This window comes from Mauremys mutica, chromosome 7, assembly GCF_020497125.1.
Source record: "Mauremys mutica isolate MM-2020 ecotype Southern chromosome 7, ASM2049712v1, whole genome shotgun sequence".
Taxonomy (NCBI): domain Eukaryota; kingdom Metazoa; phylum Chordata; order Testudines; family Geoemydidae; genus Mauremys; species Mauremys mutica.
In genome coordinates, this window is record NC_059078.1 from 81,251,147 (window position 1) to 81,494,344 (window position 243,198).

At 40.9% G+C, this 243,198-nt stretch overlaps 1 protein-coding gene and 1 long non-coding RNA gene across 7 annotated transcripts; both read left to right on the forward strand.

Annotated features, from left to right (window-relative positions):
- The first annotated feature begins 32,340 nt into the window (after positions 1-32,340).
- Positions 32,341-53,046, forward strand: LOC123374886. 2 transcript variants are annotated; one of them, XR_006581236.1, is made up of 3 exons: positions 32,341-32,413; positions 34,170-34,229; positions 52,915-53,046. It is a non-coding gene; the product is annotated as an uncharacterized LOC123374886 (long non-coding RNA). The 2 variants fall into 2 exon arrangements; XR_006581235.1 differs by lacking the exon at positions 52,915-53,046 and adding an exon at positions 36,890-36,945 and having other exon boundaries at positions 32,369-32,413.
- Positions 53,047-57,277: 4,231 nt separating this feature from the next.
- On the forward strand, positions 57,278-202,987 carry ARID5B (AT-rich interaction domain 5B). 5 transcript variants are annotated; one of them, XM_045024552.1, is made up of 10 exons: positions 57,278-57,298; positions 57,665-57,919; positions 76,450-76,675; positions 120,669-120,899; positions 158,857-158,969; positions 166,236-166,440; positions 168,973-169,025; positions 178,576-178,673; positions 192,114-192,312; positions 197,022-202,987. In XM_045024552.1, the coding sequence occupies exons 1-10, from the start codon at positions 57,278-57,280 to the stop codon at positions 199,164-199,166; spliced, it is 3,546 nt and encodes a 1,181-aa protein (XP_044880487.1). In that variant the 3' UTR covers positions 199,167-202,987. The 5 variants fall into 5 exon arrangements, with proteins under 5 accessions (XP_044880487.1, XP_044880490.1, XP_044880491.1 ...); XM_045024555.1 differs by lacking the exons at positions 57,278-57,298; positions 57,665-57,919 and adding an exon at positions 59,547-59,589; XM_045024556.1 differs by lacking the exons at positions 57,278-57,298; positions 57,665-57,919 and adding an exon at positions 59,709-59,770.
- The last annotated feature ends 40,211 nt before the right edge of the window (positions 202,988-243,198 follow it).

A 243,198-nucleotide genomic window follows, 5' to 3' on the forward strand; every position in this document is an offset into this window, starting at 1 on the left:
GATCCAATGAGAACCTCTTGACACTACAGAAATAACCATATGATAACTTGGTTGTGGCCAGCCCATTTTATAACAGAATTTATTTTTGCTTGTGTTAACAGGGGCGGAAATACATTACACCATGGTTATGGTCACACCATGTTTGTTTAACATGGTTCTTTTTGTTGTGTAGATGGGGCATCAGTGTTACAAATTGACACTGATTGTGATTTTTTTTTTAATAGAGTGGTGTAATGTTAGTCAACAAAGGCCTGTTGGCTGAATTCTGCTCTCATTTAAACAGGAGTAAATCCAGAGAATCTCCACTGAGAGTAAATTTGGCCATATATGTTAAAGGGTAAGAAAGTGTTACAGTATGTGTTTCTGAACCCCATCACTCCTGACAGGCAATTCCTTTCCACCCCGTTCCCCTGCTTATTGCTGAAAACACTCAAGTATTGTTACTCTCAGACTCGATTTGTAGAGTGGTCCGTATTCTTGCCTCCCAGAACTCAGTAAGATAGCTGAATACATGTTTCTCCTGTATGTTGTTTGCCAGAGGCACCCTACCGAATGGCCATGAACGAGTGCAGAGAAAATTCCACATGCACTTCGATCTTCCTGGAGGAGCTCAAGACAGCAGCCCCCACAGTGAGGTTCAAGGGATAGAAATAGTTGGAATCAGTTTCAGAACTGCTAAATTTTCATTTCAATGTATATATTCTTTTAAAAAAGAAACAGTAAGAGAAATGATGAAATTAAGCTTGGAGAGGGAGATGCATGGAAACCTCTGGCAAGTATTGCTGGGGGAAGGGAGGAAGTGGGGCGCTGGTTAATTTGAGGTTGAATCCTGTGAGCTGCTGTCTGACAATAACTCAGCAGAAATGGAAATCACTCAGCATCTTACACGAGGTGCTCAGCAGTTTGCCTGATTGGGCCGCTGAAAACTATATATAGTGCAAGTTGTCAACTTCTGTAAATTATCATAGCTTCACCAATGGAACATGACAGTTTTTACACCATCTCATGTTCTGCCCCCATACCAATGCTTCTCCTCTATGTTTGTCACTCCCTAAAAGTGAGTATGGGGGAGATTCTCATTTACCCACACATTCTCCCAGTTAGAATTAAATTAAAATCCTGCTCATCTGAGAGCATGCATGTCAGGTTCTCTTCTAGGAATAAGCTATTCTTTCTTTTTCATACTCTTCTGCTTGAATCCCAAGCTATCAATGCCCTTAAAAGAAAAAGGAGTTTTGCTTTGGGGAAAAAAAGGCTATTCAAATTATTCATGATTTATATCAAGAAGGGACCTTTCTATCTTTCAACAAGCAAAAAAGGGAAGTTTGATCTTCCTCAAAATCATTTATTTGAGAACCTTCTAAATTTCTTTCTAGTAGGTTAACTTTCTTACAAAGCATCAGTATTCGGCAGAATAATGACTATTATATAACTGAAGCACAGTACAATAACCATCGGGCTAATAAATGGTCTCCTGGTTCTATAGAAAATGTAACAAATCGTAAAAGCATTTATTGGAGCTAGGCCAGGCACAAATGACAAAGCAAGTTCAATGCTGCTTTTAGAAATGCATCGTGGTCAGAAATACTCTCTGGGCCAAAACCATTTCTTTGAATGTCAGACGTAAATTTACTAACCTTAATTTTCAGCCTAGATTTTATGTTGATTCTGAAGCACTGAATAAAGTCAACTCCAGTAGAGCTGCCTGCTACTGCAGCTGTTCCAGATGTAAATGCAAAGAGGGGCATTTAAAAGGATCTGTTCACTTGAATATGTTGTTTTGAAATTATGCAGATTATATTCAAATATGACTTGATACTTCCCTATTATGTGTTTTTAAGGGAATAGAAAGATGCTACGCTATTAAGTGGTTTATTAACATTTCTAATCACAGCTCTTTGACTTAGAAAATAATTGTTCTATTGTGTGCTGAGAAGCTGCCTGTAAACAACTGGCAAAGGGATATACTGCCTTGCATTCCCCATAGAGAAAATATCAAATTCAATTGATTAATCAAAGGAGACATTCTTTGATGGAAGGGAACCTTTTCAAACTTTATTAAAGATACTGAATAAACCATGAGCAATCAAAGTTCAAAATCTGAAATTCTGCTATGCTCGCAAATACAGTAGCTGCTGTAAACCTTCCACATAACTCACAAGCAAGAGATGAGATGTATGTGATCTTTTTTTTTCAGTGCTACACACAATCTTGATTTGACACATGCAATCTTGATTGGGACTTCAGACCAGTGTAACTCTGTTGACTTTATTGGAGTTGCTCTGAATTGCCACTGGAATGAGTGATGTTAAAATCAAACCCATGGGTTTTTTTTATTTTTATATTTTGTTTGGTTATGTTTTTAATCAATAATTCAACAACTGAAGTCCTGTGCTGTCTGGCTCTTGTAGAGTTCTTTTCTATGCTCTTCTTGAATCTGGGTAATCTAGCCAGATCCCTGTCCACAAATACATTCAATCCAACCATCCCCTTCTCCAGAATAAAGGAGTGGGAGGCCGGGGAAGGGAACAGTTGAAGATGGAGGGTGACGAGGAAGGAATGTTAGCAGGGAGGAAAGGAGAGATCAAGAGGTGAGTTGAAGTGAGTGGAGAAGAACTTTATTCAGTGAGAAATTCAAAAACCTAATTTCCAGATCCCAGTCTTCACATCCATAGTAAGCGCACATGCAGATGACCAGTTGACATGTAAATGCAGTGGGTGTAACTCATGAATAGATGACTAAATGCAATCACTGTGATTGTGATAGACAGGCTTGGCAGAATTTGATTTTTTTTATAATTTCATTGAATAATATCCAGATTTTAAGAATTTTGAAACTATTACTTTAACTTTTCACTGTTGCAGAAATTCAGGGGGCTGTCAGAAAATAATTATTTAATAAGTGAATGGCGAGATTAAAAAGTTAAAGCTTTATAACCACTAAAACATAAATCATCACCATCACATATCCAGATATACAACATTAATATCCTTGACACAAACTCCAGTTCTCAAGCAGCATTTTTCTTACTTCGCTTATCTGAAAATTTTGATTAGTGTGCATGGAAATATTTTTTTGTTAGTTTGTGCGTGTACTGTGGAATCAACGTTTACCTATTAAAAAGCAAATCCTTCCAAGCCTACAAGTGTAGCAACTGTCTGTAATGCATGTCTGAAAATCTGGGCCTAAATTAACTCTTTTGCAGCTGAGACTGTTCTTATTCGTCGTTGGCTGCAGAGGCAGGTCTGGAGGGCGGCAGTGCCTTTCCATCTCTTAGGGGTAGAGCAGGGAGGAAGGAGAAACTGTTGCTGCTGCTTGGCTCCCCTGTCTACTCCACAAAGGAGAGGGGTAAAGGGCTACTGCAGAGTTTCCTTTTCCCTCTCTCTCCTTCCTTGGAGCATGGAAAGAGCTCCTGTAGATCTCCTCACTCTACCCAAGCAGGGAGAAGAAAAGAGAAACAAGCTACTGTTGGCCTCCTTGACCTCTAGTTGCTTTATCACTGTGGTATCTAACCCTGCCCTGGAACATTGGGAGCAGGGGGAGGGCTGGGGTGAAAGAACAAACCCTTTTCTCTGCTGTTTTGCCCTCTGACTGATTCTCATCTATGGTTGGCGGCAGCTCTCTCCACACCGCATCTTCCACTCTTCGTGGTCTCCCTTGGTAGGTGTTTCCTCCTCTGTACTGTTCAGTGGGGAGGGAGAGAAAGGAGGCATGAAGAGTAGCTGACAACAGGAGGAGCAGTGGTGGTGCAGATCAGAGAGGACAATCCCATGCAGCAAACAATCCCCATCCAAGCCTTTGAAGGGGAAGAAGCAGATCTGCTGCTGCAAACCCACCTATCCCTAGGATGGGAAGTGGGGAGCAGAGGATATACTGTCTAATATCCTTGGGGACCATTACTTTTTGGGCCTAACACTGAGGTAAGTGAGGCTGGGGGAGGGGTTGGGAGTGGGAGAAATCAGGAGTAGCCAAGGATGAGGGTGAAGTAGAAGCTGAAGCCTCTCCTGGAAATGTCAGGTCAGCTCTGCCCTTGGTGATTGGTGCTCTGCTCTCCTCTCTGTCTAGAGCATACATAGAATAGAGAAAGGAGGACAGATCATAAGACAGGCCCATTGGTGTTACAGGTGCTGTTCCCACCACCTGAACTCGCCTCAGGGAAAAGAGGGTAACCTGGCTACTGGAAACATTCTCTCAATAGCTTGAAATCTTTTGTCGGTATGTGGGACAAAGAGGATAAAATGTAAAAGGGAGAGAGTAAAAAATAAGAGGGCCGGGCTCTGATTCAGCAAAGCCCTTAAGCATTGCTTAACTTTAAACACGTAAAAGCCAAGTTAGCCTTTGCTTAAGTGCTCTGCTGAATCAAGGCCTGAGAGAGCAACAGGGAGCCCCACAGGGATATATGGATGGAGTAAAGATATAAAGGACTCCCTTAATATCCTGAGGGCCTAGAAATCATCTTAGCAGATAAGTGAAAGAGACCCTGACTTTAAGCTCTTGTGTTGTACAAGGTATTACTGTGCTCGAGCAGCACCAACAATATGCTAAGTCTACACACATGAAGCCACAGTGCCTGTCCTGGAGAGCTCATGTGGTACATATAGGCATTTATGTGTGCCCGATGCACTGGGGTAAATTTCACGCTCTGGAAATATGCACCAGGCCTTAACTATCCTCCCAATAAAAAAGCCCCAGTTTTAGTTTCTCTTCATCCCTACAGTGCCCATAGCAAATGAATCACTTAGCACTTTCCAGATTTCTGTTAATGTTTTAAATTTTCTTTTGGTACTTTTAGCTCCTCAGCTTAACTCATGGGGTACCCAGGAGAGACTATTCCATATGTGACTCCTTTGTGTGCTAGCCCCTTGGTGGGTGGGGGTTATATTATCATCTATGGTTGTTTAAGCAGCAAAGAATCCTGTGGCACCTTATAGACTAACAGACGTTTTGCAGCATGAGCTTTCGTGGGTGAATACCCACGTCTTAGGATGCAAGCAGTGGAAATTTCCAGGGGCAGGTGTGTATCAAGAAGCAAGCAAGAAGCAAGCTAGAGATAACGAGGTTAGATCAATCAGGGAGGATGAGGCCCTGTTGCAGCAGCTGAGGTGTGAAAACCAAGGGAGGAGAAACTGGTTCTGTAATTGGCAAGCCATTCACAGTCTTTGTTTAGTCCTAAGCTGATGGTGTTAAATTTGCAGATGAACTGGAGCTCAGCAGTTTCTCTTTGAAGTCTGGTCCTAAAATTTTTTTGCTGTAGGATGGCCACCTTAAAATCTGCTATTGTGTGGCCAGGGAGGTTGAAGTGTTCTCCTACAGGTTTTTGTATATTGCCATTCCTAATGTCTGATTTGTGTCCATTTATCCTTTTCCTTAGAGACTGTCCAGTTTGGCTGATGTACATAGCAGAGGGGCATTGCTGGCATATGATGGCATATATTACATTGGTGGACGTGCAGGTGAATGAACCGGTGATGGTGTGGCTGATCTGGTTAGGTCCTGTGATGGTGTTGCTGGTGTAGATATGTGGGCAGAGTTGGCATCGAGGTTTGTTGCATGGGTTGGTTCCTGAGCTAGAGTTACTATGGTACGGTGTGCAGTTGTTGGTGAGAATATGCTTCAGGTTGGCAGGTTGTCTGTGGGCGAGGACTGGTCTGCCACCCAAGGCCTGTGAAAGTGTGGGATCATTGTCCAGGATGGGTTGTAGATCCCTGATGATGCGTTGGAGGGGTTTGAGCTGGGGACTGTATGTGATGGCCAGTGGAGTCCTGTTGGTTTCTTTCTTGGGTTTGTCTTGCAGTAGGAGGCTTCTGGGTACACATCTGGCTCTGTTGATCTGTTTCCTTATTTCCTCGTGTGGATACTGTAGTCTTGAGAATGCTTGGTGGAGATTTTCTAGGTGTTGGTCTCTGTCTGCGGGGTTAGAGCAGATACGGTTGTACCTCAGTGCTTGGCTGTAGACAATGGATCTTGTGGTGTGCCCGGGATGGAAGCTGGAGGCATGAAGGTAGGCATAGCGGTCGGTAGGTTTTCGGTATAGGGTGGTGTTAATGTGACCACCACTTATTTGCACCGTGGTGTCTAGGAAGTGGACCTCCCGTGTAGATAGGTCCAGGCTGAGGTTGATGGAGGGGTGGAAGCTGTTGAAATCATGGTGGAATTTTTCCAGAGTCTCCTTCCCATGGGTCCAGATGATGAAGATGTCATCAATGTAGCGTAGGTAGAGAAGGGGCGTGAGTGGACGGGAGCTGAGGAAGCGTTGTTCCAGGTTGGCCATAAAAATATTGGCATATTGTGGGGCCATGCGGGTGCCCATAGCGGTGCCACTGATCTGGAGATATATATTGTCATTAAATTTGAAATAGTTGTGTGTGAGGATAAAGGCACAGAGCTCAGCAACCAGTTGTGCTGTGGCATCATCAGGGATACTGTTCCTGACAGCTTGTATTCCATCAGTGTGTGGGATGTTTGTGTAGAGAGCCTCTACATCCATGGTGGCTAGGATGGTGTTTTCTGGAAGGTCACCAATGCATTGTAGTTTCCTCAGGAAATCAGTGGTGTCACGGAGATAGCTGGGAGTGCTGGTAACATAGGGTCTGAGTAGAGAGTCCACATATCCAGACAGTCCTTCAATGAGAGTTCCAATGCCAGAGATGATGGGGCGTCCAGGATTTCCGGGTTTGTGGATCTTGGGTAATAGATAGAATAACCCTGGTCGGGGTTCTAAGGATATGGTTGTTTAAATAAAAGATGAGAAAAGCTGCTCAGGCATTTATAGCAGTTAGCATTCCATTAGGATTTTTCAGACTTCATCCCCTCAGTGTCATCTTTCCCCTCAATCTCTCGTTCCTCCTTTTTCTCCATCCTCTTTCTTCTGCTTAATCCCTCGCCTGCTTCTCCATATCCGAGGTCAATGGCCGTTTTTCTCTCTTTCTTTCCCAGGTGTCGTGTTCAGGGGCGGTTCCAGGCCCCAGCACGCCAAGCGCATGCTTGGGGCGGCATGCTGCGGAGGGCGCTCTGTCGGTCGCCGGGAGGGCGGCAGGGGGCTCTGGTGGACCTCCAGCAGGCCTCCCTGCAAAGGTCCGCTGGTCCCGCGGCTCCGGTGGAGCATCCGCAGGCACGCCTGCGGGAGGTCCACCGGAGCTGCGGGACTGGCAACCGGCAGAGCGCCCCCCGCGGCATGCCGCTGTGCTTGGGGCAGCGAAATGGCTAGAGCCGCCCCTGGTCGTGTTGTTCAGTGTTATATCCTTGGGGGCAACAGTTTTAGGAAGAAATCACTGGAGACACAGAGAGCTATAAACCTTGAAAGCAGCCAGTTATTGCCACACAATGAACTAACCAAAAACCAGCCACCAAATACACAACCTTTGGGAGCACAGAGAAGGCCTGGTGGGTATTTCTGGAGCATGGGATTTACCCCAGTGCATTGGGCTCACACGAGGGCCTATGCACCATGCAGACCCCATTTAAAGCACTAAAGGCAAAGGGAGACTGTCCTGCCTCCAGTTAATCCAGAAAGTGAATGTTTCCTCATTAAGGCCAAATTCTGATACACTCGCTCATGGTGGGTGGCACCTTACCCCACACACAGGGTACGTCTACACTACGGGATTATTCCGAATTTACATAAACCGGTTTAACAAAACAGATTGTATAAAATCTAGTGTGCGCGACCACACTAAACACATTAAATCGGTGGTGTGCATCCACGGTCCGAGGCTAGCGTCGATTTCTGGAGCATTGCACTGTGGGTAGCTATTCCGTAGCTATCCCATAGTTCCCGCAGCCTCCCCCGCCCCTTGGAATTTCCAGGTTGAGATCCCAGTGCCTGATGCGGCAAAAATCATTGTCGCGGGTGGTTCTGGGTAAATGTCATCAGTCACTCCTTCCGCTGGGAAAGCAACGGCAGACAAGCATTTCGTGCCTTTTTTCCCTGGATTGCCCTGGCAGATGCCATAGCATGGCAATCATGGAGCCTGTTTAGCCTTTTGTGACTGTCACCGTATGTGTACTAGATGCCGCTCACAGAGGCAATTCAGCAGCGCTACACAGCAGCATGCTTTTGCTTTTGCATGATAGCAGAGATGGTTACCAGCCATATTGTACCATCTACCATACCATAAATTGGTAATAAGATGATCGTGGCTACCAGTCCTTTTGCACTGCACCATTTGCTGCTGTCATAAGTGCCCCTGGCTGAGATCAGCCAGGGGCGCAAAAGCCAAAATTGGGAATGACTCCCTGAGTCAATCTCTCCTTTTTGGTATCTAAAAATAGAATCAGTCCTGCCTAGAATATGGGCAAGTGTACTAGAGAACCACTGTATCATAGAACCAGAGAGCACAGCTGCTCTGTGTCAGATCCTGCAGAAATTATGAGCTGTATGCTATTCACAGGGGGTGCTCCTGCAACAACCCCACCTGTTGATTCTGTTCTTCCCCCAGCCTTCCTGGGCTACCGTAGCATTGTCCCCCCACTTGTGTGATGAAGTAATAAAGAATGCAGGAATAAGACACAGTGACTTGTTAGTGAGATATGAGTGGAAGGCAGCCTCCAGCTGCTATGATAGTCCAGACGGGACAGTAAGGAGTGTGGAGGAGAGGAGCCCAGCATCCCTCTGCTAGTCCAGGGGCAATTGAATCTTTTCTTTACACATGAAGGGTGGGGGCTGATGGAGCTCAGCCCCCTGTTGCTATGATGACGATGGTTATCAGCCATACTGTACCATCTACCACGAAAAATTAGGACCAGGCGCCCTTGATTGACCTTACCGATGCTAGTCAGCATGGTTACCAGTCCTTTTGCACTGCCCCATGTGCCAATAGGCTGATGATGAGGACGGATACCAGTCATATTGTACCATCAGCCATCCATGGCGTGGGGGGAGCAAGGATGTTGGTGTTGAGTGCTGCACCATCGCGTCTATCTGCAGCATTCAGTAAAGATAGGGTGACATGTAAAAGAGTCAAGAGAGGATTGTTTTCCCTTTCACTTCTGGGGGTGGGTGGGGGAGTGCGTAAATTGCCTAGCTATGCCCTGACCCACCGCGGACACTGTTTTTGACCCTAGAAGCATTTGGAGCTCAGCCAAGAATGCAAATGCTTTTCAGAGACTGCAGGAACTGTGGGATAGCTTGAGTCCTCCAGTCCATGAGCGTCCATTTGATTCTTTGGCTTTCCGTTACGCTTGTCACGCAGCAGTGCGCTGAATCCCTGCTATGGCGTCTGTCTGGAGATTTTTTAAAAATGATTTTGAATTTCGTCTTCTGTAACGGAGTGCTGATAGAACAGATTTGCCTGCCCTTACAGCGATCACGTCCACATCGTCCATGCGGGAGCTCTTTCTTTATTTTGATTTTTAACTGCATCACCACACGTGCTGATCGGAGCTCCATGCTGGGCAAACAGGAAATATTCAAAAGTTCGCGGGGCTTTTCCTGTCTACCTGGCCACTGCATCCGAGTTCAGATTGCTGTCCAGAGCGGTCAGTGGTGCACTGTGGGATATCGCCCGGAGGCCAATACCGTCGATCTGCGGCCACACTAACCCCAATCCGATATGGTAATACCGATATTAGCGCTACTCCTCTCGTTAGGGAGGAGTACAGAAACCGGTTTAAAGAGCCCTTTATACCGATATAAAGGGCCTCTTAGTGTGGACGGGTGTGGCGTTAAATCGGTTTTACGCTCCTAAAACCGGTTTAAACGCCTAGTGTAGACCAGGCCCCAGTTTCACGGGAGTACTTCAGGATTAAGGTGCAACCTAGCACGCATAAGAATATCAGAATCTGACCATAAGAAAGGTTGTAAAGGCAGTGTATGTATGGCCTTTAGTTTGGTAATTTAACACCACATACTTCCAATCTGTGTTTCAAGCAATTAAGGTTAAACTGCATATAGTCACAACAAACTAATAAAGTGTAAAGCATTGAAAGGACAGGGCATGTAGGCACGGTGGGTGCAATGTTGCATTCCCTTATCTGTGCTCTTGAGATCTTCTGTGAAAAGAAACATACTAAAATATCCTCCCATCTCAAACATCTCTATGTTCCTAGCTTCATCAAGGTCGCAGCTGGAACAAATTAGAAAAGGGAATGATAGCAATAGTAAAAATAATGTTATGTTTTCTTTTCAGATGGGTGTTGTCCTTTTTGTTACAGTCATTCATTTAGAATTTTAATTTCAGTAGGGCTTCTGTGATGTGATTTGCTGCGTGCCATACTGTTTGCTACTTTCTCATGTTTTCAGTCTCTTTTCAGTTTGTTTGTTTTTTCTTTATAACTTCTCCCCAGTGGTTGAATCCGGACTGGTGCTCATTTTTACATTAAATACACAGACTGTGTCTAAAGATTTATTGCTAGTAAATTTTCTATTACTGAAGTTAACTGTATACAAGTGTTGGGGGTGGGGAGGATGACAACAGACTTTATCAGCAGAGACTGAACCAGATGCAATATAAAGAAATAATAAGTGTAACTATAAAGCCTTTGATCTCCGTCGGAATGATAGCTGCATTCAGTGAAGCATAATACGGGTAATAACATTACTTAGCATTTTATAGCAACTTTCATCCCTAGATCAGGTGTGAAAATTCATATGGGAATGTGGCCAGTAAACTATACCTGAGAGAGAGGCCTATCAGTAACCTGTAGGCAGATTCTTAGCTGTGTAAATTGTCCTAGCTCCATAGCAGTAAATGAATCTGTGAAATAGTGTACTGCCTCTTTAAGAGACAGCCTGGCGTGTAATCAAAGTGGCCCTACCCAGCCTTAGGACTGGGCTGTATAAAGAGGAAGAGGAAAGTGGGGAAACTGAGCAAGGGAGAGGGGGAGTAGAAGTTATGCAGGCTGTAGTAGGTGGTGGTTTTCCTCTCAGGTTCCAGGAGACTAGCCTCATCAGATTCAGAAACTTGGTGTTTTAGCTGTCAGGTATGGGAGCTCTGCACCACGGTCCTGAGCAGAGGACCTCGTGTGACAGATATTGCAATATCTCTGGGGACCATGTTGTATTAAGTGTATGAATGGTTTATGGATCACTGTAGGCCAGGGATTGTATGCAACTCTAGGTGAAGAGGGTTGCCACAGCTCTGCCCAGAACTAAAAATGGGGAGAAGGGGGTCATTAAGGTCAATTGCCCAGGTGGAAAACCCCTCCAGAGAGGTGCTGCCCCCATGGAGAGACTTGCACATACTGGTTCAAACTGAGTTTTGCAGAGACCAAGAGACATGGGGCTTTTGGTGTAAAAAGGCTGTATTTTAGTGGACTTCCTGCTAGTCCAGAAAATGGGCAGGACCCTCTGTCCGGGGGGGCGGAGTACACTTGCAGAAGGGTGGAAAGACTTTACATTGTAGAGCCCCATAAAACTGAGGAGTGCCCTCTGGTAAGCTTTTAGCACGTGTACACAAACTCTTATTGGTCTTTGTATATCTGTCTATCTTTGTCATGCTTTTGTTCTAAGACCAAAAGCACTTTGCTTTTGAAGGTTGGTTGATAACTGCTGTACACTGTTCTAGCCCCTGGAGAAGAAGTTAACTACAGGTGCTGGACCTTGATCAGATGTGCTTGGAAATCGCAGTGAGATATAAGAGGTCTGCAAGCCTAAGCCCCCTGTTCTGTAGGGAGAGAGACGTAGGTCTCCAGTCCAAGAGAGGTGGTGGCTGGGAACCGTAAAACCTTAAAGGGTGCCTTCAGTGACGACCCAGGACAGGGAGTGTCCACCTGTGAAACTGTGGCAGACCTTATGAACTATTTCTCGTAATTGCTTCTGTCCTGAAGCGTTACTTATTTAAAAAAAAAAAAAGAGAAAGGGGAGTGCTGTTTTGTTAATGTGCATTGGCAGCTGCTTGGCCTGAGCTGTTAAAGTGAATCTATTGATGCCAATCAGGGGAGAGATTAAGGTGGGGTGCTTCTGCAGTACTGCATCAGGCCACAAGGGGGGTGCAAGGACTGCTCAACAGAGTCTAGGGCCATTGATATGAACTGGGGATCTGGCCCCTGGTTTGTAGGATTGGTAGGCTAGGCACTTCCTACATTTTTAAAACCTTTTCTGTTTAAAAAATATTGCTTCCCACTATGATTTCTGTGATTTATTAATCCTGGCTTTTTTTTCCAGTTTCTGCACATGCACCCCTGTTGTTTGCAATGCTGCGAAATGAAAGCACCTTTACCTAAATATTCCATTATAATAAGCTAACACATTAAAACAAAAGAGAGAGCCACTCCATATAACAATTGCTTCACAGGGAGTTACTGACTGATTTATACATGTTAAAACTTGAACATTATCCTCTATGGAGGAAAATGTTCTAAGGACAAATACAAAACAAAAGTGACAGTGAAAAAAAGCTGACAGTAGTGAGAATTTACATCACACTCATTAATTTATTATTGAACTCTTCCCTTTTATCTTCTCTGTGTGTGCAGGTGTTGCATCCCCTCCCTTTTTCTACGCTGGGAAATGTTTTGCAGCTATGACCATCAATGAGAGATGGGCCAGAACTGTAACCTTAGATCCAAACCCCTGGCTTTATTAGTGTGGAGCATCTCAAAGGGTTTGGGTTTAAATCTCCAGATTCAAAGCCATATCTTTTCTTGATTCTGGATTGGGTCAAAATGGGAAGATGCCTCTTTCTGACCTGGATGTGGCTAAGATCTTGCAAAAATGGCTATTCTTAGGGGATTACAGCCATTTTGGCCAAATCACATGAGAACATCTTACAAGATTTAAGCACAGTCTACCCGCCACTCAAATGCAAGCCCCGATTCAGCCTCAGACAAACAGTGACTTTTAGTCCTAAATCGATTCACATCTGGACCCAGCTCTAAATATGGTCTCCTTGACCTGTTACTAAAATCACTTCACAAAGGGGAGTTTGCACAAAATAGCATTCTCAACCAGCTAGAAAGAAGTTGGCTGATGATGGCGACTATCCAGAGATCATTCTGTCACCTCCTAGAAGATGTGGCTGGGTGGGGAGGGCACCCAGGATAGCTCTTAAGAGCTCAAAGTTGTGAGTGTCTTTCCCCAGATGTCTCCATATGGTTTGTGCCCAGCGACCTGCCCCTATGGATTGAACGTCTCAGTGAGTGATATGTGCATTTTCTGTCAATCTAAAAGTAGTTTAAAAACTGTCAAGAACAACAGATAAAATGACCTCAAACAAACCCAGATGAAAGTCCTTTGTTTTTATTTTTGGAGCACTTTGCCAGCTTGATTCTTTCATATCCCAACATAAATTTCAGAATGTTTTATTTCAATACAAATACATGTATATCAAACCTGGTGCTATATTTTAGTGCCAACGCTTTAAGCAAGAACATGAACTGAACAAGTCACAAGTGTCCAGAAAATTACCTCATTTTTTTCCAAACTTTTAACTCTGTTTTCTCATCTTTATTTAGAATATACTTCTCTCAAATGGATTTACAACACTTATCCCTACTGCACTAGGATTTACAAATAAAGGGCCTGATCCTGGGAAGTGCTGAGTACTCTCAGTTCCCACTGACTACAGCTGGAGTTAAAGATGCTTAGGGCACCTTGCATGAGATGCTTAGTACATAGCAGGATCTGTTTCAAATACTATGTGCTGAGTGGTAATAACATGGAAGTCTCCCTGTTTCTAAAATTAAACTGCCTCTTTGCAACTGCAGCTAGCATTCCAGCCATGTGCACACAGACTGGCTTCCTGGTGCCTCCTGCAACCTGGGACCCTCGGTTCCCATTCCAGACAGGTTGCTCTAGGATTTAATCTTTACATTATAGGTCTATCTGCATCTTTTCTTTGCATTGGTAGATCTTATATCTTAGGTATCAATCCCTGCAACTCTTTGGGGATGGCTCTGTTCAGGTGTCTACCTGAATGCACTGAACTGCATGACCAGAGACTTATTCTGTAAATGAAGCCATCTTCCGAAAAGAATATCTCTGCTGTGGTTATGATGCCAATTTTTCTCTTTTTACTCTGAACAGTCTCAGAGATTCCAGGAGAATACCACTCTCTGTGAAACAACTCAGGTAGCTTTTAATAAGTCATAGTACCTTTGTGTTATTGAAATGCAAGTGGATTGTCTAAGTCCTGTAATAACAAGTCTTCAGTTACTCCAGAGGCAGCTGATCCAGAGAAGGCAGGACAGGCAATGCCTACTCTATTTTTCCAGGGTCTGTGTAAACCTCAAAGAGAAAAGCAAGGAGCCCCATCCCCCAGCATGAAGTGCAATAAATAACATGTCAGTTTATCTATCCATTTGTAGATGTCACCATCCTTCACTGAAAAAGTATAATAGAGCATTAGAGACCCTTAATCACGCTCCAGCATTCACCATGAAAGCATTTTCTGAGTCCCTTCACAGTACACTATTGGTCCCCGTAAACATCCTGTAGTTGTTATTTATACAGCAGTAGTGTCCAGGGGTCCCAATCAGGTACAAGGTGCCATTTTGCAAGATGCTGTACTGTATTCTGTCCTTACTTGCATTTGAATCAAGACTGTAGGATTCCTGGCTTGAAAACCTTCAAAGATTTTTTTTTGCATATTTGCTACATCAGAAATGCAAGTGCAGGGTCAGCTTGCAGCAGAAATGAAAGAGCAGAGATTCCAGGAAGGTAGGAAAGGGGGTGATGGAGTATAGAAATGCAGTAAGCTTCCCCAGGAAAGGTTTGAGCCTTTTCATGATGCAACATAGCAGGTGGATGTAAATGGGTTGACTCACCGCCACGGCGCCTCCTGCTGGTTTTCCTGGGGAATTGGCTCTTTTCAGCGCAGAGCGCCCTCTGCAGGCCGGTGATCCCCCTTTTTACTATCGGCGCCGTGTCCCTCCCAGGACCCGGTGCCCCTTTTACTATAATAGGGTCTTCCCCTCCCAGGGGAACCCCCACCCTACTATCCCCACTTTGCCTCAGTAGTGGCCACTGACAGTCATGGTCTAGCCCCACACCCTGGGGCAGACTGCAGTATCAGCCCACTCATCACAGGCAATAGGGGTTTGGACCTGCTGCTTTGTCCTACCCCTGGGCTGCCCTCTGCAACCCCCAGTACCTTTGGCCCTTTGCTAGGCCGCAGCCTGGGGCTTTCCAGGCTGGAGCTTCCCTAGCTCCTCAGCCTGTCCCCCAGCCCTGCTTCACTCAGGTATCTAGTCTCAAGCCCTAAGCAGCCAGGCCCATCTCCCTCTAGCAACAGAGAGAGACTATCTGCTCCTGGCTTCCCTGCCTTCTTATAATCCCTGTTCAGTTTGGGGCGTGGCCTCCAGCTGCAGCCACTTCCCTAGTCAGCTCAGCCAAAAGCCCCTTCCCAGGGCTGTTTTAAAGCCCCACCAGGCGGGAGCGGATAGCCACTCCGCTACAGTGGACAAAAGAGAAAATGTCAAGGATGAGATAAGGCAAACGGGAAATGGCAAAGCCTCCTGATTCCAGACCATCACTCTCAGAAGTTAAGAAGATAAATGGAAAAGGCTACCACTGATGTTTTAATGATATCAAAAATGAAAGGCCGGATTCTGCCTTTAGTAAATCATAGAACTGGAAGGGACCTTGAGAGGTCATTTAGTCCAGTCCCCTGCATTCGTGGCAGGACTAATTATCTAGACCATTCCTGACAAGTGCTTGTCTAACCTGCTCTTAAAAATCCCCAATGATGGAGATTCCACAACCTCCCTAGGCAGTTTATTCCAGTGCTTAACCACCCTGACAGTTAGGAAGTTTTTCCTAATGTCCAACCTAAACCTCCCTTGCTGCAATTTAAGCCCATTGCTTCTTGTCCTATCCTCAGCGGTTAAGAAAAACATTTTTTCTTCCTCCTCCTTGTAGCAACCTTTTATATACTGGAAAACTGTTATCATGTCCCCTCTGAGTCTTCTATTTTCCAGACTAAATGAACCCATTTTTTTTAATCTTCCTCCATAGGTCATGTTTTCTAGACCTTTAATCATTTTTTTTTGTTTTTCTCTGGATTCTCTCCAATTTTCCCACGTCCTTCCTGAAATGTTGTGCCCAGAACTGGACACAATACTCCAGTTGAGGCCTAATCAGGGCAGAGTAGAGCAGAAGAATGACTTCTCATGTCTTGCTTACAACGCTCCTGCTAATACATCCCAGAATGATGTTCACTTTTTTTGTAACACTGTTACACTGTTGACTCATATTTAGCTTGTGGTCCACTATGATCCCCAGATCCCTTTCCGCAGTACTCCTCCCTAGGCAGTCATTTCCCATTTTTTATGTGTGCAACTGATCATTCCTTCCTAAGTGGAGTACTTTGCATTTGTCCATATTGAATTTCATCCAATTTACTTCAGTCCATTTCTCCAGTTTGTCCAGATCATTTTGAATTTGAATCCTAACCTCCAAAGCACTTGCAACCCCTCCCAGCTTGGTATCGTCCGCAAACTTTATAAGTGTACTCTGTATGTCATTATCTAAATCATTGATGAAGATATTGAACAGAACTGGACCCAGGACTGATCCCTGGGGGACTCCACTCATTAAACCCTTCCAGCAACACTCTGAACCACTGATTACTCTCTGGGAATGGTTTTCCAACCTGTTTTCCAACCTGTTTTCCAACCTGTTTTGCACTCTCCCCTGGTAGCTGTCTGCACCTTCTGAAATAAAAAATTGTCTCCAATACATTCCAAGAAGTTATTGGATAATCTGTGCCTTGCTGTATTATTTTCCCAACAGATGTCTGGGTAGTTGAAGTCCCCCATCACCACCAAGTCCTGTGCTTTGGATGATTTTGTTAGCTGTTTTAAAAAAGACTCATCCACCTCTTCTTCCTGGTTAGGTGGTCTGTAGTAGACCCCTAGCATGACATCACCCTTGTTTTTTTACCCCTTTTATCCTTACCCAGAGACTTTCAACAAGTCTGTCTCCTATTTCCATCTCAATCTCAGTCCAAGTATATACATTTTTAATATATAAGGCAACCTTCTCCCTCTTTGCCCTGCCGGTCCTTCCTGAGCAAGCTGTACCCTTCTATACCAATATTCCAGTCATGTGTATTATCCCACCACATCTCTGTGATGCCAACTTCTTGCATTATATACAGACATCTAAGATACCGATTTGATTCCCCCGCCCCAGTTTGTCTTGTCTCTCCTTTATCCCTGCTATAACAGCCCATGCTCCCCCCAAATTCCAAACTTTCTCCCTGGTCTCCATGTTCTTGACTTACCTGTGGGCTTTGATCACCTGCCCAAATCCAGAGTAACTGCAGTGAGCCCAATTAAATTGAGTAATTTACATCAGTGTACAGAGAGCATATTTTTGTCCTGATGTGTAATGGTGTTAGTCATTTGGATTAGGATTATCCAACCGCAGATAAAAATTCACCAGATTATTTGCCTTGCTATCCGTAATATGTTAATGAAAGTGTTAAGCTGTGACAGAGAGAAGCCAAGCCAGGAACAATAAGTTTGTCTTGGGGAATTCTGGTATTACAAACAAAAGGATACAAAACTGTGTCCAAGGTAAATATTGATATGACTCAAGAGGAACTAGTAAAACTTGTAATGACGCTGAAAATACCACATGTGGGAGATGTTTATTATAAAATATGAAACATTGGCGTGCAAATGACTTACAGATTAGAGTTATTTTTATGTTAACCAATTTGGAAGAATCACATCTTTTGAAAGGAGATGTAAGGCGGGTGCATGTTTTTATGAAACATGGAAAAAGTGTAATGTAATAAAAATGTAAATGAATAAGTAATTATAGGACATTCAGAGTAGCTTTAGACGAATAGATACTCCCAATTCGTCAATATTCCAGAATCCATCTAGTCACTGCTGAACTTACTCTGTACTTGCACTACAGAGTCAAATTTACCCCCTTACTCCATATAGGGTGTGACTACACTGGGAGGAGACAGACATGTGCTAGCTCTGCTTGAGCTAGCATGCTAAAAATAGAAGTGTGGCTGCCATGACATGGGCGAACTGCCTGAGTACAATCCTGGCCAACCCTCTGGGGTATGTACTGGGACAGCAAGCCCGAGCCGCCACTGCAGCCACCCTGCTATTTCTAATGCACTAGCTCAAGCAGAACTAGCATGTGTCTGGCTACTCCTGCTGGGAAGCACGTTCTCAGCTGCTGTGTAGCCAGACCCATAAAGTCACATTCGTTGAGAAGCTCAGCAAAAACACAATGACATCCAGAAGGGCATTCCTCAAAGACCAAACTAGGCCAACAGGAGAATGTTGACGCAAATGGAGACTACAAGGAGTAGTTGTCAGTGCTGCCCTGTGAGGTGGCTCTCAGCCAAGATCTACAATGGGCAAGGAAAGAAATAGGAGGAGAGCTATCAAAATAAATCAAGATCAAATAAGACATTAAATAACGTTGTTGTTTTTTCAAATGTGATTGGTTTTGTGTTCACTAAACCAATGACTGGTTCTCTTTTAAGAATATATGGGAGAGAGTGTACTAAAAAACAGATACACATAATTCCTGGAAGATTTTTTGTTGTTGTTTATCTTTTTTGCACCTCCTTACTCTTAATGTTGTCTTTACACCAGGTCTGTCACTTTTCCTTTTTTTTTTAGGATGTCATTACATGTGTATTGATTTGTAAGTAAGAAATTGCAACAATAAACATTCAGATTGTTACATGGACCATGTTCTTTAAAAATTACATATGAAAATTCCACAACTGTGTAGTTAATTTTCACAGATCAGATCAGATCCTCAGCTGATGTAAATTTGCATAGCTCTGTGGGTTCCAATGCATTTGTTTCAATACAGTAGTTCCCCAGTTGAGTGTGTTGCAGGACAAAGGACTTGCAGTGTAAGATAATGTTCTTGGAGAACATAATATCTTCTTGGTCCTATAATACTCAGGACGGTCCTAAGCAATAGATAACTAACATGGTAAGCTGGAGTTCTGGAGAAATATAAAACCAAATAAATTAAAAGAAGGTCCCTTCTTCCCCACCATCTATGAGGGTCTACCAGGAAAATATATTAAAAGCTCTGGATTATTTATTTAAAATCAGATTGTTTCTGCATCCTTTGGCAATGGTTGTGAAGTCACCTTGCAGATGACAGTAGGCACTGAGAAGTCCAGAGCCCTTTCAGGAGCTGAAACAAACTGGTCACTGGAATTTTCAGGTTCAGTTCAGTAGCCCCAAGCCAAGATGTTTGAGTACCCTTGGAGTTTATGAACCCTAGCAGGCACAAGAGTCTTCCATTTGAGATTTTTCCTATTCACAAGTTTGTATTTATTTTGAATAGTGGTTTTTGGGTTTTTTTGCCACAAGAATGTGGTGTTAAAAAGACAATACATTGAAGTTGTAAACATTTATGATCGCTTCTTTAAAACATGTCTAAGAATGTTGGCCTTGGTGGGGGATAATTCCCTGAATGTTGTCAAAGTACGAAAACCCACCCCAGGAGGAGAATTCTTGAAGCTGCATGTTTATTTGTGGGGTCTGGCTAATAAACATTGTACAGCATGGTGCTCTGTCTCTGTAGAATGGAGTTTTACTGTACTGTGTACTTTGGAAGTAAACAAGGTTTTTGTTCCCCCAGCCAACTGCCTCTAAGCTTGTATCTCTAGCACCAACTCCTTGCTGTTCACACTTCACTTTCCTTGTGAATCTTTCTCTGTGGGGAAAGTATGTCACCAAAAGAACTGATCTTATGATCCTTAAACCTTTAAAAAATAAAAAGCAGAGTGAATTCTGGATTATCTGTGACACCTTGGAAATTCAGACAATTGTTTCTGATGTGTCACTCTATTTGAAAAGCAATTTATCTTTTCCTTCTGTTCTCTTTTCATTTCTGCTTCAGTTTTAAAAATATGTTTCTAGGCTTGGTGGAGATGGAGGGGATCTGCAGTTCATCCATTCAAAGGCTTAAAAAATGTCCCTTTGTAATGTACAAGAGCATGTGCTTCTCTTTATTGTGACTGTGTCTAGCTATAGACTATAAAATGAGGTAGAGATCATATTGATTCATATATTATAAGTGAATTGCTCCACTTTCTCTGTATTACTGAAGTAATGATCAGTCACTTATTTTAAAAGAATTTATAAAAGTAGACCCAACAGAGAAATAACTTGGCAGAAAATAACTCTGCATTTCAGAAGGGTTTGGTTTTACCAAAACCTTCAAGACCTGTGACCCTCTGCCTGCAGGGCATGGTGTAGAGGCCTCTTCTCCTTAGCACCCCCTGCTGACAGCCAGTCCAGCCTTCTGGTGGCCCACTTCCTCTTGCACCTCAGCCCTCCAGCCAGATCACTTTTAATCCTGCCTCTTGTGGGGAAGCCCAAGGTCAATATGCTACTTGTCTGGCAGCATCACACCAGAGGTTCAGCTCAATATCAGGCTTTTGGAACCTGCCAGCCTTTGGCTCTGAGGTCTTCAAGGCCCCATGCTCTGGGCGCGCGGCGGGGGGAGGGGGAGGAGAGGGAAACCCAGGCCTGTGCCCTGCTTTGGATTCCAGCTCAGGGACCTTGTATGAAGCAGATGAGATCTGTTTGTTCAGAACCTCTGCTGTATCCATGGGCTGCTTCCTACAGTGGCCTACAGCTAGGCTTTTCTCACAGTCTCTTTCTAGGCTGACTCTTCTGCAGGATCCAAACTAGTTGAGGAACAAAAAAGTTCTGCATCAGGTCTACTTGCCTCAAGGAGACTGGGACTCTTAAGATTCCCTAGTTAGGCTCTAGCCCCAGCGGATCCTTTATTCCAGGCTGCTTCAAGGCAGGCCTTCCTTCATAGGGCTAGCTCGACAGGTTTACTCCCTCTCTCAGTCAGACCTCACTGAGCTGAGCTTCTCATCTTTGATCTCCTCTCTCCATGACTGAGGTGAGGGCCAATTGAACATACAGGCCCTCACTAACCCCTTCATGTCTGGTGGAGGGTTGGAACACCTCATTGGAGCCTGTTCTCTGCTTTCTGTCACACTGAGCCAATCCACTGATTTCAATAGAGTTATAGTTTACAGTAGGGCACACAAAAGGTGACTCAGGCCCTATATATTGTGTTCAGTGATAGATGACTGAAGCATAAAGAACAAGTATTTGAAGGGCAAGTGACATCTGAAAAGCATGAGACATTTAAACAGATTCATAGAGAAAAGTAATGAACTTGCAGTTTCAAAGGTTAATTGCTAAAATAGCAGTATTTTAATACCATCTCAACAGCACCTATCACAGATGAATCAGCAATGTGCTATTTTTAGCTCTGCTGTACCGATACCCTTTATAATATTGTTCTGTCCTTCCTATTTATACTTTGTCACATGCCCAACTAGTTGTAGCTTTGCGTTTTTTCCACACAGTTGAATGATGTCATCATGAAGTAGTCATTTGTACTGAACAAAAGCTTGCTTTATAACGGCTGGAGCCAAGCTCGTGGAAGAACACAACAGCAGGCATAGAAGGGGTCAGCCAGGTCCATAGATAAAAATCCCAGTTTTAAGGTAGCTCTGAGAGTGAACGTAAGAACTGCCATTCTGGGTCAGACCAATGGTCTATCTTGCCCTGTATCCTGTCTGAGACAGTGGACAGGACCAGAGCTTCAGCAGAGTGTACAAAGCAGGGCAAGTGGAGTTATCCATCCCATCTTCCTCTCCTGGCTTCTGGGAGTCAGAAGGGTCACCCTGAGCATGGGGTTGCATCTCTGCTCATCTTTGCTAATAGCCATTGATGGACCTATTCTCCATGAACTGATCTTGTTCTTTTTCAACCCAATTATAGTTTTGGCCTTCACAACATCCCCTGGCAATGAGTTTCACATGCTAACTGTACATTGTGTAGAAAAAGTACTTCTTTTTATTAGACATAGGTGACCCTTGTTTTTTGTGTTGTGGGGAAGGGTAAATAACACTTCTCTATGCACCATTTCCACACCATTCATGATTTATAGACCTCTGTCCTATCCCCTCTTATTTTTCTAAACAGCCCTAATCTTTAATCTGTCCTATTATGGAAGCTATTTCATACCCTTGTTCATCTTTGTTGCCCTTCTGTGAACCTTTTCCAGTTCCACTATATTCTTTTTGAGATGGGGTGACCAGAACTGGACACAGTATTCCAGGTGTGGGTGCACCATGGATTTATATAGTGACATTAGGATTTTTTCTCTGTCTTATTTTCTATCCCTTTCCTAACTTTTTGTTAGCATTTTTGACTGCTGCTGCACGTTTAGCTGAAGAGGGATAGAATAACCTCAATATCTGGGCAGGCACTGTGATTCCAGTGATGAAGCACCAGCACAGAAGTCATCAAGTGCCACCACTAGAGTGTGATCAGCCCTTTAGGCTTTGTCCCTCCATACTGAGCTTGTTTTGGCCACTACTTTGCTGTGAAGGCCATCATTATGTCTCATTGCTGCCACTGGGCATGGCAGCATGGAATTTTTCTGCAGGGAAGATTTACTGTTGGTGTAAACATGTTGCTTAGATATTGGAAGCCTCCTGAGAAGGAACAGATTCTCCTTCCACACCCCCACCCCACCAGTCTTTCTGCTTACCCTGACTCACCCACACAAATTGCTATTCTATTTTTTCCTGATAATATTCACCCACCCTTCCCACCTTAAATATTTTATTCGAATTATGGGGGTTTCACAAGTCCACTGCCTGATTCTGGAATGCATAGAAGATTAAGATTTTGCCAGGTGGTAACCTTCTTTACAAAGCCAAAGAGTCTGAGCCCATTAGAGCATGAAGCACTAAAAGATCTACAGATATTTGAAAGAAAGAATTCAGTGCCCTGAACATATCGTTTTTTTGCCTAAGAATTTCAGGCTTGCTGGAATACTACATACTAGGGAGAGAGTTAAATGTATTACTTGATGTTTATCATCATTCAAAAAGGCCACCAACATAGCGACATCAACAGTTGTTTTCTTCTGACCAGCTAAATGCATTTTGATCTTTTGATTTTAATCGCCTGAACCTTCAATCAATATCTAGCCTACTAGTAAAAGTTAATTCTCAAGAAATTCCGTTGGTCCTGCAGCCATGGAGTCCTGCAGTCAAGCTGAGAAGAACATTCACACCTCTGTGTCATAAATGAAAACAAAAGTTTTTACCCCATTCACACTGTGATTTTATTAGCTAGATAATTCTCTTAGCTGGAGAGTACTCAGTTCTCTGTTTTGACACAACTACTAGCTACCCCATCTTAATGAGCCACACCTCTAAATCTGGAGAAAATTTGCCATGGTGACCCCATAGGGTTGTAGCAGCCACTGTTAGCCTGGGGATTGTCCCTCGCGGTGCTTCAACCTTTTCCCAGAGTTCCAAAGGTTGATTCTGCAAAAGCATACCAGTATTTAATTAAAAACCTGAAACATAACTAAACTGTGTATATAGCAATTAATAAAATTAGCAACAGATGCTGAAACAACAAAATGCTGACAGCTGTCACGCGTGTGTGTGTGTGTGTGTGTGCTCGCGTGCGCGATTGGTACAACTTCCAGCCCTAAACTGGATGCCAGGTTGACAGTTGGCATTCTCAGAAACATATGCATCTGATATGTCATTGGCACTGCCTGTTCACCTTTGGACAAACTTTCACATCTTGCAAACACTTCAGAAAGCTTTGGTTAGTGCACAGATTTTATGCCAGGTCTTTGCACGTATTTTGTATGATACCCAACTACAAGCAGCCTCTCTGTGACAGAGTTTTCTCTGCCTGCACCCTCACCCCCAACTTAGTAAACTGTGCACATACCATCTGGTCAGTGTGAAAATCCCCACCCATTTATTTGGATAGTGTACTTACTGTGTGTTGTAAATTCAGCCACAATAACAAGACTTTTTATATGAATGGTATGAAACCTGGACCAGATCCTTAGCTGGTAAAAATCACTGTAGCTCCATTTAAGTTAACGATGCTAGAGCGATTTTATGCCATCTGAGGATTTCACTTAGATCTGTAGCCAGAAAGATACAACTGTGTCATTTATTGCTCATTCATTGTTACTGCTATCTTTCAATAAGACCATAAATTAAGGTTAAACTTGACATTTCTTCCAGAGATAAATGATCGAGAACAATTTTCTTTAAGCAGTGTAATAAAGAAGGAGTCAAAAGTGAGAACCTTTCAGAGACAACCTGAGCTTTTAAAATGATGTGTTTGGCTCTTAGAGTCTTTGGTGATGGTGCATTAGAAATTCCTAGATATACAAATTGAATAAAAACCTTGTGTGTGAATTTGCTACTGTTCTCTTTAACTTTCCCACAAAAGACAGCATGCAGTCAACAAAGGAGCATTATGTGTCAATAAAAATATACATTGATCATCATCAAAGAAGTTTTGGATGACTGGCCCTAATTTTGCACCTGCAATTCTTTGTGCAAGTTAAGTCACTTAGCAAGCAAAGTGCCTGAGTTGAGTAACCCAGTGACCTATTCTGAGGGCACAAATACTTATCCATTTTTTTTTTAAAAATCACATTTGCATTTCTTTGCAACACAAAAATAGGGGCCTGGTTAGGGATGAGTTGAAAATTAGACCCTATGCAACTATTCAGTATCTGTCTGTCTGCCTATCTTGGGGTTTTATAAGTCAGTAATGATTTAGCACCTGCCACATAAAATCAGCAGCAAAAACGAAGTCCCTAGTGGACTTCCTAGAGTCTCTGTCCCTTCTCCCTGTGTGGGGGTGAAAACTCTGCTTGGGGGTGGAGGGTGGTTTTTTGGGGGGGGTGAGGGGGTTGGGAATAGAAGGGGTGGTCTTATTGTGAGCATCACTTATGGTGGAAAGCCTTTCTCAAAGAAGAAGTTTGGGCAAAGTTTCCTAATGAGGGCCAGACTCGGGATTTGCCTACTCTCTTCTGGAAGATTGTTCCATAGTTGCTTGATAGCTGGGGCCAAAGAGTTCTCTGTTACATGCTTTGTCCTGAGCTTAGTGATGCGCATTGTCCCTGAGAAGTACAAGTGTCCTGGGTGGGTCATAGATCATAATTCAGTCTTTGATGTAGCTGGGATGTGATCCGTTAATAAAAAAGAAGCTACCTGGTCATCCAAGCTGAGCGAGGAGTCAAACAGGACCCCTGGGATTCACACCACTGTGCTGTACACTTTGAAAAGAAAATGGCCACAACCTCAGGGCCAGTTCTTTGAAGAGGTTCTTCATTCTGACCAGTATTGCTTTGATCTTGCTGGGTTCATCTTGAGCCAGCTGCTCTTCATCCAAGAACTGATTTCTTGTAGGCAAGTATGAGTATAAAAGCATCTGCCTTCAACAGCTGGCATGTCATTTCCTGCCAGTACCCTATATCAAACCTACTTCTTGTTTATAAGCAGGGAAATGTTGGTGATAAGTTGGGGCTTCTGAGTCTGGAAGTGCTACACATTCATAGCCCCTCAGAATGGGAAAAATTCAAATATTCTTCAAGCCCAACCATGCCAGGCAATCAGCTCCCTTCTGCGCCCCGCAGGAGACCAGAAAAGGCAAAGCAAACTGTGACAGATTGTAGAGGAACTGCCTGCTCTGCAGTACACAAAGAGTGAAGTCCATCTTCCCTAGCCTCTATCCCTTTACAGGGAGGCATTCAGGGCAAGGATATAAGTGCTTCCACAGCCACTCTGCAGGAGGAGGGTTTGTGGGACAGTGACTCCCTGCTCAACCATGGGATGAGCCCCAGAATGCAGTGATGCTCCTCCTGTTGATGCTACCTTGTTGTGGGTTGTATTGATAAAGATGCTCTCCTGCTGAACAGATCGCGCTGCCCGTTGCTCTGTTTTGTTCCTGCTTCAGCATCCCCCCAGCATGCAGTTGTATATTGCATTTTGGGGGAAGGATTACAGTTGCTGCTCTTAGAAGAAGCAGTACAGAAAAGCCAGGCAAGCATCTTACCACAACTACAGATCTCATTCGATGCCATTAATGACAATGAAAGTTGCTAATATTTAATTAAAGGAAACATCACTGAATTAATGGGACTGGTGTAAAATAAAACAAAGTTCCTTTCCCTGAGGCACCCATCTGTTAATCTGGTGCTAGGTGGTTAATTGGGAAGCCTCAGTTCTAAGCTGCTAAATGTTTTGCCTTGTTTCTTCTAAAATGGAGGAAACAGTAGGAATACCATATCAGGGGATGGACATAGCCTAGTCCAAATGAACATCCTGGATAATCACCCCTATTTCTCTTGAGCTGCAGTTTTGACACCATGGTGTGTTCTGGGAGGCATTTCTAACTGAAGGAACACCAGCGCTCAGCAGGAAACTTCCCTGCCCTCAGCACATGGTGGAGGAAGCAGGAAAGGGAATGGGGCGGTGGGGTGGTATTGGTGTGGAGGGTTAAAGCACTTCAGCTAGAGCTAGGAGGGCTCCCCCCAAGCTGTGCATGATTTGGTAGCATAGGTTGAACTACAAACTAGATTCAGGAGTCCCAGATTTACAGGTAGCAAGATCCTTATTTTATGTTTTGAGATGTTGCATCTAAAAACGTTCAGTAAAGAAAGACCATGTTCAGTAAGGAAAGACACTATGTATGAGCAAGGAGACAGATAAAATCTTGCCCCCAAAATAAAAGAAAATTAGCAAGCATTTGAGGCCAAATTTCCCCCACATTGATTCTTCTGCTAGTAAACATCATCCTGGTTATACCTATATTCTTTGTTGTCATAGGTCTGCCTCTCAAAACCTTCTTTTAGATGCGTTGGTGAATATAACTGTCTTAGGACTTATCTGTATTAGAGATATTTGCACCAGTGTAGCAACATTGGTAGTGTTACCCTGACACAATTTAGAGTCAAAAGAAAGCACCTGGAAATGTCCCTTTAAGAATGGACTGTGCCACCATACCAGAAATAGCTGAATCTGACGTCCTGATTTAGCATCCAATCAAAATTGTTATTCAACAATTTAAGAAAAGCTGATCTAAGATGGTAGACAACTAAATTGATCGTTCTTAGTCAAGTATTTGAAAAATGTATTCCTGTCGACTGCATTTTCTAGAGCTAGAGGAGCAGAAGGTTTCTGATAGGATTGTGAATACAACATTTAGGTGATGTTTATTGCTTTATCACATAACAGAAAACGGTGTCCAGATTTTCAAAGGGACATTAACCCAGCCTATGTTATAGGCATAATTTTGCCCCTACAAACCTGGAGGCATCTTTTGTTTATTTTGTAAACTAGGCCCAAACAGTGTTTGCCTGAAGTGTAATTTATGACTAAGAAGAATAGCAAGGCTATGATAAGTAACAATCATTGATTACATCATGCCTTTTAGACTGTGAGCTTTTGGAGCAGGAATTGCTGTTTGTTAGATGTTTGTACAGCACCTAGTACAATGGGACCCTGACCTCGCTAACACCTCTAGATGCTATCACAATATACATGTCAAGAAACGATAAGTGTAGGAAGGTGGAGGCACTAGGGAACTCTTTTATCCTACATTGGACTTACCAGATCAGGGTTAAAAGTTCCAGTTAGTGTCTGAAGTGTGATTTTATTTTCATTTATATAAAAGGATTTTTAAACCCTCAAAAACACTGCATTTTTTAAATAGGTCACAGCACACTGGGTGTTGGCAAGAGCTGCATTTATCACAGGAGAAAGACACACACCAATAATATAAAACAAATAACAGAAAAATCAAAGTTAGAGAAACCCGTGTTTTTAACTCAGAGTTGATGACTGTCATATTTTTGTGTCAGGAAAGTGGCCTTCGTGAAGCTGTAGGTATGATCCAGAGACTCTAGGTAACAAACCCTGCAGTTCAGCAAAACTTCACTATTTCACACCATACAGGCTGGTGCAAAGAGTTTTTGATGTTTTAGTTCATGTAGGTTCAGGGCCCCCTGAATTGTGATTTAATTTTTTTGGGTTCATTTATATTTCAAAAACAAAAAAAATTACAGAATTTCATCTAAAACCATAAATCCAGCCCCAGATTCCTCAAAACAAAAGTTAAGCCTTGATCAAACGTTTCTCAAGTCAGCAAACCTTTTGACAAACCCAGAGAACATTTCCAGTTTAAAAATAAGACCCCAAACCAGGTGAGTTTTGCATGGGTTGGGATTTTGCTACTGAGATTCTCTCTAGTTCTAGCCTAAATCCCTTTATATTATATTTTATTTTTATTTTATAAATGGAGATATATCAATCTCCTAGAACTGGAAGGGACCTTGAAAGATCATCAAGTCCAGCCCCCTGCCTTCACTAGCAGGACCAATTTTTGCCCCAGATCCCTAAGTGGCCCCCTCAAGGATTGAACTCACAACCCTGGGTTTAGCAGGCCAATGCTCAAACCACTGAGCTGTCCCTCCCCCCTTTACATGCCCTGATTGTGTTTTCACTGGTCATATTTTCTACTGACATTCTAATTCTTCACTGATAACATAGCAAACACATAAAGACAATAAATACAGAACTTTACCTGTATTTATAGAGCACCAAGTAAAAGCAATTTTGTGGTTTATTCAAGTTCTGCTTATGTCCATTCATATGTATCAATTTGTACAGAGCCCATTATTTTAAAGCATTAAAACAATGTAAACATCCACATTATATACTTTTATAATGCAGAAAGTTAATCCAGAATAAGAAAAAATATTATGACATACATTTTTGTACATTACCAGATAAATAGTGACATGGTTTTTTTGCTGATAGTTAACACCTCACCAACCTAACATGATAGCAGAATTTCACTTGCCCAAGGAAATTGGAAGTATCAGGACACATCCTGATGTTGCCTTAATTTAAAACTGCTGCCAGGACCTGCAAAATGTAGCAGCTTTAAAGCAAATGGTTGAATTAAGATTATACCAAACTCTTAAAGGTCCTGCCGTGTCTGACTGGTGTATATCAAGTAACAAAATAAAATATGATCCTGGTGTAAGAGTATCTGAAAATACCTACATCCTTGTTTATGCCATTCTGCAACAGCAAAGTTAAGGACAGTCTAAGCTTTTTCTTTACGTGCCCTTATTTAAAGCTTTAGCTCAGCTAAGTGGAGACACCTGGTGTTTGTTGTTGCAATTTCACTAATATATCAAAGGTCAGAAAGCAGACGTGTAATGCTGTCAAGTGGGTAACCATGGAAAGAGCACCTCCCAATGTATCTGGGAAAATAATCTACCTATATGGGTCTTCCACAAGCCTAACCTTTGTTCTTGCATTCTTTGTGTAATTAAAAAGGCAATATGACTAGAAAGTGCTTTGACACCCACCAATACGACATGTATTTAATGGGGAAAATGCCTCCTTCTGTCAGGTATTAAGTCAAAGTGTTAACTTTTGTGTAATAACTGTTTTGTAATACTTAATAAGTAGCTTGTGTAACACAGTTCCAAGGTGGGGGGGGGGGAGTTTATACAAAGCCAAAGGAATATTAAAGTTTCACTATAGAAGAAATACTATGGCTGCCAAGGCCTGATTAGTCATAAAATCCACGGCATTATCATCATCCATCACTGCCTGCTTTTAATGACTAAACTAAAAAGAGAGACATCAAAGTTTTAAAGAAGTAAGTTTCTATAAATGCTGGACAAATATTAGATTCCAAAATATTTTGATAAAAACCCTAACCCAAAAAATAGAAAAATCATTTGAATGAATCACAAAACATATGTTGTTATGTTTTGCTCTAAAAGCCATGAAGTTTATGCAGAGCTCTATTATGGTAACTGCTTGGCTTTTCATGCATTCCTAAATTACCATGTAATCTAAAACCTTGTTTTCAGCTGCTCTATATTGGAAAGTCCCTTGCAATAATCAGGATGATTACAGGCTAGGGGGAGAACAAAACTTGTTTGTATTATTGCAAAATAAAATTGTAATTTATCAGACATCCTATCTTTTCAAGGGGAAATAATCAAAATCCATTTTTTCCTCCTTCCTGGAAATATTTTAAACAAAGGTTTAATTTTGGCCACTCTACAACTTTAAAACACATGGACACTTGGTGTAAAAAATACATTTCTTTCCTGTAGGGATTTGACTGCAATTGGTGTGCCAAAACTATCTCAAAAAGATTTCATTGTCTTATCTACTTACATCATCTTAATGCAATTTTATTTTACTTTGTCAAAGTCTTATTAATGTAAATGTGTTCTTGATAGCAAACAGAGTTCTTTTTTATGCAAAACAGGATTCAGCTGACTCTAATAAAGCAGCTTGCAATCCATTAGACTATAACAGTAATGTACTTATTTTGTTTCCAAATCAAGACTGTGTCAGAAAGCTATATAAGGAGATTTGTCTTGTTTTTCCACAATAATTTCTTGGGTGGGGTTACATTATGATCTTTAAATGAATAGTATCGCTTAGAACAAACACTTCATATATCTTTTATCTTCCCCTGCATACAGTTCTGAGTTTTCTTTGAAAATGCAAAGCTACTTTTCTAGATAAGTCATCAAAATGTTTCCAAAGTATTTTAACTGCCAGATTAACTATATCTTGAACACAAAGATAGATTGCTTACATTCTTTATGCAGAAATCCTGCCAATGTGTGGCAACTAGCAACACATTAATTTATTTTGCAACAATGCAAAAACGTTTTGCTAGGCAAAGCTCAAAAAGGTAAATAGATACTTAAAAAGAAAATAAGGTTACTCATTCTCAAAGGGTAGTCTGTAAACGAAGAACACAGGATTAAATGTACTCTCTCTCTCTTTTTTACATCTCTGTTATAGCTTCTGTTAATGTATTCAGTTAATTAAGGATTGCAGCGACCTTGTGGCAATTTGTGAAATCTAGGAATTTTTTTAATTCTGCCTCCCCCACAGAGTCTAACATAATCTGTTTCACGTCAAAGTCTGTTTATGTCAGCAATGTTCATAGTACGTAACTTTAAAATGTTTTAGTAAATTTATCAGCTGGAAAATATTGCAAACATTTCATTTCCTTTGATACAGACACAAAAACCCCTCTTCCTTCATTGCAAATTCTTGCTCATATGAATCACTCTGAGTAATATTTGCTTTAACTTTCGTGTGGTTCTACAAACAGCCTTTATATGGCCAAACTTCAAAGCTGGTAGAAACAAGGTTTAGAAATGTGATAGGAGTAATCTATTATTAGGCATGAAACATTAACCCACTTTTCGTTATAAACCTTAAAATCTGAATAATCTGGGTTTTTAACTTACTGTTTATTTATTGTTTTCACTTACTTAGGCGTATATCATGGAGGGCTGTTTTGAACAGAAATATTTTCCATAGGAGTATGAACCACAATTGGATTTAATTTCTCCTAATATTTAATTTAGAAAAACTGTACTATTATAACAGGGTTCTCATATGTCAAAGCAGAAATTCTTTGCTTAGTGTTTCTTGCAGTGTAAAATTAATCTGTTACCAGCATGCTGACCTGAAAGTCAGGTTTCAGAAAAATAGGCATGGGGTAAAGGAAGGGGATTGGGGAGGGAGAGATAAGATCTTGTTCTTTGAATAGCGGGGGGACATGGGGGAGGCGGGAGAGAAAGAGGAATGTCACAACCCACCACTGACATCAAATAATAGAAAATAAACCAAATGTGAGGAGTTCTGAAAAAAATGTATTAGCTTCATCCATCGCTGCATACATGGCAGGAATGTTAATTGTTAAAATCTGCACTGTAGTATTTCTTATAAGCAAGAGAGTTGTATTTAATGTGAGTTCATGTTTGTCTCTTCTCCACCCCATTTCCCCACCCCCAGTATATTTACAGTGAAAAGAATGTACTAATGTTCAGAAATGAGTCAGATGTCAGAAGCAGATCTTTATAAAATTAGGGAACTTTGAACTGATATGCGCATGTAGGAACAAAACAGCATTGGTAACATTTTGTTCTTGATTAAGTTTGTGCACTAATACAGTAGATTAAAAATAAATCCAACAGTTGAAAACACATTACAGTTCAAACAGAGCAGGTCAGCCAGAAATAAACTATCATTCAAACCCAAAATTTAAAATTCTTGTGAGTCTTGGAAAAACAGGGATACAGCCTGGAAGCAAAGTTGAACAACAGTGGGGCCAGATCTTGCTCCCCCTGGAGCCAATGGGAATTTTGCCATTGATTTCAAAAGGAGCAGGAACAGGCCCATGTCCCCTAATTTTTTGTTTGTTTATTTTGTTGCTTAAAGCCTAGAAATGTCATAATGTTTTCTTAAGTCATATTGTGGTTAGCACAGGTTTCATTTTGTTATGTTTTCTCAGGTTACAGATGCACAGGTTTCATTGAAGTGCCTGCTGAGAGATGTCATGGTTGTATGCCTTTGCATGCGCTGATGCAATATTTAGGGTCCAACTCTCCAAGCTTCCCAACTGGGGCACTCTTGTAGAGGTCAGTTCTGATAGGGATACTATCACAGGGTGGCACTGGCCCTTTAAGAGCAAAGAGGCAAGTTTACTTGTGACTAGTCAGCTGACCCCCAGGTGGGCTTAAAAGAGAGCACCTAGGACCAAAAGGGGGTCAGACTTAGTGAGTTAAGGTTATAGTACTGGCTGAGTTAGTCAGGACAAGAGCAGGTAAGAACTGTTAGAGACCAGGGGAACTGTAGAAGATCCTGAAAAGAAGCTGTAGGTAGCTCCAGGGGGGGAAAGGAAGGCAGGTAAGCAAGCAAGTGTGGTTTTGCTGGCTGACTTCTGAAAGACAGAGGGCCAGAGCTGAAGAAGGCAGAGAGCAGCAGTGAGTGGTGATGTTTAAGTTAGAGAGCTGTAGCCAAGGACCAGAGAGTTGCACTGGAGGAGCTTACTTGATGATAACTCCATGCCAGAGAGCTGGCTGTAGGAGAATAGTGAGAGAACTCTGGGTGTGAGAGAGGCTATGGGGGTTTTCACTAGGAAGAGTGGGGTTCCACTCTAGTTAGAGGGGCTGTGGGGGCTGTCTTGGCAGAGGGACAAAAGAGGACTGATAAGGCAGAAGACACCAGAGTATGATATGGAAGGGCTCCCAGCAGAGAGGCTGCTGGGAGGTGCCTGCTGGGAATAGCAGGGTTTTAAGGACTATATCCACTAGGTGTGGGAAATGGACTATGTTTAAGACTTATGTTGAGGATTATTTAGTCTGCATTTTGATAATAAACTAGGAGGGGCATTATTAAGGCAAGTGAGCTGTTGTGGAGTTACTGGGAACTTTGAAAGGGGAAACTGAGGCAGGTGCACTGATCCTGCTGCAGGAGAGGTTGCCTTATGTTTGAGATCTTTTGGGAGTGCACCCTCAGCTACACACAAATCCAGTGGTCTCATTTTATATAAGTGAGACTTTGATGATATTCAGCAGCTTTGCTTCCCGTGGTTCCTGGGACTGTTTCTCTTGGGTTTGGTCCCTGAGGGGATTTGTTTCCCCAAGTTTGGCTTTGAATTTTAGGTTTCGAATGCAAAACTCGGTCAAAATGGACAAATTTCCCCTGACTTCACAGTGAAACCTTAGGACAACATCTGTCTCCTAACTGACATCTTGTAAACTTTATGGTTGCTGTAATGGGGTGATTACCTGCTCCTGCCCTGCAGGTTTTGAAACAGCCTGGGAGATGGCTGGGGCTGGGGAAGGGACTAAAGCCCCGGTTGATTGGGGGAAGTGGCTGCAGCTGGGGCCACACCCCAAACAGAGTAACCAGGCCTTATAAGAAGGCCAGGGCAGCCAGAAGCTCAGGACTCTCTCTGCTTGTAGAGCGAGAAGGGCCTGGCTGCTAGGGAGCTGAGCAGGGTACTGGGAGTGGAGCAGGGCTGGGGGAAGGCTAAAGGAGCTGGGGAGCTCTGGCCTAGGAAAGCCCCAGGCTGTGGGCCTAGCTGAGGGCCTAAGACTAGTACTGGGGCTGTAGAGGGGCAGCAAGTCCAACCCAACCTTGCCTCTGATAAGTGGCATATACTGCAGTCTGCCCCAGGGAGATGGTGACTGGCACTAGTCTTACACTGAGGTGAGGTGGGGTTAGTGGGTGGGGGTTCCCCTGGGTGGGGAGATCCAGAGTGTAGGGTACTGCCAGGGGAGCAGCAACCCAGAGAAAGGGGCACCGGGGTCCTGAGAGGGACACAGTGGCCAGCAGTAAGGCAGATCACCAGCCTGCAGGGGGCACTCCAGGATGCTTGAAGAGCTAATTCCCAGAGACAACCAGCAGGAGGCACTACAGGAATGAGTCCACCCCCTTACAGTTTCTTAAGTCCAGGGATGAAACTGGGCCCATATCTGTAGGAAAGATCCATGAAACTTAAACTTTCTAACAAACCTAGATGGTGTTAAGTGCGTAACAAAAGCTGAAACCAAGCAACTCTCCTATTATTTCAGATTCTGTTAGGATCATTTCACTCAGCTGTAGTTCACAAACTATCAAAAATCAGTATAGAGGTGAGTGGAAATATCTCTTTGGCTATTTACATTTATGTCTGTGAAACAATTCAAGCCACACCCACATACTTTATTAGCTTTAAAAAGCACCAACTCTTTCCTTCCCCCTCCCTACCACCAGACCCAATATTTCTGGTTTGATAGGTTACCCGTTTCAAATGCTGTCACATCACAGAGCTTGTGGTATTGCGTAGGTTTGGACATTCACAGGAAGCATACGTGCACAAAGCTGTGACAGTCGCAGCCTAAGAAGTAATAGTTCTAGCAAGCAACTGGAAGGGCTGTTAATATTGTGGGTGGAGGTGAAACATAATTGAAACCGTTTATTTTGGGGCATTGGGGACTGAACAACATGTCATGGCCTTATAGACTTTTAATTTGCACTACAAATCTGGATAGTTGAAGAAAGGGTAAACATCAAGCACTGTGCACAGTGGTCCATTCCACATTAACATATTGTAGATTTAAAGACCTGTCTTATGGTCTTAAAAACAGAAGAGGCCAAAGATGCCAAACTAGTAGGTGAAGCTAGACTGACTGTGAAGAAGAGTTTAGGGTGTTGCCATCTAGCTATGACATTTTAAAAGGACCTTTTGAAAATCCCAGCCACTGAGTCTATTTGAGTCATTTATAACATTCACTTTAACCAAATTGTTTGTTTGCATTGAATTTTCCCCACCTAGCAGTGTTCTCTCAGAGCTGGAATCCCCCATTCAGGGGCCAGATTCTGCCAGCTTCGCAGCTGAGCAGTTAGCTGTGCTATGAATAAGCCTATTGATTTCTATGGATTCTTTGTGAGCATGGTAGTGCTCAGCGCAAGAGTAGCAGAATCTGACCTTTTAATTCTCCCTTTCTTCAAAGGGCCCCAAGTCCCAGTAAACTTCCATTCACTATATACCCCATTTAAACAAATAGCTGAGATGCTCTCAGAGTTGGAACATAGGCTTGGATTTTCAAAGGAGTCTAAGGGAGTTAGGTGCCTGGCTCCCATTGAGTCCCCCATTAAGACTCCCATAGGGACCCTAGCAAATCCCACCATAGTCATCAAAGCACTGAGCCCCTCTGGACTGGAAGGGTGTTTGGAACCTGCTGTGTAGGGCAGATCATGCTCCTTCTATTGTCTGCTTGGTATCTCGGGGGATTGAGGAAGGGTTCTTTTTATTAGCAAAAGATGGGGAAGGGACAGAGAACAAAGGGTAGAGAAAATAAGTTTAAAAAAATAATAAAAAATAGGGCTGGTGGGAGGGAAAGAGAGGGATTTCTTCTTTTTGGTCTATCACCATTCTTTTCTCCACTCGCTATTCCTTCTGATCCCTCATCTTTGCCCTCCCATTTCCTCCAATCTCCTGTCCTAAGTTCACTGCCATCTTTAAGAGTTAAATATGCAGTTGTCACTGTTCTCTCTAGCCTACTGGTCAGACACCAGACTATGGTGCTTTCTGTGTGTGAATCATAGAATATTAGGGTTGGAAGAGACCTCAGGAGGTCATCTAGTCCAACCTCCTGCTCAAAGCAGGACCAACCCCAACTAAATCATCCCAGCCAGGGCTTTGTGTCAAGCCTGACCTTGAAAACCTCTAAGGATAGATATTCCACCACCTCCCTAAGTAACCCATTCCATTGCTTCACCACCCTTCTAGTGAAATAGATTTTCTTAATATCCAACCAAGACTTCCCTCGCTGCAACTTGAGACCATTGCTTTTTGTTCTGTCATCTACCACCACTGAGAACAGCTTAGCTCCATCCTCTTTGCCCTGGTTGGCGCTTACAAGCTAGTTAAAGTAGGGGTTGTCTCTTTACTAATGTTGGTACACAGCCAGGGCAGAAAACGTTGTTGGCATGCACACACCCTCAAACGACAGTGCAACAAAAAAAATGGGGCAGCAGTTCAGTGCCCCCTGGAAGAATTGATGTCCAGGGGCCCACCTTGCTTGCCTGCCTGCTACCCCTAGAACCAGCCCTGTTTGTATAGCACAATGGGGCACAATCCTAGTAAGCATTACTACAATATAAATTATAATTCATAAGGGAATTATATAAAGGGAGGCAGATGCAATTGTGTTAGGACCTACAGTATAAAATGTCTAACACCCCACTTTTAGAAGAGGCACCCAGAGATTCAGTTCAGTCAGCAGGTATTTGGGTAAACCTGGTGGACATGCCATGCTGTTGTACATTGCTGCTGATATTCCTAACATTCCTTAAAATGGTGCTTTGGCTATGATGCTTCGACACTGTGTGATAGTATTGCAGTCAAATTGGGGACCCCTTCTAGTTCAGGGTGTCCACAGGCAGGTTGGGTATTGGGCAGCCTGTCTGTGTCTTAGCCCTGGTCTACACTACGAGTTTAGGTCGAATTTAGCAGCGTTAGATTGAGTTAACCCTGCACCCGTCCACACGACAAAGCTATTTTTGTTGACTTAAAGGGCTCTTAAAATCGATTTCTGTACTCCTCCCCAACGAGGGGATTACTGCTGAAATCGACCCTGCTAGGTCAAATTTGGGGTAGTGTGGACGCAAATTGACGATATTGGCCTCCGGGAGCTATCCGGAGTGCTCCATTGTGACTGCTCTGGACAGTACTCTCAACTCAAATGCACTGGCCAGGTAGACAGGAAAAGCCCTGTGAACTTTTGAATTTCATCTCCTGTTTGGCCAGTATAGCGAGCTGATCAGCACAGGTGACCATGGAGTCCCAGAATCGCAAAAGAGCTCCAGCATGGACCGAGTGGGAGGTACTGCATTTGATCACTGTATGGGGAGATGAATCCATGCTATCCGAACTCCATCCCAAAAGACAAAAATGACAGAATATTTGAAAAAATCTCCAAGGGCATGAAGGACAGAGGTCATAACAGGGACCCACAGCAGTGCCACGTGAAGCCTATCAAAGAACCAGAGAGGCGAACGGCTGCTCTGGGTCAGAGCCCCAGACATGCCGCTCTTATGATGAGCTGCATGCCATTCTAGGGGGTGCCCCTACAACTACCCCACCTCTGTGCTTCCCTCCTCCTCCACCCCTCCTGGGCTACCTTGGCAGTTATCCCCCCATTTGTGTTCTGTTCATGATCTGTAAGGGGCAGCTGGGGTCATGAGGTGACTGTCTTGTTTTAAGGCTGGGTAGATTGTTTTATGGCACATTTGACGTAATGTATGGAGCTTTCTAAAAATGTTGTAAACAACAAGGGATTATTAAAAGACAATAAATCTTAAATCTTATCTGCACTGGATACCTATTGATTTCTGGGTGGAATTTAAAAGTTGATTTTTAATCTGATTCTTGAGGTTTTGTCTTGACTAGGGAAAGTGGCTGAGTTTAAACTGGGCTTATAGAACATGTGCTAGCTAAGCATAACCTAAGCATGACCTTTTTCCTTTCCTAGATGCAGGGGAATACCCTGTCACTATCATTAGCTGGTCCAAGTTCTAGTCTATCCAAGGCTGCAACTCCACCAGCTAAAATCAAGCTACAAAATGTTTCCCTGTGTTTAGCTGTAGGCTGGCTTTGCTAGCACCTATTAGTTAAATCTGACCTAAACTCAACTGCTTTTTCTAGTCTAGACAAAACCTCAATGTCTTAGGAGCTACCTTATTGAGAGATGGCTTTCTCCCTCTGCCATAATTCAGATCAGCTGAGTTCACACTGGACTCTGCTCAGTTTAAAAGAGAGGAGTCTGGCAGGAGAGCAGTCTCCATGAAGGGCTCTCAGCTTTAGAACCTGCTTCCCTGCCTTCATCAGAACCTGCTTGGTATTTTTTCCATTTAATAACCATGTTTATGGTAGGGCATAAAGGGCCAGCCAAGAATGTGGCCCCATTGTGTTGGACACAGTACAAACAGGAGATGGCCCCTGCCCCTAAAGGCCTTACAATTCCTCAGAAAGATTTGATTTTTTTTTAAGTTGAAAAACCAAAACCAACAATGGTTGGTCCAATGCCGGTTTTGACCAAAATGTTTTTTGGTTTTTAATTAAACCTAGACATTTTCTGTGGAAAGCAGACACTCTTTGCAAAATGAAGTGTTTAATCAAAAACAACAGTTTCAACAGAATCTTTTCGACCAGCTTTCTCCTGGAGTAAGGTCTTACACAGTCTGAGTGGGGGGTACCAAAATCTGGGGTTGGGGAAAGATGAGGTTTGTTGGGAGCTAATGTTTGGAGATCTGTTGCTGTGAGCAAACAATAAGTTTGCTAATGTTTCTGTTTGCCTTATTTTAACTGCTTAGCTGCCCAGGTTAATATAGAGATGTCTTTCTTGTAAACTTTATTAAAAATCTCATAAGTAAACAGTCCTTTGCTTGCAGATAGATTTCAAATCAGTATGAATGTGACAGAGGCATCAGTATCTAGATAACCAGATAATACATTGGTGCCTTTAAAGTTTCTCACCATGTTTTGTTAAAAACTTTTTTTTAAAGCTTATTGTTGGATTTTAGCTCTGTGCAGATCTTCCTGTAGCTTTTAGCCACTGTATTTGCACTTTGGATGTTTAATTATGTGAAACCAACACTACTTAAAGAAATAAATAACATATCAATAAAGTAGTAAATACTTAGACGCAGGCAAATGCCAAAGCCGTTATCTAGCAAGCAATGGCTGTGAGCATTTCCTTTGATTAATCAATAATGTTCTACAATAGGTGAAGGAATGTTGGTCAGGTCTCTGGGGGAATCCCCTATGCTTTTCTAAACAACAAGGTTTGTTATCTTTAAACAGAACTTTTAATCAGAACCTTAATTAAATATAACACTCAAAAGCTCCTCAAGACAAGCCCCACTTCCAAAGTACACTAAACGGTGGTAGTTAAACTATGCCCAACCGAAGGCCCTTATCTACATTTGAAGGTGTTTGCCAGTAGAGAGATACTGGTAGAAATATACCAGCAAGCCCTCTCTGCAGAGAGTTATTTTGCCAGTAGCTTAAACCAGTTCTCCAAAGGGAGAAAGCTATACTGCCAAAGGACCTTTTTTGCTGGTCCAACTGCCTCTGCACTAAGGTTTTTGCCTCCTAAGCCATAGAAGAGCTGTAAATGCAACATTTTGCAACCTCTTGGTTTCTAAGTGCTGATGGCAGTTCTGGAGTATATTAGTTTCAAATAAAATAATCCAAAATCTAACTGAATCCAGTCCCACTCAGATAAATGATACAAAGTGAAATCAAATTAAATGTACTATACCGTTCCCATTAGAAAGCAGATTGAAAAAGAGTTGATAGGTGCCAGAAGAACCTTGCTGACTATGAACCTGGCCCAACACACATTAAAATCAGTGGGAATTTTACCATTTACTTCAGTGAGTATGAGATCAGGCCATCTGTTGGGATAAAGGTCTTACATAATATTTGTGACACCACATGTCAAGATGTATAGTTTGCAAGGACAAATTTGGTCTGGATTAAATTTAACAAGAAAGAATTATGAAAATTAATCTTAGACAAATATTTCACCCTGAAAAGTTGGGTTCATTTTGATTTATTTTTTAAAACAATGAATGCATTGAAATTAATGCAGGTTGTCTATGGAATTTCTTTCCTCCATGAGAAATGGAAGCATATCAGTATTCCAGAAAGTGAGGGCAATTTAAAAAATATTTGGCCAAGCTCCTCCCTAGCATAATTCCACTTGCTTTAGAGATTAGGAGAGTGTAGTTATACCGGGGATGGTTCTGGTCCACTAGATTGAGTAATGCAGTGTAAAAGGTAAGATACAGATGCCATACTAGAAAGACAACATCATAATAAATTATAATGTATATTTATGTAGTCCAAAACAAGATCATCTTTCTCCGGGACTGGAACATACTCAGAGACAAAACACCTTAACAGAGAACATGCTGATTTGCCATTAAAGTTCATTTTATCTTCACTGGAAGAAAGTTTGTTACCCTTTTTGGCCCAAGAGATTAACCAATATTCAGGGTCTTGCAGGTTGCTCCTGCTAGAAGGAGAAACTGATGATGGAGTCAAGGATTTCTTTAATAAAATCTCTCTTCCTTGTAAATAAATTGCACAATGTCCTGTTTCTCTGAACACAGTAGGGGATGAAGCGACAGGAGGCAGTTTCCTTGCTCATAATTCCAAGCCTGTCTTTCTAGCTAGCACGCTACCCAAAAACCTCTCTCTGGGCTTTCTTTCAAGGCCACACTACACATGGTTCTCTTCCTGTCTTTCTTACTGCTTATGACACAGACACACAGCTCCACCAACTATACCCCTATTTAATTTTTCCTGCATTGAGCCTGAATGGAAGGGGGCTAACAAGCTCATCAGCTTTTGTGAGGTCTATGACTACCCATAGATCAGAGACATGCTTGCAGGGAGCCACCTACCTTCATCCTAACATTTCAAGTATGTCTAGACTAAGATTTTTCCAAAGTGCCTAGTGAGTTGGGTGCCTCAACTGTTAGGTGGTGAACTTGAGATGTTTTAAGAGGGGTTAATTTTCAGACTGAGTACTCAGCACCTTATGAAAGTCAGACCCCTTTAAGATATCTCAGGTGAATCACTCAAAAATCACTAGTCATTTTTAAACATTGTGCCCTAAATCTTTCCAATGACTTTTCTTGTGTAGACATTACTGACCCAAAGATGCCTTTCCACTGCGTTCCCAAAATGAACGTTTCTTCTGGTGGGATCTCCTTATTCAACATTGCCCTTTGAGTACCTCCTCTAGCCATTCCTTTTAAATGTATGCACGTAGGATTATGCAACTGTATCATTGCAGGATATCCAGGGCAGTTAAAATCAGGTTAGGTATAATCAAGACGAGCCAGAGCAGCCGTCTCTCCAGAAGATTACAAAGAGTCCATCATTCCAAAGGCTTGGCTCCATAGTGGTTAGAGTTCAAAGACCCTTCTGTCCCTAGGAAAGTGCCTAAAGTCTTCTTCAGTAAGAACAGAAATGTGTTACAAAAGAGAAAGCAGAAGATTCTTTCTTCAGTATAAGAGGTTTACATGTCCCATGCAAGCTGTACTTGGAGAGCATAGTATGTTTAGCAGAGCTGGATTTACAAATCAATTTCATTTCACTTCCAGTGGTTTAATTTGACAAGCTTACATGAACCAGTAGAATGGAAAATTATTTCTGCACAGTCTCTGGTATTTATTAGGTAAATGATGTGTTTAAAAATCTATTTAAAATAGCCAGGCATGTCAACCTGGTTCTAACTAAGGTTTAGTGAAAGGCACAGCAATGTCAATCAATCATTCTGCCAACATTTGGGATCATAGTACTCAAGGATAGAAAAGAGCTATTAGATTATCAAGTCTGTTCCCCAGCACATGCAGGATATAACCTGGAGATTTTGGGAGGGGGTGAGGCAGGTGCCGAGCTGATATTTTACTTTGTTTTAGTTACCCTTTCATTATTCTGGGCCAGATCCTGAAGTCCTTTTTCAAACAAAACTTCCATAAAGTTCAGTGGTTAGAGCACTATCCTGGGACTGAAGAGGCCTGGGTTCATTTCCATACTCCTAGGGGCTTGGGCTAGACACTTTGCCTCTGTTCCTCATCTGTAAAAGGGGAATAATAGCACTGCCTTACCTCACAGGGGTGTTATTAGGATAAATATGTGAAACACTGAGAGGTACTCGCACGCCAGACAAATGGGGGTAATAGACGTACCATAGATAGACAGTGACTCTAAAGTTTTTGCTAAGAATAAAAGGAACACATGACCAGATCAATTGCAACCAACCACAGGGTATTTGTCCAGCAATAAGATAGAATTCATTATATCTTTGTATTAAACATGATCTCCTGGAGATGGTTTTGAGTACAAGATAAGTATAAATTGAGGGCAGCACAAGAATGTTCTCAGCTGGAAAGTCCTGAACTCTTCCACCTTCCCCATACCTTCTCTTGGGATTTCCCTATGAAAATTGTGATTCCTATTAGGAGTACATGTTTGACTTTTCTTGTTTCGTCTCTCAGCACTGACACTGTATAGTTTAAAAGGGCAGATGGGGGAGGGGGGGTCCCATATGTTCCTATTTTTGATTTAATTAATCTACTCCAAACAGTAAGGTTAGTCATGTGTTTAATATTTAAGTGGTATTTGATTCCAACTGAGTGTCCTTTCTTATGGAAAAAAAATCTTCACCATAACAGCCCATGAGGACTGTAAACAGTAAGACATTTAGGCCTTGTATTTTATTACAAACAGAACGATATTTGACATTGGTTGTCAAACACAGCTCCCCCCCACCCCCGTCAACCATGGTTGAACACTAGCATCCTGCTGGTGTTGACTGGTTCAACCAAGGTCACCTGTTTGTAAGAAAGATGCATCAGACTCTTGATGGACCTACTGTCTACCATACTGTATTACAGTGGGTGTTTGGCTCCACCCATGCCAGGGGGATATCCATTCTCACCATGGCAAAGGGAAAAGCCATGTTTGAAACCCAGTGGCTTTCTAAGTATAGACACAGATTAACTTGGGAAAAACGTGTGTTAAATAGAATAATACCTTACATGCATAGCTTATATAGGCGCCTACAGAGATCCAAACCCCTGCATCTACCTTCCTTTGAGAACTGGAACAATCTGTTTGTTAAAGCCCTAATTTTACAACCATTATGCATATTCATGAGAGTAGTCTTACTAAAATCAAATGGACTACTTGAGTGACTAAGTGCTATTTAGTGGGCATAAGCTGAGCTGTTCCCTTAGATAGCACTTATGTTGACTATTAAAGCCTCAGACACAGTGTGCCCAAGTACTTGGTTGCGCATATGAACAAATAAAAGCCACAGTAGAGGCTTACAGAAAATATACAGAGTGCACTGGTCAACTCTCAAAGTAGGTGGATATTTGTCATAAATCACAGCTGATTAGTTCTGGTGCTTCCATACAAGGAACTCCTGATAGCTGATACTCACAACAAGAATGGTGGTTTTTTGTCCCCCACTGACTGTGGTCCAAAAGAGTTTTCTACAGTGGCCAGCTGGAGAACTCAGTCCTTCAGCTCAAGTAGTAAAGGCTCATGCTTTTAGGACCTGATCCAAAGCCCATTGACGTCAATAGGAGGATTTCCATTGATTTCAGTCGACTTTGGATCAGGCTTTAGTACTGCCGGTCAAGTTCAAACCCAACTGGTGGCCAAAGTAGGATCAATTCTACAGCCATTGTGCCTGCTGTATAGTATAATCTGTGACACAGAAGCATGTGACTCAAAGTGCCCTGTAAAGCTGTGCAAACGACCACTTTTTCTGTTTATCTACCAAAATGAAAAACCTAAGAAAAAAATGCTTTAGGTCAACATGAAACTCAAATGTTTTGAAATTTGTGGTTAACTAAAAAGGTTGAAAAGTTTCAGCTGACTCAAGAAGAAACAAGGTCGGGGAGGTAATATCTTTTATTGGACCAGCTTCTGGTGGTGAGAGAGATGCTCTGTGTTGCTCAAAAGCTTGTCTCTCTCACCAACAGAAGCTGGTCCAATGAAAGATATTACCTCACCCATCCTGTCTCTCTAATATCCTGGGACCAACATGGCTCCAGTGACATTCCAAAAAGAAACATTTTGTTCAATTCTGAGTTTATTTTTTTATTAAAATTTAGGGAAATTTAAAAAAGTCTTTCCAAAATGAAAAGTCAAAATATTTCATTTTGTAAATGCTGAAAGGAACCACTTTAACACTTCTGATTTTTTTCTTTTGCCAACCAAAACAGTTTGTCAAAATCAACACAAACTCACAAATTGTTTCAGTTGACCCAAATCTCAATTTTTTGGCAACAATAATGGTTTTAACACACAAAATGTCACCAGCTCTAGCATCCAACACCATTGCTGAGAACAGGAGATTTTGTGAATAGTTTCCATATGTGAAGCGTTGCACTGTGGAATGATATTGAGGACCAGCTTACATTCTGCAGCTTGCAACATTTGTGTCTCCCTGTTCTCACTGGGAATAAAGCACTGTAGAAGATTGCACCAAATCAGCCAGATCTGAGCTCTTAGGTGTGACAACCATCTATTACAGAGACTGTTTGTAACATCCCTTTTATGTGTAAATGCAAGGTGTTGTACAAGTACTGTATATGAAGACATTGCAAGCAGTGGGTTCCTGCAAGCCTCTGCACAATGGAAATCTTGGTGGAAGCAAGTCTCATTCATACCATCTATAGTGGTGCCTGAAAACATGCCTGTTCTCTCTACACTGGTATTTAAATTTTTTTCCAGAACTAGTCCAAGGGGACCCCCCTGCTGAGAACCTTTTTCAGCAACAGGTCCATTTCCTAATGTAATCAGGACTCTACAGGCAGATTCGAAAGCAGGAGTGAATCGCCCGCAATGACCACAAGGTCAGATGTGATGAAGTAAGCAAAAATGGAAATTTAAAGGGAGAGTTCTGTCCCAAATGAAAGGGTAAATGAAAATGTCACCAAAGGCACACAAAATGGTGGCAAAACCATTCCAAATTAATAAGGAAATGAGAACTCCCTTCCCAGGGTCTCCATTTGGGGGCCAGTGAGAAAGAGAAAACCCATGCTTGGATCATAACTCCACCAGCAAAGAATCCCATATTTCCCTCCCAGAATTGTTCCAATTTCTAGAATTGTGGCTTTCTACTTAGGGACATCTGATCACCCGTAACTGATGCTTCCCTCTGTGATCAACCTAATTCATAAAAACTGAGTATTCCTTTTGCTCTGAATAAAAACCTCTATGGCTAAAATTAAGTGGAAAGAAGACAATTTGTTTACTTACACTGATTGCAACCTGGCAAAGTGAGAGTAGCAACTTGTTCTGACCACTGACTTAAGTAAATATGGCATGGGATTCTTATGATGATATTTACAACTCCAAGCTGTCCCTATGGCAGAGGAATATATATATATATATATATATATATACACACACACTAAAACAGTTTGAGGTAAATTATTTGACAGGAGATGAATGTGAAATGGTTGGTGTGCATGTTTCCTGTGCATCATTTAGAAAACGCAATGATATTTAAAGCCATAACAGCCATACTTCCTTTCTGTGAGCTATGAATAAAAAACTTTTTGGTTGCATTTATTATTGTTTCCATTGAAGAGGTTTTAGTCTGGGTTTTGTGAAAGAGCAACTATTTTCAGTAGGGAAATTAGCATGTTTTCTGTAGTTATAGAAACAGAAAAAGCTTCGGATAGCTTATTGGATAAAGTGATGGCTTTGAAATGACAATTCAGCTCATGCAGCTCAAGATAAAATGAACTCAGTGGCCTTCGCTCTGTCTCTTTTTCACAGTCGTCCACACTAATGCCACACATAACAAGGCATAATTTTACATAACTAGCGGTCTGTGCTCTGAGCCGGTATACAAGTCATACCTGATTGAATATCACCATTTCAGAACTGCTGTCTAATCACATTTTTTCAGGCTGTATGAACAAAATGTTAATATAATTACATGAACATAATTATATAACTATTAATGACATTTTAGATAATATTGCTGCTTCTATGAGCTGTTGTGGTATTAATAAGGTATGACAGAAAGTTATTTGATAGCATCTGAAACCCCACTTGTATTTTCACGTCTCTCTCGCAAGTAATTTAGGGACTTGATTTTTATGAGTTATGGCTCTGATGTCATTTGTGTTTTTGCCCATAATGGGTCTCTCTGGAGCAACACTCATCAACCCACATTAATAACATCTCAAATGTGTACCTTGGTTAATAGCTGGCCAGGTGGAAACCTCATGAATTTTATTTTAGCTGAGTGATCTTCCTGTGCTATTGTAGGGAACGGGTCTTCATTTAGCATGGGGAGAGTACCCCAGCTTAATTTTTGCATAGGGCTAAGTAAACAGTTTGTTAAACTGTTGAGGGTCCAGCCCATATTAAGAATTTCACATATTCAGAATGGTGACATATATCTGTTGTTATGGGCTATGTTAACTTTGAACATTCAACAACTCTGCCAGTCCTAGAAACTTTCATGTACACTGCTATGTTGCCAACTTCTTGTTATTTAAGTTCGAGTGTCACAGTGTTCAGCTCTGGGAGTCATGTAACTATATATGAGACTCTCAGCATTCATGGTTTTTAGAAAAGTAAATTTTTAATCCTCCTGGTTGCAAAGAAAAGCTGGAAAACATTATGCCTAAAGGCTCAAAAACGAGAGGGTAAATAAAAAATGCTAAATGTACTTGTCTGTCTTAAAACAATCAATCATATTTGGGGGGAGCCTGACTCATGAATTTTCAGTGCTTGATACTGTGATCTGAAGAATTCCATGACACAGCGCCTGGCCCAAGGCCCAATGAAGTAAATGTGTGGTTTGGATCATGCCCTTCTCTCTGGTCTCATGCGCTCAGGAACTTGATTGTTCCTTGATCTAACAAACTGAGCACTTTCCCCAAAGCTCCTCCACAATTTAAATCCCTGGGAGAGCAATGCTCTAACCAGAAAATAAATAAATGAAATAAAGCAACAAGCCTCCACACATGCAAACATACAAGGCTTAGGATTGTATATCGGCCGGGTTTCATTCTAAGTATAAAAATGGGCTTAGAAGACTTCCATTTAAAATTGTTTCCTGTCTCCTACCATTCCTAACCACAAATATTTTTAATTGTAAGCCATGAAAATGAAGCTATTTTATAAATTTACACTTTAAATGCTTTTTGGTTCAACTTTGACTGTTTTTAATAAACAGTCTTATTTTGGCTTTTATGTATTCAGTTCCAGCTACTACGCTGTCTGTACCCTATCTTATTTCCTTCATGTAATCTACAGATCTTCCGTTATCATTGCTATGTTTTATGGTTTTGCATTACTTTATTGACTCATTGCACTGTAGTTTCTCTCTCCCTCCCCTCCCCCGACCCTTTGAAAATAGCCTTTTATGAGAAGCTTAAGTAAAAGCCTGGAATGTGCAAAGGAAAATGCAGAAACATTACAACAGTTTGCAAATTTCTTTTGGCCAGAGAAAGTTACAAAATATTCATACAAAGAAATTTAGCCAGTGCCTGCAGGACAAAATCCAACTTCTGATTATACATGGAATTTAAATTCTTGCTATAAACAAACTATTTTAAGTGTATGGAGTTTAGAAAAAAAAAGTCTATATAACTTATGCCAACAGTGCAATGATGAATATATAGTCTCTTGTTACTGGGAATAAATGTTCTATTGCACCATGACAGATGCTATTGATACCACATTTGAAATGTTAAATACATTTTAAACTTAAACAGGATGTCTACAGTCATAAGAACAAATAGAGTTGGTTAAAAAAGACACTGTCACTATCAACTCAGAAAATCGCAACATAAGAATGGCCGTACCGGGTCAGACCAAAGGTCCATCTAGCCCAGTATCCTGTCTACCCACAGTGGCCAATGCCAGGTGCCCAGAGGGAGTGAACCTAACAGGCAATGATCAAGTGATCTCTCTCCTGCCATCTATCTCCATCCTCTGACAAACAGAGGCTAGGGCACCATTCCTTACCCATCCTGGCTAATAGCCATTAATGGACTTCACCACCATGAATTTACCCAGTTCTCTTTTAAATGCTGTTATAGTCCTAGCCTTCACAACTTTCTCAGGTAAGGAGTTCCACTCGTTGACTGGGCACTGTGTGAAGAGGAACTTCCCTCCCAGTTCCCCTGCTGCTACAGGGTGGGAGTCAACTACCCTGGGTCTCAACTCAACACAGCATCTGTTCCCCAGTATACTGGCACAGCTGTGCTAGTTGCATTTTGGAATGGCGGAGCCAAAACCCTCTCTAGTCCCACTTCAATCCACCCGTTCCTTCCCACCTGTGAAGATCCTCCACCCCGCTCACCTTGCTACTGTTAATGCAGGTACTGATGAGCTGGAAAGGTGTAGCCCCAGTGCCAGCTGAGCCACAATTTGGCCCTAAACAAACTAGAAGAAGATAGACAGACATATATTTTCACCTACTTCTTTCAGTTACAGTTATTTAGGTGTTACTAATAACTATTATTTAAATCAATGGGACTACTTGAGGAGTATCACACATGAGCAGCACTATCTGGCCTGCTAGTAAGTATTGCATTTTCAGAAAAGTGTGTAATTTTTCAAGTTGATGGTATCCCTTTAAGAGGGCCTTCCAAAAACTCAATTTGGCAATGCTCACAACATTTCTAAAAGGACAGCTTTTTAGTCTGACACAATGAAAAGAAAATGCTAGAGGGATCTATGAGGGAAAATGCTATTGCAAAATAACCTGATACCAGGTATTCACATTTTTCATCCATGAGTGCATGCATTCATGTAAGGTATGACTGTGTATGTTAAATTAGAATACAATGCAGTACATTACACTTTTGGTGTTAAATCTGCCATTAAGGGTCTGCATCCTGAAAGATAAAACTCCTACAAAATTTGGGCCAACCCCACATTTGAAGGTGTTTGGAGATGTTATTTTGGATTAACCTTTAATAGAAATGGGATCAGCTGTGAATTTTGGAGCTGAACTTTCCCAAAATCTGGAGATGTTGTAGAGGCTGGTCCTTGGCTTTGATCTTTGGCAGATGCTCCACAGCAAGAGAGGCTTGAAGGAGACTCAATCCAACAGACCGGAATGTAGAACAAGTTTCTAGGCTTACTTAGATAATGCAAAAGAGTCAGAAGAACTCAAACATGGATGGAGATTTGGGGTTTTCTTGAAGTGCTCACAAATTACTTTTTTTTTTTTGAAGAAATATTGATGGGAACGAGAAGATCAACCTGCCTGAAGTAAAACAAATAATCAAATAAAAACCTGTTTGTGCCAAATACCTTCTAACAATTGTCCAAGGCTAATTTATCTGTGTGAGACCATAACCCCAATAAATCTTCCAAGGTCAGGGAGACCTAGAGTGAAAATGCAGCAGAAATGCAAGTTTGGTGTGGGCAAATTTAACATACACACCCAGTTTCTCAAAGGTATTTAAAAACAACATCTCTCTCACTTGCATTATCTCCTTCCCCTTTAAAAAATATCCTTGCCCCTTTAAGATGGCAACACTCACTAGTAACAAGCACCAGATTCTAACAGAAAAAGTATCAGCTACATGCAATTCAAATGAAAGTGAGAGGTGTTCTCCCACTTTGTCCACGTAAGGTCCGCATAAGAGATAGCTATATGGAATAGAAATGAAAGCATGAAATGTGCCCATCCAACACTAAAGCTCCCCTCCCACCCTAAATCCCCACTTCTAAGCTTTCCTATCACTTTCCCTATCGACTCAACCCTTCCCCCAAAGAACCTAACAACCTGGGAAAGTGAAAAAGCTCTCCAGTGTGACCTGAAAGTCTTGGTCTCTAGAAAAACAACAGGGGAAACAAGAACCATGTTCAAGGACCCCTCACTGAAAGTGCCCGGCCTCCAGCCCCCTTCTATTTAAGTCAAAAGGCTGTTAGCCTGAGCACCAGATGCATGAGATAAGGATAGAGGGGGTCATAGAAATGTGCAGGAACCAAACAATTTAGAGCTTTGTAGGTTAAAACCAACTCTTTGAATTTCCCCAGTGAATGAACTGGAAGCCAGTGCAGCTCAGGGAACAAGTGCAGCATGCTCCCTGGGAGAAGCACCACTGAAGTGACCAGTGTTATTTTGCACCACATGAAGTTTTCAAGTGGTTTCAGGGTGCAGCCCCCTGCAGAACTCATTACAACAATCTAACCTAGCCATGACAATGGGAGGAATCATGTTGGCAAAGTCCATATATAAGAGAAAAGGTTGCAAAGTTCTGGTCAAGTTAATATGGCCACTGCTACTATCTGTGTGGATACTTATTTAGACTCCATTACCTTAGTATCTGAGTTCATCACAATCATTAATTAATGCATCCTCTTAACCCTTCCTGTGAGGAAGGGGAATAGTATCCCCATTTTACCAATGGCAGAGAGAAATGAAGTGATTTGCCCCAGTCACATTGGAAGTATGTGGCAGGTCTGAGAACTAAACTCAGGTCTCTTGAATCCCAATCCAGTGCATTTGCTCAAAGACCTTCCTTCCTTCCCTGAATCTTTTGGGGGCTGTGGAGAGAGAGCAAGTTTGGCAAAGGGTCTGCAGTCATCACAGGAGATCCTCCTTACCAGCCGGAAGAGCAAAGGCCAGACTCCTTGCTTTGGAAGGCCTATTTCAAACAAGGGTTGTGATTATCTTTAAAAGAGAGAATCATTACATTCCAGGGGGCTTCCTTTTGTTTTGTCAAACAGATGGAGATAAACCTGCACAAGACAAAGCCTGTCATTTTGGCCCACAGCTCATGTGGCATTTCCTGATGCCAGGGTGAGGGAACGGGAAGGTGATGATTGTGAGTGACAGTCATGCAGATGAGTTAGAACGTGGAGTTACAAATCAGTTGAAGTAGCGGGGTAGAGAAACTTTCGGGATGACCATTTGAACACAGAACGGTTTACCAGAGTTCCGGTATGTTAGATCTGTGAGTTATAAGGTGCGCTTTGCTTTTGTCATCAAATAGCTCTGCTTAAAGATGTGCCTACTTGAAATAAATTGATGAGAATATAGTATCTCGTGTCAGTTCATTTCTCTCTCAGGGCTAGTCTACACTTACCTGCCGGGTCGACGCGGTGAGTTCGACTTCTCGGAGTTCGAACTATCGCGTCTAATCTAGACGTGATAGTTCGAACTCCCCGCGCGCTCCGGTCGACTCCGGTACTCCACCACTGCAAACGGCGGTGGCGGAGTCGACCTTGGAGCCGCGGACTTCGATCCCGCGGCATCTGGATGGGTAAGTAGTTCGAACTAGGGTACTTCGAGTTCAGCTACGCTATTCACGTAGCTGAACTTGCGTACCCTAGTTCGACCCCTGCCCTTAGTGTAGACCTGCCCTCAGACCTATTCCTGGAAACCAAACCTTCCTAACTGATCAGCAGCTGGAATGAGGGCATGGCAACACTACGAAAAGCTGGACAGGGAATTAATAATATTGTATCCAAGTGAAATTACAGGGGAATTTAGGTACGCATAATACCAACTTGCCCATCTTGGAATCAGTCCAAGACACCTGAGCCAACCAGCTCCTTTTACAAGTACAGCTTTGGGATTTTCAGTGGCTTGATTTAATACCACAAAGGGAATTTACTTAGGCAGTATGCTACATTGGGGGAATATGAACTGGATGATCTAATAGATGCATAACTGTTGTGATCATATTGGCAACATACCTGGAACCCAAGGGCTGCAGCTACCTTTCACATAATATTACACCTTTTAGTTGAAAGCCCAGGCACACACTCCTATTTTTGTTCTTTTATCTTCTTAGATATGTAGAAATTGCTCCTTATTTTTCATCACCAATAACAACAACCTGCAAATACTCAGCATCATCCATGCCTTACAATTACACATAGAAAGCAGCACTAGAACATCCTCAGTCCTTAGCCCATTTTAGTGTCTCCCTCCATCACTAACTTCTATAGTTTACTGACCACAAGTAGGCAGAACCTCAGTTTTCAAAGAATGGGGCTTCTGACAGAATAGGGCCCTCTAGCACCATGCTAAGGTATTAATTCAGGTCAGAGTTAGATGGATGAGAGCCATGAACAAAAATCACCCCCATCAATTCCTGCAGTATCCTGCAATCCAAAACTGAGATGCTCAGACTTCTAGTTGTTGTCCCAAATAAAACATTACACTACATTTTATCAAAGCAATGTACTACATGTGCACAACATATGATTTTAAACATGGAACACTTATTTCTAAACCAAATATAATCAAAATCATACATTTGCCCTCACCCAGGCTCTGATCCTGCAAGCACTTAGGCATGTGCTTAACTTGATGCATGTGAATAGTTTCATTGAAGCCAATGGCATTATGACATGGAAGTTTAGCATGTGCATAAGTGCTTGCCACATCAGAACCACTGGGGCAAGTTTTGCCTATGGATGTGCACACAAGGTACTCATGGACTTCATGGGGAGCATCATGTGCACTTTGGAGAGCAGAATTTGCCTCTTAAAAAGCTTTATATTTAAACCTTAAAAAGGCATCCCTGGCCAGGAAACAAAAGCCACACACACAGTATAAAGCAGAAAGACCTCTTCCCCATGCTGGTTAATTCAAAACCAGCCAACTGGAGTTACAGAGAAGTTTATTATTAATACACATCAACAGTGAGCTCAGCTCCCCTAAAAAACACAAAGATAAAGACATTCCTGCCCTCCAAAGCTTGCAATATGAGAAGTGTATTATTTTCTATTATTTGTATGGCAGTGACATGCAAAATCCTCAGTTAGGATCAGAGCCCCATTGTTCTAGGGGCTGTATGAAGATATAGAAAAAGATATTTTCTGCCCCCCTAAAAGCTTGCAGTGAAAAAGAGTTTAATTTAAAAAAATCTTAAGACCCTCTTTTGGATCGATTAACAGCCACTAAAAGCTATGTTTCCATGAAGCTGTAAGTGTCTGAAAATAGCAGTTTACTGGATAACCAGGCTGGCTACAACAAATAAGCTTTATAAATAAAATGAGATCAAAACCACAAACCAACCAAAACACAGCCCTGCTGCTACACAAACTCTGAGCGCTAGGAGTCGCAAGAAAAGCAATGACCAGAGTACTGTAACCTGTCTGATTTCTTCCCCTGAACCAATAGACTTGTTGCTGCCTCTCATTAGCATAACCCTGGGTTATGTTGGATCATGATGTAAATACTCCTGCCGTAATAATAGTCATTAATAAGGACAGCGGTTTGATTTTTTTTTGTCTTCCAGGGCTGGAATATAATTGCTGCGGAGAGGGATTGGCTTGTAAAACACATCCTATTATCAGCTGTGATCAAGCTTACAAATTCCCCAGTCCAAGTATCTGCTCAGATTGCCTTTTGCGGGGGGCGGGTAGGGAGGGAGAAGCGCTTCAGATCGAAGATCATTACAGAGAAGTATCGCTGGCTGCTGAGGAACAGCTTCTGCGGGTCTGAACAATGGTTTAGCGCCAGCCCCGCACACGCGAAAGGAGCCATGCCAGTAGGATTACAATCACTGCATTACGTCTGCGAAAGGCCCTGGCTACCCCCAATATGTTTTCTCTTTGTATTCCCCCCCGATCGGACCCACTGACGTGCCTGATATATGGATGGAGAGTACGGGACAACTTGCTTTCTTTCTCTTCTCATCTCTTGTGTCGCTGGAAAAATAAGCAGCTCTTAGCAGCGAAGAGGGGCGGGGGGGGGGGGGACAGCCAGCTTGAATCTCCTGGCTTTATCAAGGCATTCACTCACCAATAAAAGAAGGCTGCTATTGCAGATTCAAGCCACATGCGGTAGTGTGTAGCAATTAGTAGATAAACCGCTGACTAAAGTACTAAAACATGAAGTATTATTGAAGTCAAGGTCAAAAATGCTTCAGTTCTCTTGCAAAATAAAAATAAAAAAGTGGGGAGAAAGAAAGGAGGGCGGGACACTTGCACTTTCCAAGGAAGGTGCAATTTCTGCACACTGTACTTTTTATGACAGTGTTTATTACAGATGAAGGTCCCCTAATTGTTTCACTGCTGGTTTTGCAACTAACTTAATCCGCCAGTTCCTTTATGAAGCGGTTCACAGACACACTGAATAACGTTCCCCTCTCCCACTATCCTCCCCACTTCTCCAAGAAAGCAGTTAAAAAGCTGACACGGGACTTTTAAAATTTTTTTAGATATATAGGAAAATCATAATAGAGGCATGATGCTGCAGGTGACTGAATCTCAGACCAGGAAACAGACTAAAAATGGCTGGGAATATAAACACCAAAAACTGCTTATTTCACTCCTCTTTATATTCAGAAAAGCCTGGCTACAGGCTTTGATAGATAAATAAAGCAATTGCTTTCATGATTATAACTGTCCTGAATGGATTGTCTTCCTACACCATTCAATCTGTTTATGAGTATTTACTTTACATTAGTAGAGAGACCCTGCACTGCAGGAGTTTGCTTCTTTTCCCCTGGGTGTCAGTGTCTGAAGCCTTACATCTGCTCTGTGATTGATGGAGCCTTGAATACACGTTATTACTCTTTCACAAGCAGAAATCAAACAGGCTATTAACTACATTACTTCAAAGAACAGTTTCAATACAATCTACTTATCTTAATTGAAACTTTCTTTGTATGGATATTTGCAGAGGAGATAATTTACAGGTGTGTAGCAAGCATCACATTAAGGGAAGGTAAAGTAGAGGTGGATTTATACCATGATTTTTAAGATACACTCTTAAAAGCCATTCACAGAACTGGACGCAAGATTTTATTTGAGGTAGTTTCTTGGGGTGGTGGAGGCTATCACTATGTCTAGGGGTTGGTTCTCTGCAGCACGAATCTGGTTACAGGACTGCAGGTTTTCAGAACTATCCAAGGCATTGCACTGCAATTGTTAACATCAGAAAAACCTTATCACGGATTTTTTTTCTCCCTGCAAGGATTACGCAGCATGCAGTACTGTGGAGCTCCTACCTTTAACAGACAGTGATACAGTGTTTCCAATTAGATAAAGTATCTTATAGACACTTGGAGACCACAGCTTCAAACAAAACAGAAGTTGCTCAGCTGTTGTAAAACGTTGTTCATTGGTGGGGGGGGGGAGGTTAATATACAATAGAGGAATGCCCGGAGGCTTTCTATTGAGGTTTCCTGCATAAATGCTGCTGCATTGCTTATACAGGAAACTGACTCAGTCAATCTTAAATATGATCTTGTCAAAATACTGCAACCCAAGTTCTTTAAAACAAGCTTACTTCAACTACACTCGATGCTTACCAGAACAGTGCACAGCCTAATACACGTATCAGTCACCTCTAATGTTAAAGCAATCTTTAAATGTCCCCTAGTCACCTATAGGCATACTATTTAAAGATAGCTAAAGTAGGTTAACTTAATTAAATGTATACTATACTTACTGCACAGTAAAGGAAAGCAACAATGAAGTGTCATTTAATCCAGTAACCCCATATTCTAATTCAGTAACCCCATATTCTCTACACTATAGACTATAACGATCAGATGAAATTTCGAGAAAAGCTCATTAAAGAGTGATGCCCACAGATCATCTAACGTGGCTGTGCTGAAGAATGGAAGAGAACAGTGTAAATGGTTATAAAGCCTCCTACATCTGGCAGAGTTGTAATATTACTTTAAATTATTAAAATAGTTTTCGACAGCTTTCAGTTCTTTGGCAGGGGCTTTTATTTCTTATTGTAATTTGAGGATCTGCCATTTTCTTTCGTTTCTCTGTGTATAGAAACAAGCTAGATCTTGCTTTTATTACTTCACCATGTTTTTTTAAATGTGGTTTAGATAATGTTAAGTACTCTAATCTCACTGAAATGAGCGCATGCATTATGAAAATGTAAAAAAAAATCTATGCTCTAAGCCTCAAGTCACTGAGAATCCACATTTATCACCCCTAGTCCCCCCCCATACTATTAACTTCAACCATGTGAATATAATTTTCATTAGAGTAATCCTGTTTCAACTAGACGCTGTGACTAGAGGTGAAATGTTGCGAAAGCGTTAAAAATAGCTTACTAGTAATTTCAACATCCTGTAATTTTATCACAGATCAGGTTTCAACTGTCATACTGTACAGAGCTTATTTCCCATATATTACATGTTTACTTTTTAACATGCCAGACCTACTTTGGTAGGATCGGTGCCAATATAATAACATTAGAAGAGAGAAAGAGAGAATGCACCATTTTACATCAACACTGCGAAAATGCATCTAAAGGCTGCTGGTGAAAACATAGGCTGCTGGATTGGTGCTGGGCTTTGCCATTTGATTTCATTGCTCACTGTGCCTTTTCCTTGTTCTGTCGCTCTTAAGTTTCTCAATGTTTGCATAATAACCCTGCATGCAAACCTCGTAATGCTTCAGGGCTCCAGAACAATAAATATACACGTTTAAAGCCTTTATTGTCTCACGGTTCATGCCCCCGGTTTTAAACAGCTTAATTTCTAGTTGTATTTAACTAGTTTCCAAATGGATTTTTTTCCCTCTCCTCCCCCTCCTCCCGGTTCCAAACTATTACTGAGGTAGCGCTCTAGCTCTCTCCTGTGTGTGTGTGTTAAAGTCAGTATTTCTGCAGCACTTGGTTATATAAACACATTATGATTTGAGATCGCCCTTGGCAGAGATCAGCATTGTAAACACGTACTAATGTATATACATCAAAATTAAAGAATGCACACGCAGATCTGGGAGCAGCCTGAATTCATATTCCGAGAAGACCCACTGCTCCCATTTATTGATTTATCATGCATCGTTTATTGTTCCATTCCCTATATGCAGTAGCTGTCCGTTCAATATTGTTTGCTAAATCCAGTGATTGTGTGTGTGTGTGTGTGTGTGTGTTCATTAGTCTCGTCTTCTTTTTCCAAAGCGAACAAATGCATTAATATTTATGTGTTTATATAATCGATAACCCACTTTCTTCCCTTTCCCACAGAAAACAGGCATCAAGCAGCTAATGTAACAGATTAAGTTCCTTGAAAATATGGCAGTGAGGGAGCGTAATTTAACTATCAAACAAATCTACATGTCTAATAAAGGCAAATCTGCTAAAGAGAATTAGAAAGACGAGCTGCGCCCCAGAATCTCTGCAGGAAATGTTCTTTATATTAGACATATACAAGTAGGTCCTGTCAGATCCGCAGCTGAACAGGGCAGCTTTTCTGCCTATCAAAAATGAAACGATGACCCTATCCATCATCATTGGGGCTTTGCAGGAATAAATTCAAGTCCCCACACAGGCTTCAGCTTTGCAATATTTTTTCAGGTTTTAGATCTCATTTTTGCCTTGATCCATCCGCCCTTGTCCTATGCTTTGACTCAGCCCCGTCCCATGTTGCCAATTTGATCAGGCAGCAATTGGGTGAAAAAACTCGTCGTTTCCACACCTCTGGGAAATCGGGGGCTAGGAGAAATATTGGGCTGTTTTTCTGGTCATTTTGGGTGAGCTGGGGAGGCGAGGTTCAGGTTTTATATTGAGGGTTCGGGCTGGCTGCTGGAGGAGAGAGCTTTACCCTGCCAGGACCTGATGCAATCCATTCAAGCCAACAAGTTTGGAGAGAATGTTGAGTTCAATCAATTCAGAACGTCGAGATGGAGCCCAACTCAGTCCAGGTATTCGTCTCTCCTCCGCTTCTCTGCCCTGGCCCCCCAGCCCCCCAGCCCCCGGCACCCGCCCACAAACTTTCCAGCAAACTTTCCCCCTCTGCACCCCCAAATGGCATCCCCCCCTTTTAAAATTCCTTCACTGATCATACATAGGCACAGATTATTATTATTATCACAGTGATGATGATTATTTTTCCCGTGGGGGGATTCTTTGCTGGGTACTGTCAGACTCCTTATTTTAGATAATGGGGGTATGCCCACCTTAAGCCTCTGTGTATGTGTACGTGTGTGATCTATATACGATTGTCTCTCTTATTTATTATGATGGTTATATTTATTTTATTGACTTGATTTTTTTTTAATTCCCTGCAGTGGGTCGGCTCTCCGTGTGGTTTGCACGGTCCTTACATTTTCTACAAGGCTTTTCAGTTCCACTTTGAAGGCAGACCAAGAATTTTGTCCCTTGGCGACTTTTTCTTTGTAAGATGTAAGCCAGAGGATCCGATTTGCATAGCGGAGCTCCAGCTGTTGTGGGAAGAGAGGACTACCCGGCAACTTTTATCCAGCTCCAAACTTTATTTCCTCCCAGAAGATACTCCCCGGGGCAGAAATAGTGACCATGGCGAGGTGGTAAACATATCTCACTCTGTCTCTCTGTGTGTGTGCGCGTTTGTGTGTATCTGTAGAGATCCCCCCCCCCCCCCGTAATGTTTATTAAAGGACAGGATTGAAATGTTCCCTTCTGCAGGCAACGTAAGGCTCTTTTAAAGGGGTAGTGCCGCAAACAGGGACTTGAGCTGTTTGCCATTGTAAGAGTTTCGATGGCAGCTCTACCGTGGGGGCTGGGGGGGGGGATGCTTTTAAAAAAAGCCACAATCAAATAACGTATGGGGGAGATTTAAGGATTTTTTAAATGATTTTTTCCACTTCTTGCTGCTGCTGTTTGAACGTCACATGCTTTGGTGTTTTGTGTCTCCTTCCCCCGATTTCAGTGGCTGGTTGAGGAGTGGGGGATTTGGTGGATTTAGATATTGTTAACATTTTTTTTTAGTATTTGATATGTTTAAGAGGGCGGAAATTACGAAATGGAGGCTGAGTGAGATCAAAAGCTATTGAGCTGGCAAAGACGTGTTGAATAAAGTGATAAATGACAGGTACTGGAATAATACATTCAAATAACTTGCAGATATGCCTGGGCGTATTTCAAAGCAGTCATGTAACCAGCACAAACACGTTAAGCATTAACAACGATCTCTCTTTTCTGGTGCATTTCACTGGATGTTCTAGTTTAAAATTACTATGAAAAAAGTGGACATTTTCCAGAAAGACCGGCGGGTGCGTGGAAGGGAATGAGTTAAAGGCTAATGCTGAAGTCAAGCTGTTTCGTTTTACAGTCCCCCTGAATTACTTCTAATAGGGAGAACCCATTGTCCGTTTCACCCTGGAAAGTTTGATTAGAAGTACCCCAGAAGTGCAAAGCCAAGGTCTGGAGCCCAGATTGCGATTGCGTTTAGAGTGTATTCGTCTAGCTCTGTAATTTCATGTATGACCGCAATTTTGCTGGCTACTCTAGTCAGCTGACTGCACTGTGTTATTGAGGAACTATTTCAGTGTGGTGTACAAACGGCGCTATGTTTATGCGGAGAGATGGCCAGTTCAAAAGCGCTCAGAAATAACCAGATGTGGCTGCAATAATATTTCAGCTGCCTAAAGTGCAGGCATGGGGGGGGGGGGGGGGAATGACGGGAAGCCTTCCTTATTTCCACTATAAGCCCCTATACAATCTGAGCTGCCAATTCCTTCAACAGTCTATAGTCTGATGGAGTTAATTGTAGTTTTTCTCAAGCTCCCCCCTCCACCCCGAAGTATCGAGTTACCCATTCCTATTACATGCTACTTAATTACTGTAACCTTTCAAACATTCCCTTATAAATTGCTTCTTCTGAGATAAATATGTAATTCTGCTGTCTTACTTTTTTTTAAATTGCCCATCTTTTCCGATGTCAATAATTAAGACATTTTGGAGCATGGAGAGGGTATTGAAAAACATTAACAGGTTGACCTCTCTTCTACTGAAAGTGCCTCTGCCCCCTCCCCCTGTCCAACTTTCCTGTGCAGCTGTCTCTCTTCCCCTCCCCCTCACTACTACTTATTATTTGCTTTTCAAATTTATTACTTCAACATGGGCTGTGATCTGGAAAAGGAGAGGATTAAATATCCAGAAAAGACTACAAGTGTAATAGACATTCTGCTAAACCAGACAGGAAATCATTCTGAATTTTATTAGATATTTTGTGGTAACTTCTTTTAAAAATGTATTTGAAACATTTCTTTTAATCCTCAGTTTACCACTTACCTATTTTAATTTCTGTGTTCACAATTTAAATTGAAGACCCTCTTCTTAAGGATAAAAAAAGATGACAGTGAAAGATGGATGCTCTAAAATTGCTGGTGGTGAATATTTAGAAGCCTGTGTGTGTGAGTGTTTTAAATGAAAGAGTTTTGGATGAGAGGGGGTGGGAAATGGGACACAAATCATTTTAATATGCTTTAATGATCAGCTCATGTTACTGTGGTATGAACATCAGAGAAAATTAATCCTACCATTACATGTAAGAATGTTCCTTCTATGCAGTAATTCTCAGCTGCATGTACATTCATAATATTATGCATGATTTGATTTTTTAAAAATGCAAACACTGATAGTAATTAGCTGTATGATTATACTTGTATATTTCATTAGGGCTTTAACTGATGTCATTCTGAATTATTCAACCATATGAAAACAATTTTCAATTGAGATAATGGCATGCCTTTGAATTATGCAAATGATTATTGCATTGTATAGAATAATTATGACAAATGTAAAGCAGGTAGAAAGTTTCCTAATGCAGTACTATTTTACACCCCAGTGATGTCATTTCCCCCCTGGCCTAAGTTAGTCATTCATTAGCAAAGTAGCAGCAGCAGCAGCAAGAAATAGCAACAGCTCACAGAGATACTTCTTTGGCAGAGAGCCTACAGAAACTAGTATTTAGAGCCAGGGCCTAGAGAGGGCAACATAACACTCCCATTAAGAAATGTACTTTGTTTTCACTTACTCCATTAACTTGTTTATATACATTGACATGATTTTTATCATTGATTTTAAATAGTTTTGAATGATAAAAAAATCTGTTCATAAATGTTCAGCTAAAAGACAAAAGGCTGCATACTGATTGGCAATGTGTTACTTAAGGAAACATTTTACATACTGTATTAGCATATAGCACAGTTATTTTAAGTCACTAAACCAGAGTAGTAATTCTTTTTTGTAAATGACAGCACCATCTATTCCTAAAGCACAGGCAGGGCTGTGTTTAGAATAGAGATGTTTTGTAACCCTTTATATGTCTTCTGTGTATGGAAATGCTATTCTTGAAATACAGGTAATTTATAACTATAGAGAAGACATCCTTCTTGGTTTAAGAAAATGTATGGATTTAAACTCCCTATCTTGCATTAGGAAAACTGGTATAAAGTGAGGTTGCACTTTTATGTGTATTGTAAATCTGCTGTATCAAAGGTTTTCTGTGATGTCAAAGGTCAACAGAGGCACTTGCTGTGAGTAAAATTGTTGATTAGCAGAGCAACTGGTCTGATCTTAAACTGTTGATCAAGCCAGTCAGAGGTATAATTATTGTCAGGAGCAGATGTCCTCACTAGGTTAAGGATTAGTAGCACCAGCCTTTTTGAAATGTGGTGTCTGCACTACTAATGAACAATTTCTTACCATTGTAATATTCAGTCAGTGGCTACTCATAGAGGAAATAGCGAAGTGGGTGTGTAATGATTCTGTTACTCAGAAATTACTGATGGCATATTTTATCTGATTAGCTCAAATATTTGGCAATCAGAGATGGGTGTATACAAAAGGCTTTTTACATCCCATTTATCCATCAGCCATATCTATATTTAACCATCTGTGCTGGTAAAACTGGATTTTGCTAATGCAAGGCTCTATTTTAAGCATGTTTGCAGTTCTCTTGATGCCAATAGAACTACTCATATGCTTATAGTTAAGCATGCTGGATGGGGCAGTAGAGTGCCATCATACAATCAAGCAAACAAAACTCAGCTGACCACAAATTGAATTTTGAATATGTAACAAATGCAGGATCAGTCTCATCCTTAGGTGCAAGTGTGGGTATTAATGTCACAAAATTAACCTCTGTGGCTACACCCATGAAACCCTGTTTAGAGACATGGAAATGAGAACAGAACAGAGCTTGTAGGTCAGGCTTATGCTGATGTTCTCTCTGTGCACTCTTGATGTATGTCAGTGAGAGCAGTGGGAGGGCTGATGTTGGATGAAAGTACCACCCCCCCCCCCCCCGCTATTTTCTCTCATCACCTGGGCAGGATGGGTGAGGTTTGCCTTCTGTCATAGTATAAGGTGGTGTTCTCCAGCTCTGTCCATGGGGAAAGCTTTCAGGTCTTGGGGGCATTCACAACACTGTCTTTTGAGACCCCATAGGGAGTCATGTTGCCAGAACTTCTGGCAACGCCCCACAGCCAACTTCTCTAGGCCCCATCCAGCAAAGCACTTAAGCACACACTTAACTGAGCACAGGACTAGTCCTTTTGAAGTCAGTTGGACTAATCGCATGATGATAGTTCAGCATGTGCTTAAGCACTTTGCTGGATTGGGGCCTCAAGGACAGTTGAGTGTGTCAAGTGGGAGTTTGTATAAAACAGTGCAGACTGGATCAATGTAGTTTGATGGGGCAGGAGAGGGAAGGTTCCCAATGGATTTGCAGAGAACTGATGCCATGAAAGCATCCTTGACTCTACCCCCTCCAAACCCTTCCTGCCACCAAATCTACAGCCCTGGCTCAAGCTCTCCCAAGCTCAGTCTACACACACACCCCAGCACCATGTAGCTCCAAATGGATGGTGCTCACATGGGTCTGGTGAAACTGGGGATGATGCCACATTGGCTTAATCACACCCCACAAACCCAACAGAATTGTAACTAAAGGTTTCTGCAGATTTTCTGCTCATTTAACCCTCTCCAACAGAAGCCACAGCAGGGACAATTTGGCCCTGTAAAACTATTGACCTTTTTGGAGAGGATATTCTAGAGTAGAATGCTTGTTAACAACTTGTATTTTCATGTTTTTAAAGCTGTCAGCATTAATTAGCCTATTCTTAAAAAAATATGAAAAGCAGAGCTCATTAAATGTAGGCAGGGTATTTGATAGGGAGTGTACATGCTAAAAATATTAATTTTCTTAGTCTGAAATATCACTCTTTTGAATACATTGTTATTAATTTTACTTCTACTTATATGGTACTGTTCATTATAAACTAATTTAAGTGAATTTATCTAAATCTAGTCTTACTAGAGATCATTGTCTCAGTCTACCTTACCAAATGATGTTCTGATCTTCTACCTTTACGCTTGCAAGTAACCCTTACTAACACAAGTAGTCTGTATAAGTAAGAGTTGTTCACATGAGTAAGGGGAGCAATGCCACCACCCTGTTATTACACATCAGACAGTATTTTGCATTTTCAGACTAATTTTTTAAAATTTTACTCTGTTAAAAAAAGGTGTAATTTATAATTAGAAGACTGACTTGTTTTGGAAAGCAACAAGTTTCCAAATCTTAATAGGCAGCAGATTTAAAACAATCAAAAGGAAGTATTTTTTCCACACAATGCAAGTCAACCTGTGAAACTCCTTGCCAGAGGATGTTGTGAAGACCAAGACTATAACAGGGTTCAAAAAAGAACTAGATAAGTTCCTGGAGGATAGGTCCATCAATGGCTATTAGCTAGGATGGGCAGGGATGGTGTCCCTAGCATCTGTTTGCTAGATGGTGGGAATGAGTAGATCACTTGAATGGGGATGGATCACTTGATGATTACCTGTTCTGTTCATTCCCCCTAGGGGTCTGGCATTGGCCACTGTGGAAAGACAGGATACTGGGCTAGATGGACCTTTGGTCTGATCCAGTATGGCCATTCTTATGTTCTTACATTCTTAAGTTTATAATTTTTTTATTGAGGGTCAGATTCTTTCACCTTTACAGATGCTGAGCAGTAACATGCTCCTCAAAGAATCGCCTTGATTTCAATGGGATTACTTAGATGAGTAAGTGCCACTCAAGTGAGTAAGGGTGGCAGAATCTGGGCCTTAAGCAACTGATTGCAGTCTCATACGCATGGTCACGTATTGCCACCTTTCTTGGAAAACCTGCTATGTCGCTTGCATATTTATGGATTTTTTTCAAGATACGTAGGGATCAGTGTTCTCTTAGTTGAAATTAAAACTGAGTCCTTCCTTAGGCTTCAGAGGGGGTATCTTGCACACAGGTCTATCCACATCAATTAAGTCAACAAATATGCAGAGTACATTTATTAAAGGGTGCTTGGCAATTGATGCTATGAGCATGATTTTGAAATGTATTGTTGCTCAAATCAATGCAGTGCTGAAAATCAGGTACACTGTAATAGCAATGTTAGAGATATGACATTCATCATAAAAGATCATGGTTTTGGTAGTTGCATATCCACTCTTTATATTTTTGTTTCTCTCACTACCAGTAACATTGGCAAAGAAAGAAGAGGGAAATGACATTACTCAGTAAAGCCACATGTTGTTAGCCATTAGCCAGCAATCTGGTGTCTATGGTCACTTAAGCAGATTTTTTTCCCCTTACCTTTCATTTCTTAGTGTATTCAGACTGTAAAATGCACCCACTGCGCTCCATAGTTGCTTTTCCCAGCCTGATCAGTGGCACTAAACATTAAACTCTTGTCTTTTGAGAATAATAGGCTTTACATGCTACACCCTCAAGCATGTTGAGATACTGTGCAGGCTGGAAAATAAAAATGTTCTAATTGTGTCTTTTAAATAAGCATAGGAGTGAATTAATTAGACTATATTTTGTCTTTAGTTGCTTAGTTACACAATAGTATTCCTAAGCACAAGTAAGATAAATTGGCTCTTTTTGTGCTGCTTGTCCCTTAATCATAATTACTGTATTGCTCAGGAGAGTAAAGCATACATAGGTTTTGCATTTTTAATAATATTCAAACAATATGCATATGATATAGAAAGTGTTCTGGTTCAAGTTCTTTATGTGCTTTTATTCATGAAGAAGTTCTACTATTATGGGAGCAGTATTTGCATTAGTTGCCCAGAGATGTAGTTCTGGGAAATGCATAATTGAAATATTCTTGAAATGCTTATTCTGGCCCTTTCATTCATATTCAAAATAACAATGCTTCACGTCTTAAAACAATCATACATATTTGATTTAAGAGATTTTTCTTTGTGTTTATGTGTGTGGGTTCACACCCTGTTTTAACCCTGTAGAGACTAGACGTATGTGTGATTGATAGTGTCATATCAAGTTGAGCTTTTTGTTTTGTAGCTAAAATATAGTCAGAAGGTCAGAAGGACATTGGTATTTTACGGCATTTATCCAGTGACATTAATATTTGGCAGTCATTCATGTTTCTATGTGAAGGTGCCAGGGTTATACATAATAGAGTTTGTTTTCATTTTCAAGGTATTTTATTCTGTCTGAACAAACTAGCCTCTTTTGGGGTGTATTGTGATGGGGCTGCCACTGGCGAGCTAAGAACTTTAGTTTCTTTCTCCACTGCACAGTGTTGGTTGTGAATGATGGGCAAATTGATACAGATATTGAACAATGGAAGATTCTGGCAAGAAACCCACTGTACATGCTCAGTAGATGTATGTGAAAATTGGCTCCATTGTTCCGTTGTATGAAAAGCAAGTAAATTATTTACAGATATTTGCTAATTAAAGCACATATTGTTTTACCAGCACAATAGAATACAATACAACAAAAGACAAAAGAATAGGCTTGCATAATTTAAACCTGCTAATGCTATGTACTCTTTGTTTAGAAAAATATAATTATGTAATCTACAAGGAAAGCTTTTCAAACTGTAACAGTCCTAGGCAAAATTAGCAATGAAATGCTTGTCAACTTGCCTAAACTAAAACAGCTACCTGAGATCTATAGGCCATCTGATGAGAAAATATTTTGAGTGAAACCTATTTTCTCATTGGTCATAACTTATATCTGCACTGGCAGATATAAATTCAATTTGAACCTCTGCTCAGGAAAAAAACAAAAAAAAACAGGAGTTGCTATAGAAATCAGAAATCTAAGTGTTTGCACTCATCCTTCTGGAAGCCCCCCTTCCCTTCACAGACCAGATTTACTAGGATCCCACAAAGAGCCGGTAACGCTCCATTCCTTACCATTTTATGTGATTTCTTTTACGAATGCTGAATCATGAAGAGGAGATTGTACAAAAGATGTATTAATGCCAAGGGAATAGAATCCCACATCGTTTTAATTATGTTACTCTACTCAGATCCCTCATGTTGTGTCTTTGCCTTGTTTATGGACCCCAGTAGGTTAAGAGCTACATGATAGGTCCTAATGCTCCCAGGTTTTGCATTTTTGAATATAATTAAGTTGCAAACAAATATGTAAACTAAACACATGCCAGTATGCAGATTAGAGAAATGGGAGCAACACCAGTCACCTGTATTAAATAAGATCTTTGTTGCCCTTTAAAATTGGCTAAGGATTACAGATTAAAGGTTTTAGTCTAGCTTTTTAAAATTCTCCTGTGTCACTTAATTTCCTGTGCTATACGTATTTACAGTTAGACTTTATACAGTGCTTGAATGAAAAATGGTGGCCATATAAATGTAATTTTGAGATGCATAAGGTGTCGTCACTCCCAGCGCACTTGCCTCTTCTGGGAGACTGACAAGTTAGTTGCGTAGTCAAGAAAGCAGTCTGCCCAGATGCCCTTCAAAATGCATGAGCATGTGCTGGAATCATTGTGCCAGAGGCAGTGGGAGGGTTGTTTGGGTAGTATGTGCTGAATGAGGAATTTAAGGTGGAAAGTGAAATCGAAAGCATTTTCTGCTTGTTAAAGCACACTAGTGGTCAGTCAGTTTATCTCTGGCTCTGCCACTGACTTACCTTGTGACCATGGGCAAATCACATAACTTCTGTGTGCCTCACTAAACACATCTGCAAAATGGGAGGAATGGTACCTACCTCATTTAGTTGCTGTGAGGATTAATTTGTAGCTTGATGCTGTGGAAACGCAAAGTATTTTACTGATTAAATGACAGCCCAAGCCTTCATGTGCTCTAGAGATTTAATGTGGTATCTATTTGACCACTGTAAGGCAGCTTTGCCCTCTTCTGTGGCCTTCCTAATGCCCAGTGTTCTTTGCTGCTGTTGTCCCTGCATATTTAATGGTAGATGGGATGAGGACACACTTTGGAGCTTCATATTCTGAGATGAGGTTAATTTTGGTCCCTCCAAAAAGCAAAACCTTTCAGTAATAGAGCCATAAACTCCACTAGCTGATTTATGGCCTTATTGTCTTAAATAGTATTTGCCTACAATGGCCACAGTAAATAAACTTGAAGGAGGAAAAAGATAGATGCATCCTACATTGGAGAGGTTGTTTAAGAATGATTTTCTGGTATAAAAATGTTCCTTGCCCCTTTAATAGTAGTGAGGTCATTGAAGGAAGGATGGTTTTATGGTTAAAGTTATTGGCTGGGACTCAGAAGACCTGGGTTTAGCTCTGTCACAGACTTCAGGTGTAACCTTGGGTAAATCATTTAATTTCTCTGTGCCTCAGTTCCCTCTCTGTAAAATGGGGATGATACTTCCCTAGCTCACAGGGATGTTGCAAGGATAAGTTCATGATTAATATATGTGAGATGCTCAGACACTATGGTTATTGGGCCCATATGAGTATATATGCAGGGACCTGTAGTAATCTGCTGAGCATTGGTAGCTGAAGTTAAAGCTGCATGCACAAATTTCGAGATTTCCATTTGTTTATAAATTAACTTGATCATTTAAGATAATTTCTCCCCCTGCCCCCCTTTGGACATGCGCTGTGGTCCTAACATCTGCCAAGTGGTCTAAGATGTGCACTCAATTCCAGGGGCAAAAACAACAATTTTGTATAATTTACATGAGGGTCGTGCAATATCAAATTCCCATCTAAATTACAGAAAAATCAAAACTACATGAGGTGTAAATAAAGAGGATAATAGAGCCCTTTATATCAAAATGAAATATACAGTTCTATTATCCTTAGTGAATGTAGTCCATAATAGTCTAATTGTGTTTTGTGCTCCTGTGGGTGAATGTGTTTTCAGCAACAATGCACTGGGTTGTAAAATATGCATCCCCAGCTATCTACTGTGGTAAAGGTTTCAATAAAAAGGCTGAAGATGTTTTTCTCATGCAAATTATACTGATCAGATAAATGGCACACAGTGTCTCCTATAATCATCAACAACAGTTTTTACAGTATGTCTCCTGTTTCTCTAGGCCATATATTTGATGTTACTAGATCAGTAATTCAATAGACAGCCGAGCAGGTGTTCAAATCACTCTTGACCTCCAGAATTCTTTAAATGACCCCTGGAAGCACTGGAGTGAAAACATTCTCAGCATGTCAAAGTTTTGAGATATCTTAGTTGCCATAATTTTTTAAAAGCTGCCTTTGCTTCTTTAAAAAAAACAACTAGTTATTGGCAGCGAGCGAGAAGTTGTGATGCACTGTGTGCCTGCTTAGAATAAAATTGTACAGTTGCACCAAGCTGCCCTGTGGCGATCTGCCTTCCAAGAGTTAACTTTTCTTTTAAAAAAATAATCTGCTTTAAACTGTTCTAACTACCTGCTCTCTTTCCTTGGATGTAAGCATTCCAACCATCTGCTGAGTCAGGCAATATAGGGTTTTGTGCTTTCAGGAGGCTGTGATGGTTTCTTAGACAATAATGACATATTTAGCATAATGGCTCTCAAAGAGGTACCATCCCTTTTTACTGAACTTCTCCTCTGAAAATGATCATCTGACACCTTCAATTGGGTTAAAAACAGAATACAAGAAGGATAATTTGTATCAGTGTCTTTTCTAACCCTCTCCCCACACCTCAGCTTGATAGTGGCAAATATTTTACTTCACTCTGGAGTCTTGTAAGATGTATTGCAATTATAGGCTGACTAGATGCCACATTTTATTGGAATAGAAGAAAAAAGTGACTCCTTTTATAAACAGTTATTTCAAGATTTAGATAACTGTGTGGACAAGGGAAACATTCCTGTTGGCTGGTCAGTATTCTTAAGGGGGCAGCAGAGATAAATCTAATTCCCAAGCAGAGTTGAAATTCACCTCTTTCTATCACAAACCTAATTGTAGCAGGAAAAATTTGTAAATGTTGCCTTCATTAAAGTCTTACCATGCAATGGAGATCTCATAAATATCTCTCTTCAGAGCATAGTTAATCTCATATGAGTTGAATATTTTTATGCTGTAATCAACTTGGGTGGTTTTTCATGTTTCTATGGAGATATAATTATGGATGACATAAATGGTATACAGCAGATTTCTTTAATCTTCTAAAGGTTTGGTAGTCGTCAGTCACTGCATAGCTGGTTTTTATTTATTTAACATCTCTATTCATTTGTCATCTTGTTTTAAGGGTTTCTTCATAATCAGGGAGTCTTTAGAAAGAGGTATACAACGATGTATGACAAATAGTTAAGAAGGCTTCACTGTGTTAGTGATTCCAGGATTTGTTGGTTTTCTGAGGGAATCCATGCCCTCAGGAGATTAATAATTTGGTTGTGCCTGGTACCTTGAAAAGCCCTGGAGGTGCTGTAATGTCACAAGGGGCACTCTACTATTACTTGCATCATGCTGAAATCAACTCCTTTGAAGAAATAGTCCTGTTTATTTTCATTTTCTTGTGCAAAAGATGTTCCTTCTAGTTTGGATTTTAATGTCACACCAGAGAACAGAAATATGTGTAGTTGGTTTGGGTATTGAAATATTGAAAGGTGCCATGTAAAACCAAAGGCCGAGATTTTAAAAAGTGACGAGTGATTAGGAGAGCCTCCCATTTAGATGCCCAATTTGGGAAACCTTAAAGCAGCCTGGTTTTTTTTTGTTTGTTTGGTTTGGTTTTCCTATTTTTAGAAAGTAATGAGCACTCATCCTTTGAAAATCAGACCCCTTTAAGCTGTCTCAGACTGAGCACCCAGCATGTGAGGCTCCAAAATCACTAGTCAATTTGTGGAAATGTTAATCAAATCTATTTTGTTTTTAAGGATAAATGTTGATTCTTTAGTATTTGGAACTTTTTATGCTGATTATTATCTGTTTTACAACTTGAAATCCCCCTAGAGGGTCTGGGTGTTAGATACAGTGAAGTTTTGGCCCACACAGCACTGGGCACACCCAGGGCACAGCATAAGCACTGGCACTTCTCACCAATATGGCTTTTCATTCATAAAACTCAGTGTTTTGCAAAGGTGGAGAAGCATGATTAGTACCCCCAGCTAATAGATGAAGAGACGGAGGCAGTGTGAACTTAGGCAATTGCACTGTCAAAGATAGAGCTGGGACTAGACCCCATGTCTGCTATGCTAGTCTCCTATCCAGGGGCCCAAACTGCCTTTTCGGGAAGAAATTCCACATTGGTAATGGACACAAAACAGCTTTCAAAATGTTTACGGGACAAACACATAAGCTGACTTTTGAACCAAATGTGCTTTTTGGAAACTTTAAAGCATATGCGTACCCAAGTCATCGATCTAGGTTGTAAATTTGCTCTTCCCTTAATATCAGTTTAATCTGCCTGAGAGGAGAGAGACTCTTAATATTTTTCAAACTAATTTACACTGTGTGCATGGAACCATGAGTTGGTTCCCATTGAAGTAACTCCATGTGGGTAAAGGAATCTATCTGCATGGAGTCAACTGCAGGACTTAGGGCTTAAGTTGATTCAGTTAGTTCTATCAGACTGTAACCTTAATTATTTACCACAGTGGAACATATCAATACCACCACTGTGGAGAAACTCAGACTTAAGCACTTTTTCAACCATCTCATCCAGGATAAATATTTCTAAGCACTCTAACTGATGCTGTGGTTCCAGTCATTCAATTGTGTAGCTCTTACTCACTCTGGTGTGCACTTATTCATTTGATTGAAGTCAGTGAGACTACTTGTATGAGTGAGTAAGTGCTCACCATCATGAGTAAGAGTTACGAAGTCTGGCCCTTAGCTGGCATTGCACGTGTAAGGGCTAACAACATAAGTTTGCAAAGGGACTAATGCAGAGCCTACTGAACTTTATGAAAAAGACTCCTGTGACTTTCAATGACTTTGAGTCACAGTGAACAGAGTAAAAAAAAAAAGAAAGGCCAGCAAGAGGGAGCCATGTCTAAATTATGTTTTGATTTAAGAGGAGGTTACACGAAACAGAAAGAGGTACTTGGTTTGTGCTTTAAAGTATGAAATAGTCTGGTATCTTTTTCCATTAACTAGCTGTGCAAATATTACTGTGTTGCTCATTGAACACCCACTGTGTCTCTTGTCAGATTATCCCAAACTGGGAAGGAATCCTTCAAATATACAGACAGGGGGTTTTGTATTTTTCAGTTTAAAATTAATTAAAATTTATTTTCCTCATAGAATGTTCTCCTGACAAGTGGTCTGGGCTGGCTTTATGGGTGGGTGATGCGGGCAACTGTGCAAGGCACTGTGGTTCAGAGGGCGCCATGGTCAAGAGGCAAGGAGCGGGGTAGGCCTTGGTTGCAAGGCCGGAGAAGGGAACTTGGAGCAATGGGGGTGGCAGTGGGCCCCAGGGGCGATCAGGAGATGGCTGGGGAGGCAGCAGGGGCCAAGGCGATGGGGGAAGCAGTAGGGACCAGGGATGATGGGAGAGGGAGCCTGGGGAGGCAGCGGGAGCCAGGGGTGCCAAAATACAAGTTTGCCCAAGGCACTGTTTTTCTAAGGTGGCACTACAAATGATACATCAAGAGAATGCAAAATATTGGTTAAATGCACAACAGAATCTTAGAAGCTATTTTAAATACTTAGAAAAAAAATCCAGGAATCTTGTTTTGTTTTTTCCTTGCAAGAGTATTGGATTCAAAACCAAAACTGGATCCAGCTGTCTCCTTATCCTTATATTTTAATGGTCAAGATGGGTGTTTGTGTTTTGTTTAATGGCCACAAATAGGCTTTGAAGTTAATACCCCCAGTAAGATACACGTGGAAAGGTCACACCTCTGGTGATGCTGTTGCGTCAACATGTAGGGCTGCAGATACTCAAAAACTCTGCAGTGCTCATGAAGGCCGCCATCACAAAACAGGATTTCTCTACAGTGGTAAAAGTCAGATCTGTAACTCACTGCCAGCACAGCTCTGCCAGTTGAATTGGGATTAGCTGTAGTGTAGACAAGGCTTATTTGTTTTTAACCACCGTGCTTCGTAACCCCATTGCTGTCCCAATGGAGAATTGCATATCTTTTTTGCTTGTTTGTTTCTTGACAAACAGAGAAGGGCTTCAAACACAGAGTATCAGAAGACCAAATTTTCCATATATGGATCTGAATTTTCCCTGCTAAAAACTTGTCAGGATATCTTTATTCTCACAGTGCACTGAACAAAATAATTATTCGTCCACAAACGGCCCTTTTCCCTATAAAAATATTTGCAATGAAGTCAGTGAAATGCTGTAGGAAACAATATAGATGTTGTTTCCCTTGGTTTACTTTAAGATTAACTGCTTGGCGAATAAGAATGCACTAAGACAGGGAGTGCCTGAACATAAATTGTTGGTTCATGAGCCCACTTGAAGGGTTGTGTTCCAGTTTAATGTGCTGTTGGATAATGTAGCAACATGGAGGTCTGCATTGGTTTGGATTAGTGCAGGGAAAAATTCTGCCACCCAGAATAGTTCAAAACTCTCAGATGAGTTCAATGAGAATGTTGCTTGAGTAAAGACTGCAGAATTTAGGTGATTGTGTTATTAATACATAAACACTACGGGACAGATTATAGCTGCTCCAGTGCCTATGCACTGGGTTGCCCCTCCACCTCCAGCATTCCTTCACCAGAGGTACTCAGAATGCTATATCCATAGATCCCCAAGTGTAGTTGTGACGGCATTAGCATTGTAAGGCCTGGTCTACACTAAGAAGGGGGGTCGAACTAGGGTACGCAAATTCAGCTACGCGAATAGCGTAGCTGAATTCGAAGTACCCTAGTTCGACCTACTCACCCGTCCAGACGCGGCGGGGTCGAACTCCGCGGCTCCCCCGTCGACTCCGCCACCGCCGTTTGCAGTGGTGGAGTACCGGAGTCAACCGCAGCGCTTCCGGAGTTCGAACTATCGCGTCTAGATCAGACGTGATAGTTCGAACTCCGAGAAGTCGAACTCACCGCGTCGACCGGGAAGGTAAGTGTAAACCTACCCTCAGAGGAGGTGTGTTTGGGCAGGTTGGGGTCATGGCAAGGCCAGCATCCTATACACAATAGCAAGCGCCAGGAGACCTTTCCTGGAGCAATCACATCACATCTGTTAGGCGGGGTTACCAATGGCTGCTAGTGTTCTGACTCCTCTGGGCACCAGAAACATTCTACCCATTCTGCCTACTTCTGCCATGCTTTCCTCTAGGCCCCCAGCAAATCCTAACTCCAGTATCCTTAACCTGAGACAAAACTCCTGTTGAAGTCAGAAGAGGTTTTGAAGGCAATGGGCGTTTCTGCTTCATAGAGATTGTAGAATCAGGGCCTTGAGATGCAATTGGCTGCAATTCTGAACCATTTTCATCTTGTTCCCAACAAATTCAGGAGAATGATGCAATCCCTTTGATACCAATCCCCTAAGGAAGTATTTGGAGGAAACTCAACAAGGAGAACCCGGAGGACTTTTCAAGTCCCTTTGTCCCCTTTCTACTGATTCTATTGTGGGATGGTATGGCCTTGGCTATTGGCCTATGACATTCATAGTGTAGGTCCTGATTCAAGAAGATACTTATGTACATGCTTAACTTTAAGTATGTGAGTAATCTCCTGGAGGCACTTCAGTGGGATTTTTGTGCCTTTCTCCCTTCGGCATTTTTGAAAATCCCATCCTAAGTGTTTAAAATTACATGTGCACTTAGGAACTTTCCTGAATTCATGCCAAAGGCATTCATCATTGGTCTAAATCTGCTCCCACCATAATCAGTTTACTCTTGACTTTGGTGGGAGCAGAGTTAGACCAGCATAGACCATTTTTGAAAATCTCACACTAAATAATTTTATAGTTAATGCTGCAAACAATTATTTTATAGGCAAAAGAAGCTACATGATTTTGGAGCATAAGTCCCCCTGACTTTCAAAGAGATTTTTCTTCCTAAGTCATTTAGGTACGTTTGAAAATTCTACCCAGTGTACTTAGTTGCATTTTGATCTATTTCTCCTCCTCACCCATCTATAAAATGTTTAGAAAATGAGACATCCTTAATTGCATCTGTTACCACAGTAACCAGCTAAATTTTTGTTATGGTTTGTATTCATATACTTAGTTTTATGTGCTAATATGATTCAAAGTGCCTTTCTGTGCGTACCTTTTGTATTACATTAGCTGCCACAACAGTATTTATGGTCATAATACTCATTTTGCAAATTGCTAATATGATCACATGACAATTTGTGCAAAGATTCTTTTCCTTGCCATTCACACTGATGTAGGCAAAACTAAGTATAAAATAGTTTGGTCGTGGTTGCTGGCAGGGGCGACTCCAGGCACCAGCGCACCAAGCCTTCAACGGCATGCCTGTGGGAGGTCCGCTGGTCCCATGGTTTCGGCGGCAATTGGGTGGCGGGTACGCCGAAGGCGCAGGACCGGCGGACCTCCTGCAGGCATGCCACCGAATCCACGTTATCAGCGGACCTCCTGCAGGCGCGCCGCCGAAAGTCGCCTGACTGCCGTGCTTGGGACGGCAAAATACATCGAGCCGCCCCTGGTTGCTGGTGTGTGGTCATTTTGCTGTCACACACAACTTTAAATGTGAAGGCGTAATTTGTGCTCTTTTGTGTTTCCTGATACTTACTTATTCCATATTTTTCTGCTTCCTTATCAAATTTCCAGCTAAATCCTGGCACACGACTATATTGCAAAGTGGGTTTGCTGCTGAATTGTTAGTAAAACACACGGGTTGTTTATCAACCAATATTCTTGGATTTATGGTTTCTGAATGTACCGTGTGTGTGAAGGTTGTAGTCTCAAACAGGTTTATTCACTAAAGATGTAACAGTGATTGTACTTTTCTTTTAGTTAATAGATTGTTTGCTTGGCTAACTTTGTATGCCAGCCAAAGTTAGTCATACCAGTTCTTGGAAAGGATATGAAGAAACTGGTAATTGAAATCATAATCATTTGGCCATAAAAGTTATTTTGAAAATAACACTTTAACCAAAAACATATCTAATCTGGAAGTCAGATTTCTATGAAAGATGCTGCTAAATAGAATGTTTCTAAGTACTCAGTATTAGAAATTGTGATACTTAATGATTCCATTCAACATCCTATACAGAAGACCCCATCCAGAAGCTGTTAAGGCTGTCTTCATGCAGCCTCAATTTTTTCACTCTGACATTTAATAATCACCATGTAATAGCTATAAAATGCATAGCAACTACAGATCTTTTATTTCAAGTGAATGGTGTAATGAAATTGGGTGAAACCATCCATTGAAAATGTACTGTGTAGTATGCAGCATTGTTTACAAAGTAATAACATTTGTCATAAGCGGAAAGTTAAAACATTGTCTTGATTGTTTGTTGTTCAATGGAAGTTCATATTCAGCACAGTGATAAAGGAAAAGATTCCATTACTAACATTTACGTAGCATACAAGTATGAGGTTCATTTTTGAGTAAATATTTGTTATTGCACTAAAAGTAATAGAAGATGACTGCTTATAAAACATCTTTGTGTTATACAAGGAAGAGTGAAATATCAGATCTACATTTTACCAAAGCTACTGTGGAGGTTTCATGTTGTGTGTAACTTATCACAAAACTTACCCACACTTCCCACCCACTCCCCCCCCTTCTTTTTTTTTTTGACTATTGAGCAGTATTTTATTTCCTGAGGAATGTGTTAAGCAAAAAATACAGAACCAACCATGCATTTCTGTTTATTTAATAACTGCAAGAATTTCTCTCTCTCTCTCTCTTTCTTTCTTTTTTTCTCCATACCTAAATAGTTGTGTTTATTTTGGAGAATAAAAATATTAACCATAATTCTTTCTAAGTGACTATGCTACCCATGTTTTATCTAGAAATGTGTGATGTGAAAGGTGTGGTGTAAGTCAGTTCAAGTTAAAACATCAACTGTTTCAAATATTTAACTTAAAGATCTCAAGTTTATCTTGGTAGGAGTTGGGGTTAGGTTTTTCTTTTTCTGAAGCCTTCCTAAGCCCTGCTTACAGTAGGCAGCTATAAAACATTCTGCTTATTCATCATGACTGAGAAGAGTTGATTGTTTCCTGGAAGGATAAAAATGTAGCAATTAGAGATGTTTAGTTCAAGTATATGTTCAGCAGGCTAAACTAAAGTTAAATTGCTTTTTCATAGAATGTATGTTTAAGAGGAGGGAAAAATAGTTATTTTCTGTTCTTGAAAAAGTTTTAAGAAACATGAGAATATGCGAGTTTCTTTTGGTGGGAAACACATAACATTTATGCAGTATTTCTTTTGGGATTACATCACAGTTTTATTTAATTTTTAGGACAAAAGTTAAATTCAATATTTGCGTATAAGCCAAGGGAAAATGTACCATAAACACAGGAATTTTCTGGTGAGTCAGAGTTCCAAGAATCTAAGATTTACTTAGACCATTTATTTGAGGACTAGCTATAACCATTAGTCATCCAGCCATGAGTTTTTACATTCGCAGCTAATTGCACCTAAAAAGCAAGCTTTCATCCGAGCCTTTGGGATATACAGAATGCACTTTGGCAATCCACATTTAAAATGCATTTTAGGACTACTGCCCTGATATTCTTGGATATTTTTTATCACATAAATATTTGCTTCAAATAAACAATTAACAGTGACACTAAAATGGCATGCAAATTGCATGAGTTACTGGATATTCTGTATCACAGAAAAAGTAATCTGCCAAGAGCAAGATAAACTTTTCCAATAACATGTCAAAGAGGCAGTGCTACAGACTTATCATTCATCATAAGCCACACATGACACGCTCTGTTCTCGTTTGACTACATCTTGCAGGATGAAGTTATTGCCGTTTCAGAGAAGGTGACTGTGAAGCTCGAAGACTTGGCAAAATGGGCACATTCAGATTTCTCCAAGTGGAAGTGTGGTCTCCGGGCTGACCCAGTCATACCCATGGAACTGGGCAAGAATGGGCAGAAGGAAGCCTTGATGAGATACAGGCAGTCCACACTCAACAGTGGCCTGAACTTCAAAGACATTCTAAAGGAAAAGGCTGATCTTGGTAAATATCGTTTCCTTTTCTAAAATTGCTGTTTGCCTACCTGTGACTGTATTTCTATGGGGAACAAGCCCAATCCTGCAGTGCTTATTCAGACAAAACTGTCATTGACTCTGAGACTGTAAGCACTAAGGCTCAAATCCTGAGGCTGCAAGCAAAGGTAATTTACAAGGGCTTCCCACAGAAACTATGTAGGCATTGGGGTCAAGTATATGCTACACATCATATGGGATTGAATCTGATGCCTTCTCTCTATGCAATTAGAATCATAGACGAAAGAGAGAGGTCAAAGTCCTGTTAGATCATACTGCCTATGTTCTTGCCAACGTAGGGTTGTTGCCTATCACTAGTGCTTCTCCAGTCTTTGTCCAATACAGTGTTAATTGTCTTAAGTAATGAGGTTTTCACAACTCCCTTTGGGACACTGTTCCACAGTCTAATACATTTTAGTTTAAAGTTTATTGTAACATTCAGCCTACGTTTTAATTAATCGTACTTACACCCATTTGTACCGTCACTTGGTTTCATGGTGCAGTGGGTCTTTTCTTTCTCACTTTTCCTTCTATGCAAAAACAGAGAGGCACGGGAATTCATATGGACAGCTTTTCTGCTGCATGGGCTAATGATTTGGATCTCTGCAAGCAGGTTTAGAGTTTTTTGGGATGCTTTTTGCTCCCCATATTCACATAAGGTCTCAATCCCACAAGTTGGTTCATATGGACGGTCTCCTGCACTGCCTGGCTCTCCTTTGACTTCAGTATGTCAATGGGATGTGGATTCAGGATCTGCCCACATGTATCACCTTGCAGAATTGGGGCCTAAGTGGGTACGGAATTTGGGTCTAAAACACCAACTTTGTAGAAGCTGTGCACATACAACTCCCATTTCCTTTAATGGGACACATTCTTATGCAAGGGCTGTAGGATGACGTCTGAGGCAGCGGGTCTTCTGTTGGTAAACATGTGACCCCCCATTAGCTTTACTGGGAGATTGGCATGCACATTGGCTGACAGGAAAATATATTTCAACGTGTGTTTCAGTGAAATTTATTTCCTGTAGTACTTTTTTTTTAAAAGCAAAGCTTAGATAGCTTCAAGATTAGCACATAAATGGATGAAAGGTAAGAAAACAAAAGTTAAGGCTGATACTCTGCCAACTCCATGTGCAGAATTTTTTTCTCATCTTCATGAATTAAAGATCATGGGGATGGGCCAAGTTCTCAGTTGTGTAAGCAGCATAGTTCCCTGGATTACAATGGAGCTATGTCTACCTACACTAGCTGAGGATCTGCCTTATAGAACTTACCTGACAACAGCGTTGAGTCTCTCATTTCCCATATAAGCAAATGGTGAGGTCAGTCTTACTTTAGTTCATCGGCTAGTCAGGATGATGTTTCATAATGATTGAAAGTTGATATTTTTAATCAATATCTACAGTAAAACACTTGCAAAACTTTGTTAGTGGTTTCTTCTTCTTTGTAACTAGATGCAGTAATTAGACAATCTCATATTACATTGGCGTTTTCCTTGTACATTTCCTTGCATCTGTTTGGTGTATCAAAAGAATCGGAATGCTTCTCAGACAGAGATTTTGGGTTTTAATGTTCTCTTGTTTTGTTTTTGACAAACAAGCAAACAAATCTTTTGTGCGAAGTTTATAAAACCAGTATTATTGACTCAAGAGCCAAAGAAAATTATTTTGAAACTTAGCACGCACAGTTCAGAGCTGCATGTTAAACCTTTGAAAAGAGGGGTTACACTAAAAATGCATATCTGAACTATAACAATGTAATTGTGAAAACCCAACACTGAGAGCATTGCATGTGGCTTTCTTTTAGTTCATGAATCAGGCTGCTTTGCCACTGCCTATACAAAAAAAAAAGTTGACTCAATTTTTTTTAAAGTTTCTCTCTGCGACTGGTTATGATTGGTTTGAAACCCACAGGCACAAGAAGACATTTAGCCATTGGGCATGTTGCTTTTGAGGATGGGTCCGACTGCTGAAAGTTAGACAAGAAAACCTGTTACTGCTTGGTTTATTTAAATGTAATATTAACATTAAATGGATTAAATAATGTACAGTAGAACCTCAGAGTTACGAACACCTCGGGAATGAAGGTTGTTCATAACTCTGAACAAAACATGGTGGTTCTTTCTAAAGTTTACAACTGAACATTGGCTTAATACAGCTTTGAAACTTTACTATGCAAAATAAAAATGCTGCTTTTAACCTCTTAATTTGAATGAAACAAGCACAGAAACAGTTTCCTTAGCTTGACCAAAAAAAAATTAACTTTCCCTTTATTTTTCAGTAGTTTGTTTAACACAGTATTGTACTGTCTTTCTTCCTTTCCTTTCCTTTCCTTTCCTTTCCTTGTCTCTGCTGCTGCCTGATTGCATATTTCCAGTTCCAAATGAGGTGTATGGTTGACCAGTCAGTTCGTAACTCTAGTGTTCATAACTCTGAGGTTCTACTGTAGTTTTCCTGTTCAGTAAATAATGTGGAGGAACTATGGTTTTCTTGCTAAGGAAACAGCTATGTTTGGCAGTACCAGGGACCTAACCCTGCCATTTGGTTTGACATGGGATCAGGATTTAATCAGTATTAGTTGAAAGGATGCTGGACAAAATTTGCTCTCACCTGCACTGACTGGTCATTCATGGAGAGCATTATGTCATCTAAATATACTCATTGCAATCATAGGTCAGGTCAACACAATAAAATTTGTAATGCAGATAAGTCCAGTTAGAGTAGGGAACCTTGAGCTGTTGACCTGCCTGTGCTGTAACTTCTCTTTTGTCAAAATAGCACCTTTAGTGGGCTGTACCTTTTGCTAGCGTACAGTATACGCCCATAGAACTCTTCCAACACTCCGCATCATGCCAACAAAACAGTGAACACTGTGGTTAGGAATTTGCTAGCTGTAATCATGGCTAGTAGGGTTCCAAGCATGGTCTCTCAAATCACTGTGGGCAAGGTTTTTCTTGTCTTAAAACAGTGTTATAAAACTTTTCTATAGATGATGTGGAGCAAATTGATGGTCAGTTTCCTAGTGTTAGACTGGTTTTTAGGGGACATAGTCTGTAGTCTAGTTCTTAGAAACAAACCCTTGTCTGAACTAGTCAGGACAATGATTCATGAGCTCTGCTAGCAATACCAATGTTTAACGCTGGTTGTAGGCTAGCAAATTTCTGATTCTTTTGTTGGCAGGACCTAGATAAACAATGCGATTGCCTGAAACCATTTTCCTTGTGGAAATGCATATTTCCTTTATGAAAAAATCCTATGTAGTTGAATAAAAATGATTACTTTCCTATAGGATATATTTGACCTTCCTCTAAAATTTAATAGAAAATTATATCCCTGCTAAGGAATTCTAAAGGATGGCTCAAAAAACCTATATAATTTTCCATTAAATTCAATAGGTTTTAAAGGTAATTTCTTATTGTTTACATCCCTTTTAAATTATGTAGGTCTTTTCCTTAGGAAGTGCATTAAATATATAAAAATCTCATATTTCTGAGGTTAAGTTTTCAGCCTGAAATATGATTCTAAAAATTATATCCCTGCCTTTCAGGGTGTGTATTTTATACATTCTCTCTCATTTTACAAATATGTCAGCATCAAATGTGAGTAATTAATGTCTTAAGTCTATTTATATTTTTCTGACTATTTATTTCAAATATTGATACAAATAAGGAATAACAACAATGCAGTATATAAAAATAGAATAGTTGAGTAATGTATTATTCATAATAAACATGAGAACCTATTTTTCCAGAAGAATTGGCCTGACAAAATCCTTCATTATGGCTTCTAGTTATTTATTTTTGTCTTTAGAATTATTTAAGAGCTTGGGGTTATTTGTAATAAATGGACTTCAATACCCATATTTGGTAAATCAATTGGAAATAGCCAGATGAGGAGTCATTTCATTTTACATTTTTTTTAATTTTTAAAATTTTTTTTTAGCAATTAAGCAGTGTAAACACTATCAGTTAAACATGGGTAAGTTACAAATTTGTATTCCTTGGGCTATAGTTAAAAAAATTCAAATTATTTTATGTAACACTGCTTCTTACAGAGTTCCTTTAAGTGAAGTATGAAAGCTGCAATGTAAGCTTTATTGGCCTATAAATATGTCATTATAGTTGGACTACATTTATATGCTTTGGATTGTTGTTTAAGCCAAGAAAATATGTCTCTACAGGTTGACTTTTTATTGAAACCCTTTGAGGCATACAACAGAATGTATTTTAGGCTCAGGTTATTAAAACAGCATTTTCATTTTTGCAGCAGACTCATTGTCAATTATGCTGCCACAAACTGTCTGTGGATAGGCAGTTATGAATGGGTTCATCTCTAAGTGTCTTTGGAAAAAGAAATAAAAGATAAAGGAGTCAGAGCTGAAATTGAGAGACGAGACTGAGGGGGAAAATGACTGAATTTAGTGCTCGGGGGCACCATTGTTTGGGGTTCTACTGTACTGTGGCACTGCCTGTGTTTAGTTGAGAAATGACCTGTTTTCCCACCTCTTCTGCTGTTGCTGATCGGAGCGTGCAGGGTTTTTAGATTTTTGGGGAGTGGGGGTGGAATGGTTTGACTGCTGACTCAGGGGTGGCTTTATTGACTCTTGTCCTTCTTGGGCTAATAGATCAGTTAGTATAGATTGATCGATTCTCTTGAGTGTTTCAGGACAAAGCTGTGGGATCTGGGCCCATACCTGTTATTAAGGTTGTATGCATGGCGTTTGGCTTTTTATGATGCCAAAAATTGTGACTCAGGTTGCCATACTGTGAGCCCCTCAAAGTCTGCATCCAGTGACGTTGTTTGGAGGAGTCGTCAGGTTCTGTTTCTACTGCAACCTGTGCCCATTATTTTGGCTTTTTGGCTTTGAACTCCAAAATAGTGATGTGGAAACTGAACCGAGTTTAGATAATAAACCTCCACTGCCTGTAGATAATACATTCCTGAGGTTAATACATATTTATGTGGAAAATATTAATATCCTTTAAAAATCCAGGAGCATTGACCACTACTTTAAGTGAGGCTCATCTTTCAGCAGCCCTTCCCTCTGTTGATGGAGGATAAGGGGCAATATCAGATTTCCCCTCCCCCCCCCCGATTTTCTGTCAATTCTCTGAAAATCTTTTCTTGTGAACACTTTGGGTCTGATTACCATGGAGTTACACTGGCTTAAAGCTGGCGTAGCATGGTGGTGAATCACTCGCCTTGCCCTTTACTGACCCATCTTTTAATTTGCATTGGGCCAATGAGTGGCCATGATTCCATGTGAGCTCTCTTACTGCCACATGTAGCTCTGAACATCCTCAGCACCTCACAATGGGTTTGGAAGGAAGAATGGAGTCGCTACCCTGGTGAGGATGCAGACTTCTCAGAATCTGAGTAGTGCCAGGGTGGCATGGAGCACTGCTGTGGTGCCCAGCTCCACCTGGCCTCTGTGTCCTGGTGAGAGCAGGGCCAGGGCATGGTCAGATGCTTTCACTTACCAGTAACTGGAGAACAGCTATGATTTCTCTCAGTGAATATTATGAGTTGATTTTGGATATCGGGACATCTAGACTTCAAGTTCTTGATGACTTTAGAACTGACAACAATTCTTTTGTTTGTCCTTTATCACATTCTTTTGACTTCTGAATCTTCTGGCTTTATTCAATGTGCTAATTTTCTGATCAGCTAAATGTCTCCCATTCAGTATAGTTTTTTTTTCTCTGTCTTCTCCATGGCTTCCTGTCTCTCTCATTCTTATCAATCACCATCTTGATCTTGGTTAACCTTGTGTGAGCATCCCATCCACAGCACTTCATTTTCCCTTTGATACTCGCTGCCACCTCTGTCCCAGCTCTCCTTATTGTGTCCTCTCTTGGGGATCTAGGTGATCTCTTATTACACTGTTTTAGCTGGCCTTATCAATGCATCTACTCTTCAGTGGATAAGGGTGATTACCCTGGCTTGTTTGTGGTGCTCTGAGGAGTTTGATAAAAGAAAGATGTCTCTTTGGGAAGAGGGATGTTTCCTGATATGCATTTCTACAGCTTCTAGCACATTTTGAGCACCACTGCATTATAAATAACAATAGCTGCAGGCTAATGTACGGTACCCTAGTGATCGCTATATGGAGCTACTTTGAAGGTTAGGCCTTTTTTGGTCATATCTAGGGAATTGACATACAATTTCTAATGTTTAGTATCTTTTACTCCTTTTTAGAATTGGGATTCTAAAGGCACAAAATGGAAGTTAACTTGACCAAAGTCACACAGCAAGGGCCCAATCCTGCAAGATACTGAGGAAATTCCCACTGAACCCAATGGCTGCTGAGTTCACACAGCATTTAAGACCTGTACACAGATTTAACCTTGCAACCTCCTGGGTTCTTATATCTTTTTTGTGTCCACTGGACCAATTTTTTAAACTGCATTTTTGTACTCTTAAGATTAACCAGGATCTGTAGACTTGTTGATTTATTTAGAATCCCCGGTGCCCCTGAAATGCCGAGTGGCAGTGCTGTTCTTGGGGTTGGCATAGCTTCATAGCTCCGTGGCTATTGCCTTTCTCAGACAATTGCCTCGCTCTCCATTAGTGGTCCTTTTCTCCCCCTCACTTTCCCTTTCCCCAGTCTGCTCAGCCACTGGTTTTCCCCTCTGGACTTTCTTCAGCAACAGTCTGAGGACATTGATGGGGTTTTCTGGAGGTTATGTTTGGCCACCTGATCTTTCAATTCCCTGGGTGACTTGGTTGCCCAAGGAATGTTTGGGTGATTTAAGTGCTGTTAATTTCTTCTTTTCTCCCAGGACCACACAATTTGTTACATTTGAAGCTTATGGTGATGCCATGGGCTGGCTACTGAAGCCCTACTGTTATCATTGGTTTGTCTGGAGCCTCTTTTCTATTTGTGGTCACAAGTTATTGAGAAGAGAGTTTTAACATGACACAACTTACCTTATTAAAGAGGCATTGTCTGGATCTAATCTCCCACTTTGACCTACTTTAACATTGTTATAAACTGGGAAATAAAATCCTCTGAATCCTAACTAGCTTGATTTGGTATTTAATTGCCATTTCTTCACCAAGAAATTTAACCAAACACCAAATAACTACTCTTTTTGTAGACCCTACAGGAATGATGTGTGTTTTTCCTGTGTTGATTCCTCCAGCAACAGTAAACTAACATTATTCTCAGAATGTGCTGATATCAGTTATGATTGTTTCAGCATTTTCAATTTTGTATCAGTATGACAGGGCACTTTGTTAGTGTTGAGTACAGCCATTTTCATTTCAGGTCCATTCCAAACATTAGGGAAAATCAACGTTGCTAAGTGGGAGAAGACAAAGAGACAAATTCTGGTCCCATTGAAGTCAATGAAGTTAAATTCTGGTCCCACTGGGGCCAAATTGCACTCTGTTACAGTAGTGTAAACCTGAAACAATGCCAGTTTGCTCCAGTAGTAGGAGTTTTGCCATTGACTTCAATGGGAGCAGGATTAGTCCCAAATTATTACAAGAATTCTCAAACTCTTAAGAAAGTATTACAATAAAACAATAAAAAAAAGCGCCAGCTATTATGTGACCATGTCCCTTTAAAAGTGTTAGACAGGCTTTAGTCTGGTTTTTGTTTATTTCTTAGCACCAAGATTGATCTTCCCTGGGCCCGAATATGTTGGCTATCCAGGATTTTTTTCCCCTTATAGTCTTTGCTGGATCTTGCATTTAAATCTTACTAACCAGGAGATTTTGTTCCAGTAACTGAAAACTTGTGTTCTGCCTTCTGATGCAGCACTTGTATGGTTTGAATCTTACCTATTTTAATGTGTGAGTTTCTCTTGGGCTTTTAGGGTGGTTTCTTTCTAGCCAGCCAGTTTCTGGTGATCAGTGATCACTCAGTGCTTAAGGAGCTTGCAAGAGATTTGCTTCGCTCTGTGTCTGATGGGTTCAAATGGTTGTGCATAACAACTAGAGCATCACAGTGCCTCACCCAGACTCTCTGTCTGGGAACCTTTGTCCTTACTCAGGGCCCAGTACCACAGTTGTCACCACTGCTCATATTGTTTCTGGATCCCTCAGGGATGAAATTAGGTCTTCTATTGTTTTGTGTCTCTTTCCTTTGCTTAGTACTATTCAGGGATGTGATCAGCATTCTCTGCTCTAATTCTGGAGTATTGTTTCCAGTTCTGGGCACAACATTTCAGGAAAGATGTGGACAAATTGGAGAAAGTCCAGGGAAGAGCAACAAAAATGATTAAAGGTCTAGAAAACATGACCTATGAGGGAAGATTGAAAAAAATGGGTTTGTTTAGTCTGGGGAAGAGAAGACTCAGAGGGGACATGATAACAGTTTTCAAGTACATAAAAGGTTGTTACAAGGAGGAGGGAGAAAAATTGTTCCTCTTAACTTCTGAGGATAGGACAAGAAGCAATGGGCTTAAATTGCAGCAATGGGAGGTTTACATTGGACATTAGAAAAAACTTTCTGTCAGGGTGGTTAAACACTGGAATAAATTGCCTAGGGAGGTTGTGGAATCTCCATCATTGGAGATTTTTAAGAGCAGGTTAGACAAACATCTGTCAGGTCTAGATAATACATAGTCCTGCCATGAGTGCAGGGGACTGGACTAGATGACCTCTCGAGGTCTCTTCCAGTCTTATGATTCTATGATTCTCTAGCTGTCATTTGGAACTGCTGGCCCTTATGAATCCAGGGGACACCTTTTCCTGCATTGTATCACTTCCATTCACATAGCCAAGTGTGGCTGATTGCTAACGTCCCTAAAATGAAAACCTATAAAGTAGCATTGTTGTTGATCGGGCCCTGCTAACATCTTTTTCTTTCTGCTTGGCTGTTTTCCTCTGTAGTAATTCTGCTCTGCCGGAGTCCAGAACTTGGAGTCTTGCCGTCATCTTTGACTCCAAACCTCTATTAATCAGGTTATGAAACTGTCTCAGTACAGCTCACAAATCAGTCCAGATTGTGACCTATGCTGCCTTGCCAGGATGCTGAAGCTCTTATGTGCCCTCTGATGACTTTGTTACCAGATCAAGTAATTCCTTTTGTGGGGGTAAGGAGAATAGCCAGACACAGCTTATTCAGAACCTCACCTCCACATTGCTCTTCAGAATCAAGAGCTATAAGTGAATTACTCCTGTGCCCAGAGAACGTCACTGCCCTTTGGTGAGGAAAAGTAGATTGGTTTTAAATGTCTTTTGCTTATATATGTACAATTCTGCCAGGGTGGCCTATCATCTTCAGATCTCCCAAAACGTCTGTGTCTAGCCTCTGTCTGCTCTGCTCTGCTGTTGAAGGACTGTTAATTGTTTCCTAAGATACAGTTTGGATTGAAATCATTTACTTGCTTTTCTTCTCACCTGTGGCTCATCACAGATTAGGGACTGAAGGGGTCTGTCATGGGTGGCTTGCCACAGCGTGTGATCGAGACTCATTGAATGTGGAAAACGTAAACAATATCAGGTTGTTAGCCGTTGGCAAGGTGATCTAATTAGATCTTCAAAGTTAAACCCAACATGCTCGCCATAGCCTCCACACAAGACACTATCATTCCTCCTGAAAAACTGGTGCTCCATATAGGAGCTTGAACAACCAGTCAAAAGAGGTTTACCCCCTCTTTCCCTGCCTCCTCTGGGCACCACCATTTTCTATTTCAGGAAAGGATCAACCAAGCTCCTTGTGTAAAACGAGTTCAGTCTTCAGTCTCTTGTAGAGGGCATAATCTTATTTCATGGATGCTTGGCAACATAAGCCTCCCTTGTTCATGTGCAGCCTGAGGAGGTCACTTGCCAGTACTTGTTTTTTCTTTAGTCTCCTCCTTGCCTCCCCTTTATGGGCCAGTCTGCTCCTAAAGAGAGAGAGAGAACAGGGACAAAATTTGAGGTACACACCAAGCATGTGATGTTATAAAGCCATCATACATGTGCGAATGTCAGCAGCAAATGCCAGGACAGTGCATAAGGGCTGAGCATCATCTTTGCTAAGCACATCTTCACTTAGGCAGGCAGGAAAAGGTGAGTGAGTGGCAGGTGAGAAAAGCAGAAAAAGAACTAAGAATCTCTCTATGGTTGGATAAGCATGTGACAATTGAATCATTTCCCTTGACCCCCGACTCGTCCAACTGGAAGGAGGAAAGTCCAGTAGGAACTAGCTAACTGGTGTTAGCCTTTGGGCAGAAATGGGTGGGGGACCCCTCACTCTGCCAATAGCAACTCCTCAATGATAGATTATGTGGTAGCCAGCTGGCAAACCTGCCTCCCCCTTGGATGTGAGGAGCAGAGATCTGCCTCGGTGTGTGCATAGCTCTTATTAATGTTAATGGGAATTATATACACACACCCCTCAAGAGAACAGTGGACTCTGAGCATTTAGCCCTGTTAAATGAAGTCTTAAGACTCCCTTTATTAGTATTGTGACTTCATAATCTCTTTAAATTAATTGGATTATATTTGTCATCGCTTGCTTGATGATGTTTGCAGGAGGTGGAAGTAATTGATAGTTTTGTTTAACCTAGTAGATGGCTAAATCTGAATTGTGTGTGTGTTTGTTTAAAAATATATAAAATGCCATGGATTCTAATTTCTGGATGGCTTCATTGTTGCATAACCTTTATTTACTGAAAAGCTGTACCATGTAAAATGAGTTCCTCCTTAATTTTATTGCTAATGATAATTTGCTAGTAAAAATAAATCCTCAATATTGTGAATGTTCAGCCTGTATCTCTATCTAGCTGACTCTTATTTTGTGAAGGACAAATACTTAATAGCATAAGAAAAGCTTCTGTTAGTGATAGATAATGTATATTATTTTAAAAGGAGTGTATTTTAGTAGCTCATGAAAAATAAAGGTGAATTCTCACATCTGTGCAATGTTGCATAATTGATATAAGCCGAAGCTGAAATGGAATATGCTTTTACAAAAGCATACATTTGGCTTTCCTGAACATTTAAATATGTATATCACACCCTCGTTTTAAGATGCTGGTTAATGACTTTATGATCACGTTTGCAGTCAGAGCATTGCATGTGGTTTAAGAAATGTGTCTGGATATGCTTGGTAAGCAGTATTATTCTGACAATGAACTAAAGGCCATCTTCAGTTTGACTGTGCTCTATTTTGTTATGCTGTGAAAGAAAAAGATAATTCAGCAGAGCATTGTGCTGTCGGCTAGAGACACCACATTCCAGAATACAAATATTACTAAGGATAAATGAATCATTAAAAGAACAGTAGTATAAAATATTTGATGAATGAACTCCAGGAATCTGTGTTGGAATATGTTTAGCATTCATGGACAGTACCATAATACATGAACTAATAACATCAGTTCTATGCTCAGATGCTAAAAACATTGATGGGCCCAGAATAATTGTGAATTACGAGGCTATAAATTCAGAGAGGGGGATTTGCTGATATCACAATAAACCATGAGAAAGTGGTTAAAGTGGTTTCTAAAAGTTACCAGAACCTTGGGATATATTTATAACCTTGTTCACAGTCCTACAGTTTTGGGGGGGCAGTTCTCTCAACACATGCTCATGAATTCCATTTGTGCCAAGGGACTTTATGCATGTGTATCTAGAGTAGAATAGATCCAGGTGTGTTGTATAACATAAGGATGTTATAACAAATCCAAAATATAATTAAAATAGAAAATGTGACCCTCAGTTCTCCTTTGAGCTCCCTCATGTCCTGTTCTTCTAGTAAAGGGAAGTAGGTAGAATGCGACAGTGTGGCCTCTGCTTTCCTTAGCACTCTACCCACCTTTTCACTCTTTGATATTGCAAAACAAAACAGTCAAAACCCAAATGTTCTGGTCCCAGTTTTATTGAAAGTAGAGACTGATGCATTTTATAAGCATGTTTTAAATACTAGGGAATGTAGGAATAACCAGCATTTCTGGTAAAAGGGAGGTTTCATAGCTGTGGTATCAGATTTGTGCATGATAAAAACTATTAATTAATAGATTGAAAATTAGAGTTAATGGGGGCCCAAGTCAGCAAGATACTTAAGCGCACGCCTAACTTTAAGCAGATGAGTAGGTCCAGTGAGGATTCACATATATATAGTTTAGGCACGTTCTAAAATACCTTGCTGAACTGAGGCTGCACTAGGTATTGTTTTTGTATGTAAATATAACAAGTAATCATGTGATTGTAGTATTTTTAATGCAATTGATTGCTCCTGATGTACGGGTAAAAATCCACCCCAAATTATTTATGGTTGTATGACGTCCCTTCCAAAGTATGTACAAATTCCACCCCAAGCTGATTTGTAGGATTCTTGTTGTCTTGTATGTTTGTATAGCACCCTGTACAAGGCCTCAATCCTAACTGAAATGATAACAACAGTAGGTACAGTGAATCCTATACTGGTATCCTTACTATCTTTATTAAACAACATACTATCTAAAGAAACCCCCACACCAAAATAGCCCCAAATGTACTGAGTTCAATTTGTGCTCCACCTTCACTAGAAGGCCACCTTTGTTGAATAACCAGTTTTTGCTGGTCCCTTGTGTGTGGGTCCTTGGCTTAAGGCAGATTTCAGAGTATATGCAAACCACTGCAAAAGTTTTCACAATTCAGAAGTTATATGGCAGCACAAATCAGTGCCTCTACCAGATCCATTGTCACTGCAAGACCTCACCTTTCTACACATTCTTTAATGCTACCTGATGCCATGAAGACATGCAGTCCCAGCTTCTTGCTCAAACAGGCATTCCTTCTGCCCACCCCTACTGGCATGTTGATTCACAGTCTCTCTTTTGTTTCCTTGCATACCAGATTGACCCCAAGTTTGGCCAACGTGAACACTCAGGCTTTATCTCCATTCTGCCTTCGATTGTGTGTGCGATGGGGTGTGCTTCGTTCTCCCACACACACGCACACTCTTTCTTCATGTTTTTTCTGTTTTACTCATTTAAGGCTTGATCCAGCTCCCATTGCCCTCAATGGGAACTGGATCAGTCCCTTAACATGTGTGCTGGGCCTATTGTCTATAACAACTGCTTTAAACAGGGCAGAGGAAGGAAAATATTATTGAATAACCACTCATACATAAATAATGGAGGGAGGCCCATTGCCAGTGACCTTCAGAGAGGCCAGGATACTTATGGAGATGGCTAGTTCTCTGATTTAATCAATTAAATAAAGCTCTATTTGGATCGCTGCAAATTATGCATTATATGCTATAGCTTCCCTTTTTAACGGAGCAAACACAATGGAAAATGTTGGTGCTATTGCGAGGTCATGAGATCATTGGTTCTTTGTTTTTCATTGATTACTAATGACTGTAACTTGTTTGAAATATCAAGTTATAGGTGAGCTTCTGTTGGAAACCCACGTGTGCTTATAGTTACAATAGGTATTTTCCATAAAATTATCTTATAACCATGGCCTTCTGTTTTCTTTCATATCCATTATTTTCTAGTAAAAGCTTTCCACAATTAAACTGTTATTCTATAAAGATCAGTTTAAACCCAAAAGAATCTAAAATGTTTTCCCACCACCTTGCTCTCCAACATTCTGCACATCAGCTTTACAAGCTCCTAGTTTATGGATCTGGAATTTCCACATAAGAGATATCCAGAAGTGAACGTTGGGGGGGAAAATGCTACCAAAATGATCCCAGATGAGCCTTTTGGAAGTACCAAACAATTACCATGGCCATCCAATTTTTATGCAAATATAGAGGCTTATCCAGTAAAGTGCTAAATGCCTCTTTCGAGGAGGTGGTTTCCCACAACTCTGGTCAATGCAGAATCAGGTCTTCATTTTGAATTTTCTAACTCCATTAGTGACACTCAGCTTCCTATATGCAGCAAGCTGCACTTTTCGTAGAATGAAAAAAAGTGGCGCAAAAGTCCCATTGAACTTTGTTCCTGTCCCATAACAATGTAGTTGGGTTAGTATCAAGCATCAACCAAATAATTTTGGTAATTCAAAGCAGAAACTAAAAATAATTAATCTGCCAGTGTGAATATACTTTCATATTTATACTAGTATCTGGCCTCATGAGTTGAATATCTATTCTTTAAATAGCTTCACTGTAGCTCTTGAATATTTTTTCACTAGAAAATTACCAGACAGTCATACACCTTGTTTACATATCCATGTTAAAAGGCAAAAGAATGTAGAGTATTTCAAAACATCAGTACACGCCCCCCCCCAACTTTTTTTTTTCCCAAGAATACTATAATATAATGCAAATGATATTTTGGAAATGCTTTCTTTAATTTATTCCTCTTGTGTAGCTTTTGGGTACATATTTTACTGTCACATGTAGGAAAGAAGGAAATTCTTTCAAAAAAAAGTGTGCAATTCCAGATGCCCAACAATAATGGATACAAGCTTTGGTTTTTTTCTACCACCACATGTTTTTGGCTCTAAAATAATTTTGCCGATGGGCAGAGGATATGTTTCATTATCCATATGGGAGAAATAATGGCTAGTGCATCTGAAGAAAAATTTTGAAATAATGTACTAAACAGGTAGACACTATAAACGGGTGGCTAATGATTAGCTGTTCTCAGTTCTAAGGGACAAAGTATCTTTTTATAGTTTTATGAGCCTTGCCTAGCCTCTCTTTAGGGGGAGTTGTATGTTCAGAATTATATATTTTGAATGTCCAACTATTCAGAATTGCTAAGCTTTACAGATTTAGAAAATCCCTATTTAAAGGCTGTTGGTGAACATAAACCCAGACTCATATTCTTATTGCTATATTTTTTTCATTAAAACGTTGTGAGGTGAACCTAAAGTAGAGGAGAAAATATCCAGTTTTAAAACTGTAATCCAGAATCCATTTGTGTGAGTCACTAAAATAAAATCACTCTGTGGTTTGGCTAAAAAAGGCTTCACTTCCAAAGGGAATGTTCTATTAAAATTTTTAAGCATTTGTCATGTTTCTTCCTGAATTATTTGTATATTGTCCTTGTGCTATTGTAAAGCATCAGGGGTCAGATCCTATAGTTCTTATTCATGCATAAGTCCCATTATTTCAGTGGATTTGTTGACTTGAGTTAGGGCTTTAGGATTGGATGCTTACAGATGTTCAGCCAATTGGGTCATACAGTTGGCTAAATACTCTGATCCTTGTAATTTTCTACCCAAAGGAAATCTCTGACTATTCCATGTGACAGAGGAAGGAGACGTACCAACTTTCATTTCAGTAAAACTTGGACATGCTTTTTTTAATAGTGATTCTTAATACAGTTATATGGAGCCCTCAAGCTATGTCATTGGGCCTAGGCCTGCTTCCTTTGAATTCAATAGCAAAACTTCCAGTAACTTTATAACGGGAGCAGGATCAGACCCTGTATATATTAAAGGATGAGTAATCCAAGAAACAAAGGAAAATTGGAGCAATTCTTTCTCCTGCCCTACTACAACACACTTTAACACAAAAGGAAGCACGATTCTAATTTAATCTTATGTACCATTATTTAACTTCCAACCTATTCAGTCCTTTCATTTTTCAAGAGATCAGTGCCCTCTTCCCTATTGTTATTCTTTAACATTTAAAACTAGACTGGAGGAAGCACTTCAAGTGTATTGTGGGATGGCCATTGTCTTTCCATAGCCATATCGGGACCAAACACGGTGGAACAAATCTATTTTTGCTGTACCAGGGGCTCCTTGTCCCCCCCCCATGCCCATGCTACAGAAATAGCCCCTGTGATGCTCCATGCACTGCAGCTCAGAGGCAGGAAAATGGTCATTCAAAGAGCATGGTTGTTGGGATTATGCTCAGTACAAAACTACCAGGGTCAAACCCTACATTGGACCATGTCTGCCATCTCTGCTCTTGCAGTAATTGGACCCAGCTATGTTGATGAGAAGGCTCTGGGGCATGTAATGGGGCTGAGGACTGCTTACTCCACCGTCTCTGCTTCGCTACATTGAAGTAAAGAAAAACTTCTGTTGCTCAATTTTTATTCCATTTTTTTAGGATTTGGCTTTCTGACTCATGTGGAATGGATGTGAATGGTCCACGATTTGGTTCTGTTTGAGATAACATGGAATTCATGTGTACTTGTTGTGATGGGTTGCCCCCCCTTAGAATGCCACCTGATGTACTGAGATACCACTGAGCCCACCTGTTCTGCCAGCCTGGGCACCCTTTCTCCCTGTCTTGCTGAGCCAGACTATTAAGCCTCCTCCAGCACACACACAGGCAGGGCCACACCCAACTGCAGAACGACAGAGACACTGAGATCAGCTCTGAGAAGACTCAGCTTAAGGGACTTTCCCTAGCACTCAGGTGTCCACCTCCCTTGGAGTGCAGACCCAAAGGTATATTATGAAATACTATAGGCTCATCCCAAAGGGGGGCAACCCATCATGGTTGTAATTTATTGGGTTAGGCCTATTTAATATCTCAGGCGTATATTATAGGAGAGCAGAGGTGAGCATGACAGGTTTAAAATATAGCCATTGATAGTATGCTCTATGTACATTTAGAGCTATATGAAATATGCAGGAAATGAGGCCAACTTTCTGTGTGTCACAGATATGTCAATAGAAGGGTGTGTGTGAGAGAGACAGAGTGATGCAGCACGTGTGGACGGGAATACATATGTGTGTTACCAGGTGTCCAACATACTTGCACAAATGCAATGGAGGTATTTTCTCTGGTACAGCAGGCGTTTCATTTGTAGTTCTTTTGCTTTCTTGGGAGATGACACTTATCTGATGAGTCATCCACAAATCTACATATAAATTAATATTATAAATCATTACCTCATTTCTAGCCAGTCAGATCCTTCTTAAGTATCAAAATCATGTGTGTATATGAACAGCACCACTCCTTTGCTTCCTCTTTCAGGATGCAAGAGGAACTTCTCTTTAAAGAGCAGAGACAAAGAACTGCTATTATATATTGCATGTACTTTCCCCTTACATTTTATAACCACACTATGTGGATCAATAATAGATGGTTTTCATATTTTTACCCATAGCATATTTGTTTAGCATTCTATGTAAAACAAGACACCCTCGCGTGCACAGTGAAACTGTAGTCTGATTGCCTGAAATGATTTCTAATCCTACCATCACTGTCGTCTTCTGCTGTGTAAATGAAATGTTCCATTCTCACCAAGACTGTCAGACTATTTGATGTATGGTTGTTTTTCTTAAATAAGCATTTTACTTTTCTACTTTCTAGAAAAACAATACAATTAATTCTCTTATTTGAAGAGACACTGCTATAACAGTGCTTGGAAATTATATTGCCTGAAGTGCCCTGGCCATGTAAATATTTTGAGTGAGCATGTCAAAGGTTGTATCACATACCTGATCAGGCATGTAATAATTCTGAACATGTAAAGTGATGTTTTGGTTCGGCACATACCAAGGTTTTACAAAATGCATGACTAGGCAGGTTACATTTTGAGAAATTTTCTATTCTGTGGTTCTGTTTTCTTCCTTTTCTGAGGTGGTTCTGTCACACAGATTGCTTATGAGAATACTTGCTTACAAACGATGCATGCACACTTATAAGCAATACTTACTCTTGGGTCCGATGCTGCAAGATGCCGAATTCCTCATGTGAGGCTCAGAATGCTACGAAGTTAATGGAAGTTAACTTCACAGGAGGGCCTCAGCCTCATGTAGGATTGGGCCTTTTGTGATTATAAAAAAATGAGGCTGCAATCACATTTTTCTATGTTGAGTATATGTCAGCAGGGATCCCATTGTAGGTGTGCATGTGCCTCGTGTGTGTGAGATGGAATTCTTTCGAATAGCAGTGTCTGTCAGGGCCAGGCCTTCTGATAGCTCCTGCTCCCATGGGAGAGCGGGGTGGGAGGGAGCAGCCATGACCCTCCCTCAGTTTCCTCTTACCACATGGCAGTGAAATGGAACCCAGCAAGTGTCCAACCTGCTACTCTCTTAAGAGACTTAAAAATTGTTTTCTTCAACCAAATTTATGACAATCTTATCTTCGCACTCCTAAAACATCGAAGAACATTCCAAAAAAACAAAAGAAAAAAGGAAACACTCACAGACCCTTTCCCTATATAGCAGGGTTTGGCACTTTGCACCAACCTTGTGGTGAACTCCAAAACCTGAGCGGGTTCAAATCCTGTCCACTGAACCCCCACCAAGGACAGACACAGCTGATGTCCTTTCTGCCCGGGGAGAGCTACAAATGTTCTGTGTGCAAGTCCTTTTCCTCCAGGACCCACAAATCCATCGAGACTCAGTTCAAGCTGCATCTGCTGGAGCAGCCTGTGGGTAACTTTGGCCCCAGAAGTGATGGCCACTACCAGAGCAAAGCTAGAAAAATCAGTGTTGGCTAGCGCTCCCTCAGACACATATCATACCTTGGGTTTGGGTAGTGGAAAGAAGGCAATGAGGATGCTGACAGAGCTGAAACTGATGACTTCAATGCTTACCAGATCAGTCTGTTCCCCAGTGAAACACTAAATGTGTCAGAAGGTCATAGTTCCACCTTACATCATTGAAGAACTGGGATGGTGGGAGGAGCCCACAAATGTGTGTGTAAGGATACCATTTTGTGCCCCTCCACAAGAAGGACTCTTAATTATGGATGTGCCAGGGAAAGATTGGGAAGCTCACCTGGACCACCTACACATGCCAGGGATCTGATCCCCAGAAGACCTAAAGCTCCATGTCAACATTGCAAAGCTCAGAGCCACCCGCTAGCCTGCATGGGCTTCCTATCTGTTCTTCAGAACTCCACAGTGCAGAGCCTAACAGACAACATAGGCATGAGACCCCACTATATGAACTAGCAACAAAATGCATACTCATCTCCCATCTGTCTGGAAGCCAACCAGTTCTAGTATTGGTACCATTGACACAGGATAACCTCCTCACCTCCCAGCAGTCACCAACAACTTGGCAGACTTCCTGAGCAGGCAATCTGTGGCCCCCTCACAAGTGGTCACTGTGGAGGTCCTTCATAGAGCTAATATTTCTGCATTGGGGGAGCTCTGGAATACGGTAGGTTTTTTTGCCACCAGTGTCAACACCAGGTGACAGAACATCTGTTCTAGAAGGGGCATGAGCCCAGGCTCACTACCAGATATCTTCCTTCTGCAGTGATCCCAAGGCCTCCACTGTACCTCTTTCCACTAATTCCCCTGATCCCAAGTGTGTTTTCCAAATCAGAAGAGACAAAGACTCAGTCATTCTCATAGCTCCCTCCCGGCTGAGGTAGTTCTGGCTGACAGATCTGCTACAGAGGTCCACCAATCCAACTTCCCAGAGCTGTTCTCATCGCACCATGGTTGATACTCCATCCAGACCCAAAGTCACTGCCACTGATGTGTTGCTATTGGCTTGTTGAGTATCACAGCGCAGGTCTACACTATGGGGGAAAATCGATATAAGATACGCAACTTCAGCTACGTGAATAACGTAGCTGAAGTCGAAGTATCTTATATCGAATTACCTACCATCCTCACGGTGCAGGATCGATGTCCGAGGCTCCCCATGTCGACTCCGCTACCGCCGTTCGGGTTGGTGGAGTTACGGAGTCGACAGGAGCGCGTTCGGGGATTGATATATCGCGTCTAGATGAGACGTGATATATCGATCCCCGAGAAATCGATTGCTACCCGCCGATACGGCGGGTAGTGAAGACGTACCCACAGACAAGAATTGCTTCCTGCAGATCCCAGAAATTCTGTTACAGAGCAGGAAAACATCAACCAAATGTATTTATCTAAATGGAAGAGATTTTCAATACAGGCAGCCTAACATAGCCTGGACCCAGTTCAGGCCTAAGTAATGAAGATCCTCATCTCTGAAGTAATGAAGATCCTCATTCAGTTCTAGTAAGGTCCACCTTGCAGCAATCTCTCCTTGCCATGCTCTGGTACAATTGTGCTGAGTCTTCTTTCATTCGGTATATCAAAGTTCCTCAAATGGCTATTACCTACTTTCCCAGAGGACCTCAAATCAGAAAACTTTCTCTTGTGTGGGACCTCAACCTAGTCCTGCTAAGACTCATGGAGTCTCCCTTTGAACCTCTCACAGAGCTCTCCTTACACCACCTCACTCTGAAAAAGGTCTTCCTTGTGGCTATCACGTCAACCAGAAGAGTGAGAGACCTTCAGACACTTATGTCTGAGCCCTGCTATACAACATTACATAGAGACAAGGTGGTACTAAGACCTCACCTGAAATTCATCCCCAAGGTGGTCTCAGAACTTCATTTAAACCAATCAACCTACCTACATATCTTCTTCCCAAATCATGCAGCATTAGGATAAAGGAAACTATGTACATTAGATATCTCCAGAACTTTGGCTTGACCTTGTCAATGTAATGAAGCAGTCAGACTACCAGGGACGTGGAGCAACCCGCTGACCTTTGTAAAACATTGTGCCTTGAACTTAGCTTCTAGGTCAGATGCCAAGTTCAGGGGAAAAGTACTACAATCACTGTACGACTGGTGCAGTGGATACTCCTCATTCCCACCATTCTGAGGGGATTCTGCTTGCCAGTCATCTAAAGTGAGATCCACACTGACCAATATTCAAAGACAGAATGGTTACTTACCCTACAGCAGCAGTGGTTATTCCAGATGTTGCAGTCAGTTTGGATCCCATGACCTGCCCCCCATCCCTGTAGCTCAGTCTCCTGAGCTTCAGGTTGTAAGGGAGCCAGGGGAAAGCTCAGCCCCTTATACCTCTGCACAGGAGCCTGAGGAGGCACAGGGGGCATGCGCGGCTCCAGTGGACACTGCTGTTAATCTGGACTTGCACACACAAAGTGCAGGCTCACCTCCAGTGAGATCCATGCAGACATCATCTTGAAGAACCACCATTACTGTAGGGTAAGTAATTGTTCTTTTGCATGTGCTAGCCTTTCTGGGCACTGGGGGATTGCATATTGCATTACTAGTGACCAGAGTCACTAGACTGTCACAAAATGCTATTATTTCATAGGATCATTTAAAAACATTTTCTTGGAGAAGACAAGCAGACATCTGATCCAAGGTCTTCCTTTAAAACCATATGAACTAAGGGTCTGTGCCAATGGTGCTTTCGCTTCCTGAAGGCAGCGTCTTAGGAAGGATAGGTTGCCCCAAGCAACAGTAAGCTTTATCTATCAGTGTATTCCATTTCTTGGCAATGAAAGTTTGAATTAGGTCCTGAATCTGGATTCTGACATACTGGATCATTGTGCACTGCTACTCTGGACCCACAAGCCAACAATGAATGAATAAGTTATGGGCAAAAAGAAAAATCTAAATTGACTGTAAAGTGCATTCAGGTTGAATAATTCCCTGACCTTCAAGATCATTGAATTCTAAAACAGATTTCAATATAGACAAAGGAAATGTTATTTTAGTGTAGATTAAACTTGCATCTAAGATATAGAAGGATTATTGTGTCTGTTTCAGATGTAATTTCATGCCTGAGAATTTACATTGAAGGAAAACTGGTCTGGATCACATTAGTGAGGGCCCTGTTTTGCTGTCAGTTTAATTAAATGGAAACTGCTGGCAAGGAGACCGGAGGAGGTTTATAGAAGCAATACTATTTTGATGTTGAAACAGGAAACTGTCTTCCAGTTTGAAAGGGACACAAAAATGAAACCTGATATTCATTCTTGTTTACAAACTCCCAGCTAGTTTACAATGGCCTTTGGTGATAAATTAACTTAAATTGCAAGTTATAGATAGAGAGCTTTACAATAGCTGAAGACTTCATAGTTATGAAAACTTTGACCTTTGACAGAGAGATTAGAACTTCAGAAGTTTTTTCCAGACAGTACATTGATCTTCAAAAATAGACATTTTCCCCTTTCTATTTTATGTGACTAGATTGACAAGATGTGTAGTGGGTGTTCTGTTTGCTTGTTGCAAGTTTGTTGTCAGGCAAAAAAACAAAAAAACAAAAAACCTTCAAGAACAGTGATTTATCTGTTAACTGTGTTTGGCATGCTGCCTTTTGGCTTTGGTTTTTGAGAGAAACATATTTGGTTACTTTAATAGGCAAAAGCACCGAACTTCACTTGTAGAAAAAATTGTTTTCTTTTCCCCTTTTCAGTTCTGTTTATTGTATTATGACATTCTGTGTCGTAATTGTACAGTAATTCTAAATTGGAGTGAAGAATAGTGGAGCAGGGCTTTGGACTCCTTCTTCCAGATGAATTATTTGAGAGCTCTTTGTTCCATATGAGTCAGAAAAGTTCCTGAAAATGAATCTTTATGCCTTTTAATAGCCATACTTTGACATAGACTGAGATTACACCAAATGCTTTTTCCCCCCTCTAAAATTGTTTTATAAAACTGACTTGAATCTACATCTTTTGGAAATTCTAAGCAGAACTTTTGAACAGAAAAGGTGATCCACAATGGGGGAAAAGATGGGCTGGTGACCTTGATTGCTTCTTTAAGATGTATAAAAAAGGCCTACAAGGTTTTTGAACAAAAAAAAGAAAGGTGTTCCTTATCCCCTCCAATTCTCTGCCCTTTTTGTTCTTTATTTTGGAAGTTATGGGCTTCTCTACCTTCTCTATGCCAGCTGGAGAAATAATGAAATTATAAGATATTAAAAATTGAGCATTTGAGAAGGGGTTTTTAGTGAGATCATTACAGATGTTTTTTGTTAATGCCCATTGAATTCTGATGCCTAATGGGCACTCAGGCAAAAGAATGTATTTGTTAAAGATTCAACACCCTTCAGTTAAGGTGTCAGAACTACCAGTATGCGTTATCTGAGACCTGCAGGGGTAAAAAAAGCAAGTAGAAAAAGAATTTTTTAAAAAACACAGCAACAACAACAAACTTTCAGCCCTTCTTCATACAACACAGAGAAGCAAAATAAAAGGGCACAAGCACATTTTAAAAAATCCCTTGCGGGTTATCTTTTCAGTGTTGGGGAAAAGTAAAATAAAAAGATTTAAGATGAGATTTGCCGAAGTGCTCAGTGATGGCCTAATTCTGTTCCTATAAAATTCAATAGAAGCTTTACCATTGCCATAAGGGGAATAGATGTCTTACCACTGACTTCCGTGGGAGCAGACGTCAGCCAATGCAAAGTATTTTTGAAAATCCTACTCTGAAAAATCTCCTGGTTAAAGGGCTAGGCTTATTTTCTGTCCTTAACTCTTTAGAGACTATGAACGTGTTTGTGCAGATATGTTTCAGTCATTTCATCAAATGAATTGTTGGATCAAATGACCCTTCCATTCTGGCATTTGACTAAATGACTAGACCCTGGTCAAATGACTTAAAACAATCACCAGTCATTGAGCATAAAGTTGTTGAAGAATATAGAAAATTGCCACATACTGGGTCAGTGGTTCATCAAGTGCTATATCCTGTCTCTGACTGTGGTGCTGAACTGAATAACCCAAGGAACAAGAGTATTACATTTTGTTGCATACTGTCTGTTGCAAGATAACATCAGTCATTCAGTAACTGTGAATGCTGTATAGTTTTGAATCACCATGTGCCAATTGTCTGTTCCAGCTTCTTCTGGAAGTAGTTATATCTATTGGTTTTACACTTCTAGCATCCTGAACAGTTCCGTTTTAACAAATCTCAGCAACCAAAGGAAGATTCTTCTTGAACAGCTTCTTCCACTTTCCTGGTCAGTATCAAGCTGGCTACAAAATATTTTCTTTTCCATATCCCTAATGTCATATTCATTTTTATTTATGTTCCTAAGAACCCCAGGAATGTTTCTTAGATTTCCCTGGTCTCTGCCCACTCAAGAAATGAGTTCAACTAAGTTGCCTCCCTCTTTACTGGCAACCATTATGATTTGATTGATTTCACCATTTTGCTGCAAATCATGTTTTTGATACTGTCTTCCTTTTTTGAGATTAGTATCTCCCCAACTGCTACTTGAAGATCCCAATTACTTCATGTTAAACTGCTGCTGGAAACTAAGCCTAATATAAATGAATATTCTGTGGAAAAAACTACATGAACCCTTTAACCCAGACACAAAAAATTGGTAGCTATACAAAGAAAGGCATTGTAGCAAATAGAGAGCCTGATTCTGTTCCCTTGAAGTCAACTGCAAAACTTGCATTGGTTTTAAGATTGAGCGCAGCCAGTGAAAATAAGTGACTGTAAAATAAGTGTTTCAGAGATCCCATTCTTCCTGAGTTGCCTTCCTTGAGTCATCACCCCACCCTTTTCCATCACTCCAATTTCACTTAATCTCCTCTTCTGCTCCTGGCACTCCACCTCTGTCCGCCTGTGCTGCTACCGCTGCTACTTTTCACCCTCCATTGCCTTTGATTTCCGTGTTTGAATGTCTTCCTTAATGCCTCCCCTGCTAGTCTCCACCCAACATCTTTTATCCCTGTCCCAAATTTTTAAAAAAAATCAGAGGTGAAGGGGTTAATGATGAAAGGTTAAATTGATTCTGTCAACCTGAGAATCAATCACTTTTCCGTCTGAGCTGTATTTTACCCATTATTGGTACAAGTAACACCTGCGGTAATTATAAATGACAGACGTCAGCAGAAAGGGAATCTTTTTCCAGTTAGTTTATATGGTGCATTTCACGGCACTTTGTGTATGGCAGTCTCACTGCTTCTGTGATGGTCTGTTACATCACTTCCATGCCCTGCCACTGTGGGGAGCTCACATATGCGCTCTTCCCTGGGCTCTGCAGGAAGGTGTTTTATGAGTAACGCAGCAGTGGAGCTGCTGCTGCTTCTGAGGTTAGGGTAGTGGTTGGTGCTGTCTTTACTCAGGGCGTCTGCAAGAGCTATGGAAGAATAGGATGCCGGAATTGGCTGAGGAAACCACCTTCAGTTTGCAAGGGCCAGGGAGCCCCCCTTCACTAACTGAACCCCTGCAGAGAGCCATAGAATAGCTGAAACCTGGGGTCAAGAAGGGCCTTGTTCTTCTCTTCTAGGCCATTTCTCCGGACTAAGGAGCATTGGAGGCCTGGGAAGGGAGCCGGGGAGCCACCTTCATCCCTCCTTGGACCCCCCGCATGGTGCTGGGGATCAAGGAGAGCAGGAGGAGGTTCTATATCACCTAACATCACCATATGAGATTGATACTACATAGCATAAATAGTCTGTCTGTGATAAATTGGTAATCTTTTGTGTCACCTTTTGAAAAAAGGGGATTTTGTTCTTTAAAAAAAGTCAGCGCATGCTGATTAAAGGGTCCTCTCCCAGAAACTTTTCAAACACTTTTAAAAATCATTAGTGGCTTTCAAAAAAAATAATTTCAAGTTGACTCTGTCCCTTCACGTTTGAGACATTAAACACACGTGGTTCAAGCAAGGCCGAGCTGCAGCTGATGGTCAGCATTCGAATGCTGGGTGTTACGTGTCTCAAACTGAGCTTTGCATCTATGTTGTTTCAAGCACTTTCCTACTTTTGGTTTTGCTTTTTTAGTTTTATTTAAGGGGGGGAAGTTGGGGCAAAGAGAAGAGGAAACATAAATAACTGTTGCTCTTTTCCATCATAAGTGTAGTGTCTGATATGAGAGTTGGCCACAAATAAAATAAACTTACCATGATGGTGGTAGGTGCTGCACATGAAGAGATTTAGTACTTGTCTATGCTGCAGCTGTGAGTGTGACCACAGCTTATGTAGACATACCTGAGCTATCTTTAATCTAGCTATCTTGGGGACCACCGAAGCCACAGGAGCATGGATTGCAGCATGAACTAGCTGCCTGAGCATGTTTCCAGGCGGGACTATACTCGAGTGGCTGGCCCATGCTGCAACCCATGCTGCTGTGGCTTTAGTACTATTAGTATCTGAGCTAGCTGAGGTGCATATGTGCTCAACCATGTCAGTTTCACCCAGCTCAGCTGGCCAGTGGCACCCTGAGCTAGCCAATCTGCTGGCGTTGACAAAAATGAGGAGCCAGTAGAGTCTTCTGTAAAACCAGCAAGGACAGTCCATGGAAAGAGGGACATTCCCAGTTCTCTTACCTATTTGGTGATAAGACTGTGTTGCTCCTTTGCATTAATGCATAGTGGGGCATAAGTATAGTGGACGAGAGTCAGAGAAAGGTTGGCCAGGAGGTGCTATATTATTTTTTATTTATTTATTTATTTATTTTGTGGGGTAAGGGGCAGGTTGGTCGCAAAATATTTCACAAGTCTGGGGAAAAAATGCTCAGATTGGCCCTACTTCTGAGGCAAGGAGGCTCTTGACACATATCCCTCCAACACCACAAACTTTACTTTGAATGTCAATAGTGGTGCTAGATATTCTGAGTCTGATCCAAAGACCGCGGAAGGAGTCTTCCCATTGACTTCAATGGGCTTGGATCAGGCACTCTCTAATTCCAAGCCCACCTTCCAAAACTGAGTTACCATAGTCATGTTGAAAATTCCTGAGCAATTGTAATGCAAACGTATCCATTATAATCTAGAGTTGTATGATTCCTTTATATAGCACAGACCATTGTATTGAAAGTCTACAAGTGAACTGTTAATGGAGAAAATGCCTTTTAATCTTTGGCACTGAAATAGTTTATATTTGTACTTGATATTTTACCTAGAAAGGAGAAAGGCTTTGCCAACCATAATGTTGCTGAGAATCAATGCCAGTAAAAAGCTTTAGTCCCCAGAAAGCAAAATGAGATTCTCATGTAGCTAGTTTATTTTATTTTTTCTTGTATTTTTTTTTAGTTCATGATGGTATGTCAAATAAGTGTGTTGATTTATGATTACAGGTATCTTTAAGCTATTGGATGCTATAACAAAGCAAATGCCAGCTTATTGTTTCTGGCTCCATACAATTATACAGTCGAGGTTAGGCATGTAATAAAGCTATAACAGAAATATCCATCGTAGTGGATTGAATTTCATGAAGTACGATGTCAGAATATTTCTAGCTTCACTCTTAAAGCCACTGTTTGGTTAGAATATGCCTGCTTGGTTTGGCTTTTGAAGAAAGGACCTTTGCTAAATCCAGCTCTAAGCCTAATATGGAGCCACAGCCCAGTGACAACAAAGGAGGACATTTTGACGGCAAGCAGAATATGATAGAATAGAGTAATTATTTCCACTAGAAAATGAGGATCCTGCATTATTTGTACAATAACACAAAGTCATTATTTGGCTACACCGCTGTAATGAAACAATAAAGATCATATTTAATTTAGGTATCATCGCCCGAGGGACTTCATGTTTTCTTTCAAGTGTTTTGGCTACTAAAACACATTTAAATTGCTAGTAGAGTTTCCTACTATTTTTAGAGCAAGGAATAAATGGATCCTCCCCTCCTCCCCAGCCCACTTACGTGTAGACCTCTGGCATTCCAGAAATCTGACCTTGTTTGTAGGGAATGGCTCATTTTTGTAAAATGTAATATGAAGCACTCTTGTGTTTTGATTCCATGAACTAGAGAATTTAATGTTCCAGCTTGCCATGATAAGGATATGATCTGTTTAAGATAGACCCACTAAAGGAAATTAGCTATTGTACTATTCTTTAACATATTGTTTGTATAACAGTTTACTTAGAATAATTTTGAGTAATCTTGAAGTTCCTTTTAAAAGATTTTTTTTTTTTGGCCAAGATAAAAAGTGAAGCTTTAAGATATTTCTCCTAAAATAAATTTCAGACTGCCTCATTTATAGTCAGCATGCCTTGATTACTTGCAGACATACTGGAAATTTACATGCGCTTTTCTCCATTATAAAACACTGATCTGTTCATATCATTAGTTCCCTCATGACTAGAGTTTGGCAGCAAGCCAAGGCAGTCTAAATCTGTAGCTGTAAATCGTGAGTTGAAATAGCAGAAAGTGGATTTGTAACTTTAAAAGTGTAAACAGTTTGGAAAATGAAGTAATTTTAGAGTATGATTGATTGCCTTGAAATTGTACTTTAAATTAGCCCAGGGTCTCTAACGCAAATATACGCACTAACTGCTTATTATACATTTTCACTATTCTGTGGAATAATAGCATTGTTGGTATGCTTCTAAACAATGTATGCTTCTCCTAGAGTGACCTTTTAGGAAATGAATAGTTTTATTGTATGTCCATTACTTTGCCTGAAACAACATTTCTGAGTTATTAATTTGACTTGTTCTATAAATAAAGGATTCAAAATGCAAAGCAGCTGCATTACACAGTGTACAGTTTATCAAACCTATACTTAAACATCACCATTTGAGATTGATAATGCACAGCATAAATAGTTTTTCTGTGATAAATTAGTAATGTTTTGTGTAGGCTACAGTTACTGAAAATTAGTCCTTGAATATTATAGTAGCAAAAATTATGATTACTTTAGCACAAGTGATTAGTTAACATTATGGGGACTGGCACATCACACCCGCTTCTTTCAAGGGTCCTGGTTCACTTAACTGCATAGTAAGAGTCAGAAATACACTGTCTGGAGAGTTTCTGGATAAAGAAACACAGGGCCATTGCTGTTACTGCTCTTGTATATCCATCTTTTCAGTTCTACCTGGATCTTTTAGGTGTCAATATTCATGTAGCTCCTTTCATAAGAAAAGGAACATAACAGAGATTGTGTTTGTATACACCTAGCACAATGTGGTCCTAATCCTGATTTGTCACTATCATAAAATAAATATTTGCTACTACTACTTACAATAATAATAATGGACCCAGTTTTGCTGAAGCCAGATTACCAGTTTTCCATGATGTAAATGAGTCGCATAACTCAGCTCTCCAGTCTGAATTACATTAAAGCCTGAAACGTGTAGGTGGGGTGGGCATTGGAACCACCTTGCATTCATGATCTAAACCAGGAGAAGAATTAGCATTGCAACATTCTGGAGGTGGTGTAACCTGTGGTAATGTTCATGAACAAATTGATGATTGTAGGGTGAGCTGAACCTGCACCAGAGGGCAAATTGGAAGGAATAGGAAAAGCATGATGGTGAAAAAGGCATATTAAAAAAGAACTTTCAAAGAAAATGTTTAACTCAGGTTCCAAAGATTATTGGGAAAATTCTCTGTGCCCATGCATTGGTGCGCTGGGTAGGAAGGGAAGAGGATGATAGAAGAGTCTCCTCATTTCCCTCACTGCTGAGCAAGAACCAGACACCATGCAGACCCACTGATGCCTTGTCTACTAAGCTAGATGACCAGCTGGTGCATCTGCACTCCGTGGTTTCAAGGGCAAGTTCAGGGTGTAGTCAGGGCCCTGGACCCCAAGTCAATCTGCTAATGTCTGTTAGCAGATGCTGTCTGAAGCACTTGATGTTGCTTTCCAAAGAGCATTGTACAGCATGCTCCCACCTACCTCTCAGGCCACCACCGCTCACCTAGCTCAGCTCAGCATCCTGTACCTCAAGGTCTTCCGGAGTGGAGAAAGGCCTCAATTTAACCTTCACAGAGCATGTGTGCGTAATTTAAATGCACTTGCAATGTTTGGGCCTGACGGTGGAACCCTCACTCACAATGGTCAGGCAGTGTGTTTCTTATTCACACGCGCGCTCCCCAAGGTAGTAAACTAATATGGCAACATAGATGAGTCCCAGAATAGCAACAGTGTCAGCAAGTTTGGAGTCAGGTCCCTGGAGCCTAGACTAAGAGGCATGAGGTCCTGCAGAGCTGAGGCTTTTTCAGGCTGGTCTTGGTTGTTCCCAGTAGGATGATGAGGGTACATTGTCACCCTGAGGAAGCTTTCAATGGACGTTGGGAACCGGACTTCTGTGCAGCCCTCTGAGATCCCAGCTACAGTGAGCATCTCTAGTGTGAGTTATGTCCACACACACTGCATGTTTCTGGGTATATAGTTGTTCCAGGATTAAGTACCATTGTTTGCAATTGTGGGACCCTTCGACAGCAATGTGTGCTGTAGTGCCTGAGGGACAGTGATGCATTGCTGTCATCCCCCCCATTCAAATACCATGAGTCAGCCTCCCAAAATCATCAGAGTGGCTTAAAACCCAGGAGATTTAGAAATAATAAGAAATGTTGGGGTGTTTTGTGGGGAGGGGAGGCTCTTCAGGTTTTGGCTCCATGAGGTCGCATTTTCAATCAGTTCTCCACAACCACCAGGACTAGAAACTTACTTTAAAAAAAAAAGAAAAGAGTGAGAGAGGGAGCGCTGAGACTGTCATGTAATCGCATGATGCCAGTAGGCTGGGGCTTCAAACCACCTCCCACTGACTACCTAGAGATTCGTCGTAAAATCACAAGAGCTGGCAACATTGAATGTTGAAATAAAGATAGCAGGGCAGCTTTGTCTCAAAATGTCCTTGCTATTTGTCTTACCCGGAATATAATTTTGGTGCAACATTTCCAATAGTCTAAGTGGCAGCTGGGAAGCAGGCAGAGTTGATGTGGATTCTTGTCTATTTGTTTCTTCTAAAACAATGTTTCATGTTATATCTGCTGCAAATGAAATAGATTGCAGTATAACTGTGGAAAATAGCTGCTTATCTTATAAATTCATTAACGTTCATGGTTACATAAAACAGACAAAGAATTTTGTAATGCCCCATTTAAAGCAATAACAAATACATATCACAATAAGTGCCTACCACTGCTTAAAGCAAACACGTAAAGGAGAAGTTATCTGAATATGCTTATCTTGTATCACTTTAGTTGTGTGAGGCTTGATTTTTGGGATCCAGTAGAGTGCAAGGTTCAGTTCTTCGGCTCTGTCACACAAATGATAGCCAATCCCTTGAGAGCTACCTATTTGTTCTCATCAGTTGTTTCCTGGCCTCTAATTGGTCCTAGCACATTGACGGCAGCTTCCCTCACAAAATGTATTTTTCCATGGTACCCCTCCCCCCTTTTATCTCAAGCATTTGGAGTTACATGTTAAAAGAGGTATAATTTAGAGGTCCGAGTGGGAGTGGGAGCCAGGAACTGTTGAGAGCTAATCTCATCTCTGTCACTGACTCCTTTTGTGGCCTAGGGCAAATTATTCTGACTCAATTATCTTGTGTAAAATTAAGAAAATATTTATCTATGTACCTACTTCACAGGGATGCTCTGAGGATTAGTTAGTGTGTGTTAAGTGGTTTGAAAATAGACAGCACTATGTATTATTATAACACACTTCAGGTTAATAGATAGTATTTTGGAAAGATTGTCTATTCCTTGGCCTTCCTCTCTGCCAGAGACCAGACCTCACTGTTGGATGAATTCAACACACATATGGTATGACTTCATGCTCACTTTGCCAATAGACTTGCCCACCAGGACCTCCTGGGCATATTTCACTAGAGTCTTCCTCCCTGTCTGAAGACTTGGAGGGACTACTTGACTAGAGAAAAAAGTAGGAGGAATCTCACCCTAATGTGGATTCTGACTAACAATTGCTGCCTGCATCCTCCAGGCATAACCAGTCCTGAAATCCTTTTCTCTCTGTGCCTGAGAATATAAAATACATGGAAACCTGTATGTGGGGCCATTCCAGATTGTTTAGACACCACAACCTCTCCTCCAATCCAGGAAATTGTTTCAGGGTGCTCTGCAGAAGAGAGGTAAAACCATAGGCATGGGAAGTAGTGGTGCTGTAGCACCCCCAGGTTTTGCGCCCGGGGTCCTGGCCGCCGGCCTCACTACTGCCTAGAGGCTCTGCTGCTGGCCCAGGTTCCTGCTCAGCAGCATCATCCCAGCCACTGGTCCCACATCCCCCCTCCTAGAGCCATGGCCCTGCTCCCGGCCCCAGCTCTAGGGGGCAGTGAGGGGCGCAGACGGGTAAGACGGGTGCAGCTCAGCACTCCCACCCCAAGAAGTGTTCCAGCGCCACTGGGTAACACAGTAACAGTCCTCAGTTAGGATATGAGGCCTGAAAGATTTCTGAAAGGCTTTCCATCTCTTCTGCAGTGAATGGCTAATACCTGTCACCTTGAATCCGTTCTCATTTGAAAGGGGACACCTCTCCTTTCTTAAAGAACAGGAGAAGAAGTCTGTTCTAGCTCTCCCTGTTCATCCTCCAGTCTATCACTTTCTGATAAGACCCCCACCCCCAAAAAACTGATTTTGGATAGAACAGCAAATTGTATAGTATGTGCCTGATTCAAAGTCTACTGAAGTCCATGGGAGTCTTTGCATTGACTTCAATGGGCTTTCAGTAAGGACATATATCCCTTAACCAGCAGTCTTTACCTCTAGGGCTGACCTAACAGTTTCTTTCTTCACTTGCAAATCTTCTCTCACCATGGATTCTTGCATTTCTCTTAAAGATGCCATTAACAATCAGATCAGAAGGGGGCAAGTCCTGGTCTCGTTGAAGTATGAGAGGTTTTGCTAATTTTTTCAATGAGACCAGGACTTGATCCAAGCGGACTTGTCAGGTGTTTATTTCTCTCCATTTGTGCATCAAAACTTCTCTCAGGGGATGACTAATGTTCAATAATGTGGGAAAACCTGCTCAACGTTTTCCAAGGAAATTTAGAAGGAAGTTTTTTCTAACTTTTAATAAAATTAATACATTTTTTTACACTTTATCAGATTTCCAGCCAAGTTGTTGATATTTCATTGCCTGCTCATCAGACACTCTGGTTGTGCTTATTCAGCAGAAACATTCCTTAAAAATGTGGTTGTGGGCTCTTCTTTTACCAAAGATGAGCTTTAATGGTCGAGAATAGGCATAGCACAAATCTGCTCGACCTCATCCCCACCTCACTCCCAGCATGCCCCCTGCTCCTCCCAATACACCCCCTTTCTTGACAGAGGAAGGAATCCAGATGCAGGAGCTGCCCCTTCCTAACTCTGTGGGTGGATGCCTGGAGAGTTCCTTTCCCCAGAGAAATGAGAATGTGTCCCAGAGTGACTTACCACAAATCGCACAGGGAGTCTTCAGCCCATCTGAGAATCAAACCCAGATCTCCTGAATCCCAGTCCAGTACCTTTCCCCCGCTCCCTCATCTCTTTCCTGGAGATTCCTTAGTTTTCAGTATTCAGTGTTATCTAAGAGAGGGCAGATGTTAGTTATCTTTTTCCTCTGTTCCTCCTTTTTATTGTTTTCCTTCAAGATAAGGCATTCCTTGGGACATGAGGTCAGACTAGATGATCACAATGGTTCCTTCTGGCCCTATGATCTATGAATTTATGTTCCGCTTCCATCTCATCTTCATTTTCATTCAGTCATGGAGAAGGAGGAGAGATGCTCCCAGGTGGTAGTGGGTAACAGACACTTGCTACATAGAGATTGGTTGATGGACAGAACAGATTAAAGAAAATAATTAACAAGTGGAAATGTGTGATTATTCTTATTTTAAAAACAATCACATTTTCCCAGCATTAAATGCATTTTTCACTATGGGCTCTAAGAACAGAAATGTGTAATTACGCTGCAAAGGATAACATGAGTTTATCTGTAAAATATTTTTAACAGAGTTTTTGCTTCCTGGCTTGCTTTTTTTTTTCTTTTCTTTGATTGGCTTCCAAAAAAAGTTATTAAAATGTTGCAAAACAAATATAAAAGAATACTGGAGCTTCTTAAGGCTGGTTCTTTTGTTCTTATCTGGCAGTTGACAAATTGTCTTGTGCTCTATCTTACCTGTTCTAGTGTGAAAGGTTAACAGAGAAAATGGCTGCAAATAAATTGCTACTGAATGTTGTTGAAGATTAAGCATACTGCGTCTCTATTAAGGATCTCTTTTAAAGCTCTCTATTCATACTCCTCCCTGCATGTCTCTCTAACACTTGTCTGTTACATTATGTTTGGTGCACAAGGAAACATTAAATAGAAAAGAAACGCCTGACTGTGGTGTTACTAGACCCTATTATCCCTCTGTCACATGTCCACATGAGAAGGGTACAATATTGGTCCATATTGATGAAGATTGCCGAAGGTTTTACTAACCACCTTCATAGAAAATTGCTAGAAACAAATGAAATTGAAAATAATATTTTTGCAGCTTTGAAAATCTTACGTAAATCAATGTAATGAGACACACTCAGTAAAATGTAATTATTCTCACTTCTCCATGTGTCAGAGAAATCACTCTAGTGAGCTCGTTATTTTTATACAGAGCCAGATATTGCCTGTGTGTTGTAAATTGTAAATGGTGTAAAAGGCAGTTTTTATGTATACTAAATAAATTATACCCTGCAAGAATTAACAGGGTTGTAATTTCATTAAGGGTTTCAAAGAGGGCATAAATGTCAAGAGCAAAGCTTAACTGTTTAAATCACTGGACTGTTTCCACCCTCCACCCTTCATTACGTGTTTCTGAGAGTGGCAGCTACTGTACTTGCTGTTTCAAGGGGGGCAAAGTTCCTCTGACTTTTCAGAATGATAGCGAAAGGGCTCTTGCATGAAAAACAAAGACAAGGCTTTTGACTCATACTTTTGGGGGTATTGGAAAATAAAGGCACTTCATTATGCCTTATAGGAAAAGGTGGTGATAACAGTCCTTTTTAACTAATGGTGCATAAATGTCTCTCTCTTTGTGTGTGTGCGCACAATGAGGAGAGAGACAGACTGTTTCAGGCTGGCAGAATAAGGGCAACATAACCTATTTAATGGAGGGTTGGGACTTCTAAATGGAATTTGGTGGGACTGGTAGTAGGTCTTCATCTTCTCAGTTTTCTCAGGTCAGACATCAAAGGCAGGGTACATGGGGACACCCAGAAGTGGCAGAAATTTGTTGTTACTGATCAAATAACTGGCTTAGGAGGTTCTGTAGAAACATTTTGATTTTGGCTTTAGGGAAAGGTATACATGTGCCCTTTCCTCAGCTTGAGGTAGGTAGCTAAAACCGTAGCAACTAGTGAAACAGTGTGAAGTGCATGCCACAGCACTGGGCATGCTCAGAATGCCTCGACACTGAAGGACAAATGGTTTGAAAACATTAGGTTTTCCATTTTCCTCCCAAAGCCCTGCTACTAAGCCACATGACACTGAGTTAGAGCCTCAAAATTAATGTTGCTTTGTCAGGACAGGGCAACGAAGATGCTATGTTGCATCCTGGATGGAAGGAGACCAAAACATACGTTTTTTTTGTTTTTTTGTTTTTTTAAAGTATAATGTCTGGCCCCGGTCTTGAAAACCGTTAAGCATCAGCACAACTTTAAGCACATGAGTAGTCCCATCAAGTCAATGGAACTATTAACATGAGTAAAGTTACTCACCTGCTAAAGTGTTTGCAGAATCAGGGCCTGCATTTAACTGCGCTTCACTGGTGCGTTGGATGGTGTTCAGTGACTGTTGAAAATGGTGCAGTTAAACTGCACTTTGTGAATTGCATTTAACTACAAAGTGCTGGTTCAGTTATGTCTGTGTGAATGATAACACTTATTATCTGGCTGTTCACTGTGCAGATCCCATGGCGGGAAAAAAATGAAATGGTGTTTGAATTCAGTTAAAGCAAAATATATTATTTTTCCTTCATTATTAAAAGGGATTTTTACTATTTGTTTGCTAAAACTGAAGCAGCTGCCATATTAGGGCATTAGATTGTTTAAAAGCAAATACAGAAAAATAGACATTTAGATTACAGTCCATTTAGATTACAGTCAGATTGTTTGATGTCACTTGATTCCTCTTCTTAGCCTCGTCATATTCCCAAATTATATTTTACCCCCTTTTTTATTCATTCTTTTCATTATCAGTGTAATTGAAGTGTCTTATCAGTAACCAAGACAACCAGGATAAATATTTCTTTCAAAGCTGATGTACATACAACTCGAATGTTCCATATTACAGAACATTCAATGTGCTAAAGAGAACAGCGAGCCTTTGCTTGGGTCTGTTTTCACTCTCCTTTTCCACCATCTACATTTCTCTTTAGAGGTCTAATTAAGGCAGATGACAAAACCTTTTGTATCACAGTGTGTGATTCCCTGAAATGATCCATCATTTTGAGGATTTGGGTTGACCCATTCCCAACACTAGTCCTATAGCTTTAAAAATAGAGAGCGAACAAATCTTTCACTTTTGTTTGGGTTGGGTCATAGCACTCTAATCTCTTGTGGGGTGATAGGAGAGCACATCAGAGCCCATTTCTGAATTTGGCTGTACCCTTTGCAAGAGCTAAATTTTCTGAATAATATCAGACAAGAGAGAAGGAAGATAGTGTGGAGGAGAACACCAAGAAGACACAAAATATAATTCTGTAAAGTGAAGGTGAGATAGGACACACAAAATAATTTTCAAACAGACTTTTTTTTCCTTAAGAAAGAAAACTGTGGTTCTCATTGTGTGATTTGTGAGCTTCGAGGGAGTCGCTAACTATTGTCTGACATGGAAAGTGTGGAGAGTCTTGAGCCAGCTCTTATTTTCTCAACCTAATTTGCCTGTGGAATAGGCAAGAACAACCTCATAGAGTTGTTTGGTTATGTCCAAGGGGAATTTTGCCAATTTCTTTGGTCTTTCTTGGAAGCATGTTAGCGAATGGTGGATAGTGCATTGGACTAGGAATTGGGAAAAACTGGGGTGAAAATCTTGGCCCCATTCAAGTCAATGGCAAAACATCCATTAACTAGGTTTTCTTCCTTGAATTCTCTTACTGGCTCTGTCATTTACTAGAATTTGTGACCTTGGATACATTTTATTTAAGCCCTCTCTCAGTTTCTCTATCTATATAATGGGGATAATGGGATTTACTCATCTTTGTAAAGCACTTTGAGGGCTATGAATGAAAAGTTTATATAAGAGCTGAATATTATGCTTGTCAGCAACTCCTCTTCAAATGCTAGAAGCACCTCATAACCTGCTTCCCAAGATATACAAAAGATTTGGGGGGGAAGGAGAGGGCAGGAGCTCAGGAGCTGAGGTTTTGATTAGCTTAATATTAGTTCATGGTATAAAAAATGATGAGACTGCATGGTTGGAAACTTGTATAGATAATTCTCTTTTTCAGTATTAAATCTCTTTCATCTTCTTCAAAAATTGAATTTATTATTTGAATTCAAAATGATTTAACAAGATAAATATTATGGAAGATTTGATTATGTGGTCCCCTGTTAGTCGTTGATCAACATACTCAGTTTTGACTCTGTTAAGTAGGACTAGAACAGATCAGATCCAAATCACTAGCTGTAAGATAATGTTCTTCAGCCCTAGGCTTTAAGTACATATTAAATAGTTCTGGGGGTTTTATATGACTGCATTGCCGTGGGATTGAACAGTAGTTTCAGTCTCCAGTAGATTTGTAAGTGTTTTCTTTCTTTCAGATGTTAAACTAATTTTAGGAACTCTCTGAACTGGTGATGTTCTTACAGAAAACAGAAGGGTTGTGGAAATGACATAAGACTCTGTGAATTAGTCCCCTGTTCTCCTTATGGGGGGAAAAACATCTGACACATCCAGAAAGATTTTTGTCTGCATTTCATTCTGTATATTGGCCATATATCTTTTCTATTTGAAGTTATCGATTTAAAAATAAAATAGGACAGCTAAATATCCATGGAAAATGATTGTAAGGGATAACTTGTTAATGTTGCCATTATCTAGTAAACACATTAATAATCACGTTATTCCATATACTATAATACATTGCCTTTGTTCTTGATTGTATTAGCAGTCAAACAGAGGGGAGTTGCATAAAACAGGGACATGTAAACATGGGTGGCTTTTCTTCCTAAAAGTCCTGTCAACAAAGCAGTATCCCTGTTGTGTGGATAATTTACCCAAATTTATTTAATTCTGAAAACAAAGATTTGCAGGTTCATCTAGCAGGGTTAACTAATTATTTTATTTGCATTTCTTCATGAATTAAATACAATAATTCAAACATTAATATTTAAAAAGTGTTGTAATTAATTACCTAACCAAGGCATACTAAGTAGTTTTACAAGAACAAATGAAGACAGCAGAAATGAAATGTTAGGCTGGAAATTAAGAGTTCTCTTCAATGTGCTCCCTCTTCTCTGGGGGTGGGTGGGAGGGGGAGATCACTGGTATGCTATAGAATGCAGAAGATGTTCTGCCCTCATAGCATAGCTGATTGAAGCCCGTGGTGATGAAGTTGAAGTCGCAGCTATTTCTTGGGACAAAGGGAAATGGTCCCTATTGCACCCATTCACTTCATGACTACCAGAAAGGACAGCAGTGTGTGCTGATTAATTCTCCCAACCCAGCCAACAATAACTCACCTGCAAGGGCTCTTTGGTGAAGAGAAATGTCCTATGCCCCACTGGACTACTCAGAGATTTAGCATGTTATTGATATTGAAACTGCATCAGTTGCACACACCTGACAATGGACAAGGAAGTTGTGACTGGATGGTGGTAGAAGGGGCTGGTGAGGAATGGTGGTCCTTATTCACCTGGTGAGTCTGTTTAAAACTCTGCACACCAGGTACCGACTTTCTTCTCCCTCCCTTCTCACAGTTCTACTGTTTTTAATAATTATGTGTATAGTTTGTTTATCCCAGTTGGACAGCTGTGTTACGGCTCTTGGATTTTATTGTAGTGGACACGTTCATGGTGTATGTTTGTTTTTACTTCCTTTATGGTGTACAGTCATTGGTTTTTGTTGAAACAGCCACACGTGTCTCCATTTCTCATACATGTGTGATTTTACAGAGGGGTAAAGATAGGAGGATAGAGTCCTTCTCTCAAGGGTGGCAGTTCTATGGTTCATTAGCACTCCTGGGATAAAGCTTTATCATCTTCTCAGATGGTAGGTGCAGGTAAGATAGCCACTTCCTGCACAAATATGGGCCTTCGCCTTTACATAAGGGGTCAGGCTGGCTACTGTGTCACCTACTGACAGTGCCAGAAAGGAGAATCAGGTGGATGGATGCATCCACTTTGCAGGTCCAGGTGCCCCAGGTGGGGACCTGTCATTTTAACTGGCCTTGGTGATAGCTAATGACTTTGAGCTAAGACTCCAGTCTCGCTGTAGGGATGCAGGCTGGGATTTTGAAAGGTGCCTAACTAGGGTGACCAGAGGTCCCGATTTTATAAAAAGTCACAATTTTTGGGTCTTTCTTGTATAGGCTCCTATCACCCCCCACTCCCTGTCCCAATTTTTCACACTTTTGCTGTCTGGTCACCCTACACTCAACTCCCATTGAAAGCCCTAGTCCCAGTCATTGACATGGCTAGCACTGTCCATTCTTTATCATTAAAAGTCTCTGACTTTTTCATCCATTACTGATTCTCTGCTTCTTGTTGGCAACGTAGCCAAAACAATGTATGCAGAAAATGGTAAATAAATTAAGATAGGCATGTCATCCATGAGGCCTTCTTCGTAACAATCTGCAGCGAAAGAAAGCAGCTGTGTTAGTGCTCTTCATAGTTTCCTTTGCAGATTATTCAGGAAAAAAAGTTTGATGGTCAAAGCCTGGCATCTTTCTTTATTTTTGCTGTGCTTTCAAAATAACTGCCTTGTTCACTTTGCAACCCATACACCAATGCATCGTCCCACTTTATTTAGTTCCTCTTATACTTTCATTGCTTATCTTATGAAGATCTGTGTTAACATTTATCAAAACAAATGGCAAGCCTGGGACCTTTTAGTAGTTTTTTAGTTAATAAAACCAATCTTCTAGTTCTGTTATGTTAAAAGTACATTATCTTTTTATTACAGATTCTATAGCTCTGTCTGTTTTCCTTCTTGGCAATTTCATGACTGCTTCAGTTGATTGCTGTGTAGAGAATTACAAAATCATTAAGGGTGGGGCTTTACCAGCTGACTTACAGTACAAACCATTTCTCAAAATAACCACAACAGTACAATACTGATGTGTAATTTACGTCACAGTATGTTTTTATGAAATAGTTTGTGGCATATTCATTTAGATTTAGGACTGAATCTCTCTGTCTCTTTTTAATCAAGCTTTTTACTTTTTAATATTTTCCACTCCTTGCCTTGGCTTGCCTCCAATTTAACAGCTTCAGTGAGAAAAAAATAACTGATCTTTTTTTCAGCAGTTTAACTGCGAGTGTATTTTCCTCTTTGATGTATACATTTGTGCTAACTTAACTGCCTTGGGGGAGATATTTAGATTTGTGGTAGGATACATTGCACAAAGCTGGAACAGAGAATTGATAAAGTTGATGCACAAGTTTGGAATTTTAAATACTACCAGCCAATTCAAGCTATTGAGTCTTATGCACTAGCATATTTCCCTTTTACAAACGTCTTTCTGTATAATGTCTTGTAATTAGAACAGGAAATCATTGAGTAACTGTAAGATGACTAAGAGCACTTAGACTGAAAGGAAAATTACCTTCCGAGAAATTATATTCACAATTTTTTTTTTGCTTCACATTACAGTGTTGGTAATGATAGTAACAGATGTATGTACTCTTATCTGTATCATTGTTCTGCTTATGTTTTCTGGAATAAAAATCCATTTTCAGTAATATCAGAAATGAATGGACAGAAAATGAGAAATGTCTTATGAAAAATATTCTGTGTCACAACAGAGTAGCAATTAAATTGAAACTTCAATAGAATTATCAATAACAGTGAAATCTGGAGTTGTGCCATGTACATAAAGTTGGTGCTCAGCCTTTGCTTGGTTGCTAGGAGCACAGTGAAAGTATAAAGCTTAGAGAAAGGAATGTCTAATATAATAAAGTAACAGAAGGTAGCATAAATCATTGTGAGAGCAGTGAATATTGACATTATTTTGCTTAAATTGGGTTGAAACTAGACATTTAGTCCTATGAGAAGAGCAAATTCATTTTCTTTTGAAAAATAACTACATCTACTCGGGGAGGAAATGGAGAATTTGTGTTTCTAACATAGGCCTAATACATATTTGGAATCTTTTAAGCAAAAATCTTTAAATGTTTGTTTCTATTGGCATCAAAATGCATTCACACTAATACGATTAAAAGAACTAAAGGGCAAAATACTTGGCAGATTTTGCAGTTGAGGCAATTAGGTGCAGGAAGGAACATGCATACTTTTTCCATCAAGCTCTATAAAATCCTGGTGTGAAGGTCTTTCTAAAGAAAGAAAAAAGCTTACTGATGTTAGAAGTAGATTATGGTGGTTAGCAATAACCATTATAGTCTGATGTTTCCGAAACAAGCAAACAAAAAGCAAGTTTCTGTATATCTCTTTTCTTTCTGTAAGTAATTTTTGATCTGAAAGATCAAAAATGGCTGTACTCATTTGGAAAGTCAATGCTGCATAGATTCATTGTGTTTGGTGTTCCCTGAAGTTCTTACAAAGACAACTTGAACAACATGCAATTCAACATGAATGCCAGACCATGCCAAAGCTGCCCCACCGCTTCAAAGGAACGATATGGATTAAATCTATACATATATAGTTAGTATTCGTATTTGCAAAGCATGGGTGGAACTGCACATTGTAATTACCATTTCTCTACAGAAATCTGTTTTGAACTTGAAATATATAAATAAATGAAAAATTGACATTGAAAGAGGTTATTAAATATGTAATTATGATATAAGCATAGGATTAGAGTAATTTCAGTTAAGCCTTACAAGCAATGTACTGTAGGTATAATCTTTTACTATGTACAGTTCTCGTTATTGAAACTAAAATTAGCTTCAGTAATTTAACGTCTTCTGTTCAATAAGATCTTAATTAAATATTTTTTAAATAAAATTATTTTTCCGTATTTTAAGGGTACGTGATTATCACAGTTTAAATATCAGTTTACAGGAGCAAACTCATTCTGATTATTTTATACAGACAAGTACAGCCAAATACACTAATGCAATCAGATGACACCTACAAGATTTTGTTAGAAGAAAACTCCTTCTTTTTTCTCAGGGGCCTATTTTGTTAGGGTTAGAGCTACTTTGATTTTCTTTTCTCCTGTGGGTGTGGTTGAAAGAAAATCTTTGTTCTAGGAACACTGTTTGTCTTTTGCTAAACAAATGTGCAGTTTATCCATTCTTTATTCATTTTTAGATTTATCTGTTGAACCTGTTGTGAATAGGGAAGGAAAAAATGCATTACAAAGCATTCTTGGCGACAGTTATTGCATGGTTTGCTTTCCATACAAGTTTGTTTATGCGCTTACGAATTGCATAAGAAGCAAAAAAAATAGCTAAAGCGACAAATATGTACTATAACAGCTCTGTAAATGGTGATTTGGCTTTAATTGATGGTATCAGCTTGAGTTAAAATGTCATTCATCAAGCCCAGAATAGCATACAGAATTCTGTGTAGTGACTTATCATACATTTTAGTGGAAACAAATGGTTTGCTACAAAGACTTATGGGAGGCATATTTATATACACCTTGTTACAAAGTCTGACCACATCCTGGCATAAGAAAAGTGCAGTCTGATCAACAGGTTCAATTCACCAATATTTCTATGAAGAGAGAGAGCAGCAGTAGCAGGCCTACATTAAACTTTCATTATACCTCAAGGATAGATCATGTGTTTGCTGTCCCTTGAAGACTCTGGTCCCTGATACTGATTTAGGGGCTCTTAGGAATGAGGAGAAAAGACACATACAGCAAGGTGCTATTTTCACAGTCATGTTGTTGCATAGGCTCACGGGATAAATAAAAAGATAATGACCACATCCTGACTGACCAAAAGGTGTAAGTCTACCTTTCTTAGAACAGTCATTCAGATGGTGTGTACCAAAAGGTATTACCCATGCATGTAGAAAAAGGAATGGCTTTGGTTTCCTCTGTTGACTCGGGGAGAGGAAAAGGCTCAGTGCTTAGAAAAGTGATTGTTTTCAAGAACTGTTGTAAAACTACTACTTTCAGCTTAACATTTAATGTTGATTTTTCAAATAATGCTTTCATCTATAACAGTAGAGTTTTGGAGAAAGTCTAAAGTATGTTAGTATATATTTTTTCCATATACCCATTCAAAACACTCATTTCATACTTTTTAAAAAGTTCTGTATTCTGCTTTAGAATCTTAATCAAAATTAGCATTACCTGTAGACATGAAGAATAAAATCCTCTCACTGGGAGTTTTACCTTTTGATTTCAGTGGGACTAGGATTTCACCTACTGTTCTTTCCAACATTTGAAGTATACTCTTAACCTTTTTTCTTCTTAAGTGATGTGGGTACTGGTAGCGTGATTAAATATTTAATTATCTGGTCGGTAACAGAAATAGCGGCTAGGTTACTCGGTAACGAAGCAGTAGACTAGAAAGTGTAAACTACAAACTATAGCTCATCTCAGTAGATATGCATAGAAAGATAGATCCTGCTAATTAACGTGAGGACCTACGTGAACATGAACAGAAGTACAGCTGGGTAGCGGCCTTCTTTCTGTTGCTTCACGTGTTCTATCATTTGCCGTTACATTTCCCACTGGTTACCAGATGATCAAATGTTATTGTGATATTTCTAAATCAGCTACCTTGATGCTTAATGTTGTTTAAAACATAACAGAATAGAAAACGCTCTATTTTGGATGTTTTCCATTTTGGATCTGCAATTAAGAAGCTATGGAGAAGTTCATTTGACTGCATTGTACTATACATGTGTTTTGTTGAGCTACTACCTTTACAGTTCATGTGAGGAAAGTTATTTCCATCTGGTGGGATTGCTTAGGATCATAGGCATTACCAGACTGGATCAGACCAATGGCCTGTCTAGTCCAGTATCTTGTCACTGATGGTGGCCAATAATAGATATTTCAAAGGAGGGTGCAAGAAGATCCATAGTGATCAATTAATTGCCTTTAAAAAGACTTTAAAAGGTGTAAGGACTAGTTTAATAAGACTATATTAGGAATTTAGTACAAATGGTTATGAAATATCTCTATTAAAGCATTTACAACAAACTACATGAAATGTGAGATCACTTTCAGAATAGCTAAGGGCAGGTTTTGCCACCCTCACTTAAGCCGAGTAGTATCTTACTCCAGTGGTGTAAGGTCAGACTCATTGTGAATAACAGTATTAGAGTCCGGACCTAAATCTGTAAGAAAAAAAGGTGTCTGAATGTATCATTGTCTGTATTATTTTTGGCCCTCTCTGTTTTTGAAAAATACTTTCCTACAGAAGATAGAACTTTGAAGAGCAGAGACCTATTCTTGCTCCCATTTAAATCAATGAGACTTTTGCCATTGACTTCAATGCGAGCTGGATTGTGCCCCAGAAGTGACTGGTACATTCCCTTATTTGTTTTGTGGGGGGGGGTTGCATTACCCCTCGTGTAATATTAAATGTAATTTATATATTTTTCTTCCAGGTGAGGATGACGAAGATTCAAATCTGCTAATCCTCAGTTATCCACAGTACTGTCGATATCGTTCCATACTAAAGCGTGTTCAAGACAAGCCATCTTCAATACTAACAGACCAGTTCGTTTTAGCCCTTGGTGGCATTGCAGTAATCAGCAAGAACCCCCAAATCCTTTACTGTCGGGATACGTTTGATCACCCGACTCTTATAGAAAATGAAAGCGTATGTGATGAGTTTGGTAAGTCATTTTGCAGCTACCTACTTTGTATGACAAGAAAAAGCATTTTCCCCCATTTAAGAGTTTACGTTTCCAAGTGAAAAATGATAATAGAGCGAATCCTTTAAAGAAGAGCAATGCTATTTACATTTGAAGTGCTAAGTACCAAATGTGCTGCTCACTATTTCTGAGATGGAAGGCTCTGGTAATGGGCTTTTATCTACTTGCAGTCTCCATATTACAACTTCTATTTATCACACCCAAGGTTGATGTTATTAGGGTGGAGTACATAGCACAATTATTCAGTGTAAATTAAAGGGACACTTGTTAGGATTTGAAATTACCTACCTTGACAGTTAACCTATACTTTAGCTTTCCCTTCAGGACTCTAGTTTTATGGAGTTTTTTTTTTTTAAAGGAATCATTGCTGCAACATGCTAAGTAATGCAAAATAGAGAAGACTTTCTGGGTGTCCCATTGTAAACCAGCTGTTGCATATCTCTTATCACAGTGCTCATAATAATAATAATAATGCCTACCCATGCTACAGCTCTTTAAGTTTACAGAATGCTTTACAGACATTAATTAATCCTCACACCAGCTCCGGAGGTAGTCAACTGTATTATTATCATCAGGGGCGGCTCTAGACATTTCGCCGCCCCAAGCAGGGCGGCATGCCGCGGGAGGCGCTCTGCCAGTCACCGGTCCCGCGGCTCCGGTGGACCTCCCGCAGACATGCCTCGGATGCTCCACCGAAGCCGCGCGGGACCAGCGGACCCTCCGCAGGCACGCCTGTGGGAGGTCCACCGGAGCCGCCTGCCGCCCTCCCGGCGACCGGCAGAGCACCCCCTGCGGCATGCCACCCCAAGCACGCGCTTGGCATGCTGGGGCCTGGAGACGCCTCTGATTATCATCTCTGTTTTACAGGGGGAGACCAAGTAACTTGCCCGAGGTTTGTAGTCACATTGTTGCTTTCACTGTTCCATATGAAAGAAAAAGGTTAGGATTAGAACTCAGGAGCACCTGACTTCTAACTAGGTGCTCAAACCCATGGCCCACACTATTTGTTTCTAACAGAGCATAGAAGAAATAGCAATCATACACTATGTATTGGTGCAAATCTAGACTGACGGTCATGGTAACTTCAATGGGCGTGTTGCCAAAGCTAAGAGTTTGATTCTAAAAGTGCTAAATCCTTCCTGTGCATTGTTCCCTTGATTCAGTAGGAGCAGAAGATACTCAGCAGTTCCTAGGAGGCACTCAGAACTTTGCAAGTTCAAGCCATAAGGAAGGTCTGTAAGATCTGGCCCATTCAGCCTGCCAGATGACTAACACTTTTGTCAGATTAACCAAAGTGCCAGAGGATGCACAGCTGAATTTGTGGCAGAGTACATGCTCTATGTACATGCTGGGTAACTTCAGTAACTGGTCCAGGCTTCTTTCCAGAACAGCTTACCTGTGGTGTGAGAATCAAATTTTATTAGCCATATCACCAGATGGATGAATACTGCAGCGGATGGCAAAAAGTATTATTTATAGCATTAAGCATCTATACCTTTGACACATGAAATTCATAAATCTCTGCAAGATAGCATCTGTTTCTTTTAGAAAGACAATTTATGTTTATCCATTTAGGTCATAATCTTGTTTTTCAGGAAATCTCAATAGGGAGAAAATTTCCCTGTTTGGTTTCCCAGCATTTACCAGCTAGAGCCTTCTTCCTTTTAAAGTTGACATTGTTACTCTGAAGCTGCAAACCCACCTCAGTGACTGGAATTGGGTGTTTCATATATGCTTTGCAGAACTGCTTTATTATAAGACAAAGGATGCCCACTTGTAGGGCCTGATCCTGCAGTCATTAACTCATGGGAGAAATTCTTTCTTCCGTGAATGGCAGCACTGAAGTTTGTGATTACATGAGTAAGGGATTGGGTCCTACATGTCATTCACTTGCAATAAAATGTCATAGAGTTTTGTTAAACTATTGAACTGAGTTATTGGTTGGTATTGGGGAAAAATAAAATGAATTAAATATCTTAAAAATCTCGTCCAATGGCACAATAGTGTCATCTTCATTTTTATTTATATTGAGATATCTAGAAAGGAATATAAAGTTTGGGTTTAACTGATGATCCTTCTTACATTAGGAAGGTTATTTTAGGCTTTATGGAGTTTGATGCATGCCATCTTTTTTCTGCACTGTATTTTAATCAGGGTCATTCCTTGATTACAGCTTTGTTGAAATACTTGGACCTATAATGTAAGTATATCATGGAATATTAGTAATAGGTGAGTCAAAGAGAACTGGAGGGATACAGGAACCACATTCGGTGTACTACAGCTAGTGCCTTTGTTCAGCCTCTGAAAGTTATGCCATTCTCTTGACCTTTGCAAGACAATTATCTGATTATCAAACCAGAGCCAAAGAAATCTTTTCCCCCCAATTCATTATGCGTATTTGAAATTCAGTTTAATTTAACCAGCAGGTTTTTTTTAAATAACTAAAAGAAAAAGTGGCAGTCTCTGTAAACATATTTACAAAACTAATGATGTGGTAAAATTTGCAAGACCTGCTGTGTTCGGATGTTGCAAAGTGGGCTACATAGAATTCTGTGTCTGTGTTGTAAAATGTATAGTGTCAGTTAGATTATCTTGATTGCATGCAGTACACAAAGTGCCTTTTTTTTTCCTGGCAGGACAATAAAATGTGCAACACTTTGTTATACAAACTGTTTACACTGATATCATGTAGATTGATGTCACATGTGTAAAGTAATGACTGCTAAATCTAAACAGAGGCAGGGTGGTACTGTAGATAAATGGATTACTCTAAGCTAAGGCACTGGTATTTATCAGTCAAATCTGAGGAGGAGACTAGATTATATAAATGTGAATAAAATTCTTAAAAGGTGTTTGTTAAAAAAATCCAGACACATTTAATTTGACAGCCTTGGATGTTTCTTACACTGGGAAAGATAATGTGGGGGAAAGGGTGCAAAAGGCCAAGGAAGAGGTACAGATGTATATTTCTCCCATTCCTAAAATATCTATATTAATTACAAAGGAAATGAAAATCTTTAAGAGGGTATTTTACAGCTCCTTAGGAGAACACTCTTACCGATTCTGATTTCTGATGTGGGTGCAAGACCTACTTTACTTATTGTGCTACTCAGTAAAATCTTGCACTTATTCCGGGAACTGCAGCACCTTGTGTTAGATACAGTGTCTGTAACAAGTGAGATACCAAAACCACCTAGACAAAGAACTCCATTCACCATAGCATAGGAGCTGCTGTACATGTTAGACCATTTTAATAGAGAGAAATGTTCTTCCATAAAGCTTTCTCCCAGTTTTTATTATGCATTTTTAGCAAGAACATTTTGTTCTGCTATGTATGACCTTTTTTCCTATCCTTTTTTTCTGTTCAGTGAAGGGGAAAAAAAACAGCAACACAGGAGAAAAAAAATCTTGTCTCCGTGTTCTTTATGAAAAAAAGAAAGGTGGGAAATTGTTCTGTAAGTGGCAAGGGCAGCTAGACTGTGTCTGTCAATCATCACAGACATGGGTGGAAGAAGAATATCTGCGCACAATTTTAGACCCAGATCCTGTGAGGAATTCCACATGGATGGGCCCCTACATTCACACAGAGCTTCCTGCAGGATTGCCACCAGGGTATGGCCTCAGGTTAATTAAGATAAATTACTGCAATGAATGCCCGCAGGCATTGCAAGCTGAGTCTGGGTATAAGCACATCCCTTTCTTCTTCTCCATATCTTTTTCCAAAGACACTCTGGGTAAGTCTACACTATTATTAAACACCTGTGGCTGGCACATTGGGATCAGGCTGTGGGGCTGTAAAACTGTGGTGTAGATGTTAGGGTTGGGCTGGAATTTGGGCTATGGGACCCTCCCCCATTGCCAGGTCCCAAAGACTGGGCTACAGCCTGAGCCCTGGGAGTCCTCCCCTCTCACGGGGTCCCAGAGCCAAAGCTCCAGCCCGAGCCCAAACATCTACATGGCAGCTTTACAGCCCTGTAGCCCGAGCCCCACGAGCCTGGGTCAGCTGATGCCAGTGTTTAATTGCAGTGTAGATATACCCTACCAAGGCCCCTCTTAGCCAACTGGCTTCACAGTCTGATTGCTGATGCATGTATAAGGGGCACAGCTCTCCAGAGTGGAGACTGGACCCACTCATATCCAGCCCTTAATTTCTCTTAAATTTACCAGGGAAAAGATTGCTGTGATAAGGAAGCCTGGAAGTTTCACCCTTGCTGGTGGTAAATTCTTACTAACTTATCTAACTGGCTTGAAGGATCTCCCTCTCAAAAGCAAACAGGCTTAAAAGTTAAAAGAACAGGCGTACTTGTGGCACCTTAGAGACTCCAGGCTTAAAAGCTGTGAGCTTGCATGTGTACAGGAAACAGAAGGCATCAAACTGAGTTCACATCTCTTGATACCCAAAGTAAATGGAAACAGCCGTGGTTAAACAGCATGTCTTCTCCACCCAAGGAAGATCAGTTAGATATCCTTGCAGACAAGCTTCATCCATACAGAAAATGAGCTGCAATAGTGGTTACAAACAAAAGAACTGAGAAATTTTGAACTTGGGCAAAAAGGCAGAAGCACCATTGTCCAGTAAGGGGCACAAACAAGAGGCATGATCCCTGTCTGTGACTACTTTTAGGTCCACTATGGTTCTAGATGGCCAACAGAAAGGTTGGTCTGAAAACAGGCATTCACGCAGCCAGTCAGAAGGCAGGCCAGTGTCAGAATCCCTGCTACATCCTCCCTCTTCCCCATTCTTCCATAAGGGGCAAATAGCCCAGAGAAAAAGGATCAAGGGCGACTGGTTCTCCATCTTGATCCCATTGTATTTTCATGCATGCATGATTAGACTGCATACGCGTATTCACATCCCTCTAAACGCCCACATCAATTGGTATGTAAAAAAACTCCCTGAAAAGATTACTTATGGGCCAGCGAGTAATTTCTCTTAAACAGAAAACCATCAGTAAAGTACACACTGCATATGATTCATCTTTTTTGGTTGCTATTATTGAGTAACTTGTAAAGGCCATGTCATTTAGTTTTAGTGCTAGGCAGAAGAGAAAAGAACAAAAAAGTAAGGGCCCCTATTAATTTTCCTTATAAATTCCAGTGGACTAGCCATAGGTAAAACTGTCTGTACAGACTTCAATGGCTGCTATTTTGAAAATGGGAGTTGCGGGTCAGTGTGCAGAAATGTGTGGTGAAAACGTGCACCTAGAGTTGCACATGCACTTATTACAATTGTCTGTGCACATCAGGTAAGGATAGGCTTCATTCTCCTATCATGCCAGGTTCACACCTGGAGCTACTGCTGATACACAGTGATGACAGTGTGAGGAGGATCAGGCCTTGTCTGTGCAGATGGGTAGATGTCTAATTACCTGTTTGTGTGCTACTGTCATATTTGTATGGGTGGTTGCAGTAGATGTGCACACAATGTGCACATTTGCATGCAAAAGGAGGCCTCTAGCTTCTGGAAACTTTGTCTTCAAATGTCTCTTCAGTTGCTTGTAATGAACAAGATATCAAATTGGCTTCAGGTACAAGCAGCAAACAGCAAGCAAGAAAATAAGAATGTTTGGGCCCAGGCCTTAAAGGCCAGAGGATCAGATTCTTAGATCAGTACAGCTCCATGGACCTCACCAGCTGAGAAGCTGGTGCAGAATGTTTCATCACAACAGTGTGGTGGATAATAACATACAGTATTATGGCTATTAGAGTTAACAGGGAGACTTTTCTTGGTTTTGTGAGTGTGCTTACTCTAAATATAAGCAGAGTGTGAGAGAAAGCTGGATAACATATTTTGTCTTTATTTTTCAAATATGCTTGGTAAATTGTAAATCATTCTGGATTACTTTTATAGCATGTTGGGCCCAATATACCATTAAAAAAGCTGTTTGGTCCCTGGGCTACAATAAACACCTGTTCACTCCCCAAAAGAAAGTTAAAAGTTTTATTAGTGTCTGTAAAGGACATTCTTTTACTAAACAGTTCATACCAAAAAGTGAAAGAGCTGTATGTAGTTATACTATTAATACCAATTTTTCCCCTGAAAAATGAAACTGATTCCTTTTACATACAAAGAGCAATGCACAGAAAAAAACAGTTAATTGGAAAATGACGCATACAGTCATTACAGTACCCATTTCCCTCCCTCCTCCTTAAAAACCAACAGTATATCAATTCCATTAGGAATAATCATCTCCTTAAAAGAATCCACATCTCTTCCTAAAACAATGTGGAAAGCAGAGTCTCTTGCTTCCTAGGTTAGCAAAATTAGGATCACGGTATAAGGCATTATGATCACCCTCCTGGGCTTATGGGGTAACGGAAGGATGCCCTCTGGCCTAAAACATAATGGTATCTAGCTGGTCTTCTTTGGCCAGGTAAGTTGTGGCTGAGATGAGGGCTCCAGGATTGGGCTGTAAAGTAGAAAGGTCTGTGGGGGTTAGCTAATGTTCCATAAAGATTGAGCAGGATAAAAGCAGACTGCTGTAGAAATTGCAGTGGTGCCATTAGTACTAGTATAACTGAAGTTTTGTCATTGCTTTCAATATATGTCTCCACGTCCAGAGTTTTGTGACTCATAGATAAAATCAACTGTTTAGAAAAAACTGGCATATAAAATTACTTTAAAAATATGCACAGTTCCAGTGCAATAAAATATAGAGAACTTTCGTGTTGGTGACACTTCTTTATTCCTGTAATTCAAAAGCGGCTTCCTTTTTAACCCAACCGTAGTACATAGGTCTCAATTTGGACTAAAACATTTTTTATAAAGTAAAATACTGAAGTTACTTGCATTTGGCTACTTAACATGCACTGTAACTTATTTCAATGGAAGGACTAGAGCTAAGATTTCTTGATGCCCAGGAGTGTATTTTAATCTCAGGGCTATCCTTCCTCCTATCATAACAAAAAAACTATTCCCGCCTCAGGAAAGGTATCTGGGGGTCTTTTCCCTTCTTTTTGTGGTCCCCATCACTCTGTATTTATCTCTTACATCTAAATTGATTTTGTTGTTCTCAATATTAATCAGTAATTGCTTTCTATGGATCATTAATAGAGCTTGATGCGTGTTATTCTTGCTTCTGTCTGGATATAGTCTGTATCAGTGAGTAACAGCTCTCCTGAATGGTCAGCATTCATTATCCGGAAGATTTGTCTAGGGAAGGATGCTTTACCACACCAACATTTGGACTCAATCAAAAGAGTTCTACTGAAGCTTAATTAACTGGCATTAACTGTGATCGAAAGCAAGAGTTTCCTCAACGTGCCCCAAATTCTGTGCCTTCTGGGGATAGTATCCAGCACCAGAATGTGTTGGTAGATTTGACAAGTTCAACAGATGGCATCTTCTTTCGTGCTTAAGTGCTCCCCAGACTCTTCTATGTTGCATTATTTTACTCTTTTAAAAGAAGTGCTTCAGTGTTCTGTTCTTCTCTTTTAAAAAATGTACTTGCCCACACCCATGGATAACCCTTTTATAATATACCAGTGCGAGTGCCTGGTGTAGGGAGACAAGGTGGGTGAGGTAATACCTTTCAGTTTTCTCCATGCATCCAGGGAAGGGGGAAATATAATGGTCTTGATTCTGATCTTACACCAGTTTTATGGTAGTGTAACTTTTTATTTACTTGAGTGGAGCTATTCCTGATTTACCACAGTGTCGAGGCCTGATATACACCCCCTGAAGGTATAAGTAGTCTTTCCATTGACTTTAGGCATTCAGTGAGATCGGAATCAGGCCCAATATCTTTGCTGTGTAATCACAGGGGATCTAGGCTGTGGAAAGCCCACACCCAGGAGTCTACCCATCCTATGCACCACACAGGTCCCTGTCAGAAAAGGGCAGCTGATGATACGGCCAGTGGGCTTGAACCCACTGGTTTAAAAGGTGTACATTGGGGAGAACAGTAGGCCATTTCTGCCTATGTCCTGCTCATGCCCTGTAATAGTGGGTGTAACCTGGCCTGCTGGAATTGAAGCTTCTGGTCTGTTCCTATGACTTGTATAACAGGAATTAGTGTAAACCTAACAGCTCATGTGCTTAAAGATATGCATATGTGTAAATGCTTTGTTGGAGTGAGACCAGAGTGCTCAGCAACTTGCCAGATTGAGCCTGCAACCCCCTAAGAAGAAAATTAATTTTGTTTTCAAGGCATGTAGTGAGAAAAACTTACTCCATGGATTTTGAAAAATATATTCTTTAATGTTATTTAGAATCTTTTTAGTTTTTTCCACCACCATTTTTAATGTTCCCAGGGTATGCTGTCCATACTTTTAACACAAGTATGGTACTACAGAGAGAAAGTTGCTAGTATCCCAGTGGTAAGGCTAGAACATTTTAGCATTTATATGTGTTCTTAAAAATCTGATACGAGTATATGAAAGTCTTTGTATTAGCATGGATGCTGGGACCTCCTCAGATGCAGCTTTACAGTTGCATCTTCAGCAGTCTGAAAAATATGCAAATCTTTTTCATGGCTCTGAGTAGAGTGGCTTAGCTAAATATTGTAATTTTTAACTTTCTCAAAACAAAAAACAGGACGTAGCTAGAGGAGTATTAATGATTAATGCATAACAGAGTTATATCGTGTGTGTGTGTGTATAAATTTCTCATCTCTGCAAACATAAGCCTTTAGTTTTAAAGAGAAAATCTGGAAATGTTTTGAATTCTTGGTCAGATCTTTTTTTAAAAAATTTTGTTAATCCAACTGTAGAGTAAGTTATTAATGATCCCCAGATGTTGTTTATAATGATTGATTTTTCAGTTGTGAAATAATATTTCCAGTTTTTTAAACAAGTGATATTTCCTTGTATGCTCTGCAGCATTTGAATAAAATATCTGAAGGCAGAGCTGTTTATATGCCCAGCCTAATTGCTTCTGTTAAGTGATTTCTTCATTCTTAACAGTTTTAGCTCTAATTGCTTTTTTTCCCACATCTAAAAATAAATATTTGCAAATTTTGCATTATGTCACTCATTGTAAAGGGTAAAATATTTGTATACTTGAAGCAAAAAGCACTGATAATGGGGCTATTCCATCTCACAGTGATGTAAATCTGGAATAACTCCATCCACTTCAGTGGATGTTACACAAGATTTACACCAGATTATCTGAAAGCAGAATCGTTAGCAGTGAGTTGTTAAGTGAAGTATGTAATGTGTTGTAAAGTGAGATAAACTTGGACTAGATGACTTCTCAAGGTCTTTTCCAGCTCTACATTTCTATTATTTTGTGATCCATATAAACTCAAAAGAAGCAAAATATGTTTCTTTCCTTTTTTTTGCTAAGTACATTTTTCAATAGCAACAATATTTTTGAGCTCTACACATACTCCATAAATTCATTTTTACTGAACAAAACCAGAATCTAAAATGTCCTTGCTAGAGAATATCTACTGTAGTCACTTTTTACAGAGCAATTAATTTGTTTAGGTTTATATGCTCACGCCCTTCCCCTCCCCAGTAAAGCCTATTGGAGGGGTGAATGCTATGTGAAATCTCATTGGCTTTTTTTTTAAGCTCTTCAACCAGTATTCAGGGTACAGTAGGCAGCACTGTACATCCTCAACCTCTGCCTCATTCCCTGGGCATCCAGTATCTAGTAAATGTGCATTGAGGTATGCAGACTTTATAATATGTGTGCATCAGTCCACGGCATGAAAGCTAGCATAATCCAAAGCACACTTGTAAACTGTGCATTGAATGAGACAGAGCTCTGTAAGAGCCTTTGCCCATTCAGTGCTCACCTGGCCTCACTGATAGTGCACAGTGTGTTGTCAGTCAAGCAGGGCTCCTCATTCAGGAACCATTCCCTCAATCTCTTGTCAGTTTGAAAGGTAAAACTATGCAGCTTCTGAGGTGTGGAGAAGAAGGGCTCCCTCCTATGGATCGTTTAAGGAGGTTGCATTTGAGCTTCTTCCCCCACCCCCCATCTTTCTTTCTTGCGAATAACAAACAAACAAAAAACCCATCATGTACGTGCTTAGAAATTCCATTTAAAAATACTATAGTGAAGAAGCATTAAGGTTGCTGTGTTAAGCACTTAAAAATCAAGAAACTCCCAAGTTAAAGTTTCACATGCAACCTTAACTCTGCCTTGCCTGTGTATGCATTACAATTAGACTGATTACATGATCACATGCTGTAACATAACATGATATGTTTTATTTTGCAAAGGTTTTACTAAGGAAGTCTGTGGCTCAGCAGCATAAGAATTTAGGTCTCTGTAGTTTCAGTCCAATGCCTTAACCATAAAACCATCATTCTTCTCTCTTTTTTTAGGGAATACATGATAGTGTGATGTGGTTTAAAAGCATTATCTGCTTAGATTTAGGACAATGATAATGTCAGAAATAGTTCCAGCAAAGAAAGATTAGTGGGCAGAGTACTGGTGAGGTGCACAAATGTGTGTGATATATGTAATTTATCACATAAGTATTATGTGTACCCATGTATTGGTTTCTATTAATTAAGTGGGTTTAGATACAATTTTTAAAATTACTGATTCTCATATTTGATTTTCAGTGTGTTGCTGCTTTTGTGATTCAACTAACAAAACCATATTAAGAGCCACGTTTTCAGGGTAGTAAAACAGAGACTGTGTTAAGCTCATGGTGAATGTGAAAACAAAGTCATTTGGATTTGTTGGCAGTTTTGGAACCATCTTTTTGATATGTATTCTTTAGAGCATCCTTGTTTAATGTTTCTCCAATTTCAGTCTCTCTTGGACCACCATGCATGCCAGAGCTCTTGAGCTTTGTCTTGGAAGAGTTTTCAATCAATCAGAATTCCAAATTTACATTGTTACATTCCCTCAGGTGTTCAAGCCTTGGAATCAGTCATTATTGTGAATAGAAGAGAACTTTGCAGCCAGTCTCAGTGCCAACATTCCAAAGGCCAGTACAATGGAAACGAGACGTGGTTTATGTCAGAATATGGTCACATTCTTCTGATTAAACCCACTCAAAAAGAGACAACATTGTAATATTTTCCAATGACTGTTTATCATGAATTACGTCAGCCTTAGTTTAAATTGCTATTATTTCTTCTTAATGCTTCGTGGTGCCTGCATAATTTACAGCATTGGCAGCTGTGGGGCTATGAAATAAGCTTTCACAATCACCACACAATAGTAAAGAACATGAAGTTTTTGTTGTTAATTATTATGGGACTCCTTTAACTTTTTACAAAGTGACATAAAATATTGTTGAGGTACTTATGGTTAAAGCTACTTTTACATGGATCTATTTTGCTTCTGGCTAGTTTCTTAACTAAAGCAGTCATTTGTGGTTATTATGCCTTGGGAGATATTATGTCAGAACTGGTTTAAAAGAATTATTATGTATCACATGTCATACATTACATGTCAGCACTTGAGGCTCTTTTTCAATAAAAACAAACGTAATTTTAGTTAATGCTGTTTTACGTATAGGCCATTTGTAAACTTACTTGTTAATTTGAAGGCACTAAAAAAGCTTTGTTTCTTCTGGAGTGCACTTGAATAATTTCATTTAGGCTTCAGATGGAAATTCCAAAATATTTGTCATTATTTTAATCAGACTGCAGTAATGTGTCTAAGAGCAAATAGTTTTCCTAATACCAAGGTTAATGTACACATTTCAATGAGTTGGAATTAATACCTTCTTTAAGTCTTTTTTAGCATAGGGCTTTCTGGGCTGCCTAATGGTTCTGCTAATAGGAGCAGCCAAGGCTACTGAGTTGCTTAATGGTGATGCTTCAGTTTTTTAAGCCTTGTCATTGTGTAACTTGAAAAAGTAGCTCATACAGTCTAGATAATCTTTGGGTGAAGGGTGGTATAAATTAAAGGTTGTAGGCAGGTCTTGATTTTCCTTAAAGCTACATTTCAAAAATGGAAAATGTAAACTTATACAAAGCAACCTTTGAATTAATATGTCATTCCCTGTAGTTCCAAATACTATACATATTTTCCAGTGCTTACTTATTTAAAGCAAGAAATGAAGCAGCCAGGGTGTGCCGGCAAGTTCACAAAGAATGAAAACACACGAATGACTCATGTGAACATTTTCTGATTTTTCTTACCTGTAATTAGTTAGTTACTGTTAGCCAAAATAGTTTGCATGATTTTCCCCACTATCTTTGTTTGAGGACCATAAAAATGATCAAAGCCTCTATTTGTCTCACTTGGGGTAACATTTAACTCCTTGGTGCTAGTGGTTTTGGTGACCCTATTGTTGGCAATGGATGTCCTGCTGGGGGAAAAAATCAGTCTCTGTCCCAACACAAATGGTCAAGCTGAAGACTTCAGCAATGCAAACATAATTTAAAAGAGAGAGAGAGAGCATTTCATGTATTGTTACTTAAAATTCAACAGGGAAAACTGACTCTTATGAAACTTGGATAAATTTACATGTATCCTGATAGATTTTCAAAATTGGACAACATGCTTGAGTGCTCTGGAAATGAGCCTGCAATGCAGATTTAGAATTCTTTAGTTTTTTTAATCAAAGGCATTTCACAAGCCACTTGTGAGTGGAAAGAGAATCTAGCATTACATAAGAATGTAGCAAATGTTTCTGTTTAATGAGTGAATATTAGGTATTTATAAAGCAGATAAAAGATGGTAAAGCAGGAGACAGACCTAAAGTTTCAGAGATTTTAATAAAGACTGAAGTTAGTAGTGAAAAGGTCAAAGTGCCATTTGCTGAGCCCCTCATTTTGGCATGGTATCAAAGCTTGCAAAACTGACTGTGTGACTGTGATGCGTGTTAATGAACAGTTGTGGCACTTAACTGAGATCATGGGTTTGTCACATGAATATATATAAAAGAGATATGAGATTTTTTTTTAAATTTTCTGTATTGTGGCTGTTGGAAGGACAAAACAATTAAAAGAAACATTTGAATACCACATTGTTAAGCCACATAGCTGGACTGTAAAGAAAACTAGTTTTGAATAATTGAATACTGATGATAGTTAAATATAGTTATTCAAAATTGTTTTTAGCTACAGATGTTACGCCATTTTAGAAACTTAGACTAAATAATGTCAGATCTTGTTTGCTTTTTTAGTATGTTATTCATTTATTGGGAAATTCAAAATGCAAAACAGCTGGGAAAAGAGCTTGGTGTTCGCAAAGTAATCTTTAAAATGTGTACATTTCAGACCCACTCTTATATGGCTGTTTAGAAATGCCTGAGTTGTATATTATAGTTCATAAAGTTCTGTAAACATACTCTAGCATGTATATGACAGAGAAACATGAAATAGGAACATGGGATAATTTTGAAATCAAAATCAATTTATTATAGTCTTTATAAAACAGCAAATGGCTCTCAATTCAAATAATATGTAATCTTCAGTAACATGCATTAAAATTATCTATACTACATATAAAATATCTGAAGAAAAATGTTCATTCATGTTTAATTCTGTCTGTGATACTTATGTCAAAATGAAGGAGTTAATTTATCTAAGAGTCTCAATGCATGAGTTAGAGCTGTACAAAACCAATCATGTAGAAATAATAGACTACCACTGGAAGTGCTATACTATTGCAGTTTTAATAGCTCCTCAGTTCTGCTCAACAATTAGTCCATACATTTTATAGTTGGGCCTTTAAGAAACTAGCGTACTCAGCAAAATCACAGTAATTGGGAGATGATGCAATGTAGAGACAAGTCAAAGGAAAAAAATTAATAGCAAATTTCAGTAGTTTATATTTTAAATATGCCAGCAATATTAAGAGAGGAAGAAAATTAATAGCAAATTGGAGTAGTTTTTAGATTTTAAAATATCCTAGTTATATGATCTGGAGAGAGACTGAGATTTCTGCAGATGTTTTAAATGTCATGTTGACATGATTGTAGTTTTTAAAGGATTTGCAAAATACCCATGTACCACTTGAAAAAATTGTGATCTGCTCTGCTGTCTGATATTAGGTACTAGGATATAAGGACGTGATCCTCAGCCTACTGAGTTCAACAGGAGTCTTTACACTGTCATCAGTGGACTTTGGATCAGGCCCTTAGTCTCCAAACTCACTCGTTACAAACCTGATCAGAGAGGAGTATGGAGAACGTCAGCATTATGACTGGTTCATAATTCAAGCTAAAAACAATAGAACCCTTCAACAACCTATTTTTTATTCCCCGGACGTTACCTGAGCATTTCTGACCACGACCTCTTCCCAGTAATAGTCAGTGGATACACTGTTCCTTCTCATTTGGATTCTATGGATGAGTAGTGAATATATTTTACTAACTAGACAAAAATAAAAAAGTAATGACCTTTTGCAGAAAAAATAAGTTGTTTGGCTTCTCTGAGCTTTATAATAGGCATTAGAACTTTTACAGTGAAACTTTAAGGGCTGTCTGTACACTAAGGACCAAATGCCAATGAAACAATGGAAGTTTTGACATTGACTTCAATGGAAGCATGATTTAGTGACCTTTAATACGTGTAACTTTACTGTAGTCCTTTAATTAATTCAAACATCCTGCCTGTGAGTCAGAGCAGCTATGTTGGTCCTTATTGTTGTGAATGGGACTTAGGGATAATGATGGATAACCAACTGCGTGATGCAGGAGCTAAGACAGCAAACATGATCCTTAGATGTATAAGCAGGAGAATATCGAATAGAAACAGAGCCGGTGGTATTAGCACTGTATATAGTGTTAGAGAAATCGCTACTGGAACATTGTGTGCAGTTCTGGTTCCACACTAAAACTGATGTTGAAAAATTCGAAAGGGTTAAGACAAGAACTACAAGAATGATTTGATGTCTGGAAAACTTGCCTTAAACTGAGACACTAAAGAAGCTCAATGTATTAGTTTATCCAAGACAGGGCCAGCTCTAACTTTTTTGCCGCCCCAAGCAAAAAAGAAGAGTGCCGCCCCACCGTAGCCCCCCCTCGCGAGCGCCATGCCACCGAACCCCCCCAGCGCCACACTTCCTGAAGCCCCGCCCCCGAGCGCCGTGCAAGCCCCCACGCCCCCAGCGCTGCGCAAGCCCCCGCCCCCCCAGCACCGTGCTGCCCAAAGCCCTGCCCCTCGTCCGAGCGCTGCGCAAGCCCCTGCCCCCACCAGCGCTGCGCTGCCCAAAGCCCCCGCCCCCCCTGAGTGCCACGCCAAGCCCCTGCCCCCCTCCGAGCGCCGCGCAAGCCCCCACCCCCAACAGCGTTGCGCTGCCCAAAGCCCCCGCCCCCCCTGAGCGCCACGCCAAGCCCCTGCCCCCCAAGCACCGAGCCACCCGAAGCCCTGCCCCCCCGAGCGCCGCGCCACCAAAACAAAGAAAAACCCCTCCAGCGCTGCCCCGACGAACCAAAAAAACAAAACAAAACCGAGTGCCGCTCCACCCCAAGGTGCCACCCCAAGCACGTGGTTGGTAGGCTGGTGCCTGGAGCCAGCCCTGATCCAAGAGAATGTTAAGAGGTGAATTGCATGCACAGTCTATAAGTAATGACATGAGGAGAAGACTTATGATAGTAGGGGGCTCTTTAGTTTAACAGGCAAAGGCATAACAAGATCTAGTGGCTGAAGCTAGACAAATTCAGGTGTGGTCCAATGTTTGGTGGAGTTTGAAGAATTTACTGAGCTTTGTCCTTCTTCAGACATATACACATACCTTTCAATTTGTACTAGCGATCTGTACATTTGAAGCATAGTTGTTGGGTTTTAATTTCACAGATAGTGCCTAATACATTAGCCCTACATAGGAAGTGTTGTAACTGCCCTATTGTGTTTTAGTTGTGGCAGGATTTGAAAATCTAACTTGATAGCATCTAATTTAAATATGTTAACTAATAACATGCTCCAAAATCACATACAGACTTAATGTGACTCTTTATACATCCTTTAGGCATATCTCTAGTTACCTGAACTTTTTGTATAATAGTTTGAAAGACTGTATTAATTAAAAAGTCTGTTAGCAACACCTGAGTACAAGAAGAGGAGGAATTTGATTTTAAACAGGTGGCTTCAGCCCACAGAAAGGGTAAGAAGGAAACTGAAAGGGGCAATTGTAATAACCTTGTCAATTAGGACGACATACACAAACAACAGCTGGTGTCCCAATGACCGGGGTACTGCTATAAGGAAGCTCTCAGCATTGTTGGAGCCCAAAGTGGGTTTCATTTCAGACTTGCTATTACAAAGGCTACAGTGAAAGAAGCAGGGAAAGTGGGAATAAAATAAAAGTTCATATAACAGTGAAAACTATTCCTTACTATAATGTGATCTGTGTACTTTAAGTAGGCATTGCTGGTTTTGCTTCTCATTTCAATGGTAAAATTAAGCACAACATGGAATGTACGTCATGATCTTGTGGCCCTAACTGTACTGGCTCTATTAAAATATACCAAGACAGGCCCATGGCCTATTTTATAATAGTTATGGGTGAAAAATCAAAGTCTGAAAAGCAGGAAGAATATCTTCCCTCAACCTTTTGTAGCAGAATAACACATTCAAGTATCAGCAATGTAGTTACCCTTATTAGATTGTATCAAAATGGACTACAATCATTTGACTGATTTACCAAAAATTATAGCTCTTTAAGGTTTTTGGGTGATGGTAATTATGAAACACTTTCTGTAATTATGTTGGATGTCTGTTGTGTATGTTTAGTTATGACAGAACTGAAAAACCTACCTAGCTGCAAATCTTTTCAGTTGTTTAGTTTAGAAGTTAGAGTCAATTTATGGAAGTCTGTGTTTACTGTCTTTCGAGCTTGATCATGACATTGGAATGTTTTTTTGGAAAAAAAAACTCTATAAAATGAAATCTGCATTTACTGGTAAGAAGCACAGAGCACTTGGCATCAGCAATGAGGCTACAGTATCTCTTTGAAGTGAAGCAAATAAGAATACTTGCTGGTTCCATTTTGGGTTTAGAAGATAATTGGCTGATATGTTCAGCAAGTTCTAAAATTAACTGTAATAACAGAGGAGCCCAAAGTCATCAGTGGCTTAAAAAATGAAAGTATGAAATGAACATGTCAGAGGAAAAGTATGGAAAATTGTAAACAAACTTACAATAAGCAAAAAGATTAACAAGACATGAAGTAATTTATCTGTTGACTAAGGCTTCATCTGTTAGAATGAGGTTATTAATTTTTTGGGTTTGTTTGTTTCTGCGACGTGTACTGTGTGTGAATAATTCTCGAGACTCATCCAGCCCCTGACACACTGCAGCCCATCAACATTGTATCTGGAGTTGCCTGATATAAGGAAATGTCCTATTTTAGGTATGGTGATGTTCTCAATTTTAAAGAATTTTTAAGTGCTCAGTCAATTAATACCTCATGCATATTTTCAACAATAGCTGCCTAGCAACCAGCAAAAAATATTCTGGAGAGCAAGAGAGGCTGAGATGAATGAATAGAAATGTGAGCTCCCATTTCAGGTGAGTTAAGGAAAGGCATTAAGGCTGTGCTGTATATTTGGCTCCAAAAGTTAATATTCATGGAAATGGGGAGATCTTGAGATAACAAATATCCAATTTGTCTTTTCATCCAAATAAAAAGACAGCCTAAACAAGATGTAGGATTTCATCTGCACACCATGAAATGAGTCCTGAGTCTGTTAGTAAACTAAACAAAAGACCTCATCAGTTGTGGGAGGGAGGCGTTGTAGCACCCTATGTGCCACATCCCACCTGCAGCTGGACAGCCTTCAACACTTCAAAATTCTGGTGGTTTTGGGGGGCTCTTTAGACCCAAGTCTAAACACATAAATAAACCCTCACTATGAGACTTTGACCTTTCCTACCATTCTCCTTCCATTTTCTGATTCTCCACTTAGCGGTAGGTATTTTTTCCTCCTCTGTTTTGATTCTGACATGAGTTTAGCTACTCCTATTTCATGAGCCTTGAAAGTTGAGCTGCTTGGGAATTTCCCACCAAAATGCTTTTATGGAAAATGCTATTTCCCCAAAAACAAATTTTTCCAGAGGGCATTTCAGTTTTGCTGAAATGCTTCTATTTTCCATCAGTGAAACTGAAATGAAACGTTTTATTTGGGATTGGGTTGGCCCAAATCAAAATATTTTAGTTTGTCCAACTGCATTGAAAGGTTTCATGTTCAGTCATTTCAACAATAATCTGTGTTCACCTGGCTGCTGTAGGGCCTCATGGGAGCTGTGATTCAGGTGCCTCATGCCCCTGTGGGCTGGTTTGCCTGGCTAGACTACATCTTCCGTGATATTCCACAATCTCCGTTGGTGAGCTGACATGGTACATCACAAGAGAGTTAGTTTGGCAAAGGAGCCCTACCCACAGAGGAGACCTGGCGCATGAGGTACTCAAATAACAACTCCCACAAGGCACAGTGGCGGCTCAGGGGAATACAAACTATGGCTGAATCAAATCAAAATGAAATATTTCATTTTGGAAATGTTCCAAACCAACATTTATCGGAACTGTCTGTTCCATAAAAACAAATTAATATTTTGACTTTTTGTCCTCATGTGGGATGAAACAAATTTCAAAATGCTGGAATTGGACAGAAATTCTGAGTTTTGACAAGCTCTTCTTCAAAGGTGAAGGTTAATGATGAGATTCTGATATCAGATTCTCTCATGTAAATCAAAAGGCGCTCCACAGGAGTCTATGAAGTAATTCTGGATTTACACCAATGTAATTTAGATCAAAATGTGGTATTAAAGCTACCTGGGTCTGATCCTGCTCCCACAGATGTCAATGCAAAAGTGACATTGATTTCAGTGGTGTAGAATCAGACCCTATGTCCTCTGAAAGCTGAGTCTCAGCTTTTGGCAAGAATTGTGGCTATTTGCATTGTGGTAGTGCCCCTGGGGCCCATATAAAACATTGGTTTACTAGATTTAGTGGTTTGAGAGATTAGCTGCTAAAATGTTGTAATCAAAGTATGTGGGGGAAGCAAGATTGTAATCAAAATACTATGATTTTTAAGTTTGGTGTTTTGTGACTTGGCAGGGCCAGAAATAAATCGTTTATATCTTGGAGATCTGAGAATTCCACACTTTCCAATGGTAAAATACATTTATTTCTGGCCTTAATGGTTGATGAGATATTGGATGTAAATATGTCAGTGATACTATAGATCAATACTGTTTTTTTGGCACTGCTCCATGACTAAATATAACAATCCTGAGCCAGTGTGATTAATGTTCACTTCCAGGTTTAGTAGAAGATTCCAAGATAATTCCATAGGCAAATGCAGTACCTGAAGTCGCTGTTTTGGACCTTATCTTTGCATACTGTATAACGGCGGTCCCCAACCTTTTTGGCACCAGGGACCGGTGTCGTAGAAAAAAAAATTTCCGCAGACCTGCCCCCTGTCTGACCCCCACCCACTTCCTGTCCCCCCGACTGCCCGCCCCCCTCAGAATCCCTGACCCATCCTGCTCCTTGTCCCCTCACCATCCCCCAGAGACCCCACCACCCTGGGACCCCACCCCTGCTCCCTGTCCCCTGGCTGCCCCAACCCCTATCCCCCCCCACTGAGTCCTGACAGACCCCCCCGGAACACCCACAATCCAACCCCCCCCATTCCCTGCCCCCGTCCCCTCTCTGTGCCCTGACTGTCCCCAGGACTCCCTGTCCCTTATCCAACCCCCCCGGCCCCAGCCTCTTACCCCCGGCTCCCTCCTCACCCGGAGCCTCAGCGCCTCGCCCGACAGCTGCAGCGTGTCTCCGTCGGGGCCTGAGTGCCGTCCCGCTCAGAGCCGCGTGGTGAGGGGGCGGGGCTGGGAGCTCCACGCTGAGCGGAGGCAGCTGAGCTCAGCCCGGAGCACGCAGCCCCGCCCCCTCACCACGCGGCTCTGAGGGGGCAGGGCTCAGGGGCCCCGCCGGAGACACGCCGCTTGATGTGCTAGGGGTCGGTTCGCGGCCCGGTACCCCGCTGTTGGGGACCCCTGCTCTATAACTTCCTTTGTTACATTTTTTCTATTTGCAGTAACCGTCTAGCAACCGTCTAAAGGTTTTGTTGGTACAGACAACTGTTAACCTAGGCATCTCATCAATTCATGTTGATTCATGCTGAAGCATAAATAAATCAATCAATCATTTTTTTACACCCAAACTATTTCACACATTCCTTTTGTCTTTGTAAACTGCCTTGCTTCATTTTTACCTAAAGGTGTTGTATAACAAATATTTGCATTTCCAACATCACTAATTGTCAGCAACTCAATATGGTATAGTACCATGCTGACTCTCCTGTAATATTGTCAGTTGAGCGGTATTTATCTGTAGTATTCTCATGGAGGGTTTGGAGTGTGAATTTTGGAGGGGGGAGATCTCTGTTTTTAAAGGCTGCACTTCTGAGATTTAACATTCTCTCTAATTTTTAGTAAAGATCTATTTCTTTTTTTCCTTCTAACTCCTATACATTTCTACCAGGCTATTGTTTAATTTCAAGATGGTGTCTTTGGTAGAAAGATAATCAAATATAATGTCTTCCACAACCGTTTCCTATGCATGACTGCATAAAGCTTGTGTAATAGTTTATTATTGTAAAATTAGTATAGCATAGAATAGAACAAACCGGGATCATAGCCAGATGAAATAGACAATGAATAGTTATATAAGGTTTTGAAGCACATGTCGTAGAACACAAGCACACTGTATTTTCTTCTCAATTGTCTGCTGTTTGTTAATGTTTCCCTTTCAACATGATTACATCTCAGTTTAATAGCACTTGCCATTTCAGGGTTTACAGTGCCTGCATTGACATAGTTATATCCCCTCAGTGCTACAAGTACTGCATGTATATATTAAAACTGAGCTAGGCCTGGTTAGCTAGTGGGTTTTTTCAAGAGACATGCACTTATAAAGTTAAGTGATGTATGTAATTGTTAATTTTGTGTTAACAAGTTTGAAAAGTGTATTTCACCAATAATTATAATGCTTAGTTCTATGAAAAGTGTGACATTTTAATTTTTGACAAATGATTTCCTACCTCTACTCTCTGGGTTTTCATGGCAGGATATTATTTTGTAATCAAGGTAAAAGCATTATTTATTAAAGTTCTAAAATATTATATTACCGCAAGTTTCTAAACCACTATCTCCTGGTTTAGAAAAGCATTTTATTGATTTTTTTTAAAATGTATATTTGAATTTAAACTTCAGGTCCACGTTATGGATTCCACATTATTTTAGAAGCAGATATGTTTTAGTTCTTTGCTAAGACTTAAAATTGCTTTATAAGAAACAGTGAATCTTATACATCTAAGCTTACATCATCACTGAAGTTTAGAACTGTGCACATTTGGAGTCTCATCTTTCCAGAATTTTTTTTGGTCTCGCCAAGCCTGAAGAAGAAGATTCAGAATGACAGAACACTGTTGTTACTCACTGTGGCTATATCTACACTAGAAACACTACAGAGGCGCAGCTGCAGCAGTGCAACCCATAACATTGTAGTGTAGACACTTACCACAGTGATGGAAGTGGTTCGTCTGTCACTGTAGTAAATCTACCTCTTCGAGAGGCACTACCTAGGTCCGTGGGAGAATTCTTCCATGGACCTAGCAGTGTCTACACCGGGACTTAGGCTGGCTTAACTACATCACACAGAGTTTGAATTTTTTCACAGCTCTGAGTGATCTAGTTAAGCCAACCTCACTTTGTAGCGTAGATCAGCCCTGAACAAAGGTTTGGGGTATAGCTGATTTCATTTTGACTTCACAGCAAAGTAAAATCATCCCATTCGCCAGTAGAGAGGAAGGTACTAGAGAGAGAAGAGTGGGATGAATACAAAACAAAATAAGAATATGAATGGACTAAAACAATTAGTGTATGATCCAAAGCCCATTGACATCAGTGGTCATAGGATCTACCATATACTACATTTGAACAGACACAAAGTTGAAAATGGGTGTTCATTACTATGTTTTGGTACTTGAATCTGGATGAATGAAGGAGGAGGAGGAACTACTCATTTGTTGTTTACTTTGGCTGGCATTTTCAAAGGTGCCTAAGGGAGGTAGGATCCCAAATCCGATTGAAATTCTATGGGATTTGCGTGAAGAGTTTCCTCAAGTGCCTCTGAAAATCTAATCTAATCATTATAAATTATTTGGAATTTCTATTTTAAACATTCCTACTCTGTGGTAGGCTAGTTGAGTACACTGTGGCTTCAAACAAAAATGGACAGGTGGAAGACCTATTCAGAAATGAGAGAGTAAGCTTGAAATCTTAGATAAATATTAGGACTAATATACTTGCCACAGTAAATAATATGGCTGTAACTAACTTCCCCAACACTTTTGATTGACAGCATCCTCAAAGTAGTTTGCTCATGGGAAGCAGAACCCTGAGATAAAGTTTCAGCCTGAATTTATGTATATTTGGGAGGGGAGCAGGGTACATTCCTACCAAGAAGAAAATCCTGGTTGTCTGAAATAACGTTGTGTGATGAATCAGTAAAGTTTTATTGTTCATATCCTCAGAGGTCAGTAATACTGACGTTTGGAATGCAAACCAGACAGATAGCATATGTAAATACTGTATGTGCCTCTCCTCTGGCTATAGCTGTGGTCAGTGACAGGTATAATTCACTTTGCACTAGATAAATAATAGTTTCTCGCTAACTTCTTCATTTAGAATGTTGATTTAAAAGGAAACATGGTTACATTTTTGAAATCCTTAGCCACAATGAAGACTTCCAGAGATTTGATAGCCATTCAGAATGTAACATTATGTTTAGATTTAATGTGTCTTGAGTAAATATTGACCAGTATTGACCTTTGCTTTGCCTCAGTCAATATTTACCTCTTGAGCTGATGAATCTTGATATTCATCTCAGCAGAAGTCCATATCTTCTTAATACAATACATGGAAATCTGGTAGAAGTGCTCATTTCTTATGGATTGGCTCGAGCTGTTTGAAGCTAGTGAAAAGTAGCTACATAGACACTGCTGGTGTTTATTCTCTCTAAGCTGCGACTTTTGTCATGTCTCCTAAGCTAAGCAGCATCAGGCTACATAAGCACTTGGATGGGAGACTTTGTGGGAAAATCCAGATACATAGTCGGTTAATTTGTGGGTATTGTGTTTCCTTCTGCCAGAACAGAATCATTGCCCCAGGATGGTGTTAAAACACTGTGCTGAGGTCCTTCCAGATGATATGTAAACGCGAGGTCCTCACCCATTGTGGTCATTAAAAATCCCATGGCATCTTTCACAAGGCATGGGGTATTAACCCTTGTGTCTGGCCAAACTGCAATTTAGAATAAGGTAATTATACACATATTATTGCAGTAATACTTAGGAGCCTTGGTGGAAATTGAGGCCCCTAGGAACTACCCACTATTGTGTAAATACATGGTAAGAGACCAGCTTTACCCTGAGGAGCCTGGATCCTTTAGTCAACTCCACTGAGGCTCTGCAAAGTGTGCAGAGCTCCACCTGTGACCCATACAGAATTCATTTATGATCAGGGCCTGGATACATACCTGAATTCCCACTCTAGTTTCAGGCATGTAATTTTGCCTGTGCTAACGTGGTTGTGTAGTGTTGCTGTGTGCTGTTCAACAAATTCCCCATTTTACCTCAGAGGTGGCTGCACTTTATTGATGGAAAAGGTGATTCCTATACCTATAATCTGTATACTGAGAGAGATTAAAAATGGAAAAACACTGCAATCCATTTGGAAAGAATGTGCAATATAAATATCAGATTATGCAAATCTAAACTATTCATCTTTCAAATGTTCATTTTGCCTTTTCCCTGATTATACTTTTTGAATTGCCATATGTACTACTTGTGGCATTTCTGTCTTGTCAAACTAAAAAGAGAAATCCTTATAATTAACTTTTTATGGATTTCCATTCCCAGATAGAGCTATATTTATCTTTTTTTAATGTGTAAACATTGAGTAATATTGTAGGTGCATTTTAAGTCCTTTTAAAAAAAATTCCTCAAACTTGTTTTTTATAAACATTATAAGTCACTAACAAGGGCATATGTTTGAGAGAAAGGAATTGGGAAAGAAGAGGATTTTAAAGTTGCACAATTGCATTGGGGAAAAAACAGAACAAGCAAATCATGTATTTCTAAAGATCACACTGTTGTTTAATGTTATAGCAACATTCTTTCAGGAATGCTGAAGATACACAGGAAATAAGTGAATAATTCTAATTGCAAAACTCTGTTGGTTTGTTATATTTCAAATGTTAAGATATAATCAGCCCTGGAGTTGTGTTAAGAATAACAGGACATTTAAAAAAAACCCTGACTGAAGCAATAGTGATTTATCAAAGTAGCACTCAAATTAAATAAAGATTTGGCAGGATAGGCTGGAAAGTGCATTTATGTTTTCATGTACTCTTTTTTTTTCCTGATGTACCCTTATTGGCTTGTTTTAATACCGGTGTTATTTACATTTCAGGGATGGGCCTGTTATGCAGGAAATTGTCCAAATCCCTACAGCTGTATTTTACATTGAAATGGTTTTTTTTAATGAAGTGATTGTGCAGACTTAATTTGGTAATCTATTATTAAATTTATAGTTTCAGGCTGTATATGGTATTTTTGCTTTGTATAGAATGAAAATGGGTACATATGAAGATATATACCATATATACACCTGGTTTTGTATATTAAATCTTTACATATGTTGTCCATTTTCAGAACAAACTGATTCTTTTGCAAACTCAACTTCTCCTCTATGTTAGGGAATTCTACAGACTCATGTGTTCCCTAGGTTCATATAATAGCTGAACCAGGTTATACACCAGTCTATTTTTAGTTATGAATGAACTATGGTATATAGAATGCAGTAGGTACTGTAATTTCTTTTCAGAGGTTCTAACTCATAACATCACTGTGCCATACACTGCAATTATAGTGGTAAACATAATCCAGGCATCATGTTTCAAACAAAGAATTGTAATTTCCACAAAGTTAGAACTTCCCCTCATTCTCTATAAGAAATATTATCTGTACAGTAAATCACGTAATATTAAATTAGGATAAATTCTGTGATCTTTATTCTTGACAATGTTCATCCCTGCATATTTTTAACATGATTGTACAATTTGTGTATATTTCTCTCTCTCTTGCTGCTATTCTGCATGACATTCATGTAACACTAGAGGGCAACTGAGAGTTTTCTTTAAACTAACAAAGCTGGAGATGGTTTTAATATCAACTAAGTGTTTAAACTCAGTGAGGATTTATTTCCCTGTCTGCAAATTTCTACATATGTAACCTCTGAGTTTCCATTGACAGCAAATAATAATCCAAATAAAGTTCTTCTGAGGGAAAATATAGACAGAGTGGTTGAGAAGGCTGCTTTTGCCCAAATAAGGATTTTGTGGAGACCCCATGTGTTAGATAATGATCAACTGACAGTTGGTCATGAGTTAATAATGCTGGATGCTGAAATATGCATACTATGTGGTATAAAACCGTTCTGTAGATGGAGACAAACATGGCTATAGTTAGACATCAGAAACACATGGAAATGTGTAAACTGTTTAATAGTGTTTCTGTTTAATCCACCCAGATAATTTCCTAAGAATCAACACTGACAGCAAAAGAACATTACACAACCATCTTCACAGTTAATGTTAAAACTTGCTCTATGTTACTAAAATGTAAAGAATAATATAATTTCACTGGATATAGATTTTTATTTAAGTGCTTAAGAATCGCACAAAGATGGGCCTGATTCTGATCTTATTTACACCTGTGTAAATTGGGAATAATTAAACTGAACTCAGTGGGTTTACACTAGTGTAAATGAGATTACCATCAGGGCTGTTATATTTAAAACCACAAACCTCTCAGGTATTACGGTGAGGTCTATGGTTACTATTTCCATTCTTGCACTCCCTGAAAAAGCTCCAGCTGGTGGAAAATACAGTTTCCCATTTGCTGAGTAACTCAGGTCACTGTGGACACATCACCCCAGTGCTCTCCCTGCTCCAAGTCTGAATCCTCAGGAATGCAGACCCACTTCAAGGTCTCTGTTATGCTATTCAAAGGCTCCAAGCTCTAGCTACCTGAAAGATAATTTCTCATTCTGTGATCATGGCCTCTCATGACAGCTGTACTACAGGGGCTCGATGAAACTGCCAAGGGAGGCTTATGAGAGTGGGACACAAACTGTAACAGGAGCTGGACCTGGACTATTGAAATCATTCCTGCAAGAGATAAGAATGACTGTGGTCCTCTCTGCTTTCTGAACTGAAAATACAAAACGAATTTCTTTGACGTGGCTCTCTCTCAATAAATATACCAACTATGCGCACACAAAGTGCGCAGACTCACTCATTCACTTACCCACATACACACAAACAAAACTCCTATAAACTAATGAAGATCCATCTCCTACTGGATGGGACGATACAAAGAGAGGGTGAGGGATTGTTATTTCTAACTCAGAATACTTGTTAGGTGTAGGGATACTATAGGACAGTGTTTCTCAACCTTTCCAAATTCCTGTACCCCTTTCAGGAGTCTGATTCGTCTTGTATACCCCAAGTTTCACCTCACTTAAAAACTACTTGTTTACAAAATCAGATATAAAAATACAAAAGGGTTACAGCACACTATTACTGAAAAATTGCTGACTTTCTAATTTGTACCATATAATTATAAAATAAATCAGTTGGGATATAAATACCGTACTTATATTTCAGCATATAGTATATAGAGCAGTATAAACAAGTCATTGTCTGTATGAAATTTTAGTTTGTACTGACTTAGATAGTGCTTTTATGCAGCCTGTCGTAAAGCTAGGCAAATATCTAGATGAGTTGATGTACCCCCAGGGTTACACATACCCCTGGTTGAGAACCACTGCTATCGTAAGAGGTTCATATACATACCTAGATATAGAAAGATTACTGGAAAGAAATGTGGGTCTGGAAAATTGCTGAAAAGAAGGCGGAATGTTGGTGCCACCAACATTAACTCACATAAATAGACACATTTTTTAGAACTTGGCTCGTAAAGCAGCTAGAGAAAAATTGTGATAGTTGTGGCCCCAAAATATTTTTTCAGTTGATCACAGTGTTGCACAGTGGAGATTCTGCGCACCTAGAGTAGAATGTTCACCAGAAACCCAATGACTTCAATAGGGGCAGGGTTAAGCCAAGGCTGAGCGCTTTGGAAAATCCCACCCTTGCTGTCTGGGTGCATTTTCCACCTGATTTCTTTTCGCCCTATTCATTCTAATGGAAGTTACATGTAGATCTCAAGAACGGAGTACACACCATAGTTCCTGCTAATCTCACTGCTTGCGTCCTTATACAATGTGAGTGTCTCTAGCAAATTATAATGACATCCCAGTGCAGTGGTAGAGTGCTGAGAAAAGGAAAGGGAGAAACTGAACCCATAGCATTCTTATGTTTAAAGTAAAGCAGTTTTACTTGCCACAGTGATGTGATACAAATGGGTAATGCATTAATGGGCTTAAATAACGTATTTGTCATTTCCACATGCAAGCAGTAAGGTGTTCATGGCTTCATAGCTCTGACTATCAATCCCAAAAGCAAGGTTCCTGGAAGCATTCCTTTTTACTCCTCTTGTGTGAATCTCTATGTATCTATTTAGGTTCTTGTACAATGCCCATTTCTTACCTGTCTGTCAGCTCATCCAATCTGTCTAATCTTTCTATCTGTGTGGGAATGATTGGGTATGTAGCTATCTTATTATCAAGGTATGTAGGTCATGTCTTCATTGAGTAGTGCTGACTCTGCTAGAGAGCAGTTTAATGAATGCTAGTTTTTGTCAGGGATAGAAGGAAATGCTGCCAGGAAAACCTCCTTAACATGTGCTGTATGTTCTTGTTTGTCTTTTATTTTGTAAAGGTTCCTAATGAGAAGTTAGTTGCTATTGGTACATTGTGTGTTTTTGCCCAGTTTGGATGAGATTAGTTGATTTACATGGGTTTGCAGTGCACTGCCACTTGTCGCTGCTGTGTTTGCAGTCCTTTTGTCTTGGCTATTACATAATCAATTGTTCCTGTTCACCCTTTTGCCCTGGTTTTTAACATGGAATATTCTAAAGAGTCAGATTTTCTTTTGCAAGTGCTGTGATCTGCATACAGTTTTGTCTGATACCAAGTTCAGAGTCCACTCTAATTGGAGGCAACATACAGAAGTGTCCATTGAAGTTTGTGGGTGTGGAGGCTAAAAGTCAGTTTCACATTGGGGGAAAGAAAAACTTTAATGAACAAGGGTCAGATACTCTACCACAGTCCAGACATGTCCTACTTTATAATTAAGTCTGATAGCTGCTTCTTCATGGGCTAAATCCTGCTCCCCTTCCTCACAAATGTAATCCTATTGGACTGGATATAGGATTCAATTCAGCAAGGCTGTTAAACATGTGCTTAACTTTAAGCATGGTGACTAGTCTCACTGAAGTCCAATAGAACTGCCTACATGCTAGTTAGGTGTGTGCTTCAGTGCTTTGTTGAATCAGGGCCTTAACCTTTAATGTCCATCTTCTTGTGAATATTCCAAAAACTCACCCTTTTCTTAAATGCTAACATAGCAAAAAGTAAGCAAGAAGCCTTTATAGCAAAAGTTTTGAACTCTAGCCATATAGCAGAGAAGAAAATTAGTCCAAGCGCCTGATCCTGCACGGTTCAGTGCCTTCAATTTGTATTGTGTTCAGTGGAATTTGAAAACATTCAGTCTTCTGCAAAATCAGGCCCTTAATTATCTAGTATGATATGTGCAATACATCCAGTGTTTATATTTTTAACAAAATAATTAAAATAGTCATCCACACAATGGTGGTCTTTGCTTTTTTTTAAGTGGTAGTCTGGGGAGGGGGAAAGGGAAACCCAGATTCAATCTGCAACAAGTCAAATGTCTCCATATTAATCCCCACAAAAAAGTGTCTGTTCCACTTATTTCCAAATGAGGAATGTTTTCTTTAGAGAGGCAGCAAATTGATTTTCCCCACATTGAGAATAGAATATCTCATTTCCAAAACAAAACCTTTAGAAATGGTTACACAAGTACACTCTGTATACTTATGAGTTAGAAAATTGTTCAGATGTTTAGTGCCTCTCTCAAGGATATCGAGTCCACAATAGTTTTCAGATTTATTCTGACATGTTCCATTATAAATCCACAGTGTATATAAATTACAGAAAAGAATGAGCAAGTCCTTGGATTAGAAAAACATGAAAATAATACTTTAGTATTAAAATTTTTTGGAAACTCAGAATATCTGTCTATCTTGAGTCTGTGTGTGTGTGTGTGCAGATACATACACAAATATTGACTAGTGTTTATAGCAATATTAGTTAAATCCTGTTATAAAGGGAAATATTGTTCTGAAGGTTGTGTAGAAGGGTTAATATTAATCTCTATATTGAAAAAGGTGGGAGCCTAGTCTGGCTCCCACTGAAATCAGTATGAGTTTGCCATTGATTTCCATGGGGGAGGCCCTGTATCTTGGTTTATAGAAAAGTTTCCCCAAATTAAAATGACTGAGATTTTTCTAAACTAGGGTAGGACTTTCCACCTTAGCCTAACATTTGAGCTTTTGCCTTGCATTGTGGTCCACTTTCATTTCACCCTCATCTGCACAACGCCGTGCTGTGTGCCGACTACTCGCCCTCTCGTCATGACATGGGCTCAGCTCATCAGAAGCACAATCTGTGTGCAGTGAGTGCTGCTTCCAAGAGGCAGGAGCTAATACATGGACTTTTCAAAAATTAAATGCAAAACCTGTAACTTGGGATGTGGAACAGGGACTGGGGATGAGGCGAGAGATATAAAAAGAGAAGGCCAAGAAGAGGAGGAAGTCAAGGAGGCAGCTATGAGTCCAAAATAACATCGGACATATTCTAATCATAGCTTTTGAGACTTCACATAAATACAGCAATATGTTCATTCTTATCTTCCAGATACTGTAGGATGCTAGAGGCTCCCTTGTATGAGGGGTGAATGGTAGGGATCCTTCTTTAGTAAGGTGGTTGGCTTTCTAGTAATTATGTTTTAAAAGGTGCAACATGTAATAATAATCTTTCGCTAAGAGCTACGTTTTGCCAGGCTACTCTGTGCGTGACTGCCCCCTTCAGGCATGCTTGATCCACTCTGGGGGTTTCTGGGATTCAAGACTTGAGTGCATCTGCACCACTCTTTGCAAGGTTCAGTTTTAAATCACCCCTTCAGTCCCATGCCAGATGTCCAAATCTTCATCCTCCCCTTATTTGACTGTGGCCCTCAATATTATTACAAAGTCACTTGGTTTCTATATTGGTATGGCTAATCATCTTTGCTGTAGGCAAAAGTACCGTTGCTTCTCCTCCATCCCAATCCTTCCAAAAAACAATAACAAGGAAATAAATTCCGCCAGCTGCAAGAAGCAGTATGGCACTACATGTTAGAAGCAGAAATGCAGAACAGCTACCCCAGCACATTCCTCTTTTAAGGAAATGGTGATAGGCTTTTTTGTTCTTTTAAAGTGTTTCTGAGGAACAGTTAAGACGTAGAGGCCAGGATGAGAAGTCATATCAGGAAATAGTTATGCAGATCAGAGAGCCCTGAAAAAATCTGGGACTTTGATCATGGGCATTACAATTGCTTAGACATTTGCTAGAATAAGTAATGTAGAGTGATCAAGAAAGGGTACATGTTTTAGGCATTACTACAGGACTGTTTACTTACATGGTTTGTTGAGCAGCCAGCAAAGTCCAAGGTTATTTTGGACTTAGCATGCGTAAGTGATCCAGGTATGACAAATGAGGTAATACATTCCACTCTCATTAAAGACTCTTGGCTGCAACACCAATTTTGACACAATGCCAGTGTTGCTGGATCTCAACTGAGCAAAAGCCGCTTTTTCTCACCCTCCCTATAACAACATGTCTTTTATGTCAGTCAAAATACATGAATCCAGAGAACAGTATTATCATGAGGATTCAACTAGTTGGACTTGTTATTATAATCAATGTCCAAAAATATTTTAAACTGTAACACTATCCTACAAAACCCAGTCAGGCCAACACCAAGGCTGGCATGCTGCCATCCCTTTGTCTGTACCTACACTCCAGCACGGCTGTACCCACACGGTGCCATGAGATCTCTCCAATATCTTGGGGATGTGCTGTGAGGAAAGGAAATATTGAGAGCTTAGATGTGTACTAGTTGGTTTGTATAAGGATCAGAATTTTAACAGTACATAAATGTAGTACATAATCGTATCATCGCTCTGTTGCCTCAGTATATAGAGAGAAACAGTCCTTCGGTGCATAGCATTTACTGAATACATTATAATAGTTCCAAAGTTCAAAATGCCATTTAATAATTCTTAAAATCCATGTCCAGTACTTTCCTTTATGTGCAAACACGCATGGGGAGGAATAAATTAAGGCAGTGAAGCCCACAGCTCTGTGAGGTCTGAGCCTGATGCTTTCTTCTTTTGGTCTGATGAACTTGCAGTGTTACAGAGGGTTGAGCCAATGGAGGTAGGGGATCTGTGGCTCTGCCTCTGACCCTGCAGATTCCTGGCCAGACATGCAAAGAGACTTTCCCTCTGCAGTCCCCATTAGCAGGGCCGGCTCCAGACCCCAGCACGCCAAGCGCGCGCTTGGGGCGGCATTTTGCCGGGAAGGCGGCAGGCGGCTCCGGCGGACCCTCCGCAGTCATGCCTGCGGGAGGTCCCCCCGAGCCGCGGGACGAGCGGCGCCGGGGGACCTCCTGCAGGCATGACTGTGGAGGGTCCGCTGGTCCCGCGGCTCTGGTGGACCTCCCGCAGGCATGCCTGCAGATGCTCCACCGGAGCTACGGGACCAGCGGACCCTCTGCAGGCACGTCTGCAAGAGGTCCCCCAGAGCCGCGGGACCGGCGACCGCCAGCGCGCCCCCCGCGGCGTGCCGCCGTGCTTGGGGCAGCCAAATTCCTAGAGCCGCCCCTGCTCATCAGCTATTACAGTACGGCAGGGCCAGGAAGTGTGTTGTCATCGGTTGTTGGCAAAATCTGTGGCCTTCTGGGCAGTGGGGAGTAAAGGTCTCAGGGCACACAGCATGATCATGCTGCTTTGATCAGCCTTAACTTGATGCCCCCCCTGTTTCTATGGTTCTCTTGAGAACATGCTGCCAAGTGTGGCTTCTCTTACACCCTTACCAGGTCTCCTTTTTCTGAATAGTGGGAGGGAGAGAGGTAACCACGTGGAGGGAGCAGCCTGTAGAACTATCCTCCTTTTGGAGGCTCCAACATATATTTTTTTCTATCATTTTGCTCACCTATGCACTTGCACCCTCATAAGGATGTGGAAGGAGGCAGAGCACAGGGCCATATATATTTCACTCACGGTAACAGGAACTTTGGAGCTTTGATGTGTATCATGACAGTCTGTGGCAGTTCTATTAAAAGTCAGCTTTGGGCCTAACAGACCATGGGCCAAATTTTTAAGTGAAATCAATGAAGCTATGCCAGTTTACACCAACAGATAATTTGGCTCTCTTTTCTTGTGCCACATATAATATGGGGCAATTGTAGTCTGTCTATGTAACAAAAACTCTTGTGGCATTTGTAGTGATTTATTTTCTAAAGCTATATAATGTTCAGCCAAAGTCTGGAAGGAGGTGGGCTAGCTAGAAGGACAGAATGGTTTAATCTTATTTTCAAGATACCAAGAGCTAGTTAGTCGTGATAAGGACTAACTCCTAATTTTCTTTTTAAAACATGTTTTGTGTGCATTTTGGACAGAGGAAGAAGTGACAGAAATTTATGACCATAACGTTTCCTTTTGCACTGATAAACTTACCAAGAGCTGGATTGTGCAATGTTTATTTTGTTTGATTGTCATTATGGAAGGAGTTTGCCAGTGCAGCACAAAAAGTGGATGGGTATGGCTCTGGAAGGTGGGGGATGTGACTATAGAGAGCATCTCCTCAGGAGCCTCTACTGACAGGACCCCAGTAGAGACTCTGGTGGGAATGAAAGCCATCTCCCTTCTTAACATTAACTCCAAAGGAAGGAGAAAACTATAACTCCACCTAGCCTCCGTGGAGATGAATGTCCCCTGGAGTGCATTCCCTCTCCCCTCAATGGCAAGGAGATAAGTAGTCTACATTCTCTGCTTCCCCACCCCAGCATCAGTGAATGACTTGCTATCTTTTTGTTTCCTGCCATGTGGCAAAATTTTTGATCACGTGATCTTCCCATAGGCACTGACCTCTGATATCAAACTGTGTGAAATACTCTCTTGCAATCTGTGTGTATGATTTTTACTGTGCTGCCAAATCTCATCCCACCTCACACACAGGAAGAAAAGTGTTCCCATCTCTGAGCAGATCCCTATAAATAATTTCTCTTGAGAATTTACAGCCAAAGTGGTAATAAGCTGTTTTCCTGTATGGGAAGAGTTGTCAAGGGATGGTTGTCATCATGGCTTGTGTAACTGTTGACATTCATGCTATTTCCATTTCATGCTCTTTCATCTAATCAAGAATACAAGACTTTACTACCAGGAAGTAGTGACCTGAAAAACAAGATCATTCATACAATACATATACCATTTACTTTGTCAGTAATTTTTTATACTTCCCTTTTATTGTTTTACTATTACAAGTATTTGTGTTTGAATTAGACCTTTCTTCATCTGCACCTCTTGCTTGATTCCGCATTGTAGTCATAATCCTGTGTCCATGGCATCAGACTTCTGGCCAGTGTTATGACTTCATTGCATGACCAAGTAGGAAGAGCAGATGGATTGTGAGGGAGAAAAATCAGATTTTAAGAAACAATGGTCTGGTTCTCCACTCAATTAATGAAATCACACTGTTGCAAAATGGCATAACAGAGTGATGAACGAGGCCCCCTTTCTCTCTGTTAATTTAGCAAAAGTGGCCAGCAAAATTATTAAATGCATGTGGAAGTATAGATCTAAGGTGTTAAGACTCTTGCCATGTGTCCTTTACTTCATCTGTGTGGCCATTGCCCATTAGCACACCAGTGAAATCTATGGAATGTTAGCTCATACCTGCTACATTTTGCAGCACAGTTGTGTGTGTTTTACCTGGACATACCTGAAATGTCTGGCAGACCTTGGCAGTTGAAGTAGCGTTCTCCAGTGCAGTCTTTCCCTGCTCTGTTTTAGATTGCTGTGTGAGTCACAATTGTAACTATGAAGATAACTTCTTTTTATATATACACGTTTTGTGAGTGAATTTAGTCCTCTTGCTGAACTACTAAACTCGAAATAAACTTTAATCTTGAAGACTTTTAAGCACATGAGTAATCTCAGTTATCTCACTGACTTCAGTGAGGGCACTCACATGCATAAAAGAAAGGCATATGCTTAAGTACCTTGTTGAATTAAGGTCTAGACAAGCAGGGTTGAACCTTTCATATTGTGAGCAGGTGCTGTGCAAGTTTTACCGCACAGCACTGTCAATGCACATGCATCCTGAACTTCAGCACATCTATTATCCTAATGCCTGACCCTGTGGAGCAGAGATCTCCAGTGCTATGGAATTGTTCCAAACTGTGTGGTAACTTATTGATGGGGACGAGAATGACCTGATGGAATACATTTTATTTGTAACTGAAGATTGAATTGGATTCCAAGTGTGCAGAAGCTAAGGGCTTTAAGAAAGAATCTGCCTAGATCCCAATCTGAAAATTTCACAACTTAGTACAGTGACGTTCAGAGCTGAAACGGAAGCCCTTGAATTTGGGCTGTGTGTTCAGGGTTCATTGTGGTGTGCACTTCCTGAGAGATTCCAAGCACCTTTCAGCCCTTAAGATATATTACACCATGCTGATGTATGTGTGCTGCACTCTGCCAAGGGTTCCAGTGGCATTTCAGTGGCTGGGTTTGCTTCCTTCCCTTAGCTAAAGGAGGAGAGAATAACACACTGCCAGGTAGATAAAGAGGAATATGTTGTCAAGTTTACAGCAAAAATGGCTTTTATTTAAACTGATAGTATTTCAAGCCTCCCAGATTCATTTTTGGACAGAGGGCAGGTCACATTGACTAGAATGGTGACAAATAAGTGCCATCAGTTTTCTTTAACTATTTGTTCAAAGTTTCACTTTCATTTGTTTTGCTCGTGTTGACTTTCTGTGACCACTCAAGTTATCAGATCTCACTGGCATAAATGTTTGCTGAAAGTAAATTTCAAAACCATGTGCGCGAGTATTCCCAGAAACCAAATTTTCCATTCACATATATATGTGAGTATTCATGCCAAAATTTCTCATCCAGTCAGGGATCAGGAAAAAAAATTGTGTGAATTATCTGATCAGTCACAACCAGCCAACACATCTTGAATATTCAATTCTCTCTGAAAACTGTTCATAATCAAACTGCAGAGTACCTTTAAAAACTGCAGTAGAAATAACTATGAATAAACAACTTCAAGGAAATAGCAGTTTGCTCATGAACATGCCACTAGCGGAAAAGGAGGCTAAATTAGTCAAATACATGATTTGTTATGAATTATTCGCTCAGCTTCAGTCAGTTATCACTGCTCAAGAGCACAAAATGGATATAGTTGAAATTTAAACAGTGTTAGAACAATATCTTTATCTGTAATGGGTTAGGGAGCAAATGTTAATGTATATGTTTCAAGTGTCAGTATTAATTTATATTGACGCTTTCCCGTTACTTGTGAATTTGAATTAGATGTAAAATGCTAGTATGTCATATGTGAGGTAGTTCTAGAGCATTCTAGAAAGAACCATTTTTCTGCTGCAACTCCATAGCAACTGAAATGATGCAAAAAACCTGATTTTATAACAGTTTTGGTTCACTCCTGCCATTTAATGTTCCAATTCAAACTGTATTTATATGCAAGCTCAGTATACCTGGAATTTTAGTAACAAATGCTTTTTTTTTCTGCTTTTAAAGCTTTTAACAAAACATTAGGAGTGCTTTTAGTATGAAACAAAAGCACAGTGCCAAAACTCAGGATAAAAAATGTCTTGGAAAGACATCAAGCCTTGAACTAGTCCCGCTTGTTTCTTTCTAAAAAGAAAAATAAATAAATAAATAAAAATAAAGTGGTTCAAATAAAAGTATATTGGTCTAAAATTCATCCCTGTAACTCGAATTACTTCAATAGAATTGTGCCAGGGATTAATTTGGTCCATTAATTCTACAGTGGTCATTAACATTTGAGTACTTTCGCCAAGTTGTTATAAATTGAAGAAACTTTTTTTTTTTTACACAGTGTCTTTTAAACAAGATATTAACACCTTGTCTCAATGCTATGTGTAGCTTAGGATTTGTGGAACTCAATATGACGTCCCAACAGTGTACAAGAAGTCAGGATCAGCAAAACAATTAAGATGAAAACATAAGCCACAGTTATAAACAAGGTGGAATAGTAAGGCACTAACTGGCAGCCTGGCAGCAAAAGCTGAAGTCCAGCGAGTTCATCCCACACTCTGTGCTAGTCACTCATCTGTGTTTATATGAGTAATGGAGCAGCTGGGGGGGAGGGGATTTGTAAGCACAGAGCAAATACTCTTAGTGCTCATTTTGTGTAAGACTGACATCCACACCAAGTCAAGACTTCCAGGGATGTAGTGTTCAGTCACATGCTGTAGCATTTATGAGTACAGATATAAATCTGACAGATGTTTGTCGACTGGAATGGGTAATAATTTCTTTATCTTCTTGTTTGATTTTGCATGTTAGCCTCAGAGGACAATTTCAGCCTTGCTTTCTCTGGTACTTTTCAATAAGCAGAATGTGCTTCAGAGGATCTTTTACAGTGTGTCAGTACTGAAACAAAAAAGGATGTTTTTTGGACTTCTTGTTTTAAATTTAGAACTGCTATCTTTTGTTTTTTTCTAAACAGACCAAAAATGACACTGTTGTTCAAAGTGCAAAATCAAAGTAGCACTCTTTATTGTGTTTACAAACTGGTTAAAATGTAAAATGTCCTGAAATCACTGGCTTACTGTGTAACAAATGTAAGATTAGAAACAATTAGAAGACACACAAGAGGTTTGTGGTGTTTAGATTTCTGACATTGTTATAATCATCCCGTGAAGTAATGAAAACAATGGTTACCTAGAAATTAAAGGTTTAAAGCAAATTATCTTCTCCAGTATAGTCATTAGTTAGTTATTATCATTTTTAATGTTGCTGGAGTTGTCTAGTGACTTAGACTGATCTAAATTTTAAAGCATATGCAGGACATTTTCAATATTGAACAAAGCATCTGCTTTGCCTTTTATTTCTGTATGTGGGTTATAAGTGATCTCGTGCTATAACAATTGGAAGAGAAGTTTGATATTTTTTTCTCTTGTATGACCTATATACTAGTTTTCTAAATATAGCTCGGAATGGCCAGGCTTTATTCAGTATGGTATTTCACAGCTATTTTACCAAAACATCTTAAGTATTGGATAAAACTGGAAGTCATTCGTTTTAATTTAGATGTATTGTATCTAACAATTATGTTTTATGAAACCATCAATCAATTATGTTAATACTTTTGTACTTCTAGAAATAGTTTGGGGGGGTTTTCTTAATGAAAGAACTTTGATAGGAATAATATATTGTATTAAAACTCGTTATATTTGTTGGGAATTTTAAGATTTCAAAGCTCTTCTGAAGGACCGATATTTTCAAATATTTAAAACACCACTTAGTACTTACAATTCGGATAAAATAGATGCATCATGCTGATTAATGCAAAGTTCTGTATCAATGTTCTATTTTGGTCTTTTGATACCATGCAGAAATACTTGCACTTTCTGGACATGTTCTTTGGAGCCAAATGCTTGACTTTATATTAATTAGATATGTTAAAATATAATATATACACGGTGAGAGATATGATATAGAAATGTACAGTACAGTATATCAAGATGTAACCCATAGAAGATGAAAACCTCATAATGAGCCTTTTCTATAGATAGATGTGTACATATTTGTGACTGATTTTATTGTAATGATTTATTATGCTTTCAGCTGTTAAAAATCCTGTATAAGAGAATATGCTCAAATTGTTCTCAATTAATTTTCAGCGCCAAATCTTAAAGGCAGACCACGCAAAAAGAAGCCATGCCCACAGAGAAGAGATTCATTAAATGGGGTTAAAGATTCCAACAATAATTCTGAAAGCAAAGCTGTTGCCAAGGTAAATCATTTAGCAGTATTCTCTTACCTACTCTTTTTTTTTTAAGATACAGTCCTCTTTGTTGTCTAATAGACTGTCTCAAATTTAAAGTATATTTTTTCATGTAAATAAGTGCAGATTCTTTTCAAGAAGTTGTATTTTTTACTTTAGACTGCCTCTACTTTAGAAGTTACTAACAGCAATAATCACCCAGAACCTAATCACTCAAAATCTAAGGCTATGGGCTGGCTGGGAAAAGGGCAGTAATTACGCTTTTATTGCATCTAGTGCTAGTTTTCATATTCTGTGACATACAAAATAGTTTGTGACGGTATCTTCATCTTAAAAATAAACCAGTAGGGCCATTCTCACCATTTCAGTGTAATTCTAAATATACATTTGAAGATAAACAGAGTCTGAAATGAGAGCTGCCTCTAAATAATGATTTCCAAGAAGCAAAAAAAGTACATTAGAGGAGGAATGTTAAGGTTCTGATTTAAAAGGAAGGCTAGGAAGGAAATTCAGAATGAAAGCTAAAAGTCTGGACTGGATCTTTAACACATGCTATTGTGCCTGGACATTCCAGGGGTCTTTGAATAGTATATGTTCTTACACAGTGTACTATATGGGCTGGGGTACCTAGCTACACATCATGAGTGAAGGTTGTACTGTCAGTCTGTAATTTTAGGCTTAACTCTTAGGCTTTTGTGGGTTTCAGTCCATCTGCTAACATTATTTTAAAACTAATTTTCTATAGATTAATTTACTTTGTATTTTGTTCGGTGTTTGTGTGGTTTAAATATGAGTTTGGTTTTCTCTTAAAAAAATAAATAATTTGCACTAAAGGCTCCTTCAAGACATTAATGGCAAATTAAATTTGAGAGCAAATTGTCAGGGCCAAGCTGGAAGATGCAAAGACAGAAAGTTAGAGAGGGACATACCAATAGGCTCCTACCTATTGCCGCACGAATTCTGTCACCATGATACTCTAAATATTGAACAAGTAGTTGTGCCTAGATTTAATTTCCATGCCAACTCCTTGAATTTTACATTTCTGCAAATTCTATGGATGTGCATCTGAAAGGAATTCCCACTGTAGTGAATATCTCTTTGAGAAATACAGTGAACCTCTACAGAGCCATCCAAATTCTTTTTTGTTTCACATGTTTCATGTCCTGGGGAGATTACGGGGTTAAAGAGGTCAAGTGAAAGTGTTGTATTCTCTGTTACCCATAGGAGGGTAAATCCTACTCCCCAGCTTTCAGTTATGTTAAAATCATGGTGACTGCAAAGAAATCCAAAGTTAATGATGAAACTCTGTCCTTAAGTCAGCATTACTCTCCTTTGTGTGCCCTGTTATGCCCAGACATCAATTAAAAGGAACTGGATCCTGATGTTTTGACTTTCAGGACCCTTAAAAATATTCTAGGACTTTGTCAGAACTTTGTAGCTTTAGCTATATACACATTTGCAAAGCCTGCAATGCAAATATTCCAATTTGGCTAACTTCCCCATGCTTTGCGGGTTACAGCACTGTACTACAAAGCACATCGTGGACTGCATTTTCTAAGCACAACAGAATGTAGCACCATACAAGTAATTATGGTCTATACTGTATACAATGTGTATACAGTATAAAACCCACCTTATCTGATTCTCTCTATTCTATCTGATTATCACTATTCTATCAATGTAGATGCTTTTATTCATCAAACATAAGAATATTTCATATAAGAAGAAATATCTACCTGTTTATCTAGCCATACTGTGCTCGTCACTGTGCAGACATTAGTAACATTCATTATCCTGTCCAATTGTATTTCATTATAAATAATATAAGTGTTAATGATATAGGCCCTGATGCTGAAAATCTTACACTTGCCTGTAGTCCCACTGACTTCACTGGGACTCTTCACATGAATATGTGTTGCAGGACTGAGTGTATATTTTATTCAACACTGGATGCGTGCCCAGCAAATCAGAGTGACTCAAACACATGCTTATTGAACTTTAAGCTGTTTTGAGTCTTTGCCCAGCACTTTGTGTCTTCTTTGTGGAGAGGGTTGAAACCATCCCAGTTTCTCACCATTTCTGTCGGATGCTTGGTTAACAGAGATGTCACATTTGGATCCAGGTTGGGTTCCCCTGAAGATTTTCCCCCCTTCTGTCCTAGGAAATTGGCCCATATCTAACTGTAGCTGTCAACGGGTCCACCTAAACCAGTGTTGAAAATGGTTTAACTGCTAGTGTGGATGGGAAAAAAACACTTTCAGTGTCGGTCACAATATTGGTTTTGGTAATGGTGTTGGAAATGGTTTTGTCTCATCTACACTTACCTGTAACTAGTAGTTGCACCCTTTTCTACACTGAGGCAGGGCATCCCATTGTTGACTGCTTCCTAGTGAAGACAGCTTTTGCAGAGGGAGGCAGTGGCCTGTCAGCTCTTTCGTATCTGGAGCCCCACAGGTGAGGTAAATGGGAAAAGTGCTGGGATTTTGAACATTGAGGTTTTGATCCTGTCAGGATTATGTACAAGACCAGCTCAGACCACATAGTAATAACCACTTGCTAAACTTCATGTTCTTAGCTGTCACTGAGTGATTAAAAAGCTTTCAAAGCCATTACGGCTCTAGTTTTCATTAAGCCTGTTTATCTTAACTATGAGCAAACAAGAGTGTGGACTTTTTCTATTACTTGACACACAAAGGCATTTGATTTGGTTTCAGTTCTGAATAAATTCCAGTTCAGGCAGCCTTTTAAAAACTGAATTACAGCACTATATCAACAGTCCATGGTTTGAGAGTTCTGTACTGGGAAACCACACCTCCACCAGGCAATGTGCCTGCTCTTGCATTTGATCAAGATTTCATCCCAGGTGGGAAGAAATATCTCAAACTCTCTCTTTTATGAACAGTGGCCTAAACTCTCCCAAGAATCCTGAGGCTTTAATATTTCATATGTTATCCTTGCTGGACAGATTTCTACAATTTTGGGGTATAGTTCGAACCTAACCACATCTGAAACTAAACCAGCCTGTTTTCTTGGCGTTGTGCTGCCATAGAAGTTCCCATTCAACGTCTATAAAAGTGGGTTATAAGATTTGTTAAAATGGTCTGATCTGCCAGTTCCAAGAGGTGGAAGGATTAATTTGTTAAACATGGAAATTGTTCCCTAAATTAATGTACTTATTACAACATCCCCTAGTGCAAATACTGAAATCAATTTCTCACTTCTTTTGTGTGGCAAGGGCTGGGAAATACGTTTATGTTACCAGCATGTACTCTTCCTAAAGTCACAGGTGGTCTGGCACACTATCAGACCTGAAGAGTTATTCTTAGATCTCCAACGTTATCTAATTAAAATACTTTAATCTGGTTCTTTAGGGAACTGTGAGATGCACATGTGGACTCTATCAGAACAAAATGAGTGTAAGATTTTATCCATGAGCATTGTCCCCATTGTCAATAATTGGCAGATCTCCTTGCCATGAGTGATATATCCAGTGCTAGAGCATATAATAAAGACATGGATAAACATTTCCAGAGTTGTCATAGAAACACATCCCCATTCCTTATACCCACTTTCTCTATTCTCAGCCTCGTCCTGTTGGCAGTGGACTGTCATTTTTGCCACAGGGGAATCAAGCTTTATTTTGGGTTGGGATTTTTCAAAGAGGCCTATGGGAATTAGGCACCCAATTCCAATTGAAAGTCTCTTTGAAAATCCCAGTCTTCACTATAAAATTGAATGATCAGGGAAGGAGTCTAGAGTTCTCTGAACACACTCAAAAGCTAAATGATTTTCCCAGGGCCAACCATTATCAATCATGCAAATAAAGTACTGTTAGCTGGTTCAACTGGGTTGGGATAACTTTCCCGGGATCTGGAAAGTAACTGATAGTTTACTGCATCCAGGTGGAGTCCGGTCTCAAATATAGTGAAGGGGATACATCAAAGTAAGTGTGTGAGGATTCCACCTTCACTCACCTTCTATAAATGTGGTATGAGGAAATGTCTCAGATTTTTTAGAAAGAGATATGGGGAGACTGTCTAGGGTGGCTATAATGAAAAGAAGTTAAACTCCTACAGAAGAAATGTATAACTTTGGTTTTATAACAGAATCAGTAAGGTCCACTGAGAAGAATGCTGCAGAGAATGTGGCCAAGTAGGGTTTTCCCTCCCTATTTGTAGTCCTTGTTCATCTCTTTATGCCTTCTGAGAAGTTTTTTAAAAAAAAGTAGCCAACACTTGCAAACACCTACTAAATTGGATCCAAGATTGTGTTTAGAAAACTGGTTTTCTACCTTTTTTCATTTGCGGATCCCTAGAAATTTTGGATGGAAGTATACGGACCCCTTTGGAAATCTTAGACATAGTCTGGGGAGCCCCAGAGGTCGGTGGGCCACAGGTTGAGAACCTTTGGTTTAGAGGGATAAGAATTTTGGGTCAGTTTCTGATCTTGGTTATGACAGTGTAAACATGGCGTAACTCCATTGACTTTAGTGGAGTTATGCTGGATTTATACCAGTTTAATCAAGAACAGAATTTGGCTCTGTGGGTCAATTCATATTGCCTGTCACATGGAGGTGAAGTTCCAGAAACTAGGCTTGTGCCTGGAACATTGAGATTATGAAGTACTGCAGCCTTTCTTAAGGGATCATCAAATCTGAGACTGCTCATGTGCCCTTCCTTGGCATTTTTTGGCTCCTTTGAGTTCTGCAGACACTTTGACCTCCCTGCTCTGTGTAGTGAGGTGGAGGAAGCTGTGTATTACATAAAGATTCCCCACTTCCAATTTATTTTTTTCATCCTATTTTCTTTATCCCCGCTTGTTTACTAGAGAATAACTTCCCTTACCATTAATTTGCTTTTGTGTGAATAAGGCTTCTTCTGACTTATAATTGATGTGTAAGCCATCATTGCTTGCTTGTATCACCCTATTTTAAAATAAAACATATTGAAAATGGGCCGATGGACTTTTTTCTAGCAAGTGTGTTTTGAAAATTAAAAATGCTCCCAGTCTGAGAATGTTTATTCCAAGTTTTATCCTGCAACAAATTTATGGCTCAATTTAAAAACCCTAGAAATTATTGAAATTATTATACTGGAAGCTCTAACTTAGCCTGCTGCATAGCACTGATAATGATAATGTAATATCAGCTTTGTATGGGGGTGCCTTTAAATAATTTTCCAGGTAACCCCAGAGTAAAAAAAAAAACCCAGGGAATTAGCATTCCAAACCAAAAAAAAAAAAAAAAGGGGCCTAATCTAAAGCCCATTGAAGTTAATGAAAAGACTTCCATTAGTTTCACTGTGCTCTCAGTGGGGCTTTGATCTTTACAGACGTCTCATCAGTAACGGTAAATATGACTAAAAGGCAAAACACAATATATTTCATCATAGGAAGAATATTTCCTAACATCAGACCAGAGAATATTGAGCGATACTGGGAAAGCACCTGGATGGATGGATGGATGGATGGATAAAATAAATTGTCTAAGGAAAACCCCATTTTCTAATCCCAATGATTCTTTGTTGTGGAGACGTACGGCTCCAAAAGGCTATTCCCTTGAGTTTGCACAGAGAGGTTTCTCCAAGAAGACAGGGACCATGTTGGGGAAACTGCCACCTTTTCCTTCCTTCATGCTCCCAGTTCAGCCATCCTCAGCCCACATAAGAAGAAGAAAGCATCCTGCCCTCAATCATTGTTTTAATGCTTTGGAAAAGAGACCTGCCTGTGCTTTTTAAAAAATGGTAGAAAAATGCAGAAGTGTTTGTAGGATAACTTCATTTGACATAACTAAAACGTTTGATCATTTGACTCTTCTCTGGTTTATTTTCTGTTTCTACATGGCACTTGCCTAACAATCTTCAGCTTCAAAGCCCTTATTCCCAAAACAGATGTGTGTGTAAATTTCCCATTTTACAAGAGGGGAAACTGAGTCACAATAAGATTAAATAACTTATCCCTGGCAACTCACAGCAACAGAGTGAATCAGTGCCAGTTAACCATTAAAATCCAAGGGTTCCTGACTCTCAGTCCAATGTTTGTGCTACTAGTCCATGCTGTTCCCTCCAGGCACTGAAATGAAATAATTTGTTTATAATATCCCTTATCCCTTTCTGAAGACACAAGGAAGAGTTCCACACGGGTTATGGAAACATCGGAAAGTCTCTTGTAATGCGTACCTCTGTAGAAGAAAACTGTTTCCACAATAAATCATGTAACCATCATCACCCCCTCTAGCAGAGTATTCTTTTATTACCAGTATTCACTGGAAAAGTATTGGTCACACATTATAAAATAACCCCGGTTGGCTAACTTCCAAAACTAGTTTTTAATGTTCATTGTACTCTTCATTATCTAGAGACATAAACTATTAGCGGGTTGAAATTTAATTCATCAGCTGCAATATCATATCTGTATAAGGACTGCAGGATTAGGCTAATTCTTCTCTTGTTTTTCTTGTTTCCAATACTGGAAAATAAACATGGTTCCATATTGTTTACTCCCTTATTGGCACACTAATATCATTGGCTGTATCAGCAGGAAAATGGGCAGTTGTGGGAGTTGTGTGTGTCTGAAGGCTGCTGATGGTATACATGGGAAAAGGGAGAAAATGGCTCACATTAAATGGCCCCCTGATTCAACAAAGTATTTAATTTTGAGCACATTCTTAAGCCCTGTTGCCTTAGGTCCAAAATCATATAGACCTGCCATTGCTGCGGAATGGGACTTTTGACTGGGTAAGGCATGTAGGATTTGGCCTAATATTTTGAAGGGCCAGAAAAAAAGTTGTGGCCTTTATGAGCGTGATGCTGTCAGGTGCTAGGCATTCCTGTGCAGTACTGAGACCCGCACCTCCCCCTGAAATCAGTGAGAGTTGAGGGTGCTCACTATCTCCCAGGAGCGCACAGCATCAAGCCCTAAAGGAGGGTTGGTTATTCATCTTGCTGTTGTTTGATTGTCTGTGAGGGCTGGCAGCTCTCTGTGGAATAGTGATGGATGGTAATAAAAATACAGATCTGGAGAGAACATTGCTGCTGGGTTACAACAGTTTTTTAAATATGTGGCCATTTTTAAATGTTGTGACTAAGATTCAAAGCAAGGCAATAGCTCTATAAATAGCTTCCCCCTGCCACCCTCAAGTCAGTTGTGTGGTTTGGCCTTCCTATTAAAGAACACACTTGTTAAGCGAGGGTGTGGGAGCAGTTTGTTCATCTTTTAAATGCAAATTAAAGGTCAGCCAATGACCCAGATCTGATATGACATCTTTTCGTTTTCCAGGTAAAATGTGAGGCTAAGTCAGCTTTGCCCAAATCCAAAAGTAACAACAGCAACTGTAAAAAAGGCTCAAGTGAAGATAAATCAAAGGTTGCTGTGGGTGAAGAGTGTAGAGCTGATGAGCAGGCTTTCCTTGTGGCACTTTATAAATACATGAAAGAAAGGAAAACACCCATTGAACGAATACCCTATTTAGGTTTTAAGCAGAGTAAGTATAATTTTTATCAAATTTTGTTGACGTTTTAGAACTGTTTGGCTTCTTTGTAGAAAACAGTCATACACTGAGACTATTTTAAAACCTTTTTGGTTTTGTGACTGTGTTTATATTTACACATTTTTCCACTCCAGACATTTTACTGTCTCTTACTTCTAGATTTGCATCTCTTCCTTCTGGGGCAGTTGCTGCAGGATATTTATAGGTTTAAATCCACTGATTATGACTAGAAATAGGCATGCTGAAAACTCTCTAGTTTTCTGTTTTGTAAATCTGCAGTATCTGTAATGCCTTTCTTCTGAGTTAATAATGTGACGTACCTTTATTGTGCCCAGATGTTCTTTATGAAAAGACAGATATTAAAGGGAGACATTTAAAGGAGGTCAAGAAAGGCACAAAAGGGATCATAATTTTAAGCCTAAAAATTTGTTTATAGGCAATAAATTACTGACTTCAGAGACTATAAAAATAGTCTGTATCTGTTTAATACAGAATACAATGTTTAGAATTGCTTTGGCATGTACAGTTTTTAGTGACACAATTTGTAAAACAATTGTAGGTGGAGAAGATGCAGTTGTAACTACATTCTGCATAAATATTGCATAGTAAGTAGGGCTGTTTCAGAGTTTACAACAAAAGCTATACCTGAGATGTGTGTGTGTATCTAAATATAAATGTGTGTATGTGTATCTACATGTGTGTACATATATACACACACACATATTATATATACAATATGTATGTATATATAGACTGAATGGTACTTAAATTACTTTAAAGGGAGAAATCCATGGTTTGAAATATTATTTACTCAAATTTATCTCCAAAGATTAAAACCATGTGTTATTTTGATGAAGAATGTCAAACCTGTATGTTTTACATAACAATTTACATACCTAATAGCAATTGGCACTGATTGCAACAGACCTCTAGCAGCCATTATAAACTTATATAACTCTGAGTGATTACAATGTTTTGGCTGCTCGAAATAGAAGTAAAATTAATGTACTATGAACAGCTTTGTTGCATTATGCATTGATTCAGATTAAATCAAGGCCTAAGCAAAGCTCTCGATAGCTTTGAAATAGCGCAGGGTTCAATGAGACTTTCTGAGCATTTTATGTGGAAGAGTGCCTTTTTATTTTCATTTTATCCCACATGCCCCAAACCAGGAGATACTGTCAGTTCAAATGATAAGAAAGGCCATTATTTCCAAAATACCCAGGTCCGTGGTAGGATCATACAATAATATTTAGCTGAACTGCATAGGGTTGCTTGACATACATTATTACAGTGGATGGGCCTAGTCCTGCAAGCACTTAAGCACATGAGTAAATGTACTCCTGTGAGTAAATTTACTCACATGTGTAAGTGTTTGCAGGACTGGGCTCTATATTTGTCTGACATGATATGTGTAAATATTGCCAATATAAATAGGTTAGAGGGGAGAACCAGTATGTACACTACAACAGAGAATTCCCCTGTGAGTGAACAAATTCTGTCCTCTTTGATCTGCTGCGTTATTGCTGACTCTGGCTTGAAATATTTATATGAATGCCACTGGGAGTCACCATGTGTTGCTGAAATCCTGTATAGGTCTTTAATACAGGATCACCATCAATTACCCTTCTATCAATTAAAAACACATAAATAAATGGAAGAACTAACACATCACATTATGGCCCTGCTCAGCTCGGGACAGGTGGGAGGCAGTCATGTGGAAGGAGGCATTATGCAGGAGGGAGTGCAAAGAAGAGTAGTTCTTGCTAGGCCGTATTGAAGGTGTTTCCTCTGTCCCCTCTCACCACTTCCACCACCTCCACCACCATGTAGCCCTGTCAGTGCTTGATAGTGCACAAAAGGCAAGGCAGGGCCACCACAACTCTGAAGTAATAAATATAGTGATAATTCTATCTTGTCTCCACCTTTGAGCTTGCCAGCACTTGCAACCAAATTATGGCTGTCTGTTATACATGTGTGCTGATGTGCTAGGACAAATACGATGTCTGTGCATTCTCCCTCCATTAGTGCATTCTCACACGGCCCTACGGTTTATTGATTATGGAGGCCCTTATCTGAGCTACAGTAGATATAAGATAGCGTTGTTTAGTGAATGGTTGCTCTATATCACGTGGGCTGCAGCTCTTACTGATAACTCAAACTGTTTTAAAACAATAATAGTCTTTGTGCTAGTTTTTACTGTCAGAGTTATGGAAACTTGTAAAATGCAGCTATTATACTGTGTTTCTTATTAGAAAAGTAGAATAAACTCCATAACTCTGTCTAAATGTAATTTTCACTCCTAAATGTGTTCCTTCACATGTAATTTTTTCAAATATATAGTTAGGAGTAACATTTACTCTTCAAATTATGTAAATACCTTTTGTAAATTGTTTCTCAAAAGCTTTTTCAGGGTTTGTGAACATTTTTTTCTATTTTTCTTTAAAATAATTGTTTAATTTACATTTCTTTGAAATAAGTTGGTTAATGGAATGCTTATCTAAATACTTATTGTCCCTCTAACAGTTAACCTTTGGACTATGTTTCAAGCTGCTCAAAAACTGGGAGGATATGAAACAGTAAGTGTTTAAGTAACTTAAATGGAATAATTGTGCAATCTAACTTTCCCCTGTTAGAAAAAAAATGTAAAAGCAAACAATCATTTACTGCATTTTAGAATAGCTGTACACATTGTGGGTTTATTGGGCCATTTTTGGAAATGGTCCCAATTAGTTCCAGGTTTGGCAAAATTGTAAACTTGTCGTAAAAGCTACAAGTGGAAAACATATGTAACTCTTCCCTGTCAAGGAAATTAGTTGGGTCTGTAATTTTTTCCCATGTTGAGAAAGGGCTATTATTGTACAACAAGCCAAGATTGCATAAAAGAAATTTCACTTGGCAACATCTCTGACATCTGTTCATGTCTAATATGGGAAATGTATTAAAGGCTTTCAAAAGTAATCAGTATTGCCATTAAGGGATAGTATGTTGCAGTATCTTCTCCTTTTTGCTAGTGTAAAAGACCTTTATTAGACAAGGGTCAGTACCACATAAACAGGAAGTTATCAAAGTAATTCAGAAAAGTCTCTGACACTTTTTATCAGCTAACCATATCTGACAAGAGCAGTTTATTTTTAGCTCACAGGAAAATTTGATGGCCATGGATTTTAGAGCATGTATTTTGAACTAATAAAATATTAGAGCAACAAACTTAGATTAAAATCTTGAAATGAGAAGAAAGAGCTGCATTAATACCGCACATAGAGATGACATCTGTAATAAAAACCAATTGACATAGGAAGATGTCGTCATTGGAAATATTTTCTTTGCACACAATGATCTGATTAAGTTGTGCAGTTCCTGCTGCAGTTGGTTGGGGGAAATTATTTTTGCTTTGTTTACGAAGTAATCTGGGATGTATCTGTACTGTTGAGAAATGACAAGAGACACAAAATCAAGAAATTCAAACTGATTTGAGCCAAAATGTAATAAACACTCTTTCTTTCCACACAATGAAGCATATTGTTCTATTAATTAATATCATCTCTATACTGGGGTGGGTGTGGTGGAGATTTTATGAAACCAAGCATCTAGTGTTCATAATAGAAATGTCTGATTTGGCTTTTATGATTTAGCTGCCTTTCATTAATCTACATGTAACATCTTTATTAAATACACCCAGATGTGTGTATGTTCCTGTGTATGTGTGTATGTATATGTGTATATATATATATGTGTGTGTGTGTGTGTGTGTGTGTATATATGCAGAAATAGCTACCATAGATATACATCTACAGTAATTATGAGCTATGAGTAATTGTACCAAGTTGTAAAATGCGCTGAAAGTAAGGACTGAAAACTTGAACCTGATCCAGAACACAAGAGAAGGCAGCGAAGGGATTTGAATATGAGAGTGGCATGTTCAGAATGCTCAGGGAGGCAGATAATTTTCACAGCAATGGTTTGGATATATTTGCAGGGAATGAGGTTAGAAGCAGGGAAGGCCAGTGTGGAGGAGTTTGCAGTAGGATAAGCAAGACATAAATCTGGGTTTTAGTGCCAGAATGAGAGAGGAAAGGATGGATTTAGGCATGTTAAACAAGGTGGACTTGCAGGATTTGGGGAAATTCTGAATGTGTGGAGCGGAAGGAAGGCGTTGACTAGGACACCAAGATTGTGAGCCTGGGTGACAGGTAAAATAAATAGTGAGATTATCATCAGTAATGGAAAGGGGCAAGGGGAATGAGGGTCTGAGGGGAAATATGAGGCATATCACTGTTCAATATAAATTAGTGGCAGTACATCCCTCTCTCAAACCTCTTGTCCTTTTTCATTAATAGATGTCTTCAAATGATGGGGCATTCCTTATTTCCAGGAGAACAGGCTCATTGGGATTATTCAACTGAAACTTAAATGGTGGTGTGTGCTGATCACAAAAGATGTATAAGCAGAAAAGTAGGGTAGTTAGGAACTGGATGTGCAAAATGAATATAATTTTTACACCAGTTTGATATTCTCATATTTGATTTAGTTCTGGCATAATCTAGAATAACTCCCATTGAAGCCAGTGGGCCTGATCCACTCTTTTTGAAATCAGTGAGACTTATACTTTCTTATAGCAGAACTAAAGAACTGTCTTGCTCTGTGACAGATGAGGATGGTTTGGGTATAAATTAAATTTTGTATGTAGTGGGTGATGCTGCTTTAGCTGCATTTCCTACTACACCTTTTCCTCTGTCCAAACCCTCAGTGTCTACAGTACACTCATAGTCCTGAATGCTAAATTGGAGACTGTTAGAGTGTTTTGTCACTTTCAGTCATTTTCTGACCCATTCATACCCTTACTCATCACCATGGAATTTAGCAAAGTGTAATTAATTGTGCTGTTGTGTGCATTGATGAGAGATAAAAAAGGCCCCATGGGGCTAGAATGGGATGGATGGAAATATTTATTCCAGAATCATGGATAGACCTATTCATTCTCAAGTGTAAAATCTCAAGCAAATTAGTGATAGTGTAATTTATTAAGGACCAGATTCTGCCACCTGTGTGCACACAGAGTATTCTGGTATGCAAAGAGTCCTATCAGTGCCCATGGAGTTATCTGCATGGCAGGGACCTATTCAATTTAAAGAGTGGCAGAATTTGTCCTTAAATAAAGTATAAGTAGATCTAAATTAAATCTATCCTGTATTCTGATTATTAAGTAGTCCACCTGAATTTGTTTATTTTTGTTTGTCACCTTTAAATGTTCCCAAACTTCTGGTGTGAGTTTGAGATAGTGGGATTATTTCAGGCTAGCCATTTACAGCTCCAGTTTTGGCACAATCACACACACAGGAAGAAATCTATGACCCAAATGGTATTAAGCATGTGCTCCCTCCCTGTAGTCAATGGGAGCTCTGAGTGTTCAACACTTTCTGAAAATCAGGCCAAATGGAGCCTTCAGAGTAAATGACTGTAGAGGTTGGATGAAAGAATTATTCTCCATGGCTTTCTGTGCTGCAAGTAGCTTCTGTTCACCTTTCTGTTTGGGGGCAATAAGAGCTAGCAATACTCCAACTGGAAACTTTCTTTTGCCTAGAAATAGGGGTTTTCTTGTCATAAAGAAAAGAACACTTAGATATATATAGCTATAGAACATGGGCGTGGTTTAAGGTAGCATGCATTTTACAAACAGAAAGCAAATATGGGTGTAATTAAAATTACCCTTTTGCATTTACAATGGCAAGTTGCCTGACTGCTGTTGAGTAGAATGTGCAGATACTTTTTAATTGAAATAGCTGTAAAGTTTACATTCTCACATTCAGTGGAATAATTAAAGCTGGCAGATTTTATGTTCCCCACCCCACCCTCCCTATCTCGGCATGCAAACTCTTTTAAAGAGTCCTAAAAGTTACACACATTTATTGGTAAAGCAGAGATAGTATAATGGGCTGAAGTTAACTGATGTGGTTCGGCTCTCACATTCACTTAACATCAGTGTAAGCCCATTGAGCCTGATTCTGATCTCACACTGGTGTAAAACCAGCATAACACCAGGTATTTTGCTAGTATCATCAGGTCATTATCAGTCCCAATGTGTCGTTTATGTTTGTGCTTCTGCTAAAGATTCTCAGTTTCTTATTTGTAGTGAAGGGTCAGAATATTTTTGTAATATCACAGTCACAGAATTACCAGTGCCACTGGCTCATAGTGCAGGCTAAATAAAAAACAAAGGCTTGGCTGGTTCCTCACAAAATGGAGCCATCTCTTTTGAAACCCATGGGGGATCCACTTCCCTTCAAGCAAGCATTTAGGTTAGCTGCTGAAATCGACATCTACCATAGTAATACAGTAAAAGCTGTGTTATCTGGCACTTTACCAAATGGAAAGCTCTAGAAACTGGCATTTCTGATATCTCATAAAAAGTCCGGTTGGAGCAGGGTTGGCAGATTTTCTGCCTGGCTCCTCATGGCTCCCCAGAAGTGGCGACAAGTCCCTGCTGCTGCTAGGCAGGGGAATGGCCACGGTGGTTCCGTGTGCTGCCCCCACCTCGCGTGCTGGCATGCGGCTCCACCTAGGAGCTGAGGAACATGTTGCTGCTTGCGGGGAGCCGCCTGAGGTGAGTGCCACCTGGATCTGGCACCCCGAAACCCCTCCTGCACCCCAACCCTGAGCCCCCTCTTGCACCCGAACTCCCTCCCTTCATTGGTAAGTATAACTCTTAGTTAATCAGAATTTTTGACTGACTGGTACCCCCCATTCCTCCAACATGCTCAGTAACAAAGCTTTTACTGTAATACAGTACTTTGCATAGTGCTTCCCACCTTAAGACCTTAGAGCACTTTACAAACATAAATGAATTAAAGCCTCACAACACCCCTGAGAGAGAGATAAAATTATTCAGTTTCTAGTGAATTAAATGTCACTGCAGCTGTACTACGTTGAACTGGGATCTTGTCACTCTTCCTAAGCTAATCAGGGTCAGGCTGGAGCAGTTCTTAGATGGGAGACTTCCAGGGAAATTGAAGTGTTGACTGAGCTATTTTTGGTGAATCAGGAAGTGACACCTTTCTCTCTGAGTCAGCATTAGAGCATTACATCAGCATATTTAAAGGAGACACCGTGGTGCTGGATGTACTAACATACAGATGGGACGTAGGCACCTAAATTGCTTTTGAAAATGGGACCTACCCTAAGTAGCCTAGGAGCTTCTGAAAATGTTACCCAAGATCCTAAGGCATCAGTCACTGGTATTCTGCCTAAAATCCAATGTACATAATTAATTATTATGTTCTGAATTAGCTGTGATACTCTTCTTTACTCTGTGCCCTAACTGTTCGCATAGTATTGCTATATGCTATTGAACCATTGCCACCTTTCACCCCAAAGATGCCTATACAGCAGTGGGATGCAAAGCCATATATATATAGATAGATATAGATATAGATAGATATATAGATATATATAATGTATATGTTTTGTGCAAAATCAGTATCTAAAGGCCTTTGAGATACTGCTTGGAGGAAAGGTGCCATACAAACATGAGGTCAGCATCATGGCCATTAAATCATTGTTAGGTATGCAGCATGAAATAAACAAATGCTAAACTTTGTGAGAGAGCGAGAGCTGGTGATGGGGATTATTGTGCAAAAGACTTTTTAAATGTTTTAAAGCAGAAGCATCTGTTAAAAGCTTTTCTATAAGCAGTCCTCTCCTTTTATTTATATATATACATTTATATATATATATATATAATGTTGTTGCTTTTAATTTTGTCAGCCTATGGCTGACATAGTAACGTGTAACTGATCATTGCCTGCCTTTGTTCTTATGATATCTGAATCTGACTTCACGCATCTGCATAGACCCATCTCTTTTTTTTAATTTTAAATTCTGTTGGCCAGGAATTATGTCATGGAGTTTTGAAAAGCTACAGGTCCTGGAATGGAGCACAAGAACTAACATTATTTAAGTATGTTTCATAGTAAATGTATTCAAACATACTGCCTTTGTGTTAGGTAGCTAACAGTAGGTATTGAAGGTAGGATACTGCAAAGAGTTCATTTTCTTTACTGCCCTAGGATTTCCTAAATGTTTTCTACAATTACCACGGAGATTTGGTCTGAAGTGCCTGAAAAGTAGCCCTCTGTGTGTTCAGTCCTGTAAGATGCTCAGCATGGAAGGTATACACAATAGACTCAGCATCTTTCAGGACACGCTTACATCTTTGCACATGCACAACCTTGCATGCATAGATCAGGCCATTTATGTAAGAAACTCAAGCATTCAAAAAGAGGAGAGACAGAATATATGTTGGGAATTAGTTTTTTAACTTAAACATGTAGAGGCACATTATAATGAATAGAGCCACATTGTTGTAAATGAGCTTGGAATAGTAGAATGGAGCAAATGTCTGGAGAGTTTTGAAAAGCACTTTGGAACTAAATATAGCACTGGTGAGAAAAGCCACTCCAGGTGAAGGTGAGGGTGACATGTGATGCAACTTCCTTGAAATGTAGAGTAGGGATTTGGGATTCCAAGCATTCTGGCCTTAGGAGCAAAGTTTATCAAGAACACTGACAGAAGCATAGAGAAAGGACAAACAAGAAATTTCACCCACCAGGGTAGTTTCAGCCTTTGAAGCATTCAGTATTAGAGTAGGCCTGTACAAATGGCACTCAGGAAAGTTAAGCCAAATTAACGAAAGATGTGAATTTAATGCACGAGTTAAAGCCCATCAAACCCCCATGTGGACACTCTCATCCAGTAGCCTTAGTTAGCTTTCGCGAATCCTCTTCAAAAACTGTCACCACTTCCCTTCAGAATGAGAGCATCCACATGGGTTTAATATGCTTTAACTAATGCCCTAATGTAGATATGCCCTTACTCAAGAATACATTTAACATTTTTTCCAAGTCAGGACACTATTTGTATTGACCTAGCTTGACTAATCATTGTGTAGAATATACTGTAGCTGGATAATGACAGTACCAAACAGCGCTTTTCCCATGTTACATTAGGATGTCCATCACTGAAGGCAGATGCGAGTGACTTCAATTAAAGGAGAAGGACCAAAGGAAGCTTTGATGTTGACCTGGTCAATATTAATGTTAAATTTGAATTATCATTATTGAATTGTTAAATTTGAATTATCATTACCCTGAATGACAGTAGCTATAGCTTCTGTTTTGTAAAGTTTTCACAATATAGTATTTTGTTCAGGTTGGTTAAGGAAATTATAGTCACATTTTTGGGCCTTTTTAAATGTATTAATCATAAAAACTAGACTTTCAAGCACAAGAGGTACTCAGTGTCATGCTGTGTTCACTACATCAGCATGTTAAATTTAGCCCTGGCATAAGAAGGCCCAACCGCATTGATTTCAGCGGCGTACTGACCCTTACAGCAGGTTGAATTTGTAGTATAAATAAATAATTTAATGAACATATTATGTAAATAATATTTTTATTAGTATACATGAGACAGAAATCTATAAAGCATATTCTACTAATTTAAAGAAATTGTTACATTTCAGTTTTAGGGTTAAATTTTCAAAGGTGACAAAGTGATTTAAGAGCCTAATTACCATTGTCTTCCAATGAGACTTATGCTCCTAAATGCCCAAATCACTTTTGTAAATGGAACTTGGGCTTCTAAGTCATGTAGGCATTTTTGAAAATGGAACCTGTAATCTTTTTGTTGCTGACTCTTACCTTCTGCTTTAACATATAACTTATAAATAGTATAAACATTCTCAGCCAAACAAGCATTGCCCCCCCCACACACACACACCAATCCTTTGATTCAGCTCAGCTGTGCTTGGCTCAGGACAGACGCTGGGGCTGCTGGAGGCCTATCGGCTGCTCTAATTTACAGCCACCTGCAACAACCTCTATGGTGCCACTGCAGTACCCTGGGATCAGCGTCCTCCAACTCGCCCACAGCACACTCCTATGCTAAGCAGGGCCGGCTCCAGACCCCAGCACGCCAAGCGCGTGCTTGGGGCGGCGTTCCACGGGAGGGCGGCAGGCAGCTCCGGTGGACCTCCCGCAGGCGTGCCTGCGGAGGGTCTGCTGGTCCCGTGGCTTCGGTGGAGCATCCGCAGGCACGTCTGCAGGACGTTCACCGGAGCCGCGGGACCGGCGACCGGCGCGGCGTGCCGCCCTGCTTGGAGCGGTGCAATTCCTAGAGCCGCCCCTGTGCTAAGGGAATTAGAAAAGGGCCAGCAACACTATCCAGAGATTCCTCTATAGCAGGAGAATCCAGAGCTAGCAGCTTGGCTGGATTTAAGGTGGTTTTGTGCTGCTCAAGTGGTGCAAAACAGCTTTATCAGAGCCAAGCATTTGCCCCATCAAGTCAGATCCTGCTCTTATTGAAGCCAATGGCAAAACTCCTGTTGAGTCCACTGGAAGTAAGAGCAAGCCCTTGACAAAGAGTTAATTGCGGAAGAAGAATCCATTCATGCTCACGTGCTCACATCACTATGGGGCTAAACTCCCATGACTTCAGCATTTTGAGCTGTGAGGTTAACCCCATGGTGATGACAGACAGTAGTGATAAATAGATACTATGGTGGTGAGTTGCTGTAAGAATCTGAACAAAATACACTTGGGACCAAACTGTGACCTCAGTTGAGGGTATGACTCCTATTTAAATCTTCCACTTAGCCAAAATTTGTCCCTTAATTGCAATATATCACTTTTATTCCCCTCTTCCTTGCAGGCTTTGTGTGAGTTAAGGAAGAAGGAAATGAAAAGAGTGAATGCAGTCATTTCTTTATGTAAAACAAAAAGGTTGGATGAAGATTGCAGCTAAATATTGAATTTTCCCCAATAGATGCATTAAATACTTTCACAGAAGTTTCTGCGACAAGCTTAAGCTACTGATGAATAAAGTACCATAGCATTTTAATTTTACTTGCAGCTAGAAGTAGGTGACGGTTATTTCTAATGAGAACTAGACAAATGATAAATGTCAGAAACCTTCACAGAAATTATAACATTACAAATAACATATCTCCAGCTATCCTTTTGCTTTCAGAGCATATTTTGCAAAGGAAGGGTTTTCCTTTTATGCAAAGCAGAAGAAGGCACCGTTTAGCCTGTAATATTTAACTACCATATGAATCTCTTCTTCTTTAGATTAAAATTATAGGCCCCAGATTGCAAGTTATGATATTTGTTTTCTTCTGATTGCTGCCTTTAGCTCCTAAGTGAACTCTATTGACAGCTCTGTGGGTAACTTTGAAGAAGCCTCTGGGTCTGAATATATTAAGCTCCACAGCATTCCAAAGCAAATGACAAAATTCCCCCACAATTGTCTCAATCTTTTCCCCACAATTTCCCACTGGCCTTCTTTATGAGCTGCATGCAGAAGAGAGTGATCTATTATGTTTGTCCTATTCCTGTTTTTCTTCCTGTTTTAAATATAGCAGAATATATAAAATAACGAAGTGGTATTCAGAAACAATTCTTTTGCCAGGTCTTCCATCTGTTATTCTGCAGAATCCTAATTTTTGTACAAAAACCAAAAGCATGGAATGCAACTCAATATGTTACAAGATGTTTATTTTCATCGACTTAGTCCAATAAAATACATAGCTCAAATATTAATATTGGAGTAAGCTGAGATTTCATTACCATTTGATCTATATATTTTACTGACATAAATGGATAAAAATAAACAGCTTGTAACGTATAGAGTTACAGCCTATGCTTTTGTGGATTTAGGGAGTCTGCGGTGGATTTGGATTTTGCAACAGATTTATTTTCTCTAATTCAGTTAAAATAACTACATAATCATTATTTGTGGTTTGTTCTAGCTTCATTTTCATAATGTACCATGGGATTTGTCTGCATAACTTCTGATGGTAATGACCCTATATTGATTGAGATTCTTTATTGCAAGACTGAATTGCAAGTGATTTGACAATGAACTAGGGGTAAAACTCCATTTTAGAAAAAAGAAAACAGATTAATATAATGTAATCTTACTAAAAAAGCATAGGAACACTATACATTCTGCAAGGGCTTTTATGGTATTTGTATTGCATGCTGTTCTAAGTACCACACATGTATTTGTGAACTCAAATGCTATAGAATCTGTAAAGATGCAAGATTAAATTTTCCATTGCCATTTTTACAGATAACAGCCCGTCGACAATGGAAACATATTTATGATGAATTAGGTGGTAACCCTGGAAGCACAAGTGCTGCTACATGTACTCGCAGACATTATGAAAGGTAAGATAACTAATATGAAATGCTTGTTTAATAAAGAAAAAATTAATTTGGAGAGCCTTCAAACCATTTTGTAAAGAATTTTAGAGAGAGGGAGAGAGAGAGAGAGCGCTCTCTTAAAGGCATAGTAAATATCCCTTCAACAATATAGTCCTATAATCCACTGTAATTTAAACCAGAGTGTCTATGTCTCCAATGGCAAAACAAACAAAACACACATCTGATTGCTTTTTGCTTCATACCTACATTTTACCATAGCATTTCTAGTAGAGAAGCTGCAAAATTGAACAAAACATATTAAAGAGAAAATACTAAATGACAACTAAATAGTCTACCATTTGTATTCAAAAATTTTCAGGAATACAAATTAGGCGAGTTGTCAAGATCCAAAATAATGGGGTGGCTCGCATTGTTGGATGCTGTTAATATTGCAGGTCATGCAAAGCATTGCATTTCTATTCCTCTGTACTTTCTTCTCTCCTCCCTGCATAGAAGCTGCTGCCAACACTCTTGTTTTTCTCTGCAGCCAGTGTTGCTGGTTAGAATTGCAGATTTCTTGTTCTTCCAATATAGATGACAACTTCCAGGGTTTAGGAAGCCAACACACATTAAATAAAACACTGTAGCTAGAATTTTTTGAAAGGCATTCTTTTTTATACAGTTACTATTACTCACGTGTGTGTGTGTTTTCAAGTTCAAATAAGGGAAATCTGACCTCATGTTCCAGGTTATAAAGTGGCTGCCTGTGGAGGTCAGGAGGAAAGCATTTGTTTTTGCCCATGCAAAGCTTTGCACAATTAAGCTAATTATGAGCGTGAGTTCTGCACCTTCCTATAGAGCATTAGATATTCGACATACTGCTGGATACAAACCATAACTGATGGGGGGAATTGCTAATCTTAAACTCCAACATCAGTACCCCCAACATAAGACCCTATGGTCTATTATGAAGAAGCTACTTCATAACCATCACAAAAGTTAGAGTTAGAAACTTTCTGGAGTCTGACCCAAACAGGCAGGATCAACAGGATAAGATGTTTTGTTTGGCTATCAGTGCACAGGGGCAAATTCTGATTGACACACTTTGTAGTGTAACCTCATCTGAGTGCCCAAGAAGTCACATGAGTAAATCTCTATGCATCAAGAGAAGAATATACTCTAGGGCTGTATGTGTAAAATAATAAACCACTAACATGAAAGGGGAATGAACAAATGTTTTCTATGCCTAATTGTCTGATCAGATTGTGTGCTAATCAGAACTGACATTAGGCTCCGCCTTGCCATTAATGCACCATCAACAGGCTCCTTGTCTTTCTGTTGTGTCTGGGCCAGCTGATCTATTCAAATCCAGCAGGCTGGGACTCCCCTCACCAGATGTATTTTATAGCATATTGTTTATTTGACAGGGAATCCCGAGAAGCACATGAGATTTAAACATTACAGTTGGGCTGGGCCCAGAAGACATAGAGGCCTACCGGGCTTTAGTATGAAATCATAAAAGTGGAAAGGAGAGGCTTGCTAAGAGAGAGTCCATTGTAGTTGTGGAGAGATGAATGAGCCAGACACAAATGTGAGGCCAGGAATACCCCTTTCTTTCCTTCCCCTTTCATGTTAGTAGTTTATTATTTTGCATATAAAACCATATATTCTCCTCTTGATACACAGAGATGCTTTTCATGTGACATCTTGAGTACTTCAATGAGGATATGCTGCAAAATACGTCAGTCCTTGTGTATTTCCAACCCAGTGCACTAATAGCCAAGTGAACTAGATTCCTGACACTCCTTGGATTCACAAGCATTCACTAGGCTACCAAAGGACAAATATACTTCCCCCTGAGACATCTCAATGAGTTATTATTAGAAGAAAAGACTTTTTTTTGGTTTATCATTGAGATGGGCCTTAAGTGGAACTCCTACGGTCCAAATGCCTTCATATTTCAGGTGGCTTGGTTTTGAATGCCCGAATTCAAATTCTTTCTTATAGTTGTGGTTCTGGGTTAAACCTGAAACCAGAAAAGGCCTGTTTTCTAGTTCATGTGCATGCCATCAAAAGATGGTATTTGGTGTTGAAATCTTGTCCGATTTGGCACCATTAAATCTGAAGCCTAATCTTCATTTAGCCTCAGGCATGAAACTGAAATTCTATCCTTTACCAAATCTTGATTCGAAAAGAGAAGGCCCGGGCTAATCTCTGGATTTAGAGTATTAGCTACTTTTTTCACCAGAGAAAAAGGGTATTAATCTTGAAAAAGACAAAGTTGCCTGGGTTTGTTTCAGTTGGTAAGTCTGACTACAGCAGCTGAAAATGTAATGCTCATTTATAGCCAAAGTGCTCTGATGACATTTAATCTAAAACTAGTGCTGCACTACAGAAATCAGAATTTCTGATTCAGGACACATGTACACTTTTTAAATTAAAGGTGAGCTGTAAAGATAACTGGAAATTGAGTTAAGCCTGGAAGTAGCACTCAATGACCCCACTATTCAGGCTGTGTGGGACATTCAGCAGAAAAATGTACAGGTTTATAATTTACTTTTCTACTCTCTGAAATCTGCTGGCCTTTCCCTGTTTACTAGAGACAGAATGCATGATTCCCTGACTTCTCTGATACCACTGTTGTTTGGTTTAGCCTTGCAGTTCTTTAAAACTGGAAATCACTGGCAGTCGTGTTGTCTTAACTAGTTTTTCCTGAGATGAAAAAGTTAGTACTAGTTTACACAGTGGCTTAAAAATATTGAAAATGCTTGGTTTGAATGACCTTTGAGTGACAGCATTAGTAAACAGTGGAGTGAAATTGGGAATGGTGACTGGGAATTGTGCTCCCATTCCCACAGCTCCCATTGGCCGGGAACAGTGAATCGCGGCCACCGGGAGATATGGGGGGCATCAGCAAACTGTCTCGCGGCCCGCAATCACATTACTCTGATGGGCTGCAGGTTGCCCACCACTGTTCTAAAGAGAAGAGCTGAATCTTCTGATCACTTCCCAACTGATTTAGTTGGGGATTGGTCCTGCTTTGAGCAGGGGGTTGGACTAGATGACCTACAGAGGTCCCTTCCAACCCTGATATTCTGTGATTCTATGAAATAGTACTTGTCCCCGCCATTGGTCTGGTATTGCCCCGCCTTCTTGATGCTGAGGAGGAGGGGTATTTCTGCACTGCAGCTGGGAGCATGTCTCCCAGCCCGGGGGGACAGACTTGCACTAGCTCTGCTCAAGCTAGTGCACTAAATACAGCAGTATAGATGTTGTGACTTGGGAGGCAGAGCTGGCTAGCGACATGAGCTTGGGCCCAGGGAGTGGGATGGGCTTGGACTCAGGTGGCTAATCCAAGCTGCCACCAGTGTCATGACATTACCCTGCTATTCTGAGCACTCTAGTTACAGCAGAGCTAACGCGAGTCTGTCTACCCAGGCTGGAGGCCTGCTCCCAGGTGTTCTCAGGAAGTCTTCCCTCTTGCTGGGTGGAGTTTCACAAAGTTCTGAACTGGTTCTAGAGCAGTGGTGAACAATCTGCAGCCCATCAGGGTAATCTGATTGCGGCCCACGAGACATTTTGCTGGTGTTGACCGTCCGCAGGCACGGCCCCCCGCAGCTCCCAGTGGCCACGGTTCACCATTCCTGGCCAGTGGGAGCTGCAGGAAGCGGTGGGCTGCTCCCATTGACTGGGAATGGTGCTCCCATTCCCGCAGCTCCCATTGGCCGGGAACAGTGAATCGCGGCCACCGGGAGATATGGGGGGCATCAGCAAAATGTCTCGCGGCCCGCAATCACATTACCCTGATGGGCCGCAGGTCGTCCACCACTGTTCTAAAGAGAAGAGCTGAATCTTCTGATCACTCTGAGGAGGAGAGTTGTCTTCAGTAGGTGCTTAAAACTAACAATGCATAGACAGAGGGCCGAAACATCACCTGAAACCCAATGGCATTCGGGATGATATCACCTCATCTAAAGTCAGACTTATGAGGTGTCACAGCTGCAGAATTTAGTCTGAATTAGAATGCATGGATGCCAGCTCACAGAACTTTGAGAGTGTGTGTGTAGCCAACAGCTTGGAATGAACAGATCTCTAATGCTGTTACCTCAGCATTGCACATAGTAATCACTGTGACTAAGATAGCTTGCTTGTAACACTGAGTCTGTCTGCTTTGTTTTTCTGGAAGAGGAAGAAAGATTTAGTATGCACTATCAAGTGATTCGTTTTTCATGTAATGTGCTTCATGTTTCCAGTAAATGTTTTCATTTTAAAACAAGGCAAGCTTGCCAGTGTTTCAGTACGTGTTATTTGTGTATTAGTTAGGCTACTTTTGGTTTATTAATGAGTGTCATAATGAAAGTGCAGGTTGCTAAATAGAATCAATGGATGTTTTTATTTAAAGCCTTGCAGGAATCATGTAATGCCAATGAATGCATTATTGTCGCTGTAGGCCTGACTGGTCTGAACCTGCCTCTGATTGGTTTAAATCAAATAGGCCCAAGCACTTCATAAAAATGTCTTTGTCAGCTTAGTTTTGCTTCCAAACCTATTCATCTCTGTCAGTTTTTAATATTAGTACCAGGCTCTTGGCCATAGTCCATTAGTATTGTTCTTAATTGCTCATGTTACAGATGATGATTACCAATATAAAAAGCATTAATGTTTTCCCATTGTGGGGCTGTTACTATGTAGATGACTTGAACTGTACAGAGCTTACAAGTTGTTGTTATTTTGGTCATTACTTTTTTTCTTGAATTCTTTAATGCAGTTACTTTGGGTGATAACAGAAAGATGCTCAGTCTGAGTGTGTTATTAACACTATCTGGTTCAAATTGAGCCTTTCTTCCCCAACCTACACAACTTTACACTTCTCACAGTTCACTGTCAGGATCTGTATCTTTGATCATTGGTACACGCAACAATCGGAAATGGCTACTTTTCTTCAAAGCAATATTCTTCACAGTGTGTTCTAGGATATTAGTAATAACGCAGATGCGGTTTCCACACCTAGGGTTTGGGGTTTCTTTTGCTTTCGCACAAAATGAACGATTGACAGCTTTCATTGTCCTGGGTAAACAAGAGGCTCCGTTTCTACAATGCTCGTGACGTTGCATCAGGGATTTTTCATAAGGGTTACAAGAAAAGCACTTTGATATATTTAAAAGCCCAAAACAAAAGGTAATAGAAAAGTAAAATATGAGCAATAAAATGGAAGGGCCTTGTTCTGACTGCCAGCCCTTATGTTTTCCCCAGAGCAGTCTCTACACAGAGCGTTCACACATACAACTTGGGAAATGCTGCAGTTGATATTTGTAATATGATACTTCTGCCTGACATGCTTTGATGAGCAGTGAAATAGTTAACAATGTTGACGTTGCAAGTATTTCATTGGCATCTGAATTAGCACCCTTCGAAATGAATGGGGCAATTCATACCTCAGAGTCATTGTTTCAGACTTTCTGCAGACTCAGGTATCAGCTATGGTCGCTTCACATTTGGAAAGTTTTCTGCACAACCATAACAGTTAGTGACAGCTTTTTAAAAGAAATGAACGCTGAAACACTGGAGAACACCTGAGAGGTGTGTTCGTACCCCTTTGGGTAGTTCTTCTTGACTCACCAGGGAAGGTGTGCCCCATACTTTGAGATACAGTCTGTTAGTTTATCTGGTTTTTAAAACTCTACTTGTCTCTATAACATCTGAGATCTGCAGCACATACTAAGTATATATCCTTATGCACAACAAAAAAATCTAGGTGATAAAAGAAGTTTGCAAAAGCTAAGTAGGAGAGCCCCATTCTATTGATTTTTTCCATGTATGTTTCTCTCTCCCCACTCCCCTCAGTATACATATACAATAGTGGGGTCTAAATTATCTATTACCAACCAAAGAAAAAGATCTTGGAGTCACCACGGATAGTTCTCCAAAAACTCCCACTCAATATGCAGCAGTGGTCAAAAAGGCTATGGGCCACTACCAGAGAGAGGATACTGGCAAGATGGACTATGATCTGACCCAGTCTGGCAGCTCTTATATAAAATTTAAAAAACAAAAACAAAAAAAAAACCCTCATCATTGTTTTATGAAAACATAAACCAGGTCAAAATAAGGCCCTTAAAAGGTTTTTCTTTAACAGCTATAAAGACTTTCTACCCTAAGGATACTGTGAAGTAATTCAATATGCAAGAGTCTAGCATTCCCTCACAAATACTGTTTGGTTTTCTTAAAGCATTTAGATAACTTTGCAAAGTGTGGGCATTTCAGCAGTGTTCTGTAAGAAACAGCAGCCAGTCTCCTAGATAGAAAAATAGGAGCCTATTATAACATCTATATAAAAATGCTTAGGGTTGTCTTTAATACAAGTTGTAATTAATAAAAGGTTTTGGTTTACACTGAGTGTGAAAACATCCTCAGGCAAAAATTAATTAAGTGTTATGTCATTCTGTAAACTACAGCTAGTTCTTTGTTTGACCCAAACCCCTTGCCAAACAGCAGTTTTTCTTTGTCATACTAGCTTTGTTGTTTTGTTTTGCTTTTCACCCTGCTTTTTATCCCTAACTGTTCATAGCTTCTAAGAAAACTTTGCAAGTTGCGAATTGTATCAATAGTTTTCCATCAAGCATGAATTTAAATTTGAGGATAGATTAGGTGTGTTTAGCCCTTTTTCTTTTTTGATAAATAACAAGAGGTTTCTACTTATGATTTTCTGTCCTCGGGGCTTTATCATTAAGATTAAATAACTGTACTCTCAAGCATGACACTGAACAAACATCTTTTCAATTATGTGAGTAACAGATGCTTTAACAAAGGAACTATTGAAAATTCAGAAAGCATAGTTCCCCCTCCCCCCCACACAAAATTTTTTAAAAATAAAGTATCAGATGACAGAAGAATGTAATTGTTTACCATTAAAACAGATTCTTAGCTGCCCGTTCAAAATATCTCAGAACATTGTGTTTTTGCAGAACTTACTCAAGACTTGTTTTGCAGTTTTAGAGACTTACTGGCCAGCACTGAAGTCAATAGGCATGGTTTACATGTAAATGTATTTTGATAGTAGGACATTCTTTTCCAGTGCTTAAGGACAAATTGTCTTTGTCACTTGCATGGTGAGGAGGGATCACAAAGACCTGTTCTCCCAATCCCTTGGGCACCCCAGACAAGGGTGAGGGCCAACTGCAGTCCCTATACAGAAACAACTCCCTCTGAGTGCCACCCCTCTTCTACACCCGACTTTGCTGTGGACTGAGCACAATGGGGGTGGGGAGGGGAAGGCTGCACATTGCAAAGCTGTCCCCTGCAAAGCTCCTTGCACCTTAGTGGGTAGGCATTGCTCAGGAAGGGCTGATGGGTGAGCAATTGTGTGGATCCACTACTACTACTACTGCATTTGGTGGAGAAGATGGTGTTTGCAACAGAGGCAAAGACTAAAGAAGCTTCTCTGGAGTGGCCTGGAGGATTCTCTCCCCACAGCATCTCTGGACCAGTGCCCATCCCCTGCATCCAGCCCATCTACTTGGGCTGGTCATTGGGGAGAGGATTTGGTCCTTTATCTTTCCCTATTGCTTTATAGGATGGAGAAGTTCCTAAGCTTTCATCCTCAGACTGCTCAGCTAAATCAACAGCTGTGTTTGCAATACCACTAATTTCCAGTTTATTTAAAGCAAAGTGTTTTTGAACTCTTACACACAGGCAGTTCCCACCTCTCCATGGTGTGAGAGTGCTCAAGTACCCAGCAGAACTCCCAGTGGGCTGTAAGGCAAGTTGTTGATGAAAAGATGAAAGATCCATTTCTGTAAGGCAGGAAAGTTCTCTGGGAACAAAACTGAACTCAAACAAATTTTGTCTGTACTGATAAAATACATGCCCGTTTCGTACTTCAGACAAATGCAAATGATGCGATTGTTATTGTATTCTGCACAAAAGAGTGCAACGCTTGCTTTCGGAACCCCTGCACAGTACAAATGAAATCAGCCTTTTGGAATACATTATTGGTTCCCCCAGCACACTTCATTTTCCTCTTTCGGATTCAGAGATCAGGCCTCTGGTTTTGAACTTCTCTTCTGCCCCTTCCTCTACTGCACGTTAGTAGCTGTGGTGTTGGTCCAGTTTTCCTACCCATTCAAATAGCTGAGCACTATATCCCATGACAAAGCCTCTAGTGGAAGTGGTGGCATGATATGCCTTTAGTGATAGTGCTGCTTCTAAAATCAGGCCATATGGCTTTGAGAAATTATGGGTTTTCATTTCAACAGCAGCGTATTAAAAAAGCAAGAAACACGTCCCATTGAGATCACAGTGGCTCATTTCTGCTCCCCTTCAAGTAAATGGAAGTTTTGCCATGAACTTCCTAGGGAACAAAATCAGGCCAGGGTGATTCAGAGGCTGTAATATAAATTTTGGCATTTCTATTATGCCTAATGCCATAGCATAAATGTACTGAATTTATTGTAGAGAACCGTGAGTGGGTAAGACTCACTCCTCCCATTTTTAATCTACCTTCTGAACTCCAGTCTCAGGTTCTTGCCCGAGAGGCGTCAGGTGGCCCTACCCAGCTGCTATTGTTTATGTGATGGGGCTGTTATTTTAGGAACATAGCAATTGCTACATTGAATCAAACAGGTGGTCCAGTTTATCTGGTCTCTAAGCATGGCTAGGATCAGGTGCTTCAGAGGGAGATGCAAGAAGCTCCATAGTGGACAATGATGGAAATAGAAGTTTCTTCCAAATCGCTGCCAGTGTGAGTTTCTTTATTCCTTGAATGAAATACAAGGGTTTATATCCCTTCTCTGTATTTTTAAATCTTATCTGCTGAAACTGTGAACATTGCCACTATCCATATAGATGGCTAATCCTTTTTGAATCATACTAAGCTCTTGGCCTCAATGATATTCAGTGGCAATGAGTTCCACAGGTTAATTATGCATTGTGTAAAAAAAAAAATTGTTTCATTTATCAGATTGACATATTCTGCCTTTCAATTTCAGTCAGTCTTCTGAACCCTTAGCTGAGAATGGAAAAAACATGGTCACCAGACCTTTAAATCATCCCTAAAAAAATCCAAAGTTTCCATTTTGCATTGTGTTGAGTCTGGAGCACTAGAGAAGAGAATAGGATATGAAAGGGGGAGACATTGGGGAATTTCTGTACTGCCATTCACAAAGAAGGAAATGAAAGAATTAAACACAGGCATGAGCTATGTTAAAATAGTGAAAGGGTTTAGACTTCAGCATCCAAGCTGCCTTTGTGCCCATAACTCACCTTATGGAGCCTGTGGACAGAGCATCATGTACTGTACATATGGTCACTTCCTAATCAGCGAGCCCTATAGTACCCCAGCACAGTGGGGAGAGTTAAAGAAAGAATTGGCAGCCTTAACTTCTAATTTCCCTCCTCTTCCTGGGTTTGTCAGACCCTTTACATTATTCTAAACATTTTATTAATTATTATTGCTATTCCTATAAATAGACACTCTCTCATGTCCTACGAAGCAGAGTTTAGCTAAAAAGCTCATTCATTCTGTGTGTGCATTAATCAATACATGAAACATTAGTGGTTACTGGTTCAGATTAAATTTTTCGTTGTTTTTTCCTGTAGCTGGAAAAAATGTTGATTTATAAAGATTAAGGGCTTTTTCCTTCTTTTTTCTTTTTATGAAATGCCAGTGATGAAGACATGTTTGTTATACTGTGAAATACATTTCTCTGATGTGAATTTTGCTTTTTGTTGGGAAAAAGATGCAGTCCCTGGAGGATTTTAGAATTTATAAATATAAAATTATCTGCCTCTGTGTTTCTTTTCGGGTTTTTTTTTAGTTGGCAGAAAGCCAGATTACTTACATTACTGTAATAGATTTGCTGACCTCTGACATCTGCTGCAGAGCAGTACATTGAATTTTTCATAATATCAGATGATGCAGATCTAAAAACTTGGTACACTCTGCACCATTATTTAATTCAAGACTCAGTAAAGCAGAATATTTTTAGACTAGCAGTTTATACGTGATTAAACTTAATATTGCTGATTGTAATAAATCAGGATTAGTATAGCACTGATTTGTTAATCTAACTTGTATTGATTTTAAGTTGTCTTTATTATTTTTTTTTAAAGTCTCGGTTTTCACAGTGACTGAATTTAATAAGAAGCTCTGTGATAGCAAAGACTCCCCTACTGTTTCTGCTCTTGGCTGGAAAATGTTATTCTTGTATTATTCCAAGGGAAAAAAAACTCATGCTGCTAAAAATCTGCTGCCTTTGGAAAGATTTTTTTAATACACTCCTGCTTACATATTCTATTTATGTTAATTGCCTTATAAATAATACATTTTATTAATCTTAATATTGGAATCTTGATCATGATAAAGGCCCTTTTATTTGGGCTGTTTGCAGTCTTTAGGAGTAAATATTCTTTAGACCACAAAATATTCTTTTAATTTTTCTTATGAATACACTGGTACTTTCCCCTAGCCCTGCCATGTGAGAAACAGCTACATTTCAAAGCAGCTGAAAATTTAGCTGTTATTTTCAAAGTTTAATGCATTCTAGGTAGCCATCTTTTTAATATGTCTTTACCTTTACGTGCTTAAAGATTGATTAAATCTTAGCTGTGCTGCAAATATTTGACAAAAATCTTGAGCTAGTTCCAGGCATGTTGCATTCTGCTAAACTATTTGTATAATAGATAACCACATTTTTCCTGTGTTGGGCAACGTTGACCTTAAATTGGAAAAGTACAGTGTATTTTAATGGTATATTAGCTGGTTGTTTAAATGTTCTGAAAGCCGTATTAGCTTTATTACTCTTGTACTATAAAAACTTCTAATAATCAAATGATAAGATCATATCCTGTGGGTAATCGTGTTGTACCATGACAGGATAACTGAAAAAACATTCAGTGAAAATTGTAACAAACGGAAATCTCTATATGAAGCAGCAATTGTTCATGGTGTTAGGCTTCTCTAGAGCCTCACAGTGCATATTCATGTATGCTTCCTTTTTGCTTTGTGTCTGTGTGTATATATGTATGCGTGCCCTTAAAAATTATCTCTGTGCAGTAGAGAAACAGCAGCACATTGGGCCTTATTTAAAAAAAAAAGGGGGGGGGACCTCTAGAACAAGCCATCCTTGTGTTTTGATTCAGTTTTACCTTAGTCATGCCTCTTTCCCGCTACAAGAAACATTTAATTCCAGATTTCCTGCTGCTGGCTCTAGGCCTTTGACCAGCTACGTGAAATGTATTTTTTACTGCTGTCTTAGTGCCAACTGCTGAACTCAGTGAAAAAGAACTGAAATGAAAATGTTGTACTCCCACATGAACTCTTAAGATTAGAAAAGGAAATTTAAGCTGTGGTTCCTAATTAGCACCAAACCTATTGAGTCTTGGTGCTCTATATGGCAACAAAGAGGAGGAACCTTTGTCAGAAAGTGCCATAAAAGACTCAATGGAAAGAATGCTAACAGTGATTAATCTTGTCAGGCCCATCCTTATTCCGATTTCTGCCTTAACCAGAAGGTTAATCACATAGTATCTTTTATTAAAAGGACCACTAGTGGTACAATATCATCTTCGTCTCATTTAGAGCTATGAACAGCTATTGAAACATTTACTGATGGTATATGTAGATTGCAAATGGACGACATGTTCCCATGGAAACAAAACAAAGTCAAACAATCCTATCACAGTGCGAACAATTATAGCAATAAAATGTGTTTTTATTAAAAGTGACTTTAAATATTTAACACATGGCAGCAAGATATAAATATTGCCCAGTATGAAACCAAAACTTGTCTCTCTAGTAAAGTCCCAAATACTGCATGCAGCAGAGGGAGATATTAAGTGTTTCATGAATATTTGTGCTTTACAAATGAAATTTACCAGCCTCAAGTATGAACAAGATTATTTTTTCTTATTCTGCTTAGTTATGCTTTTTATTATATAAACATTAACTGTAATATTACAGTGGGAAGCAGGTATTTGGCAACTATATATTATTTTGCTAAGGCTGCATAGAAGGAGCAGTTTCCAGTTTTAGCAGCTGTAACATGTTTAAACTCAGTTTGTAATGGGATCTGAAGATGAATATTCCCTGTGGGCTCTGCTTAGCTTCATTACTGGAGCACTGCCAAATTCAGGGCTAGAAAATATTATTCACGCCTCTTTGCACATACCATGTCAGAGCATGCTCAGTTACTAAATTTTGTTTCTAATATGGCATAAATTAGGTTTATATTTTAACAAATTATGTTGTATTTTATTAAAATGTGAAACATTAAGATCACAAACAATCTAATTTCTGCTCTCTTAAGCCCAGACTGTGTTTCAGCATCTAAGTATTTAAATCAAAATTGCATGGTTAGAAACTGATTGTAGGATAACAAACATATATCTGAACTAAAGAGTTTTCTGCCTTGGAGTCTTAGATTAAAGATAATTAAGGATTCCCGGCATTTGTACAGATTTATGTTGTTTATAAGCAAAGTACATTTTCTTCATTGAGTCAACTTGTCTTTTTTTAAACAAATTATGTTTGCTGTATTAAAGTTCATATTTTTAAAGTCTGAGTCTTGTATTAATCCCACAGTGAGTCATTAATCATACCAAATGCATTATAAAAACTTTAATCACTGAAGTTGAAACTGAGATTGTAATGCAATCCATCCCTTTTAATTACATCAGTTATTTTTCGTTTTAGATCAAGAGCTACATTGCGAAAGGAAAACAGATTAAAACTCAAACTGTTTGAGGTTTTTCTTTTTTAAAAAGTAAATTCTCACACTTTAATTGCAGAACTTTCTTCAACAAAGTTCTTTATTTTTTAAATCCTTGTGATTTTCTTTGCCACGCTCTCCCTGCCACTGTTCTTCTAGCAGCAACGCCCACCTCTCTTGCCCTTTGACAGAAGAGCAAAGGAACATCCTCCAGAACAGGGACCAACCTAGCTTTCACTTCATGGATTTGCCAGAAAAGGCCGCTCTGTGCTAGTCAAATTGTTCTACACTCTCCATTGGAGGTTGGGTGAAATAATGTCTCCTCTGCTCTCTACCAAGTTTTCAGTCTAAACGCAAATTTACAGCTTTTATGTTCACCACCAGGCTGGAAATATATTAGGTTGCCTTAGCTCTGTACCATTTTACTGGCATTCACTCTACAGGTTTAGGAGTAGGCCGCCAAAAGAAAGATATGATTGACTTTGAAACCCGTTGAAAACACTGTGGGACAGATCCTCAGCTCCATAACCAACATGCTCTGTGGGCATCAGTGGAATGTTACTGATTGGCACCAGCTGATAATCTTGCCAAATACGTTGCTTTATCATATGTGGGATAAATATTGAGGGCAAGGTTACAGAATTGTGTTTATGCTGTAGAAAAATTAGGTTTATTAAATAAACTGCTCACAGCCGCTACATTTTTTCTTTACTAGAACTGCAAAAACTGATCAATTATTTGTTCCTTAATCCTTTAGATTAATCCTGCCATATGAAAGATTTATTAAAGGAGAGGAAGATAAGCCATTGCCTCCAGTGAAACCTCGAAAACAGGATAACAGTTCCCAGGAGAGCGAAACTAAAACAAAAGTGTCTGGAACAAAACGCATCAAAAATGAAAACCAAAAGAGCAAGAAAGAAAAAGATAATGCACAGAAACCCCAAGATGCATCTGAGGTTAGTTAATTTCCTGCTTTTTAACTTTTCAATTAACAGTGTACTGCTTTAATAATATAAAACCCAATGATAAAATAAATCATTTAAACCTGACAATTCCGAAATTAGTTGGCCTTCCTTTGCTTAGTAGCTGAAATCCAATTGTGATGGCATTCTGAGTGTTATGATTGTGCTGGGCTATAAACAGCAACCAGCAAGTTCCATGTTGCATAGAAATGATGGCAAAATACCAAGACTGGATGTAGGAAATACAGTTTCTGTTCATTATATTATACAGTGGTCACCATTAAAAAGTCAACACTAGCCAACAGGAAACCACGCAGTTTCCACAGTGATTTCCTACTCTAAATAAAGTGTAGGGGGAACTGAAATACCTCTGATAACATTGTGGGAACTGTTTGCCATTAAAAAGTCTGCATTTGCCATCTCTGTAATGGCACTTCCACACTTATGGATGTGTTCACAGTTCCATCAAAAACTATTTTTTCCTGGATTATTAACAAGACTAAATATCCCCTTTGGGTTGAAATCTAAAATTCAAGGTTCACAGCCCTTGACAGATTTCCCAGTGAAGTCAATGGGAGTTTTGCCATAGTCCCCTGTCTTGCAAGCTCTCTCATATGGACTGACCCCTACACCTATGCAGAGCCCTATTCACTTAAGTGGGGCTCCATGGAGTAGCTTACAGGACCAGAGCCTGCAACAGGCCAGCCCCCAGGAGTCAGTAGAACACACTTTCATCTGTTTTAAGTCATGTACATAAGAGTTTTTAGTATTGCACACGGTGAGTGGGATTTTCAAAAGTACGCAAGTGACATAGAAGCACAAGTCCCATTGACTGTCACTGAGACTTGTGCCATGACATCTCTTAGGCCTGGTCTACACTGGGGGGGGGTCGAACTAAGGTACGCGACTTCAGCTACGCGAATAGCGTAGCTGAAGTCAAACTACCTTAGTTCGAACTGCCTACCTGTCCAGACGCCGTGGGATCGAAGTCCGCGGCTCCCCCGTCGACTCCGCCACCGCCGTTCGCGGTGGTGGAGTTCTGGAGTCGACGGGAGCGCGTTTGGAGTTCGAACTATCCCGTCTAGATTAGACGCGATAGTTCGAACTCCGAGAAGTCGAACTCTACGCGTCGACCCGGCGGGTAAGTATAGACCTACCCTTAGACACTTTTGAAAATCCTACTCCCTCTCTCTCATACAATATTGTACACCCTATGCCATTGACCTAATCAAGCTGTTGTTGTCTATGGCATTCAAAATATACTGTGTCCCCCTTTATTTGGAAATCACAATTGCTACATTTGGAGCCATTATAACCCTTCTTGGAAATAAGTATTTAAAGAATTTTTAAGACATGCATTGTCCCCTCAATGCAATTGCTGTCTGGCATGTACAGATGTACAGGATTTAGACCAGTCTGAAAATCTAGTTTGACATGACTACCAAAAGTCCTCCTTTCTATGGCTTAAAAATAGCAAAGCAACTAAATACGTACATGGCTGAGGCCTTGTGTGCTAAGTTTCAAGTACAGTGTTTTTTTCTAGTCATGTCAAAAAAACCCAAAAGTCAGGTTTACAATGGACCCATAAGAGACTGCCTGATTCAGAATATGTGTTTTATACTGACTTGATCAACAGAGCCTTTAAAGTTGACACTTCATAGAGAGAGCAAGAAACATTGTAAAAATCTCCACTACTAATTACAAATATATAAAGAAAAGAGCACACAAAAACCTGCTTAAGTAACTGCAAGGTTGCGACACAAATTGCCAAAAGCAAGGAAATGCGAAGTTAAGGCTAGCATTCCTTTCCTCAGTCATCCCTTTGTGCCTGGTTATTTATTGCCCTGGTCTCAGATCAGTGAGTTATGTTACATACCATATGTACTGCAGCAGCTAAGCACAACATAACGAGCCAGGGATGGAGTGTCAGACTTAACTTTGAATTTCCTTGCTTTTGTTGTTTTGTATCTCAAACTTCCTGCTGCTTAAACTGCAGTTATTTTTGTATGTGAGTTTCAGGAAGAGTTCTTAGCAGTGTTTATCGGAAATGTATAAGAATTAGAGCCACAGACACTGTAATGCACAATGATAGTGGTTTCCTACGGTAAAATTTTAACCTCCTGTATCAGAATTATTCTCTCTGTCTGACTGTAACTTGGATATTTTTAATACTAAGGGCCAAATCCTGTCCCTCTTTCTGAGGCAATGGCTATGTTACTGGGCCAAGTTATCCACAGGATGGCTGGGCCCAGTGCGTAACTTGGAGTGGAAGGTATACGCACCTGTTCTATGGGTGGGTGTTCAGTGATGGCAATAGCTCATGGAATTGAACTCCCCTAAAGAAGCTCTATTCAGATCTGGAACGCCAAGCCTGTACAGCCCACTTAGCCTTTCTAGTTGTCAATAAACCATCCATCCACCTTGAGCGATGCAGGGGGAACTCTTCCTCCCCTGAAAACGTTACCCAAGGACCAGCCGCTATACATGGCCTTCTGGGTTGATGACATAATGGACTGTACCCCTGGGGTTGGTGCAGGGTCAGGACAGCTGCACAAGCACTATGTAACCACCTAAATTGGGAGGCTTTCTAGCATAGAAGTATCCACAGCTGCAGCGTTCATCTGTGCTTTGCATCTAGTGAGGGCTCCATGCCATGGGCTCCCAGATTATGCCCCTACAGTGTTCATGAGAGTGAGGAGCTCAGTTGTATGTTCGGCTCCTGAGGAGCTACATTTGAGTGTGATAGGATTAGAGTCCAGGCTGGGATGGGAGGACTGGGCAAGAGCTGGGGTGAGAATATGTACACCATCTCTCTCTCGGTCCCCAGCAACATTAATCAGAATATATAGTACAGCTGAAGGGTATATTGGTTCCAGTGAACCCACCTGTGGGGGCAGTCACAGCTAGGAAAGGCCTTGGTAGCGTGTCTGCAAAGGAACCTCACTGCTAGGCAGTCAGAGGTTATTGGAGCTTGAACAGGTGCAGAAGCACACGGCCTCTGACTAGATGGCTCTGGCCATCTGAAAATCCTCAAGGATCCAACACATCTGCGGTTTGGGGGTCAAACCCCACCACCAAGGAAGCTGGCTTTCCATGGAATGGGATGGTCTGTGCCAGGATTAGTTATAAAAGTAAAGAAAAGATGTAAGAATACAGTCCTTCCTAATACACATTCACCACTCACCTGGATATAAACATGAACAGGGATGTCACTGGGAGACTAGAGTCTTTAGCTGATTACTTAGTTTTGGACTCCTTTATTCTATTGGAGTCCTAATGACATTGCTCAATGTAATGAAATAGAAAAAAATGTTATTAGCTTACACTGTGCATGTCTTTCAAATAGCTAAAACTTCATTCAAACCATTGCTTAACAAAAACAAAGAGCAGAATGTACAATTATTACATTTGATTTGCCTTTCCCCCCTGCTTTGCTCATCTGTCTGGTATTTTCCTGTAATTGTATAATCTCAGGAGACCAGTGATAGTACTTTGTGAAGGACTAATGATGGTATTTGAACTGGAAAAGGCAGCTATTAGTTTTTTTAAAAAAACAGTACTTATGAAGACTAACAGACACTGTAACTAATAGGAAAACCCAACACAGAGGAATATTTAAAAGCAGCTGTGAAGAAATAAATCTTTAAGATGGTTGTGATTCATTACGTACTTTTATATCCCTCCCTGACATGATAGACCATAATACAGCATTTGGATAATAACTTTCTTGATGCCTCTTATCTTTACAACTAAGAAAGTAAGAAAATAATAATAATAATAATAATAAAAGGCTCACACAATGCTGCTGTTTTCTGACTCTCTTCTACCAAGGCATTCAGAGGAGAATGACAGCAATTTTGAAAAGGGTTGTCAGTCAGCTGTATCACAGATGGAACGTTATAATGACCTCCAGGGTCACAGTTCATTCGTTCTACATAATGGAATGAATAGTGTGAATTGTGCACACAAGCTTTATTAATGGAGAAGCATAAAGAGCAGCAGTCTCATTGACTATACCTTATAAAAGCTATATTTATAATGGCGCGCATACACACTCACTGAATGTTGACAACTTCATTTTAATCCATTAATAAAAAAAGCATGCCCCAGTTAAGCTATACCAGTGATTTCTCAGTCTATAGCATTGATTTCTAGTATTCTATTTCTAGAATTTTTAACATTTTAAAGTAGAACCAAATGTGGCTCATCTGTTCTACAATCACTGAATTTCAAGATAGCCAAACTGGAGGGATTATATCTACAATATAGACACAATAATAAAAGCCAACTTGGACTGGTCTATAATTTTCATAGGTGGAACTGAATAATGAGAATATTTTATATTCTCAATTGTGTTGTGAAAAGTGCAATTATCTATTTAGGAAATTGATTCAGAAGGAAGACAACCTTAGTATTAAACTATCTGGTCAAATCATCAGATGATCCAATTATTTATAGTCTGGTTACAAGCCTTTGCTATTTTAATTGTGTCATTAATGTGGGTATGGGTATATTTCCCAGTATTTTGGGGACTTAGATTGCTTTGTTTAAAATCTGATACATGGTATTAAAGCTTTCAGATTTCAACTAGATGATTAACAAGAATATTTCCAAAAGAAGCTTCTGTGTACTGTATTTGCTTTTATAGGTAATCTGTCAACACGCACTGTATTCTTATTACTGTCTATTGAAACATTTATTAGGTTTCATCAGAACAAGAGAAGGATCAAGACTCTTCAGACCAGAAAAGTTTATCTGAGCATCCTGCAGTGGAGGAGATGAAGAAGCCCATTGAAGGGCCCCAGCCTCTTCTGCCAGAGACAACAGGGCCAGTATCTCTGGAAAAGATAGACTTGATGGAAAGCAGCTCCAACAGTGAAAAGCCCAAGGAGGAAGTACAGCACTCAGTCTCTTTTTCAAGTGCTTCAGTGCCTCCTGAAGAGGATGCCATATTGGAGCCAACAGTCGTCAAACACTTGCACACCCCAACAGATGCCCTTGATGACACAAAGCAAGAACAAAGAGGACACAGTTTTACAGGCAGTTTAGAAAGTGAACCCCAAGAACTGCCTTTTAATAATTTCCCTGCAAGTCAAAACGACATGGAAGACGATAAATTGCCAGAGATGGCTGATTATATTGCAAACTGCACAGTGAAACTGGATCAGTTAGGTAATGAAGACATACACAACGCACTAAAGCAAACGCCCAAAGTTCTTGTGGTACAGAATTTTGACATGTTCAAAGAAAAGGAACTGCCAGGTTCCATTAACGATGATCCCAGTTTTAGTTACACACCACTAATCTATTCAAAGGGTAATCCAGGCATCATGTCACCACTGGCAAAGAAAAAACTTCTATCACAGGTCAGTGGGGCAACTCTGTCATGTAGTTATCCTTATGGGTCACCTCCACCTTTGATTAGCAAAAAGAAATTAAACAGCAGAGATGAACTGTCTGCAAGCATATCTCAGGCTCCCCATGCCCCCAATTCTGATTCTGTGGCAGTTAATAGACCATCTGTAATACAACATGTGCAGAGTTTTAAAACCAAGAATTCAGAGGAAAGGAAATCTATTAATGAAGCTTTTAAGCCTGACACGTTAAGTAAACCAGATCCCAAGCGTTGTGATTTTTCAAAACATCACCTTAACTCTCTTGCTGAATCTTATGTACTGAAGCCAGATATCCAGGACTGCAAAGATAAAATGAATGAGAAAAGGGCACTGCAGCATTCCCATGTGCCCAGTTTCTTGGCAGACTTTTACTCATCTCCTCATCTGCACAGCCTTTATAGGCACACAGAACACCACCTTAATAATGAACAGACATCAAAGTACCTCCCTCGAGACATGTTCAGAGATTCAGAAAATATTTCTACTTTTACTCAACACAAACACCAAGAAAAACTCAATTTAAATTATCACCCATCTTTGCATCAGCAAGAAAAAAAGACTGCAGTGGAAGCCTCTTCAGATGATCAGCCTACGGATTTGAGTCTTCCAAAGAGCGTGCACAAACAGACTGCAAAGACTCCAGGGTCCAGTCTCCCGCATTCATCAATGGTGCCACAAGAAAGCAAAAGTATTTCCCAGTTCCATACATCAGGCGGCCAGGGGGTGAGCATAGACTGTAATCCCAAAGCTTGCCGTGTTTCTCCAATGACCATGTCAGCACCTAAAAAACATGGTGAATCCCTTCACAGGTCCGGAAAACAGCAGAATCAGAGACTTGAGAATTTAAGAAAGATGGAAGGAATGGTCCATCCAATTATAAGCCGCAAAAGTAGCCCCCAAAACATTGGGGCAGCTCGGCCTTTGAAACGGAACCTAGAGGATTTGGACAAAGTCATTTCTGAAAAAAAAATCCGAGCTGTCTCTCCTCTGCACTTACCAAAGGATGTACCTGCAAAGGAAAAGGTTCCCGACCGAGAGGGCGAAGGCAGCAAATCAGTTCATGGTCTACATTCTGGCAACACGTTGGAAAGCCACAAATTTCCCCTCTCAACTCCTATCTTCACAGGCTTGTACCCAGGAACTCTGTGTGCGGGGTTGAACAATCGCATCCCAGCTGGATACTCTCATCCTTTGCAGTACTTGAAAAATCAGACTGTGCTTTCTCCACTAATGCAGCCTTTGGCTCTTCATTCCTTCATGGTGCAAAGACAATTTCTTACATCCCCTGCAAATTCTCAGCAACTCTATAGACACTTAGCTGCAGCAACACCTGTAGGAAGTTCATACGGTGACCTTTTGCACAATAGCATTTATCCTTTAGCTGCTATAAATCCTCAAGCTGCCTTTCCACCTTCCCAGCTGTCTTCTGTACATCCGAGCACAAAACTGTAAATCCCTTTTTTTTAAAAAAGTAAATGAGAAAAAATGTTGTTAGCTACATTCCTTTCCCTGTGATAATGTCTTGCAGAATTAGAAATCAATATTTTTGTTAACCAGTAAGTAGTCTCATCCCATGTAGCTGAATGCTTCAAATCTGACTGAGACAAAACTACTTTACAGTTTGTAATTCCAGCTCCCACACCTACTCCCCAAATCATTTCATTTTGCATATTAGTTTTTTGAAAGGTCTTACATATGTCGAGAGCAAAGATCAGAGCAAACCAATGGAACTTTAGGGACAGATCCTGATCTCTTTGAAGCCAGTGGAAAAACTTGCTTTTTTTTTTTCAGGGAGTGGAGGATTAGGGTCCTTAGATAGTTCCATTCAGTCAAGGACTCAAGATGAATCTGAAAAAGAGGCGGAGGCAGGGAATACATACAATCAATAGATGTGCTTTTGGGGTAACTTTCCTGATTTTCAAAGGTTCAATCAATGCAATGTATAGTAAAACTGCAATAGATTCTTCATTTTAACACTATTAGAACAGAAAGGTAAACACTGTTTAATTTGACTGTACATATCCGCTTTGAGAACGATCAGTGTCACATTTGGTCACATAATTTATATAGTTTCATTTGTCCAGTATATCCTGTGCTCTTTTTTTTTTTTTTTAAATTAAACAGTATCATTTTATCTGCAACTTATTTTAAAGGCTGTGGCTGTCCTAATTGTGTGTGTGTGTGTGTGTGTGTGTGTGTGTGTGTGTGTCTGTGTATGTGTTTGTAATTTTTCCAGTTCTTATACTTTTGAGCAGCTTTTTTGGTGGTGACATTATTGTTTACAAACTGAAGCAATTGGTTCAGGCTATAAACATACTGTAGATTATACAACAATGCAATTGATGCAAACAAAGTTCTTTTTTTCTATGGTCTGTTCCTGATAGGTGCTGAGCACCTGTCACTCCCACTGGTGTTGTCACAATGGCTCATACACTGCTTTACTGGCCACAGAAGCTTTTGGTCTGTGAATTTGTTAACAATTGTACTTACCTTATCTAGGCTGTGAAACCCTTCTGCATACCAGAGAAATAAAGAACAAAATCTTACTGGCAACAAGCTGCTGAATAACAATAGAGTCCAGAAGACGGATTTGTGGGTTGTAAGAATATGTCAAGAATGTCAAAAATTAGAACAGGAGCCAATCTTTATTTTTTAATCAAAAGGTTTTAAGAGTCCTGTGCCTCGAAATAGGGATGGGCTGGGGACAGGCGCCTCCCCCCACAAAGAAGAATACCACTAAATAGTAGCCCAAGGTTCAGTAGTCTGAATAGTGGGTTAAGCAGTGATGCTCACTTATCCAGCTCCTTCTTCCTAGTTCACATCAAGTGAAACTCACCCCAGCTAGCACAAAGCCTACGCATCAGGTAAACCCTATTCCGAGAGCTAGGTTCTCAGCTGGCAAAAATCTGCATGGCTCCACTGAAGTCAAAGGAGCTGTGGTGGGACTTAAAGCCTGCACACCTTTTGTGATAGCCCTCTGCACTCATGCTGAACAACCAACCCCAGTCATTGGGAATAATTTGTAAGTATAAAAAGCCCATGAGTGCAGGTTTTGAGTTTCCATAATGAAAGAACCTTCCAAAGCAAATGGTCACTTGAGAGCCATCACCACTCTGCAGCTAAATATAGACATTGAGACAGAGGTTAAACTTGGAAGTATTTTACAATGTGAAAATGGGTTATGATTTAAACCATCTCAGTTATTATTCAAATGCAGCATGATCAAAACTGTTACAAATACAAATGGAAACACCTTGCATGGCACGCATCTTATTAGAACCTCCCAGGATATAATGCCAACTACAATATACGATGGAACATATTTAATATACAAAGGTGGAAACCAGAATTATGAAGTCATCTACTGTTAAAGATCCACTTTCTTCAATTAAATACTTTATATTTCTGTGGCAAAACAAGATTTAATTGATCAGTAAACAGACTAGTAGAATCTAGAACATAAATGTGCCAATGCAGATTATTCTGCTATTCCACATACTGTACAGAAAACAAAAATCACAAGCTCATTTGGTCACAGGCCATAGTATAGAAGGCATCACTAGTGAAGTTGCATGAGGCCTAAATCAAGGGGTGGGAGGAAATGTGTAAACCTACAGCAAACACAAATATGTATGTGCCTGCCCTTTAATCAGAAAATTTAACATTTCTCTTACTGGTTTATGATATTCTGTACATCCTGGATTCATGCATTTGTTTACAACAAGTCTCTTCTTTCACTTTTGATGACATGTTGGAATTTGATCACAGCATTTTAAAACAATGTTAACACAGTGCAGAGTTGGGGAGGAGGGATTTTTTCCTTCATTTATTCCATGAGGAGACTAGCTGTTTCAGTCTGAGGAAGCTCATAATATACTGGGCAAAACTTCAGGACAAATAAAAAGAAATGGTGGCATAACTCCCCAACAGAAGTAGTACATTATTTGTTTAAAAACTCTTACCAGAAATCTGGGAAATCTTTCAGAAAGACCATTGAATTCTCCATTGGCTGAGAACTACTTTTTTAAAAAAAATGTCTTAAATGGGGCTTTGTTTGCATTGTTTGAGTTCAAGGGGCCTTATTATTGAATGAAATTGCACAAGCCTTTCTTTGTGCAATCAAAACCATTGTTATTGGTAGGGTTGTAAGGGAAACTGTGGAATTTAATTGGCAATAGAGTCATAAATATATTTACCAAGAACCAGTGCCAAGAAATGTTGCAATTCAAATGCACTATGTTCAAGATTCATTACAGATTCTGAAGGTTGTGAGATTCAATTAACTATAAAAGCCCAACAAAAACAATATTCGTGTAACTTCTGGTTACAGACTGAGTTTGACTTTAGGAAACAGAAATTAAAACAGAACCTAACTGACTTTCGCAACAAAATATGTTTCTAGTAAGGGTCAAAATCTGTCATGATTGCATTTTGCAATAGATCTGTCTTATTTATTTAGTTACTGGACAAGATAAGGTCCCATTTGTATCACGGCATACAAAGTAGTTTGTTGCAACTAAGTATTTACTTTACAACTTATTGAATTGGTGCATGAGTCCTTAAGTACTGTATCTTACTATGTTGATGCGTCCAATGGAAGTTTCTGTGAGGTCACTAAAACATTTTGTGCAATGTGCCTTCAAAGAGAACGGTTCATTTCTTTAAATCATTGTTCCACATAGTCACTTTTTTTTTTTCTTGTGGTGGTGGTGGTCAGTCAGATCACAGCTGATCTTCTTTTACCATTGTCATGATCTTAATGAGAAATGGGAATTATTTCACTTATGTGAGGCCGACAACATTGAAACTATTATCATGAGCACTTACTAGGTGTTTGCTGTAAATGTGTTTGATATTTCACTTGTTCCCCTCTCCCCCAGTTTTAAATATGTTCTAATAATGGCAGCATAATCTACTAGCTGTTTATACTTTTTTAACTTTCATTTGTTGTAAATATTGTATACTTTTTGTGATTCAAGTTATGTAGCCTATATGCTCTGTAAGGTGATTATCTGTATATAGCAAAATGGCCCAGTAATATTATATAGTATCCCATTTAAAAGGTTATTGAGTAACCTTTGCATTAGTTTAAACACTACCAGAAATAAAGCTGAGCCAACTATAAACACTCAATTTTTGTATGTTTTCCAAATTGTACTTATTAATGCTTTTGATACTGTATTATGTGCCAATAGTTTCCCAATCACATAGCAGGCAAAAGATATTTTGTACTTTTTGATCCACTGTAATATTTAATAAAAAATGCTACTATCTGTTCCCGTTTGTGTTTGATTACTAATTCTGTAAACAGCTCTTATCACAAGGGATTACATATTATCCCAGCCAACCTTTCAACCCTTTTATATTGGCTTCTCTCGAGAAAATATCCCCTCCCGCTAATGATTAGATTAAAGAACTGGAAGTTTACAGTTTACTAAATGAGGTAGAGACAGGTATCTTCAATGTTCCTCCATGGCTGCACTTCTCTCTCATTAAAGTGGGGCTATGGCCAGAAGACTGCCAGTAAAAATAGTCCTTCACTGGATAACATTCAGGCTCAGTCAGTGACTTCCATAATACATTTATTCCATTTGCATTTCAGAAGGAGATTTTTCTAACTGCTAGCACTGCAGATTCAGGGTGGCATCTGAAAATCAATCTCTCTTCTTTCTGGCTCAACCAACAATAAAGATTCTGGAGTCAGATGTTAGCTAGCAATTTAGCTGATGACAGTAAACAACCTCTAACTAAAACTCACATTAGTTATATTCCCAGCTGGTTCCAAAAATCATGGTGGCCCTTTAAGAAAACTGCCTTTCAATAAAATATGCCAGTACCCTGTTACATTCCCAACCTGTCTAGCTGGAGAACATCAATTACTACTGTGTATTTTCAGCATGTATTTACATTGCAGTCATACACCAGACCTCCTCAGCATTAAGGGCAAATTCACCACAGTGCTTAGGGCCAGTGTATAGTCCCAATTAATGGCTTAAGTGATTCTATGGGCCCTCAGAACTAGGCTGCATGTCATCCTATGCATAGACTACATTGAAACCTCCCCCACACCCATAAATTCCCAGCCCCAAGCAAATGTGAGCGTGACCTCATCAGAATTCCCAAGAGCCAATGCCACTTTATGCTAGGGCTTCCCTACAGTATGATAGGGTAAAGCTATTGGTAATTATGATGATGACGCATTGCACTCAAATGCTATCTTCCAGGTGAGGAGCACAAAGCATGCTGCAAACACTGAGTTAGTGTACTGACAGTCTGAACAAAATAAGCTCCCACCCAAAGGAACTAGTTCCGTGTACAGCACAGAAAGTGAGAGAATGGTATCTCATCAATCATCAGTACAACAGAACAAATACTGATTACATTGATAGCAGCACCAGATGATGCTGCCAGACATACCTCACGGTTAAAGGAAAATAATCAAAAACATTAGCGAAATGAGAGACAATACCAGAAAGGCTGAGGGTCTAGATGATCAGTGCAGTTGCACTGAACTCAATGGAGCTATCCTAGTAGCTACTAAGTGAGGGTCTGGCTCAAGGCATCAGTTCCTAGGGAGCGGTAACAGCTGACATCAATATGGAGAAATGTTTTATATGCGTATTTTACATATGGGTGAGCTGGACTGAGCTGCAAAGGTGCAGCACTAAAGGGGCATCTGCATTTCCTGGGCTTATGTAAATACTGCAGGTCAGCCCTCTGGCCTGCCTGCAGATTTAAGGCATTTCCATCCCCCCCGCCCACACAAGGCCAACTCAGGCCTCCTGCACAGAGGGAGTGAATTTCACTCTTGTACAGCACCTGGCAAATTGCTTAAATATTAAGGAATGACACAGACACAAAGACGGATTAGCTATGTAGCTGGAGAAACTGAGGCACAGTGGGCATAATGTCTGGGATTGTCAAAGCTGCCTAAACGCATTAGGCATCCAAATCCCATTAACTTCCTTAGGTGCTATTGAAAATGCCAGTCTAGGTGATTGGTCCCAGAGCATATAGTAAATCTACTGTAGTGCTGGGACCACAAGGCAGGCCTCCCAGTCATGTTTTAGCTCGATGCCCATCATCTTCCCTGGGGCAGAATGAGACCATGGGGTAGTTTGACCAACTACATGTCAAATGTTAAAATGGAATGTATGTGGATACTGTAGTATAGCGCCCCACCGTGGAGCACAGAGAAATAGTGGGGGGGGGAGCAGCGGGGCCTGTGCCAGCCCCCATGGAGGGGGTGGGGGTGGGAGTGTGACCCAGGCTCACCCCCCCCGACCAACTACACCCCAATCCCATTCAGCCACCCCATCATTCTTTGGCCCTCCCCAGGCCAGCTCCACTGCCCTGCCACGCCCCCCCCCCTCCCCACATACACACATCATGTGCCCCCCCACCAGCTCAACTCTGCCTCTGGCCCTCAGCTCCTCCCCGCTCCCCAGTGCTGCAGTTTGAATTTCTGCCACTATAGTGCCAAGGCAGTGCTGACACTAGTAGAACCCTTTTTGATCAGTAAACTATGCAGGCTGGATTCAGAAGGCTGAGGGAGCCAACAGGACCAAGGAGTTAGTATATGAGCAGTACTAAAGGCGTGTCTCCATACAGTGTTGAACTTTTATATCAACATCGTTAAACCAGTGCAAAAGGATGTGTGGCCAGTTGACGTGGTTTAAGTGGAACGTTAATAAACCACTCTTCAAATGCAATCAGCGCACCCATGCAGGGGCAACACTGCTTCCAGTAAACCGGCACACGTTTGTGTGCAGCCAAGGCATGTGTTTACGTAGGGCTTACAAATTAAATGTCGTTTAGTTTGAAAAACAAAATCTTTTCTTTGTAAATGATGCAAAACCATTTATATTTATGGTCAACCTGAAGGCAGCATGTTTTGTCATTTGAGCAGACTGGGCAGCAGGAGATTTCAGCACGAAGCTGGACTCCGCCACTCACTTGTTGCATTATCACGGGCCAGCCCCTTCACCGTGCTGTGCTTCAGTTTCCCCAGCTGTAACTAATGGGTAATTGCTTTGTGAATCTAAACATGGAAGGTGCCATTGAACACCAGAGGATTATTATTAGGGTGCTTCAATTCTTTTCGGGGTCAGTACTTTTTTGTAGAATGTGCTTAATGTTGTTCTGGGTTGCTGTAATGACAGGGTTAAAATTTAGCAGGACATTAGGGGAAAAAAAAGAGCAAGAGGAACTATTCAAAGTTCCTGCACAACGTTTCCATACCGCAGCTATCAGTGAACAATTACAAAAGCAGGCACAGGTTCTGGTTTGCTCCTTTTCGTTTTTCCCCTTTAAGTTGCTTCATTCTGCTGACAGACTAACCCAACCCTTCGGAAGTTAAATCTGAGCATGTCTCCACTGTAACTGTCACTGGGCTGGGCTGTTGGCAGACTGAACGGGCCCCTGTGGTGCTACCACTTCGCCTTCCGTGGCAGACAGGAGGCGCTACTGCTAGGGCTGGTTATTCAACACAAAAAAGTTTTAAAAAGCTGTTACAAACTGCAAGGGCACAGCACTTTTTCTCCCCTTTACTCAGTGCCAAGTTTTCAGGTGGTTGCTCAGTGTTAGCTCCCCAGGTGCCTACACAGGATTGTCTAACTCAAGCACATTTCCCTAAGGACATATGGTCACGGGGTAGCAGTTTCAAAAATACCTACGTGATCTAGGAGCCAGGGGTGGCTCCAGGCACCAGCGCTCCAAGCGCGTGCCTGGGGCAGCAAGCCGTGGGGGGGCGGGCCTTGCCGGTCCCTGCAAGAGCGGCAGTCAGTCAGTCAGGAGGTCCGCTGGTCCCGTGGATTCGGTGGTAATTCAGCAGCGAGTACACCAAATCCGCAGGACCGTGGACCTCCCGCAGGCAAGCCGCCGAAGGCAGCCTGCCTGCATGCTTGGGGCGGCAAAAAAGCTAGAGCCGCCCCTGCTAGGAGCATAGGTCCCATTTTCAAATCTAAATTATGCACTTAGGCCCAGCTCCTTAAAGGTACCAGGGCACTTACCTCTCAGTGAGCCTTAAGCACATAAACTTTGAGCAGCTGAGCCATTGGAGCTCCATTCCCATTGACTTTCAATGGGCGTTAGGTACCTAACTGCTTTTGAAAACGCCCTTACGCCCCTATCTGCATCTTTAGGCACCTAAATGCCTTTAAAAACCTGTGCCTAAGGGATTTTTCACATTGAAATCAATCGGACGTAGGCTCTTAAGGCCCATTTTCAAAAGTGACTTAGGCACAGAGCCTCAAAGGTGTGTAGCACCTAAAGCACTTGGATGCTTTTGAAAATGTTACCATAGCTTTTCAAAAATGTGGGCCCAACGTCAGGCTTCTGAATACATCTTTAGACTCCTAAGTACAGTGGCTTGCTTTTCAGATGTACTGCTTTCACCGCATTAGTGGGAGTTCTGGGTACGCAGCACTTTGGCAAATGAGGTCGAACATATTTAGAACTGGAGCTTACCTCTGGAGCTTGGAGCCTAGGGTTAGACTCTCATTTTTGAAACTCTTGGCCTACAAGTCTAACTGCCCTGGCCTGTGATTGCCTGGCCCAGTTAGGGACATCCATGTTGCAACAGGATTTTCCAGTTAATGCAGACGACAGCACAGTGTGACTATCTAGGGACTTTGTCTATGTACAGCTTAAGAATTCTGTTTAATCTACTGAACTCTCTGTATGTAGCTTTATCAGACTGCAAACTCCATTATGAATGTGGGTTTGTTTGCCTTTTCTCTTGTACTTTTGCCTCCATAATTGGCCCAAGGTTAGCAAGTGTTGTTAATGTAACCCTTCTGCCAGGCCGAAACAATAGCAGCAAGGGCCGGGTTCAATACATATGGGTCCCTTCCCTACAATGTAATGCAAAACCAGCTCGAGCCCCCACCCAGTGACCTGGGAAAACCTTACACACACCCCTGGGCGCCTCAAGGAGGCAATACTTCCCCTCTTGCAAGCACAGAGTCTTGGTGTAGCAGAAAAGATTTAATTACATGAGGTAAACAACAAGCATTAAATTGGGAAAATACCTCAGCTAGAGTTCATAGATCAAACCGTGAGCAAAGACCCACCCAAGGAAATTGGGCCGTGTCCTTCTCTCTGGTCTCTTGAGTCCAGCAACCCCCCAAATCACCCACAGTCCCAAAAGTCCCACAATCCAAAAGTCTCTGTCCCGGGTCAGGCAGCCCCAGAGTTCGAGAGTCTACCTGCAGAGGTCCCCCTCCCCAGCCTCGGTAGCAAGGGGCACCTTACGTGGTTTGGGGCCAACTGCCCTGCCTCTTCACGGGGTTCTGCTTCCACTAGTCATCCCCACAACTGCTCAGCTCCGCTCGCTCCGTGGGCTGCTCCACCCATCCCACAGCTGCTCCGCTCTACCAGCTGCTCTGGTCCACTAGCTGTCCTGTGAGCCGCTCCAGCAGTCCTCGGAAACTGCTCGCTCCAGTCTGCCAGCTGCTCTGCTCCACAGTATAGCTTCAGGCTCCCCCACTGGTTAGCACAGTACTCAGTGCTCTTAGCTCAGCGATTCCAGTGATTTCAACTCTTAGTGATTTCAGCTCACAGTAGGGGAGCCCAGTGCCAGTGCACTACTGGTCCAAAGTGAGTTCAGCTCAGTAACCTGTATCTAGATTCTTAAAGGAATCAAAAATTAACTCTGACATTCTACAGTGGAGAGAGGCATAGGCAAAACTGGGGCCTCTGGCTCACACAAGGAGCCTGCACCACCAAGTACAGATACCTGTCCCCAGCCTCTCTCAATTCACTGGGTTTTGGAACCCATGTCCCTTGTCTAGCAAGTACTATTTAATGTAGGTTGAGTCATTTCTGTCATAAAGCAGTCTCATAGTTCCTCATTCACATAATTAAGGTAACAGCCCCTTTTTTTCCTTCCTGCCCCAATAACAAAGAAATTGGGGATTCCACAGTGTGAAAATAACCATCCCATGCTGCCGTGTGTTATGCTAAGTGGAGTGGGTTTACCAATGCAAATGCACATTCCTAAAATTCCTTTGCCCACTCCTCATAATGTACCACCAGATGTCAGGGTAGAGCTCATCCTGACTCTGCTTACATTAATATTGGTGGTGGGCCTCTGTTCAAACACAAACACCCAAGCCAGAAAGCAGGCACCTACTCAGAAGAACTGGTTTATGAGGGGTGTGGTCACCTGGCAATGAAGTCACCTGATCTGGATCTGTGCACAGCTGTTGAGGCTGATCAGGAGGTCACATGGCAGAGGAGACTGGAAGGTTATAAAAAGGCTTGGCATGTTTAGCCATTTTCAGCAGCCCCACCAGAGAGCAGCTGTGGGGAAGGATGCTGTCTACCCAATCTCTCTCGCGCGCGCGCGCTCTCTCTCTCTCTCTCTCTCTCTCTCTAGAATGAGGGGCATTTCATTCAGGGAGGTGGTTGTTTTCTAAATGATCTGGGCTTTCTGTTTTATATCTTACATAAAGAGTAATTGTGTTAGAAACCTTATTATTGTCTATTCAGTGTGTCAGTGACCAGTGCACATTGATGATCCCCCTGCAGCCTGGCACTAGGGAAGTTTCCAGAGGTACGAATGCTCTGCCATATACTGGTCCTGCAGAGTTCTACCCCAGGAGCCAGTACCACCACCATGCCAAGTATGGGATGAGATCCTGGGATAGGAGGGTCTTATACCACTAGCTGCAGTTTCCATCATAGGCCCAAGTACTGCCTGGAATAGCATCAGAGTCTATTTCTAAGAGCTCTCAGGTCTTCCTTTTTAACAAAGCATCTGGTAGTTTGTGCCTATGGTCATTGCAATAGTATCCAAAAAATGTGTGAGACCACTACTGGTAAGACCATGCTATGCCTGGTCATTTTCTCACATGCAATCTTTGTTGTCCTTTAGTTACTTTAAGAAACTACTAGCTAATCCCCAGTGTTTCTTAGAGTGGGAGGACCCTCAAGCCTCTTTCAGGGAAGCCTCAAGCAAGCAAAATGCAAAGAAAGGAAAAGAGTAAATGAAAAGGTGAGTTTTTTAAAATGTCCTTTGTTGAAGGCAGGGTTGGCAATTTCCAGGAAAAACTAGTTTAGGATAGGGCATAGGTAAATACCAGCTTAAACCTGGTTTAAACTGGGAAAAGTATTTGCATCGGTGTCCAGCAATTGCAACAAGCATGGAATAAATCTTTTCAAACTTTGGATATATCCATTCGAAACTGAGGAATAGCCTTGATCTATCCACTACATCAGCGTTGGTCTTCTGCTACAGACTGCTGCGTGGCCAGATGGACCTGGACTGGTAGTCTGCAACTCCACAGGCTTTTATTGCTTAATGCTTCGAGCCTACAGCTTTGCATTATTGTCATTTTCCTATAATCAAATGTTTCCAACTTTTGTTTATATAATGTTGAACACTGAAATATGAGTCATGACATGTATAACTTCCTTGAGAAAATACTGCACCAAAATGTATGGAGACATTCTGATCTTCAGTATTATAATTACATATACTCAGATTATGCTCACTACCGTTTTACTTTGTATTTGTACAACCCTAAATTAAGCTCTGGCTTTATGTAACCACAGTATGTAAATGAATATGTTAATAAAACAAAGTGTAATGTGGTGTCCATTAAGAAAACAGTTTTTAAAATGGAAAATGCCTTATACTGGGCCAGTAAAAACCACCTCCAGTAAATTCCAGGCCATCCCTGGCTGAAGACCCTTTTCTGTCCCTTTCCATGCTCCACTTTTAACTTTGCATAGTGGGGAGGAGCTGAGAACCTTTACAGTGTTGGGGGAGAGTTCTTAGACAGCTTTTGGGAAACTGAGTCAGATGTGTCAAAGAATGGGATGCTAGGGGGAAGAGACAATAACAGCACTTGTATTAGTCAATGTATTAGTCAATGTCACTATGTGTAGCCTTGCTATTGTCCCTCTGCTCTGAAGAGCACCTTAGGTGCTGAGGTTTTAAGAATAATGAGGATGCTACCCAAATGATGAGAACAAACTCTCCCTACTATTTTCTAATATATTCCTGGGTCTGTGGCTATGCAGATCCACTGAGACTGAAGAATCTGCTGACAGAGTGCCATTCTGTAGCTGAGGCAAAGATACCTTCCCACATACCTTAGAGCTGGCTCAAAATGAATGCCAGTGAAAATTAGGCCTATGATATCATAATACCTAACTTTTATATGCATTCCCCTAGTGCTTGTTTTCTCCTAGCTCTGTTTATCCTGCATTAATGGAAGTGTTTTTAATGTTAAAATTGTTACATACTCCATCTAGTGTTTTACCTGAGGAATGAGACTTTGAAATGTGGTAGGAAAGCCCCTGTATGGGGAGCTCAATGCCATTTTAGCCAGTGACCCTTGGAGATATATATATGGATATATAGATATTTTGGCCGAATAATTTGACCCTTCTTTCTTTCATATAAAAGGACCGGGCCTGTAACTGCTTTGGCTCATGATCTTTTTATAGACAGCTTGGAAAAGAATTAGCCACTTCAGAAGTTAATTGGAAATTAACTTAAACACTCCTCCCTGCAGTAAAGTTTTAAAAAACTGGTTCAGAAGAACAAGGACAATCCCAGACTGCACTCAGGATCAGGCCTATTGTGCTAGGTGCTGTACAGACACACAAAAAGATGGTCCCTGTCCCAAATAGTTTACAATCTAGTCAAAGTACACTAAAACAGAGCTGCAGTAACAAGCCCTGCATTTGCCACTTAGCTATCAAAAGCATTTCATTCAGCTGAGCTGAAGTGCCTTTTAAGCAAGCTGCCTGGCCTTTGTGAAGGTTGAAGTCCTCTGCCTGCCATCTCCACCTGATGCACCTCCTGGAGATTATCAAAGGGGAGTTTATTTGTTAGCTGCACAAGCCAGAGAAGGGCTAATACTCTAGCCCTGTGACACCTCAGCAGTAGTACACGTCCCATCAGCTTTCCCAGCTAACCCTGCTGCAGGTTCTCTTCAGGCACTTGGCTGCAGCAACACCCATGAGATGTGTTCTTCCACATAATGCCCAATCTCCTATGGGCTCACAAGCCTAAGGCCTATGGGAGGGATACCCCTGAAAGCCTCATGAGACTCGTTGGTAGATAGATGCACTTCCCTTACCATGTGCACCCGGTGGTGATGAGATCCCCTCTGAAGGGTTGAGAAACCCAAGAAGTTCAGCTTGAAGACTTCACATTGGGCTGGCAGTGTGGTCCAGATAATAGGGCACTAGATTGGGAGTCAAGAGACCTGTCTCTGCTGATGACATTGCTGTGTGACTTTGTCCAAGTCATCTCGCCTCTGGGCTTCAATTTCTCTATCTATGGAATGGTGATGATACTTAATCTCCTGTGTAGACTCTGAGATCTATGCGTGAAAAGTACGTAAGAGGTAGGTGACAATACAACAATACCAGTGCTAAAAAATTAAGAAGCAACCATCAAACCACCTTTGTTTTTCCCACACAGAGAAAGTAAGAAAAATATAACATTTGTTATCCATCCATAACAGTTTCATTTTATCAATGACTGCAAAACTAGAATACCTTCCTCTTAATCACATAGCAGCTGGGCTGCTTTCCAGCTGCTTTTATGGCCATATACACAAGAATTTTACAAATCCTTGATTAGACAATTAGCAGACTCAAGCCAATCATTCTTCTGTCTTTACAAAGGGTCCCATCCTGCAAGGTACTGCCAAGGTACTGCCAGCTCTCAGATCCTTGCACCCACGTACAGTGCTCAGGGTCTGATTGCATGTGCCAGCCAGCTAGCTCAGTGCCTTTAGATGCTGCCTTGCATGGGTCCCCAGACGTAGTTCATCCACCCACAACCTGAAGTCTGAGCATTAGCTTGAAAAAAGTAAAAGTCCATGTGGTGACAAATCACATGTGGCATCAGAGATGTCGATGTATGAAACAAATGATGATATTCTGTGGTGCACATCTGAGAATGTGTGCAAAGGGAAGAAGCCAGGCTCTCTGTGGGGCTCAGCTACATGGGTGCCTTTTTGGAAAAGTGCACATGTTATTCGGCTTTTCTAAGGTTTACTTAAAACTAATGTTCTTAAAGTAATATCCTTTCAGAGCACTTATATGACCCTGCAAAATTAACAGCATTTTATGTTGGAATTTATATAGGGCCTTATAAATACTAATGAATTAATCCTTCCTATAAGGTAGAGGGAGATCACTATCTCTATTTACAGCTAGGGAAACTGAGGCTGAGAGGTGACCTGACTAGCCCCCATTCACCCAGCATATCACTGGCAGACCTGGGCTGAGACCTCAAGACCTTCTGACTAGTGAGCTCATGTTCATTTCTCCACTGCCTCCAGTCCTCCGACTCATGGAGCACCCCTCTGGGAGAATCTTTGGAAATTGTTCCCACTTTTCTTTGAAATTCCTCAAATACCACAGAAGGCAGTGAGGCTTCTGTGACTAACCTAAGTCACTTGGCAGTGATGGTCTGAAACTAATCCCACCCATCTAATGCATTTTGTACTGATATTTATACAGTGAGACCTGATGTCTGGTATCAAGTCAATAAAAGGGATGATGTTCAGTAATTTAAGGGCCAAATTTATTCTGTCTAAAAATAGCGAGGTTGGGAATTCGAAATATTTTTTATTACTCTATCCCCGTGAGATGGAAAAGCAAACAATACCACCTATTATTTAGGGCCTCCAGTGTTTAGTGTTCTGCTGCCACAGCAATAACGAAGTGTGATTAACAAACCTAGTCCCAGAGAAGCATGGACACTAATGTTGCTAGTGCATCAGTAAGAATGTAAATTAAACAGAGTGAGGATGAGTTGAGCACCGTAAATAACACAAGAAGGGAAACGATTAAAGTTTGCAACTGGGAGAAGAGGCCACAGGTGGAAGGAAGTGTTTTTATTTTCCTAAATGAATATGAAAAAAGGAGAATTAAAAGAAATCAAAGTCAGCACAGCTCCAACAGAGTTGCATCATCTTTATGTCATCTGAGTATCTTGCCCTAAAACTATAAAAAAACCCTTCTTGGCTGTGTAAGGAAAGTAAGCTATGTTGAAACACCAATTTAGCTTAAACATTTCTTTTGGCTAAGAATGCAGCTCAGTTATGTATTTCAGACTCTGACATGAAGAAAGGAGGCCTGTTTGGAGCACATACTGATACACCACTAAGAAAGGAAACCACAGAGCTACATTAACGCTTTACAGGACTGATATTAGGCACAGGCACTGCCACCTACTTAATCAACTTTCTTCTTACTGTCTCTCTTTATATCTTCGCTCCCCTTCTATGGACAACAGACAGATTCTTCTCCCTCTTTGAGTTCCTTGTGGCTCCATCCAGTTCTCACTACCACTAGCACTTTCCCTTCCCACTTCTCTGTGCAAGCCTCCCACCAAGTCACTCCTTTCCAGTGCTGTCACCTTCCCCATTCCTGTAAAGTAGAGAGGTACCATTATCCCCATTTTGGGGATGGAGAACTGAGGCACAAGGAGTAAGATCATCACAGGTATTCAGGCAGCTAACAACCAGATTTGCTGGTGCCAAAATACCTTTAGAAGTCTGGGATTAAGTAACTTGGAACTCCGTGGGGGAGTTTGAAATTGAACCTATGACTTCTGAGCCCCAGCCTAGTGCCCGAACCATCCTTCCACTCTGCTTTCCATACCCAATACTTGATGAGAAAACATTTACAAAGTTACCCATTCCTTTCTCCTCTTGGATCGTTCCTCATCAGGGTAAGAAAACTAGTCAACTGAGAGACAGGCTAGTCCTTGCTTACAGATAGCGCCCCCCCAACCTGAAGCAAATACTCACCAGCAACTATACACCACACAACAAAAACACCAACCCAGGAACCAAACCCTGCAACAAACCCCAGTGCCACTTCTGTCCACATACCTATTCAAGGAACACCATCATAAGACCTAACCACATCAGCCACACCATAAGGGGCTCGTTTACCTGCACATCTACCAATGTGATATATGCCATCATGTGCCAGCAATGCCCCTCTGCCATGTACATTGGCTAAACCGGACAGTCTCTGTGCAAAAGAATAAATGGACACAAATCTGACATCAGGACTCATAACATTCAAAAACCAGTAGGAGAACACTTCAACCTCCCTGGTCACTCAATAACAGACTTAAACGTGGCAATTCTTCAACAAAAAAACCTTCAAAAACAGACTCCAACGTGAAACTGCAGCACCAGAATTAATTTGCACACTGGACACCATCAGATAAGGCCTGAATAAAGACTGGGAGTGGTTGGGTCATTACAAAACCTAAACCTAATTTCCCCCTATTGTTATTCACACCTTCTTGTCAACTGTTTGACAGAATAAACAGTTATTTTTCCTCCCTTGGTATCCTACTGTTAATTGAATTGTCTCCTTAAACTGACCTTACACTTGGTAAAGCAACTCCCATCTTTTCATGTATTTATACCTGCTCCTGTATTTTCCATTCCATAGATCTGAAGAAGTGGGTTCTAGTCCACGAAAGTTTATGCCCAAATAAATGTGTTAGTCTCTAAGGTGCCACAAGGACGCCACATCATTTTTGCTGATACAGACTAACATGGCTACCGCGCTGAAACTAGTCAACTTAGTTATGGTTAATGCATGAAAGGGCCTGGCAGCTGAAATAACTTGGCAGAGAAGTAGAACTCTAGTAAACACCCAAACACAGTGCACTTCAATGAAGTTTAGCAATCTACAAACATTAATGTGACACTGTGAGGCACAGCAGCCAGCATTATAGCACTGTTCCTGTGCTGTAGATGGGGAAACTGAGGCACGGGTGCATTATGTGACTTGCCTATAGTCAAACAGCGTCTCGTATATGGAAATGGAATGTGAACAATGGAGTTCCTGTCTCTCGTCATAGACCTTATTCCACTGGACAATACTGCCTCAAGCGTTCTTAGACGTACAAGAGTGAGGGATGGGGGAAGTCAATGTAAGTAAATTGGGAATGGCCATTCTTTGTCGAGTGAAGCATTCTTTATTCCACTAGGGGATTACAAACACAGTGGTGTAAGGAAACACAATCACGTACTTGCCAGTGACATTTTAGAGTACAACCCAACAATGAATGAGCAGTTCATTAAAGCAAGAGGCTCTGCACCATTAACCAAGATGCGCAAGAGTCAGTAGCAGTGTGTTACAGACCAGATTAGTGCTTAGATTGTTGTTCCTCCCAAAGGCAGGAAGGCTCTTAACATCTGCAGTAGTTGCATTGTGTGGGAAGATGTCTTTTGTCTGCAGTGCAGTGCTCCATCAGCTCAGAATTGCAGTTTTGCTGCTTTGTGTTAACCTCACCACATCCCACTCCTTCCCATCTGGCCAACTAGTTTGTCTCACCAGTTCTAAATGCTCCAGGGCAGGGACTTCCACTTGCTATTTATCTGTACAGCACCTAACACAATGGGGTCCTGGCCCGATTAATGCCACTAGGTGCTCGTGCAATATTTAACTATTAGACGTTATCCCTGGTCATGGAGCATTCTGGCCCTCATAAACCCAGCAACTGCTATCCCCCGCAGCTGCTGCTCCCTGCAGGTAGAGGAGAGCACAGTGTGTTCCTTCTTCTTTGTGCCTGTTCACCAACTCAGCTGTGCTGTACACAGCCTCTCAGGCCTGAACATGGATTCTTCCTCCTCCCCCTGTCCTAGGGCAGGAGGGGACACCCTTCCACATCTATCTCCTGTCAGAGGGCAGGAGGGAACACCCTCCACCAGCAGTGAGCTCTGGATTGGGTTAGGAGAACTCCTTTTGCCCCCAGCTATTACTGGCCACAGGGACAGAAAATAAATAAGTGAATTAATTTGTTACTTGCAACTCTAATAGCAGGACTAGCGCTGCTCTGAGGGCTGATCCTACACCAGTGGCATCAGCAGGAGTCCTGCTGTTGACTTCGCCAGAGGCAAGATTCGGCTGCTCCTTGCCCTGTGCCTGCAGCAGCTCTAGCATGGGGAATGGGGTGCTCAGCACTAGCTCCACCTAATGCCATGAAATCAGCAGCCTCGCACCTATAACCATATGGGGTGACAGACAGTACACACTGATTACAGTTTTGGGGGCTTCTTTGGCTTGCAAAAAAGCTGCTTTTTCAAATGTCCGCAGAGCTGTAAAATGAGAAATAAAGCCATTTGTTTCTAATTATAGTTGGCAGGCACTCACACACACACACACACACACACACACACACACGCAGAGCTGAGGACTACAGCAGGCGATTTTTTTTTTGCTCGTGATTAAAACACTTGACCTCGTAAGTAAGAGGCAAGGGTTTCAATACACCCCCTTCCCCCCATTCCAAGAAGGCAAGGAACAAACAGCACAAACAGAGTTTGTAAATCTTCGGCTTAGATTTACAAAATAATTGGTTACAAAACAAGAGGCAGAATATTTAGTGGATGACTTAGGCTTGCCTAGGGCTGGCCAAACAAGGCCAATGCCTTGTTTTAAAATGTATAATATGTATTCCAGTCTAATACAAACAAAAGACCCATATTGTCCACTGAATTCACAATGACCCATGTGACTGAGACCCAGTCATTACCTAGAAAACCAAAGTACCTTCCACTGGTTTGTGTCAGGTCTATTGGCCACCACCCAATGTTAATAGAACAGTTATGATGTGATTACAATGTCAGATGATGCATGTGATTCATTTGTATTGCAATATTCTCTCTACAAGGGAGTTTTAGCTCATCAGAACACAAAGACACACACACAAACCCACATGGTTATTACTGGGCTGCTGTTTCACCACTGGTTCTTTCAATTGAACTTAGGTCTTTGTGAAAGGCACCAGATTTCCCTCACTATACCCTCTATGGAACACACATAATGTACTGCGGTAAGCTTCCCCACTGTTAGACTTCAGCGCTCACGGATACGGGCTGGTTTTTGAGGCAAGAGGCTAGTCTGCCTCATATTCCTTGGCCTCTCTGTAGAGCATGGCACCAAGGCTGCCAATGTGGGAGGACAGCTGGGGAACAGGCTGCTCAAGGGACCGAGTCCCACATTGAGAACCACATAGGTAGTCCCAGGCGCTCTGTGGAGCCACCGACTTCATGAAATTGACATGCATGGAGCAAGCTGCAAGCATAGGTCATAAGGCTAAGCTTGGCCCAGGTGAGTAGTGCCTAGAGGTCTTTACCACCTCCTAGCCTATGTGAAATGAGTTGGAGGGTCAGTTCAGTTAACAGGGGACAGGTATCACCAAAATCAATACTTTTCTTGCTTAATGCATGTAACAAAAAAATCTGCAAACAACAAGGCCCAGATACTCAGCTGGTCTAAATTAGCATGGCCTCATTGAGGTCAGTAGCAGTGGATACACAGCGGTCTTGTGATCAATGATCCTATGTCAATTTACACCTGCTGAGGGTCTGGTCCCAAATTAAAGCTAGTTAAGCCAATTGCCATTTATATGTCAAATTTCAGACCAGTTTTAAATTAAACAAATTAGCAAGTCTCCTACCGCCAAAGAAAGTAGCCTAAAGAAACACTGTTGGTGCATATCATCCATTTCCATGGGTAGTTCTGAATTTAGAGGAAAAATGTTTTTCATTATGAAGAATATTTTGTTCTAGTTAAATGTATATAGATAGATAGATAGTAGGGCTGTCAAGCAATTAAAAAAATTGATCGCAATTAAGCACGCAATTAAAAAAATTGTGATTAATCGCCCTGTTAGACTATAATAGAATACCATTTATTTAAATATTTTTTGGATGTTTTCTACTTTTCAAATATATTATTTCAATTATAACGCAGAATACAAAGTGTACAGTGCTCACTTTATATTTATTTTTATTACAAATATTTGCACTGTAAAACACAAAAGAAATAGTATTTTTCAAATAGTGCAATCTCTTTATCATGAAAATTGAACTTACAAATGTAGAATTATGTACAAAAAATAACTGCATTCAAAAATAAAACAATATACAACTTTAGAGACTATAAGTCCACTCGGTCCTATTTCTTGTTCAGCCAATCGCTCAGACAAACAAGTTTGTTTACATTTACAGGAGATAATGCTGCCCACTTCTTGTTCACAATATCACCTGAAAGTGAGAACAGTGTTTGCATGGCATTGTTGTAGCTGGCATCGCAAGATATTTACATGCCAGATGCACTAAAGATTAATATGCCCCTTCATGCTTCAACTACCATTCCAGAGGCCGAGTCCATGCTGATAACGGGTTCTGCTAGATAACAGTCCAAAGCAGTGTAGACCGATGCATGTTCATTTTCATTATTTGAGTCAGATGCCACCAACAGAAGGAGGATTTTCTTTTTTGGTGGTTCGGGTTCTGTAGTTTCTGCATCAGAGTGTTGCTCTTTTAAGACTTCTGAAAGCATGCTCCATACCCAGTCCCTCTCAGATTTTGGAAGACACTTCAGAGTCTTAAACCTTGGGTCAAGTGCTGTAGCTATCTTTAGAACTCTCACATTGGTACCTTCTTTGCATTTTGTCAAATCTGCAGCAAAAGCATTCTTAAAATGAACAACATGTGCTGAGTCATCATCCGAGACTGCTACAACATGAAATATATGGCAGAATGTGATAAAATAGAGCCAGAGACATACAATCTCCCCCAAGGAGTTCAGTCAGAAATATAATTAACGCATTCATTTTTTAAAGAGCATTATCAGCATGGAAGCATGTCCTCTGGAATGGTGGCCGAAGCATGAAGGGGCATATGAATGTTTAGCATATCTGATATGTAAATACCTTACAATGTCAGCTACAAAAGTCCCATGTGAACGCCTGTTCTCACTTTCTGGTGGCATTGTAAATGTAAGTGGGGGAATGGTCCTGCTATTGTGGGACACTTTCCTGGCTTCTGCACTACCTCAGTGAAATGGGCTAGCGGAAGGATCTGAGTCCTCGCTCCCACTTCCTTTACCCAGAGGCATAGGCGCTGACTTTACCCAGCGCCGGTGGGTACTCGCACCCCCATTCCCCAGCCCTGCCCCAACTCCACCCCAAATCCTCAGCCCTGCCTCCTCCCCTGGGTGTGCCACATTTCCCCTCAATCTCCCTCCCTCCCAGGCTTGCTGTGAATCAGCTGTTTCTGTGGCAAGCCTGGGAGGGAGGGGGGGAGAAGCGGAGCGGCGGTGCAGTTGGGGGAGGAGGTGGAGCGTTGATGAGCTCGGGGGGGAGGGCCACAGGAAAGGAAGTTACCCAGGGGGGTGCAGAGGAACTGCTCCCTGCCCCAGCTCACCTCCGCCTGCTCCCCTGAGCGTGCCACCGCTCCACTTCTCCCCCTCCCTCCCAGGCTTGTCACAGAAACAGCTGATTCATGGCAAGCCTGGGAGGGAGTGAGTGGGGAGAAGCAGAGCGGCAGTGCCACGCTCAGGGGAGGAGGTAGAGCAGAGGTGAGTGGGGGGGGGGGTGTGGCAGGGAGCCACCAATTTTTCCCAATGGGTGTTCCAGCCCCGGCACCTGTGCCCAGAGGCCTCCCTGCCCTCGAGGACACCCCTTCCACTCTCCTGTCTGGCAGAGTTCTTGTAACCCCAACAAGGCTGGGCCCAGGATTCCTGGGGGGCTTGACCCCCCAACCTTGCTGTGGTCACCTAGCACAGGGGCTAGGGTGTCCCTACTCCGGGGTATTCTCTCTGCACTGGGCACTTCCCTGACCCACTGATTATTACATATGATTTAAAGCAAATACAATTTATTTAATCAGCAATTAGTTTAAGAAGGAATAAGGAAAAATGGGAAAGGTCAAAGGAAAACACATCACCCCACTGTGTGGCAGGGAACATCACAAACAGTGTCTCTGGAATGTCAGGGCAGTTCACAGTCTGTTCCTTGTAGGTCCCAGGCTTCCTTCTCAGGCCCTGGCTGTGCTGCAAGGATGCTGCGAGTTGGACACTTGCTCTGGTGGTGGCCACACACCTCCAGGCTTTGGGTGGTGGGACCCTTCTTCTCAGCGTCAGCCCCCTCTTGGGTTAAGATCCCCCTCTCAGTTTGGCCTGCAAGGGCCCTTGGCTGGGGGTGTCTTTCTGCACTGGGACCTTTGCCCAGGGTCCCCCCTTGGCTCTTCCCAGCTGCTCACCACACCTGGGTCCGGACTGTTCCAGCCCCAGCTCCACCATTCTGTCTCAGCTCCAGCGTCACTCTGCCTCAGCACTGCTGCTGCTGCTGCTCTGCCTCCAGCTCCCTGGGCTGCTTCTCTGGCCCCTCTGGCTCTGGTTGCTGCAGCTCTGCTCCCAGCACAGGGTCTGCTCTCTCTGGGCTGTGCCTCTGGCCCCCCTGGATCTGGCACAGCTCTGCTCCCCAGCTCAGCTTGGGCCCCTGCTTTCTCCTTAGTTCAGCCCTACTCTGTCTGACCCAGGCAATTCCAGCTCACATGGAGGATGGGACCCATCCTGGCCTCCTGACCCCCTGATTAACCTGCCCTCCCTGTCAACCAGGCTGACCTGGAGCGTTGGCCTCTCTCCATTGCCCCTGGGGACTGTCAGTCTCAGGGTCCTGATTACCCATCAACCCTTCCACTTTTGGTCCTGGGAGCTAGCCAACCAAAACACCCCCACTAAGTGTTAGTAAGGGGACAATAGTCCCCTTACATAAAAAAGAAGTGGGCAGCATTATCTCCTGTAAATGTAAACAAACTTGTTTATCTTAGCGATTGGCTGAACAAGAAGTAGGACTGAGTGGACATGTAGGCTCTAAAGTTTTACATTGTTTTTTTTTAGTGTAGTTATGTAACAAACAAAAAATCTACATTTGTAAGTTGCATTTTCACAGTAAAGAGTACTTGTATGAGGCAGATTGAAAAATACTATTTCTTTTGTTTATCATTTTTGCAGTGCAAATATTTGTAATCAGAAATAATAGTATAAAGTGAGCACTGTACACTCTGTATTCTGTGTTGTAATTTGAAAATGTAGAAAAATATCCAAAAATATTTCATAAATTTCAGTTGGTATTCTATTGATTAACTGTGCGATTCAAACTCTGATTAATTGCGATTAATTTTTTTGAGTTAATTGCATGAGTTAACTGCAATTAATCGACAGCCCTAACAGATAGACATACTCCATCTGTGTTGGGCCTGAGTAATTGGACTATGTACAGCAGTAGAGGGAATGCAGAGCTGTTGGACAAGTGAAATGCAGCTCCCCCAAATGAAAGCCAGTGAATGGGCTGCTGTGCAGCATGCCCTGCAGCTATGATGGAAGAACAGCCTCTGTTCTCTCCACCTACTGCCACCATTGGAGCCGCTAGACATTGTCTACCCTCATAATGGCTTCTGAGTTGGCCTATCTGGGGCTTGTATGGGGGCCCTCCCCACTGCACAGAATGAGTCCACAGACACCTCTTTTTGGCTGTTCTATCTGCAGTCCCCTCAATGGTCTTCGGCAGCACAAGGGGTCTTGGCCTGCCCCCTGTACAGGTGAATGTGGCGGACTTGCTTTGGATCTTGTGCCGGGTGGTTGAAGATATTTTCCTTTCACTCAGGCATGTGGAAAATAAGAATTTCAGGCATAGTCAGATCTTCAGTTGGCATACACTGGGGTAGCTCCACTGCAGTCAATGAGCTTGGGCTGATATATACAGGATGAAGATCAGGCCCTTAATTTAAAGGAATTGTGCAAGTCTAACACTGACTTTGCCCAGCTGCAAGGTCAGCCCAAAGCTGAGGCTAATCATTCCAAAGCTATTTTTTGCAAAAGTCAAGAGGTTAACCTTGCAGCCCCAACAGGCTTTGGCACCCATAAGCCCTTTTCCTCTGGGAGCCTGTGACGGCAGGTGACTAGTGACCCAAAACCAGCTTCTTTAAAACAAAGTATTATTCATTCCTTCACCTGAAGGCACATAGCACTCAGAACAAAACAACAGGCCCATATGCATATTCCCCTTGACCTAAATCTTAATCTTTCCTTGCAAGCTTTGGTGAGTTCTAGTCAGCCCAGTTACCTATGTGTTGGGAGAGAGCGCCTGCTCTGCTGCAGCATGCTCTCTGGGTCTCCTTGCATCCCTGCCAGTGCACATTTATACTCTCCGGGGAGCCCCCAGCAACTCACTCAACCATCACCCACTTCTTCCCTAGGCCAACAGCACTTTAGGTTTTAGTATCTCCTTTGATGCTGGGCTCTGGGACAGGAAAAGTAAACCTTGTTCTACTAGTTGAAGCCAAGTAGGAATTATTCCCCAGTCAATAGCTTCACCACTGTTTCTTCAAGGACCCCTATGGACTACACTTTATCCTTGCCAGTTTCATTTCCTGTTTGCGCCCCCTCCCCATAGCCTCCTTTTGATTTAATTCTATGCAGGCCGGCAGGATAATTTCACAGGTAAACTGAAGTGCACTGGGTATCGTTGTTCTGAAGCTTTCGCATGATGGTTCAGCTGCCCTTGCTATTTAGAAGCATTTCTCTAGGGCTAGATCTATTGCTCTTGATCTCTCCTGTAACCGTATGTCCCACAAATTATGCTGTCGCTAATTAGACACCTTTGATGTCTCCAAAGTTACCAGAATTCTCAGCTCTAATTTATCTATTCCCTCTTCTTGTTCTTCATTTTGGGTAAAACTAACAGCAGCTCTCTGAAATCTCTTTCTATCTGGGGTCATTATACTCAAACACCTTTGTCAGCTGGTCCAGTGTTTCAGGCATTATTCCTGGCAACAGCGTCTCTCTCACTCATCCTTTCCCCCAATGAGATAGTAAAAAAGCTTTACCTTCATTTTTTTCATCTTTAGCCCCATGATCTTGTTTCCCCCTCCTCCATGCTTGTGCAAGGTTTCTGTGTGTCTGGAAATCCATTGTTAGCATTCCTAGTGGTGTGACTCCTTCCATGCTGCCTATTTGCTCTCTCTCTAGGTCATGCTTTGTTTTCCTGATGACCATTCTCCCCTGGCTGTGGCTTTCATTAGATTGACTAGTTCCACCATGTTTCTCGTACCACCTATTTACAGAGGTGCTGGAACTGCAGCTAGCATTCAAGCCACGTGCAGACAGATTGACTTCCTCCTGATGCCTGTGCCTCCTCCCAACTCTTCTCTCTTGCAACCTGTGTTCCTGTCTCCAAGTTCCATGCAGGTTGCTACAGAGTAGAAGTGAAAGAAATTTTTGCTGATTTGCACACTGCTTACTTTTCCTGAATGCAGGGAAATATTTTTCTACACAGATCATTTAAAATAAACAGTGCCATGATAAAAAGATGACATTCAGAGCAGGAACAACTTGAGGGTGAGATTCACCACTGTGTCGTGGACCAGCACAAGGTCTATGCACCGTTTGTGACCCAGATATGCTTCATTTTGAGAATTTAAGTGATGCAGGGGCCTCATGCCAGCCTTCTGCACTGGGTGGATTTCCCCAGGGGCATCTCGCCAGCACATATTTGCTTCCGTGCCACCTTTTGGGGCTGATTTAAGTGCAGCAAGATTGATTATTACAGTCACTGTATAAAGATTCCTTTTCTAGCAAGGAAGCCAGTCAGTGCTTTTCAAGGCATTGAGAGGCATTTATGAGCACTCACCTAGCCTGAACCCTGCACTGTCTATGATGTAATACAGCGGTTCTCAACCTCTTGCTTTCTGAGGCCCCTGCAACATGCTATAAAAACTCCACGGCCCAGCTGGGTCACAACTGTTTTTCTGCATATAAAAGCCAGGGCTGGCATTAAGGAGTAGCAAGTAGGGCAATTGTATGGGGCCCCACATCACTGGGGGCCCCACAATGCTAAGTTGCTCAGGCTTCAACTTCAGCCCCGAGTGGTAGGGTTCAGGGCCCCAGGCTGCAGTCCTGTACAGTGGGGCTTCGGCTTCCTTTCCTGGGCTGTAGAGAGTCTAACACCGGCCATGCCTGGCAGACCACCTGAAACCTGCTTGCTGCCCCCTCCCCCCAGGGTGCCCCGGACCCCAGGTTGAAAACCACTGCTGTAATACATGTAATAGTAAGGTCCCTAGCCCTGAAGAAGTCACAGTTCAATTGATACCGATATTACAATGAATAAGGGCAGTGTGTGTGTCTGGGGGAAGGGGGAATTAACGTGGTGACAAAATATTGTGTGTAGTGAAGAATTATTGGAAAGCTGTTTGTGTGAGAGAGAGAGAGAGAGAGAGTATGCATGCACATGCTGTTTTTAGGCTGCCATCACTTCACTGCAGCAAATACCAATCCCGGTCCCTCCTCAGGCCGTCTGCACTGCCTCCCCAGATCACAGAGAGAAGGCACCCCCAGGGCTAGGGGCTGCAGCCTCTCCCCCTCACTCACCATAGCTGTGCTTGGTATCTACACCAAACCCAATCTGGATCTTGCCAAAACTATTCACGGCCATCACCACATGGGGCAGCCGGGGTAGGGGTTGAGGAGGCAAGGTTCTGCCAGCCAGACATACAGTGGGTGTAGAGAGGGCACAGATTGGTGGCAGCAGCAGCAGTATCTATCGGGGGAGGGGAGAAAAGTTTCTGGATGGATACAGCAGGCGCTGGGAGCGGCTGTTCCTGTACGCCCCAGGGAGGCATCATGGTGGCAGCAGCTGCTCACTCACATGTGGGCCACTTCTGGGTTTATATCCAACACCAAGATGTCCACTGTCATTCTCCCTGCCTGACTGCATACATATCATAGCCAAGGGAAGCCCCACTTTGCCTTGGCCAGGGGGGCTCTGGTTTCAAGGGTGCATATGCTATGTGGCTTTGGCTGGCTAGCAAAGGAGGATTTGGTTCAGGTGTGCACGTGCCTCTGTGTCTGCCACCAGGTAGCAGCAACATGGACTGTCTGAATTGCCCAGATTGGCCACAAGAAACAATTTGTACCCCCAATACTTGCCTGTTGCCAAGGGCATTTCAAAAGTAGCCCAGCAAGGGGGAAATTGCCAAGGTTTTAATTGAATTCTTGGATGTTTGCTTGATTTTGGTCAGCCACTGGGAGTGCCACAATGGAGCTGAGTGGTGGAAAACTAGGCCAAATGCAGTGAATTTTCAGACGGCACATGAAGGAGGTAAATGAGTGGCTAAGTGCCCTATGAGAGATTGGGCTGTTCTAGGCCTTGAAGGCGGAGTGAAAAAGGGACAATCATGAATGGGAGGTGACAAAGGGAGGATGAAGGCAGATGAAACTAGCAGAGTAAAGGAGGAGCATTAGGAGACAAAAGATGGGATATAGGCAGATGTATCAACAAGCTTGCCAAAGCTGGTTAATGTGATAGAATATGTTCATGAGAACTGTTGGTATATTTTTACCCTGCCGTGAGTTGCTCAATGGCATAGGAATGTAAAATCAGCCCAATGCATTTTTTTAAATATAGATCAAATTTTCCTTACACTGATTGACTGAATCACTCATTCAAATCATGATATTAACTTAATGCATAAGGAGACAGGGTTATTATGTGACCTCATTTACATGTACTGTAGAGTTAGTTCAACTTTTAGCTCCAATGTTTGCTATTTTGGTTGCGTTAATGAAAGCACAAGAATGTGTTTCAATCACATACTATTCAGCTGGCAGCTAACCAAAGGAAATAGTAATGCTCTTGATGGCACTTTTTAAAATAGCAGAGAAACCATCTCAGACAGAAATTAACTATCCTGCAAGATTTTGTGGTCCATAACGTTCTTCCCCAGGCTCCAAGACTTTAAAGTAAGATGAAAGTAATACTTTCCATAAAAAGTAGTTAAACTAGCATACAAATTTTTCTAGTTGTAATTTTGAGTGTTGTACCAAAACAGAGTAGTTATATAAGCATTAAATTATACATTAAAGAAGGCTGATAGACACCAAATTACAGAGCTACAGTATAAGAGTTCAGTTACATAGATAACAACAGTTATTAACATTTTTTGTTAAAGATTACCTGCAAAGCAAGAAAAATTGTGCATGCCATTTTTTCATTCCATCTGATGTATAGCGAGAACACGAAATAAATTAAACCTTCTCTTCCTTTCATCCCTTCTCCCCCCAAAAAGTACATATATATGTAGAACAGCTGGAGATGCTGCTTGGTTTTTACTTTAATTGCAAGTATCAAGTCTTGTCTTCTCTGTTTTTGCTGCAGACCTTAGAAGTTCTTTCCTTAGAAGGCCAGAAAAGTGGAGTGGAAGTTGTCAGTCCTCAGCTAAAAGGGTGGTGAGTTGAATCTTTCACTAGAAATGTTTTTCTCTCAACAGTTTGTTAGGTGTTTGAGTTAAGCCAGTAAACAAAAACAAAACAAAAGTACTAAGCATCCTGCATAAATATTGTCAAGTATCAGAGGGGTAGCCGTGTTAGACTGGAGCTGTAAAAAGTGACAAAGAGTCCTGTGTCATGCGTCTGATGAAGTGGGTATTCATCCATGAAAGCTTATGCTCCAATACTTCTGTTAGTCTATAAGGTGCCACAGGACTCTTTGTCGCTTTTTGCATAAATATAGTTTCTCTTCTCAATTGCTCAGGTTTTATTCCCTTGTTGATGTCATAATCTTACTTATTTTCCAGACATCTACAGCCTTGGAGGAAAAGCAGCCTAGACAAGATTTGAAATTCTAATGTAAAAAACAATCACTACCGAGTGGCAAATGTTGATATTTAAAAATAGTGCCTATGGTATGTTTCCAAGAGTATATATTGCCAGTAGTTGCACAACTACCTTTAGGGATACATTACAAGCAAGGAAGTGAGAACAATACTATACAACATGGCAGAATGTGTCATTTTTAATCCTTAGAGCGGTGAGAACAACTATAGATGTCCTCATGTTCTAGTCCTTCTACTGCCCAGAAAGAGGGTGACCTCTATGCCCACTCCTGCTCCTCCCTCAGATCACTGGCGATCTCTATATAGAGAGCTTAAACCATTTCAGTGTCCAGTAGCAAATGCACTGGAAAAGCTTTGGCGAGTCAGCCATGAATCCTTAGCTGGCTGCACTCTACTATCTCCTGCTTAGTTTTCATTCCCAGCAGTAGCCAGGAAGGTAACAGACTCTGATCCAGAGCCCACTGAAAACAATGGGAGTCTCTCCACTGACTGTGATAGGCTTTGGATCAGACCTGCGATGAGGCAGTGCTGTCCACCCATAATTGCAGAGTAGTTTGAAGAAGAAGAGATAGCACACACCCATCTCAGCATGGGATGGAACAGGTGAAAGAAATCCAAAAAGATCTGCCAGAGTTGAAAGTTGAAGACCGGGGATCACACCTTTAACTGGAAGTTGTCAGTCAATGACACTCATGCAGTAGATCTGCAGCAGGCCCGTATGACTTAACACACACATTTAAAAAAAACAACATTTAAAAAGCTGTACTGTAATATGTAAGAAGCTTCTGTTCTTTTTTTTAATCTAAGTCAGTGTGAACTCAATGCCACTAACTTCAATGGGTGCTACCTGAGGTCAGCACCTTGTGCTGGTGCTCATCACCCTGCACAGAAGGTCCTGACTGTGAAAGACATCAATAGGTTTTTAAAATGTGCTGCACAGATTTCTTGGGAAGAAAAGTGTATTTTGGTTTTTAATGCAGAATAGTAATGCCCAGAGATTCCAGATCTAAAACTGCATTTATTTATTTATTTATTTAGCTTCTCTAAGGATCGGTTACTTTTCACAGACTGAGATGTCATTAGCGCATGTTCATCTGTACTGAAGTGTTTAGCCACAAGAGATGGAAGTAGAAATGCAGTGATGTGTTTTTGAAGCCTTTTCAAATGTTTATATGACTTGCCAAGCGTCTGGTTGTTCTCCAATGTAAAGCATGTCACTCTTTCAGCAATTATTTTCTTAAAAAGGCACATTAACATCCCCAAATTTCAAGTGAAGAGCTATGACCATATGTCTCAGCTCAGCTGATGGTGGACATGCACAGTTTCATTCATCATCTGCACAGTAAAATGAACATGGCCAAAAGTTTCAGGTGTGCATCTCAACTTCTCCAAAATCCATGGATAGCCAGATGCAGGATTTTTGTTTAGAGCACTACAGAGATGCTTGCTTAGAATTAAGTTGGTATCAAGACCTGAACTGGATTTAGGGGTTTTGTTCTAGCTGATCTCCATAGGCCTGTTGAGGTCTCATTTGTAGATTGGAGGCATCAATTTTCAGAAGTGATTAATGATTTTGGATGCCTCTGTTTTTGGGAGCCCAATCTCAGACAGCTGAGCGGGTTCTGTTTTTCCATGGTGGGTACTCAGCAACTTCTGAAAATCAGGCTGCTTTAAGATACCTTAATGTTGGACATTGCAAAAATGACGCACGCAATCATGGTTTGCATTTGTATTTCCCCCTTGACTTAGCCCTAAACTCACATCACTTTAAACTCTGAGAAATTAATCTAGAGGCTAGATAAAGCTACAGAAATGGCAGGGCTTTTGATTTTCAGAGAGGGGGGGAGGCCTCATTCTGGTTTTGGGTTTTCAAAGTCAATTGCTGGCGAGGTTTGTGCCTGGGATCTACAGTTCCAAATAGCCAAAGTTGAGGCCTGCTGATGGGGAGGCCTTTGATAAAAGATTCTGGGTTTGTCTAATTTTTGTATAATGATGAACATGAAATCTGTCCTCTTGTGTACAGCGCTTCAAATATAAGGTCTATAAACATTTGTTTCTAATCTTATCTGGCACGCACTCACATTGTGCAGCGTTAAAGTCTACATACTCCGCTTCCATGGGAACAGCCTGAAATGTTTTTGTTCCCTTTCTGAAGAGCAGACATAGAACCAGTTGGCCACAAGATGGCGCTGTGTACAACGACCTTCCTTGAACAAACAAAAAGCCTTTGGAAAAATATTTCATGAAGTGTTTTCTAAAACACTTCATATTTTAATTCTTTCAAGAAAGCATCACACAATAGCCAAATTTAAAGAGCAAGCACTGTTGAGTTCCACTATAGCTAAGGGTCTGTCTGCTTTTCCATTATAAACCCTTTGTTGAAGGATTTTATAACTTGATTACATAAATATGCTCTCAGTTGAATAATAAGTGGGGAGGAAAGAATTAGTGAAAGCAGATCAGCCAATTTGCTTCAATTTACTTTTTAAGAAAGCAAGAAGTCAACAATATTAGATAGAGCAATGGTTAGAAAGGATTAAGTTTTCCCACACAGTCCGGTATAGCGATTCAGTCAAGTGCTATCCCACAGCTGGGTCTCCCCAAAATAAGTTTTACCAATTATAAATTGTGAGATGTTTTTTCTTTAGCAAACACATTGAGAGCAGCAAATCCATTTAATGTGTGGACAAAATCAGATCAGATCTGATCTGATCTGCAAAGCTAGTCTAAATGGCCACCACCACCACCCTCTCCACATGTGGCTATCTAAAAGTCCAAAGTCCCATCCACTTCAGTGGTAGAAGAATGGAGCTCTAAGGTAGCAGTGTGGGATCAGGGTGTTGTACAAACCTACTCAATAAAAGGATATTAAATGTTTCTCAGTAGTGGACTTTGTTTTTGGAAACTAAGAATGATGGAGTGAGATACACACAGATGATCACTTTTCGTTTTACTACACTCACACATGCAAAGGCAGTTCAAGTTCTATATAGCATTCCTAGCATTTACCTGAACCCTATGGCCCCCATGTGCACCACCATAAAATGAGTCTTGAAGTCACTGGACTGGCAATTCTTGCATTTTCCTCTGAAACTTTGGCTTCTGTTCACTCTAGGAGGCAGAAGTTATTCAGATAAAACTGAACTATTGGTCCTACTTTCTAGTGGCTTCAACTTGAGTTTTTGTTTTGTTTTCTATTTATTGACAGTTGATAGTTCTACTCCGAAACAGGATCTGTTTTTCATTTAGAGCCAGCTTTTAGCTACTTTTACAACTGGATTAGTCGAGATGTAAGGAGGTCAAATAATTTTGAGTCCATACATTGTTTCCCTAAGTAGCACTTACTGATTAAGACAGAGCTTACCCAAAAATTCTATCACATGCTCTGAAGCACTGAAATGCATGCACCCTGGGGAAAGTGAAGAGGACTCTTCCATAGGGTTTGGGGAGATGATCTTCAAGATATCTATAAGAGTTTTGCCTAGAGACTGCAAGGTTTGGTTCTACAAGTGGAAGTGGCTGAATAGATTTTGAACCTAAATCTCTATGCTTTATGTGCGTAAGGCGTTCCACGATGCCAGTCACCATAGTATCTTAGGTGTTGCTCTGCTCAGTGTTGCAAAGCCTAAGTTTTATTTTCAAAAGTGACTTAAGTGCCTACATCACCTAGGCCTTGCAACACTCAGCAGAATGATGCCTAAATATCTTTACAAATTTAGGCCCTATTTCCTGTTAAACTTTACTTTTTAATCTCACCTTATTTTGGAGCCTAATGCTAACTAAATGAGGCTACACAGAAAGAAGAATGAAGCAGCTTAGAATACTTCCAGATGCAGCAAAGTAATGTCCTGGATTTACATAAATGAAAATGTGTTTAAGTCATGGTAATTCTTTATGACTGTGTGGCAGCCAATAACCCTTTTAAACGTTTCTTTCCCCCTGTAACTCCCAAATGGAGAATTAAACTTCTGTAGTTGGGGCAGCTAAAAAGTGTGGAGTTTCTTGAGAAATTATTCCTTGCCAGAAACAATACATTCTGATGTAAGTTTCCCTGCAACATTTTATAAGACTTCTCTCTGCAGGGATTTCAACTTTCAGCAGATGCCACTGCAGGATTGCTTGAGGATTCTCAGAAACCCCAAGTCCTGGTTGTACTATGAGGAAGATATGTTTATTATTTGATGAAAGAAACAAGCTAATTAACTCTTTGAACTACAATAAACATTCACACTAATTACATTTAGGCCTTGTTAGTATTTACTGGCCAAAAAAGTTAGGCTTTTGGCAAATAAATATTTAACTGAAGAGCCCTATTTCTGTCCGTCAGCCCTGTCCTGTTTCTTAATATAAAATTGACTAAGAACGATACGGAGAATTACAAAGCTGATGGCTAGAAATATGGAGATAAAATTTCAGGCTTTTGGAGCTTAATACTTGCCAGTAAATCTTGACCTTAATTTTGACAGGCTTTTACCACTAAATATCAGTTTACATGGGAAGCCCTACTTATGGTTAAGGAACCGTGTGTTAACCTGATCCCCGGATGGATCTAAGTGTACCATATTAATAATCAATGCATCTTTAATTTAAAAAGCATGATTATTAATCGTGTTTTCTTTTAATTCATGATCTACAGCTAATCATATGAATTGTAAATAGCCCATTTCAGCATCAATAGTGAGATCTCTCCTGCCATGGGAATTTTTAAAGTGACATTTAAATTCATCCCTTCCCTATGGCTTTTATTTAAATATGTATTTTGACTTAGTATTTACCAATACCTTACCTTTATACTATTACATGATTACAGGTCCATTAACTTATCACATTTGACAATTTGTTTATTGAGTAGAACTACTATTTTACATCTCTTGCATGGAAAAAAAATATTGTAACAAACTCTGATGACCTTCTAAGTTGTCATTGTCTAATCACTCCCAGTTTGAGCAGACCCAAGCAATAGGACTTAACTGTGCTCTGATTTTTAAAAGCAGTCTCTGCTTCCAAAGACACAATTTTGCACCTACCGTTAATAGTACATGCAACTGCCAGTACTTAAAAATTGAAATGCTAGAGGTCTGTGGTATCACTTGTGCCCACAATTAATTCTGAGAGCAAAATTAGACCTGTAAAAAGGGGACAGTGAGGCCATTTTGAGACTCAGGGTCCATACCGCTATTATCCATTAGCCTCCAGTACAGGGGTGGGCAAACTTTTTGTCCAGAGGGCAACAGCTGGGTATAGAAAGTGTATGGTGGGCCATGAATGCTCATGAAATTGGAGTTGGGGTGTTGGAGGAGGTGAAAACTCTGGTTGGAGGTGCGGGCTCTGGGGCAGGGCCAGAACTGAGGAGTTCAGGGTGCAGGAGGGGGCTGTCGGCTGGGGCAAGGGAGTTGGGTGTGGTGGGTGAGGGCTCTGGCTGGGGGTGCAGGCTCTGGCATGGGGCTAGGGATGAAGTGTTTGGGGTGCAGGAGGGTGCTCCGGGCTGGGATTGAGGGGTTCAGCGGGTGGGAGGGAGATCAGGGCTGGGGCGGAGATCAGGGCTGGGGCAGGGGGTTGGGGCATGGGGAGAGGCTCAGGAGTGCAGGCTCTGGGGGGCAGAGGCTCCTGGAAGCAGCGGCATGTCCCTTCTCTGGCTCCTACATGGAGGTGAGGCCAGGCAGCTCTGCACACTGCCCTGTCTACAGGCACCGCCCCTGCAGCTCTCATTGGCTGAAGTTGCTGGCCAATGGGGGCTGCAGGGGTGGCACTTGGGGCAGGGGCAGCATGCAGAGCAGAGACCCTGGCTGTCCCTACACATAGGAGCTGGAGGGGGGCATGCCGCTGCTTCCGGGAGCCGTGTGGAGCGGCCCCCGGCCCTGCTCTCTGGCTGGAGTGCCAGAGTGGGGAAAGCCCCAGGCCCCACTCCCCAGTGGGAGCTCAAGAGCCATATTAAAATGGCTAGCAGGCTGGATCTGGCCCACAGGCCTGTTTGCCCACCCCTGTTCCAGCATGACGTGCACTTAGTCATATTTCTCTTAAAGGTAAATGTTGTTGTCAGACAAATTGTGTAGCCTTTCAGAGACGGATGACCAGCACTGTCAGCTACAATGGGCCAAGTTAGACTTAATAATAATGGCCAAAGTGTAAAGGGAATGGATCAAGGATAGATGTGCTTGTCACAGAAGAGGGTGGTGAGGTTGATCGACAGATGTCTTCAGACTCTTGCCTCCACTTACTGTGTCCTACAGAGAAATAAGAGTTATTTCAAGTCCTCCTGCCTACTAGAATGGAGTCTAGCAGAGAGGGGTATAATATAAAAAATCAAAAACAATGACACCAGCTGCATTAAACTTTTCACATGGCCTGTACAAGATGTACTCGATGATTTTCTAAATATCTGTCTACTTTAGACTACTATCTTAGAGTTAATTTGGCAACTTTTTCAGCTTTCCAGAACTAAATCAGACATGCTGTCACTCAGTTCTTGGTGCTTAGCTTTTGGAAGATTTTATGTTTGTTAATAATTGAATAAGAAGAATTTGCACCAATTTTACTGCAGAGCTTTTCTTGGGCTTCCTCCCCTCCCAATTGTGATTTTGTGGACCATCTTCTTTCCTGCTCACCATCACTTAACATCCCTGTGGCAACTAAACCAGTTACCATGGAAAAGTAATACCAATATATTCACAGGATTTTTAGTTGTCTTTTAAAGCACTTTAGCAGCTGGAAGTAAGGAGCAAATACCCTATGACTAGCTAGCTCTCTGCAGACCATCACAACACCAAGGATCAGAGTTTGGAAACCTCTTGTTATGGGACATTAATATGGCCTTCATTATGCTGATGAAGGAGCAATACCTCATCTAATGGCTAACCCACTTTATGTTTTATAAGAGATAAGGGAGTAGTGTGCAAATATTTTAAATCCCTTCCTAATTTAGTTCATTATAGTAGATGGATCAAAGTACTCAGCTGTCCAGTATTTTCACACCTCTTTATTCCCATTCTAATTAATCCTTATGCCACAGATTAGATTTGAATAGTTTTTAGGACCTACTTGTGGTGGATGCACAGAACTGTCGTTACCAATTTTGCAGCCAGCAGGAACTCATGTTTTAATCCTGTACTCCAATCCTACTTTAAATTAATTTGAGACCTGACTCCTGTTGTCAGGGTCCAGAACTGGGGGTCTTCAATTGCATGAAGTAATGCAAAGGTAAAGTGCCACAACACTGAGTCCAATATAGCAAGATGGGCAATGAGCTAGTTTCAGGACGGAAAGCAGTTTCTATATGGTAAGTTTTTCAAGGCAGGGACTGTCTCTTGCTATGCATTTGTACAGCATGTACCACAATGATGCCCCCCTATACAAATAATCCTTGATGAGCTACTGGTTCAGACTTTATTTTTTCCCCCAAACAAAGAGTTTGGTCCTAATACAAGAGTCTAGAAGTCCTTCATAAATATTGTGTACAGTAGAACCTCAGAGTTACAAACACCGCAGGAATGGAGGTTATTCGGAACTCTGAACAAAAAGTTATGGTGGTTCTTTCAGAAGTTTATACAACTGAACATTGACTTAATACAGCTTTGAAACTTTTATTATGCAGAAGAAAAATGCTGCTTTTAAACATCTTAATTTAAATGAAACAAGTATAGAAACAGTTTCCTTACCTTGTCAAATCTTTTTTTTAAACTTTCCCTGTATACTTTTCAGTAGTTTACGTTTAACGCAGTACTGTACTGAATTTGTTTGGGGTTTTTTTGGTCTCTGCTGCTGCCTGATTGCGTACTTCCAGTTCCAAATGAGGTGTGTGGTTGACCAGTCATGAATTGACTCTGGTGTTTGTAACTCTGAGGTTCTATTGTATTGCTTTTGCTTGATCATGAGAAGCTGGCTCCTCACTTGTGCCCCAGATGAACTACAAAGAGGAACAGATGACCTATAACTCCAGTTGGCTACTGTTGCTTTCTGACTATCAAAGCACCAGTTGTATACAGAGCCTACTGAGGCTAGTTCAAAGCTAAGAGTACTGATTTCCTCATCTTACTTGTTCTTCTCCACAGCTCCAAGACATTCCATGCCAATGAATCATACTTAATGGAAACCTCAAGTAAGGCCAGGAAAACAATTTCCCATGCTCACCAGGGACATAACTCCTTGTAGCAATATCTTCAGCAACATTTTAACCCTCTGAAGCAGCACACAAAAAATAGTTTGCATAGAACTGATACTTTTCAATTTAAAAAGGAAACGCCTGCAAAGGCAGTTTTTAGCATCTCCAGATAAACAGAATTAACAAGCAAAGGAAAAGAAGATACCAGACCTCCACAAATAAGGGGGGGAAAACAAACGGTTACTAATCTTTCCATAACTGTTGTTTTTCAAGATGTATTGCTCATGTCCATTCTGCATTAGGTGTGCATGTGTTGCATGATCCATTGCCCAAGATTTTCCCCTCACTGGTATCTCTTGGGCTGCTCTAGCACCCTCTGGTGCTGTGTGCTTATGTGCCGGCATAAAGGGCACTGCTGGTTCCGCACACTGTCAGTTCCTTCTTGCCAGCTAACTCCTATAGAGGGGAAGGAGGGTGAGTTGTGGAATGGATATGAGCAACACATCTCAAAGAACAACAGTTACGAAAGGTTAGCAACTGTTTTTTCTTCTTCCAGTGCTTGCTCATGTCCATTCCATGTTAGGTGACTCACAAGTGGTACCCAAAGAGCTGGGCTCAGAGTTCATTGACACATGGTTTGCAACTCAGCTCTCTTAAACCTGACATCATCTCAAGGCTATTCAAAAATTCACAGTCTCGTGATCTGTCCATGACTTACCCCTGACTAAATCTTGGGTGCTCTGGAGGGGGCTGGCCCAGGGGTGCCATGGATTCTTGGGGGTGTGTGGTGGATGGTGACACACAGCCCAGAACCCCTGCTGCGGCTTTCAGGGGAGGATTGGTGGGGCTGGCAGGCTCCCTTCCTGGCTCCGCATGGCTCCCTGGAAGTGATAACATGTCCTCCTAGGCAGAGGCATGTCCAGGAAGGCTCTGCACATTGCCTCCACTCTGAGTGCCGGCTCCACAGCTCCCATTGGCCAGGAACCACAGCCAATGGGAGCTGTGGGGGTGGCGCCTGTAGGTGGAGGCAGTGTACAGTGCCACCTGGCTGCACCTTCACCTAGGAGCTAAGGGAGGGATATGTCGCCTCTTCCAGGGAGCCCCCTGAGGTAAGCGCCGCTCAGAGCCCTCATCCCCTCTCGCACCCCAACCCTGAGCCCTGTCCACACCTAAACTTCTTGCTGCTCATGAGGGTGTGGGGGCAGGGTGGCCTGAGACTGCCTCAGCAGCAGCTGGTGCAGCTGGCCCACAGGCTACCCAAGCGGTCCCTGGGCCAGCTGCATTGGTCACTGCAGAAGTCACCGAGGTCCCAGAAAGTCACAGAATATGTGACCTCTGTGGCAGACTCGCAGCCTTAGTGAAGGCATAGTGAGAGGAGAAGGAATGTACTGTCGACCAGGTTGCAGCCCTGCAGATATCTTGGATCTGGGCCAGAAATGCTGCTGAAGAGACCTGGGCTCTTGTGGACTGAGTGGTCAAGATGGCCAGAGGTGGAATGTTCGCCTGCTCATAGCATAGAATCATAGAATATTAGGGTTGGAAGGGACCTCAGGAGGTCATCTACTCCAACCCCCTGCTCAAAGCAGGACCAATCCCCAATTTTTACCCCAGATCCCTAAGTGGCCCCCTCAAGATTGAACTCACAACCCTGGGTTTAGCAAGCCAGTGTTCAAACCACTGAGCTATCCCTCTCCAGGATGAGCTTCTCTGGGCTGAAACCAGGAGGCCTTTCATCTTCTCTGCTATTGCCACAAAGAGTTGTGTGGACCTGCAGATCGGTTTAGTCCTCTCATTGTAGAAGGTGAGGGTGTGCCTAACATCCAATGAATGAAGCCGCCACTCTTCTGAATTCTTCTGTGGCTTCAGGAAGAAAACTGGCAGGAAAATGGCTTGGTTGCTATGGAACTGCGAGACCACCTTTGGCAGGTAGGCCAGATGGGGGTGCAGTTGAACCTTGTCCCTGAACACTTTGTACTGTGGTTCTGACTTAAGGACGCTGATTTCAAAGACACTTCTAGCTGAGGTAATGGCTATCAGGAAGACAACCTTTCAGAAGAGAAGCAACAGAGGGCACAAAGCTAGCAGCTCAAAGGGAGTGCCCGTGAGTTTCAGTAGGACTGGGTTTAAATCCCATGGTGGAATCAGTTCACGAACCTGAAGGTAAAGCCTCTCTAACCCTTTAAGAAAGTGGATCCTCATTTCATGAGAGAAAACTGACCTACCGCCTACTGAGGGGATGGAAGGATGAAATTGCTGCTTCTGCACCTTTGAGATCCTATGTTTAGAGGCCTGCGTGGATACAAAATGGTCCATGGATATCCATGGATTTGCAGGGCTCTACCTATGTGACCCTGGCTGGGAGGCTGAGATGAATGTAAGCAGTTGATGGTGTTTGTAACTTCTGTTCCTTCTCTTGAATAGGTCCTCCTTGGTGGTGGAGCCAAGAAGCAGGCCAGCTGTTCAGGCCTGAAATGCTTCCTCAAAGGGGTTGGACGGTAGCCCTTGAGTCCTTCAGGCCATGGAGCTTTTTGTCCATTTTCTCCAAAAACAATGAGGAACCCTCAAAGGGGATGTCCTGAATCGACTGCTGGATCTCCTGAGGTAGCCTGGAGGACTGCAGCGAAGAGCATCGCCTAATGGCCAATGCAGAGGCCATCGTTCTGGCTTCTACGTCTTGTGATGCCTGGTGTGAGGCTCTGGCAATATTCTTTCCCTCTTCTAAAAGGGCAGAGAAGTCCTGCGGCAACGAGTCTTTAAATTTCGACAGGGAGTCCTACAAGTTATAATCATATCTCCCCAGAAGGGCTTGCTGGTTTGAGATATGCAGCTGTAGTCTACCCGTCAAATATTTTTTTCTCCCAAACAGATCCAGTTTATGTGTCCTTTTGTTTTGGGGTAGCACTTGCTTGGCGCTAGCTATCCCACTCACTGGCTGTCAATACAACTAGGGACCCAAGAGCAGGCTGAGAGGATAGGTACTTGTACATAATATTTCTTTTCAGCCCTCTTCGAAGTGGGAGGGAGAGAAGATGGGGTCTGCCAGAGGGCTCTGACTGGACCCATTACAGCTTCATTAATGGGTAGGCCCACCTTAGATGGTGCTCCTGCAGCCAGAATGTCAATGATTCCTTGAGCTCCTCAACTTCTAGACCCAGGTTAGTTGCAATTCTCTTTAGAAGCACCTGGTGAGATTTCCCACTAAGGGAAAAATCTTCAGCAACGGTGCATGCGCATACTCACACCTAACATGGAATGGACGTGAGCAAGCATTTGAAGAACTTATGGGACAGATCATCAACTAACATAAATCAGTGTAGTTTATTAATTTTGGTGGAGCTACACACTTTATACTAGCTGAGGGGCTGGCCTAACAATTTTTTTTTAAAGGGAAAGGAAAGAAATTGTTCTTACAGGAAAAAATGTCCAATGTCTTCATTGTTGAGTAAGAAAAATAAACTGGCATTTGAGTACATTGGCAATCAAGTCTCACAATTGATGGATTTGCATTATGCAAGTCTGGCAATTAAATTGCTTTCAAGTTTGTATTAATAAACTCCAAACTTGGGGCTTGTCTTCACTACCGGGGTAAGTCAACCTAAGTTACGCTACTCCAGCTATGTGAACAACGTAGCTGGAGTTGACATAGCTTAGGCCGACTTATGACGGCATCTTCACTGTGCTGCATCGATGAGAGACGCTCTCCTGTCTACTTACCTTCCTCTCATGAAGCTGGAGTCAATCGGAGAGTGCTCTGCCGTCAATTTAGCGGGTCTTCACTAGACCCGCTAAATCGACACCTGCTGCTTCTCTCTCACCAATAGAAGTTGGTCCAATAAAAGATTTTCTCACCCACCTTGTCTCATTAATATCCTCTAATACAGCAACAACTATACTGCATTTACAGTATTAAAGACATTTCACAAGTTACTATGGTTTTGTCTTGGGGATGTACATAAAGAACATGTAGAAAACTATCTATATATAAAAATGTTGAAAGATGTTTTCTCCTTGAGAAGCAATTTATTTTGATGTCTTCCAGACAGATTATGTGAATATATAATACACAGACGGGAGAACTCAATATAACAATTTTGGTAATGTTTATAGTAAGAGATCATCTTATTTTGATATGTTCCCTTAAAGCAAACTGCAGCAACTTTAGTTGCAACATGATTCATTAAGTCACTCAACTGTATTGGCTTACTTTGCAATTATTAGTGATATTCTAGAGCAGAAGTTTGCATATATGGATGATTTGGCACTTGCAACTCAGGCCCATAGCTTTAAAGAACTTGAAGTGACCTTTACACCTGATCTTAAAATCATGGAGGAGTACCTTCCAAAAGTGGCAGCTGAGACCAAATCTGAGCAAATAAGTAGTCTTTACTTTCTGCCTTGAGAAGAGAAATGACACAAAACACGCCATCAAGTTTTGTGGTGAAACTGTGCATTATGACCCAAAGACAACATATCTCGGTGTCATTCTTGAAGGCACACTAATCTTTCATGACCACCTCAAAAAAGTAGTCTATAAAGCAGTGGTGGCCAACCTGAGGCCCATCATGGTAATCTGATTGTGGGCCGCAAGACATTTTGCTGATGTTGACCGTCTACAGCCATCCCCCTCACCCAGCTCCCAGTGGCCACGGTTCACCCTTCCTGGCCAATGGGAGCTGCGGGAAGCAGTGGGCCGCAGGGACGTGATGGCTGTCATTTCCCGCAGCTCCCATTAGCCGGGAACTGCAAACTGAGGCCACTGGGAGATGCGGGGGGCGATGGTCAATGTCAGCAAAATATCTCGTGGCCCGCAATCAGATTACCCTGATGGGCCGCATGCAGCCCGCAGGTTGCCCACTACTGCTCTAAAGTGAAGATTCAGATCAACATTACTCCTGGGGGAATTTTGGGCCACTGCATGTACACATAATTAATGAGCGACGCATATTTTAATTTTTTTGTGCAGAAAAAAGCTTCTGACGGAAAGTTGCTGCAGTTCTGCCTTTTGCCCACCAGAAGGCGTTGTGATGATAGAACAGAGCAGCAGCTCCCAGCCAACCAGGGAAGAGAAAGAGCCTGCAGTACCTTCTTCACAGTACCTGTTGGGCCAGGTCAGGAGACAGGGGTTATGGGGAGACAGACAGCATGGGACTGCTGGCTGGTCACAGACAGGGGCTCATAAGGGTTAGTGGGGGAGGACAGACTAGGCCATAAACTGAATGGGAGTGGAGGCGCAGGGCCACCTGGGGATGGGGCAGGGGTGCAGGGCCACATAGGAACAGGGTGTGGCTGAGTGGGGGCACAGAGACATATGGGTAGAGTGGGAGGGGATGCAGGGCCACATGGGGATGGGAGAGTGGGGGTCTGAGTGGGGGTAGACGGACACATGTGGATGGGGGTGAAAGGACACGTGGTGACGGGGCAGACGTGCCTGACTGAATGAGAGAGGCTTGGGATCAGCTAGGGTCTGCATGGGGAAAGCTCCCTAACAATCCCTCTCCACCCCACAAAAAACATGTTCCATTCTGTTCACACCCAGGCTTCTCTTCCCAGCAATTACTTCCCTCTCCCTCAGCTTCTCCATTACCCCAACTCTCCCAAGCCTTTGCACTACTTCTGAGGGGTGCGGGAAATACAGTTCTTTAGTGTAGTTTAAATGAATTATTACTCAGAGTTCTGTATTAATATGCCTAGTAAGGGAACTATTTGTCAAAAAAAATTCCTGAATTGTTTTTGTTGTCTGTATTGTTACAGACATATTTGCTGACAGGTACAGTAACTCCTCACTTAACGTTGTAGTTATCTTCCTGAAAAATGTGACTAAGTGAAACGATGTTAAGTGAATCCAATTTCCCTATAAGAATGAATGTAAATGGGACAGGTTAGGTTCCAGGGAATTTTTTTTTTTGCCACACAGTACAGTACAGTACTACAGTTGGGAGGTGTCCCCGCCTTACCCCACACAGGCACAGCCCACTGGTACTGGAGACAATGAGGCAGGCAAGGAGGCTGAAGGTGCTGTACGCTAGGAGAAGCACGTTGCGCAGCAGCAGCGGCAGCTTTCCCTACTCTGCAAGTACTGGGGGGGGACCTCAAACCTCAGCCCGCTCCCCCTTCCCCAAGCCCCCACCCTTAACCCGCCTCTTCTCCCCCCCACTTTACTCCTCACACCACGTCCTCACTCCTCCCCCCTCCCTCCCTGCCTCCTGCCCGCAGCAATCAGCTGGCTTGCAGCATTCAGGAGGGAGGGGGGAGGAGCAAGGATACAGTGCGCAGGCTCCTTCTCCCTCCTCTGCCTCCTGAACACTGCAAGCCAGCTGATTGCCACGGGCAGGAGGGAGGCATGCTGAGTCCTCACTCCTCCCCCCTTCCTCCTGAATGCCACACGGAAGCTGATTGCTGTGGGGGGAAAGGTGCTGATCCACGGGGTCTGCCAGCGGGAGGGGAAGCACTATGGGGGAGGGGGAGCGTAGGGGAGCTGCCAGCTGTGGACAAAGCAGGCAGCCAAACAATGTTATAGCGAAGCATTGCACAACTTTAAATGGAGCATGTTCTGTAATTGAGCAGGGACATAAGATCGAAACAACGTTAAGCGAGAGGACGTTAAGTGGGGAGTTACTGTATTGTGAAATAAATGACCAATAATTGAAAATGCTGTGATTATATTGTGTTATTTTGACAAATAAAATATGCAGAATTTGAAAATACTGTGTGCAGAATTTTTAATTTTTTGGCACAGAATTCCTCCAGGAGTACAACATTATTCAAAACTGAGCAGGAACAAGCTAGGGATCAACTGTTTTGGTGCTACGAACATCAGCCTTGGCTCTGGTGTATTAGGTACTGTGCACCAGTGTGGACAAGAAACTGCCATACTCAGCTGTGGACAGCTGCATCAGACCATATAAATCATCATGGGAATTTTAAAATCAATACCTGCCCCATGGCTTTCTGGATTCGAAAACATCAAACCTCCCGCTACCCATCGAGATGTAGCCACAGCATGAACTTAAACGCACTGAAGACTACTCAGAGCTTCTCAGCAGATTATGGATAACATACCCCAATACCACTTGAAATCACAAAAACCACTATGGACCACATGTGACCTCCTCATGTGTCTGGATCAGGCCAGGGAATGGCAAAGTGTCTGGACCTCATCTATCATTCCAAATAAGCACATTGTTACTGACCCAGCAAGCCATCCATCCAGTTTAGCCTGCCACTGACTTTGGACCACATTGAACTGCATCTGAACAAGCCATGGAAGATGCGGCTACTTGCTGCATAAATGAAAAATCAAAGGTTCCCCTTTGTGCAACTGTGGTAAGAACATCCAAACCATCAGAATGCAGAGCCCCAACTCAGCTAGATGATATCTAGAGGAGGCCTTATGGACCTACAATTGCATCCATAGAATATGATGCAGATGCCATATGAATAGGGCCAGTGTTTTCCAGCAAACAGTAATTTTGGATTTTCAAAGCTGGGAATTTTGGGTATTACATTAATACAAAAAATACATGTATTGACCAACATGAGCAATATGAATCCTTTACAGCACAAAAATGCAGTAGCCTACTTTACAGTGTTTACAGACACTTAAAATTTTCTTTTTACAATGAAAATTGTGAGTTTTAGAGCCAGCTGTGTGCAGGGGATGAAGGACAGATGCTAGGCCATGAGGGCTAGAGCCAGGACAGCTGTGTGCTAGGGGGAGGGGGCAGGAGCCAGCTGTGTGTAGGGGAGGTGAGCAGTGGAGAGGTGCTATGGATGCTGCTAGAACAGGCATGAGTGTTGTCCACTCTGCAGCATGGCGAGGGAGCCTGGTGCCCCGCTGCCAAGTGCCCTATCTGCCCAAGGGAAGCTTGGTGGTGTTTTTGCTAAGCCAAGGTCTGTGTGAGGAGGGGCGAAGTTAGTG

Coding starts and splice junctions, on each gene's coding strand:
- ARID5B (XM_045024552.1), top strand. CDS start 57,278: ATGGAGCCCAACTCAGTCCAG. Junction 166,441..168,972: donor CTATTTAGGTTTTAAGCAGA/GTAAGTATAATT, acceptor TCCCTCTAACAG/TTAACCTTTGGACTATGTTT. Junction 169,026..178,575: donor AACTGGGAGGATATGAAACA/GTAAGTGTTTAA, acceptor CCATTTTTACAG/ATAACAGCCCGTCGACAATG.